The sequence below is a fragment of the Lemur catta genome, chromosome 1 (assembly GCF_020740605.2).
Source record: "Lemur catta isolate mLemCat1 chromosome 1, mLemCat1.pri, whole genome shotgun sequence".
In the NCBI taxonomy this organism is placed as follows: domain Eukaryota; kingdom Metazoa; phylum Chordata; class Mammalia; order Primates; family Lemuridae; genus Lemur; species Lemur catta.
This window is the reverse complement of record NC_059128.1, coordinates 173,107,679-173,350,697: the sequence shown is the minus strand read 5'-3', so window position 1 is coordinate 173,350,697 and position 243,019 is coordinate 173,107,679. Positions and strand designations below refer to the sequence as shown.

At 44.2% G+C, this 243,019-nt stretch overlaps 2 protein-coding genes across 18 annotated transcripts; both read right to left on the bottom strand.

Annotated features, from left to right (window-relative positions):
* Positions 1 to 14,277: 14,277 nt before the first annotated feature.
* On the bottom strand, positions 14,278 to 154,799 carry ZBTB38 (zinc finger and BTB domain containing 38). 13 transcript variants are annotated; one of them, XR_006732559.1, is made up of 7 exons: positions 149,059 to 149,373; positions 100,147 to 100,333; positions 98,993 to 99,062; positions 82,116 to 82,181; positions 64,540 to 64,644; positions 39,937 to 40,028; positions 14,278 to 14,316 (listed from the first exon to the last, which is right to left on the bottom strand). XR_006732559.1 is itself a non-coding variant. In XM_045539330.1 (7 exons), exon 7 carries the CDS (start codon positions 31,310 to 31,312, stop codon positions 27,728 to 27,730), a length of 3,585 nt encoding a protein of 1,194 aa, XP_045395286.1. In that variant the 5' UTR covers positions 64,540 to 64,644; positions 82,116 to 82,181; positions 98,993 to 99,062; positions 100,147 to 100,333; positions 149,059 to 149,303; positions 154,784 to 154,799; the 3' UTR covers positions 24,823 to 27,727. The 13 variants fall into 13 exon arrangements, 9 of the variants coding, with proteins under 9 accessions (XP_045395286.1, XP_045395300.1, XP_045395283.1 ...); XM_045539330.1 differs by lacking the exons at positions 14,278 to 14,316; positions 39,937 to 40,028 and adding exons at positions 24,823 to 31,312; positions 154,784 to 154,799 and having other exon boundaries at positions 149,059 to 149,303; XM_045539344.1 differs by lacking the exon at positions 14,278 to 14,316 and adding an exon at positions 24,823 to 31,312 and having other exon boundaries at positions 149,059 to 149,354.
* Positions 154,800 to 163,483: 8,684 nt separating this feature from the next.
* Positions 163,484 to 221,486, bottom strand: PXYLP1 (2-phosphoxylose phosphatase 1). Of its 5 annotated transcripts, none has more exons than XM_045539311.1 (7): positions 220,851 to 221,080; positions 220,048 to 220,254; positions 195,497 to 195,627; positions 178,115 to 178,276; positions 177,101 to 177,227; positions 169,952 to 170,091; positions 163,484 to 165,802 (listed from the first exon to the last, which is right to left on the bottom strand). In XM_045539311.1, exons 3-7 carry the CDS (start codon positions 195,573 to 195,575, stop codon positions 164,865 to 164,867), a joined length of 1,446 nt encoding a protein of 481 aa, XP_045395267.1. In that variant the 5' UTR covers positions 195,576 to 195,627; positions 220,048 to 220,254; positions 220,851 to 221,080; the 3' UTR covers positions 163,484 to 164,864. The 5 variants fall into 5 exon arrangements, with proteins under 5 accessions (XP_045395267.1, XP_045395268.1, XP_045395264.1 ...); XM_045539312.1 differs by having other exon boundaries at positions 220,160 to 220,254; XM_045539308.1 differs by lacking the exons at positions 220,048 to 220,254; positions 220,851 to 221,080 and adding an exon at positions 221,397 to 221,486.
* Between the last annotated feature and the right edge of the window lie 21,533 nt (positions 221,487 to 243,019).

The window sequence follows — 243,019 nt, the reverse complement described above, 5'->3', positions numbered from 1 at the left end:
CACTGGTCCTGAGGCAGCTCAGGAAATTATATTCCGCCCCATCCCTGCATAACCTGCTATGCTGTTGCATTAAACTTTGATGTAGCCACTCCCAGGGTGGTGCCAGGCAACCTGCAAGGGGAACCCCTCCCAGAGTCCCAAAGGTAAAGTCTTCAGAAGCCTTCAGCCTTTCCCCCCACCTACTTCACAAACCTCCTCCCTTTGGGCAGAATCAGAAGAGATACAAGACTTCGCCTCCCTTGCCTCTCTCTTCTTTTTTTCCTAGATAGTCCATAGGACCAATAGGGTGGGCTTTCCTCTTTCTCTTCCTGTCTGCCCCAGGACTTCCCAGTATAAAACTCCAAGATCGACTTGGCTCAATAAAGAAATCTAGAACATTTTCCCTCTCTCTTGCAAAGTCTAGCTTTTAAGCTATTATCTGGCTGAAAAGTCCCAAAATTCTATTTAGAAGGTGATCATTAACTTTCTCTCTCTCCCTCTCCCTACCCCCCTGCCCCCTGCCTCATCCCTTCTGTGACAATCCTAAACCTCCCTGAGGCAACTAGAAACCTCTAGAAGTATGGGGAGAAGGTCAGTATAAGGAAATATAAAAGAAGGCAGCATATTCAGGTATTTCAAAACTATATCATCACCATTATATACATCAGTAATTTTTCCTACCACATATCATGTTCTAGTGTGGTTGTTCCATAGAGGCCTGCAAGGCTGAGACCACAGCCCTGTGGGTAGACCGCATCTGTCCAGTCAATGGCCGGAAGAAGATGTAGGTTCTCAGACAGGAAACCAGAACTCTGAGGGCAATCTTAGCAGATAGGAGAAAGGGCTCTCGGCCTGGCCTCACAGGAGCCTCAGGACTAGGACAGTCCTCCCAAGTGTGGACTCACTTTCTCTCCCAGAGTCAGGCTGAGGTCTTTGAGGGGAGACCCCTTTATATGGCTGTGCTGCTCTGATTCTGCAATTTGAAGGATCAGCATAATAAAATATTTTTAAAGGGAGAACTAACATGGGGTAAACTTTTTATTTTGCCAAGCAAGTTTGTTTAAAAGCAAGCATGATTGGTTCGTCAGTTTCTTTTTTAAAAAGGACTTTTAACACCTAGAAAGTTGGTGATCTGTTTTAAGGAAGGCATCTTTACTGAGAAATGAGAAAGCCACTTCAGATGCCTGGAATGGCGTGGAGCAAAGGCATGGACAGAGTTGGGGAAGGGAGATAAACAATGTCTATGCTAGGGGTTGGAGGTATACTTCTTTGCCTACAGTATTTGTGCAGGGCCTAGGGGAGGTGGGCCTGAAAGGAAGTTGGAGAATGCCCTGGAGTAACAGGGTGAGGAACTAGACTGCTAGCTCTGTGTGAGTCAGAGCTTCTGCTTGTCTCATGAGGAGGGAATTGACTTGAAGAAAACCATGTTTAGGAAATGTAAGTTGTAGGTTATGTGCAGCTTCTCATGGAATTACTGCATTTTGCGGGAGAGAGGTTAGAGGAAAAAAGCCATTTAGAAGAGAATGTGTGAAGCCCAGGCCAGACTTTAGCTGAAGTGTAACAACTGGTGCGAGATGAATTGGGGCACTTTTCTTATGTCTGTTGGTTATTGTGTCCATTGATTGTCATGGGGACGAGTGATTTTAAGAGTGGCACAGATACTCTTAATAAACTAATAGATATGCACAAGGTAGATATTAATATTTTGGACAATGTCTCAGAACGTAGTCCATATTTATACAGTACTTCTGCCTTGGTCCACCTTGTCTCCATACGTGTACTGTTATATTGCTTGCACTTTTCCTTTGGATCACTTATTGCAATTTGTGATGATTTCATTAACATGAGCATTTCTGTAATATCTGTTTCCTCTACTAAACCCTAAGGCCCATAAGAGCAGGGTCCATTATTTTCCTCCCTGTCATATCACCAGCATGGGACCAGTGTATAATAGGTACTCAATAAATATTTGTTCACTGAATAAATCAGTGAATGAATGAATGAATGTACCTCTAGGAAGAGTGATTGGCATCACCCTCATCAAGTATACTTTACTCAGTGTCTTTCATTGTGATGTTTGTATGTATGTGTGTTTTAACAGAGTGAGCTGTGCTTCTTAAAGGCCACAATCAAACACAGACAAATAATGTATCTCACGGTCGCTGCCACAGGAAGTGGTCTTGGTGGCCCCAAGCAGCCTTCTTTCTGAGCTAGTGTTCCCAAGGCATGGTGCTAGCGTAGTGCCACCTGTTGGATGAAACAGAAAATCCAGCTTTTTGCACAATCACCTTTTCTCTTTACAAAGAAACACGTAGTCCCATTTAAATTTTATGGATCTAGGATCTTCTCTGGCATTAACAAACTTTTTACATTTGGTTTCTTTTCCTCTGCTAAATTTACTATTTTCTCACTCATTCTCTATTAAGTAGTAGCTTTCACCCCATTTTCCACATTTCAGATAAAGACATCTTAAACAGTAAATTGTAAAATTTCTGATACATAAAAGCAGTCAGGGAATGGAAGTACTGTATTAAGAGAATTACCTTGTTTGCTATGCGTAGATCACTTGAAGACACAGACCATTGTAATTGAAATACATTCTATAGAGTTGGTATGGCAACACTTTCCTTGACAAGATTATTGAGAAGAAATTTGAAGAACATGCAATTCCTTGGTCATTATTGTAAACATTTGCTGTTACACTGGGACAAAATGAGAATAGCGATTAATAGAATCCTGGCTAAAGATGTTACTGATTATACTTTACAGGGGCACATATATTTTTAAACATTGTATATCAAACACATATGCACCCCTTGGCCTATTTGTTCATTTTAGGAGCAATGCTTACTGAATATATTGACTCAAATGATGTTGAGTTCCTATTGTCTGTTATTGGGGGTTTTATCATGTCAATGTTAAAGTGGAATTGCTGTCTTGTCTCCACTTCTGAACAGATTTTCAAACTATGTTTTTAAATAGTTGTGTTTTGGTATTTGATACTTCCTTTTTTCTTGCCTTTCTTAGTTACTGGTTCCATATCAGCAGTGGAACCTCCTTACAATTCTTTTATTTGGGGAATTAGGGAAGAAAGTTTTCTTCTTATATATTTCCAGGAATTATTTACATATAAAAGATATGAACCATTTATGTGTATATGTGATGTGCTGATATTTTCTTCTAGCCTTTTTTTTTGTGTGTATAGCCTTATTTGCTATATTTTCATTATACAAAAGAAATTGTCAATTCTTAGGCATCCATACTCAATCTTTCCTTTGTGATAATTTCCATCATCATTTTTGCGTTCAGAATATCTTTCCTATTCAGAAATCATATATATGTATTTAACTTTTATTTTGTTTTTCTGATTTTATTTTTTCCATTGTACTCCTTAATTCATTTGAAATTGACTTTAATGTATTATTTGAACCAAGCTTCAAATATTTTCCTCAAATAGGCAGTAATCTCAACGCCATTGTTTAATAGACCATTTGCTTTTCATTGTCTTGTATTCCTTCTTTTCTTATAAACTAAATAATCTTATACATGAATATTAAATATTTTAACAAGATGTTAAGTCAAAAACTGTAAAAAGAGACAAAGAAGGTTATTATATAATGATAAAGGGATCAATTCAGCAAGAGGCCATATCAGTTGTAAATATGTACATACCCAACATTGGAGCACCCAGATATATAAAACAAACATTAGATCTAAAGAGAGAGATAGACTCCTCCAATACAATAATAGCTGGGGACTTCAAGGATGCCCACTCTTATCTCTCTTATTCAACATAGTACTGGAGTCCCTTGCCAGAGCAATTAGGCAAGAGAAAGAAAATGAATTCAAATTGGAAAAGAAGATGTCACATTGTCCATGTTTGCAGATGACATGATTTTATATATAGAAAATCCTAAAAGCTCCACCAAAAACCTCTTACAATTGATAAACAAATTCAGTAAAGTTTCAGGATACAAAATTGGCATAGAAAAATCAGTAGTGTTTTTATACACCAATAACAAACTAGCAGAAAAAGAAATCATGAAAGCAATCTAATTTACATTAGCTACAAAAAGTACATAAGAATAAATTTAACCAAGGAGGTAAAAGATCTCTACAAGGAAAATGATAAAACACTGACAAAAGAATTCACAAAGAAAATGGAAAGACATCACATATTCATGGATTGGAAGAATTAATATTGGGAAAATGACCATACTACCAACTCTAATGTTCAGAGATTCAATGCAATCCCTATCAAAATACCAATGACAATCTTCACAGAAATAGAAAAAACAATGCTAAAATTCATAAGAAACTCAGAGAAGACCCTAAGAATCAAAACAATCCTGAGCAAAAAGAACAAAGGTGGAGGCATCACACTACTTGACTTCAGAATATACTACAAAGCTATCATAAACAAAATAACATGGTACTGGCATAAAAACAGACACATAGACCAATGGAACAGAATAGAGAACCCAGCAATAAATCTATGTATTTACAACCAATTGCTTTTTGACAAAGGTGCCAAAAACATTCAGTGGGGAAAGAGAGTCTCTTCAATAAATGGTTCTGGGAACACTGGATATCCATATGGAAAAATATAAAACCAGATCCCTATCTCTCTCCATCTACAAAAATCAAATCAAAACAAATTAAAGATTTAAATGTAAGACTTGAAATTATGAAACTACTAGAAGAAAGCATTGGGGAAATGCTTCAGAACATTGTTCTGGGGAAAGATTTTTAGGTAAGACCTCAAAAGCACAGACAACTAAAGCATAAATAGACAAATGGAATTATAGAAAGCTAAAAGACTTCTGCACAGCAAAGGAACAATCAGCAAACTGAATAGACAACCCACTGAATGGAGAAAATATTTGCAAACTATCCATTCAACAAGGGATTAATAACCATAATATATAAGGACTCAAACAATTCACTGGCAAAACCCCCAAATAAACCAATTTAAAAATGGGTGAATCATCTGAATAGGCATTTCTCAAAAGGAGACATACAAATGGCCAACAGGGATAAGAAAAAATGCTCAACATTACTAATCATCAGAGAAATGCAAGTCAAAACCACAATGAGATACCATATCACCCCAGTTAAAATGGCTATTATAAAAAAGACAAAAAATAACAGATGTTTGTGAAGATGTGGAGAAAAAGGAACACTTGTACAGTGCTGGTGGGAAAGTAAATTAGTACAAGCCACTATGGAAAACAGTAGAGGTTCCTCAAAACACTAAAAATAAATCTACCATATGATCCAGTAATCCTGCTGCTGGATATATATCCAAAAGAAAGGAAATCAGTATAAGCATTACCATGATTACTGTAGCACTATTCACAATAGCCAAGACATAGAATCAGCCTAGGTGTCCATTAGTAGGTGAATGAATAAAGAAAATGTGGCATGTATACACAATGGAATATTATTCAGCCATCAAAACAATGAGCTTTTGTAATTTGAGCAACAGAGGTGGAACTGGAGGTCATTATGTTAAGTGAAGTAAGCAAGGCATAGGAAAAACAAATACTGCATGTTCTCACTAATATGTAGAAGCTAAAAAAGTTGGTCTCGTGGAGGTAGAGAGTAAAATGATGGTTACCAGAGGCTGGGAAGTGTTGTGAGGGTGGGGAGATGAACAGAGTTTGGTTAATGGGTACAAAAATACAGTTAGATAGAAGGAATAAGTTCTAGTGTTTGATAGCACAGTAGAGTGACAATAGTTAACAATAACATTGCATATTTCAAAATAGCTAGAAGAAAAGATTTGAAATGTTCCCAACACAAAGAAATAATAAATGTTTGAGGTGATGGATATCCTAATTACCATTATTTGATCATTACACATTGTATGCATGTATCAAAATATCACATGTTCCCCATAAATATGTACATAATTATGCATTCATAAAAATGTTATTAATTATAATTTACTTTTTAATAACAGTTTTATTGAGATATAATTCACATACTACATAATTCACCCATTAAAGTATATAATTCAATTGTTTTTAGTAAATTCACTGAGTTGTACAACCATGATCACAATCAATTTTATGATATCTTCCTCACCCCCAAAAGAAACCACATACTCATTAGGAGTCACTTTCCACTTCCCTCCAACTCATTCCTTGTTTCCCAACACTCCTTCCCATCCTTAAGCAACCAATAACCTACTTTATGTCTCTACAAATTTGCCTATTCTTATGGCCAAATGATACTCCATTGTGTGGATATGCCAAATTTTATTTATCCTTTCATCAGCTGGTGGACATTTGGGTTTTGTTATATTTTGGTTATTATGAATGATGCTGCTAGGAACACTTGTCTTCAAGTTTGTGTGTAGACATATGCTTTCATTTGTCTTCAGTGAATTTCACTTCAGCTAGGAGCAAAATTGCTGGGTCATGTGGTAACTCTCTGTTTAATCTTTTGAGGAACTGCCAAACTCTTTCCAAAGCAGATGCACTATTTTACATTCCCACCAGCAATGCACATGGGTTCTGATTTCTCTACATCTCCTTAACACTTCTTTTTATCTTTCTTTATTGCAGCCACTCTAGTGGGTGTGAGGTAGTATCTCACTGTGGTTTTGATTTGCATTTCCGTAATGGCTAACGGTGTTGAACATCTTGTGCTTATTATTTTGAGCATCATGTGCTTATTAGCCATTTGTGTATCTTCTTTGGAAAAAATGTCTATTTAGATTCTTTGCCGATTTTTGGATTGGGTTATTTGTTTTTTTATTATTGAGTTTAATAGTACTTTATGTACTCTAGATGTCTTTTATCAGACATATGATTTTCAAATGTTTTCTATCATTCTGTGGGTTGTCTTCATTTTTTTGATAGTGCCCTTTGAAGCACAAAAATTTTAAATTTTGACGATGTCCAATTTATCTATTTTTTTCTTTTGTTGTTTATGCTTTTGGCATTGTATTTAAGATACAATGCACCTTTAAAAGTTATTATGGGCTGGGTGCAGTGGATCACGCCTGTAATCCTAGCATTTTGGGAGGCCGAGGCAGGAGGATTGTTAAGGCCAGGAATTCAAGACTGGCCTGAGCAAGAGTGAGATATCTATCTCTACAAAAAATAGAAAAATTAGGCAGGCATGGTGGTGTGTACCTGTAGTCCCAGTTACTTCGGAGACTGAAGCAGGAGGATTGCTTGAACCCAGGAGTTTGAAGTTGCAATGAGCTATGATGACACCACTTCACTCTAGCCTGGGTAACAGAATGAGACCCTGTACCCCCGACAAAAAGTTATTCTGATATGAAAATATCGTTCATTATGTGATAGAAATGAATATGCGTTATTTTATACATATACAATAATTTAAATACCTTGAGTGGAAGTACATTCTTAGTGACTAGAAATCCAGAAAACAATGTGTGACTCTAGACACAACCCCATTAAAGAAGAGAGGCAAATTGCTTTAAAGTTGGAGGAGAGTGAGGGGGTCCTGAGGGGGTGGATTTTATCCATGGGAATCACAACACAGTTATAATAACAAGAACACCATATGTGGGAAACATTTCATTAGTTTCTGTGATATGGAAAAATTTTTCACCTGAGAAAGGGTTAAGCCCAGGAAGAGCCATGAAGAGGTTTCCCAGGATTTCGGGTAGGGGGAAGAATTCAGCATTACTCAGAGGCATCATAAAAGAGATTTGATGAATTCTTTAAATTCAGAATCAGTGGAAATTTGTTTTTCTTAGGACTGGACACTAGATGTCTCAGTTGCATTGAGTCTGCAATGAGAAATGCAGGAATTTAAAAAAAAAAAAGATTGGTACGGAGATGTGAACTGTGTAATCTTATATATGATGTAGCTTTTTATTTGGTGTATTAGAATTTAATTTCAGTTAAACTTTCTTTGAAAGCAGTTTATAGATATTCATTACCTTTAAAGTACTTAACTGAACACTCATTGAAATGTCAATAAGGTCCTGTAATTTCCTGGATGAGGAAATTGAAAGAAAGATATTTAGAGATTTGTTAGAAGCCACAGATGAAAGTGGCATTAGAAATTGGGTTAGAATCTAGAAATTACCAGTTCCCTATATTGTCCTCTAGAAAGCAGCCATTGCCATTGAGTAATTTGCAAGAAAAATTTTGTTAATGTAAAAATAGAAAGTGTGCCAGATGAGACAGACATATTTAACAGAAGTGTGATATAGAAAGAAAAGCATTGGATTGGGAGCCCAAAAACGTGATTTTTAATCCTGAAATCACTGCTTTTACGCTTCATGATGCCAGGCAAATCCCCTCCTTCTGGGTCTTGTTTTCCTCCTGCCTCCTGGGAGAGTTCAACATTCTACTCCTGGAGGAAGAGCTCAAGAACCAGTGGAATTCTCATGGATACCATACAATTTGCGATTTTTTTTCATAATGAAAAGTAAAATAACTGCCTATCTATTAAACTATAAAGTGTCTATGTGCCCCTGAAATTCTCTAGGTGCCTCTAGGTGGGGCACACACCGTGGTCTTAGGGGAAATGGCTCCTCACTGCTGCAGCCAAATGCAGAGACAAGGAGAAAGGATGGGAGTAGAAGCAGAACAAGGAAGAAGGTAGAAAAGAGGCCCGGAGAGCACTTGACAATGATAATGACCCAATATATACCTGTTTTTCTACCCAGTTGGTCCCATGGGCTCCCAACCATGGGAGAGAGGGAAAGAGTAGGACCCTGTGGGCCCAGGGTAATCTCTGGGAGTGGGTTAATCACAATAAGGGCAACTCATTCTCTGGCCCTTCCCACTTCCGCCAACCCTCAACTCATATACATACATAGAGCCTGATATCTCTCTCTTTCTCTCCTTCCTTCATAAATCCTCCATAGTCCTGTCTCTATAACTGCAGAGAAAAGATGCAAATAAAAGGCCAATTGTTAGTACATGAGCCTCTTAGGTGACATTTTTGGTACTTCCTGGGAAATCACCCTTTGCTCTCACCTCTGCCCCTTCCTGGGTCATTGCCTACCCCCACACTCCTCCTCACAGTGCAGTTTACCCAGGCTCACGTGGGTGTGCTCTCGAGGCGGAGCTAGCAAGACAAGTTGAAGGGTAGTCAAGTCTGTTCCCAGACTGGTGAGTTCCATTGAGAAGGAACAAATGATGACTGTTCTGCAAGGCCACACAATGAGCTGCTTTCTCTTAGAGCCTTGACCTTTACCCAGGAAGAGGCCAAGCACACTTACCAAGCCTCTGCATTTGCTGGAGAGAATCTGTGGTAAACGGAGCAAGAAGGCCCTCATTGTCACCACGGGCCTCCAGAAGCCACCAGAGCTTTTTACACAGAGCCCTTGGTTGCTTGGTCAATGACTATAATCCAATTTTACCACGGAAATGGATTATTGAAAGTTGAAAAGTAATTTCTTTAGTTGGATTTGGATTGGCCTAGATGATCTCCAAGGACGGCCACTGAAGCCATGCTGTGGTGAACATGTTGGTTACTTACCCATGATTCATGACTTCTCTGTCCATGCTCACAGAGCCCCCATTTTGTATCGCTATTTGGTAACCATGAGACCAATCCCAGGGAGTAACTCTCAGAGGGGCCATCCCTTTCCTGTATGCCAGGAAGTGGTCTACTGTGGAGTGCTGAGGGCCTTTGAGGGAGAGAATCCTGCCATGCTGCCCTTTCTTCATGCTTTTGGACTTGTGTGAGGGCCTGATGTTTGGGCTGGCTTTGCCCATCTTCTGACCACGAGGGCAGTTATTCTGGACAGAATGGACAGGTAGGAATAAAGGTGTGAGTCCTTGTTGACACAAGTGAGCTACAGAATTACCTACTTTGAGATACCTTGTTAAGTTGTTTTTTCTGTGGATTGCAGACCAAAACATCCTAACTGGTACAGATATTCTTTCTCAGTTGATCTAACATTATCAGGCATAAAAAAATCATTCAGCAAACAATTTATAAATGCTCTGGTTTTGTTATGGCTTGAAGCGAGATGCTGGGCTCCAGAGGATTTGCAAAGAGTCCTTTGATTGTGTAATAACACAACAGAGGAACTGGAAGTTGATTTGAACTATCAGCATCAAGCTGGATGGCCAGGGAGTCCGCTTTCCTGTCAAGACATCAGCCTGCTTACCTCAGAACCAGCTTCATTTTTGTTTAGTTCTTTTTCTCTCCAGGAAAGACTTGGAGCTGAGATCCATCCATCCATCCATCCATCCATCCATCCATCCACTCAGTATACATCTATTAAATCCCCTCCATGTGAGCACCTACCAGTGAGGTGGTGATCGGTCCCGTGGCTGCCCTCAGCTGGGTATTGCATGCACTGTGATGACTGTGACAATGCTGTAGACCGTGGACTCTGGGCTTTTTGGTTCACAACCTCCATCTCCCAAAGCTGGGCTCTTCTGGAGGCAGTCAGAGGCAGCCCTGGGAAACGCAGCCTCACAAAAATTTTTCCAGTGCCCACAATGTCAGGGCCACTGTGTTAGGTTTGGGGTAGAAGACACGGCAATCATGACAGAGGAGCTATTGCAACAAAACATGCAGAATGGGTGTCACTACCTTGGAAGAAAGTCTCTGAGAGGAGACTTAAGAAATGCTGCTTTACTAACATTCACTTGATAAATGAGGACACAGACTCAGAGAGGTTAGGTCACTTGTTTTACACATGTTAAAATGCATCAAGCTGTATGCAAGACTTATATACTTGCCTGAAGGTAGGTTTTACTTCAATAAAAAAGCAAAAAGGAACAAAAGAAGAATGACCCTAAATATTTTTTACTATCACTAAAAGAAAGGAATGAAGGAACTTTGAGTAAAGGGAATATTAATGATACATTACACATTTTAAATTAGTAATAATGGGAATGGTTCCTTTAATTTGTTGTTATCATCCCTTTCCTGCTGGAAGCTCTTCTAAATGTTAAGTTGAAATTTCAACAAGATGCTTCTAAGTATGTGTTGTTTTCTGCAAATGATATGTGACAGGAGTGTTTTTATCTCTATGCTAATTTTAGAGTTCAGATTCATGCGTTGAAGTTGTTGGTTCCCATGCTGGGTCAGGAATGGTCACAAAGATTCAGAATGACCTAGACGTTTGCAAGGGAACAAGCACATCACACATCCTTTGCCCAGGGGCTGTGAGGCACAATTACCAGGCTGCCTGTGTAGGGGACAGGCCATCCATCCTAATGGCTCCCATAGTTGGTATTCTCACCTGGCCTCTGAGGCTAGCAGCATCTTAGCCCTGGCCAGTATATGAGGTGGGTGCTGTCATGTGGCAATTCAGTGGTCTGTAGGTGCCCAACTGCTTCCTCCCCTATCCTATAAATACAGTTTCTTCCCCTTCACCTTTAATGGATGGATTATCCCTGGTGGCATCTCTTTGCTCTGATAGTGGCCACTTAAGAGGGCTAGCAAGTCGGTCCATTATGCACAGCTACTGTTCATGGATAGCTCTTGGCCCACAGGTGGCTCATGGATGGTTTCTCTTCTGTGCAGCTGGTCCATAGGCACCTTCTCTTTTCACCCCTCTCACTGGGCTGGACACTCTATGCCATACCCTAGCACCCATCCCTACTCTATAGAGGTCTCTGCATGTTACCTCAGGCTAGCGTGCGTGCGTGTGTGTGTGTGTGTGTGTGTGTGTGTGTGCGCTCGTGCACGCACATGTGTGGTAGGGGTCTCTTCCCAGTAATCCAGGCAAAAAGCGGGTGGAACTAGTTTATGAAATGAACTAACCTTGGTAAGGTACAATCCAAAGCTGAAGCAGAACCCAGTGTTCTGTGCCTCAAGTAATTGTCTATCTTATTCTGAATATTAACTTAATGTTAAACTAAACACCCTTAAGCTTGGGATGTTAGAGATTGTTACTGAGAGAAATTGCTGATGGTACGCACACACTCGGTTAGGGCAACACTGCCATTTATTTCCTTCAATAAGCTAAGCAGGGAGCAAGTTAGTGGAGAGGACCGGGAGAGAGGCAGGCGCAGCCGCATTGGGATGGGCTGTCCTGCCTTGGCTGCCTCGGACGCCCAGCTGGTGCAGCAGCGACCTCTGCTGCCAGGATTGTCCTCTCCGATCTGCACAAAGAGTAGGCGTCCCCTCCAAGTCTGTGGTTCAGTGTTCTTTGCAAAGATGCCCCAAGACTGATGCTCTTTCATGCTTAAACGTTTGCTAGGGTGCTGGGGGTTACAGCAGCCGGGAGTTTAGGCTCAGATCCTTACCCTGCCTCCACAGGCTTTCTCTCAGGCACAGATGGCTTGTTTACACTACTCACTTTTAAAAAATTTCCCAGAAAGAACATGCTCAAAAATAAGTGTCACTCAAACAAGTCCATGAAATTTCTTAAGAATAGCACGTTTACAGTTGGCCGTGGTAAGGTGAAAACACAGTGTCAAAATAAGTTCATTGTGTGGCGGGGGTGGGGGGGCGGTGGCAGGGGCTGGAGAATCCTTTACAGATGCACAAATCACACACCTCATATCGTCATGCCACATCTCACCCCCGAATGAATGTGAAATGCTATTGTTGGACAAGGCCTTGGCCTCTAAGTCAGGAAGACCCCGCCTGGTAGTACCTGTCCAGGCACATCTGTAATGGGGGACTCTGGGGTAGAAAGCTGGACAGCCAGGTTAAAGCCGTCACGACAGGCTTTGAGGTCCTTTGATGCAGAGTTACTGATAAGCAGCTCTTGTCCACAAAGCTCTTGTCCCTGTGAGACCACGTGGGGGCACCTGAGAGCCTCTCCCACCCCACTCTGCCTTCTCTGATCAGGGCCTGCCCTCCGCGGCCATCTTGAACTATAGGGCTCTGTCCCTTTAGCCAGAGCTCATCCGATCAGGAGCGAACTCCTGGCCAAGAGGGAACCAGAGGAAGGGAGGGAAGCAGATTCCTTTGCCTGTGAGGCCATGCGGGGCCAATGTCTTCCACCCACAGCAGGGGAGAGGCAGAGCAGGCTGATCAGCACAGAGAATTTAAGAAAGGTGACACAGGGGGATGCAGGGATGAGATGTGGAGAGAGGGAAGGTTTCTGCTTCCTGGTTCCAACTTTGGCCTGTCCTCCCTCAGGTTCTATCTTACGCTCTTCTTTCATTCTGACATTCCATTTTATTTAAGCAACCTAAGATCCCTAAGACATGAATTTCTGTTTAGTTTGCATTGAATACAGGGCAGAGGAATTCTAAACAGGTTTGCTTGAGAGCTCAGAATTTGAATTATGTTCATCCCAACCACCAGAAACCCTCAGAATAGAGTGGGGTCTCTGTTAAGCAGATTTTCTGGATAAATGAGTTAGGCAGAAAACTCTTCTGTTTCTTTCCATCTTTATTATAAAAATATGTCTAAAGTGCATACGCAGAAGCAAAAGATTGGCAACAACTCATATTCCAATCATTTGGAGACTGGTTGAATATTCACACAATGGTCTACTATGCAGCCACTAAAGAATAAGACACATCCATATATCCCAGTATGGAAGGTTCTCCAAGATCTATTGTTAAATAAACTAAAAAAGGTATTGAGTGGTATGTGTAGTGTGCTCTCATTTCTACAAAAAAATAAAAAGAAAGAAAAGAGTATATAAATGTATATGCATACACACACACACACACACACACACACACACACACACACACACACGAGTTTAGATATGCATGGGATATCTACAGAAGGACACCCAAGGTCTGGTAACCCAAGTTTCTGCCTCTAGGGAGAAACCTGGGGCTGAGTGGGAGGAAGACTATTTTCCTTTGTGTGTCCTTTTGCACTATTTAAAAAAATTTTTTATGTGTACATATATTAGCTCTTTAAAGACATACATAATACATAAGTACACACAAATGCATTAGGCTGCTTTCCACTTTTATGAAGTACAGTGTCATCGTTTCTCTTAACCATAAGAATTCCTGGAACTTGGGGGAGATAGACCTTGCTGTATCTCCACACTGCTTGGGTCACCTGCTCTAATGAGTTTGCCCTCGTGTGTGGAAGCCGTTGAGTGATCAGGTAAGGGCAGTGAGAAGGGAAGGCTGGTGTTCCCTGAGCCGCACAAAGTGAGGGCAGAAGTGAAGCATAGAGGGTGAGGTCTGAGCACCAGTACATTGATGTCTGAGGTGCGGAAACTGCCAATAAGTAAACTGGGGTTTTCATTTCCTGTGTGGATTGTCATCATTCAGAGTGGTGGGGTCCTTGGTTTGGGCCTTTGGTTTCTGCATCCACTAAACGGTGAAAACAATACCTTCTTTCCAGATTCTTCTGAATAAAGATGAAAGCATCTGGCACAGGGCCTGGCTCTGTCTTAGCTGAATGCAGAGTGTTTTGTGGTCATTTTGATAGACTTTTCCTGAACGTGTCCTAAAAGAAGGTGCACAACCTATGTTAGTAGAGATTACAAGTGTCAACTATGCTGTTGGGCGTCCTGGGTTTGAATTCCGATTCTGCTATTAAGAGGAGGTTATTATTAGAAGTATCTCTGCTTTCTTTTAAGACTTTTTTTTTTTTTTTTGTGGAGCATGTCTTCCCTCTGGTTTGGAGAACTTGATTCCACTCAGCATGGACATCTTTGCCATCAACTGGGGAGAACCAGTCTGAGACTGAAGACAATGTAGAGGAAAGTAAGCACAGAGAAAAGGGAGACAGAGTGAGAGACTGAGAGAGAGAATGTATCATTTTGCTAGAGCCCTTGGATCCAACTCTGCTTACAGCCAGCTCTATCCTTCCTGTATCACGAACAATAGGGTTTCTGTCTCTGGCAATTGAGAAGGTCCTGAGTTAGTTTCCTCATTCTTGTGCTGAGATGTAAAAACACATGTACCAGGTCATGTGCCTCCCACCCACCCAGCCCCTCTCACTGGATCCTGGTTTCAGATGTGGTCTGAAAGTGGGGCTGATGAGTAAGAGGGCGAGGGTGGTTTCTAAAGGAAATTCAGGTGCTTTCACCATAAAAATAGAAAAGGACTCAGCAGGAAAACCCATAGATATCCACCACACTGAGTAGGATGTGGGGGGAGCCTTAGACATCACCTTTTCTTAGAGTGGACTCCTAAGAACTCTGGGGCGCAAATGCCTTATATGGGCAGCTGGAAGCTGTGTGATGGGCTGGGTTTCCCAGGAGGCTCTTCAGAGAAATGAGAGTACGGGGAGTCTTTGTGAAATAACTGAAGGATTTTAGTAGAGCTTTGGAAATGGGGCCCCAAGGATGTCCCCTCCATTCTTTTGGCCCAGACTAGCATAGCCTGGTCAGATTTCCGTGTAGCCTAGATGTTTCCTCCACTGCTCAGGAGGGTAGACAGTCCCATTAGTTGTTTAAAACTTACATTGGCCAATTAGTTCTACTTCTACCATAGTTGCTGATGTCCCCTCCCTTTCTGAAGAGTCTCTTCCCCATGGGGGTGATGAGTCTTCCTGGTGTGCCTGGGCCTATCTCTGTTTTAGCACTGAAAGCCCTCCATCTTGGGAAACCTCCATCCTGGGCACACCAAGATGGTGGTCACCCTAGGTGGTGAATCGGCACGCTCAGTTGATGACTCACGTTTGACAGCATCGTGCAGACGCTGGGAACACAGCGCTCAAGATGGAAGCCTTGGGCTCAGCATGCGGGATAGCAGAGGCAGAATAAAAAATGGATTATTCTAGAGAGTCGTAGTGAGGATTGAGGCGACAGCAAGCAGAGGTCTGAGGGGCTATCTCATACAGCACTGCAAGGAAGAGGCTTTTGAAGGGGCTTTTGAATTAGGCATTGAGAAATGATCATGTCTGTGGATGGTGGGGGTGGGGTGGGGGTAGGAATGGACATTTCCATAGAGCCAGGAGCTTGTACGCAGTGTGATGAAAAGCCAGTCACTCTGGGGAGTGGTGTCAGCCACCTCCGCCCCGCCCCCCAACATTTGCAGGGCTGGGAGCAAATGTCCAGATGGAGGCCTGTATATCATGTGTCTAAATATTTGAAAGTTATAAGTCAGGCTAACCACTTCTTAATCAAATATGTTCTATACTTCTCCCTTGGCAAATATACCTTCATAACAATCTGGAAGATGAGGTTTGAATTTAGAATTCCCAGTCTCATTGGGGTTTCCTGCCGGAATGAGACAGTGTGAGAAGGGATGGGCCAGATCTCCCATTCCTTCCTCCCTCCAGCTTTGCTCCATCCCATGCAGCTAGTGGGCTCGCACACACACATGTGGACACTTAAACTGCATCACAAACTCTGTCCACACACCCTGCAAACAGCTGCCACTCGGCTGTCCCAGGAGTGTGACACACATGGGAAAAGGCCCAAGCAGGCCCGGAAAGTAGGCAGGGAATTTTCAGACCCTGAGCACTCAGAGTGTAGTCTCGGGGGATGTCACAGACTCTGTGAGAGCACACCCTTGTTTGTCCTGAATACTCTCTGCTCCCTGGGGGGGGGGGCACCCCTGGAAGAAGGCCAGAACAGGGCCCTCTTGCCTGGGTCTAAGAATGATACTGAGTGGTGAGCACTTCCCAGCGGCTGCAAGGTTGTTTTTTTTTTTTTTTGAGACAGAGTCTCGCTTTGTTGCCCAGGCTAGAGTGAGTGCCGTGGCATCAGCCTAGCTCACAGCAACCTCAAACTCCTGGGCTTAAGCGATCCTACTGCCTCAGCCTCCCAAGTAGCTGGAACTACAGGCATGCGCCACCATGCCCGGCTAATTTTTTGTATATATATTTTAGTTGGCCAGATAATTTCTTTCTATTTTTAGTAGAGACAGGGGTCTTGCTCTTGCTGAGGCTGGTCTCGAACTCCTGACCTCGAGCAATCCACCCGCCTCAGCCTCCCAGAGTGCTAGGATTATAGGCATGAGCCACCGCGCCCGGCCAAGGTTGTTGAATTGAGCATGAGCAATACAGTGGAGGCCGATTCCCGTCAGGATGAGAGATGACAAAAATAGTGGCCCTGAATCCTTACATTTGGTCTTTAGGAAGAAACATCAGAAACCTTGGGGTCTGATTTGGAAAGGCCTGGGAAATGGCCTGATGCTCTTCCCACTCACCCACACAGGTGTCCAGCATGTCCGTGGAACGTGGCCTTTTGGCCCAGAAATAATGAGAAGCTTGCAATGAACAGGGCCTAAGCTACCATCTGAGGTTGTTAGAGTTCCAAAGAGAAACCAGCCACTCCAGAGGTGAGTCATTTTTTTTTCTGGCAATGCCCCCACAGCCACGTGAAGTGACTAACCTGTTTGAAGTAGACGTCATTTCTGTGTCCTTCCATTAGAGGGGCCAAGATGTGTATAAGATAATCAATGACCCAGACTTTTCAGAGCTATGATATTATAAAACAGGGTATGAAGGAGCTTGAAGATCTAAAAGCTCCAGATTTTAATTATTTATAAGGAAAAACAAGACGCACACACGTATGTTTTCATTCTTTCCTGATTAGAGACAAACTGCGATATGAAGTCTTCCATTGCCTTGGGACACATGAAACCATATTTTCACCCTCACCATAAAAAGAGCCTTGAAATCTCTTTCCATTCATAGTATTTTTAGAAGTTCTTCCTCTCTACCAAATCCCTGATAGGTAACTGCAGGACTCTCTGGTTCTACCATGAATAACACTGTGCTCCTAACCACCGTAACTTTGCTGTGAGAGGCTATGCTGTGCTAGTGGGCTCCGGTCCCTTTTGCTTCTTCTAGCAGCTCTGGAAATTAGTTGCCTGGGATTAACTCTGTTTCTCCACACACTAGCTGTGTGGCCTTGGGCAAGTTATTTAACTTCTCTGTGCCTTGGTTTTATCATTGGGGATTATCCCTTGTAGTAGCTTATCTCTGAAGACTCTGGCCATCAATTCCTTCACTCCCTGTCCATGCCTGCCACTCCTTATTGAGAAGCACAGTCTACTCCTCCAACCCCTTGAACCTGGGCTGGGCTGTGGCTGCTTTGATGCCAGCCTGATCAAGCCCTTAGATGACTCCGGCATCACCACCATCTAACTGCAGCTGCACGGGAGGTCCTGCTTAGCTGATCCCAGTCAAACCACAGAACCTCATGAGATAATAATAAATGGTTATTTTAAGCCACTAAGTTTTCTGACACTGTGTAGCAAAAGACAATCACACTGATGGCAATGATAATAATAATGTCTCCCTCAGAAGGTTGATATGAGGATTAAATGAGTTAATATTCATTAGATAATTAGAGCAGTGCCTGGCAATACTAACTGCTATATAGAATATATTGAATAAAAAAAGAGAATGACCTAGGATTCTGAGAGTATTAGAGTCTCAAGCTAATAAACACTCATTTTGAGGAAAGGACAGTATTTGTCCCTGTCCCAGTTCTGGGTCTTCCACAATGTGGAGTCAGGAGGAGGAGATGAAAACAGTGACCTGGAGACCAAAGGCTGAGTGCTGGTCCTGTCTGTGCGAGCCTGGGCAAGCCCCTTAACTTCCCTATGCCTTGGTGTCCACAGCTTCCACATGAAGTCAGAGATCACTGCCCCCACAGCAGGACTGCTGTGGAAGACAGATTGGAAAGTAGTTGTGCAGAGCTTTGAAGATCATGCATTTGTTAGCCTTACTGGGATGCCTCATTTCTGACCCCTCCATTTGTGTCAGTCTGTCAGACACTGAGGTCTGTACTCCTTTAAATTAAACTCAGGCTCCGTAGTCCTTGGCTACAGCCAGTCTCTCATCAATAGCCTCAACTCCCTTGCTTCTTCATCCTTTGTTCCACTCTGTATGGTAAAACCCTGGTCCTCAAACCTTAGGTTCCTCTGTCTTTCTTCTCCCCTTCATAACTCAGCTACTTGAAGCAAAATCCTCACTCACTGTCTCTATCTCACTCCTCCATTTGCTTCCACTTGCACCAACACACTGAAACTACCCTTGCTAAGATCACCAGTTGAGTCACCAGAGCAGACTTATACCAGCTCTCATGAGCTGATTGGATGCATTTCTTCCCAACCTCAAGTTCAGTGACATCATGTTGGTAGCTTAAAATCGTCCATGGTGGGAAGTATTTACACCACAGAAATTGGCAAACGCTATAAATCAGGGCTTTACTCCTCTCCTAAGAGCTGGTTGTCGAACATTTACCAGCATGCCACTGCCAATGACTTTCTAGTTGCCCAATGCAAAAGGCACTTTCCAAACTTATTTGGCTTCATCTTCACTTGACACAATTGATCATTCTCTCCTTTCTGAGAGGTTCTCCTTCTCTGGCTTCCTACCTGCCACTCTCCCAATTTTTCTCCTACTTCTCTGACCTCTTCTCTGCCTCAGTGTTTTCCACAGGTTTCTGATTCATCTTTCAAATACAGATGCTCCTCAAGGTACAATGGGATTATGTTCTGATAAATCTATTGTAAGTTGTAAATATCATAACTCAAAAATGCATTTAATACACCTAACCTACTGAACATCATAGCTTAATCTCGCCTACCTTGTAAGTGCTCAGAACACTTACATTAGCCTACAGTTGGGCAAAATCACCTAACATAAAGCCCATTTTATAATAAAGAGTTGATAATCTCACATAATTTATTGAATATTGTACTGAAAGTGAAAACCAGAATGATCGTATGGGTACTCAAAGCATGGTTTCTACTGAATGTGTATCACTTTTGCACCATCATAAAGTCGAAAAATTGTAAGTTGAGCTATCATAAATCAGGGACTGTTTGTATTGGTGTTTTCCAGGATTCTGTCTTCTTTCTCTATACGAGCTTCATGGGGGACATCTTGCATTCCCAGTTGCAGCAATTCTAAAACCGAAAGATTATTCTTGGTCCCTGATAGCCCTCACTTTCCATATCCAATCCAACATCAAGTACTGCTGATTTTATCTCCCAAGTATCAAATCCTCCCCTTTCTACTTTCACTGCAACTACATAATCTGTTAAACTAAACTAAATTTGACCTAAGGATACCTTCATACTCCAGTCCATAATGAACTGTTGCCTCACTTTGTACATAAACTAACTAAAAGCGCAATTTGGGCGTAGACTCTTGTAACAAACAGCTGAGTCTCAGTGACAGCAGCTGAGTTTAGTCAATCTCAGGTGGCCAACTGATTCAAATAAGGCAAAACACTTAGTTGGAGCCAATTAAGCTGTCTTTGTACCTCATTTTCCTTTTCTTTTTATAAATACTGCCTGACTATGTTGCAGGCCAGAGTTCTTGGAACCTGTTCTGGTTCTTAGGGCTGCCCAATTCACAAATCACTCTTTGCTCAATTAAACACTGTTAAATTTAAATTGTCTAAGGTTTTTCCATTTAACAAAGTCAAGCCACTATCATTTCCAGCCTGGACTATTGCAATAGCTTCCTAACTGCTCTACTTTTGGCTACTACTGTTCTCCAAGACATTGTTTACATTTCAGCCACGGTGATTTTTTTTTATAATATAAAACTAATTAAAATACCTCTTCTTGTCTCAACCTGTTTTAAACAATTCAATGGTTTTGTGTTGCTCTTAGTATAAGATCCAAATCCTGAACGTGACTTGGAAGGCCTTGTGTGGTGTGGCTCCTGTCCTCCAGCCTGACCTTACATCCACTTCTCTTGCACTGTGGCCACCACTGGCCTCCAGTGCGCTATGTTCCCTCCAGAGGCAGACCTTGGCATATGCTATTCTCTCTCCCTGGAAACCCTCTCCTCTTTCGACTCTTATTCATCTTTCAGATCTCAGCTTAACAGTTACTTCCTCAAGGATGGCTTCCCTTGAACTTCCAGACTAAGCTATATTCCCCCATTAGATGGCCTCATAGCACCATGTAGCTCTTCTTCACAGCACTTATGGTGGCTGTAATTGTTTAGTTTTTGTGTTCCCCACTAGACCATAAGCTCCAGGGACTATTTGTTTTGCCCATTCTTGTATTCCCAGTACCTAGCTCAAATATGTTTTGAGTGAATGAAACATATTCACTTTCAAATCCATACCTCGAATCTGTCCCCTCTTCTGAACTTCCAACCCATGTTGCCTATTTGTCTGCTGGCAAATCCATCCTTCCAATTGCTCAAGCCCAAACCGTGGAGTCACCCTTGACTCCTCTCTTTCTCACCCTCAGTACCTAAGCCATCAGCAAATCCTATCCGATCTGTCTTCAAAATACATCCACAATCTCAGCCAGACACTATGTGCCTCCTAATGGAAGACCATACCCCAACCTAGGAAGTTGTCTTGCTACTTCCTAGACTGTGAACAACCTAATTTCTTTAAAACTAAATTCCATCCCTGCACATCATAATGGGGCATAAGAAAAACCTAAATTGCAAAGGGGAAAAATAGAGATAGAGGAAAACCTATGGATTAAAAGACAGATCTATCAACTAATTGTAGTGTGGGAACTTAGTTGGATTCTGATTCAAATTGTAAAAAAAAAAAAATGACAATTCTGAGACAATCAGAAATTTTAACTAATGGAATTTGATGATATTAAGGAACTGTTAATTTGTAAGAAGTGATAATAGTATGGTTTTTAAAAGCACTTAATTTTGGCCGGGCGTGGTGGCTCATGCCTATAATCCTAGCACTCTGGAAGGCTGAGGCGGGCGGATTGTTTGAGCTCAGGAATTCGAGACCAGCCTGAGCAAGAGCGAGACCCTTGAATAGAAAGAAATCATATGGACAGCTAAAAATATATATAGAAAAATGAGCCGGGCATGGTGGCGCATGCCTGTAGTCCCAGCTACTCGGGAGGCTGAGGCAGGAGGATTGCTTGAGCCCAGGAGTTTGAGGTTGCTGTGAGCTAGGCTGACACCACGGCACTCTAGCCCGGGCAACAGAGTGAGACTCTGTCTCAAGAAAAAAAAAGGTAAAAGTGCTTAATTTTTAGAGATGCGTACTGACTTATTATATATAGATGAAATGGTATAATGTCTAGCTTTTGCTTCAAAATAACACAGTAGAGAGGGGAAGCAGGTGAAGGTATAGATAAAATGAGATTGGCCATGAAATGATTATTGAAGTCAAATGATGGGTACACTAGGGTTCACTTGACCATTCTATTTTTGCATGTTTGAAAACTTTCCACGTTAAAAGATTAAAAAAGTACATATCTAGAGTGTGACCCATTCTTAATATTTCCACTACTCCCACCCTCCTCCAAGCCACTGTCATTTCCCACCGGTATTGCCACAGCCTCCCATTTGATCTCCCTGCCTCCACCCCTGCCCTGCCCTGTGATCTATTCACTACACTGCAATAAGAGTGATCCTTTAGGCCTGGTGCGGTGGCTCACACCTGTAATTCCAGCAGTGTAGGAGGCTCCCCTGAGCCCAGGAGTTGGAGACCAGCCAGGGCAATAGCAAGACTCTGTCTGTACAAGAGAAAAAAAAAAGAGTGATCCTTTGAAATAGATCAGATCCTTTCACTCTCTGCGTAAGCCCTCCAAAGGCTTCCCATCTTGCCTGGGCCTGGTGGTACCTCTCTCTGGCCTCATCTCCAACCACTCAGCTCCTCGTTTGCTCCCCCACTGCCCTTGTACTATAAGGATAGAAGTTCAAACTTCTCTGGCAAGGCCCACAGGCCCCGATGTTGTGTCCTCTGCGTGTCTCTCCAGGTCCACCATATCAAACCCCAGGCTTTTGGGACAACTCACATTCACCTGTGGCTCCTTTGCTTTAGTCACTCCCACCTGGGCGTGACCCCACTTCTCCCTGCCCTGGTTCTAGGCCCCTAGGAGCACAGGGCTTTGTTTTATAACCATCTATGGCCTCATCAATCTCCTTTACCAGACTGGAGTTCCTTAAAGGCAGAGCCTACCTCTTATACCTCTGTAGTCCTAGCCTTGATAAAATGTCCAATAGTCAAAATTAAGCATATTTTGAATAAATGAATTAAAATTTTACATATTAGCATTATTACACCTTTTAAATGTCTGTATACCAATATGTCTTGCAACTGGAATAAGATACTTATCACTATAATTACATAGAAGTCATATGGTTTTAAATTATTAAGAAGAAAGTGATTTCCCACAAAAATGTTTTAAATGGAATATCTTAGATGTCACTAATGAGATCATAATAAAAATGTAACCACATTTCTGTTATAACCAGTTCTTCCATTAGTTGTCTGAACTTGGAGAGCACAGTTACCAATTGCACACTAAGCCAACTTGCTCTGTCAGCCCGGGCTTCGCCAGAGAGGTCAGGCCCAGGTGGGAGTGACTAAAGTAAAGGAGCCACAGGTGAACGTGGGTTGTCCCAAAAGCCTGGGGTTTGATATGGTGGACCTGGAGAGGCACGCAGAGGACACGACATCGGGGCCTGTGGGCCTCGTCAGAGAGTTTGGACTTCTATCCTGTTAGCACAAGGGCAGTAGGGGAGCAAATGAGGGGCCGAGTAGGAGAAGATAAGGTCAGCTTGCTCACTGACCATTTGCTTGAAGAACTGGGGTCAGGAGGTGCAACCGGGAGAGGGACCAAAGGGGCTTCTTTCTCCAGAGGGAAATTTAATAGATGGCCAGGATTTGGGGTAGGTGAGGGTAACGAGTTCTCAGATATGGAAGAAACTAAAGTAGAAGAATTGTTGCTTCTGCAAAGAGAAGCTGGTGGAGACCGAGGGAGTGAAACCAAATCCATCAGTAGGTGATGAGAAAAGTAGAGCAATAGGCATGAAAAGACCCGAAGTAATTTTAAAAATATATGTACAAACAGGATTGCCTTGCAGGATTTGTTATTATGCTTTTAATACAGTTACTTTCTCAATTGTTACAAATTTTTCAATATTAAATGTTGTTTTGCCAGATACTGAAATTAATTTTAGCAGATACGTTATCAAATTTTTTGGATTGCCCTTCAAACACAAAATTGACGCTCCTGGCCAGCCATTGGTAAGCCTGGCAATTAATTCTACTTATTTCCCCTGTCTTGGTGATGGATTGTGCTGCCTAAGCCACTGGCATGCCCTCTCGAATTACCTACTGGGACTAACAAATTGCATGCATTTGCAAAATGCTTAGCTAAGGTTAGGAGTATAGTTGGCGATGATGGCACAGATTTTATGTAAAGAAATTACTAGCTTATAATAGCATCACAATTTTACTCTGTATTCTTAAAAAATGTGCATAAACTCTTAAAAAGTGATTTTATAGGGCAATATCCTGAGATGTAAGGAAATCTCAAGTCGGGGAAGCTGAGCCTAACGCAGCCTCTGTCAAACTCGTTCCATGGCAGTCACGATGACCACTACCATCCTAAAGCTGCATCATTACTTTGTCATGCCTTTTTTTTTTTTTTTTTTTTTTTTTGAGACAGGGTCTCACTCAGTTTCCTGGGCTAGAGTGCAGTGGTGTCATCACAGCTCACTGCAACCTCAAACTCCTGGGCTCAAGCGATCCTCCTGCCTTAGCCTCCCAAGTAGCATGGGACTACAGGCGCACACCACGATACCCAGCTAATTTTTTTTTTTTTTGTAGAGATAGGGTCAGAGTCTCGCTCTTGCTCAGAATAGTCTTGAACTCTTGGCCTCAAGCAATACTCTCGCTTTGGCCTCCCAAAGTGCTGAGATTACAGATGTGAGCCACTGGGCCTGGCTTGTCTTTTTTCCTTATACTCCATTCAGTTTATATCAAGCATTTTTCTCTAAGATGTTGAGAAGGAACAAAAACATAGGTTTTGGAGTCAGGCAGACCTGGGTTGGAATCCTGCTTCTGTCTGGCTGTGGGATCTTCTCAAAGTCACTATAAAATGTGGATAATGAGGTACTTCTGGTGTGGGTGGGAGTGTTAATAAACTAGTCTATGTGAAGATGTTGCCAAATGCCTGGTACTAAATAAATGTAATTTGTTTCTTGTGGATAAGTAGAGCAGAATACTTTGAGGAGAGCATTTCTTTCTCTGATTTATCATTGTAAGATAAAGCCTATCCAAAACACTCAATTATCAGAAGACTTTAATCTCTATTATTCTGTTTTTTTAATGTCAAAATCCATTTGAGTCTTAAGCATGTAAGTAGGTACCACAGAATAGAAACAAGGAAACAAATATATTGAATGACTAATATGTGAAAATAAAGCTGTGACCCACACAGATGAAATAGCTGCACAAAAGAAATAACATTAAAACATTTAAAAAGAGACTTAATGTAGGAATAAGCTATTTTAATCAAGCAAAACCAAATTTATATTCATTATTTCTAAAAATAAAATTAGACTTTTCCGATTCTTAACATCTGCATTTAATATCTTCTAACCAAAATACAGATGTTAAAACAGCAAATTACAATATATCTTGTACAGCATACAGTATGTTCACTGTTTACACTTACTTTAATTCTAGTTGGTCATTATGTACTCAATGCATAAACATCACTCATAATAAAATTTTCACAATTAACAAAAAAATGTGACAAGGCTGTCTTAAAACGGCTCTGCTATAAATTGTATAGAATATACAGAATTACAAAGTCAAGTATTTTTTATCAAAATATACACCCCTCCCTGAAACTAACACAAGCTATCAACATTTGAAATGAATACAATTATAGAAAATATTTGCAAAATTATTTTTTCATGTATAAATATTCTGCCATATTTACTTTGGTCTAGAATTATCAGCATACAAGTCCACTTAAAAAATATCCACATATAAGGGCTGGGAGACGTCACTACACATAATAATTTTATATTTGGAGTTAAGTCAAATCAAAATGACTAGAATACACAGTAATTCTTCCTGATTCATAATCCTAACAGATAAAACAAATTATATCACAGGATTGCTTATTCAATATTCTAATTATCAATTCAAAAATGATTTTCATAAGCCCTTTGTGACTATCTCTTTAACAAAACCCAAATGAATAGTGTAGGTGTACATATATACAATGTATAAAATAAAGTTGAATTTGCTTGCATTTTTCCATTTTCCTCTACTATATAATACTGTATGTAAGTGAAAGTAGATGAACAAAAGATAAATGCAGATACAATATTGGGGTTACTTTAATAGCAAAGTACTACAGTATAAAAAGGTCAACTTTAATCATGTCCTTTCCTGGGCATTTAAATGCTTTCTTGCAAACCCAAATCCATACTAAGTCTTCTTCCTGGGGATGTCACGACACTTGTAGAGAGCAGGTGGAGTCCTCTGAGCTACTTCTTCATAATGATAACCTTCCAACCCTGGATAACCTTGGGTTTCCATCTACCGAATCCAGTGAATACGAACGGTTGCGGGTCACTCAAACTGAGTTCTGGATTCTGCTCATCCTGGTTGGTGATCAAAGGGTACGAATGTTTTCTCTCTCCTTCCTATTCTGGCAGTTTCAAAAGAAAGAATCATGAGTTCCAGCTTTTCAGGAACTTAGTCCACATGACGGAATATCCTGTAGGGCAATTAGATTTGAGGGCAGTGTTGATGGTGTGGGTCAGTGTAAAAAGAACTTTAAAAAACTTAAGTGGGTTCTAATCAAGGGGTCTAGATGGCTGCAAATATGAAGACAAAGCTTCTGGATTTGTGGATATATTTCTGAGTCACATAAGGGATAGAACTTTGTCACTCCACATCCTACCTCTCCACCCCCCAAAAAGAAAGCTACTGTTTTAAGCAAGGAAGGTCATCACTTCTTCTTGCCCACTCAAGTCATTAATGGGTGGGGTTGGGGGTGGGGTTCTGTTGTCCTTTTGTTTTATGCTACTATGCACTTGTGGGCTGCATAATCTCCAAGGCGACTAGTAATTGTAGGGATTAGGCTTCCTGTCACTTTCAAGTGCCTGGGAATTCACTACCACATGTATGCCTTGAGCTAAATCTCCTGGACACTCCTTCAGTGGAATGGGAGATGTCAAGTTTACTTGAACCTTAAGTCTTTCTGGAATAGACCCCCACATCCACGGCCTTGTGATGGCTGGAAGACTGCAGAGAGTTTCAGAAGAATTTGACCCTCTTTCATTCTCTGAGGTGAGGCCATTGCAAAATAATATGCAGCACAGGTAATCACAGGTAAATTCTGGGAGGGCTTTCCCCCATAGATAAGGCATGACCTATGTTTTCTGTGACTTGTGAGACCAGTTCTAATAACAGCTCAGCCATAACTTCAGGAGAATAGCATTCCATATAAAAGCATTCACATGCTCCTAAATCACATTCAAAATGCTTTCTACGGATTTTGACATCAGTCCTCATTATTTGCAGATCTATTGCTCACCATAATTCTCTAAAGGGGATATGGACAGTTAAACGTTATAGTGATTTATATATGTATTTTACAAGGTTGTGTTGCAGAAAAGTAGTTCTAGATTATGTATGAATGTTCTACTTTAGGTTACTCATTACACACATATTTGCAGTTATATTGTTAAGTATTTCATATGTATCCATTAATTTAAACAAATTTTAATAGCGCAGAAGCCGGATGGGAATAAAGACTGTCACAGCTCATTTACCACTGAACATATTTATGAAGATGCCATCTTCAGGATATCTGACTCCTATTTTCTCCAGTGACTAAAGACAGTTCAGCAGCCAGTTCCTATTAGCATTTACTAGGAAGTTTTAAATTAGGCTAAAATTAAACTCTTTTCACTGGTAGAAATACCACAGCTAAGAACTTCATTAACTTTCAGAAGGTACTTGGGATATTGGAGGATTCAGCTATTTTGTTTTTATGCACTTTGCATGAAGTTAATGCTAAAACCCAAAGTAGATACTAGGATCCTTTTTCTTGAATTTTCACAAATGAATTTTTTTTTTTTTTAACATTTCACTCCTTCATGACTGTCGTGTGAACAAAACTTAAAAAAAAAACTAACTAAAAAAACACCAACTTATATTTTTGAAGATTTTTCTAATTATTGCCACTCAAAGGACATTTTCAACAATGGTTTGAACATAATCCTTTTGGTCATTGTCTTCTGAATCAATGAAATGTTGATTCTCCAAAGGATTTGAGTTTTCCTGGCATGTGTTACCTATTTTCTCCTGCTGACTTGGGCTTTTGAATAAGTGTTTCTTTTGGTGCATTCCAAGGGCAGCAGCTGTTTTGCAAATTTTGGGGCACTGGAAGCAGGCATAGCCCTTCCCATTGTGCTCCCGAATATGCCTCTGCTCATGATTCCTTTTTGTGGAGAGATACAAAAAACTCTGAAAGCAGAACTGACAGTGGTACCGCTTTTCTCCAGTATGGATTCTTTCGTGGATTTTGAGGGTCTCATTCAAGGTGAATGCCTTGTTGCAATACTGACAGATGAACTCCTTCAAGCCCAGGTGGATGCGTTCGTGTTTCTGTAAGTTTCCTTGTACTGAAAAACACCGTCCACAGGTCTTGCACTGGTATGGCTTCTCTCCGGTATGACATCTCATGTGCATTTTCAGCGTGGAAGGGCTCTGGAACTGCTTGGCGCAGAGCTCGCAGGCATAAGGCCTAGAAGTGAGATGGCGGTGGGGCCTGCCTTGGTTTCCAGCCCCAGACGCCTTGTCTCCATCGCAGAGTTCACACTGCAGCTTGGGCATCTCTTTGTTTTCCTCTTCCTCAAAGGCCTTATCCGGAGGGGACTTGCCCACAGCACAGTCCAGCTCTGCTGGGTATTTACACTTGCTGCTTGGGCTTCTGTTTCCATGCTCTTTCCTCCAGTTGACTTTCCTCATTTTTCTCAACTGTCTGGATTTCTTTTTGGGTTTGTAGTTGTAGTAAGGGCGCCACGGTTTATCAGTGGAGTCCTGGTCACTTGCGTCATCAAACACTTCGCTCATCTCCACGCACTCGGACTGGCAAAGGTCGAGTGGGCTGTCTCCGTTGGGTTCCGGGTCGCTCTTCTGTGGCAACGTCTCCTCCTGCATTTGATACTTGGGTCTTCTCCCTCTTTTATAAAACAATTTAGATCCTAGAATATGTCTTTTCACAATGGCTTCATTCCCAATTTTCACTGTTATTTGGCAAAGGGGTGCAACGTTGCTATTTGTGGAGGTTCCAGGCAGAGCAGGTTTCGCAATGTAGGTTTCAATTTTACTGGTTTCTTCAACGATATTTGTGGCTTTGCTCAATGACCCTCCAGGATCAGCAACGTATTTTGACTCCTCTGGTATTTCTCCCTTGTTATAGGGTACAGTTTTCTTTTTCTCCTTAATGCTTTTGGGTCTGCTTGCAAATCTACCTACTTTATCTGGCTCGGGTTTACTGTCGTCTTTCAGGGACTGACCGACAGCTGGGTCTGGAAGGGCTCTGTGGTTGTTGCTGGTCATGGCAGCAACAGCATTGCTGTGCATTATCACCGATGAGAACTGGCTGCTGTGCACAATGACCGAGGGTGCTGAGCCACTGTAGCTGATCACAGAGGCTGGGTTCTCACTGCCATTATTCAAGGACAAAACAGGTGCATCCCCTGTCTGCAGGCCAGAACTGACAGCATTTTCAGTGGAAGAAACTGATACCTCAGTAGAATAAAAGTTACCATCAAGATCAGTTTTCAATGTCTCCTCTCCCCATTTGGTGCCTTCTGCATTTTGTACATTGGCAGAAGTGGGTATGTCCTGACAAGCAGATGTTTCCAATGGGACGGCTGGGCTGTTGGTTAAGGTGTTTACATTATCTTGGAAATTCAGTGTAGGTAATTCAGAGCTGTGTGGATTCTGAACAATATAGGTACCAGGTGCAGACTCATTCATTCGACTGCTTTCTCGAGCATTTTCATAGGAAGAATTTCGGTAGCTCTTATAAGGAGCTCTCTTGCATTTCATAGGCAGTAGCCTATAAAGTTTATATGGATAGACACTAGGCTTCAAGCCTCCATTTGCTGTTTTTTTACTGATGGAAAGTCTATGATCTATGGCATGGAAAGACTTTTGATGGTTTTTGAGTATATAGTAGGTCATGAAAGTTTCAAGACAGAAAATGCACTGATATCTCCTTTCTCCCGTATGCCAAATTTCATGTCTTGTCCTGTACTCAGCCAATGCAAATACTTTGTTGCAGTAATGGCAAGGATATGTTCTTCTCCATGAGTGAACATTTGCATGTCTTCGGAGGCTGGATAAAGTCACATAACTACGTTTGCACACAACACAACTGTAGAGCATTTGCCCATTAACAAATTTAACCATGTGGTCTGTGTCTGGCAAGGTACTTCCAGTACTGGAAAATTCACCAATCCTATTTTCAGATAATAAAGCTTCTGGACCTGTGAATGAACCACCATTTTGTCCAATGGTAGGATAGTTTTCTAAAAAGCGTTGGTTTCCTCCAGGAATGGGCATGTGGCTTGACCTCATACAGATCTGTTCATGCCGATCCAAACGGTTCAGGGTGGTGAACTGTTTGTTGCAGTACTTGCACACTAAAGGCTCCTGGGTCGGCTTGTGAAGCTGCATGTGGGCACTGAGCAGAGTGCTACTGTCAAAGGATTTGGAACAACAGCTGCAATTGTAAACGAGAGGTGGAACCTCTGCTGCTGGCGGCCCGGGAACGTCAGAAGGTTGATTTTCATCTTCCTTGGAAGCGTGGACGTCTCCTTCATTGTTGGGAGAGTTTGAATGAGAAAGAATTGCAGCTGGCTGTGGACTTTTTTCTTGATTAACCTCTACGTTGGTTACTGGAGGGAGTGGTGTATTTTCTGTAGTTGAATCAGAATCCTGGGGGATGGAGGATGTCTTTGGCTTTCGGCATGTTTTCGGTTTTGCTGCAAGAGCTTCACAATTTTCTTTACCTGTCTGACCAGGTGAACTGCTATCGTGCTCATGTGCAGGTTGACTTTTGTAAGCCTCGGCTGTGGAAGAAACGGCATACGAGTGCTCAGCGAGTGTGCGGACAGGCTCGGCCTCGTGGCAGACCTCTGTCCTCTCTAGGCAAAGGCTAGCTGTTCTCATGGAGTCAGAGACCTTTTTGAAACTAGCCCTTAAGTCCAGTGGAGAAAACATGTTATTACTATTTTCTGTTTCAATGATGGAAAATGCATTTGTGATCCTTGGCCCATTAGTGATGGCTGGTTCTTCATGCCTTTTTTCATTTTTTTCTTCTTTAACGACTCCCTTTTCAGTAATGCAGAATACATAGGGACCTGGGGAATTTGAGAAGTTGCGATCGCTAAGATCTTCCAAGAATGATATCCCCAGCTTTTTTCCTGCAGCTGCAAGATCAGTGACTGTTTCCTGTCTCTTGACGACGACTGTGGAGCTGTAGATATAATTAAGTATTTCTGTAAACACTTCAGCTTTGAGATCGTCCAGCTCCAGGACGTGGCTGGAAATACAGATTGTATGGCTCCAAAAGATATTTTTGAAATAAAGGCTCGAAGCTGCCAGGACATTGCTGTGGGCTTTAAATTTGGTATCTTCTACAATGATAGTGACATCACATAAAATGCCCCGAATACGCTGCTCATTTAAGATGGAGAGCACTGTGTCACTGTGAAAGTCGTCCTTGAGGTCCCTGGAAAGGGACATGACTGTCATCTGAAACGAGAGGAGAGAAATGGTCACAGACCCTTCTACAAGTGGTTTCTTTGTTTCTAGACTATTTTCAACTTCTGTGAACAACTTTTTCTAAGAAAATTCAGGTTTTTAACTATTCTATTGATGCTCCCAAGACTTGGAGTCAACATTAGAAGCTAAATCTTTTTCTTGCCCCAGCCTGTTGCTCATACCATTGCTAATAGCTGTTATAGTTGGAAATCCTCCCAGAACACCTTCCCCTTTTCTCCAAAGTTGCAGCTATATATACATGTCCAAATTTGGGAGGGGAGGAGTTTTTGGTTTTGTTATTCTAAATGTTAGGGGTGTCATCACCACTCAAGGCTGCTGCTGTCAACTCCTAGAGCTGGGCAATGTCATGGTCCTGCACAAGCTTCCTATCTATTTCCAGAGATAACCCTGATGATCTGATCCATACATAATCCACGCAGCAGGAAAATTAGTTTTTAAAAAAGGGTTTTCTCTAAGGAAGTGGCACCTATATGCAAAGATATTGCCTTTCCGGAGAAGCAGCAGGAATGGAAGGTGCCATTCCTAACTTGTGGCTAGGAAGAGTCTCTCAGTGGACAGTTGCCGTCTGTGTGACCGACTCTGACCACCAGGGACACCCGACCTCCCTGCGCCACTGGCCCTTGTCGGGACCCATCCCCTTCCTTTTCCAATTTTCCTGTTATTATAGACAAAGTAGACCAGGGTTTTCAAAAAGAACCCTGTCAGGTATGAAAGCAAACAAGGAGACACAACACAAAACCAGGAAAGGTTTGTAAGTCTACAATAATGAATCTAGGCACAGGTTCCTAAATTCACACAATTTAAAGGCACAGTGGCTCTTGTTCTGGTCTGAGGATACCATCTCTGCTCTTCCCTATATGTGTTATTCTCTCTATGTGCCCTATATGTATATGGTTCTTGTTATTCTCTATGTAAGTCCTATGCCATGAGCCTGGGACGGCCAGAGCCTACCAACTAATAGTCTAGTGGAGGACAGTCAAAAGCAGCAGCTTTCAAATTCACCCACGGTAAGAAATACACGGCACATAGTGACTTAAGATGTAAATGAAATTAACTCTTATCCTTACTGGTGTGATGCATTCTGTTCTAGTTATCTTTCATTTTTAAAAATGCTAACAGCAACTCACTAATTTCGCTACCCACTGACAGATCATCCCTGCAATTAAATACAAAACAAAAAATCCTCTGGTCTACAGGCCATACTAACCAGCTATCCCAACAGTCTGTGCTATTGCGTATCAAGTGACGTCTCCAGAAAGCCATACTGCTTGATATTTCTTTAACTCTCTGTGGCAATGTTTTCCTAGCGCTGGAGTGTAACATTTAGCTCATGGCATTTATTCAGTTGGAAAGCCCAGATGGCCACACAAAGGACGTCTCTTTACCTTTTTGTAAAACTGCTATTATAAGCTGTGCCCATTGTGTTATTTAGTATCCTTTACACAAGGATCCATTTGATAAATTCTTTTCTCACATTCAGCCATAGGAAAAAAACTACCTTTCTACTAACAAATTCTTCAGTTCAGATAATGAGAACACTACATTCACCATGTTTCTGTTTTAACTCCCAAGACAAAGAAGCTCAGAACTAACTTTTATTATCAATTGTTGTAGCCATTCTTAGCCCGAGTTTCTGGGGCGACTATCGTCTCACTTTATTTAACATTAGTTCTTCTACTCTTATTTACTCTGCTTTAATTGTCATCTGCTACGAATCCTTTCTAGAAGGGTGTGGGATTATTTCTATACATAAAAATAGAATTAAATGAAATGGAATCTTTATGGCTTCCTCTGTGCCCCTGAAAAGAGAACGGGTCCCCCCTGAGTGAAGGAGTCTGTCCTTCACCGGGTTACAGATCGGTAACATGCTTTGCTGACGTTTCTTTTGTCTTCCTTGAGGTCTCTCTGCTCTGAGCCTCTGAAAGATCTAGTTCCTCTCCTGACTCATATTCTTATCCTGTTCCGTTTCTCTGAAGCCCATATATTATTTCAGCTCTTTATCCAGCCTGACTAGATAGTCTCAGATCTGATAAAACACATGCTGTATGATTCAAAAAGGTGGCTTCTATCTTGGCTTAGGTCTATGCTGACATCATCTGTCTTGTCCTTCTACTTCAAAACCACTGCTTCCAAACACTCCACAGCATGCTGAACCTCCCACTAGGCTCTACTTCCACTTGGGAAATACGGTATTTCACATCAGACTAATGAACACTCCAGGGTGTCCTGTTTCAGATTTATAATATATAAAGCCCCACTCACTTCTGTGGAATTCTCTGACTCTTCTCTCAGATTGCTCAATTAGGCTGGCTAGCAAAAGGCCACCTGTTAACACTGAATAATATTTTATGTATACTTAGAATAACATATATGATAGAAAGTATTACATAAACCATTGAAACATCCTCATAACTCTGAAAGATCTAAGTATGACATCTTTCAGAGGAATATCGACCTTTATGTGGCAGAAATTCTTTCAAAAATCATCATTACTATGTAGCACCTTGATTTGCCTTCTTGACACATACACAAAAACTTCATTCTTACGTGGATTTTATCCACCAAATAAGTTAATACCTAACATGGTCAGACATGGTGCTTGGGTGCTGGAGATATGGAGGGGAGCAAGGCAAGTCTCTGTTCTCAAGAACCCAGCGTCTAGGGGAAGACAGAGAACCGTCAAGTAATCACTGGCATCCAGAATGGCAGGACTTACGCCAGAGGTGAGTACAAAATGGTAGAAGATTAAGTGACAACTGATTGTTTACAGAGGCCTGGGATTGCTTGGCATCAATATATAAAACAGGCGTATGGGAAGGATGTTCTAAGCAGAAGAAATATTATGGGCAAAATAAAAAAATAAAAAAAAAAAACAACAATCAAAGGGTGTACTGTCCTCAGAAACTGATGGGGCCAGAGCAGCGTGTGCTGCCCAGTCTCCAGCATCATGGCAGTGCCAGGCACATGGCAGCCTCAGCATGGATCTGTTGAATGAGATGGCCTAGGAAAGGAAGGGTCAGACCAGATCATAAAGGGCTCTAAAGGGCTCCTCACAGCAAACTTTATACTGCAGGTAATAGGGAACCATTGAGAGTCATGATCAGATTTAAATTTTAAAAAATCACGTAGGCTTCGAAGTGTTGAAAGGCTCAGAGGGAGGCAGACTGGACGCAGGATACCACATACGAGGCCATCCTAGTGGTCCAGGTGAGAAGTAGTCCATCCACCCAGGGAGGGTGAGGGCCTGGGGAAAAGCAGATGTCCCCACTCCCAGCTAAGAAAGTGGGATGGGGGTGATCGGGGTGGTGGTGGTGGTGGTGGTGGTGGTGGTGTCTGAACTCAAAATTTAGATGAATTCCCTCAACAAATATTCACTGAACAACCACTGGGCAGAAGGCATCAGCTAAATGCTAGAGGAGCAAAGAGTTCATTCCCCCTTTGAACAAATGTTTATTGAGTACCTCCTATATGCTTTGAGACAGTGATTCCTAAACCTGGCTATGCATCAAAGTCTCCTGGGGAGTTTTTAAATACTACAGATTTATAGCTTCTCCCTCCCCTGCTCCTGCAGAGATTCGGGTTTAGAACACCTGGAGTGAGACCCTGGAATCCATATGTATTTCTATGCCTTTATTTTGTGAATAATACATTCATACAATGCCACACTGAAAAGGCCCAAAGAATAACACACTGAAAAGTCTTCTTCCCATCTTGTCTCTGAGGTGTGCTGCGTTTCAGGTGGTTTTTCATCAACCACCCAGAAACAAGCCTAAGGGCTGAGATTAAAACCCAGCGCCATAAGAGAAATAAAAATTTTGCCCTCAAAGGCTTTCGGGGGAAATCAGATGCATTCATGAAACACGGCAAAACAAAGATACCCAGAGAACATACAGGATTAGGTGCGCAGGGAGAAAGAAGGTTAAGGGAGTTCAGAGGAGAGTGGCTTGGGAAGGGTGTGAGGGAGGCAGAGGGGAGAGCTCAGAAATTCCCTGTAAGAGGAAGTGACATTTATTGGATCTTGATGGGCAGAATTTGGCTCTGTAGAGACGGACAAACGGGGAAAAGGGAATTTCAGACAGAACGAGCCAGAGTCAGAGTTTCCTGCCCTTACGAAATTTATGATCAAGTAGTCAATGCAACATCTTCAAACAAAGAATCCAAATCTGCTGATGCAATTTGGAAAACAGTGAAACTTGTTAAAGAGGCAATTTCAAGTCTTTAAGACTCTAGTACCCACCCATCCAATCTTAACAGTGCCCTAAACCAAGTTTTGTCACAAATGCCTTCAGAGTATAGTTATCTAGCCTGCTGGATGATCTCAGAATGTGCTATGGCTAAAAACCATTCCACATGTCCAAAGTGCAACAAAGAAATCTGTTCCAATCTGTAAACCAGAGGGGACCCACTCACTATAGGCCATGTGGCAAATCTGGTCCCACAGGTTTCATTTGACCCACATGGTTTTTGAAATCGAGTTTTTGAAAAACTTAGCTAACCATGTTGAAAACTCTAAGATTTAACATAAAAATCAATATGCCTTTTCCTGAAAAAAGAGGAAGCCCAGGGAACACTGGGGTTGTCGCCTACCTGGCAGGGACCGGCGCCCAGTAGCAATGTCTCCAACGTGCACACACTGCCTGGCCCGACATTCATCACCAGGCGGCTTCTCACAGTAACACAGCCTGCCTGGCCCCCCCCAGCAGGCTCAGTCTGTGCTACTGATAAGAATAGTAAGTAAAATAACATGGGACCCACAGGTCTTATCAGACAGACTTAAAGGATATCTCCAAGATGAAAATTAAGACTTGTAAAAGAGCTCATGGGGGAGGAGTGTGGCCATTCTCACCAAAAAACAGTATTCTTTGACTTCAAAAAGTCAAGTTACCTTAAAGCAACCTCCTCCACTACATTTCTTCATAAAGATTAACTGAAAACGGAAATCTTAGGAGCTCCTGCCAATAGAAAGCCTACAAAAGATTTCAGAAAAAGAAATATAAGTTAGAAAGAAGATGAGGGTTAATTTGCATGTAACTTGCTAAAATATTTTCTAAAAAGCAAGTTTTGTGCAATGAATTCACTATTCCTAGTAGTAGTATCGAGATGGACTAGATAAGCATGAAAAAGCTAACAAAAATGTTCTAGGTGTAAAAATTTTTGTGAGCCAATATTAAAAAAAAAACTAATTTATAATTAGATAACTGTGGTCATCTGACTTATGTTACTATTTTCCTGAGTTTGTATTTTAGCTGGAATAGCTTTTAAAATGTATTTTTAAATACATGACGCACATGTATATGGCCACATGTATATATAAATACATGTATGAATATATAAATATATGATCATATGCTATACTTATATGTTTTAAAAGCACAGATAAATAAATAGGATGAACATATAATTCAGCATCCAAAACAGGACACGTGAGACAGAAGGGAGGTACGACTAACAATCATGCCAGGGAAATAGGTATACGTTGAGACTATACCCCAGGAGGTCAGGATGAATGATAGTCCTGTGTTTTTATATATAAAGATATAAACAAAATATAAACCTCTTTATTAAATCAAAATTCTATATTATAAGTACATATGTATGTATTTACACAAGTATACTTTATAGGTGTGTAAAATGCTTTTAAGAATTATATAAATATATGATAAACATTTCACAATTATACTTTATATAAATGTCGCTGGGAAAGTCTAGTTAATTAACATATTTGGAATTTTCTGCTGCTTTTGTCTCCTGCTATGCTGCAGACTAATATCATAAACATATATACATATAATGTAAACAGAGGCACTTAAGATACTTTTGATTATTAAAATGACCTTTCTTCACTTGCTTTTTAGAACTAATTAGCTTTTAAAAAAAGAAAATAGGCCAGGTACAGTAGCTCATGCTTGTAATCCCAGCACTTTGGGAGGCCAAGGTGGGAGGATTGCTTGAAGCCAGGAGTTCGAGACTAGCCTGGGCAACATAGCAAGACCTCATCTCTAAAAAAATAAAAACAAGCTGGACGTGCACATATAGTCCCAGCTACTCACGAGGCTGAGAGAGGAGGATCACTTGAGCCCAATAGTTTGAGGCTGCAGTGAGCTATGATCATGCCACTGTACTCCAGCCTGGGCAATAGGTGACAGAGCAAGACTTTGTTTCAAAAATAAAGGAAGGAAAGGAAGGAAGGAAGAAAGAAAGAAAGGAAGAAAGAAAATAAATCTATGCTCATAGTCAAAGATTCAAACAGCACAGATGTGCATTAAGGTGAAAAGCAGAAGTCCCCTTCTCCATCCTAGCCTCCCCATTCCCCACATCCATATGCCCACAACACACACAGCGCACAGCCTCCCTTGTCATGGATCCCTTTCCTCAGGACTTCAGAAGACTTCTACATGCCATCTGTATAAAGCTTGAGGAGAAAAACTGTATTTCATCTTAAGGTTACCCTCCTCTCCCAGCCCCTAGCTCCCCTGCCTGGCAATCCTCATCGTACTCATCTCAATGACAACTCATCCAGGTGGCTGTCGTCATTTGGAATTTCTAGTTTTGAGTTCAGAGCATCATTATAGCATATAGTGTCATGCATTTGTTCACATTTATATCTTTCCGTGTGAGCTCTTTGAGTGCAGGGACAATGTGATTCATCTTTGCACTCTCTGTGCCTGTAAGGCACGATGCATTGTTGATAATGTTGACAGAAAGAACTGGCCCTGAGGAGTGGCCTTGGGTAAGTGACTTCTAGATCTCAGTAAGAATGCAGACTGAAAACGGTTACTTCACTCTCTTCTCTGTAATGTCTTAAAGATTTACTAATGAAAATATACTTTTAAGAAGCTACCACTTGTCAAGTTTTGGTGTAGTATCAAAGAATATCTATAGTTAACTGAAAAGCTATTAAAAAACTCTTTACCTTTTCAACTTCCTTTTTCTCTGAGGCTGGATTTTCTTTACATACCTCAACTAAAGCGACATACTGCAAGTGACTGCAGGAGCAGATATGAAAATCCAGCTGTCTTTCTATTAAGCCAGACTTAAAGATATTTGCAAAAATGTAAAACAATATCACTCTTCTCAGTATTGTTTTTGAAAATACTTTTTATAAAATATGTTATTTTATCCTGCAATTGGATGTATCATGGTCATTTTCCAGGAGTTAATAGTTTTTAAAATTCCCATTTTAAACTTTGAATATGGTAAATATTGATAGATGGAACTCAGATAAACAAAAGATCTTTGGGTACTCAATGATTTGTCAGAGTATAAGAGGTCCTGGGCCCAAAAAGTTTGAGAACTGCTATGCTGTCCAATAAGAAAACATTCAAAATAACTTTAATTGATTGAACATTTTAATTAAACTATTAAATTTTATAATGTAAAATAAATTTTAAAATTATTTTACTCAATAAAATAAATCATATATAAGCCTACAAGGACTAAAGAGAAAGTGAATAAAAGCGTGGTAAGACACAAAGCAGAAATCGTTAGGAGGCAAGTGGAGAGACCAAGGTATACAGAAATAGATATGCGCTCCCTGAACTTGTCCTTAATTTTCTAAGCTTGAGTTTGAGCATGGCTGAAAACCAGGTGGACCAATAGTCCAGCCCATACTATACACAGGTTGAAACTGTTCTTTGATTTGCAAGGCTGCTGTCTACAATGTTTGTGCAATCTAGCAATGCTGGCAACCTTGCCTTCCAAGTCTCAATGGTTAGCCTGGTCACAGTAATCTATGTGCCCATGTGATTCTGTTCATCTATTAAAAATTATCCCCTTCTGGCCAGGTGCGGTGGCTCATGCCTATAATCCTAGAACTTTGGGAGGCTGTGGCAGGAGGATCGCTTGAGGCTAGGAGTTCAAGACCAGGCTGAGCAACATAGCCAACATAACCAGACCCTGTCTCTCCCAAAAAATAAAACAAAAACAAAACAACAGCCCTTTCCCCATTATATCCTAGATACTGCTTTCAGGCATTGATTTACTCATGCTGGGATTGAATCTGAAAAAAAGGAGAACAATTCTTGGCAGCAATCTGACCAACTACTTCCCAGTATTTCCAGCTTAATTAAATCTTCTCTCTCTCCAGTTAGCTAAGGCAACTTTACTGAAATACACAGAAGTAAAGAAAATTTAAAATGGTAGTTTCCATATAGACTCTAACTCTCACAATGCAAAAAACCCAAATCTTGAAAAAATCTCTTTAAATTGTTAGGCAACCTATCTATTTATGGAGACCTTTATAGGGCTTGTTAATAAAATGTGGCGTATGTTTACTAGTAAATCTTGAAGCATTACAGAGAGGAGAGGGGAGGAAGCCTTTTCAGTCTACAGTCTTAGTGAGAACGAGAAGTCGCTCACTCAAGGCCACTCTCCAGGGCCAGACTGAACCCCATTCTTCTAAATCTTCTGGTCAGAGGAAAAGGCCGGGAGCCCTCTTGCCAGCACCTTGGCCGCTCAACTCCTAACGCACATAACAACAAAACTGAATGGACAGAGCAACTTCCTCCTCTCTCTACTGCAAGTCGTCGTCTATAAAAAGAAACTTAGAAATAAAACCTAACTAAAAAAAGCACACACTGTATTAGGATACTGACCTGGAATCCTGCAAAAGTCAGACTCACAGTCCATACCGGGCCGGGGCTGGGCCCATATTGAAGCGGAGTCTACTGCGCGGGTCTGCTGTCCCCTGCGGAAAGTTTTCCGACTAAGGTCATTTTGCTCCAGTGAGCTGGCTGCACCATCCCACACACATCTCCGCAGTAAGTTTTCTCATAGTCATGTTGGGTGACTACGTCAGACCTCCTCACGTGACGGGGTGTTAGAAACACACGCATCAGATCTCGAAAACAGATTACAAAACAGAAGCCCTTTATAGAGCTGAGCTGTGTCTAGGAAAAGGAAAATCCTCTTGATTTTGCCTTCTAAATGCGGCCCCAAAGGGGTGCAGAATAGCCACATTTATCAGACTTCAATGCATTTAAGTTATCAGATTCAAGAAGGCATAGTATGACAAGGAAAGGTTTTTTTTTTTTTTTAGCTGAAATGCAGGCTGTTTTAAAGGCCAACATCAGGAAGCTGCTAGAGTGCATTCAACAGAGGAGGAGGCTGGCTTGGGCAACCTCACCTATTATCTTGAAAAGGTAAACATTAGGTCTCTAGACTTGTAGTTGCGTGCACACAGATTGTGAGAACGAGTATTGTCAGATTTGCGAATGATGCAACGGGCCCAGTTAAATATTTTAGGTTGCTTGTTTGGAAAGATGAAAGGGGGAAAAGGTCCTTGGTTCCTTTTTTCTTTTTGAAATGTAGCAGCGCTCAGGGTAGCACGCGTACCCTGGGTTCATCTCAGGATCAAGCTTGCCCAGACACCTGCTTGCTTAAGAAACCCGGCAAACAGGCTTAAAGAATCTGTCTCTGAAGCCCTTACGTGCTGTGTCTCCATTTCCTGTTTCAACCAAATTCCAGTGATTCTCAAGAGTCCCCAAGATAGAAGGCATTTTTAATCTGAATGCTGTGGGGACTAAGGACAGGGGTCCTACCTCCTGAAACTTCTCATTTTAGGGGTGAGCTTATCATCAGGGCTGGTTTCAAAGGCCAACCACCATTTTCTTGTGAGCGCAAAGGGCCTGCTGGTGTAATGGAGGCTGGCCCTCCTCCTCTCCGTCGCCTGCCAGCTCTGGGGGAGGGTGGAGGGACGAATTGTTGTACATTCTGGCTTCTGAATAAGCAAGAACCTCCAGCCAGTCTCAAGGACGGGTTATCCTAAAATGGACCTGCTGCTCTCTTGTTAAGCAATATCCACTCTCCAGCCCCTCTGCACCCTGGCTTTCTGGGGGCTCCTGCAAGACAGTGAATCACAGTTTATATTGGTACTTCCCAGATGAACCAGAAACTGGGCAGAGAGAAGTGAATGAGATGGGGCACCAGACATCGAGTGTAGCATTTGGCACACAGCAGGGAGCTCAGCAAATGTCAGGTGGAACTAGCTTGAGAACTGACTGTCCTCCCAATAGCTGGCTACGGAGAGAGCTGCTCACACAGCCCACCTTTCCTGCAGCATGCAGTGTGATCTTTTAAAAACACAGATGAGATCAAGCCCAGCCCTGTTAAAAGCCCTTCAGTGGCCTTCCCCCGATCTTAGGAAAAAACCCAGACTCTTCAGTTGCAGGCCAGGTGTCCTCTACTTGCTCCACACTTACTTGCTCCCTCCGGCACTGCTCCTTGCCCTCCCTTTGTTTACTCACAGGGCTCCCTTGGCTCACTCCCTGCCAAGCCTCTCCTGGCCCTGCGGCCTTGACGCACACTGGTTCCAGCACTGCCCCCGGCTGGCTCACACTCCTGCTTCAGGCCCAGCTCAAATGTTGCCTCGGAGGGGCCGCCCCATCTCTCCCCCTGCTGCCCCTCTGACTTGCCCTCACATCACCTTGTTTATTTCCTTCCCGCTGCTTACCCCAACCTGCAATCACCTCTACCTGCCTGCTTGTTGATGGTCCACTCTGCCCATGGAAAGTACCCTCCAGCAGGGAAAGGACGTATCCATCCTGTTCACTGGTACATCTCCAGGAAGCAGCACATAGTAGGCACTCAGTAAATGTTTGCTGAATAAGTGACTATGCATATAAAACATAAACGAGGCTTTCCCTGACTAGATAAAACAACCTGCCCCTCTCCCCTGAACTCATGACCGCCCCCGCCCGCTTCCTGGCTTTTCCACAGCACTCATAACACTCTGTATACCACACTATGCAATTCACTTCATTATTTACTGTCCATCTGCTTGCTAGAATTTCAGCCACATAAGAGTAGTGATCTGATTTTCTTCACTGATGTATTAATATCTTAAGCACCCAGAACAGTGCCTGACACACAGTAGACCCTCAATATTCATTTTAAAAACCATTTATATACTATAGATATTTGTAAATCAACATTATATAAGGACAGTTGCCACAAATATTGCCAATTACAATTTACATCTGTTTGAATTCAATTACTTTTCTCTAGTACATGTCAGGTTGTGAAGTACTTTGCATATTAATTCGTTTAATCCCCTCCACAATCCTGTGAGGCAGGCAGATAAAACAGAAATACTACTATGTACTCACAGGTTCAGTGAATTAACAGAGCCAATGTTCAGCACATAGAAGCTGATGTTACTATCATGCCCATACTATAGATGTGGAAACTGAGCCTAGAGAAGAGCCTAGGATTTCTGACGGAGGAACAGCGTTCAGTCCACTGCACTCTGCTGCCTCACGGGTACGTGTACACACACAGCAGTAATTAAGTCAGAGCAGGTGACCTGCTCTATCCAGCACAAATGCACCCAGCACTGAGTTCAAACTGCAGGCTTGTTATACAAGATCACCCCTGAATAAGCTGGCGGCAGGAACACACCCAGACCAGGATTCAAGAGGTAGGGCCACTGGGGGAAGCCAGCCCGAGTCACATGCCAAGAAATCACTGAGAGATGCTAAGGAATGTACCAGAGAGATCTCCAAGAAGGGCAGCTGAGGATTGGATTTAAGGCAAGCAGTCCCCTGACCGCGGGCGGCAGTTGCCAGGATGGTCTGAGCATCACTAGACAGTGGGCCGTGGACCCTTCATGGCCGGCCAGGTGTACAGCCTCGCTGTGGAACAGGTGTTTTCAAGGAGCCGCCTGACATGTAATCAGCCACTGTGTCTGTCCCACAGCCTAGAAAACGTGTGCACAGCCAGGATTTGCTAATCTGAAGCGAAAGCCTCAGGACGATGAGTCTTTACTTGCTTCCCTCCCCACCACGACTATCCAGCTCGACCTTCTCAACCAGCACAGGCTGGTGACGAGGTCTCAGGGGTTATGAGCTCATGCTGGGGACCTGCCAGTCAGAGCACAGCATGAGGCCAGTGGGTGTGAAGCCTCCAAGAGCACTGGGGAAAGGGCAGAGCCAGCTTCTGGTGTGACACCGCTCCATGCCAGCCCCCACAGAGCCGAGACATGGTCAGCAGGCCTTGTCAAAACCCTAAATCCAAATCCCAGTATCCTCACCAAGGCTTATAAGGTTCCCTGTGACTTGACCTCCTTTCCTGCCACTCTAACCTACACTAGCCTCCTTTCTGTTCCTTGAATGTGCCTGGGTTCCCCCCTCCACCTCTCCCATCACCCCCCTAATGGCAGGGCCTTTGCACACGCTGCTTCTGCAGCCCGGAATGCCTTTCCAGACTGGCGGCCACCTCCCCTCATCTCCGTCCAACACCCCTTCCTTCCCCCCAATCAGGTTCATCTGCTAGGCACTTTCAGCATACTTTTCTTTCATAGTACTTATTATGATTGCAACTAAAAACTATTTGACAAATCTGTGCCTTTACCACAGAATAAAAATTCTTGTGAGGGCTGAGACTATTTACCACAGTTTTCCTAGCACTCAGCGCTGCAACTGCCACATAATCGGTGTTAATAAACCTTTACTAAATGAATACAAACACAAAAAGCACCCAACACTAAGCTTTACAGAGCCCACCATGCCTGCAACGATTACCAAGCTTTCTGGACCCAGTGTTAGGTCAACGTGAACTATCCTGCTATTTTCCTTCTATGTTATGGGGGAAAAGACACTGAGCCTTAAAAAGTCAAAAAGGTTGTTCTGACATGGGGAAGGGAACCCCCCCCCCACACACACACAAAACAAATCGACATTGCTGGCCTAAAGCTGAGCTCCGTGAGACAAGCCAGGGCTGTCCGCTGCCCACAAAGATGTTATGGCCCAGGCGAGTTCAAACTGAAACGCAGCTTTGCAACGCTGAAAAACTGCTTACTATCACTGTTCTGGCTCAAAGGAAGAAAAAGAGCAATCCTGCAAGCTCTACTGATACGCTTTGTTCAAAGTCCAGGAATCTGGCCTTTGTCTTAAGTGCTTGGACTGAATTGGCAACAAACTCTTTAAAATTAACTTTTTAATTTTTGTTTAGATACTAACAAAGTTATAAAGCTGGCAACATGTGGTTGTCCTGTGAGGCGTTGGTGTTGGGTGTCTGTAAAGGACTTAGCCTCGGCATGACATCCTCCCTTCCTGCACCCCTATAACTTTCCACCCTCCGTAACCACAGGTCGCTTCCTTCTCACGTCCTCTCCATGAAAATCTAATCCAGATACGGTGCTGGGCCTGCGGCCTGCTTCTGGGTCACGGAACTGTGGGTGCTTGTGTGTCTCGGCACACCGGTGTATGGCCCACTCCAAAGGCACACATAAGCCACTGTCCCCCATCCGGCACCCCACAGTCAGCTGGAAAGGGCACAGTAAGATGTGCTTACAATGGTGGTTCTCGGCAGAAGTGTGCACATCAGACTCAACTGTGGAACCTCAAAAAGAATTTGAAATGGGTGACATCACCAACACTGAATTGGAGTTTTGGGAGATAGGGTCTAGGCAGGTATGCTTTTTGCATCCTGCTGAAAACTACTGAGCTATGTAGCACATGAGCTGGCTACTACGCTCCAACGAAACAGGTTTCTGTGTCTCCTGCTTATGCTGGAGCCTCCCTGGGCAGCCTTTCTGAGAGTTACCTTAAAGTGGCATCCCCCTACCCCTACAAATGCATTAATGTCCCTGCTGTGAATTAATTCATTTGGCAGGAGGAAGTTCACCTAAATATGCCAGCCAAGCTGTGTCCCAGTACCCATTCTACACACTGCATATACATCATTTAAGCCTCACAGCAATCTGATTTTGCAAATGAGAAAAGCGAGACACAGAGAGGCTGTGGAGCTTGGCCAAGATCATTTAGCTGGCGAGCGGCAGAGCTGGGATTCAAACCCAGGCAGTATGACTCAGAAACCACACTGTCCATTTCAGGTTCTGGAGCACCAAGACATAAAGAACTTAGCTTTTCGGCGTCTTCCTTGGTTGCATTTAGTGATACACAGGTACTAGAGACCAAACTACCCAAGGCTCGTAGGACATCACCCCAGCCTATTCCCCAGTGTGTGTCTGGCAAACCGTAGCCTGGCCTGGAGCAGGGCTGCCACGTGCAGGGTCCCGGCTGCGCCCTGTGGTCGGCTGAGAGGCAGCCCAGGCTCCGCTTGGCCTGGCATGTTCCTCAGTGCAGGGCTGCATCCTCTGCCAGAAGGGGGCCGTTTCTCAGTATGTGCAAAGACACCATATGGACCACCAGGTGGCCCAGGGGTGAACATTTAAGGGAAATTCAGTATTTTCCATAAAATTTTACTTTTAATACATTTTCTTTAAAAAATTTAAACTTTAAAGTAATATATGGCACTCATGAATATTACTTACTTTGATTTTTATTTTTACCCACTTCCATTTCAAGATAATATTTATTGAGCATAACAAACGGGTTGCCACAAGAAGGGGGCACAGAAAGGGAACGGTGGGAAATTAAAGCTGCTGAGCTAGGAGGACTGAGAGGCTCCCTAAGCACTGCCACAGTCCGTTCATAACACAGGGCTCTCCCTGAGGATGACTGAGGACAAGGCACACCACGTGCAGTCGGGTACCGTGGCTGAGGGTCTGAACCTTGGTGTCAGAGGGACCTGGCTCTGTCATGTTCTAGCTGTGACCTTGTGTAAATTTCTTGAAGTCTTTGCACCTCAGTTTCTTCATCGGCAAAATGGAGCCAATAATAGAATCTATTAGGGTTAACATGAGGACTAAATGATGATAATATTATAAAAGTGCTTGGCCTAGTATCTGGCACAAAATCAAGCTTCATAAACATTAGCTATCTTAGTATTATCATTACCAACCAATTCGTTGTTATTAGTTGCAAATGTCAGTAGGAGCAAGTATTAGCTAAGCCTTGGCCCCAGGCCCAAAACTAGGGAATGTGAAATTCCTCAATGTCAGGGACAAATATCTTATTTCACTGTATTCCAAGAGCTCCCCAGACCCCCTCACAGCACCTGATACCCCGTAAGGGCTCATTAACTAATCACTCTTTCTTAATGCACAGAGCAGTTACACCTTAGCCGTAGCGTGCCCCCCACGCCACCCCCAGGGGCATTTAGCTACAACTATCATCTAAATTATTTCTTATTTTAGATCATTATTAGCATTTATTCTAAGCATGTGGGAAAAGGCATGAACAAAATTTTTTTTCCCCCCAGAGGGTCTTGCTCTGTTGCCCGAGCTAGAGTACGTGGTGTCATCATAGCTCACAGCAATCTCAAACCTCCTGGGCTCAAGCAACCCTTTTGCCTCAGCCTCCCAAGTAGCTCAGACTACAGGTACGTACCACCATACATGAATAATTTTTTTCTTTCTTTTTTTTTTTTTGTAGAGACAGGGTCTCAGGCTGGTCCTAAACCCCTGGCCTGATCCTCCCACCTCAGCCTCCCAAAGTGCTAGGATTACAGGCGTGAGCCACTGCACCTGGCAGGCATTAACAGTTTAAATAAAATTTTTTCAAGTAGCCTATTTATTAGCTGTTCTGGTAAAAAGCTTGGTAGAAAAGAGACTGTTTAAAATAAATATTTAGATCATCAATAAATTTCCATTATGCATACTTATCCTCTTAGGTCAGAGGGTCACTCAAATTTGGCTACAAATTTATGAATAGAAACAAAGCTAGGGTATTATCTGTTTATTGTATATGCCTGTTTTGGATAGTGACATTCTTTTACCTCCATAAAAAACCTCTTCTGCATTCTGCCTCGTTGCCTCTCTTATCTGTTTACAGATTCCTGGCAAACAACATTTGCTCCTTTCTTTTCACATAAAGGGTTTTTTGAAAAAAATAACATAGCAGTTTGGTTAAGATTTTAGGGAATATTTTGGTGTTTTGGTTTTTTGAGTTTAGAATTTTTTAACTTAAGTCTCAGTTTAGTGGACTCATTAGATTGTATTTTTTGCAGTAGAAAAAATATTAAAAATTTGGGTTCAGTTTGGGGTTTAGCATGTTTACGTGGCTTAGTCTAGAGTTGGGTTCAAGCTTCCACTGAAGTCCCTGATTAAAATTACCGCAACTGTCAGATGCAGTCAATAGTCCCAGCTTTCCTTGTCCTGCTCCACGGGGCCATCTTTCCACTTCCTGTACGGTCAGTCATCTTTACCCTCGGAGGGGAAAGCGGGGCCTCTGCTAACATACTCCTGGGCTCAAATTCCAGTTCCACCAATTTACTAGCTGCATGAACTTGGACAAGTTAATTAACATATGTTTTTTTTTTTAAATCTATAAAGTAGACATAGCAGTGTAACCTCATTCTTATGAGGATCAAATGAGATAAAATGTGGTATCTCATTCTATTGCTCTTTTTTACCCTGATAATGTTCCACAAAAATCCCAGAAAACAAAAAACAATACTCACATTCTTTTCTCTAGCCCATCTCATTATGATACTAGCAACCGATGTACCGCGTGACGGTGGAAAGGCTACTGGGAGCAGGGGGCAGTTTGTAAGGGGAGAGTTGAGTGCCTGGAGCGTCTCAGGCGTTGAGGCTTCCAGTAAGGCCAGGCAAGATCAGCTCTGGTGGGCTGTATGGTCAGGAGTTGTGGGGCTCAGGCCAGGCTGACCTCAAAAGAAGGGAAGCTAGGTAAAAAAAAATACTTGTGGAAGGTAAACGCAAAAACATATGTAGCAAGATAAGGGACTATAGGTAATACAGTAAGAGTTCATATATTAAGGCCTTGGGAGAATATTAACATATTTTGGTACCACGTTTTGGTACAAAAACACTTAGATACATGTACCATGATGTAATATCACGGTAAATACAGTCAGTAACTGTATTAACAGACACAGAATTAGGGACTTTATTGTTTTGGGGAACCCTGCATGCCCACTGACAGGATCGCCCCCAGAAGCCCTACTGTGAAGAATAACCAGAGGAGAAGAGTTTGGGGAACTTCTACCTCTTTGAGTGGCTTCTTATAGGCCCACATTGCCCTTCCCTGTGCAGGTAGCAAGAAGGAGGGGAGCAGGACACAGGGGTTTCCTGGACTGGGGAGGTGGGACAGGATGTAGGGGGAGGGGGAGGGAGCCTCTGTTCCGTCTCCCTAGTAGAGGGTAATCCACATGCTGCACCACACTCCCTGGAAGGTCTGGCTCTTTCTGCGTGTGGTCCCTACGCCTCCCCATTCTGCTCTTCCAGGTGTCATAGGCTTAATAATAGGGTTAGAGTCATAAAAATGAATTCCTCAAGGCAGTTCCTAGCTCTGAGGGCTGGCAGTCCCTTCTAAAAACGTGATCCCTTGAGCAGGGCCCTTCCCACACAGCTTTTTCAGGGCTGTGTTTGGGGTTCCGGCGCACTTGATGACCACAGCCCCTTCCCAGTTCACAGTTCTGGTGCCCACAAGATGGTGCTGAGTCCACACAAAGAAACTCTCTTGGGATCCAAGTAGCTGGTGATCCAGCCCCCCAGACCTTTCTCAAAATGGACAGATGAGTAAGCATCGCCTCAATATAAACAGTGCCTGGGATGTTTGCGAAAACAAAAAGCAAAGAGCGCATGATTCTTAGGGGAGCGTGCACTCTGATTCTTAACTTGCCACAAATGGATTTTAGAGATCCTTCAGAGGGTGGGTGGGGCAGCTCCACTCAGAGTGGGAATCTCCTTGTCGGAGAAGTCCCCACCAGGGAGGGGACAACCCAACTGTAGCCTCTGCCACAGGACAGCCCTTTGAAGGTTTACCCTGCATATCCCTTTCCTGAGCTATACATCTCCAATTCCTTCAGCTATTCCCCTGTAAAAAAGGAATTTTAAAGAGAAGCCAAAGATCTCACTGCGTGACCAAAACATGCTTCCAGACTTCTGGTCCCACATGGCTTACTATGCCATTCTCCTCAAAAGGCAGATAGGTACTAAGTATCACCTTGGAAAGTGCTTGACCTCACTAAGCCTCAGTTTCCTCATCTACAAAATGGAGTGAATAATTTACACGTCATGGAGTTTGGGGAGGATCAAATGATAGTATATCAGCATTCAGCAAGTGCACAGCAAATAGTGCTTGACAACGGATTTTATTTATAATATACAGACGTCTTTTTTTGGCATGGACTTCTCCTTTCTTCCCTTTTCTTCTTCCCCATTGGCTTCCAAACTTCCAGGTTTGAATTTTTTAACTGCAACTCAAAAATTCACTTATTTATTCTGGTTAAACTTAATTGTGTTCATCCATCCTTTCCCTGCCTGTTGAGGTATTTTAGAATGTCCATTTTGTCTTAAGATACATCTACTGATCCCTTAAACATGTTACACTGATTCCTGCTCCAAAACTTTCGGTAAGTTTAGGATGGTGATGTCTATGACAAAAAGGCATGATTGTATTCTAAGCTCACCTCCAGGGAGTAGCAGAATGTAATCATTTTTCTCATTCAAATCATATTTTAAGATCAGTACTATAATACTGATAGCTACTTAGAAACTATTTCCCAATCCATTAGAATAAAAAAAGATAAAGCCTTGGTTTCGTCTTTAAAGAAGGAGGAGACTGAATGCACATTATCAGGATGTGACCCTGTGAGGAGCAGCTCTGGCCAGGTTAATCCATCAATCAAGGCACTGAGACCACAAGGCAAGGAAGCTCTTGGATTCAGATCCAGAAAGCTTCAGAACTGCTGGGGATGGAATTGTTGAGAATAACCTAAGAGTGAAAGATCAAGATGTTAAGCTCCCTGGAGCTGATCTGTGGTCTTTGGTTACAGGTGAACCAATGCAAAACCCTAACCAGTTACACTCTCCTGGCTTAGTTGCTTCAACAAACATAGCAAGATTTGAATTTTCTAACCATTCTTCTCCATTCCATCATTATCCCTAAAGTAGCTCATTCCATTTGTTTTTCTCGGGCTCCTGTCCCAGCATCCTTTACCCCACCCTGCCAGGGAATTCAGACAGCCTGTGATTGTTCCAGTGCCCATATCTGCTTACCCAGCAGAACACCACCTTCCCCGGCCTGACTCCTCCCAAAGGCCAACTTTCTGCACCCAAACGCAGAACAGTGACAAGCATACCCAGCCCTATGCCTGTTTAGCCTGGTACAAATCACTTTCACACACACCACCTCATTTTCCTTCTCATGACACCCCTGCAGGCTATAATATTTCCATTTCAAAAATGAGACCCTGAGGCTCGGAAAAATTAAGCCAAAGTCCCAGCACCACATAACTTGTAATTGGCAAGGCTGGACTTTCAACCCTGATCTTGTGACTCTGCGTTTCAAACTAACTTCTAATATACCTAAAAGGAAGACTGGCCAGGCGCGGTGGCTCACGCCTGTAATCCTAGCACTCTGGGAGGCCGAGGCGGGAGGATCGCTTGAGGTCAGGAGTTCAAGACCAGCCTGAGCAAGAGCCAGACCCCGTCTTTACTAAAAATAGAAAGAAATTATATGGACAACTAAAAATATGTACAGAAAAAATTAGCTGGGCATGGTGGTACATGCCTGTAGTCCCAGCTACTCGGGAGGCTGAGGCAAAAGGATTGCTTAAGCCCAGGAGTTTGAAGTTGCTGTGAGCTAGGCTGACGCCATGGCACTCTAGCCCTCTAGCTCAGGCAACAGAGCCAGACTCTGTCTCAAAAAAAAAAAAAAAAAAAAAAAGGAAGACCATAGTTGTATGATTATAAGTGTTAGTAAATATAAACCATCTCATCTTTTTATAGGTATACTTAATGATTGTGCTTGCTTTATGCCAAATTCAGTGTCAAACATGTACTTGCCACTTAAACTACATATAATTAGCTCTTTTTACCAATAAATCTAGTTTTTCCTGATTAGTCTATAATATGCCATTAACATGCTGCCAACCAGGTGACCACCTATGTATTCTACTTCATATTTTCTACCATCTTGCATTCCCTGATCACATGGCATTTTGCTTAATTTGTTCTGTAAAATGAGAATAATACCTGAGAGGATTACTGTGATACCTAAAGGAGGCAATGAATAGAGAGACCTTGGCTAGTGAGTGTTCAATAAATGGTATTTGACATTACTACTAACAAATTTCCAATACATTCATTAAAATCAAGTAGAGTTCTCAATAAGTGTCTGAGGAGGTATAAAGTAGCATGAGTATGATAATTCAGAGAAACAGAACTATTTCCTCCCCTTGGCCTTTTTGAGTCCTCCATTTCTTCCCTCATTCAGCACATTCCCGGAGCCCACAGTCCAGTGGAGGAGACAGACATGCGGGCAGCTCCTACATGATGGGCAAAGTGCTGCACTGAGGGCACCCGGGGCTCTGGAGGAGGCAGCCTACACTGGGGAAGAAGACCCCGGGAAAGGGAGGTGGGGCTGAGTCTTGAAGGATAGAGAGCATTTCCTTGGCATACAAGAGGGAAAAAGGCCTTCTAGGCAGAGGTCTAAGCAAAGGTAAGGAGGCAAGAACCACACACTCGGGAAAGGGCAAAGAGGTGGGACTGCTGCTGCATAGGTGTGTGCTGGGAGATGGGCAGGAAGCCCGGCAGGGCCCTGGTCAGGAAGAGTTTCCAATGTCAGGACGAGTTTGGACTTTATCCTCTAGCCCCACAGTTCTCAACCTCTAACTACATACTGCAATCACCTGTGGGAACTTGAGAAAACACCAGTGCTCAGGCCCCAATGCGAGATTCTATTTGGTGTTGGGTGGGGCCTGGGTATTGGGAGTTTTTATAAAGCTGTCCAGGTGACTCTGATGTACACCCTGGACAATGGCAGGTCATGGAAAAGATTTCAAACAGGAATGATATGACGGATTTGCAGACAGGTCATTCTGGGAGCAGTTTGGTGAGAAGGATGTCTGGATGGGGTCTGAAAAGAAGGCAAGGAGATAGGTGGAGATGAAAGAGGGGAAAGGTTTGAAGCTATTTGGATGGGAGAATCGACTGACTAATCAGAAATTAGCAGAGAGATGGGGGAAGAATGGCTGGTGTGCCAGGTCTATTGCCTAGATGTGCCATTAACCGGTAGGGAGCCCAGACCAAAGAGCTGGTCTGGGCGGAGGATGATGAAGTCTGCGCTCCCTCTGAGGAGGCTGTCTCAATCAACAGACACCCAGAATGGACTCTAGTGCTGAAAGGAGGCCGGACTGAAGATCCAGATGTGCAGTGCACTGACATATAGGAGGTGGCTGAAAACGTGAGCATGAATTTTGCCCAAGGAAAGTGAACTGGGTGAAAAGAAAATAGGGCCAAAGAAGGACAGTAGTGGATGTATCAGAATCACCTGGAGACCCTTATTAAAAATTTTGTTTCTCGACACCACCCCAGACTGACTGAATCGGCTGGGGGTAAGGCCCCAGAATCTAATTTCTAAAAGCCCCCAGGTACTTCTGGTACAAGGCTAGGTTTTGATGCTGTACTTATTTCCTATGGCTGCTGTAACAAATTACCGCAAACTTGGCGACTTCAAACAACAGAAATTCATTCTCTCCTAATTCTGGAGGACAGAAGCCCAAAAATCAAGGTGTTGGCAGGGCCACGCTCTCTCTGAAGGCTGTAGAGGGAGAATCCTTCCTTGCCTCTTTTGGCTTCTGGTGGCTCCAGTCTCTTTGTGGCTTGTGGCTACATAACTCCTACCTCTATCTTTGCCCTCACATGGTCTTCTCCTCTTCATCTGTCTCTCCTCTGTGTGTCTTTTATAAGGACACTTGCCATTGGATTTAGGGCCCACCTCTCATCTCAAGATCTTTAATTACATCTGCAAAGACTCTTTTCCCAAACTGCGTCACATTCACAGGGACGTGGACATGTCTTTTGGGGGCCTCCATTCAACCCATCACAGACACCATGGCAGTAACTCAAATGGACGAATGGGAGAGGGGCTGGGATCCCGAATTCCAAGCTGACTTTCCTGAGAGTGGTGGGAAGAGGAGGGAGAAGAGAGGAAGAGAGTGGGAGCCATTTCAGGGACTACTAAGATACACAGCTGTACTCCCAAGTCTTGCTCTGCCCAAGGCACCCTAGGCCACTACATGTCCAGGGCACAAGACCACCTGAAAGTACTACCTGGGATAGAAAAAAAAGCACCACAACTATAAATTAACAAAAAGCTAGACCATGCGACCCCCAAAATGTAGTCCAGAACTTTGAAGGGTTGAAAGGCTTTTAGTTATTTTTTAAACCAGATTAATTTGAAATGAAGCTAGAATTTCCTAAGGTACTGTAGCTCTTTCCTCCTCATCATTCTTGTAGCTTCCCATCCAGGCAAGTCACCATGGCAGCATGGCATTGACTGATTATTCCTTAGGAACAGGCAATACCCTTGGCCACTAACATTCGAGAATTTCAGCTACCACCTCCGTTCTCACTATCTACCAGGGTCACTGAGAGTGGGTCATCCCGCTTTTTTACAATGATACATGTTCCACCATTAAAATACTACATTATAATCATTTGTGCCAGTTCCCTGACACACAAAAGTATCTCTAACAGGCTCGCAGGGGATGCCCATGCTGCCAGTCCGAGCACCACACTCTGAGCAGCAGAGGTCAGGACTCCACTGTAGCAACAGCTGACGGCTTTTCTTTGATCAAGTCATCCTGGAACAAACTCCTAAATGATTCTACCCTGGTGCCCCTCCAACCCACTCAGCACAGCATAAATTCTACAACCTCACTTGGAATGGCAGAAACTTGTCTTTATTTATTGCCAGAGTTCCAAGAACAGCTCAACTCCTGCAATAAAATTGGGTGAAGTAAACAGGACAGATTCCAGAAAAGGGTCTTGTATGTGTGGATCCATCTAATTAGGGCGGAGGTGCATGGGGTAGATCTAAAGATGTGGTTTAGATGGAGTTTAAGGAAACCAAATTCTCTTACTTCTGGCAGAATGACAACAGTTACAATGGAGATGATGATGATGCCAGCAGCAACAAAAGCTAACATTTACTGAGTACTTTCTGCACACCAGGCCCTATGCCAAGTGCTTTAAAGACATTATAACTCAGCACCAAGAGGGAAAACGGAGGGTTAAAAGATGTTTAAAAGGGAAAAGGGAAGGCACTGTAAATTCCAGGGTATGCAGAAGGTCAACAAGATGTCAACGGAAGGAGAAGAACAATTCTCACACTGTCCCAGTCTAGGACTAGTTAGGAAGTTGCTGTCTATTAGAAACTTCAGAAGACATGCTTGGATGGAGCAGGTCAACACCACAGACCAGGTACATCAGGATGTGCCTGCTGTCCTTTGCTGTCATCCATGGCCTGACAACACCCAGGTTAGCCCCTGAAGGCTTGGTTCCATCTGGCTGCCTTGCGAGGGACATGGCTGGACAAGGAGGGGCTTCCTGAGTTCTTCCTGTTTCATCCTGGGATTGAGACACTGAGAACCAGGCAACTTAGTCAAGACTGCTATGTCTGATGCATTTCCAATGTCCTTGGACATACATGTGGTGTTTTCTGCTGTCCCCCCTACACAATTATTTTGCCTGTATTAGATGGATTATATCCGAAGTGGCTGATTTATTTGCTGTGACATGGAGAAGGTTCAATTGCCATTACTTTTTCTTGAGCTGGGCCTTGGAGAGCTTCAAGCCCAAGCTCTGCATGACAAGACTCAGCAGGCTGCCACTGAGGAAGTGCAGACTAGGGGACTGAGCCGGCTGGTGTGGCTCTATGACAGGCAGGCAGAGCAGCAGTCCATGGGCTGAGCCAGCCTGCAGGTCAGATTCATCAGGCTCCCACCGTATTTGAAGAAGTTTCAACACCCTCCAGCTCTCCACGACCTAATCACTCCTCTTTATCTTATACCAAGCCCACATTTATGGCTCATATTACCTTCCTGCCCTGTATGTATTTACCATTTGGTTTTAGACTCTAACCTATAAGAATGTAAGTATAAATCACTTATAAGTTTTGTTCTGCCTGTGAGATTTGAATCTCTGCACAGTGGTCCACTGTTCTCCTAAAATTTAAATGTCATCAGTATTCAAGTGCTCAAAACTATCAAAATGCTCCACCTTAATGAAGGATATGGGTAAGAAGCTTAATGTGGAATACATTTGGGTGACATTATTTCTTCAGGGTCCCTCCAGTTTGTTCATTCCCATGGGGAAAATTTCTCAATACATGAATCCTAGGAGACAGAATGGAAGATATTAAACTCCTCACTTTGCTCCAAATAGTCACTTTAATGATAGGGTCTGCTCGAGCTTCAAGAAGAAGGAGATACTCAACTCCTAATCAGCACTTCATAAAATCAGATTCACTTCCAGAGGCACCCAGCTCTCCTTTTTAAAGGGGTGCCATATTCATCATTAGCAGGCACATAATAGGGAAGCAATAACTGCTGAGCAATATATCGGCCTGTACTGGTAGCTCCTTTCATGGCTACAGTATTCTGGGCTGACATCATGCTCCATAACTGTGTCACACAAACATAACAATTCCAAAAAATGGATCATTGAAATGGAGCCTGGATCACTTGGCTGTCAGGGCTTCAAAACAATGGGGTCAACACAAGAAAGCATATCCACAAAGATCCCAAGTACCCTCAAGGAATCCTCAGAACTGCTCAATGAACAATGGTGGTCAACCACAGGAAGAAAATTTCTGCTCTAGAAACATCAGAGAGATGCAAAGCTGATCCCCTCAGTCTGGAGAGCATTCTGAATGTCTCTTGGGCATGGAGACCTCCTGGAGGAAGACCACTGATGCACTCAGCCTGCTCCGCCCCACCTCCTCCCCACCGTACAGCCAGCCTCTCCTGGCTCCAGACACAAAATGCCAACAACGTACAGAGGTCACGTGTATGGGCCTGCGCCCTTAGATATTTATTTAAGTACACATATACACTTTCCCTGCACAAACATTTCCTTCTCCCCCATTTTCCACAATTCCTCCTCCCATGTTTCCAGTTTGAAGCCACTGCTGACAACACTGCGATCTCTGGAGGGAGGCCAGGCATGGCGGCACAGAGCTCTGAGGCAGAGCGGGGACTGTGAAACAGTCGCCTCTTCCCAGGGCTCAGGAGAGGCAGGCAACTGGTAGAACTGTCAAGCAAGCCCCTCGGTAGGTCTGAGACACATAGAGACACGAAGGCTTTTCTACTACGGAAATGCTAAAAAAACTCTGGCTGGTCTTACAAATGGGTGCACAAAAATGGTTCAGACAAAAGAAATCAACTGGAAAAAAATTGCTGGGGAAGCGGGGCGGGGAGAATATCAAAGGAACTAAATTCCAGTTAGCTTTTGTCAATTTCACTCCCCTAAGAAATCTAATTAAAACAGAATGAAGGTTTCTGGCAGGTATCTGAATAGCTCACCTGCTCACCTGTTTTTGAGTAGAATTATCTGGGCAGGGGGAGCAACAAATAAGTTATCTACATTTAAAAAAGTAAAACTCCCAAAACAAACACCGAACCCACTGCAGATAAAAATCTACAATATGCTGTTTAGAAAAATTATGCTTTAAATATACTGATCTAAAAAAACCTAAAGAACAGGCTGTTCTGTAGAATAGCTCGAGTTTCTGCTTGTGCTTTCATTTTAGAAAACAAATGCACATAGACTCCAGGGTGGGAGGAGTTTCACACAGGGATTCCAGCTCACAGAAAATGGCCACCGGGTTTTAGAGACCTTAACACAACAAACAGGGCACCCAGGAGACCTTTTGGGAATACAGAGCACTTACCTTTCACAAGCGTAATCGTCTAGAGACACATAAAACCTTTTTTTAAACCAGTAACATAAATCATGGCCTCCAGAATATTTGTTTGCTGAATACCACAATGACTAATCACCAGAACTTTCCTTATTCTCCCTGAGCAAGGGAACTTCATGGGAGGAAAAAAAAAAAAAAGGTCATTTTGCTACTTTTAATGTACGGTAGTTGCTAGGATTGGAGGTAAGACTCCTATTTAAACTTTATAAAAGAAAAAAAAAAAAGGACCTTGAAAAGTATTTCCTAAAATAGAGGTGAAAATCGTCTTATCGGAAACTCATTATAAATAGAAAAGAATATCTTAAAATAGATCATTCAAATGTGACAAAAGGCTCTTGATTGCTTTCCTGAAAATGTCAAAAACAAAAACAAATATCGAGAATACTAAATACAACAAACATAGTAAGAAATTCACTTAGAAGTGTATTTCTGTTTAGGGAAAAATGTGCCTCCCAGGTAATTGACAGTGCTTCTGCACGAAAACTCAATTTACGGCGTGTAGTAGCCAAAGACACTCCAGAATCGCGAGAACAGGAAAAAATTTAAAGGTCAGGGTTCTCTGCCCGCCCCACCCCACACGCCCTGCCAGCCCTCCCAGTTAGCACAGTACTAAGGGGGCGGGGGGGGGGGTGGGCAGCCAGTTGTCTAATGTCTGAGTAAAACCCCCCACACAGCTTCATTTCAGTGCCATGTCATGGCTTTTGCAGTCTATCCTAGTGCCTCTGCTCCCTGGAAGTGGTCCTTCTGTCTCCTCCCATTAAGGCAAAGATAGACCTGCATTAATCCAAGGGAAGGGCTGAACACACCATAGAAAGTATAGTTCGGCAACAGCTATGACTTCTGCTATCCTAATGCTTTAAAGCCCTTCCAAAGGGCATAAAAGACACAGCACTGAGACCTCCAGAAGCCTTGCTCTTCGAGCTCAAGTCAGGTGACTACAAGACCAGAACCATTAGGTTTAAGTAGGGACAGATCAGAATGCTGAGTAGGTTTTTCAAAAAGGAAATCCTCACTTAGGTCTAGGTGCCAATCACCGTCCTATTAGAACTAATCAGAAACCTCCATGCTTACACAAAAATGCAAAGAAGTATGAGGAGACTGATCTGAATGCAGGTCTCTTGCCTGGCAAGATAATAAATTCAGCTTTATTTTTACTGAATTGGTGGCCTTATTATCTAATTGTAATCAACTCTACAAATAGTCAGAAGTTGTTCTAACACATGAACAGGAAAAATAACACAAATAAAACAGGGCCTATAAACAATATCCAACTCACAAAGCAGGAAGTGACACCTCCTCTGTGTCTCACCTTGCACAAAGCCTGCCTTCGTGGGTTGCTGAAATAATCCCAGGATGCCCTTCTAAGACTTAAAACAGCCACTGGATTTCTCATGAAAACACACCTTGGGATGAACATACATGGTAGCGGCCGGCAAAATGGGGGTGTGCAAGCTGGGTCTTCCTCTTCACACTCCCTGAGAAAATGTTTAATTCCTCTCAATATTATAGTACAGCTTAGTAATTTTAATTACATGAGAGAGGCAGAAATATCTTTAAAAAATGGGAAACAGCCTTCTGCCTCCCCCAATTTAAAAAGAAATTTTCTTAACTACCTTACTGGCAAAAACCCAAGGGCTTCAGCTAGCCTGAAAGTTTTGCATCATGGCGTCCTACTGTGTGTCTGCTGGCAGACCAGCGGATGTTATGGTCTGCTCTCTCCCATGGGGCAGTTCCAGCTCCTCTTTAAGCTGTGCTGCTGACTGCCATCTCCTGCAGCGCCAATAACCTGCCTGTTTCTGGCAGACTGGGCACAGGACACTAGGTTCTGCCCCCACCTTGCCACTAACCGTGTGACCTTGAACAAGCCTGTGACTTCTCTGGACTCTGTTTCCCTATATGGAATGTAAAGAGGCTGGGCTAGTTTATTTTCAGGTTCTTTTTAGCCATAAAAATTGAAAACCACAATTCCCAGCCATTCCCAATCCTGTAAGAATCTTCATTTCCTCCAAAGTATACTGGGTAAAGGAAGAACCCAAAGTCTGGCTGGTATTAGTATATGTCTATGAGGACGGCAGGAGAGAGCTATGAAACCGGGACCCCTAGAAGATCTCAGACTTAGCCCCTGTCCTGCTTTTCAGCTGCTTGTCCTAGCACCTCTGCCTTTCTGCTCAACAGGAAATACAATTACTGCATCTTAGAGCTGGAAGGAAACTTAGCCATCATTGGGCAAAACCTTCTCTGGTTACAAGTGAGGAAACCAAACCAGCATAGTCACGCAACCATGGTTGGTTGCTAAGAACAAGTCCCAGGCCTCCCCTCTGGTCTCTCACATGGGGTCTTCTCACCTTCCACCAACCGAACTCTCAGGGGCTCTGGCTCTTTCCCTGGTCCCCTGCAGAGTTCCTCAGGGCCTCAGGGGGTAATCAACAAACATTGACAGAGCACCTCTGGCCAATCCCCCAAGGAGCAGTTTTAAACTTCACCTGGCATAGCTACTCTGAGAATATTTAGCCCCTCACAGTGACAGTGACAGCTACAGTAAGACACAAATTGATTGATCTTATCAGTGAAGAAATCCACTGGTGTTTTTACTCTTAAAAAAAAAAAAAAAAAAAAAGGTTGCAGCAGTACAGATGGCAGATAAGGGTAGGTTGGAGAGATAGGTGGCCCCATGAGGGTGGGGCCCTTATCCGATACCTGGCCTAGAGTTGGTACTCAGTAAATATTTGTTGAACAAATTCAAGTTAGCACATTATCTCTGTTCCATTTGCTTCTTGTCAAAAGTTCGGAGGTTACAATAATATTAGGGATGAGGGTCTCTAACTCTCTGAGCTAAAATCAGGAACAAGTATCTGTTTCATACCCTCACTATATGGCTAGGGAGGCAGCCTGGGGTATACAGAGAAGAGGCTGAGTCAGACAGACCCCAGGGCGTGAAACTCTCATCTCTACAACCCTAGCTGTAGTTACTGAGCCTCTTTTTGCCTCAACTGCCACCACACCGGGTTGAGGTTCCAATAAAATGGCTGACATAATACACATAAGGTGTGGAACTAACTCCGTGAATGTCAGGACCAGCCTCCTCCCTTGGGGACTGCAGATAAAGAGAGAGAAATCCTCCTTCGGGGAAAGGCTCCAGGCCCTCAGCATTCTCCTCCAAAAGAGGCAAACCAGCAAGAGGATGCCGACAACATTTTAAAATGACTCAATATAGTTTTAATAAATATATTCCCATTAAGTCATCCTATTTTTACCTTAAGTGTAGAAAACAAAGCACAATTCAATATGCACAAATGTTTTATATCCTCCATACCTGCCTTAAACACCAAACATGTCTGTATGTCTCAATCGTTTGTTGTGAATAAGCAAAGAAGAGAGCTAGGAGTAAGAATATGTTTTCATCCAGAAAATGAGGTTGGAATAGATGAACAACATAAACTTTAGCCTAAAAATTATATGATTTTAAGATGTAGAGAATGAGGGAAATGATACAATGACAGTGATGTCTATCCACCAGAAGACACAGAGTCAGATAGATAAATGTATCAAAATATCTTAATGGCGTGACTATGCGGTGTTGTCACCACATAATATTGCTAACAACTAAAGTTACATTGGTTTTACAAACTCTGGGCATAGGGACAGAGTGTCATCACTTCCTCCACAGAAAATGAAACTGGTTTGGGGCTGCATGTCACCCAGTACTGCTATGGTTATACAGCAGACGGCAATGGGGGATGGGGGTGCAATAATACCACCATTTATTGACTATCTGGAATCCATTTGTTTTTATCTAATTATAGATATAATCCATAAACATTAATGATACAATTATAAAACTTTCAAGCACAGACATGTCCTTAATAGAAACAGGATTCAAAATGAGCCTACGAAGTCTCAGGTTTATCCCCTTCTCTACTTCTCAGAAATTGGCAAATTGTTAATCTTTATCACCAGCCAGGCAGCACTTATTTAAAACGCAGATTCCACAGCCCCTCCACCCTCCAAACCAAATCTCCCGAATCAGAATCTCTAGGCCTGAGGCCTGAGAATGGACATTTTGACAAGTTCCCCAAGCGGATTCCTAAGCATACTAAATTGATGGTTACTCAACTAACACAGGATAGATCAGCTATAAAGGGAGGTGTGCACTTTCAGTGATAAAATTAACACATTAAAATGAGTCAAAGATAAAGCTCTGTGTGTAGAGCACATTATGTATAAATTTAATATCTATACAAGGTTGTGTGGGGAAGGGAACCAACACTTATTAATTGCCTACTATGGTATAGATCCTGACCACATTATATATTACTCAATCTTCAAAATAATCCTATATGAGTTATAAATGGAAAAAGTTAGTCATAGAGAGAGAGTAACTTTTCTAAAGTCACAAGCCTGGAAATGGCCCAGTTAGGTTGTGAAACTAAATTTATCTGACCCCAGTCTCCTCATTCCGTTGTACTAAGCTCATACACACGTGAAAACATGCAGACACATGTACGTCATACAATAGCCATATGGTAAAAGACAATGAAATTAAATTACTTTTAGAAACTTTCTGTATCAACAAACACAGTTTTTAAAGGACTATTAAGAGATGTTCTTTGGTCTGCTGACAACGGGATGCAGAGTATGACTACCATCACAACCATATTTAACAGCCTGAATTTTAGTAATCAAAGTATATTTGGGGGCTTGCTAGGGTTAAATTTAACAGTGAATCTTGATTTCTGCAAGCTACAAATTTATGCAAATGGAACCACTTAATATTCATTCTGTAAGTCACATTACCTTATGAAGGAAAACAAATGTGTAATCTAGCACTTGTCAATCCAGCGGTCTTCTAAAACTCATCCCTCCCCTTCCAGGGTCTGACATGCCAGACTCCCTCCATTGGGAAACCCCTTCTGCTGACTTCTGGAGTCATGTCCTCTCTGGTTCTTCCTTGCTATCTTGTCAGACTTCTCTCTGCCTTCCTAGGTCCTCCCTTCTTTTCTCAAAAGGCTCCATCCTCAACCTTTTACTCCCTAGACTCTCTCTCTGGAAAATCTCTTCCCCCACGTCTTGACTTTTTGTTATATATCAGTGACTCCCAAACTAGCCCTGGCCTTCCTGCAGCACTCAAAGCCCCATCTGTCTGGGAGACAGTGTGCTTCAACACTTCAAACTCAGCAGCTCTCAAATGCAGCTCCTCACCTTTTTCCACATTTCCTCCATGCGTACCACTGCTCTGGAAAGTTCAGTACCAGCTTTAGCTGTTCCTTCTCCAACGAGACATCAGCTTCTGTCAGTTCCTCTCTTTGCATCTGTTCCTTTCCCATTTCACTGTTACCATCCATTTCGGGCCTTCCCCCACCCCACCTTTTCCTTGGTGGGCTGTAGTAGCCTTCTATCTGGTCTCCCTGCCTCTAGTTCTGCACAGCCTCCCTCCCAGCCTCACCTGGTCTCCTCACAGAGCATGTGCCCAAAGTACAGCCACAACTCTCCCCTGTTCAAATATCTTTAATGACATCTATTGGCTCATACATTCAAATTTCCTAGTTGTCATTCCAGACCATTATCATTCAGCACTGAATGTTCTCCAGCTTGATTTCCTACTTGGTGCCTGTATGTATCAGTTCTAGCTCCTTTGGGCTCAGCACTTTTCCCCGGGTATGCTCCATGCATTCTCCATCTCCCACCGTTCCTCCTATCTCAAATGCCTCCTCCAATATGTTTTACTGAAACTCCATATCGTTAAATGACTGGCATAAAAGATTTTTCTCAAGAAAGTTTCTTGACCCCTAGGGGTAAAACAGATCTCTTCCTCTTCAAATTACCCAAATATCTTCTTTTTGCATTTACCAATGGTTATTTCTGTGTATTTTATTTCTTCAACTACATAACAGGATCTGAGAGGGAAGAGACCAGATTTTGTTGCTGCTGAATTCTCCACTATCTCTAGCACAGTGTCATACTCGTAGCAGGTACTCAAATATTTGCTGTGTATTTGCAGAACTCAAAGTGTATACAAAACATGTGCTTTATGTGGGGATTAAGTTATTATAAGTAGCATTCAAGTATTGCAATCTGATTTCTGTTGCTTAACGCAATTCTTGGAGCTATCTCTAACTTTCTACCTTATACACTAAACAAAACCATTTCTTAAATTGCTTTACTTTTGACCCCTCCATGGTCCTCTGTGGCTTACAAAGCTAAAAGAGAACATTTCAAATCAAAGAAAGCCCCCTTGCCAAACTGCTTTTTCTCTGATATGCGTTAAGTGACCCAAAAAAAGGCCTCTATGAGCAGGTAACAGTAATGGCAAAATCAATATTTAAAATAGAAGTGAGAAATTCCTTTCTAAAGAGTTTCAGGATTTTAAAATGGCCTTCCTATATATACCCTTCCCTCATAGGGGTCAATCTCCAACACATCCTTGGAGCTGAAATCCCAGCATATTAAAAATAGAAAATTGCTAACAGTTAAACAACTAATTCTTTGCCAAGAGACTGGACATGGCTAATATCATGATTGTAAAAACAACCTGTTTGGTCTTCAGCTCCCAAGTGCCTTGTAGAAGGAGCTCAATAAACATTTATTGATGAAAAAAATGAATTCAGAGAAAGCCTTACTACTGTTTATAAATTGAGAGCATAGGTTTTAATAGATGGGTAGAAGTATATGTTAAAGTGGAAAAAAATGAAATAGTGAATTGAGAGACAAGAACTTGGTATGTCTATCACTCTGGTCTGTTCCTGCAGCAGAGCACACCCTGTAACCGCCAGAGCAGATTAAGGGGCGTGGTGCACAGCAGGCATCGTCTATCTGACCAGGCCTCTTGGGATTAGGTCCCAAGCTCCTCCAGGGTGGGCACTCTGCCGCCCTAGGGTGGTGCTCTGCATACAGAATGTACTCCATAAGGTAGTATGAGATGCAAAGCCTTCCAGATCTGTCTCTATTTCCACATTTTAATACTTCACACCTATTCTTCCTCACCTCATAGGGATATTGTGAAGAGTAAATAAAAACACTGTCTTAACACGTTGCTTAGCACACACGCACACAAATACCTGATAAATGGTAGTTGCTCTTGTCCCCATTTGGGGCTTTGTACATGCCTCTAAGGTAGAGCTTAGTGTGCTGCGCTGGGCTGTCAGCACTTGTTTACAAGAACCTCGAATGTCCCAGGTGTGGGCTCTTCACTCCGTGCCCAGCAAGGTCCTCACCCAACAGCAGGCTCTGAAGCCACCTACATGACTGAGCAACAAAGATCCAAGTTCCAGTCCTGCCTCCACCCCAACCCCGTGGGTAACCCTCAGAGGTTATTTAAACTCTCTGGGCCTCAGTGATGCCGGTGGGTCCTTCCGGCCTAGAGAAGCTAGAAATCTATGAAGAGACATTGAGAAGCTCCAGGACAGTTGCTGGCAGAACTGGAAGAAATCAGTTGTCCTAAAGCCCTGTTCACCTAGTTCCCCTTCATCACAGGGGTTTCGCACATCGTGTCTCCTTATAACAGATCACTTGAGTGTCATCGTCACTTTGTAATCCCAAAACCTGTCATGAATCATATCCCTTTGGGAGTCCCTCAGAAAAACCACTTCCTCTTTCATGTAGACTAAGGAGAGATGTAAATTTAGTTACCTCAGTTAGAACAGACCAGCCTTAACAGAGTTATTTTCCCGTGCTTTGGAAGAAATCACTTGGAAATCCTTGGTTCTGCATCCTCCATCTCCTCCACATCAAGATCTAAAAAGAGAAAAAAGAAAAGTGCAGTGTCCCATGACTGGCTGCTAGGATTTGATGTTTCAGCAATTGCAATTAGCATATATTGAACACCTACAATAAGTCAAGCACTGAACAAAGTGATTGGCGTATGTGGCCTCATGTAATCTTCCTAACACCCCTCAGCTGTAGGGAACATTCCCCCATTTTACAGCTACAGAAACAAAGACTCCGAGAGGTCACAGAACCTGCTCAAGGTTACACAGATGGGTTATGTGAGAGCTGGGACTCAAACCCAGATTCAACCGATTCCAAAGCCTGGGCTATTAACCAGCGTCAGTGTTTCAAAAACTTTTTTGACAGTGACCCACTGTTTAAAAAAAATTTTTTTGGCCACATTCTACAGCAGAAATAAAAAATTACGTTATATAAACTGAAAACCAAAAGTCTCATAAAACAATGCTTACCCTTACTGTTCGCAATGCACACTTCTTATTCTTCTCTGTACTGTACTATATATTCTACATCTTTAAAAAAAAATTTCCAGTAGCAACCCATTAAACTGATTCCACAATCTTCTAATAGGTCCCTACTCTTGGAAAAACACCGCGCTTAGATACAGTACATAGCTAGCAGTTTCTCTGAAACCACAACAAAAACCTTCTGTACTTTTTAATAATGAGAATCTGACCGAGTAGTTGAGCTTCATAGTTATGAGAAAAGTCTTTAACCTTTAAAATATGTATAAGGCACCATAACACATATCTTCTATAATGGATCCTTACAAGGGATATTCCATTAGGGCCAACGACCAGAACGGAATTAGGCACTTACCTATAGCAGAGCAGGAGTTAGAAAGTAGAACCGTGGACAGACTAAAATCTCAAGTAATTTATTATGTACTCTGCAAAGAGGTGGCTACCAGCGGGTGGTTGTGTTTTACCAACAGTGCAGACCTATCTACGGGAGAAGTAGGAGGCTGAGATTGCAAACCCCTTGGGGCAGGGCCCTGTCTTTGCACGTCCCGTTCAATTCAAGGGGCTTGGTGTTGCACCAAGGAAATTATCACGTACACGTAGGGTCAGGACTGAAGTTGGATTCCCAATCCCAGGACTGGGAAGTGCGACTGTCAACGCAGTTCCTGAGCCTGCTGGACCTGAGCCCACCACGTCCCCAGCCCAGGGTGCGCATTTCTTCCCCGGCCCCCGCCCTGCAGCACAGCCGCGCAGTGGGGCCACTAGATGCGGCGCAACCTGCCCAGACTCTCCAGTCGAACCCCACCCCCTCCCCATTCAGGGCGCGGGACCCGGAGTGCGGGAACCTGCGGGCACCTGCGGGCACTTGCTCCCTGCAGCAGCTCTGCTTCCCAGCGCTTGCGGAGCTCGCAGCCCTGCTGGAGTGTTTGCCCAGCCCAGTTTCCAGGCTCCCTCCTGGGGAGACGAGCGGTCCGGCCCCGCGCCTGCAGGCCGCGCCTCGCCCACCCGGCCCGGAGCAAGACCCTGCGAGGAGCACTTACGGGGCTCGGCTCCGCCAGCGCGTTTCCCCGGGGGTCCATGGCGCTTCCGGACCCGCGAGTCCGACCGCAGCGCAGCACCGCCCAGAAAATGGACGCCGGCGGCTCGGCTCTGCCGGCCCGGCCCGCCCCCGGCGCGGGCAGAAGACGCAGCCCGTCCGGGAAGAGGTCGGCCCGACCCTCAGCCCCGCGGGCCGGGGACGCGGGGAACCGCTGCGCCGAGGACAAGGCCCCGGGAGGCCTAGCGAGGCCCCAGGCCCACAGCGGGCAGCGGCCTCATCCTGCTCCCGGGAGGACAACGTAGTTAGGGCTGCAGAGCCACAGAGCCTAGTGACTGTCAGAACAAGGCCCTGGTCCGCAGAAGGGTCCCTGAGCTCCTGATCCAGACCACGCACACTTGAGAGAGGCAGGATTCGGACAAAGTCCTGTGCAGTTTCAGTTGCACCAAATTCTCAGGAATAGGGTGTCACCTGTATTTTCCCATGGCTGTCAAGAGAGGCCCATATTTTTCCGACGTGATGTAGAAGCTATTTCACGCAAAAGACCCAGTCCTCTTCCTTAAGTAAAGGGCCCTGAGGGATCCTGCTGGGATCCAGGGCCTGCTTGTTGAAAAGATATTTACTGAGGGCCTGCCACAAACTTGCCTAGCTGAGCTAACAGCCTAGTGCACTCTGTACAGCTGTTTGTTTTTAAAAAATTATCCATGTTCCGTGTGATAGTATTGAGTCTTATTTTAAAATTTTCTTTAGAAAATTTTCTCTCCGAACTACAACTTAAAAGAATTAAAAAGTCCGTTCTTTGCATGACTTACAACCTGCTTTCAGCCTGGATTGGAATACAGTGCTTGCAATTCGGCATCCCAGTTCCTGACCACGTTTTAAGAATATGATCATTTTGATGAATAAAGTAGATTCCAATATTAAATACAACGCTAGTAAAACATTTTAAATAATCAAGGAAAAATATATTGACTGCACGTCAAATTAAAGAATCATGTAACTTAGAGGCAGAGTTTTGAAAGCTGACAGTTTGGGCAACATGCATACACATGTACACTAGCAACTCTCAACCTCCTCAATGCCAAGTACCCTTTATTTTCTCTCCATAGGCCATGTGTTCAGAAAGATCTTCTCCACTAAATTGCATTTATTAAGTAATGATTCATCTTCCCACTTAAAAAACAAAAACCTGCAATGTTTTTAGATATGCAACTGCCAACCAGAGCTTCCTCAAAACCTGAGCTAACCTGTTGTTAATAGTGGATTCCAATCTAAAGAAACTTGTGGTTTAATTGCCTGTTTGTCTGTTTCCATTGAGGCTTTTGGAAACTGAAAATTATTCAAAGACCTCCAAGAAAACTGAGGAGCATGGATTAGGAGCCAGAGTTGGGAAGTGCCAGGATTCAGTGTTGCTTTCTGTGCTTCCCACTGGAAGGTGCCAGGCAGCAGGGCAAGGCAATTTGGCCTTTGGATTCAGCCTGCCTGGGTTTAAAGCCCAGTTGTGTTGCTTGAAAGGCCACTTTAGGCAAGTTACTTAACCTCCCTGGGCATTGGCTTCGTTTTCTATAAAATGGGACTAATTTATTATTAGTGCCTACCAGCTTTTTGAAAATTAAATGAGATAATACACATGAAGCATTTACAATAGCACCTGGCACACAGTAAGTGCTCTATAATTGTAAGCTTTTGTAGCTGTTGTTAGTACTGGAAGTATTCAAAGTTCCTACCATTCAAGTAGTAAGAATCATATAGCTACTGTGTGTAAAACAACCTTTACACCCTAGAAATTTTCCATGGGTTATCTGCTAGAGTCACCTGGTGAATGACATAAAAGGATTTAAACACAGGTCTGACTCTACAGTCCACTTTTTTGTACTGCTAACATGTTCCAGGTGGTACCTTGATCAGACCCTGTCAACAGCTTGTTAAGAGTTGTTAACCGGCTCTGGCTTCCCTAAGAGGCTTAGCAAGTGAATGGCTCCTTACATCCACTTGGGAATTCACAAACAGTGGCATTTCTCTCATGAGAGCCAAATGTTTCTCCAGAAGTGAGTAGATTTCCCCAAATTGTTATTAATAATTAAAATATCACGACAACAGTTTTAAACACCACAGTCTAAAACTTACACAGTCAGCCTGTCCTTCAAAATTTTCCATCTTTCCTCGTAACAAGTAGCAGATTCTCTCTCTTAATCATTCTTCTGAGTATGGGGAACGATCTGGAAATTTCCAGGACTGTCCCAACTTGTCATAATTATATTCCTTTCTGTAAAGATTTATTATTTTCAAAACAACTAAACATGTATTTTCTCTATAATATTCATCATTTCAATACATTTGCAAATCAAAAAATAAATCCCAAGACTTTCAAGATTCTCTTTCTTAAATTTCCACCAGTTCTTCAACATTTCAACAGCATGGTTCCTATGGTTCCTGATCCTTTTCCCGGGGCCTTTTCTAGAAGGCTTTCCTACCTCATTCATTTAATCCCCACACAGATTTCTGTTGTGCTACAGCTGCCTGCTTGCACTTTCTGATTAGGACTATTGACCAATTTAACATTTACTGTACCCTTTTCTTTCTTTTTAAGATTTCAATATTACGATAATATTATATAAAAATGCCGAAGTGTTGTGTGTGTCTCTCTCTCTCTTTTTTTTTTTTTTTTTTTTCAGAGACAGTGTCTCACTCTGTTGCCCAGGCTGGAGTGCAGCAGTACCATCATAACTCACTTCCTGGGCTCAAGCGATCCTCCTGGCTCAGCTAGGACTACAAGTGCCCATCACCATGCCTGGGTAATTTTTAAATTTTGTTGTGGAGACAAAGTCTGGCTATATTGCCCAGGCTGGTCTCAAACTGCCTCAAGGCAATCCTCCCACTTTAGCCTCCCAAAGTAGTGGGATTAGAGGCGTGAGCCACCACGCCCAGCCCTATGCTGCCTCTTTTAAACCCATTTGCTTCCTTGTTTTCCACCCCAGGTTAGGAATCTGTAACTCATCCCTCCTCACTTGCAGCACTCTGTTAATTTCACTTATGGTTTTACTTTTTTCCTCTTTCTTTCATCCTTGGTTCTCACCAAATGCTATCGCTTGGCCTCTCCTAATTACAACTGTTTATCTGTTTGCTGTCAAGCATTTGAGGGAAGTCCTTTTCCAAATCATTTTCTCTCATCTCCATCACATTCCTGAAAGGCCACTTGTGTGTGATGTGTTGACATCTACCAAAGTCCTGAAGAGACAATGTTTAGAACAGGGGTGTCAACTTCTGATGCCTAGGGGAGCCAGGCAGATAAATATATGTGTGAAACTGCTTGCTGGAAGTGGTGTGAACTAGGGCCTCCAGGATAATTCATATCCCACCTAAATGGGCAGGGAGGTGGGGGATGGGGTGGTGACTACCCAGCCCTAGACCAACTGTTGCCAGGTAGAAATGCAGGATCTGCAGAATTGCCTAATGAAGTCCAAATCAGGGTTTTTATATAAAATTTATGAAATGTTGACTCCTTAAAAAAGAAAATGGAACCTAAATCCGATAGAGCCTCTAGGTGTAACTACCAATTTATAGGAAATCTCTCAGACAGAGAAACATGTAAAACAGCACCAAGGAATGTAATCACCAAATTTTAGACTGGAGGAAACTCTATGGTCAGTTTTTTCAACAAAATTTTTATAGCAATAGCAAGGATAAAAGAAAGAGGAACCTATAGATTAAAAGAAATTTAAGAGACTATCAACTGCACTGTATGGACCTTATTTGGAATTGAGCAAATTGGTTTTTTTTTTTTTTTTTTTGAGACAGAGTCTTGCTCTGTTGTCCAGGCTAGAGTGAGTGCCGTGGCGTCAGCCTAGCTCACAGCAACCTCAAACTCCTGGGCTTAAGCGATCCTACTGCCTCAGCCTCCCGAGTAGCTGGGACTACAGGCATGTGCCACCATGCCCGGCTAATTTTTTCTATATATATTTTAGTTGGCCAGATAATTTCTTTCTATTTTTAGTAGAGACAGGGTCTCGCTCTTGCTCAGGCTGGTCTCGAACTCCTGAGTTTGAGCGATCCACCCGCCTCGGCCTCCTAGAGTGCTAGGATTACAGGCGTGAGCCACCGCGCCCGGCCCAAATTGGTTTTTTTTTAATGACTTAATTAGACAAATTTGAATGCTGACTATGATATTTGATGTTATTAAAAAATTATTGTCCTTTGTTGATGTGGTCTGGTACTGTGGTTCTTTTTCTTTTTTAGTAATCCTTATTTTTAAAAACATATTTTTAAAGTAATCCATCTTTTTAAAACTTTTTATTTAGAAACATTTCAAACTTACAGAAGACTTACAAAAATAGCACAAAAAATTCCTACGTACCCTCTACCCAGACCTACCTATCATTTTTCCCAAACCGCTTAAAAGTTGTAGACACCATTTTCTTTTACTCCTGAATACTTTCCATTTATTTTCTAAGAAAAAGGCTTTCTTTTAGAATCCTTATATTTTAGAGAATTATACTGAAATATTTAGAGATAGAATGATATGATGTCTGGGATTTGCTTCAAGTTAATACAGGAGAGAATTTACATGAAATAAAACTGGCCCGGAGTTGACAATTAATTGTTGAATAACAGGGGGGTGGGAGGGTTCATTGAAATAATTTCTCTATTTCTACATATGTTAAAGATTTTCATAGTAAAGTTTTAAAATGTTAAGTTAACGAAAGACTTTAAACTGATATAAAATGCTTATACTGTGATAATAAGTGGATAAGAAGATACACAATTTGTTTACAAATATTATCTCAACTATTAAAAAATTGACCATGCATACATAAAAGGCTGAAAGGATACATGCCAAAATGTTAACATTCCACAGTAGGTGTACTTACTGTTTCACAGTAGGTATATATTACTTTTATAATTTGGGGGGGGGGAAAGTAATACAATTTAAAAATTAGAAAACAAAAAACGTTGGCAACTAATTCAATTAAAATATTGTTAGAAGTCAAACAGAACACAAGTGTGGGCTGGATCTGGCCAATGGGTCCTCAGTTTGCAGATTTTAATTTAGGAAATGGATCTGCAAAACGCACTGGATCCCTCAGGCCAAATCCTGCCCGCCAGCTGTTTTTGTATGGCCCACAAGCTAAGAATAGTTTTCACTTTTTCTCCCCCTGACAGAGTCTCGCTCTGTTGCCCAGGTAGAGTACAGTGGCATCATCATAGTTCACTGCAACCTCAAACCCCTAGGCTCAAGCGATCCTCCTGCCTCAGCCTCCCAGAGTGCTAGGATTACATGCATGAGCCACTGTAGCCAGCCTACATTTTTAAATGATTGGGAAAAAAAATCAAAAGAAGAATATAGGCATACCTTGTTTTATTGTACTCTGCTTTATTGTGCTTTGCAGGTAGTGCCTTTTTTACAAATCCCAGGTTTGTGGCAACCCTGCATTGAGCAAGTCTATTGGCGCCATTTTTCCAACAGCATGTACTCACTTTGTGTCTCTGTTTCACACTTTGGTAATTCTCACAATATTTCAGTCTTTTTCATTATTATTATATCTGTTATGGTGATCTATGATCAGTGATCTTTGATGTTACTATTGAAATCACAAATCGTGCCCATGTAAGACAGTGAACTTAACCTATAAATGCTGTGTGTGTTCTGACTACTCCACCAACAGGCCATTTCCCATCTCTCTCCCTGTCTTCAGGCCTCCTTATTCTCTAAGATACAATAATATTGAAATTAGGCCAATTAATAACCCTATTGTGGCCTCTAAGTGTTCAAGTGAAAGGAAGAGTTACATATCTCTCACCCTAAATCAAAAGCTAGAAATGGACCGGGTGCGGTGGCTCACGCCTGTAATCCTAGCACTCTGGGAGGCCGAGGCAGGTGGATCGCTCGAGGTCAGGAGTTCGAGACCAGCCTCAGCAAGAGCGAGACCCTGTCTCTACTAAAAAAATAGAAATTATCTGACCAACTAAAATATATACAGAAAAAATTAGCCGGGCATGGTGGCTCATGCCTGTAGTCCCAGCTACTCGGGAGGCTGAGGCAGTAGGATCGCTTAAGCCCAGGAGTTTGAGGTTGCTGTGTGCTAGGCTGACGCCACGGCACTCACTTTAGGCAGGGCAACAAAGTGACACTCTGTCTCAAAAAAAAAAAACAAAAAAAACAAAAGCTAGAAATGATTAAGCTCAGTGGGGAAGGCATGTCAAAAGCTGATAAAGGTCAAAAGCTAGGCCTCTTGTACCAGTTAGCCAAGTTGTGAATGCAAAGGAAAAGTTCTTGAAGGAAATTAAAAGTGCTACTCCAGTGAACATATCAATGGTAAGAAAGCAAAACAGCCTTCTTGCTGAGATGGAGAAAGTTTGAATATTCTGGATAGATCAAACCAGTGACAACATTCCCTTAAGCCAAAGCCCAATCCAGAGCAAGGCCCTAACTCTCTTTAATTCTATGAAGGTTGAGAGAGGTAAGGAAGCTGCAGAAGAAAAGATGGAAGCTAGCAGTGGTTGGTTCATGTGGTTTAAGGAAAGAAGCCATCCCCAGAACATCCAAGTGCAAGGTGAAGCAGCAAGTGCTGATGCACAAGCTACAGCAAGTTATCCAAAAGATCTAGCTAAGATCATTGAGGTGGCTACGCTAAACAACAGATTCTCAATATAGACAAAACAGCCTTATATTGGAAGAAGATGCCATATAGGACTTTCATAGCTAGAGAGAAGACAATGTGTGGCTTCAAAGCTTCAAAGGACAGGCTGATTCTTGTTAGGGGATAATGCAGCAGGTGACAGTAAGTTGAAGCCCATGTTCATTTACCATTCTGAAAATCCTATGGCCCTTGAGAATTATGCTAAATCTACTCTGCGTGTGTTCCATTAATGGAACAACAAAGCCTGGATGACAGCACATCTCTTTACTGCATAGTTTAGTGAATATTTTGAGCCCACTATTGAGATCTGCTCAGAAAAAAGATTTTTTTCAAAATATTACTGCTCGTTGAAAATGTGCCTGGTCACCCAAGAGCCCTGATGGAGATATAAAAGATTACCATTGTTTCCATGCCTGCTAACACAATATCCATTCTGCAGCCCATGAATCAAGGAGCAATTTTGACTTTCAAGTCTTATTATTTAAAAAATACATTTCATAAGGCTATTGTTGCCATAGACAGTGATTCTGCTGATGGATCTGGACAAAGCAAACTGAAAACCTCTGGAAAGGAGTCACCATTCTAGATGCCATTTAGAATATTCATGATTCATGGAGGATGTCAAAATATCAGCATTAACAGGAGTTTGAAAGAAGTTGATTTCAACCCTCATGGATGACTTTGAGGAGTTCAAGAATTTAGTGGTGGTAACAGCAAATGACCTAGTGGAAAGGTTTGAGAAGATTGACTCCAATTTTGAAAGGAGTTCTATTGTGGCTAAAATGCCATCAAATAGTATTACATACTCCAGAGAAATCTTTCATGAAAGGAAGAGTCATTTGATGTGACAAATTTTACTGTTGTCTTATTTTAAGAAATTCCCATCTCAGTGTTCAGCAGCCACCACCCTGATCAGTCACCAGCCATCAACACTGAGGCAAGACCCTCTACTAGCAAAAAGATGACAATTTGCTGAAGGCTCAAATGATTGCTAGGATTTTTTAGCCATGAAGTATTTTTAAATTAAGGTAGGTAAACAGTTTTTTAAGATATAATGGTATTGCACACTCAATAGACTATAGTATAGTATAAACATAACTTTTGTATGCACTAGGAAACAAAAAAAATTGTGTGACTTGCTTTATCGCAATGTTTGCTTTATTGCAGTGGTCTGGAAGTAAGCCTGTGATACTTTCAAAGTATTGTCTGTGTTTCGTGATATGAAGATTTATATGAAATCCAATTCAGGAGTCCATAAGTGAGGTTTCCTTAAGACACAGCCACAGTCATTCATTTCTGTATCTATGTTAGTATAGCTATTATTATCATACTTAATATTACATATTATATTTTGAATTTCTTCAATGCAAAATTTGTGGAAATTTGCTTTGTCCCTTGTTATATAAATACCTACATAACATCTTCAGTTTTGCCTCAACTTACTGTTAAGTAAAATTTATGGGAGGCCATTGATTTGGACGAAGCTCTTGCACTAGGCGCCAACAGACCAAACCAAATAGAGTCACACAAAAGTTCCACGTCGCCAAACTGAAATTAAGTTGTTTATTTGACCTTCTGAGAAATCAGGAGAGAAATAATAGGCCAATTTTAGCTGGCATGATAAAGGAGCCCCCTCTGCTTTAACCCTTATAAGTAACCTGATGTTAACCAATCTGCCTTTGTATTATGCTGTTTCCTTGTTCCTACTCAAGCTATCTTATAAAAACCAATTGTCCTGCCATGCCCAAAGAGGCATCTTTCTATTTTTTGTAGATGAGGTGCTGACTGACTTCATGCATTGCTAATAAAAGGCCATGAGATCTTTAAATTTGATTTGTTGAAATTTTGTCTTTTGATGCCACAAAGCCTAAAATATTTACTATCTGACTCTTTACAGAAAAAGTTTGTCAGTCCCTGGTTTAGAACTAGCCCCTGTGACCTAAAAACAGCTTGGTTTAGTAGAAAGAGCTCTGGTCTAGGAGTCAAGTATGTTTCTGTTCTGCCACTTAACTCTTTGAGAAGTCACAACTTCTCTGGGCCACAGTTCCTTCAATGATAGAGTAAAAAGGGTCTAAGGTCCACACAGAAACTGAAGTCTGTGGTTCTTGAATTCCTATATGAGCTCAGCAAGAAGTACAGGGATGATGGCCGGCCGCACGAAGTCCTGGTGTGCTGGCCAGGCATGGTTTTCCCAAAGATCAAGAGATTCAAACAATCAGAATACCCTTTGGGCATGGCGCAATAGGCAGTCAGACCAGGGGCTGGACAGGGTGGTGAAGAGGAAGGAAGGAAGAGGAAGAAGCCTTTGTGTGGGGCTACCAAAGCAGAGCAGCATGCCTGCCATGGTCAACATGACTGGGAAAAAGAAGTTCTAAAGTCTGCAGCTTACAGCAGGTATTTTGGGTGGGTCTCTAGTCTGTGCTTTGTAGAAGACCAAAAGCACTTGGTTATGGCATGTGTAAGAAGTCTGCTTATTTCATTTAAAGTTTAATCCAGATCTAGTAGAGCGATAGCGGGGTGAGGGACTCTCTGGTATCCTCAGCATGTAGAATAGGACCCTTGGGATGGGAACGGAAATTTCGTAAGACTTTGGGATAAATTGTCTTTAAGGATGTCAATCGGTAGGCTCTTCACAATAGGCAACACGAGACAATTAAGCAACAAGGCCAACATTAAGACCGAAGCCAGACAGAACATCATAGCACCTGGCTCTGCAGCAGGCCTGCAGTCTGAATTTAGGGGCAGTCTTGAGCCTTCTCTTTCTAGTTGCAACCCCTTCCCATTTTCTCCCATGTACCCTGTGCCCCCAGCTCCAGGGCGCAGCAAAGCAGCCTCTCCTTTTGTTCGCAGGCTATCTCCTGACTACTCCCTTTGTTCCCTCTTTCTCATCTTCTGCACCCCCACCGGCCCCCTCACTGCCCTCTCGGTCTACAGCCAGCCCCCCATTTTGCTTCCCAGATGATCACCCTATTCTCTTCCACATCGTTTTCCCCAACACCCTGCATAATTTAGACAATCTTTCAGTGGCATAATTCCTCCCTTTTCCCTTCCTCAGGGTTCCCTCTTCCCTTCCTCAGCACAAGAAACAAGAGGAAAGGGAAAAAAAATTATAAGGGCACTGCCCTTCTGGGATTTAACCACACTCTCAGCTGGTGGCTTTTGTTTTCTTGTCTCACTGGCTTGTAAAGCCCTGGGGGCAGGGACTCCACGTCAGCGCTGGGGAAGATGGGCAGGACTGTTAGACCTTAATTAGAGCAAGGCCTCAGAGAGGGTGGGAGATTTTAGCTGGCAAAAGGAAAAGAAATTTCAAAATATTCATTTGGCATCAATGACCACAGAGTAAGGAAGAGGGTTATTTTATTATATAAAGCAAGTAATGAAATCCCTCACTACTTTTCATGAATACGGACAGAATATTTATACGGGCATTTTTCAAATCAAACAGTACCAGAAAACAAACTCCTTCCCCGGGACAAACATAAGGAGTGTAGACACAAGTGCTAGTCTTGAACCCTGAGAAGGAATAGCTGCAGAAGCAAGGAAAAGCCATTAAGGGGGAAAGATGCAAAATGCGTTATAACATCAAAAGAGCAATTTTCTGGTCAATGAGACATTTAGGCTATGGCAGTGGCATGCTGGGATCACCTACCAAAGACAATTGATTTGGCAAGTGGTCTCTGATTTACCTGCTGCCCAGAAAGTCTTCTGCAGAACAGCCAGCAGGGAGGTCCCCTGCTGTCAGCCAGGGAAGGTAAAAAATCAAAAAGCATCTTGCCGGCATCACAAATTCAAAATTTTACATTCAAGGGCTTCTCAACTTAACATCTGCTCATGAATGCAACTGTGGCAGCCGCTATCGAGGTCACCTGGCAATGCAGGCAGACCAGCTTGGAGAAGGGCAGGCAGACATGTGGTGGCTTACTAGGAGCCAAGACATCTCAGGAAGGTGGTGAGGCCAAGACACAAAATCTGAGCGAAGAACTGTCCTTGCTGTTGGCTGAGATGTCCCCAAACTGAAGGCTGGCCTCCAGGGAACAGTACAAAAGGCCAGTAAGAGAACAATACACCGTTCATTTCTTTCTGGAGCAGGGAGGACACACAATCCTCCCTCTTCATACAATACTCTAGCCTTGTGTGGGAACCTGGGCTGGTTAATCCGTCGTATTCCATTCTGCCTCGCTTATAGCAGTGTCTGTCACGTAGTAGATGCTCAACAAATGCTCAAAGAAGTGAACTGAATTGTTGAAGTCTCCTTCCCCACTGATGGGCAATACCAAGGACCACAACAAACCTATTTTCTTGCAGTGGAATGTTTCAGGGCTTCTCAAAACCAAATGAAGTATAAGGAGCCAGCCAGGCCACCTCTATCATGATAAGCAAAGTTTGATAAATTATGAATCGACTTTAGAAGGTGCTTCTGAAATGTTCAGAAGGCTTTCAAGAGCCTTATAGTTTCTAACTTGCATAGCAAACTTACCCCTTTGTTCTCTGACCTTTGTCAGCAGACTAACCTAGAAGGCATAAAAGAGTTCTGATTCTTAAGAAGTATTTTCTTAGAGCTATTTGCTTTAACAGAGAACAATTACTCTAAGTAGTAAGGTCTTTAGAAAGCCACCAACAGGCAAAGATGTCTGCAGAGCCAAAGTGTTTTAGTGAAACCTGAAAAGACTTCACTCCAGTGGGAGGGTTTTGGGACTAAGAGAATCTATTGGCAGGATGAGGCAGAGCCCTCTGCCATGTTGCCTTTGAAAAAAATCAAATGATTATCTGAATGTTTTGCTGTGAGTTTAAATTCTGGAGTTCTTATGAAAAATAAAGCAAGAGGCTTCCCAGAAATTTCCCTGCTCTGAGAGGCCTTTCTTCTGTGGATTCCTCAAGTTGGCACTGAATCTGTGCCAGAATTTCATCACCATTTAGATCTGCGATGCCTCTTCTTAGGCAGGTTGGTGACTGGGTCAAAGGCAATGACCCCATAGGTACCAAATGCTGGGAGTATGGCTGGCTAAAACCAGCCATGGGAACTTGGGCCATTCTCTTACTGTGGAGGAAGCTTACCCATGAAGTTGTCAGACCTGGCCCTGAGACAGTGACAGTCATACAAGGAAATGAAAGTTTGCGTTTGAGCATGAGCACTCCTCTGCCTGGTAATGCCCACCCCCGCAGCAGATATTCAGCTGGCTGGATCCTTCTCTGCACACAGATCTCCATTTAAAGGCCGCCTCCTTAGGAAGAATTTCCCTGACCAACTATTCTAAAGCAGCTCTCCTCCCTACAACCAAATCACCCTTGCTTTTTAAATTTTTATTTTATTTTTCATCTTTGTACTTGTCTTTTTTAGTTATTTGTTTACATGTCTATTTTTACCTATTTCCCCTGCCCCTCTCCCACTAAAGGCAGGTCCATAAGAAGCAGGGCTATGGGCTGTCTTTTTCATCACTGTATTTCCAGCCTCTGGAATATTCCTGGCACATAGTAGGTGCTCACCAAATGCACGGAGTGTTTAATTGCCAAGAGAGCCATTAAGAATAGCATTTCCCTTGGAAGGGAGCTGTTAGAAGGAACCATATGGTACCAGGGACTCAAAGGCTTAGCATAATTTAGTACTAAAAAGAAAGGTGCTATATCTTTTTCTAGATTTTTCTCAAATATCAACCAGTGAAGAAGCTCTAAGTCATGGTCTGACCACCAGTCTATGTACTGGGGAATCTATGGAAATGGTTGAGGTAGATCAACATTAGTCTAGTAGCAAGAGGTGCCATCTTGGTATTATTCCCAGTGAGTTAAAGCTTGGAAAAACATTTCCTATTCTCCAAAGAAGAAAAAGAGTTGAGAATTTTATACTATAAATCATTCAGGCAGAAAATCATAATTTGCCCATTTCATTTTGGTGAGTACAAAGCAGTTGTTTGCACATTCTTCCTGTTGCACCTGCTCTGGCCTGCCCAGAATAAACACCTGAGCCAAAAAGTGTAAATGGGTTAAGGATAGTCTTTCAAACAATGAGAAGGGGTAAGTGCCATCCTCTACAATCGGCAGGAAACGTTTTCAGCTAATCCAGGAAATTCAATAATAATTGTAAATGGGTAAGTTTAGAAAAGCTCTGTGCCTTGTAAACATTGCTATGAAATATGAAGGCAAAGCATTAAGGCAAAACACAACAAAGCAATATATAATAATTACTCTTCCATTCACTTCTCTATTTATTAGAATGACGATGGTACAATACACTTCCCAACAATCTTATTTGGCTTTATAGCTCCTTGAATTGTGTTTAAAATTCTTTCAGGCAAGACCAAGAACAACATAAATGAATGCCACAAAAAAGAAAAAAAAACATTAAGTATGAAAATCAAGATGACGCAATCATGCTTGAGTTACAAACAGAAGGATCAACATTTTTAAAAGAAGAAATACACTGTTCAATCTATTAGGCATTCATTTTTATGGTAAAACAATTGCATTGCATCCATCTGATCTTGTAATTAAGATTCAAATGGGTTCAAAATGATTAATTTGTACTGGCCTATCAAAATAGAAGATTTATAGTTGTAATCTTTCTGAATAGCAATAGTGTTTTAGTTACAAATGCCTGGCTCATTATTTGTTCAGGAGTGAATGACAATTAGCTTGATCCTACTGCAACTGTTAATGCTATTGGTACTAAATAGGCACTACTGAATCAGGTTTCTGACATTTTTCTTCAGTTTACGATTATCTGATTGATAATACATTTAAAATGCACTTAGTCATTTTAAGTCACAGGCAAGAAGGAAAATGGCTCCCAACAACCAAGAACAACAACAAAAAAAAGGTGTTGCAGGAAGGATATTTCACGGCAAGCCCGGAAAACAAAATCACTATGAGATGAATCACGTTCTAATATAATTGAGCCAGAGAAAGACTTCAAGCAAAATATTATAGTTGGCCTCAAAACAAAACAACAACAACAACAACAACAACAACCCTGTAGCCCATAAGAGGTTTGATTTTACAGATAGTGCTATGGAATAGAATATTAGGAAAATTGCTAGTATAAAGCAACTATTTACACAGATGGTTTTGAATCTCAATGTTCTTATCGGAGCAAACCTCGGGGAGTTTCAGGTGTGGCAGCATTTTCCTCCTAACACACCTATAAAGATGTTTCTACAAAGGCTCAATATGCATTTATCATTGGGGCAATAGGCTTGGGTTTGGGTCCTTCTCTATGGAGCTCTGAGGTTACCAATGGAGGGATCAGGGAAAACAAGAGCATAAGCATATTCTGATTCTCAGAATTTCTGAAATACCTTTTGTTTCAGTGGCGCTGGTGAACTCGTGATAATGAAACTACACCTCGGTACACAAAACTTGACCTGCATTCTGGAGCATATTACAAAGAAAACCTTAATTTTGAAAGAATGAGCACAAAGGAGGAAGAAAAAAGCTGTCACTGTACAAGCTTTCTCTATATGTTTAGAAATATGGCTTAATTTTTAAGGCTTGAAGACCGTATTTAAAAACGTCTAAAACCAGTTCAGATTCTAAATGAGAGGGAAAACAACTGTAAAATTTTCATTAAACATTTGTTTCCTTTTTTAAGACATTCTTTTGCATATCTGTTATTGCATTTTAAAATACGATTTGGTTACCAAGGAAACAGGTTCTGGCCCAGTGTTAATTCGAAACTAAAATATATTTGAGAAGTTAAGCTCAAAGGGAAGAGCTCATGAAATAATTCTGAGAAGTGCCAGAATCTGGTACTTACAGAACCACAGCTGTGTGGTCTGCAATGAACCATTCTAGGGGCTCAGTTTCATTTAGTGAAGCTCTATTTCTTCTAACAGGGCCATCTATATTTAATATTTCCCCCTTTAAAAACTATAAGTCCTCCTCTCCTTAAATTATATACATACAAATAGTGTATTCTTGTATATTACCTAAAATTGATTTTAGAAGCATGTAAGTTTTTATTTTCATCTTTCATATAACACGTTTAAAGACCGCTTCTTAAAATTTAAATATTTTTAATGTTTCTTATTAAGCTTGTTTACGCTCTTTGAAATTATCTCCAGAAACCCATTTATTTTTAGTTTCAAGCTAAAATGAAGCTGAATCATCAGACTTTTCAAAAAATTCTTTTGTTGTCTAATGGCGCCACACCTATCATATATATGAATTTTTTTAAAAAAGAATCATCTCACTTTTATAGAAGAATCATTTTATAAGTTTATAAAAGCTATATATTTATATAGTATCTGAACAGCAGAGGCTATCCAATTTAATACCCTCCCCCCCAAAGATTACAACTGTCTTATATCATTTTTATTTTAAAAGTCATATTTAATGCATCTAATGTTCTTGCTTCATGGCTCCAAAAAAATCTATAAAACATGCAAATTTCAACCTACCTGTATGCATCACTTAATGCAGTGCTAGCATGACAAGATACTCAGCCATTTTTATGTAAAGCGATGGAGACCAACTGATTTCTCCGTCTTCTTGCTCACAAGTTTTAGATGCAATTGTCACATACACACAAAAATCATACGCAGAACAGCTTGAATGTACTGTGATCACGAGAACTGAATTTATCAACAGGAAAACAGGATTGAAAAAAGAAGTTTCTCATCCAAGGTTTCTCTGAGGCTGCAGCCAAGGAGGTGGTATGTTGAATTTTTTTCTCCTTCCTCCTCTGAGAGTTCAAAGCTCGGAGCTGACCACTGCAAAGGCCACTGTCACATTTGCTGAAAATCAAACCACTGATACCAGCACTGAAAATACAAATTTGAGAACCCAAGTTGCTTGCACACAATGCAGTGCAAAAGAGTTAAAAATAGACTCCACCTTGCTTCCTACCTGCATAATAAACATGTAAGTTTCAAGTGTTTAATTTGATATTCACATTAATTAACAATACAACATACATTATTTAAAAGACAGCAAATGCAAGAAGAAAGGGGAGACACCATCTGGTAGCAGAGTTTTGCTGTTGTTGTTTTTGTTTTTAGGGTTTTGTGGGGGGTTTTGGCTTTGTTAAAAAAAAAAAAAAGGTAAAATCGTATTTTGAATGTGATGAAAAGCAACCATCCAGAAGCAAATGAATCGGAAATGAAAGGTGATGTTGAAATATTTAAGGCTGTAATGAGGCAAAAACAAGTCTTCGCTACCAGATGATATGGCATACAGAGCATTTACATACTCACATCTGAAATACTAGGCAACGTGTAATGAATTCTATACACAGCATGCACACACAGCACAAGCACGGCTAATCCTGCCTGCCATCTTAGGCTCGCAGAAGCAAGATACGCACTGCATGCAGCACACAAGCACTAGGGAAGGAGGAGGCAAGGGACAGCTCACCTTAAATGCAGTATCTGATTAATGTTGTAAGTGACATTGCATATCAGCCTCAGAGTCTTGGTTCAACTGGGTAGGAGGGAACAAAGAAAAATGTCATCAACTGGTGATGCAAGATGAGCCCAATCACTAAACACTGTTTAGCAAACTCCAAATTCTGCAACCAGACAGAAGGCATTTCATACACTTAGGCAGAGCTGCTCCACAATGAATGTATCCTTCTGCTTCTGAGAATCAAACAATCCTTTTGCTAAGGAAGAAAATAAGCTGGAATGAATACTGTCATATCCTCTTCTTGAAGAAAGCTTTCAATACAGTATGTATCTGGTCCGGAATGCATTTTATAGATTGTTAATTTCATAGAATTGCTAACAAAAAACCAAAATTGTTAAGCTATTGCAAAGTAAAGAATAATTCTGATAAAGGGTATAGCATTTCTAGATTATTTTTCAAAATTCTAAGTGGTGCCGGCAAGCTTGTAGAAGAATGCATGATCAGCTGTCTGTATCTGTGCTATAACCTTTAACCACAAGCAGTGTAAATGTATCCTGCTAAATGTATCTGCAGTACAGAAAGGCAGATACCGCCTCAGAGAGAATTTTATTAAATTGTGAATGGATTTTCTTAAACTTAGAAGCAGAATAAAATCAGTACAGAAAAATAAATTGATGCTGAGTTCCTTTGGATGTATAGCTGATCATCATGAATGATAAAAGCTATCCTTAGGATACTGACCTAAATAATGCTAAGACTTACAGCAGCATACTGTACGCACTCAGAACATAGAAAATGCTAAATGATTTTTCTTCTCCCTCCCCCTCCAAAAGCTAAATTTTAAAGTAACAAGCCATGAATAGGAATACCAAAAGGCTATAGATAGTACATACTGTAAGAGAAGAAATCGTGTTGTGCTGAGATGCAATGTTTCTTTGTTTTACTTTGAGGCTTATTTTAGCTACGCTTGCACGATGACATTGACATCAGGAGGTCAGGGCTGACACTGGGTTGCTATCCGTTTTATGAGCGAAATGTTTTCCGAAAATTAAATCTCATCTACTCAAACACCAAATTTCAGGTCTTCTTCAATACTATCTCCCTACCTCCACTGCTCAAGATTGATGGGATCTAGTTTGGCCGTATGTAATAAATTGGAATCACTTTCTGTAGAGACTCCAATACATAATGGTGAGGAATTAATTTTTTAAATAAAAAACCTTCCAGAATTCTTATGCACCCCCTTTCATTCCTTCCTATCAACACACACACACACACACACACACACACACACACACACACACACACACACACACACAATTGAAGCTCAAATTGCAATGAAATGTTTAACATGTGGAACAAAAACTGTTGAAAGAGCTGCTTATTCAGGATTTTGAAGAAATGCCTAATAAGCACATACTGTTTTGCTACAAAACCAGTGTCACCATGTCCCCAAAGAGGAAAACAGCATAGCTTGCTAGAAAAATTTCCTCCAGATCCTGCCGGCAGGTAAAAAACAGAAAAGCATTTCATTTGCCATGATATATAATACAAGAAGTCCTTTATTTTTAAGAAAATAGAACAGATTGTTTTCCACTCTATTTCTTTAGCTACAAAGAAACCATACCCACCCCCACCTTTAGATCCTGGACATAAGCCAACATTTTTATAACATACTATGAGACTGATTTTGAACATATATTTACATTTTTCTTCTTCTCATTTCTCCAAAAGTCTTTAATTGCCTATTGCATCACTGAATATGCTAATGTTAATTAATTTTAACACGTGCAAAAATGAATTAATATATTCTGGGGTTGCTAGTTTTCTAGCGCTTCTATCTTCTATAAGGACTGGCTGAAAATAATCAGGTTAGCAAAACATATAAGTTCCCCAGAAATATTTTAAAGGAGAAAATATATTCAAACACCTTAACTTAGGTACTAGGTTTCACAACTGGATTTTTGTTTCTAGCTCTCATTCTATCTTCTGCCCAAGAACATTCTATTTCCACACATTAAACATTTTTAGCTTAATGTGTAGAAAGTACCCTGCCCACCTCTTATACACTTTAAAGTCTCTGAGTCGAGTTGTCCAGATTGTGGGTCATACCTGCACCACAGAGAGTCCTCTTCTCTTTGGAGCACATCTCCCTCCCACAACTACTCCAGAAATAAATGTGGCTCTAACGAAAACAGTAGCTCCTAGTCTAATACCAATGATGGAACCATCTTCCCCACCCCCACATCATTGCTCCATGAGCTCTTGTTAGCATTGACAGCGTCAGAAAATTAGAATGGAGTGTCCTTAGGCCAATTCCTCCTTTACCATGGGGGTCGAGAATTAGAGAGATGATCACGCTGAGTTACAAGGCACCAATTTAATATATGGTCATCTATAAAGCAGGGTCCTTAGAGTGGAGTCAGAGGAGGTTGACGTAAACACCTAGGCATTTGATGCTCTGAGTATCTGTTGAGATAGTCCCCATTAATGACATCTGAAAGCTAGAGATTCATTTTAAAATACTCACAAATTATTATGTAGGCTAAATATACACGTTATAGAATCAACTCTGACCATGTAGAACTAAGTCGCTGCCTCCTCTGTCTGGGATAATAAATGACAGTGACAACGACAGTAATCCATATCAGGCTCCCAGGAGATGAGTAAACAGTGTTATATCCCCTTTACAGGAAAGGGTGGTGAATGTGGTCAGGTCCCCTACTGGTACTTGTAAGCCAGATGCCAGGGCGAGCAGTTTCCAAACCTCCCTGCGGTGTTCTCTGTCCACCCTCTGTCATTACGAGCCTAAAACCCATGTACTGGTTTATTTTGTGACGTTCCAAACACTCAGTGAGCAAGTGTGGTGCGTTTACCAGACCTACTTGGGTTAAACAAATGTGAACACAGTTGAAAATACTCAGAGTGATGAGCTTGTTTAGGCAGACGTTCTCAACTAGTAAATCCTGTTTTGCACTTTTAAAAAGCCATGCTCATGCCTGAATTACTTAAGCTTTGTCATGATTGCAAGTGGCAAGGCTATGCATTCACTTATGATTTTTAAAAATTGCGTGCTTCTCATCCATCTCCTCAGGGCATATGCACAAACATTAATTTAAAAGGCAAATCCTTTTCCACAATGAAAATTTTATCCTGTTTTTTGCCACTTTGACGAGTGAAGCACGAGGAACCCAAAATGATCTGACAGGAGCAGGCTGGAGAAGGACAGAGCTAGCAGTGAGGGTCGAGCCCATCACTTTGATTAACGTTCTTACTTGTTCACACTCCAATTCTGCAGGCTGAGCTAATTTTACTTTCAGTCCTGTGGGTTAAAGTTAAATTGCATGGCTAATGCAAAGTACATAATTCAAGTATGAACAAAGCTTTACTATCTATGTTTAAAAAAAAAAACAACCTAAAGTCAGGGCACTGAGTCCCAGAGGAATACTCGGTTTATAAACATTTGGATCAGTCTGCATGTTTCTTTATGCCATTCACTGCATTAAAAATTACAGCTGGTTTCCTTTTATACCTAATATAGATTGTCAACATTTGTGGATAAATTTGTTATCTGGTTAGGCTATTCTAATAGAAATTTTTAAAAATAAAGTGTTTACCAAGCATAAAATTTTGTTTAAATTCTCAGAATTTAAAAAGTTTAAAATTTTTTATATCCTCTATAATGTATTCAGTCCAGAAAATGACATGGTGACTTAATTTTTCAATGACTAAAAATGCCTTTGGATGATATTTTAGCCAGAATTTTTGAGAAAGTCCAATGCTGCTTTGAACATCTACATCTTGCATAAGAACTGCTTTCTACATTGAGCAGAGTTAAAAGTCTATAACAGCTTCCATTTGTGGAAAAGCTGCTACAGCTTCAATATTTTAGCTACATTGTTTAATTCTAACTCAATAATCCTGCAAGGTGGGTATTAATTATCATCAACTTTAGGTGAGGAACTAATAGAGATTACTAGTCACATGGTAAATAGTAAAGTTAGGATTCAAACCTAAGTGTGACTGATTGCAAAGTGTGTGTCTTTCACCAATTCTAAGAGGATAAAACTTCCCGGTACATCCACACTCCACCCCTGAGTTCGGTAATCTTCTCATTGTGCAGACACCTGGTAGAGGGGACCCTGTCTCCCTAGTGCCATGACTACCCCTGTTCAGATGAACCAGCCTCTACTCTCCAGGCCCTGGGAATTGTGGGTACCCAGGAAGCCACCAACTGCAGACAGGCTGTTCCCAGCAGGTGGAAAAGACAGAATAAAAGAGGAGGATTCAACTAGACCATGTTGAGAAGTTAAGGGTAGGAAGCAGAGCAACAATTTTGGTAGGAGATTTGTCATAATTTGGAAATGTTTTTATGAAGCAAAGTAGAAAAGGCAAAGACTTCACCTACTGAAATCCAGTTTTCCCGTATTACAGAAGAGGAAACAGGCTGAAAGAGATCTGGCAATTTGCCCAAGATCACTCACTTAATAAGCAAGTTTACCCCTTCTCTGTATGAGAAATTGCAGCTGGTTTCCTGTTACACCAAATATAGTCAACATTTGTGAATAAATTTGTTATCAGGTCATTAGATTGTTCTAATCTAAATTTTCAATTAAAGAAAAACCAGTGTAGCAATAAGACTGACCTACTTTCTTTTGTTTGTTTTGTTTTTGTTTTTTTTGAGACATATTCACTACATTGTCCAGGCTGGACCCGGATTCCTGCTAGCTGGGATGACAGGCATGTGCTCTGGCTAAGACTGACCTGCTTTCAAATTACAAATAGTACTTTTCTTCTGAACAGATAAACTAAGTAGATATTATGAGTTCCTTCCCTAACATATTTTTAAAATGGATTTTTTAAAAGCCTAACTTTTGAGTAAGAGATTTTCCTCTACCAAATTTAGTGTCTCACATGCATCATTTTAACGAATGACTCTATATGTTAACATCCGCTCCTTTTGCCCCAAAGTCCCTTTCAACTGTGAAAGTTTGTGATTCTAAAAATCCATCCCAGCTTGCTTTCTAGGCCAGGCAGGCCAAGACTGGACTGCAGGTCTCCCGCCCGCTGATGTGTGTGGCCAGCGGACCATCCTGCTTCCTGTGCAGTAATTTCACATGCCAACCAGATGGCTCTCAAGGGGGGGCTGTCTAATCTACCAGCCCCACCCCACCTGACAATAGGAGAGGAGGATTGTCTTCTTCAGAGCTCAGTAGGCATGGACGAATCCCTGGGTGAGGGGACATGCCTGAGGAGTTTCAACTCCAGAAGCCTCCAGTTCTGAGACACAAACTTGCTCACTTCCATCCATCAGCATCTGTGTAAGATATGAGGAAGCCGTATACACCTGCCCGCAAGGATCAGGCAGTAAGCCCCGGGAACCAAACCTACGTTACCCTCCAAGAAAAAACAGCTGGAAGGGGAAGGGAAATGTAAACCGTGCTTTTTTTTTTTTTTTTTTAAACAGAGAGAATGTAGTAAATGATGTAGGCTGCCAGGGAGACTATGGTGGATAACATCTCAGCCCACCCTAACCCAGCTCAGACCCTCCTGCGGGAGCATCCTCAGCAGGTGTCACCACCATCTCGGACATCACTACCTCAGCGGTGGCAACAGAACAGTTTCTGCTTCCATTTCTCCGCACGTTTGAAACATGGCGCTAATAATGACCTTGAGAGCCTGTGACAATGAAGAGCATTCCTTCATCCCTAATCACACATGTTCATTTGCTGCCATGACCGCTTGCCATGCACCAAATGCAGAGCAAGTAAAACAACAGGGTCTTCTAGATTCTGATTTGGCAAAATACATATTCAGCAAGGAAGCTGAGTTTCTTTCGAGAGAGACTGGGAGGGTGGGCATGTCAATGAAGGTGAAGAAGTAAGAATTTTTACAGATCTGAAAAATCCACCGCACGTGAGACCACAATCCTTTCCTTATACCTTTCTTAACCCTGGACAACAAATATTCTAAGACTTCACCTGGGAACAAATGTCTTTGCCTTCTCTTCTCTCAGATAAGTGACTTTGCAGCTCAGAAGGGCCACAACAGTGCACCTCTTCTCAGCTAGAGCTGCTTAACAAGCCTCAGTGAGTCTTTACTTCCTTTGGACTAAAAATAAAAGCACGGTAAATTTTTGTTGTATTGAATTATCTATCTTTACTCATGTCTCTGGCTTGTCTCCTGCCAGATCTTTGTATCTCCCAGGGCACCCAGAGCATTGCCCAACACAATTGAGGGGTTTGATAAAGATATGCTTTTGACTCACCAACACTAGTCTTGGGGGTCCTTCCTCTACCATCAGTGGAATCCTCAGCTTTGTATTGCAAAGCCACATCCTAAAATTGGAGAACTTGCTCTGTGAGTTAAGGAATGAGCCTGGAGGCTGAAAACCCCTATGGAAGTTTTTCAAGTACTTAATCACTTGTTTACCAAGGGGAGCCTAAGTTGTCTGGCAAGCAAACCACAGGACTTTGTGTCAACCTGTCCCTCCTAGAACAGGGAAAGGGGAGACAGAAATAAGAGTGGCCTGACAACACCACCACAGCCTCCAAAAAATGCTCAACATTTCCTTGGGCAGAGTGTGTTTCATAGAATTATAGGATGGGGAAGATGCTTTAGAAAATGCCATCTAGCACTTTGGGAGGCTGAGGCTGGAGGATCACTTGAGGTCAGGAGTTTGAGACCAGCCTGAGCAACATAGTGAGACCCTGTGTCTACAAAAATTAGAAAAATCAGCCAAGCGTGGTGGCACGAACCTGTAGTCCCAGCTACTCAGGAGGCTGAAGCAGGAGCGTTGCTTGAGCCCAGGAGTTCAAGGTTGCAGTGAGCTATGATGACTGACATCACTGCACGCTAGCCTGGGCAACAGAATGAGACTCTGTCTCAAGAAAAAAAAAAAAAAAAAAAGGCCATCTAAATGCTTTCTTTAAGGGAAAAGAAAATCAGGTTCAAAGACAGTGTCATATCTGAAGACCCCAGCAACCAGGATAGAAGCCATATTCCTTAATTTCTAGTATTCTGCTTTGTAATTCAATACACTGGCTCAATTTTCTTAAAAAAATGTCCAAGATGTCACTTAAATAGATAATAAATAGTTATAGATTAAGTGAATTAATGAATAGATGCTAGTATAGGAGGTTTATAACGTTTCCCAATTCCTCTCAGAAGAAAATATTATAATATACTTTAACATTTTTAAAGAAAAAGCTCAACTAAATATAATTTTAAGCAAAACAGTAAATGTTGGCCAAAACATCACCTGGAACTGAGTGTCACTTGAGAAGTATGAGCCTTGATTGCTATATTAAGTCAATCAGACTAAGTTTAGCCTGCTGAAGTAGCTTTTATCCTATTTGGTTTGCAAAGAAAAATCTCATGAGTTAGCAAGAACAGCTAAAAATAAGTTGCAGGTTTCATTTTCCATTGTTCAGTATGGTTTTGAAACCAAAAGGTGCAAAACTATGAGATTCAACAACTATGAAAAGTCAACGATTCAAATTGTCACCTTTCTGGCACACGGTCCTGATCACCAATGCACAGACAGGCCTGAGAAATGGACACCTCCATCCCTCTCACCATGGTCTCTTGAGATGAGTCCCCCAAATAAATAAGGCAAGGCAGGAAATTGGGGGCCGAGACCAGCCCTGGTAGGTGGGGGGATAGTGGCTTATATGTGAGTGTATTGTCACATCCGGACAGGATGCCACATTGGCTACAGCCCAAATGCTCAACCTCAATCTTAGGTGATGCTGGGGACCCCTCTGCAGAGCAGGGGAGGAAATAAAGCTGGGATTCCACTCTGCAGGTAGTGAGCACAGCACCTCCCCCCTGACCTAAATGCCCATGGCCTTGTGCAATTCCATACTGCAAACCCAGGCAGCTCACGATGAATTTAATTTGAAAACTGTCTTCCCAGGGCCAAGTCTGGCAGAAAAGGTGTTTGACAGAGGCGTAAAAGCTTTAAAGAGAAGGCAGCCATCCCACTCTGCAGCATTCCGCTGTGGCACAAGGCCCAGAGACAGCAACGCTGTTAAAAGAAAGCCCTCAGCTGAATGAGACTGAAAGGGGGCACAGAAGGGTTAATCTCCTTCCATTAAAGGAGGGGCCATTTGGTGAAGGTGAAGAGAATAATCTGTATGAAGAGCAGAGCAGACAAAGAGCCATTCCAGAAAAGAAATTGCTGTGCAGGGGCGAGAAGGATGATTTGTCCTCGATATTCACCGTGAGATCATTTCTTAGATCTTGGAGTCTTCACCTAGCTTTGAAGTTACAGTCTCAGGGAGGGGCACAGGGGGCATTTCACACTCAGTGCTGGAATACTTGAGCTTTGATTCAATTGGAAGATGGGCTGTGTCTGAAAAGCAGAGGGTGAAGCCAAAGCCATCAGGACGCTGCACAGGCTGAACCACAAATTAGAAGGTGGCAAAATAAACAAAAGGAGTTGCTCATAGAACAGACCAGAGGATGAATACCGCTGCCTGGAGGTGGGAAACTTCCTCTTCTAAAATTTATTTTTAAAAACTTTCAAAAAGTTGTAATGACTTTTTTTTTGGAAACAGCATACGATTTACAAGAAGTTATAAAAATAGTAAAGTATACACTTTATTCAGCTTCTCCTAGTGATATCTTACATAACTATAGTACATTGTCTAAACCAAAAAATGGACACTGGTACACTGAGGTACAGATCTTATGTAATTTCACCAGTTTTTACATGTGTGTGTCAATATTCTGTGAAATGCTATCACATGTGTAGATTGGGGTAATCACCATCAGTCAGGATGAAAACTACTCCACCACCACCATCCCCTGTGCTGCCTCCAGAGTCACACCCACCCCCAACCCTAGCCCCTGGCAACCACTGGTCTCTATCACTGTAATTCTGTCACTTTGAGAATATTCTAGAAATGGAGTCCTACACTATGTAACCCTCTGAGATTGGGTTTCTTTCACCCAGCACGATGCCCTTGTGATCCATTCATATTGCACATAAACAGTGTGTGCCTTTTCATCACTGAATAATATTCCAAAGTGTGGGTGTGCCACACTTACCCATGCACTCACTTGGGAACACTGGCTAGTTTCCAGTTTTTAGCTATCACAAATAAAGCTGCTATGAATATTCATGTAAAGATGATTGTGCGAACCTAAAAGTTTTCATTTCTCTTGTGCAAATACCCAGGAATGGTATTGGTAGATCCTATGGTAAGGATATGTTTAACTTTATAAGAAACTGACAAACTGTTTCTGGGAGTGGCTGTACAACTGTAATGCATTCCCACTGGCAACGTACGAGAGGTCCACTTTTCCTACATCCTCGCCACCATGTGGTAACATCAGTAGTTTTTATTTTAGCCATTCTAATAGATGTGGGTTCCTCTTGATGGTCTACAGTCAAGACAGCAGTAAGTTTGGGGCCTTCAGAGCTTGGCTGGAGTGGCCTCAGATGTCACTCACTGTTCCAGCTTTCCTGGCAGCTGTCTACACAGCAGTTCGGACTGTCTGGCATTTAGATGACGAAAAATGGGGTGGTTTCTCTGCATATTGGATGGGCCTTCAGATTTGCACAGTTGCTTCTGATTGCAGGGGTGAGACATCACCACCCGGGGACGCTGAGCGTCTCTGAGGCAGTGCCTCTTGGTCCAGCAGGCAGACGTGATGCCAGCAGCATGTGCGCTTATGGGGTAGAGGAGGTGATATGACAGCCATGTGATACGACAGGGACAGAGTGTGCTTGTGCCAGGGTCCTCCTGAAGCTTTGGCCAGAGACTGTGTGAGTGCTTTCTATTCCTGAAGGGAGTTCATTATTAGTGTAGTGTGAGAGGAGGTGGGAGATGGAGCTAACATAGATAGGTAAGGGTGGGACTACCAGTAGCACTTATCAAATCGTGGGACTCACTGAACGCTTTCTACCCTTGCATTTCCTACTCTGTGACCACTCAAGACTCTCCAGCACATGTGGACACTTTGTCTGGATGTCATAGAACTCCTATGTCTATCTCCTGGGGGTTTGGTCTGGAGGCACTGCTGTCACTACCACATAGACCTTCCTGGCTCAGGGATCCAGGTCCTGTGAGCAACTGGAACTTCATTCAAGTATCAGAAGGTAGCTCAGGCAAGGAGGTCATGACAGGGCTATGGGCCTTGTAATGGGCAAATATTATAGTGAGAACTTGAACTCCCCAGCCTTTCTTGGAAAGTCACCCTCTATCTGTTGTACTTCTGATTAAAGGGAGGTTGTAGACATTGCCAGGATCCATACTCATCACAACCCTGGATCCACGAGTCTGGACCAGGAGGCTAAGAATCAGGACAGTGGCGATCCCCCGTGGGGACAGCCATGGGATAATGGAATCATGCGCCAAAGCAGTGAAGCTTGGCAGTCACAGGCAAATTCCCTGGTGTCTAAGCATGTAGGACGGGTACAGCTGAGGTGCCTCATTGGGTTCTGGCTCTTGTGCTTTACCAGGTGCCATTGTAGGGGATCAACATGGACCTAAGCAAGGCGGAACCTAAATGGTAGTTTATAGAGGCTGAACATGAACTGGGGACGGTAGGGAGCAGAGCGGTCTGTGGAGGCAGAACTCCAAAGTCCAGGGACGAGCTGGTGGCTCTCCAGAGGGGAAGGTGGTAGAATGAGAGGAAGCACGTGCAGCCAGATACTGTCAGGTGGCCAGCAGGAGTAGTCTGATGGGCTTAGCAAGGTTATGCAGGCAAGATGGATAGTCACACTTCCTTGTAGAAAATGGTGAGAATTTTAAAAAATTGTCTGTTTGATCACTATGTTCTCTGCTATGATTGTTTTTTCCATCTTTTAAAAAATGCCCATGTTCAAGTCCCTTCTTCCTGGCCTGTTGCTCCTACTTACTTGCCATTGGAAGGCAGTCCTGCACACAGCACCTTTCGGACTTTAAAAGGTAGGCACAGCCTGGGGCAAGAACCTCCCCTGATGTACAGTGGGGCTCACCCTTGAGGTTGAATCTGCTGCAGCTCTCCTCTAGCTCTTGCTTTGCCTTATTTTCAAATCGTGCCAGCTTTGACCTAAAATTTGCCCACATACTTCAGTCTGGCACTTGCCCTGGCCCTGCGTTGCTGTCCGGGTTCTGACTCTAGACCCCACCTCCTACTCTGCTGTCATGGCAGGGACCTTGTGGACGTACTCCTTATGGCTGCCCTGAGCCCTCCTGGGCCAGACTTCAGTGCCACCACCTCAGGGCTCAGGGCACACAGTGGCCTGGCCTCATCAGCTGACCAATATGGGCACCTGCACCCCTCGCTGGGTCTGGGCTGCCGTCACGTGTCCTGAGATATGGTCCTGCCCCTCAGAAGGCAGATAAAAGCTTCCTGACTGAGGCAGAGGGTGACTTCAGGAGTCAATCTTCTTGTTGGTGCCTTTCGTCTATTACCCAGAGATTGGGTGGTTCTGGGCCCTCTGTCTAGTTCAGCCTTTGTCATTAAATCTCTGGGTGACCACTAGGAAGTAAATGAATCATTCTGGGCCTCAGTGATCTCAAATTTACAATAAGCATTCCTGATTCCCTAGCTAATATATTTTTTTACTATACCATACCATAGCTAAGGGAAATCTAAAATTCAGAAACCAAAAAGAAGCTTTAAGTTAAATTCTGCTTTAAGTAGACTAGCTCAGAGTTCCATAACTTTTTTCTGTCTACTAAGTGTTTGCCAAGTTCAGCATTTATTGAACTGAATGCAGCATGTCAACGGTTCTCCTGTTTTAATGTGCATAAGCATTGGGAGGGTCGATTAAAATGCATATTCCTGGTCCTCCTCCTCAGAGGTTCTGATGCCATTGAGGCCTAGAAGCATGGATTTTAATATGAGAAACTGAAGGGGACCAAGGGTTTTAAATATACACTGGTAAATTTCTAGAGGTTAATTCACCAATATGCATTAGGAACTTTAAAAATAGGTCATTTGACCTAGTGATTCAATTTCTAGGAATTTTCCCTAAGATGTCCACAAAGATTTAACTACAAGAATATTTACATATTTAACAGTAGAACACTAAGGGCAATCAAAATGTGCATTTAAAAAAAATGGATAGGCCAGGCACAGTGGTTCAGGTTTCTAATCCCAGCACTTTGGGAGGCCAAGGCAGGTGGATCACTTGAGACCAGGAATTAGAGACCAGCCTAGGCAACATAGTGAGACCTTATCTCTATGAAAAAAAGAAAAAAAAATTTAGGTAGGTGTGTTTGTGTGCACCTGTAGTCCCAGCTACTCAGGAGGCTCAGGTGGAAGGATTGCTTGAGCCAAGGAATTCAAGGCTGCAGTGAGCTATGATCCAGCACCACTGCACCCCAGCCTGGGCTACCGCGCAAGATCCTGTCTTTTTTTTTTTTTTAAATCATGTTTTCAAAGACCATTTAGTGACTTGGTAAAATGTTTACACCATAATGATAAATGGGGCCAAAAAAACATATAAAATACCATCTCAACAATTTTTAAAAGACGAAAAGAATATATAGGCAAAATTGAAAAGAAATACATCAAAATGTTAATACTCAATTGTGGCTCAGTTGTTGGCTTACTGGTGAATTTTACTTTCTTCTTGATTTTTTTTTGTATTTTCCAGATTTTGTACAGTGACTAGGTATGGCTCTTATTTGAAAAAAATTATGATAAATTTTTAAAAATAAAAGAAAGGAATTTGCTTCATATAGAATGAAACAGAGGGAAGAGAAGTCTCTTAAAAGTCCAGGCCAGCCACAGCCTGGCTGCTGCCAGAGAAGTCAGACCATAGACAGAGTCCTGTGTCTGAGGTTAATTTTAAGCTACGTTGTGAGATACCTTGGTATAATTGATGCCAAGGCATTTGGGTCAATGAGAAAGTCCTTTTCACTAGATACTATTTTCCTATTACAGTTGAGGATGACAGCCTGTAGGGTCTGGGATATGAAAGACAGTTTTCAGTTAGTTTAAATGACATCATTTTTATTGTTCTTGGATGGAGCTCGTGATTGTTGCCTCAGTATAACCTCTTACCCCCAGCCCACCCCATAACACTAAGCAGACTGCTCTCATGACTAGAGGCTTTTGGACAAGGTGAGGGCTCTACTCTGGCTTGGGAAGCAACACCCAGGGTCAATGCTCCTGTGGATGGTTTCCAAGTTTCCTTGTCCCAATGCACCAGAAGTCCCATCGAATGCCAGGATCATCTTCTTTTGGCAGAGAGTTGACCTATCCATCCTCCCTCAAAGATTTCAGCAAATCCGAGGTCAAAATCTCTCTGAATGATATTAGAAGTCTCTCAGTTAGACCTCAGGCCTAGAATCAAACCTTTCCAAATGGCTTCAAAATCTTTACACCACATGCTTTGGCTAGTTAGAAGTGGTGCAAAGGATCCCATATGAAAGTCAATTTAGAAAGACAAAAAATTTTAAAATAACGATACTTAATAGCAATATCAAAAGTCAAAATACCAATACTGACCATAATTATGATAATTATTTTTATCAACACTTTGACGTGACATGCACTTTCCTAAGTTGCCCAAATCATTTTGCACTTATAACCTTACTTATTCTGACAGAGTCTCAGCATTACATTTTTTAAAACACCATTTTGGAGGTGGGAGGAAGCTTTAAAGTTCTGATGAAAACCAGAGGCTGCTTGAGTTAAAAACAAAACCCTGACGTCTTCAGTGTGGTGTTTTCCAAGCTAGTTCTTGACAAGAAATTAGGGGATTTCAGCATGAGAAATTATGAAGCCCTATTACTATGAATTCTTAGCTTAGTAATTGTGATGTGGTCTTTTTTGCAAAACCTTCTAAAAGGAGTAACAGAACGTTTACAATGCTGACCCACGGGGAGAAAGAAGCTTGCACTTCTGTATTATAACAATTGTGTACTATGACAATTACGTACTTCTATACTATGACAATTATAAAACCTCTGGGGTTAAAATAACCACCAGGTCTAGTTGCTGCCTATGTGAGGCTGCCGTGCTCAATCCACGTCTGCTCCTCATGGATCAACAAGACCAGGCTAAGATCTTTAAATGACAGCTATGAAAAGATTATGGTGCCTCAAATTTGAATCATACCTCTTATGTGTAATTAAAATTGAAAAAAACAATAAAATACAAAATTAAGGTTAAGGAAGCTCAAGAAAGTCTAACTTTTCCCGTGATGTCTACTTGATGCTTTTCTGGGAAATGTCAAATATCAAAATAGTTATGAAATGTGTATTTGCACATAAACCTGCTTTGCTGGTTGTCTGAGAGGTCACCCAGCATGCTGTACTAACACTGTCAAATGGCCAAGGGGATCTGTGGCTTTCTTTCACACACCAAGTGTCGACAGTAGTGAAATTCTGGTTACCTGGTTTCGTGGTCACACACCTGTCTCTGCCATACTGTGCACTGGAGATTAGAAATCAGGAGGTGGGCCCCCCTCCCCCAACCCTAACACCACTCATATGTCAACTCCTGCATACTTAGTGCTTTGAGGAGTCATAATCAGATAGATGGTAGTTGAAATTAACAAGCTGTGATTAGCCAGTTTCCCAAATGAATGGACCCTGATATTTTTCCTCCTTGACTGTGACCTTTGGCTCTGCCCTTCCTGGCAGACTCTGTTAGGCTGGGGCTTCCAGCAACAGATCGTCCTCATTTGGTTCCAGCTTTTGAAACCTGGTACTTGTTCTCAACTTACTCCTTTGGCTGCACCCTTCTAGCAGGCACTGTATTCCCCCATTCCACCTGGTCTCATCTTTAGCTTACTGCGCTAGCCCAGATAGCTCCCAGCTCGGCAGACGCTTTTAGTTCCCTACAACCCAGGAAAATAGACTTTCAAAGGTTGGAGTATTTTTTGCAACGAATCAACTTGTTAGCCTGTCCCTCTCTTTGTCAGCCTATTCCTGATGTGAGGAGACTGGGCAGAGGCCAGGCAGCACTGGCAGAGAGTAGGCCGGGCATCAGGCTCTGTCAGAGATCAGAGAGTCTGCGTCAAATGGGCTGATAACGGGCCTTGGGGAACAATGGACAATGCGTACTCATCAGGGTGTGAATGTGGGTGTCAGAAATGTCAAGTCCAAGGGAAAATTCAATCAGGAACCAGAGTGGTTAGCCAGATGTTGACCACAAAACTAGAGAACTAGGTAGCAGGCAGCTCAGGCAAAGACTCTAGCCCATTTTCATTGGAAGCCTTTAAACTAGGGGCATCATAAGGCATCCGTCATATGGTTTCTGGTATTTACCAGCAAGGAGAATACTGTACCAAGACCAACAATGGTAAAAGGCTACATAAAATATGAAACTAGTTAAGGGTTCTCCAAACAGGGCTTATAACTTTACCATTCATTATTTCAGTAAGTGTTTTGAAAAGGAAAAGCTAGACTTACATATCAAATCCTTGGGGGTAGCATTAATATCCCCAGCCTGAGCCTTTTAAGTCTACTTTTAAATGTTTCTCTAATAACTTGGTTTGAAGGGCTCACCTTAGTCAGGGAATTTTCCCCCTGATTAAGTAAGTGTCCTGAGACCTGGAGCAGATTGGGTAGGGTAGCTTTCCAAAGCCCCAGGAGCAGACGCAACTATGAGCTAAGGAAGCCACGAGCTTTCCTGCGGACCACTGGGGCTCACGGTTGGGGAGCAGAATTCTGCTGGACAATTCCAACTGGTATGACTAGATGCAGGAACAGGAGACAGAGCCAGAACCGTCCTAGACTGAGAGGACATTGAAAGGAAAAACAAGAAGAATGTCCTCCCTGGTTCACTGACCACTGGCAGCATGGCAGTGCTCACATAAAGGCTCAGGGTCATATTAGATAGAGGTGTCTTGAGAAACCTTAGCCACTGCTTCTTGCCCACATGGCCATATGTTACCTAAGAGCGTCAGGGAATTCTAAATATTGGATAATTTTTGCTTCTCCCACTATTTCTCTGCAACAAGGATAAGTCCTTGAGCATCTCCAAGTTCCTTTCTATATTGCACCAGAGAGAACGACCTCTTTTCCAGAAACTCTCCAAAGTTGTCACTGGGAAGTGGATATCCCACCAGGGACTGCATTTCCCAGACTCCCTTGTGGTTAGTTGTGGTTATGTGACTGAGTTTTAGCCAGTGGAATGTGAGTAGAAGTAATGCTCACCACTTGTAGGCATGTCCTATCAAAACCTACTATGTGCACTTTTTTGCACCCTTTTCTTCTTCTACTGAGTAGTGGCGATCCCCCACCAGGTGACCTTGAAAACCACATGCTGCAAAAGGCAGAGCCTCTCTCAACCTGTGTCTCTGAATGAATGCATGACAGAGAGTTGCTCCACTGACCCGTGCTGTTTGTTACGTCAACAAGAAATAAACTTCTGGCTGGGCGCGGTGGCTCACGCCTGTAATCCTAGCACTCTGGGAGGCTGAGGCGGGTGGATCGCTCGAGCTCAGGAGTTCGAGACCAGCCTGAGCAAGAGCGAGACCTCGTCTCTACTAAAAATAGAAAGAAATTATCTGGCCAACTAAAAATATATATAGAAAAAAAAAATTAGCCGGGCATGGTGGCGCATGCCTGTAGTCCCAGCTACTGGGGAGGCTGAGGCAGTAGGATCGCTTAAGCCCAGGAGTTTGAGGTTGCTGTGAGCTAGGCTGATGCCACGGCACTCACTCTAGCCGGGCAACAGAGCGAGACTCTGTCTCAAAAAAAAAAAAAAAAAGAAAGAAATAAACTCCTATTGTGTCTGAGCCATTATACATTCTGGGGTCTATTGTAGCAATTAGCCTATTCTAATACATATTTTCGTTGACACCGCTGTTATCATTGTGTGCAGACATCTCTATGCCCTTTTGCCCTTTCTTTAAATCTTACCACAAACCAAAAACGTAAATCGGAAAACTTAAATTTAAATAGCTGTTAGGGACAAATAACACTCACCGAAGTAGCGGTCACAGCATTCAGATCTTGGAGTCAGCAGTACAGCAGACGCTCACTTCAAGACAACCTGCTATATTAAAACAAAAAGTAAAACGTAAGACTACAAAACAGATCTTTTAGAGTGTGATAGTTGATTTCCAAAGAGTGTATTCAGTTGACAACTGTATTTGCCATTGTTTCCAGTAAAATACAAACTTCCCTACCGCCTTTAAAGTAAGATATTTTTAAAACACACCCCTCAATCATTTTAACATAGAATTTATGAAGAACAAGTCTCCACTGCTAAGTAAGCTATACAAAGACTAGATGCTGACTCAGGAAATGACTTTAGAAGCCAGGAAAATTAGGGTATGATTTCTATGCCTATGTGCTGTGCAGTTCTTACGTACATGCTAAAACTTTTCTCTTGGGAACTTAACTTTCTTGGGTAGGAACTTCCAGAACTTGTGAAATTATAGGCTTTGCAAAGACCTATGAGTCTTTAGACAAAGTTAAAACAGACACATTCTAATGTGTCTTTGTGTTTAACATTGTCCCAAATGCAATGGCACAAGTAGGAATGAAAATAAGCCCTCTGTAAACAGGGTAATGAGACAATGGAGGTGCGTTCGGCAGAACGGCCGGAAGCGTGTCTGTAAAGGCAGCTTGGCTGTGAACGCTTTCTTACCAGGGCTGCCATCTTTCACCAGCTTAAGTGTGAAAATGCCATTTGATAGCACAGGGTACGTATTTGCCTGCAACAGCAAATATTTTTATGTCTGATCACTCAGTATAAGATCCAGGAAGCAAACAGTCCAGAACTCTGAACAAACATTCTGGCAGTCTGAAATAGAGCACTTGGGCAGAAGGAGAAAGAGGAGACAAAACAAGAGGGTTGACAGGGAAAGGCACCAGTTGGGCCATTTCCCGCAGGGTTTCAGCCTTAGTTTTTGTATTGTTTTGTTTTGTTTTGTTTTGGGTTTTTTCGGCATTCTTGTCTGGTCCTATGGAGACGAGAGAGATCAAATCTCCTTTGGGCTGTATTTACAGGGTCTCTTAAATGCAGTCCCACCCCCCCTCTGTGCTGGGCCTGCCAGGCCTCAGGTGTCAGGGAACAAGATGGCACCCCAAGCGAAGGGCACTGAGTGAGGGGGCCAAGGTGGGCCTTCACTTACTCGGAGGCGCCGGCCGCTCTCAAGCCCAGACGCTGCCAGCTCCCTGGGCTCAGGAGTTGCAACCGCTTTCTTGCTCTGGGTTCTTCACTTCTTGTCGAGATCAGCTCCACATATTTTTCTGATGATGTCACCCATTCTGACTTCCTACATTTTGAAAGTTGATCTACAAGTAAAACCTTCCACGAGGCTTTAAACAAAAAAAAAAAAAAAGAAGAAGAAGAAAAGAAAGGTGTGCTGTGAGGAGATGGAGAGGAGGAAAAATGCAGTTGCCTCTTTATTTTGAGATTTGCTGCAGCTGCGAGTGCCACTCCCCAGCCAGTTTCCTGGCTGCAGAGGGAGGCCAGTGGCCAGGCGTGTGTGACGTCAGGGCCAGGCCTGAGTCACTGCCAGCGGCCGGGCTGCCCTGCCACTCGGAAGGGGACAAAAGGAACCTTTGATGTCCAGAGGCCCTCCTCTCAGCACACTGGCCGGCACTGAGCAGCAGGCCAGGAGAACATTCCTGCCGCCTCCCCACCCCCGGCCGCCCTTCCTACTTCCGGAACAGTCCCAGACAGATTCAACAAGGCCTCCCCAAGGGACATCACCCTCCTGCATAGCAGAGGCATGGCCACACTCTGTCAAAGACAGAAGCAGGGAAGAAGAAGCGGTGTTTCCCTGGGGACCTCTCACTTCCCCTCTGCCATATCCCCTCTTCCTTGTGATGCCCACCTTACCCAGGGAGTCGCAGTGGCATTGAAAGAGATGTGGAAAGGCGGCAGGCACTCTGGTCACCGTCCCAGGGTGGCACCGGTGGCCAGTGTCTGTTCTCCTTTGCCTTTGTACTACGGGCCTTAGCTGCCTGCGCTGGGTGCCAAGATGAGCTAGCTCTTCCTGGATTTAAGAGGGCGCCACTCTTTAAAGGGGATGTGGCATGAGGCTCAGTAAGTATATGATGAATGAAAGAATGACCATTTTAAAATAAAACACTATATGACACATATTAAAAACTTAGAGTGAAGCTTCTGTGCTAAGTGCTTTACGAAGATTATTTCATTTATTGGTATTATCACGATAAAGCTATGAGGCAGGTACTATTGTTATTTTTAATTCTATAGGTGAGAAAGTGGATGCTCAGAGAGGTTAAGACACTTCCTTAAAGTCTCACAGCTAGTTAGTGACAGAGCCTGCATTGTCTGATCTCAAATCTTGTTTTCTTAACCACTATGCTGAGTGGCAGGAGTGACTGAAGGAATATTGGCCAGGGGCATCCTGTCCAGGAGACGGAGGACAAGAATAAAGACGGGACTTGAAACCAAATCCTACAAGCAAACAGTGGGCCATCGGGGTGTTCTGTCTGGGTTACACAGGCCTCATGCTTTCCTGATGTGTCAGTCCCAGGTCTGAGAGCTGGCGAGTGGGTGGGTTTCCCGGAGTGGCCAGGAGTGCGAGTCTGTCATCAGGTCCAAGTGGGGATGAGAAGCTAGAACCAGAAGACAAGCCAGGGAGGTCCGGTGGCTGCAGGCCTGTGGGTGTGGTGGACGCAGAGTCCGAGAGCCACAGTGGACAGGACACCTGACAGGGAGCCAAGGTCCGGGCTTGTCTTTGCTGCCTCCTGGCCTGATGGATGAGGGCCTGTGAAATTAAAGGGGCAAGTCTGGGGCAGGCAAGGAAACTAAAGAGAAGAAAGACACGATAGCACTCCTATCAAAGGCTCCAGGCCAGAACAGGAGTTGGAACTACGGTGTGGTTTCAGAGTGGGGCGGGGGTTGGGGGGCTGGGGGGGATGCTGGTGCTGGAAGTGACAGGCAGCAGATCTAGACCTGACAGTGGTCGTCACTTTCTGCTCTTAGCACCATCCTACCAGCAATCAGCTGCTGTTCTGAGCCTGAGTGCGAGTCCTGGCAGTGGCTGTGTGCAAGCAACGGTGAGGAGGGGTGGCCAGAAGAGAACATCCGCGTATGAGGCGTCTGGGCCCAGGATAAGGATGACTGCGGAGGTACCTTCCCTCTGTGGTTTATGATTCTGTGGTTTGTACTTTTCCACAATTCTCCTAGAGTAAATGTCTCATTCTAAGAGGAAGACAAAAGCCAGGAATTTCCAGCTCCTCGTGGAGGGCTCTGGGAGTTGTTGGTGGCCTGCTCGATAATGTGCCTTACATTAATAGCTTTCCTTTCCTTTCCACTGTGGGGTGGGGTGCCTGGTCACAGGGACCCCTCTGCCTGTCCCAGGCAATCTGTGCCTCAGATGGCTGGGGACGTTGTGTAGTTGTTACCCGCTCCTGGGAGCTCTGCCAGTTGCCACTCTGAGGAATTACACTTGTTCCATGGGGCTTGAATCCCTAGGCAGGTGGAATTCACAGAGGTGAATTTCACAAGACAGAAAGCCACATGCTTTTAATCAAGGGAGCAGCGACAACTGATCAGGTTCACTGTCAATGTTCACACAGAGCCTGACCTTGGGCTGAGGAAAGCACTTTAAGTTCCAGGCATTTTTGGCAGAAGCCTTGTTTATTCTTTCCTTCCCTCTCTACAGAAAATGCCTCTGGGCACCTCCCTGCTCTGTTTCCCCAAAGGCTTAGTGGCCTTGCTTGCTTCACATACACAGGTATTTATTTCTCTAATAAGATGAACAGAGGCTGATTATTTCTTCACTCTAACTTGTGGGACCAGGATAATGTGAACAGAAAAAGAAAAGAAAGAAGCAGCAATGATCAGTGAGCCTACGTGAGACAGATCCTTGCATTGCATGCTCTGGGGTTGATACTAACAGAGAGAATAAAATCAGGGAAATGGGCAAACCATTCACTTGGAAGTGCGGAGAAGTGCGTGCAGTGATGCTTCTCTAGCCTCTACCCAGTCTGCAGCAACCTCCTCCTTTGCTGTAACAAATGCAGTTATACGCTGGTATTTAAAAAAAATCTTTATGGACTCAAGGAATTCCTTGGAAGATTCTGCTGTACTTGCTGCACCCATTTTCTCTCATTTCATTCACTCTTTTTTAAAAAAACAGTTTATTAAGATATAATTTACAGGCCGGGCACGGTGGCTCACGCCTGTAATCCTAGCACTCTGGGAGGCCAAGGCGGGAGGATTGCTTGAGGTCAGGAGTTGGATACCAGCCTGAGCAAGAGCCAAACCCCGTCTCTACTAAAAATAGAAAGAAATTATATGGACAACTAAAAATATGTACAGAAAAAATTAGCTGGCATGGTGGTGCATGCCTGTAGTCCCAGCGACTCGGGAGGCTGAGGCAGAAGGATTGCTTAAGCCCAGGAGTTTGAGGTTGCTGTGAGCTAGGTTGATGCCACGGCACTCTAGCCCGGGCAATAGAGCAGGACTCTGTCTCAAAAAAAAAAAAAAAAAAAGATATAATTTACACACCATAAAATTCACTCACTTAAAGGGTACAGTTCTACAGATATTTACAGAATTGTGTAATTTGTAATCTAATTTTTCAACCTTTTTTGCCACCCCCAAAAGAAACATTGTACCTATTAGCGGTCATTCTTCATTTGTCCCCTCCCCCTAACCCTACTCATCACTGATCTACTTTCTGTCTCTATAGATCTGCCTCTTCTGGACATTTCATCAAATGGAATCATACAACATATGGCGTTTTGGGATTGGCTTCTTTCACTTAGCACAGTGCTTTCAAGCTTCATCCATATTGTAAAATGCTACAGTTTGAATATTTGTTCCCTTCAAAACTCATGCTGAAATTTAATCACCAGTGTTGCAGCATGGAGAGGTGAGGCCTTTAAGAGGTGATTAATCCACTCGTGGGTTAATGGATTAATGGATTAATGGGTCATCACAGGAGTGGGACTGGTGGCTTTATAAGGAGAGACCTGAGCTAGCATGAGCATGCTCAGCCCCTCGCCGTGTGATGCCCTGTGCCACCTGGAGATTCTACAGAGAGTCCCCACCAAGAAGGCCCTCATCAGATGTAGCCCCTCGACCTTGGACTTCTCAGCCTCCATAATTGTAAGAAATAAATTCCTTTTCTTTATAAATTACCCAATTTCAAGTATTCTGTCATACGCAACAGAAAATGAACTAAGACAGAATAGTTCAGTACTTTCTTCCTTTTTATAATATTCCATTGTGTGAACATATGACATTTTGTTTATCCCTATATCAGTTGATTAACATTTGAGTTGCTTTCACTTTTTGGCCATTATGAATAATGTTGCTAAGAACATTCATGTACAAGTTTTTTGTGGACTTACACTTTCACGTCTCTTGGGCAGATACCAAGGAGTGGGACTGCTGGGTGATACGGTAACTGTGTTTAACATTTTGAGGAACTGTCAAACTGTTTTCCAAAGTGCTGCAGCATTTTACACTCTCAGCAGCAATTTATGACGGTTCTGATTTCTCTACATCCTTGCCAACACTGTTATTTGTCTGTCTTTTTGATTATAGCCATCCCAGTGGATGTGATACGGTATCTCACTGCGATTTCGAATTGCATTTCCCAAATGATTAATGATGTTGCATGTCTTTTCATGAGCTTATTGGCCATTTGTATATCTTCTTTGGAGAACTATCTCATCAAATCCTTTGTCCATTTTTAAATTGGGTTAATTGTCTTTTTATTTTTGAGTTGTAGGGATTCTTCATATATTCTGGATACAAGTCCCTTATCAGATATATATTTTACAAATATTATCTACTTGTCTGTGGTTGTCTTTTTACTTTCTTCATGGTCTTATTTGAAGCACAGAAGTTTTTAATTGAGATGAAGTCCAATTTAGTGATATTCTCTTTTATCACTTGTGCTTTTGGCATCATATTTGAGAAACCGTTATCTAATCCAGGGTCATAAAGATTTATACCTGGGTTTTCTTCTAAGAGTTTTATAGTTTTAGTTCTTATATATAAATCGATATATACTTTAAATTAATTTTGTTTATGGTATGAGTTAGGGATCCAAATTTAGTCTTTTCATGTGACTATCCAGTTATCCCAGAACCATTTCTTTAATTCTATATATCTAAAACTGTTCTAAAATACAAAGTTTATTTTAAAAATAGTTTATTCTTTCTCTCACTGAATTGTCTTGGCCCCTTTGTCAAAAGTCAACTGACCATAAATATTAGTATTTATTTCTGGACTCTTAATTCTATTCCATTGATCTAGATGTCTATTCTTATGCCAGTATCATGCTGTTTTGATTATGGTAGCTTCGTAATAAGTTTAGAAATTGGGAACTGTGAGTCTGCCAACCTTTTTGTTTTTCAAGATTGTTTTGGCTATTCTAGATCCCTTGTATTTTCACATGATTTTTAGGATCAGCCTCTCAAGTTCTGAAAAAAATCCAGCTGGGATTTTGATAGATGTTGTATTGTACCTGTAGATCAATGTGGGGAGTATTCCCATCTTAACAATATTAAATCCTCTGATTCATGAACCTGGGAAGCCTCGTTTTTTAGATCTTTGATTTCTTTCAACAATGTTTTATCATTGTCAGTGTGCAAGACTTGTACTTATTTTGTTAAACTGACTTCTAAGTATTTTATTCTTAACTGATATTGTTTACATTGGAAATCATCTTTGCTCATGGACTTGTTAAGAGCTTGTGCTTTGGTGATTGAAAGACTTAAGTCCCAGTGCTGGTTTCACTGTTTATTAGCTGTATGACCTTAAGGATACTTAGACTGTATCAACTGCCTTTTCTTCATCTGAAAAAAAAAAAAAAGGAAATAATAATACCACCTCATGGGTTTGTCATGTAGATTAAATATGATATTGCATATGTAACCCTATTGACACCATGACTCACATGGTCCAGTCTCGGGTGGGGTTACAGTCCAAAAAACACAGTTCAGTCACCAAAAGTAACTTCAAATTAACTCCTGTTCAACACTTGAACTTCTGAAACATTATAGAGTCCCTGAAATATCTTTTAACATCCTTTTCTCTTTCTATCCAAGCTCTTTACATCCCACAGCTTCTGCCTCCCTTTCTTTCTCTCAGACTCTCTGCAAAGCTTTTTCTCCAGTCCTAACCAGTGTTTCTCTGGTCCTTCTGCCTCTGTCCAGTTTCGCCTTCTGAGGGGCAGAAGAAGAAGGTGGATGGGTGCAGCCAGAACTCTTGTTAGTGGGCAGGAAGAGAAGAAAATCAGAGAACACTCAGACTTAATTTATGTCCCATCACTCAGGGTAAAGTGCTTAGTATAATGTCTGATATCCACTAAGGGCTCAATAAATGTTGGATTTAAATTTTTTTGCAGTAGTTACTTTATACCATCATATATTATGTTAATGGTTTGGGGTTTATATCATGACCTCTAAGAACCCAGCGTAGAGGCTGCTACCTTATGGCCCATCCCCACTCATTTAAGCGAATTTTGGAAATTTCAATTTCTTCCTCCTAAATCATGCCTCAGAGAATCAGCACCCCGGAAAATTGTAAAAAGTTCATCTTTGGGGCTCCCTGGGTAATGTTTGGAGCCGTATCTCCTGCCTCCTGTCCCGATCTCGTGTTCCAGACTCCATGTTCCCTCCTCTCCTTCACAAAACCTTCCCACACAGTGCTTTTAAAACTGCACGTCAGGACTCATTATTTAGTGGGCTGGCATTGGTTTCAAGTGACAGAATAGAAAATATCCAAGTACATTATAAGTAAGACTTTTGTTTCAGTTTTATAATACGTATGTGAGCTGGGTTTCTCTCTGAAACATATGTTCTATGGTGGCTCAGGGTTTTAAAAAATGTTGAAAAATAGTGTTGGAGTAGATCCTTCACTTTCATTAAGGTGTTTAAACCACTCATGTGAGCATAAAGTAACATCCTCCAAGTGTCACCCTCCTGTCCATTGTGATAGGGATCAAAACCGTAAGTTCCAGGGGTAAAGTTTCATCAGTAGTGAAGGATTCAGGGGCATTGAGGCCCTTTCCTGTAATTTATAACACTTGGAGAAGGAATATCTTCCACTAGCAGTGTGGACCTACCCCATATACCACCTCTCAGCCATCTCCTTCTCTCGCTCCCATAGTATCTGCAAATCCATACCGTGAACTTGTATGGGGTTTTCTATTTTTCATGACTCTTTCATGTATTCCATCTCATTTGGTCCTCGTAACTATCCCTCAAAGTTGATGGGTCAGATCCAAGCCCTTGCTTGACCTCTTAACACACTATATGACCTTCAGCAAGTTGCTTAACTTCTCAGCCTCAGCTTTATTATATATGTAACAGAGAGGTTAAGAGACTTGGCTAACATCACACAGCCTGGAAGTGGCAGGACCAGGAAGACAACTGGATTTTTCACTTTCCAGCCTGGTTGTCCCACAGGCTCCCCTCGTGGAAATGTGTGTCTTTTTTTAGAGGCATGATTCATCTGACTGCCTTATGAAGAATGTTTAAAAAGCAGAGAACATTTTGCTCTCCCTCCTCCCCCCGCCCATATCTGAAAACACTGACTTTTATGGCACAAAGCACAAGACAAATAGCTCTTCGTGCCTCATGGTTAAGGGTTATCACTCTCAACATCAAAGACTATTTATTTAAGCCTGGGACTGTCAGAAACAGAAACACGGCAAAGAAAGAGGAAAACAAAGTTCCGAGTGCTCTGTTTTTGGCCTTTGTGTAGTAGAGTGTCCCCTCTAGTGGCCCTGCAAGAAAACAGCTTCTGGAAAACACATTTGTAGATTCAATATTGATGCAGTCAGAGAATTTGGTACTTCAAGGGAGCCTGAAAGCATTTGGTTGTATGTCTCCCTTTAGTGATGAGAAATTGAGGACAAGAGCACTGGTTCTTAACCAGGGCTGATTTTGCCCCGGCCAGGGACAATTTGGCAACATCTGGAGACATTTTTGGTTGTCATTTTGGGAAAGTGCTACTGGCATCAGTGGGTAGAAGCCAGGGATGCCAATAAACATCCTCCAGTACACAGGACGGCCTCCACAGCAAAGAAATACCTGGCCTAATACGCCAATAGCGCTGAGGGGAGGAAACCCCAGATGGCAAAAATAGTGTGACTTACTCAGGGACTGGCTGCTTATTCACAGCTTTTAACAGCTCAGGCTAAGTGCTGTCTTTGGATTCCTTTTTAAAAAATTGCATTAGAATTGTTAGAGATCCAAAAGTAACACATACTCATAAATGAGAACAATATAATAAAAGACTTAGAGATTTTTTATCCCCTCACCCTTCCTATAATCAATGTTCACATCCTCGGTGATTTATTAGGTTGAACTATATCAAAATGCCAATTTTAGGCCTTTTTTGATTTAGAAAAACGGCAATTTCCGATGGCTAAACTTAAGATGTTCATCCCATGTGTGCACTAAAACAGCGTGAATGCACTTACAGGGGATTCTTTTCACTTTGCTTGTCATACTAAAGTTGGATTCAACAACATACATTACGGTTTTTTATCAGTAAACTGGATGCCTCTTCAGATCAAAGATAACGATCTTTTGCGTGTTTCCAGAAGTCTGGGCTGCTCAGTACTGTGGGCTCCCGGGAGCTAAGATGGCCTGTGACAGGCATTAGAGGACTCTGGATCAAGTGGTGTGTGTCTCTAATCCCTCTCTGACACGAGATTTCACCCTTTTGTAGAGAGCTTGGCTCAGGATCAGAATCTTCTGTAGGCTCTGCTGTTTAACTAGAAATTAGTAACATTCTTTTGTTGTCTTTGTATTTATTATTAAGGATCATTTCTATTTATAGGAAGTAATATTGATTTTCTATTGACTGCAGGGGGGGTTAAAAATTAATTTTATGACAAATTTACGTAAAAAACTGAGACAACTCAAATAAAAATGTTTTAATGGTATAAGACTGATTAAAGTTTGGAAAAGAGTGATCTAATTCATTCTTAGTATGGCTGATCATATGCTGATCATAAGCTTCATCATTCCCTACTGATGAAGAAACAGGTTTTCTCCCCAGAAGTTTAAAAAAAATTGTTTTGCTATTAAAGCATTGCTGCAATAAATATCCTTATACTTTCATACTTTTATTTTTGTAGAATAGGCTGTCCAAAGTGAGATTGCTGGCTCAAATTTTTTTATATATTTTTAATTTTAATAGATATTTTCAGATAGTTTTCAAAAAAGGTGAAGCAAATCATACTTGTTTCAATCTCATACCAGCAATGTATGAGATTGAAGATTCCTCCATGCTTTTGACATCACTGGATGTTATCACTCTTTAAATTTTACCAATCTGATGGGTAAAAATTGGCATCTCACTTTTGCTTTTAATTTGTATTTTCCTGATTCTTAGTGGTTAAGAGTGTAGACTCTGAAGTCAAAATGCTTGCATTTGAGTCCAAGTCTGCCACTTAGTGGTTGTATTTCCTTGGTTAAGAGTCTTAAGATATTTCTCACATCTGACAAAAAGAGATAATAAAAATACCTACTTCTGGACTGCAAACTAGTACAACCTCTGTGGAAAGCAATATGGAGATACCTCAAAGAATGACAAGTAGAACTACCATTTGATCCAGCAATCCCATTACTGGACATCTACCCAAAGGGAAAAAAAGACATTCTATAAAGAAGACATCTGCACTCAAATCTTTACAGCAGCACAATTCACCATTGCAAAGATGTGGAAACAACCCAAGTGCCCATCAATACATGAGTGGATTAATAAAATGTGGTATATGTACACCATGGAGTTCTACTCAGCCACAAAAAAACAATGGTGATCTAGCGCCTCTTATATTATCCTAGATAGAGCTGGAACCCAGTCTACTAAGTGAAGTATCACAAGAATGGAAAAATAAGCACCACATGTACTCACCATCAAATTGGTTTTAACTGATCAACACTTAAATGCACATATTGTAATAACATTCATTGGGTGTTGGCCAGGTGGGAAGGAGGAGGAGGGGATGGGTATATACACACCTAATGGGTGCAATGTGCACTGTCTGGGGGATGGACACACTTGAAGCTCTGACTCGAGTGGGGCAAAGGCAATATATGTAACCTAAACATTTGTGCTCCCATAATATGTTGAAATTTAAAAAATTAAAAAAAAACTAAAACAGGTAAGAGAACAGCAGTAACATAAGCTCCAAATATCCTGTGTTGTGTGGTTAAGGTGAGAATCCGTAATGAACAGGGAATGCTTTGAAATCTAAGGCATAGTCCAAGTGTAATAACTTAAAAGGTTGTGGATTTCTTTTAAAACAGAAATCACATGTGGCTTAGGGAAGTCATCAACTGAAGCATAAGCTATGCTTGTGGATTCTCACCAGATTATCATGAAGACTGAGTATATAAGGATTTGGCAAATAAATGTTCAAATGTCAAACTTCAAAAAAAATAAAAAATTAAAATACCTACCTCATAGGGTTGCTGTGAGGATTAAATGAGTTATTAATAATATATGTAAAACTCTAAGAAAAATCCCTGGATTATAATGAGCACTATATAAGTGTTAGTATTATGGATAAGTTTGAATAAGTTTTTGTAAGTTTATTGACCATTTGTATTTTTTTGCAAATTGTCTTTCTATGTCCCTATTTTTCTGTTGATTTGTCTTTTTCTTGTCAATTCATAGGTGCTCTTTGTATTATATTAGGCATATTTAGGCACATATGAGACATAGGTTGCAAATATATACTTTTCTCGACTTTATCATTAGCCTTTTAACTTTGTGTGTAGTATATATTTAAATATGGAACACATTTAAATTTGTATGTAGCCAAACACTTTCCTTTATAGCTTCTAGGTTTCCTGTCTTGCCTAAGAGGATCTCTTTTACCTTTTAATGTTAAACAAATAATACTCCTATATTTGAAATATATTTTTAGTATTTTATTTCTTTTAACTCCACTATTTAAATCTCCATAATTATGACCTATGATAGTGAGAGCAAAAACTGTTAAATTAGTGTCTCAGTAAACTATCTTGCTACCTACAAGAGTCTTTCCATCTTGAAAAACACCTTTCATTTGATTCTGTTGCCCAATTTCTCTCCTGCTTCCTGTTCTAAAAGTTCCTATACCTTTTCACCAATCATCCCTTTTCTTCTCAGAGCTCTGTAATCTGCCATTGTTCTTCCTCCTCATTACTGGAATGTAGCAATTGCAGGTTACCAGTAACCTTCTAATGACCAATTCCATCGCCATTTTCTCGATCACCATCCTTCTTTTTTTTTTTTTTTGAGACAGAGTCTCACTCTGTTGTCCAGGCTGGAGTGCCGTGGCATCAGTCTAGCTCACAGCAACCTCAGACTCCTGGGCTCGAGTAATGATACTGCCTCAGCCTCTTGAGTCGTTGGGACCACCATGCCCGGCTAATTTTTTCTGTATATTTTTAGTTGTCCAGCCAATGTCTATTTTTTTTTTTTTTTTTTTAGTAGAAGTGGGGTCTTGCTCTTGCTCAGGCTGGTCTTGAACTCCTGAGCTCAAATGATCCTCCAGCCTCAGCCACCCCAAGTGCTAGGATTATAGGCATGAGCCACCGCACCCGGCCCATCACCATCATCCTTATCCTCAATGTGCCATTTGACCCTGCTGACCACTCTCATCTTTAGGAAAGACTGTCCTTTGTTGGACTAAGGATATTATACTATCCTGGGTCTTCTTTGGCTCTTGTAGGAAATACTTGTTTTCCCACCCAATAGCCACCCCCCTCCCTTCCTGCTTGTTGACAGAGCTCACCACCCACCACAGGGACTGACCAGGGCTGATATGTACCTTCTCAGCCTACTTTGCAGCTAAGGCATGGCTGTGTGATGTGATCCTTGGCCAATGGCGCATGATGGGAAGTCTGTTGGGTAGGGCACTAGAAAAAATTTGCTCCCTCAAAAAACAGAGATGCACGTTTTTATAAGCAGTTGTATGAAGAGGTGATTCTTGGAAGAGCAGCAGCGTCTTGCCACAAAGAGGGGAAAAGTCAGAGTGTAAAAATCAGTACACTAAGATGGTAGAGAGAAAGATGGAAGAGCTGGGTCCTTGGCAACATTGGTAAGCCAGGAACCAACTCAAGAACTACCCACCTCCAGATTCCCTGTTGGATAATATGTCACTGTTATTTAAGGCATTTATAGTTCAGTATTTTCTTACTTGCAGCCAAAAACTTGCTTACTAAGCACTGATATGACCCTATCACAGCTACTTACTGGCCTCATAAAGGCTCTCCCTGTTCTCCCAGGCCTCTTCTACCATCCTGAATTTAGAACGTTCTCTCTAAAGAGCCAGTTTGATTAGAGAATTCTGTAGCTCAAGGCTTTATAGGTAATATCATGCCAACGAAAGAAGCCAGTCACAAAAGCCACATATTATATGATTCTATTCATATAAAATATCTAAGACATGGAAATCTATAGGGGCAGAAAATAGATTAGTGATTGCTTAGGGCTGGGATGGACATGGGGGCTTAGGGAGGTGACAGGTAAAGGGTATAAGGTTTCTTTTTGAGGTAATAAAAATGTTACAATATTGATCATGATGATGGTTGCCCCTATCTGTGAATAAACTAAAAACTATGGAATTATACACTTTGTATGGGTGAATTGTATGGCATGTGAATTATACCTTAATAAAGCTGTTTTAAAAAAGGTTTCAGTGGTGATCCGTTACATAAAAAATAAAGCACAAATTCGTTACCCTGGCGTTCAAAGCTTTCTACTCTCCAGCCTCAAACTCCTAGCTAACTTCACCTGCACTACTTGCCTATATGGCAACGGGCGTGGTTCAAGAAACACAACCTGTGTTTCTCTGCCTTTGCTCCTGTGTTCCCTCTCAGCCTGGAAGGACCTTCCCTTCCAACTTGGTCTATCAAAATTTATTAACTAATTTGGCTTCAAGGTCCAGTTCAAACGTTCTCTTCCCAGGCAGAAGTGCCCCTTGCTCCTCTGAATTCATACAATTCAATGTATTTCATGTGGTGCCTGGTTTGTCCTCTTTTATGGGCTTATGGACAACCTTATTAGCTGTATTAGCTCCATTGTGACCACAATTTCTGAAAGCTGGGTGGTAACTATGTGTCAGTAAGAAAGAATATAGCAAATCAGGACCATTTTAGAAAATTTGGATCACATGGTTGCCAAAATAGCCTTCCCACTAGAGTGCATGATCTTTGTTGGATAACATCCTTTGCTCTCTCATAGAGTTCTCACCACTATCTCTTACATGGATGAAAGAGCATAGCTTCCTTCTTTCTCTAGGATGCATAGAAAATGCAGTTAGGTGGTTTTAACTAATGATTTTACCCCTGCATTATACAACGAATAAATAAAAGCTAGATTGAGTATACAAACTTTTTAAAAAGACTATAAAAGCACCAGAGGGAAAAATAAAAGAATACTTTTATAATCTTATGATGGAGGAGATCTTCCTAAATAAATCACAAAATCCCAAATATCATAAAGAAAATCACTGGTAGATTCCTCTACATAAAAACTTTCTGTATGCAAAGACACTATAAACATAAAGAACAAATAACATACATTGAGAAAATATTTTCAAGAGAGTAATGAAGGCTTAACATCAGTACTAACTGAACAAACAACACATTAGGAAAAGGACAAAGTATACAAACAAGTAACTCACTGAAAAATGTACCAGTGACAAAAAGCATAGAAAAGATGCTTAACGTCACTAGCATCACAGAAATGGAGAAAAATACGAGGAGGGTCATTGGCCTAACAGATTGGCAAACACAGAAACAACTAAGAGTGGTGAAACGTATGGAGAAAAGATCAAACATAAATAGCAGTAATGGAAAACAAATTATATGCAATTTATAACATATATATAATTTTAAAAAGAACAATTTGATATTGATCTAATTCTTTTCTGCAATGAATAGATATCACATTCATAGTTCCCAAGCGAACCAAGTGAACTTTTAAAAAGTCATTCTTGATGATTAACAAAAGAAATCTCAAATCTTTTCCTTCCCAATTTCTCCATTCTAAGAGGCTTATATAGAATGCACTTTTTTTTTTTAGAGACAGGTTACCCAGGCTGGAGTGTGGTATTGAGATCATAGCAGCCTCAAACCCCTGGCCTCAAGTGATCCTCCTATCTCAGCTTCCCGAGTGGCTGGGATTCAGGTGCACACCACAACACCCAGATAATTTTTAAGGTATTTCTGTACAGACAGAGTCTCGATACGTTGACTAGGCTGGTCTCAGACTCCTGGCCTCCCAAAGCACTGAGATTACAGGTGGGAGCCACCACACCCAGCCAGAATACACTTTTTAAGAAAATTTTCAGGTTGCTTACAATACTAAATAAGGAAAAGTGGCCGTAACAGTCGTCTTTAAAAGCTCTACTCTAATTCTTGAAGTGAGAATTTATTTTTAAAATTCTCCATATTTGCCTGAACTAATATTAGCTTTATCTAGCTATTTCTTAATGTTGTGCTTGACCACCTGGCCAACTCTTATGAGGAGGACAGGGGACGGGGACAGGGGCACTACTCTGTCCTGATTTCCCCTTTTTCTGGCTTCCCATGATCAGTGTTCAGTTGCATAAAAGCTTTTTGTTTCCCTGATGCCTGATTGAGCTTTAATGTAAGATTGGATACTGGTATAGAAATTTATCGATCTTTATGACCATCCAAATACCCAGACTCTTTCTGACGCTGGTGTATTTTCCTATCCCACAGTCCTTCCTAGACAGAGTCCTATCAGACATGTAACACTTTTGTATGAGCTAGAAAAATGTGTCCCCTCAAATGCAGCCCCGCACCAGGACGCGCTGCTGAGCCAGTGAAGTACAGGTCATCTCAGGCCTCTCCCACCCTGGGCCTTTACACTGGCAGTCCTGGTCCTTACTCCAGCCCTAGTGCAGCTGCCACACAGGGAATCCTTGCCGATTGCTGTCTCCTCATTTCCGATGGTCACAGGGCACAGTGGCACCTGCTACAGTTAATGCTGCAGACACGCAGCTCAGGTTTCCCCACAGGGCCTGTCTTCCTGAGCTGCCCTTCGAGATTTCATCGGGTCCCAATCTCCTTTGGTAGTGCTTTGGGCCACCCAGCCCCCACCTCCACCACACACATACAAATACACGCCCCACAGGCTGAGTGCTCACCCATGAAACAGAGAGTGGCAGAGAATTAATTGGTGTCTTATCCTGTTCACCGCTGTGGCCTTATCAGCAAAAAAGTATGGTAAGGTAATTTTCTTCTTAGCCTTGAGTTTTTTTTTCCTGGGCTGTCTCCCCTTCCTGAGAAGGGAAAAAATAGCCCTTTGCGCTTCAGAGCCTAAAACAGAGAAGTTTCTGGGTCCCTGGGATAAAGCCCCTCCACTCAGATTTTTGTTTGAAAGATTTATTATTATTCAGGATGGTGGAGCTAGGTGGTGTGATTAATGGAGGGAAGAGTGGCCCGGCCCTATTGGTGGCTTCCCAAAGACAGGAAGTCTGTGTGTATGTGGGGGAGAGAGGTTTCCAGGGTGGCAGGGGTCTGTGTTCCACCATCCCCGGGTGAACGCAGATGGGAGGCTCGCAGAAAGCCTATGGAGGCTGCACATCATACCCTGCAGTTTTGAGAGCCTGAGTAGGGGTCTCCACAGATAACCTGTGCCAGTGGAGACAGGAGCACAGCACCAGGAAGTCTCTCCATGGTCCTCCCAGAGGGTCGGACTGGCAGAAAGGGCTAGAACATGGAGTCGCAGAAGGAGCAGTCGGTACCATGGCAACCACCATGGCCTATGATCAGGACACCCTCATTTTCCTAGACCCATGAAAGCCTGGGGCTCCCGCCCACTTCCACGGAGTGGAGAGGGAGATCCAGTAACCATGATGTTGGACTATTCCCCAACCTTGGAGAGTTAGGAGCTTGAAGCCAAGTCTCATGTGATTTTAGAGAAATATAGAAATGTGACATTTCTTGCACCTGGGTATTATTATTGTGCAGCAATTCTTATCTGTTACCCACTTTATCTATAATCTATGACATTCCCCCTTAGAAAGAGAGTGGTTCCTGCATTTTGAGTGGTGCTTCCTCAACTCTCGTTCCTCTCATTGTAATTTCCACCTCTTAGAAATTTTCTCTTGTCAGCTGAGTGTGGTGGCTCACGCCTGTAATCCTAGCACTCGGGGAGGCTGAGGCAGAAGGATCGCTTGAGTTCAGGAGTTCAAGACCAGCCTGAGCAAGAACAAGACCCCATCTCTACTAAAAATAGAAAAATTAGCTGGGTGTGGTGGTACATGCCTGTAGTCCCAGCTACTTGGGAGGCTAAGGCAGTTGGATTGCTTGAGCCCAGGAGTTTGAGGTTGCTGTGAGCTAGGCTGACGCCACGGCACTCGCCTGGGCAACAGAGTGAGACTCTGTCTTAAAAAAAACAAACAGGCTGGGCGCAGTGGCTCACGCCTGTAATTCTAGCACTCTGGGAGGCCAAGGCGGGTGGATCGCTTGAGGTCAGGAGTTCGAGACCAGCCTGAACGAGACCCCGTCTCTACTAAAAAAATAGAAATAAATTATCTGGACAAATAAAAATATATATAGAAAAAATTAGCCGGGCGTGGTGGCACATGCCTGTAGTCCCAGCTACTGGGGAGGCTGAGGCAGTAGGATCGCTTAAGCCCAGGAGTTTGAGGTTGCTGTGAGCTAGGCTGACGCCATGGCACTCACTCTAGCCCAGGCAACAAAGTGAGACTCTGTCTCAAAAAAAAAAAACAAAACAAAACAAAAAAACAAACAAAGAAATTTTCTCTTGTTTAAGCAGCACATAGAGTTTAGTTTACATGCATATATCAATTTAGTGGAAACATGAGTTCTTTGGATCGTGCCATGTGCTCCAGTTATCATTCTAAAAAAAGATAGAAATGAAGTCTTCAAGAAGAAGCACGAGAATGAGGCCTGGAATTGGGCGTGGACCTCGATGTTGATTATACTGATAATTCTCCCAGTGCCCAGCAGGAATCATCTGAGGGACAATGGGGTAAACTGCGAGTCCTCAGACAAATGGATTTAGTTCCTTTGAGTCAATCAGAGTTTTGGACTAACACCAACTATGCAAAAAGCAATGTGTTAAATACTCTGAGAAATAGGAGTAAAAGGCATGGGTCCTTCCAGGAGGAAGGTACTGCCTTGCTGGAGAGATAAGCCAATGGACTGTGAAGTGCACCATGGGGCTGGGCTGACCACGAGCAAGTGACGACATGGGTGTCCAGAGAGCCACAAGGATTGGACGTGTCAGGAAGGCTCCCTTTAGGAAGGGGTACTGAGAGGAAACCTTTGCCCATCCAATTTCCTGATTTCAGTGGGCTGGAAGAGTGAGGAAGGGAATGAGAAGTTCTGGGGAAGGAGAAGCTACTTGGACAAAGGGACAGAGATGAGAATGGTCCTCATGCGGTTAGAGCTGGAGGGTGGGACCAGCTTGTGGGTAGCTTTCCCTGCTGGGCACAGGAGTTCAGGCAGTTGGGTTTTGAGCTTGGGAATTACGTGCTGAGAGCAGGATTTAAGGGGGATTAGCAGGCAGCTCACATGAGCTATTCTGAGTGTTCAGGGTTCTGTGGGTTAGTAATGATTTCTTTGTAATAATGCTTATGGTATATTTTAAAAGTTGACTTTGAGATGCAAGCATTGTGTGTATTGTTCACGGAACTTCTAAAGAGGTTTATACCTTGATACGACTTAATCCTCAATATTAGTAAGATGGTGAAGGGATTATTGACTTATGAAATCAACAAGTCCAATCAAGAGGGTCTGGGTTGAAGAAATTTGGGATAAGACCAGATACCCAAGTGTTGATTTCATAAGCTGGTTATGAATTGCTGCAGAAGTTGGCTGATGACCATGTTGTTCCACAAGACCACACTTGCAGGAGGAACAACTGCGGTGTCCCTGAAGATAATTGCTGGTTTCCAGGATGGCGTCCAAGAAACTGCCCCAGTCAGTGGTAACAGTGAGCCAAGACCATCACAAGACACCTGGGAGCAATCTCACTGTACACAACACCTAATTTACCATGTTCATTTGTTCGTTCCCTCATTCACTTATATTCAGTCATTCATTCACATATTTGTATCTGCTGAGGCACTGTGGCAGGTGTAGGTTTCAGCAATGCCAAGGAGAAACAGACATGCACACAATGATGGCAGTCCTGAGCCACTGTTCTCGCTCTCCTTCCTCCCCCACTCTCCCCCACCACCCCCTCGCTCTGGAAAACAGAAACATCTATTGTATCGGTAAGCAATTTTTTCTCAATTTTCTTCCATGAGTTCTCATGTCAACTTTTGCTTTTTGGTTAGTAACAAGAGGGAAGACATTCAGAGAGAAATTTCTAGAAGGCCTTACTTTACCTTCTAAGGAACATGGGCTGGGGGACGTCATGAAGTAAGTGATACCAAATGGAACAGACTAAAAAGGGGGGATCACTCTCAGGAGAAAGGGCTCAGAACTTCCTGAAAGAGGACAGGAGGAGGGCTTGGCTTGGAGAAAAATAGAGAGGAAGAGAAAAGGTAAAGATGACCGAAGCAGAGAGATTGATGGGGAGAGGAAAAGAGAGAGCATCTGGGCCTGAGAACCCCTGGTGAGCAGAGGGATTTGGGGCAAAAGGGCTCTTGTCTAACTGGAGGAAGAGGTGCCATGTGTTAAGCCATGAGACCTCCTCGCCATGGCCGGTGCTCTGCTAGTTTTCAAGGCTTTGGAGTCGAGGGGGGCGGGGTTAGTGTTTCTTTTCTCCTTTCCTTTCCTTTTTCCTTCCCTCCACTCCTCTTCTCTTTTCTTTTCTTTTCAAGTGCAAACCAGTATTGCTAAAACTGAAGGCAACCTGGTCTTATCTGGGGCGGGTGCTCATGTTACCCTCAGTTTTACAGTCAAGTTTGCTCAGACTTCCTGTCTGTGCATGGATGTTCCATGTCCGAGCTCATTGGCCTGAGAGCTTGTCATGATCGGGGACATGACTTTTCTGGCTGTGGCATGGAGTGGCCCAGCTCAGTGTGGCTGCTCCTCCATCTGGGAAGATACAGCCTTTACTCTCTACTCTGCTTGGAGAGCTGCTTTGTGGTAAAGGTTGTACCTCTGGCCCACCCCATTGTGCATGTATTATGCCTAGAATTCATTTTGGCTTTGAGTTCTTCCCTACCTCCCCTCATCCACATGTGCCATTGACCCTCTCATTTTCTCCCATTCTTGCCTTCTTACACATCTTTCTTTAGATGTGAAGCTGTCCTTGTCTGTACATCTTCACTCTAAACGCGCTCTGAATCCTACCCGTTCTACAAAATTCTGATTCTGAGAGTTCGAATTATCACTGTTTTTTTCATAGTCTATACACACCTCGAGGACAGAGACATGTTTCTTTGTGTATACTGAGAAAGAGGCAGGTGCTGGGATTGTACTTCCCCAGATAACCAAACCTCCCCTACGTCACTCAGTTCAGCCTCCCTCCCCATTTCCTAGCTCCTTTTCCTGCTTTATTTTTCTTTACCACCCGATTCAAACACATTAATTTATTGAATTGCTGAATCTCTGTCTCCCATCTTCCCCTGGGATGTAAGCTTTATGAGGGCAAGGACTCTGTATCTCTAGACCAAAACCGTGCCTGGCATAAATGCCTACTGGGTAAATGGATTGATTCCTGGTAGGACTCAGGTGCTCAGTCAATATGGATGAATTAAACAACCAGAAGTACATTTCCAGAAACATAACCTTACCAAAACAAGCCTTTCTCTGAAATCTCCAGCAATCTGAGGTTCAAATAGTATCTTTTCTTTCCCTCCCATGGATTAAACAAGCCTTCAAAAATATAAGCTTAACTCAGATATAATAAATATTTAGATACAGATTATAATTAATGCTTGATATTTTCAACTTGTAATATTGAATCTGAGAGAAGCAAAAAGGGAAAATCAATGATAAACATTTTCATACAACTAAAGAGAATTATTGATAATTTTCTCTTTGCAAGACAATTTTTATTTTGCTTCACTGGACTTGAACCACAAATTTAAGATGGCATTTGGAATGAATGTATGTCATACGCTTTTCTTTAAAATTGTGAATTATATATCAGAAGACTTCATAAAACACGTATGCACCATTTAAAGGATAAGGATAAAGCAAGCAACTGGTTAATTGTCTCCTATGTCAGAAAACAGAAAAGCCAGCTCTCTCAGAGCCCCTAGTGTCCCCTCCCTGAGTCCTGAGCACAACCACCTGGTCCCTGCCCCAGAGATAACACAACCCTGATTTGTGTGATAATCTTACACTGAATTTTCTTTATAGTTTTACAACACATGTTTTATCATTTTTATCAAATTACATTTTTTCAAAATAACAATGTACATTATTACAAAAAAATAAATAAAAGCAATAGTTTCCTGTCTTTCCCAGTACCACTGTACAGAGGTAACCATTCCTCACCTTTTTAGACATTTCTTCTGATATATATCACCGTGCCATTAAACAATATGCTTATATTGCTTGTGCATGCTGTATCCATTTTAAGAGAGTGGGGGGGGAGAAATGTTCTTACCAATAGAATGAAAATTTGAATTTTCCTTAGCAACACTGGATGCTAGAAGGCATTGGAAAAATTTTTCAATGTTCCAAGAAAAAAAATTATTTTCAAACTAAAAATTTACTTTCGGCCAAGGTATCAATGAAATGTGGTAATTGAATAAAAGGTAAAATAAAATTTATCACCTACACATTCTTTCTAAAGCAGTTACCTGATACTACCCAAAGCAATTCACAGATTCAATGTAATCCCTACCAAAATACCAATGACATTCTTCACAGAAATAGATTTAAAAATTCTAAAATTTATACAGAACCACAAAGACACTGAATAGCCAAAGCAACCAAAGAACAAAGGTGGAGGCATCACACTACCTGACTTAAAGATTTATTACAAAGTTATAGTAACCAAAACAGCATGGTACTGGCATAAAAACAGACACGTGGACCACTGGAACAGAATAGAGAACCCAGGTATAAGGCCGCATATTTACAACCAACTCATCATTGACCAAGGTGCCAGGAACTTACAATGGGGAAAGGACAATCTTTTCAATAAATGGTACTGGGAAACCTGGAAAACTATATGCAAAAGAATGAAGCTATACCCCTATCTCTCACCATATATAAAAATCAAATAAAACTGGAGTAAAGACTTGAATCTTAGATCTGAAACCATGAAACTACTAGAAGAAAACATTGGAAAAATGTTCCAGTCTGGGTAAAGATTTCTTGTGTAAGATCTCAAAAGCACAGTAACCAAAGTAAAAATGGCTACATCAAAGCTTCAGCACAGCAAAGAAAACAATCAGCAAATAGACAACCCATAATGGGAAGAAATATTTGCAAACTATCCATCTGACAAGGGATTAACAACTAGAATATATAAGGAGCTCAAACAACTGAATAGCAAATAAATAAATAAATAAATAAATAATGCAAGTAAAAGTGGGCAAAAGGTCTGAACAGACATTTCTCAAAAGAAGACATACATATGGCCAACAGATATATGACAAAATGCTCAACATCACTAATCATCAGAGAAATGCAAATCAAAACCACAATGCAATATCATCTCACCCTAGTTAAAATAGCTTGTATCAAAAAGACAGGCAATGCTGTGTTCTAGACCTGGAAATTAGTAAATAAAAAAAAAAAGACAGGCAATAAAGATAGGAGAACCCTTGTACACTGTTGGTGGGAATGTATATAAATTAGTACAGCTACTACGGAGAACAGCAAGGAGGTTCCTCAAAACACTAAAAATAGAACTTCCATATGATCCAGCAATTCCACTACTGGGTATATATCCAAAAGAAAGAAAATCAGTATATGGGAAAGATATCTGCACTCCCATGTTTATTGCAGCACTATTCACAAGAGCCAAAGTATGGAACCAACCTAAGTGCCCATAAACAGATGGATACATAAAGAAAATGTGGCACATATACACAATGGAATGTTATTCAGCCATAACAAAGAATGAAATCCCATCATTTGCAGCAACGTGGAGGGAACTGGAGGCCATTCTGTTATGTAAAATAAGACAATCGCAGAAAGACAAATATCACATGTTCTCATTCATATGTGGGAGCGAAAAAAAGTTGACCTCTTGAAAACAGAGACTAGATTAGTGGTAACCAGAGGCTAGGGAAGGGGAGGAGGGAAGGAGGAAAAAAAGAATATAAATATACTTATTACCACTGATCTGTACACTTAAAAATGGTAAAGATGGTAAATTATACTAATGTATATTTTACCTCAATAAAAAAATAAAATAAATTTTAAAAAGTTACCTGAGGATCTGCTTCAGCAAATTGAGGGAGTAAGACCAGAAAGAGCAAGGAGTGGGCTCCGGCAAGCAGTGTGATCTAGCAAGGACCCTGGTGGTTTCTGTGCAGGAGCCCAGAGAGCACGATGTCCACCTTGGAGCAGAGGAGATCTCAGGGACAAAGAAGAGGATTTGATGGAGTACCTGATTACATAAGGAGATTAGATAAACTTGAGGGATAAAATCATGGCAAAGATTCTCAAAAAGGCAAGTACAAACTTCAAGCGTAAAAAAAAAAACCCAGAAAATTATACAAGAAAAGAAATGTAATCAGAGTAATTACTAACTTTACAGTAAACAATATTTTTTTTCACGGTCATAATAACGTAAACCCTGTTACTTATTTTCAACTCCTAGACTAAACCTATAGAGAGAGCAAAAAAAGACTTAGTTTTGATCACAGAACAGATTACAAATGTCACAGAGCACATTTTCTTTATCCCCAGCATGTAAATGTAATGGTTCTACATCTAGTGGACTCTTGTCCTGCAGCTCTGGGAAGTGTCTTCTCTTTCTCATTATCCATTTCCTCTTTCTGTCCCTACTACCAGTCAGCTGTGAACATCCTGGATTAGCCCTCTGTGACACCTTTCTTTTCTCTAACGATTGCCATCTCTTTGTCCTTCTGTTGAAAATACATATAGATACAGATATATATTTACAAATGTGTTTTACTGTCCAAGGGCTCTTTACATTTCTCCCATTATTTTTTTCATTGCATCTTGTTCTTTTATGATGCAATATCTTCTCAGATTTCTCTGAGGATGCTCCTTGGGGGCTTCTTTTTTCTCTTTGGTTTCCTGTCTTTACTGTTTCCTTGGGTCATTCTTTGTTTATTTTTATGTATCTTTCATGTTGTGGCCTTTCTTCCAAGGCCTCCCCTGGCCTTCCTCAGATATCTTTACTTCAGAATGAGGCAATAAGATGTTAATTTGTTTTGTTGTTTTTTGTTGTTGTTGCTGTTTGTTTGTTTTGTACCTGGACGGGGCTTATCAGTGGCGATTTGGCCCTGTGGTGATTTGGCTCTGCCAGTTACTTGCTGTGTGACCTCAGCACTCTGTGTGCTTCAGTTTCTTCCTAGAGTTGTTGTGAGCATTCAATGATATGTAATGTACTCATTACAGTGCTATATAACTATTTGCTGCTTCTATTACCTTTACTGTAATTACCTGGTAGGGACACAGCTACTCAGCTAGAGAACTCCTAAATGCCAGGATATCAGGGGTCTTATCTTTGGGGCCACTTCATTCATAAGGAGGAGAAAAAGGTTGTCAGGTTTCTCGAGGATAGGGGAGTAGAGGTAGGGGAGGGCCTATCTGGCTGCCCAGTGGGCTGAGAGGATAACTGCTCCCTTGTGGGATTTTATTAATCACCATAGTTTCAGCCTCATTACTGTCTCAGCCGATGTTCGTGAGTTGCCTACTCTTCCAAGTCTTGGATTGCAGAGATTTCCCTCTCTCTTCTACCCTCCTCCACCCCCACTCATATAATACAGGTTTGGCTTCCTTTATCCTCCTTCTTCTACTACCACTTCTCCATTCATTGTCTACCTTCTAGGAATTCTCTGAAATTGCTTATCTGCTGAGAGTCGCTTTACCATTACTGGATGTTAGCCACTTTTTAAATGTCGTTACTATCATTTTAGTGGGGTCTTGGTGAAGAAAAATCAAGCATGCTCATCTGCCATCTGCAATCAGACACTCATAGACTCTCTCGACAGACACAGTGCCAGGTTCTATGTGTGAAATCCCAGCTCTTTTTTGTGCTTTTCTTATACTTGTAGGGTCTGTTAAACTTGGGTTAGATGAAGAAGGAATGGAAGAAAGAAAATGGTAGCCAAAGTGACTTGCTTTAGTTGAGGGCCCTTTGTAGATACTCTACTAACGCATCCCCCTCCTGGAATGATCTGAATTTGCAGTCAGCAGGAGAGATTTTAGGCAAAAGTTCAGGAAAGACATTGCAAGTAATGATAAAAATAAATCATGTAAAGAGGAAAATATAATTACTTCCAAGTTCCAAAGTTATTATGAGCATTTCTTTTACTGTAACTACTACCAGATCCTTCCTCCATGGTGCTATTGCTGGAAGTCATTATATATATTAGCACAAGAATGAAAGGATTTCTGCAAAATACAGTAGTGGTTCCATTGTGAATAACAATCATTTGCTGGCTTATGATTCACTATTTCCATTATATTTATCATATGAACATATTAAGTAAAATTAGGCCACTTCTTTGAAGCTCAAGATGGTGGAATTTGTAAGCATTTATGACATTTAAACATTTTAAAATTTTACTGGCAAGTAAAAATAACTTCAATAGAATAAGAACTACCCTTCAAACAAATAATTACAAATAATAATAGATTGGTAATCACACCCTGATTAAGGAATTTGCTAATAGCTAGTCTATGTTAAAGGAAGATGTGTTTTAACCATGACATATGTATCAGTCAGAGTCTGACCAGAACAACAGAAACTACTACATATTTATAACAGAGGGAATTTAATACATAGAATTGGTTACACAGGTGACAGAGAATCTAAGAAGTTTAGATTAGTGATGGCAGGAAGTCACTCCCAATCCTGGGCTGAAGGAACAATCTAGAGAGATGGTGTTACCATTGCCTGGGTTCTAGGGTCACTGATGGCAGCTGGAACCATGGTGGCCTTTCTGGCAGGTGGCTAGAGCCATGCCACTGTTACTGTCAGAGGCACCATCCAAGACTGAGAGGCTTAGGGAGACACCCTGGCCTTTTCCTTCCTCCTACCCTCCCACCCTTAGCCCATAAGTGCTTCTCATTGGCTGAGCCCAGCTGGCACGTAGATGACCTGGGAGCCTACTTTTGTGCTTGCGGGGGTCAGCCCCCACGAGATACAGGAAAGAGCAGGTAAAGGGTGAGGAATGGGTCTGAACACAAATAGGCCCACGACCTGTACGATATGTGTGCTATATTTTGCACAGCATGCTCATCCCTTCGGTTAAGTATATGCTGAGGAACTATGTATAACAGAGATCTATGTGTGCATGCCTCTGCAGCTCTGTGTGTGCTCAGATCAAATGAGAGCCACAGTCTTATCCAGTCGTGCCAGGACTGTCTTAATGAATTAAGATCGGGTTCAAATGAGCCATAAACTATTGCTAACATAGCTACCAATTAAATGATATTTTCAATTTTTTTAAGCCAGAAAGCGCATCAGCCAGCCCCCTTTGGACACGGAAACCATTTTCCTCCTCATTTTATCTCTAATCCTAACGCTAGGTGCATATGGTCTAAGATGCAAACTACAATTTCCATGACTGCATAAATGCCATGCACCCATACAGAATTCATCAACTGTATGACTTTTTAAACTGACACGTAAATTTAATATTCTTTGGTAGTTTTCATGAAAATGTAAACAAACAGCATTCTGAAACCCAGGCTTCACAAATAACAAAGAAGAACCGTTCTTCGATTCTTCCTTTATAAAAGCTACTGGTGCGAGGGTTGAACTGGCTGTTTTCCCTCACTAATTTCTGCCTGGCAGACGGCAGAATAAATCATTCGCAGCTGACAGTGCCTTCTTTCAGAGAGTCTGAAATCTACAGGGCATGTGGAGAAGGCTTGAGGTTTGGCTCCCTTCAGATGTAGCACTAAGCCACAAAGGAAACCCGGAGAGTGTGCGAGGCAGCCGGAGCGTTCTAGATGGCTGCCTTCATGGAGTGCGCCAGGCTGAGCCCAGCGGACACTGACTCATTTCCTATTTACCCTCATCGAGTGTCTCACCATAACTCTCCCTTTGTTCAGTAAGACCTTAAGCCAAAAGGAAATAAAAACACTGAGCTGTAGATTGTGCTGGCTTTTCCATCCTTACCTTTTGTTGCAATGGAATAATGGCTTGGATGAATGAAAGGGAACTATAATTTTAAATAATTATACCAGAAATGGGTAGAGAAGGGGGAAAAGGAGAAAGAGTGGAATCAATTACAGGGGGAGGGACTCGTGAAGAAATTTCCCCGGCCAATGGGAAGCGTTTATTTCAGTGCCCCTAAGCTCACCCCCACCCCAGCTTCAAGGTTATTCAGAGAGAAGATCTCCTGATAACAGCTTATCAGCTCTGGCTAATCACCAGGAGTGTTAAAATAGCTAGATGACCAGGCCAGTTAAATCAGACTCTCGGGGATGAGACCTGGGTAGCAGGATTTTTTAAAGGTGCCCTGTGATTTCAGTGTGCAGCCAGGGTGGAGAGTCTCTGAGGGGAGCCCCACCTTGGGCGTATCACGGCCAAATGTTGAAAGGCTGAACGGGGGAGTTTCAGAGCAAGTTTCAGAGAGATGCGATTGCTTTAACGGGAAGAAATCAGTCACTGTTTAGAGCAGTGGCGCCCAGCGGGGGGCTGCTCCAGGAAGTTTCTTCAGCCTTTGTAAGCCAGAAACTTCCCCTGCAGCCCTGCTGGGCACAGGCTTTGCCTTCCACTCACACCCCTGTGAGCAGAGGTTCCCAGTGGGGATGACCCTGTCCCTGGGGAGGCCTTTGGGAAATCCATGGGGGGTGTTTTCAGTTGCCATGGTGATTTGGTGGGTGAGGGCCTGGAAGGAAACTAAGCTGTCAGGGCCGAGGGAGGGGTGAGGGAGGAAACTAGCCTTGGAAACCTGCTGTATGTTCGGCACTATGGTGAGGACTTGAGAGAGGCTAAGGATGCCCAGCCTCCCCCCTCCACCACTGCAACACACACCCACACACATGCACTCGCGCAGCACAGCCACAGGCAGCTTTTTCTGAGCTTAGGGAGACGTGATGCGCCAGTGCAGGGAAGCTAAGGGGTGGAACCGTGGGGAGAGATGGGAGAATACTCTCCTTGCATAGCAAGGCCAAGAGAATTAGTTTACATGAAATAGGGTCAACGTTGAATTAACAGAAGCACTGTGAGTGTCATATGCAAACAGATGGGGCTGAGAAAAGAAAGGTCTGTCCTTGCAGCATGAGGTCTGCTTGGCGGTAGGGTGGGAGAGAATGAGCTGCGGTCTGAGTAGAACCCCCATTTCCCAACGCATGCATCCGTGCACCCCATGGGCCAGACCGTACCTCCTCCCAGCACAAGCAATTCATTGTCAGCTGTTCAGGGTTCTGCAACTAACCCCAAGTGCAGCCCTGTGGTCACTCCACACCTGCGTCCCAGGACCGGCCATTGCCAACCCTCCCAAAGCCATTTAAAAAAAAATTCTGCCATCCAGGAACACCGTATCTCCTTTTCCTACAGAAACCACCAGAGCTTTTTCCCAAACCAGACATCTATCCATCTTTTCATCCCACTCCTGCACAAAGTGTTATCCAGCTTCTTTCTTTTGCGAAAGTTTTCGGTAGCGCTTCTGGGAGAGCTTGATGACTGTTGGCAGTATACAATAAAGCCTAGATCCCTTGAGGAGAAGTGTCTGGAAATACCACCGGCCTGTTTACTCTCTCAGGAAGATGGGGATTACCTTTATCTTTCCCTAGGATTGACAGGAGGGCTGCTTGCAATATAGTAGCTGTAATAGAATAATGGCCCCAGAAGATGTCCACGTCCTAATCCCAAGAACCTGTGAATATGTTACTTTACGTGGCAAAAAGGGCTTTGCAGATGTGAATAAGATTATGGACCCTGAGATGGGGAGATTATTCTGGATTATCTGAATGAGCACAATATAATCACGAGGACTTAAAAGCAGAGAATCTTTCCCAACGGTAGTTGGTGAGAAAGAGACGTGACTGGGGGAGAAAGGTCGGGGGAAGAAACGATGCTGGCGTCTCACATGGAGGACAGGAGCCATGAGCCAAGGCATGGGGACGGTCTCTAGAAGTGGAAAGGGCAGGAAGGGGATTCTCCCCTAAAGCCTCCAGAATGAAACACACACCTGCAGGCACCTTGATTTGAGCCCAGTGGGATCCATGTAGACTTCTGACCTACAGAAGTGTAAGGCAGATGTGTGTTTCAAGCCACCGAGTTTGCGGTGATTTATTACAGCAGCAACAGAAAACTAGTACAGCAGCTGACTGACACAGTTGACACAATGCTGACTACAGTTGGAGATCTCCTGTCCTGCTATTGCTAGAATACAAAGTACACATGGGTTCTTAAGGTAACCAGGAGACATGGAATAGATTTTGTGCCTTGGACATACTAATTAGATCCAAGACCCTCAAAGTTCTCAGGATCTAAGTTTTCTCTCCTTTGTCATTAGAAGTCCTTGGGTGAAAAGGTTTAAGAATCACTGACAAGCGAATGGTGTCCTCATTCATGTAATTTACGCAGTGGAACACGTCACTGGGGCACAGAGACAAAAGAGACAACTAACGTGAATCTGAGCTGCGTAACCATCTCAAGGTTATATGATGTTTGGAGCATATCTGTGGCTATTTCTTTACCCAGAAGGACAGTTGTACTTTGATCCTTGCCTGGTCCTGGCTCCATTGAGGTTGCTCAAGATATTTGTCCATATCTTTGTGGCACTACCAGCCTGCCTGGAATCTTCAACCAACAGGCCGACCAGAAAACGAAGCTCCTGTGTGGACAGGAAGCCTATGCATGTTGTGACAGCATTAGGTGCCATCTTTTGGAATCTGAGGCCACCAAGGGAGAAACCTGTTTGATCCCCATTGTTCAGAGCCCTCCTCCTTCCCTATCTCCTGCCTCCCCACCTCCTGGGAGGAGTCCAGCTCTGGCTAACGGCGACTCCTGTTTTGGCCTCATGTCATGATCTAACCACCTAGGGTCTTTGTGTCTGCTTGTTGATGCTCCCCCCACCACACTGAATTTCATGACCTGACACCATGCCCACAAGTCCCCAAATGATGCTGCTGTCCTGCTCCCTTGGATGGACACCCCTTGGAATTTTGACATAGGTCGTAAGACGATTAAACTGGAGTTTGGCCCAACTCCTGGGGTCCTGGTTGCTGTGAACCACACATCTTCTCCCTGGGTGGGGAAGGATGGTCCCCGTTGCTGCCTGCTCTCTTCCTTGCTTTAAACTTCCTCCAACCCAGCAAGCTCCATGGTTGGTGTTCTCTCAAACAAATCCCAATAATACAATACGTCATTTCTAAAATGTAGGAAACTGATGGGAGATATTTTGCAGCTTTGTTTTTGCTGTTATATTCAATATCACAAACATACATACTTGCACACATTTGTCCTCAGTGGAGATGGAACACAGGTTTGTTCACGTTTATTCAATTTTTTTCACATCAAATAATTCCCTCTCACCCCCAGCTTAAAACAACTGTCCTCTCCTCCTCCTGACCTGAATGACTTGCCTGAGAGCTCTTGTTCACATTTTTCTTCTCTCCCTCCCTGAATTATTGCTTCTTTCAGCAACACCTTCAGTCTTTAGCTTCTTACTGGCTTCTCCCTGCTGCCTGTACACAAACCCAGATCTGTCCACTAAAAAGAAAGTTTCATTTGCCTCATTGCCCTCTCTAGCTTTCTTTCTTTCAAGACTAAACTTCTTGCATGAGGGTTTGTGCCCACTCTTCAGCCTCACCTCAATCCCCTCCATTCTGGGCGTTATACTCACTGCTCAACCTAATGCAGTGGCCTTTTTTCAGGTTTTGTTTGTTTGATTACTTTAGATTTTTCAAAGTTTTCAAATGGACAAAGAAGTAGAGAGAATAGTATAATAAACACATACATTCATTACTTAGATTTAATCACTGTTAATATGTTCTACAAGTGTTTCATTCATTTTTTTGCTAAATTAATATTCAATAAATTACAGACATTCTAACATTTCCCCCTGAAGTTATTCAGTATGCATTTATAAAAAAGCAAACATCTTCCTACATATCCAGAGTATCATATCACACCTAACAAAATTAACAGTAATTCTGTAATATCTTACACACATTTCACATTCCTATTATTTCCTCAATTATTCTGGAAATGTCTTTACAGCAGGTGGGTTCAGACCAGACTGCAGTCACGGATGTCCATTGTGTTTGGCGGTTGCGTCTTGGTCTTCAGCAACGACCTCACAGCGTTTGCCTCTGTTAAGCAGTTTCTTCCTGAAATCTTCCCTTGGTTTCCATAATATCAACTCTCTCTCTCTGTCTCTCTCTTAGTTTTCTACTCCCGACCATCTGTTTTCTTCAGACTTTTCCTTTGCTACTTCTCTTTTCAGTATTGGTGCTTCACAGGGTTCTGTCCTGGGATCCCCATTCTCACCTTAAACTTGCTTCTTAGGTAATTCTACTGAATAATATTCCATTGTATATATGGATATCACCTATTGTATGGCTATACCACATTTTCTTTTCCCATTTATCAGTTGATGGACATTTGGATTGTTTCTACTTTTTGGCTATTGTATGTTCATAATATGCTGCTATGAACAGCACTTGCATATAGTCATTTGTATTTGTATACAAGTTTCGTGTGGACATAAGTTTTCATTTCTCTTGGGTATATACCTAGGAGAGGAATTGCTAGGTCATACGCTAAGTCTATGTTTAACATCCTAGAGAACTGTCAAACTGTTTTCCCAAGTGGCTGTGCTGTTTTACAATCCCATCAGCAATGTATGAGTGTTGCAATTTCTCCACATCCTTGCCTACACTTGGTATTGTCTGTCTTTTTGATTATAGCTGTCTTAGAGGATGTGAAATGGTATCTCATTATGGTTTTGATTTTGATTTCCCTGATGGTTAATGATTTGAACATCTTCTCATGTGCTTATTAACCACTTATACATTTCCTTTGGAGAAATGTCTATTTAGACCCTTTGCCAGTTTTTCACTTGGGTTATTGTCTTTTTATGATTGAGTTGTACAAGTTTTATATATTCTAGATACAAGTCTCTTTTCAGAAATATGATTTGCAAATATTTTCTCCCCTTCTATGGGCTGCCTTAGGATGTTTTGTAATTATCTTTATACACATAGTTTTTGGCACAGTAGGCTAGCAACTACTAATTATTTATTTAATTCAATTGAATTCCTCATAGGTCTTTCACACAGTCTTTAATCATCTTTTTTACTCTCACTCAACTTCAATTTTCTTAGAGTATAAGAAAAATGAAGAATATGAGCAATTTCTACTGGACATAAGTATTATTTAAAATGCTAAATATAAGTGGCTTTTAAACAATAGATTTTAACAAATCACTTAACCTCTCCAGGCCTCAGTTTCCTCAGCTATAAATTGGAAAGAGGTTTTGGAGTTTGCACTTGATTATCTCTAAGCTTGCTTCTACTCTAACATTTAATAAGTTCAATAATAACAAAAGTCAAGACCATTCCTGGTGGCATACAGGGCTCAGAGCAAGTTCCTTAGAAAAATCACCATGTCTGCCTTGCTCACTGCTGTATTCCAAGCACAAAGCACTGTGACCTACACATAGTAAGTAACGAACTAAATAGTCCTGCTTAATCCCCATTAAGCTCATTAAGTCCTGCACTGGTAAAGATCATCAAGCTGTTGCTGACGCCCACATTTGCATCTCTAGCCAGGACTCTTTCCCCATTGAGTCGGTGAGTCCGTTTGCTGATCCAGCACTTCCACCTGCGGGTCTAATACACATCACAATTGTAATGTGTCCCCAAATAGAACTCTTCATTCCCCAGTCTGCTCTGAACTTGCTCCCCTATTCTGCACCCCATGCTAGGCTTTCCAATTTCAGTAAAATGGCACCACCGCCAATGAGATGCTCAGGCAAAAACCTAGGAATCATTTGTAACTGCTTAAAGGTTATCCAATTCATCAAAAAGCCTTATCAGTTCTACCTTCAGATCATACCCAAATCCAAGCACTTTGGACTCTCTGCACAGCTTATCACCTGGGCCCAAGCCACAGCCTTCTCTTCCCTGGCAGCCTCCCACCTGCTGCCCCCAAGTCTACTCTGCCCGACTTTCAACCTTTTCTCCACACAGCCCCCAGGATAATTCCCCCAAAACTTAAACCAGATCACACCACTCCTTTGTTAACTCTCCAAAGACTTCTTGTCACACTCAGAATCAATCTGATGTCCTAACCATGATAGGCCTAGAACAGCTCACACACTGGGTCTGGCTTCCTCTCTGATCTCACGTCCTCTCTCTCTCTCTGCCTTGCTGACTCCAATTTGGCCTGGCCTGCCTCCTTATAGTCCTTGAACATACCCAGAATATTCTACCTTGGGGCCTTGGCACCTACTGCTCTCTGCCTGCAATGCTGGTTCACCGAAGATTTCAGCGTGGCTCACTCTCTTGCTTCAGTCAGGGCTCCCCCTGAATGCCACAACCTCAGGGAGCCCTTATCCAACACTCTAAAAAAGCCCCTCCTGCAACTCACTGTCCCTTTCTTCTGCTTTATGTTCATTCATGGTACTTAATGTTCTCTAAAATATAGTGTGTGTGTGTGTGTGTGTGTGTGTGTGTGTGTGTATTTGCTTACTTCTTGTCTCCCCAACTAGAATGTCAGCTCTAGACAGGCAGAGATAGATCTCATCTCCATTTACTGCCATATTCCTATTGCCGGATACTGGGAACTTCCAGCACATTATAAACATTCAGTGAATCCTGTTGAATAAATAAATAAATTGATGATATCATAATTAATCATCTGAGAACAAGCCCTGGGTTTGTGTCACTTACTGATTTGCCTTAGGCAAATTGTCTACTTTTCCCAGGTCGCAGTTTTCTCCCCTATAAAAATGAGCTATTAACTCCTACTGAGAAGGACGGTTGTGAGGATTAGAGATCAGGGGTGAAGGTGCCCAATATTAGGTGCTCAATTCATAGACCTGTAATTACCTATAAAAGTAAACATTCTCCTTTATTCATTGCTTGGTTGAAGGACAAAGGGGACCATCATGCCTGCTTTCTTAGAACCACAACTTACTGACTGAAAATGCCACGCAGGCTAAGGAAGGAAATGAATCAACTTCAGTGCGGTAGGTGCAGAGAGCTGGGTGTACACAACAGCCAGGACACCCAGAGACACCTCTTTCAAATTCAAGTCAGGGCATGACTTTGTTCTGTGGACTGAGCAGGATCCGAGGGGGTGATTCAAAATGACTTCAGCTTTTGTCTCATCTGGTCCTGCAACCAGACCACAAGCAACACCTCATCCAGGGTAGCAATTTCCTTTGCAGCTCTCTGCCAAGAGGCCCCTCGACATAGTAAAATACCGTGCAGTTATTACAAAGGATGAGGCATTTCTGTGTGTTCTGACATGGAAAGATCTTCAACACAGACCCTGGAGTGAAAAACTGAAGTTGTAGATGCATGTACAGTACACACACACCAACAACACTCCACTCCACTCGCCCACAGATTTCTATATCTACATGTAAACATGTAGGAAAGGGTCTGGAAGGACAGAGACCACATCAGTCACACTCACACATCAGTTTCCTCAGAGAAGAGGGGGTAACTAAAACTGGAAGTGGGTGTCAAAGGAGACTTCAGCTATACAATATTTGTTTACAAAGAGAATGTGTTACTTATATAATTAGAAATGGATTTTTAAAACTGCCCAAGCAAGATAATGCTAAAATACCACTTTGGGAGTAAGACGAAGCAATTTATTTCTCCCCAACTAGTGGTTCTCAAATGAGCAGTCTCACCCCTCAGAAAATGTGAGATTGGGGAATCTCACACCTGGGGTGAGATGCCTAGGGACATTTTTGATTGTCACAAAAACTCCTGGGGGCTATTGGCATTTAGTTCCCCAGGGACAGGGGACGCTAAATGTCCTATCACTGGGAAGGTCCCACATTACAATAGTATCCTTGCCCAGATGCCAACAGTACCCAAGTGAGAAACTGCACAAAAATTTGGGTTGGTTATACTTGTAAACTCATCTATGACTTACAGTGAAGAATTGTTTTTCTGTCTTGGTTTGAACTACTGATATGACCAACTCATGTTCTTTCTGGATATATAAAATAGTAAATTTTATAACTGATAGTCAAGAGAAGAAAACTGAATGCCATGCCAATTGCTCTTGCTATTGGTTTGGGTTTGATGTCTTCCATTTACAGTATGTGAGTATTCCGAGATTAAGGGTTGTCCAGGCACCAACCAGTGCCTTTGTACTTAGCTGAGGCTTTAAGACAAATGTCCCGTCTTGCAGACAGGCAAGAGTGAGAGCCTTCAAAGGAAAGTCGGGCGGGTCCTTTCTCCTGTGGTTAGCAGTTCCCGCATGGGACAGTCTGCTTTCAGACCACCGGCTCTCAGGAAGCAGCTCCCAGCTCATGGTAGCAAGAGATAGAAAGGTGATAATAGGCAAAGCAGAAAGAATGTGTGATACTTTCCCTTTCAATTCCATACTCTTTGACACTATTATGGATCATGCATTCAACAAATATTTACTGAGCATCTACTATGTATCAGCATTGTGCCGGGTGCTGGGGTATAGCAGAAAATGAGACAGATACGCTTGCATGCTAGTGGGGAAGGCATAATAAAAAACAGATATACAAAAATCCTATCTTTTAAAATAGTGATAACTGTTATAATGAAATAGCATGCGGTAATGGGATTGGTGGAGACTAGCGGGGTCGACACATGAGAGAGAGTTCAGCAGAGACCCCTCTGGGGAGGCGACCCGAGGAGGGGGGCTGGGTCCTGTTGAGGGGAATCAGTTGTGCTGCTGGTGGCCGGGGTGGCAGTTGTGGGAGGCCCACGTCTGTCCCTATCTCTTCCAGCCTGGCCCAGGGCATCATGCTGTCTGCAATAGCAGATGCAGTCCGCATCTTGTGGGTTATTTGTGCTCCTGGGCAGGGGAAAATGATCACGAGGAACGTTCAAGCTTCTTATTTTGTTTTGCAGCCGTCTGGGCCGGGGCTTTCAGCTGCAGTCAGGCCGGGATTTCACCCGCATCTAAGGCAGCTGACTTCATTTGTTTCACAGGTGTAGGACTAGAGACTGCTGGTTAACAGGCATGAGATTTTCAAAATTATTGTTACTTAAAAACACTCATATGGCAATTACTTTGTATCAGACACAGTTCTAAAGACTACAACTATTAGGTCATTTAAAGCTTACAACAAATCTACACAACTCAACCTGAGGCCTACTCTCCTCAGTTCACACAGGAGGACCCTGAGGCTCCTTTTACAGTGACATTTCATCCCACATACAGCTAACAAGTCACTGTAATGATATACCCTTGCAAGGAAGGAAGGCAAGAAGGAAGGGAGGGAGAGAGGAGGCGCAGGGAGGGAGGAGAAAGAGGAGGGAGGGGAAAGAGGAGGGAGGGAAGAAGGAAGGGGATTTAATGTCAGGGCATTCCCCTCACTGAGCAGACACCTCAGAGGGAGGCTGCATTTTCCTGGGCTGCCCAGCTACCCTGGGCCTCTGTAACACGTGGCTCTCTCTAGCTGAGAAGGGACCCAATGTTTAAAGATTTCTCATAAAACACAGCCCTGAATGCAAACCAACCACATTGTCTGGTCGTCAGCCAAAAAACATGGTCTGTTCTGGTGCTAGAAGAAAATGGCTGTGCTAGGCTTCTTGAGAGATATATGTGTCTCATTCTTTATGGGTGACTTAGAGGATTTTCAGGAGACATGTTGACTGCACGTATTTCACGGCGTGCGCTGACTTTACACACTACCCGTCATGTAAGATGCAAGTGCACTGTGTGTGAGCGCCTCACTTCCCCTGTTGCCAAAGCTGAGAAACTGGTCAACCAGACTCCATCCCACACTGCGAGGTCCACGCTGTGGGGGAGAAATCTGACTGCAGCCCAAGGAGGAGGCAAGAGCCTTATAAGCACCAGTGAAACCAGACTGTGAAAATATCCACTGCACTATTACTATGCTATGGGTGTGCTCAAAACCCCTGCAAATTGCAGAGCCAGGTGCTGGGCACTCCTTCCCCTCCCACACCGCCCTCGCCTTGGCAGCCTGGGCTCCACCCCTTCACCCCTGCAGCCAGCCTGCCCTGTGGGTACTCCTTGACCCTGTGGCAACCCCCCCACCCCCCCACTGATGAGGCAGTCGTCCAGAGAGTGGACGACTCGGCACAGGCTGTACCCGGCCAACCCCAGGATCTATCTCTCACAAATGTGATCTGAGTCGCAGGCCATCTGTACTAGGACATCCAGATGGCAGCAGGCTCTGAAGCCAGGAGGTCCTGTGGACTCTCGGCTGGTAGAGGCCAAGCGGAGACAGGCAGAGCAGGGATGAGGTGGGCCTGGAGACAGCAGCCAGCCATGTGAACCACTTTTCTGTTCAGGTTTCCTGGGCCGGGCTGCACCCGACTGTCTAGCCTAGGTCTCCTTACTTACATCCTTATGCCAACTCCAGTCCCCTTTTAACTGAGCTAATTGGCATTGGATTCTGTCTGGGCATCCGAAGAAGGCTTTTTACTGAAGCAAACAGCGAGGCTGGGCCTCACGCTATCTCCTGGGGCCCTCAGAGGCCTGTGAAGCCTTGTGCAAAGGAGACAGCTCTCTAGCCCTGCGCAGAACGCACCAGGGAGCCTCAATGACTGTGACCTTTTGTGATCCAAAATGCGAAGTCCTAGAATTTAGCTGGTCTTGGCAAATTTATTGTCTAAGAAATCCTTTTCTACAGGACAGGTATATTTTCTTGGTGCTATGAAAAATGCCCACACGTGGTCTGTAGACTTCCTCTTCTGATGGCTTCTCTTTGTGACAGGCACGCTTGTCAATGCTGGGCATGAACTTCCCCCACCGTTTATCACATGTGGCATGTGATAATAGCAGCAATGCCAATGGTTTTAAAATTTTCAGCACAGAATCTTTTTTTAAAAATTAATGTTACTTGAAACCTCAGTACAGAAGGGATGTAAGCCAAGCTTTCCTCTGGGTTTCTTCTCTTGGCATCTCTGCCCGCACTCCACCTGCAGACTCTTCTAGAAGCCAGTGGCTATAGGAACAAGCATTCAAAGCACCGCTCAGGGCAGCAGAGCCTTTCATCCTTATCTAGAGCAAACACCATGGAGCATCTGTTACATATTATAGCCCATTCCAAGTGCTGGAAAGACAGCGAAGTGTGAGACACGTCCCCGGCATAAAGGAGAGGTGGGGCAGATAAGATGCAAACCACCGTCAATCAGAGCCGTGCCCAGCATGAAGGGGCTGTGGGCTCAGAGGCAGGGGAAGTGGCCAGGGGCCTAGAGTAGTCGGGGGAGGCACCACCGAGGAGGTGGGCCTTGCTCAGCCTTTCAACAGGTTTACGTAAAAAGAGAAAGTAAAATCTGAGGGGTGGGGGATGCACCCAGACAAGAGGAGAAACATGAGCAAGGGTGGAAATGTCTGTGGCGTACCCAGGTCGGGCGGCTGATGAATTTGGCTGGAGTGACAGTGCATTCCGAATGGGGACATGGGAGGGGCCAGGATCTGAATGACAGGCGAGGAAAATTCAACTCATTTCGGAGACCATCAGGAGATCTGAATGATTCAACTTAGAAAAAAAAAACATTAGGAGGAAAAAGAAAAACAAAATATGAGCAAAAATGAGACACTGAGCTGCTCAGACGTGACGGCTGGCTGGGATCTGCAGGAAAGGAAACAGGGGTGGCACGTTTCCTGGCTGCTGATCCTCCTCCCAAAAGGGCCACCGGCCTTCCAGACTGGCGAAGGCAAGCTGCACTATCTCCCACTTACTCGGCAGGCATCAGGAAGCCCAGTGACTCATTTGACGTCCCCAGCCGAGACTCCCGGGGGCCCTGACTCACAGCCCTTTCTGGGAGGATCCTCTCCAAGCAAGGACATTGATCACCAGACTCTTGTTCACTGGTTGGTGAGAGCAGCCTCCCAGCCAGATCAGTGCTTCTCGGACCTGTCTCCTTCTGCCCAGATCGATGAACGGGAAACACCTGAACTTCTTCCCAGCCTCAGCCTCAGCTTCAGCTTACTAGGACACACTTCAGCCAAAGGAATCCAGCAAGAATGGCCTTATGTTGAAGCCTCTCCTAAGACCATCGAAATGAACACACACACACACACACACACACACACACACACACACACACCCCGTCATTCTTGAGGCAGGCATGACCACTGGTGCTGTAAAGGTGGGGGCTGCAACCCACCCTGACGGAAGGGCACCGATGCTACAAACTTCCTTGGGGAAGACAGTATAAGACAGTCCTTCATTAGACACAATTTGATGGTGACACATTTGGACTAGCCAGCTCTCTATCTCTGTCTCTCTTTCTCTCTCTGTCTCTCTCTCTCTTACATAATCAATAGCCTGAGTTTGTCCAGCGGTTGCCTGGAGTGAAATGGATTCTCCATGTGGGAAGCTAACCCAGACCTTTGCCCAGTCACCCAGGACTCCCAGCCATCTCATTCCACAAGGCACACACTCATCTTTGTCACCCATTGCATGGATGCATACACCAACATAAAGTAAATCAGACACTGAAATCTGATGTCGTGACTCATGCGATGTAGTTGGAGTTGGAGACTTTATAAGCAAAAGTTCAAAGAGAGGCTGCTACTAATCAATAACACTTTAGCTGACAGAGTACTATCCTTCTTTGAGCCTCATAAGAATCTGGAGACATGGGGAGGGTATGGGCCTGTTTTCTGTTGCTTATAACAGAATACTTGAAAAGGAACTTACTTGTTATAGTTATGGAGACTGAAAAGTCCAAGGTCAAGAGGCCACATCTGGTGGGGGCCTTTTTGCTGGTGGGGACTCTGCAGAGTCCCGAGGCACAGCAGGGTATCACGTGGCAAGGGGATGAGCATGCTCATCTAGCTCAGGTCTCTCTTCCTCTCCTTAAAAGCCACCAGTTCCCTCCATGACAACCCATTAATCTATTAATGATTACTCCATTCATGAGGGCAGAGCCCTTATGACCCAGTCACCTCTTAAAGGCCCCATCTCTCAATACTGCCACTTTGGGGATTAAGTTTCAACATGAATTTTGGAGGAGACATTCAAATCGTAGCCTACCGTTAGTCAGGGGAGGGGTGGTTTCAGGGACAGAGACATAAAGAGTTTGAGTGCCTGGCACAAGGTCCCTGAACAAGGCAGTGTGTGGCCACCCTGTCACCCTGGTCCTCTGGTTCCAGAGGCTGTGTTCTTTCCAACAACTCCCCAGAGTGGATGAGAATGACATCATCAGAAAAGAGGACAAAGAGGGACAAGGACAGCCACCCTACATCCCACATCAGAGGAGGAAGGCTTTCTGACAGGGGGGTTGCAGTGGACTTCCTGGCACCTCGCTCAGAATTTCCAGGAGTCTATTCCTGAGGCCCTGGGGACCGGGGGCAGAGGGCATCCGTGGTGCCCTTAGGAGAGCACATTAGCTGCAGTTGCAGCCAGTGACTCAGCACTGATGGGAAGGCTGTCAGCTGAGAGCCAGGCCAGACACCCTCCCTGAGGTCACTGGCTGCAGTCAACACAAGACACATCCACCTCGCGGTGCCTGTCACGACTCCAGAGGAAGGAGCTCTTAACACCACCTCCTGGGGACTGAGCCGCCTCGCTTCCACAGTAAACACGCCACCGCCCCTGCATTGTCTTTCTAGTCCAGCTCATTCTCTAAAATCTTCCGATTAAAAAATCCAAACTCTACGAAAGGCCGTACAATAAAAAGCAAAGCAATAGAGGTTTGAGCACTGTGCTCTAGTTCTCGACTCATCAGTGTGACGCAGCATCTCATGACTTCCATTTTTGTAAGAGGAGGAAATTAACCCACTTTGTGGGGCCTTCCACTTCTGCTCTCCTCTCCGCCCCTAACCTCTGGCCCCCTTAGTGTCACTGTTACATGGCACCAAGGTTTATAACTTTTATATCCTGTCCTAGAAATATAATGGTTTGTGCTGCTTCTGTAGCTCGATTCTTAAAATTAAAACTGTACCACCAGCGTGTATAATACTCTGATTGTGGAAGTACTATTCCCTCCAGAGGCAAGTGGAGACTTTCAGAGAAGGAGTCATTTGTCACTAAATGTGTGCTGCTCAAAGGGGAATAAAAATCAACTAAATTGGGAGGTGGCCGGGGCGGGGATGGAATGATGTATTAAAGTTATTTTTCCTCTGCATGTTGAAGGCATTTCTCTACCTCCTGTCATTGAGTGGCATGAAGGACAGGAGGAACAAAATCAGGGCCCTCCCTTCACTTACCCAGCTATATTTCTCGAGCGTCAACTACGTGCTGGGCACTATGCTAAGTGCTTAAGATGCATATAAGAACAGTTCTTACCTTCAAAGGGAAAAGACAGAAAAACCAAACACGGTGTGCAAAGAGCTCCAAGAAGGTGGGATTTTTTTTTGGCTGTTGTATTTTTAGTATTTAGCCTAGCCAATTATGAATGTATGAATGAGTGCATACCAGAGTCATGCGCAGTGGAGGAGGGGCAGAGGTTCAGGCGGGGAGGGGCACCCAGGAGGAGGCCTGGAGGCACCTGCTGCCTCAGGCTGGGAGGCTCGGAGAAGGCTCCCAAAGAGAGCTAGAGTTGAATTGTGAAGACCAAGTAGGAGTGGAGCATGGGAAGACATTGGGAAAGGGAAGTAGTTTGGTAGAGTCAGAAGGTGAGTTTGGGAACGTGGCAGGAGATGAGGAGGCAATGACAAGAGAAGGAAACTCGTGAAAGGACTTGTGTGCCAGGATGAGAAGCCTGGATTCCTTCCAGGGGTGACAGAGCATCTGGGAGGGCCGTCAGCATGAGTAGCGTGGCCTGGCCTGTGTCTTAGACACACCCTGGGTGGGCAGTGTGAGGGGTACAGGGACTGGAGGCAGGAGTCCGGTTAGGGGGTGACACTGTCTCTGAGATAAGACATGAAAAGAAGCTGCCTACGGTACTGAGGTTGGGGTGAAGGACCCAGATCCAGGAAACATTCAGGAGGTAGAACCTCACAATTTGGTAGCTGAGGGGATTTCTAGGATGGACAAGTCCAGGGTGAGTTCCTGATCCGAGTAGATGAGGGGGTGGTGACATCATCCACAAAAAGAGGGATTAAGAAAAGTAGTGAGTTCAGCAAGTTTTGAGGATGTCTCATGGCAGATCTGTTGTCTTGTGGGACAGACACCCAAGTGGGGAGCATCTTTCAGCAGGTAGATCTATTCATAGACTTGAGACTTATTGGCAAGTAAATGGGAGATGAAGCTGAGGACAGAAAAATGTAGGGTATTGTGTACATGAGGTATATGAGAAACACCACCTTTCAGGATGACTAGACTGGAGAAGTCCATGAAGGAGGCTGGGAAGAGCTGAACTGGGAGAGAGGATGTCACTGTTTCAGTACAGAGGTATACAAGTGAATGAACGATGAGTGTATGTGTATATTAAATGATTAATTACCTTACCTTTCCTTCTGGCTATCCCCTCTTGAACGTCAAGCACTGGATTGTACAACTAGAATCTATCCACATTAATCTTGGGGTGACAGTCACCAGAGGCATGACCTAGTTCTGCATGTGGTTATAAAGTTTCTCCAGCGTTTTCAGAAAATACTGGAAATCACAGAGAATCTCAGTACTTTTCCAACCAGTGGTTTCCCTGGCAGTTAGCTTTTTTTGTAAGATGGGGTCTTGCTATATTGCCCAGGCTGATCTCAAACTCCTAGCCTCAAGCAATCTTCCCTCCCCAGCCTCCAAATAGCTGGGACTACAGGAGTGTGCCACTGTGCCCAGCTTTTTTTTTTTCTTAATTAACTTTCTATTTTGAATTAGTTTTAGATTTTGAGGAAAGTTGAGAAGATAGTGTAGAGAATGTCCATATACCCAACACCCAGTTTCCCCTATTGTTAACATCTTACATTAGTGTAATACATTTGTTAATTAATGAACCAATACTGATACACTTTTTTTTTTTTTTGAGACAGAATCTTGCTCTGTTGCCCAGGCTAGAGTGCAGTGGCATCATCATAGCTCACAGTAACCTTGAACTGCTGGGCTTAAGCAATCTTTCTGCCTCAGCCTCCAGAGTAGCTGGGACTACAGGCATGCACCACCACACCTGGCTAATTTTTTCTATTTTTAGTAGAGCTGGGGGTCTTGCACTTGCTCAGGCTGGTCTCGAACTCCTGACCTCAAGTGATCCTTCCACTTCAACCTCCCAGAGTGCTAGGATTACAGGCGTGAGCCACCATGCCCAGCCTGATACATTATTATTAACTAAAGTCTAAACCAGAGGTGGGCAACATTTTCATGTTGGAAGGCAGCGTTAATTTAGCTGTAATCAAATAAGGCCTCATTCAAGAGGCTTCAATTAGCTATACTTAAAAATGTACATTATTTTGTAAAACCTAACTACTATGTACTTAATAATCTCAAAAAATGAAAAGTGTTTGTTAATTTTAACTAACGAACCTTTTAATGACTTTGTTGTGTCTTCTTTTTGTTGGAAAGCATGTGAATATGTGGTTGCAGCATCGAGGTCTACAGTTTCAGTTGATCCTCTAGACACGTATCAGTCATTTGTGAACTTAAGGGCGTCTTGATTTGGGTTAGGTAGGAGAATGTAGATTCACAGCAATAAGTGGTTGAAAGCAAGAAAGTGTTTTTCAGGCATGTTCCCAAAGGTGTGAGTATTTTACTGCATTTTTCCATATTTCAATTGGATCTTTCTTAGCATCAAACAATGACTTTAAAATGTCATCTACTGAGAGTTCAATCAATTCCATCTGTAGTTCTTTAGGTGCCTTGGTGATATCAACTAGGCAAGGCTGAAATGCTAATTTGAGTGTGAGGTTATGATTCTCAAAGTCAGTGAAACTTTCATTGTATTCTCCAATTAATAGGTCTACAACAGCTGCATATTCTTCAAATGATTCACATATATCATTCTGCTCATCAATGAATGATCTTTGCTCACTGGGGAAAATGTTCATCCAAAATTTCCTTTTGAAGAAGTGTTTTGAAAAAAGATAGCTTTTTTCAAAATGCTTGGATTTTTTGCCACATATCAGATATAGACTTAGATTTACCTTGCAAAGAAATACTCAGGTCATTTTGATTTGACACAATATCACACAAAAATGCTGCATTCTTATAGAAACCTTCTTTTAATAATGCACATTGCTGATTCTGTTCTTCATAAAATTTAACTATCTGGTCTCACAGATATAAAATTTGGCTAACACCTGCCCCTGTGTTAGCCAACACATTTCAGAATGATGCAGCAAATCCACATTGAATACCTCTTCGTTCAACTTTAGTATGTTATGATACTAATGATGCTGTGTTGCATTTGCATGAATATAGTTAACAATACTTATAACTTGTTACAAAGTGTCACTTAAAATAGTAGCTTTAGCACAGAGAATTTGCTAAATACAATGCAAAATACAATGAAAAGACATGAGAGCATCTGGATCTGTTAATACTTGTTTTATTTGTGTGGTAAACCCTTCACATTTTCCTGTCATGGAAGGTGCACTGTCCGTACACATACTCATTAAATTTACCAAATTCAGTCCCACTTCACAACATTTATCTTGAAAGTTCTTGAAGATACCTATTTCCTGTGTTCTGTTTGCAAGAGTACCCAAAGTGAGTAATTCTTCATAGCAAAGAAAATCTTCCATTATGACCCGAATGAAGTATAAAACCTGGACTGAGTCAGTAGTATCAGCTGATTCATCCAAAGAAATGGAATAATATATATTTTCCTTTTGAAGTATTTTATGTATTTGTTGTGTTAAGCTGAAGGCTAATTCATGCTGCTAATCAGTTATGGCTCTCCTTAAAAGAAGCAGTTGTCTGTATTCTGAAATGTTATGAGGTCTAAGCCTCCTAAAACTTTGACAATTCTTTCTTTCACAATTTCTGCACCACTGAAGGGCTTCCCTTTTTTCTCAAGTACATAGGCTACTTTATAAGTTGTTTCAGTGGCATTATTTCCAGGTCTTATTGCTGCTTGCAAGAATTGTCTTTGCTTTTGCTTTTCACATTTTAATTTCTGCAATACAACCTTTTGTGCCTCTCCCTCTAATTTAAAATATTTGTGGTCCTTATGAATGTTATAATGCTGATGAACATTGAATGTCTTTAATGCTGTTATTGCAGTGTCACAAAGCAAGCAAATCATCTTATCTTTAGCAGAAATAAGATAATATCGCAATTCCCAATCCTCATTAAAAATCTGTTTTCTTCCTTCAGCTTTCTCTTGGTTTTCTTTAACGTGATGGGCTGTTAAGCAGACAAAATCAAAAAATACTATCGAGCTGTGCAACTATTCACAAATTCCACTTCAAACAGAAACACAGTGCACCGCTGTCAAAAGTTGATAACAGACTGCATACTTGATCCCCAGAAACTCTTGCCAACCAGGCTTGTGCGGTAGTGGCACCAGGCTCAAAATGCACCTCAAAATACTCATCACAAGATTTTATTTTTATTTTATTTATTTTGCTTTTTTCTTTTTGAGACAGAGTCTTGCTCTGTTGCCTGGGCTAGAGTACCATGGCATCAGCCTAAATTATGAGCATAGCAGCTGTCAATTTAGCCCTTACGGCCTACTAATGTTCTAATTGTGCTGGTCAATCTGGGAGGATTATTTCATTGAATCTTATTTTATTCTTTGGTATTTTAAATATTTTCATTTTAAAAATAAAATAAAAACTGGGAGGCCAAGGCTGGAAGATTGCTTGAGGTCAGGAGTTCGAGACCAGCCTGAGCAAGATCAAGACCCCATCTCTACTAAAAATAGAAAAATTAGCCGGGTGTGGTGGCACATGCCTGTAGTCCCAGCTACTTGGGAGGCTGAGGCAGGAGGATCACTTGAGCCCAGGAGTTTGAAGTTGTAGTGAGCTATGATGACAACCCTGCACTCTAGCCAGGGTGATAGAGTGAGGTCCAATCTCAAGAAAGAAATGAAAATGAAAAAAATAAATAAAAATATAAAAGATGAACAAAAATGTATTAATACAAATAAAGGGATTTGTTCTATAAACTTTGGACTCAGTCAAAAGGCCACACTTAAGGACCTAGAAGGCCACATGTGGCCTTAAGGCTGCAGATTCCCCACCCCTGGTCTAAGCTTTATTCAGTTCTCTTAGTTTTTAACTAATGTCCTTTCTTGTTCTAGGAAGGCATCCAGATTGTTACATTACATTTACTTGTCATGTCTCCTTAGGCTTCTCTGAGCTTTGATAGTTTCTCAAACTTCCCTTGTTTTTGATGACCCAGACAGTTTTGAGAAGTACTGGTCAAATATTTATAGAATTTTCTTCAATTTGAGTTTGATGTTTTTCTCAAGCTTAGACTGGGATCATGGATTTAGGGGAGAAAGACCACAGAGGTAAACTGCTATTCTCATCTTACATCAAGGTACAGACCATCAACATGAGTCATGACTGTTGATGTTGACCTTGATCACCTGCTAAGGTAGTGTTTGTCAGGTTTCTCCACTGTAAAGTTACTCTTTCCCCCCCTTTCCACATTGTACTCTTTGAAGGAAGTCACTATGTGCAGCCCACACCTAAGGAGTGGAGAGTTATGCTGCACCCCTTGGGGAAAGAGGCAGTTAGCTTTTTAAATCTCACCCTGCCTTTTCATTTAAAGGAACATCTTTCCAGCATCCTTTCCTGTCTTTCAGATACTTGTTTAAGAACACACAGGCCTGTCAACTATGGAGCCTGACTTTAAGGGGACCTTTTATGGGATTAAACATTTCTAAATGTATCTAAATACATGCATCTCAAAATATTACATTACAAGATTTTTATTTTTATTTTATTTGTTCTACTTTTTTTTTTGAGACAGAGTCTTGCTCTGTTGCCTAGCTCACAGCAACCTCAAACTCCTGGGCTCAAGCGATCCTCTTGCCTCAGCCTCCCGAGTAGCTGGGACTACAGGCATGCGCCACCACACCTGCTAATTTTTTCTATTTTTAATAGAGATGGGGTCTTGCACTTGCTCAGGCTGGTCTCAAACTCTTGACCTCAAGTGATCCTTCTGCCTCTGCCTCCCAGAGTGTTAGGATTACAGGCGTGAGCCACCATGCCCAGCCCACGAAATTTTTAAATGCAGGTAAAGTGACTTCCTTTCAGGCATGGAGGTCCTCTTCAAGCAAGCCTGGAAAGATACTTTGTCCAGGGGCCTATCTGGCAAAGCCTCACCCCTGGTCCACCCTGCTGATGCCACAACTGAGGCTGGCCCAACTACAAAGTCAGGAATAAGTGACACCCCTTCCCTCAGGAATTGGAAAGGAAGTACTTGAAAAGAATAATGATGCAGAGGATCTTTTCATTGTATCACACAGATAAATGAAGCCCTTCTTTGTCCCCCAAACAGCACTTGTTCCTATAAACCAAGAGTATCACTGTAGAGACACACAACCTGATTGGAGATTGCATCACTACTGAGAAAAGTAAAGCAAGAGTTTCACACCAAGATTGTAGAAAAGAGGATTATTATTTAAAGACATACTGAAAGTTCAACAAGAGTAACTGCCATGTGAGTTGGGAAACACAGCACTTGTAATAAACTTTTATAATTTAATAAAAAATTATTGCACCCTGATAAGATAAGACCCTACTCTCCTGCTCTGGTTGCCTCCAGTGGCTGTGTCCTGCTCCCCCAAACCCCTGCAACCCCCCTGCCTCTCTGCACGGCAGGGAAGAACAAGGAGGCAACACACATAAACTGTTTTTTCCTCTCACTCTCTTTTCCTCCTTATTGCCTGGACTTTGAAGTTCAATGTCATGTAAACATTAACTGCTTCTTAAATAAAGCCACAAAGAGCAAACTGTAACCTGAGCATATGATTTACCCCAACATTTTCCCATGAGGTCTAAGGATTCCTTTTTTTTTTTTTTTTGAGACAGAGTCTCGCTTTGTTGCCCGGGCTAGAGTGAGTGCCGTGGCATCAGCCTAGCTCACAGCAACCTCAAACTCCTGGGCTTAAAGGATCCTACTGCCTCAGCCTCCCGAGTAGCTGGGACTACAGGCATGCGCCACCATGCCCGGCTAATTTTTTCTATATAGATTTTTAGCTGTCCAAATCATTTCTTTCTATTTTTGGTAGAGACAGGGTCTCTCTCTTGCTCAGGCTGGTCTCGAACTCCTGACCTCGAGCGATCCACCCGCCTCGGCCTCCCAGAGTGCTAGGATTACAGGCATGAGCCACCATGCCCGGCCTATTCTTTACCAGTGTGTCTATATCTTACAGAATTTAGTTTTGAAATAATCTAAATTTATCATTATTATTGTTTGTTATTGAAGTGTTTTCCAAAGAATGCGTGTTAAGAGATGATTTTAGGTAGTAATATCCATTAAATTTTCTTTTAAATATATGTAAGTTAAAAAAAGTTTGATTTAAGGAAAAAAATATGTTAAATAGCAGTAAAAATGGTAAAAGGGCAAAAATTATCCCTGGCTGAAGTCTGGGACCCACTGAACCTTCCATTAGACAATTTCACAGGTGAAATCAATTGCACAGGTAAAGCCTTAATCATCTTATTGTAACTTTAGGAACAACCCACAGCAGCTAAGATAGTACATTTATTTGTTTTGCTAGTCATCAGCCATCATCTATCTATATTACCAATAGTTTGTTTGTTCTTGATACAGTTGTGCTGATCATGATAATCTAAATTAGCCTGGTAAACCCTTCAACTCACCAAACTACATGCTTCATTAATGCAATATTTGCAAAGCTGGCATTTGGAGATATTTTTAGATTTTCTCCTAGGTTACCTTTTATTTTCCCCAAATTAAGGAAATATAAAATTATAGTGACTTTTACTAACGTTGAGAACTTTAATATATGTTGCCATCTGGGTTGCAGAAGAAACAATACCTTAGTTTTAAGAGCTTGACTTTCTAAAAATTATGTCTTAATCACTCCTCTTTCTCCACTGTGGTGGTGTGTTCTTTCATAATGTACAGTATATGTCATTCAAAGTTGGCTCACTGGACCTGAATTGTGTGGCCATATGCTCTCAAATAAATGAAAGACTGATACTAAAAACATGCTAATTCCCTAACCTTTTTTTCCTGCACTAAGATGTTTTTCCTTGGCACATAATTAAATGTTTTTGAGCATTTTCTAGATTTCTCTCAATGGCAGGAAGCTTAGATATTTATAAATTTCCTCGGTGCACCATTTCTGATTAGTTGACCTTTTCTAAATACCAAACAGACCAGTTGCAGTCAATTCTATCACCACCACCATCAGCTTGCCCTTTTCCATAAAACAACTGTTTGTAGACCAAAATAAAGTTCTTGGTTGTTTTAATTTGCTTTTGAGAATTGGCACAGACACAGAACAAATGGCTGTTAACATTGCAGAGTTTTGAATTTATCTTAAAATATGACCACTGCTGTTCATACCTAAGTTTTAAAGAGTACTTTTTTTTTGTTATTCTGCTTTTATTTTATCTTTATAAATACTGCTTTTATTTTATCTTTATAAATATACTCTTCATTTTTCAAAGTGACTTAAATTGCTTTATTGATTCCAGGTATCAGGGATAATGCATCTAATCAAGTTTGAAAACAAGACTGTTATTATCACATTATTTCTGAACAATACATTAACATTTGTTCCATTCATGCCCATTCTCCAATCCTTTCTTCTTTCTCTCCCTCCCTCCTTTCTTTCTTTTCTTCTCTCATCAAACTTTTACTGAGCATCAACATGTCAGATACTATACTAGATGCTGGAGAATCAATGATAGATAAACTCTTGGTCTCCATAAAGCTTATTCTATTGATTTAAAATCTTTCCTTCCTGTTTGTTCCAAAGGTCATTTGGAGAAAATACACTAATGGAATTCATGGGTAAGAAAGCAAACATGGGCAGCTTTCACAGAGTTGGAGAAAAATTATGTCACCAACCTTTAGCTGTTGCAGAATAATCTTCTTTTGGGGCGCTGGCTATATCAACAGTTCTTCTTTTCCCCAAGAACTGGCTTTGGGGAGGGCATTCTTTCTTCTGCAGCATAAATAATTCCCTGGGTGGGAATGTTTAGATGGACACCAGTTGGATGAGAACCAGGACAGCAGGAGAGGAGAGGCCTCCTAGAAAACTCAAGTGCCCACACTCATCTCGTGGGGCTGCCTGGGGCCTCCCTAGAGAACTCCTGTAGAAAACCACAAATGCACAGGAAATTGGCGAAAATCAGATAAAGGTAAACTATTAAGTGACACATGTACAGAAGGGAAACAGTTAAGAATTAACCCAAATTAATTTAAGGCTACAAGAGTGAGTGGTGCAACGGTTTAGTTAATAAGAAGCTAGTCTCCAAAGTTAGGGCATTTGAGCCAAATGACTAAGGGCTTTCAGAGGTATCAAGGGGCAGGTGACTGGACAAAGGGACCTATCACAGGGAGGATCATAAATCACTGTGGGAACCAGAAGCATGCACTGTACAGTGGATCAATATAGAGTCACTCACACATCCATCTACCCATACATATATCTGTTGATGACCCATCCAGCAAATACTTCCTGTGTACCACTGTTCTAGGTGATGGTGTTGGGGATACAGCAGTGAACACGCCCTCACGGAACTTAAAACTCAGCAACTTCCAGGCGGCATGTTGAAAAATCAACTGGAATGTAGGTAGGGATTACAAAAAGAAAAGGGCAATGTTGAAACTTGAGTCTGCTGAGTTTGCCTAGTTTCTTTGGAATACCAGGGCCCAAAGAAACTTCCAGTGGAACAAACTGTCACCTACTTCTTCATCCTTCACCTAGTCTGGGGTTATGTTCCCCTTTTTTCTTTCTCTTAGCTCAGTAAGACCATGGAAGCATCCACATCTTTATGCTCAGGCCCTTCTATACTTAGGCCTCTAGTCCTGCCTTAACAGGGAGCATGGGACCTTTGGCTGTCTGTGCTTGCCTAGGAATGTGCTTCTTGAATTTCTGATTTCTTCACTGTTTTTGACCTCTAAAAATTGAGTTCAAGTCCCTGGATTTTCCAGGGTCAATATTTACCCAGTGTACTCTGCTTAACTGATACCCATCAGTCTAAATGACCATGCTCAAATCCTTAACCCAGCCCTGAAGAATTGGAGTGTGGGTTGTAGTAGCCTGTTCAGAGCACCTAGGAAGTGCAGTCCATGGACAGAGGTGAGAAAACCCAAAAGTGAGATGGGTTAGCCGGCTGTAGTGGCGCGTGCCTGTAGTCTAGCTACTTAGAAGGCTGAGCTGGGAGGATCGCTCAAGCCAAGGAGTTTGAGGCTGCAGTGAGGTATGATCAGAACACTGTACTCCTGTCTGGGTGACAAAGTGAGATCCTGTCTCAAAAAAAAAAAAAAAAAGTGAGATGAGTTAAACATCTGGAGATCAGATCAGGAGGTGTAGCCTATAGGCATCATAGTCTATAGGGGACATGTTGCTTCTAGAGGATTCTCCCTGAAATAATTCATGTTGTATTGTGGTTTGGAGATAGTTTAGTGGTGAAAGTAAGGGGCCTCTTTGTAAATAAAATGAAAGAAAAGACCATTTGTTAATTCAGACAAAACAGAGGGGTATAGAATGGACAACTACTCAGAGAAGGGTGATTGTTCTTAAAGTGTCTGGAAAAGCCATGGAGGAAGGATTTATCACAGTGTCACCAGCACTGTGCAGGCCAGATGACTGACTGCTTTTCTGGTCCATGTTGGCACTCAAAAAGTCTGAAATTTTGGATTTCAGGTTTTTGGATTAGGGATGTTCAACCTATACTTGATTTATGAATTTCTGAGAGTTACATTAAGAGAAGCGGAAGGAGAAACCCAGCAACCTTGCTTTCATAGCTATAGGCCCTTCAGTGACAGGAAGGGACCCTGGAACCACACTGGGTGACCACACTGGAAGTGGGTCCATTCAGCCACAGTGTAGTGAGGCTGCCTTTGTACCTGTTGTGGGGTTCCATTTAGAATGCACTCATTTGAGTTCCTAAAAGAAGTCTAAAGTGGATTCCGAGTGTGTCAGTTTTCAGAACTGGTGGGCTGGCAACCCCAGTAGACAGCTACTCTTGTGAGGCCTTTAGGTGAGAGAATCTGGCAGATGATGTGATGTATGACAGATGTTGATATCTGGCCTGACCCTAGGGGAGAGAGGGACTACGCCAGAAGCAAAGGCCTTTTTATGAAGGACTTCATATGATTTGAACTGGCAGCATTGTGAATTGAATGTGGTGAGACTGCATATGTAGCTAGAGGTCTGGGGGCTCTCAGGTTACAAGTCAAATATCACAGACTCACAGAGCTATGAAATATGCACAAAATTCTTTAGAGCCAAAAAATGCACAGTCAGGCCCAATATGTCACATTTTTTAAAAAAATCTCTTTAACTGTCTGGCTTAAGAAAAGACAGCTTGATTCTCAGCTTCTACATTCCAGTCTATTCTGATGTTATTTTGGTTAAAGTATATGAAATTGGCCTCACAGAGATATATATTTGGAAATGGCAGGGGGAGTATTTAAATAGCTTTTCAGGTAATTGTAGATATTCTTCTTTGATGCCACACTAAAACTCAACAAATGATCGCTTCCTAAAGTGTAGAAGCAAAGTAGGATCAGTGAATTTTTTGTACTGTTACATCAAAAATCCACTGGACTATCTTGTAATTGGAATAGATTTTTTTACCCATACATGATGGTTTTTGTACTATCATGAATTGGTCATTTGGAAAATATTGGTTCACTAAGTAAAGCGTTATTAAAATACGTCCATGTATTCTTTGATGCTCCTCCCTTTAAGAGATGGAGCTTAATTCCTGTCTCCTTGATTGAGGGCTGTACATAGTGACTTGCTTCTAATGAATATAATGTGGTAGAAATTAGAGTGTGACTTCTGAAGGTAGATCTTAAAAGACATTGAGGGTTCCACCTTGCTCTCACTCTCTTGGATCACTTGCTCTGGGGGAAGCTAGTCATCATGTTGTGAAGATATTCAAAAGCCCTGTGGAGAGGTCCATATGGTGAGGAACTGAGGCCTCCCATCAATAGCCAACAAGAAATGAGGCCTCCTACCATCTGCCATGTAAGTAAGCCATCTAGGAAGCAGACCCTCCGGCTCCAGCCAAGCCCTCAGAGGACTACAGTCCAGCAGACATGTTGACTGCAACCTCAGGAGAAACCCTAAGTCAGAACCACCCAGATAAGTTGCTCCCAAATTCTTGACCTACAGAAATGGTGAGATAATAAATGTTTATTGCTTTAAGTCATTATGTTTTAGGGTAATTCGTTATGCAACATCAGATACCTAATAAACTCAGTTATGCAGATCTTCCAAATGTTGGTACGTCATTATTTGATATTAAAAAAAATCACATTCACTAATATTACCACAAAGCTCATCAAAAAAACTTTTATGGGCTGGCATGATGGCTCATGCCTCTGTCCTAGCACTTTGGGAAGCCAAGGTGGGAGGACTGCTTAAGCCCAAGAGTTCGAGACCACCCTGACCAACACAATGAGACCCAGTCTTGAAAAAAAAAATTTAAATTAGCTGGGTGTGGTGGTGTGAGCCTGCAGTCCCAGGTACTCTGGAGGCTGAGGCAGGAGGACCGCTGGAGCCTGGGACTTTGTGGCTGCAGTGAGCTATGATGATAACACTGCAATCTAGCCTGGGCAACAGGGCAAGACTCAAAAAAATCCCAAAACTTTTACGTATCGGGAAGCTGTCAAGCTCAGCGTGGCAGAAATGTTTCTTAAAAGCTCAAATTTTCTCATTGGCATCAAATAATGTCAGTTGTTTCCTTTGAAGTAATGAGTTCACTTTGTTCATTTTCTAGAAAATGTCTACTAAATTACTCAGGTCCAAGTAATCATACTGCCTGTCAGTTTCAAGTAAAAGAGGTGTTTTTTAGAAAAGCATCCAGTTCAGCTTGCAACTCAAACAACCACAGAATTGTTTTTTCTCAAGACATAATACCTCAGTATGCAGTAGACTTGCCTTATACATACTTCCCAATTTGTCACACAAAATATTAGAAGGACAAGTACTCAAAGTTCAAAACTGAGTAAAATGAACACTCTTCATTAAGGACATTAAGTGCAACTGGCTTTCCCATTCCACACCCCTGTAAGTATACTGGTGAAAAATACAATAACTACAAATATATTAATAGTTTGGTGCCACTCCCTTGATTCATGCCAATGTACAGTTTTACCCACCATTTTATTTATTTATTTTTTTAGGAGCTGGGGTCTCGCTATGCTACCTAAGCTGGAGTGCAGTGGCTATTCACAGTGCACACACTACAACCTTGAAGTCCTGGGCTCAAGCAATCCACCTGCCCCAGCCTCCTGAGTAGCTGGGACTACAGGCACTCACCACCAAGCCCAGCTTACCCACTGTTTTGAATGTAAAAATCAGTACAGTGAAAAATGAAAATAAATTTTAGTATTATTGTGAAAATAGTTTTGATCTTGCACAGTTCCTAAAAGGGTCTCAGGGAGGGACCACTACAGGTCTACCCAGGGAGGAAATGTGGCAATATGGAGCAACATGGGGAGAGTGCCAGGCACCTCTGGGAAGTCTGTACTTCATGTATCCGTTATATAGAGCAGGGGTCCCCAATCTGTGGTGAGTTGTATAATTATTTCATTATATGTTACAATGTAATAATAATAGAAATAAAGTGTACAATAAATGTAATGTGCTTGAATCATCCCCAAACCATCCTCCTCCAACCCCCACCCCTGTCCTGTGGAAAAATTGTCTTCCATGAAAACAGTCCCTGGTGCCAAAAAGGTTGGGCACCACTGACATAAGGCAAAGTTACCAGTGGTTGTTGCTCCCTAATAGCAATTGGGGAAGTGTTCAGTTCACTTAAAATGGTTAGAACAAAACTAAGTTACTATGGGTTGTGTCTCTCATAAAGAAATGTAGCTCTGAAAAATGTGTTCTTGACCTGCCTGCTTAGCAATACACACATTTCTTCCTTTTGAGATATAGTGACCAGTGATGAGAGATCCCACTCCCTCTCACTCTCTCACCCCTGGACCCCAACCCTCCCATTTTGCCCCAGTAACTGTCAACCCCTCACGTCCTGAAGCTCCCTTTTAGTCCACTCCTTCCCTTCCATTTTTCTCTTTGTCTCCAAATGCCCCAAACTCCCTGTCTTGATCCCAACCCCACCAGTTGCGCCCATTTCTTGCCAGGTGCTCTAAGTGGCTCCAGACAGGAAAGGTGAAAATAGACCATGGGTCCCTGATGGGCGTTGCTGGGGTCCACGGGATGAGGCTGAGAGTGGAGGATCTGAGGAAGGAGGATGACGACTTCCAGAATGCAGGCATTTGAGGATATGAGCTGAACGGGTCGGGCCACAGGAAAATGATCTCCTTGGGCACAGAGACAGCAGGTGAGGAATCACAGATACTCCTCCTCCCAGCTACTGCCCATACCTGTTTCCCCTGCCCCCATCCTTGTCTCTTACAGCTAAAGCTAGAAATAGAAGAGCTATGGAATCCACATATGGTTTAGGCTCTTAAGAGTAGAGGTTGTCACTTCCTTCAGGTGGAAGACAAGGAAGGCAGGGTTGGGAAAAAGGGGGATGCGGGACCACACGGCCACCCGCCTTTACTCGCTAGAGACGCCGGAGGTGGGCAGAGAGCATGCACTGACCGTGGACAGACAAAGCCAGAGCCGACAGAGTGCAAGGCTGAGGCAGGCCTCGTCGCCGGCCGACGCAGGGAATCAGAGAACTGCACAGCAAAGCGCAGAAGCGCTACGGCCAGGCCCCTTCCTTCCAAAGTCCTGGTTTCTGACTCACGAACGACCCCTGGAGGTAGACACTCCACGAAACGTCTCTCGGTCCCACCCTATTAAAAACCGTCTCTCCTACCAGGTTCGTCCCGCCTTCCGCTTTCGCAAAGAGGCAGTTCCGGGGTGGGGCCCGCGGAGCTTTCTGGGAAATGGAGTCCTGGTAAGAGGATTCTGGGAATCGAAGTGCCTACTCTTCCCTTTGCGCAGGCGCGTTTCTGTGTTCGCGTCGCGACTTCTACCGCTCCGCGCCGCGATACAGAGATTTGCGCGTCTGTGCCGGGCCCTGCTCAGACCTGTGGCCTCTCGGGCTCCTAGTCGGGTGGGGAGGGGTTACCGGGTGGAACGTGGCTTGGGTCCTCTGGAGGTCTGGCAGTTACGGTAACATGTGGTAGTCTTTGAGATGGGGACGTAGGGGGAGCGCGGCAGGGCCCGCCAAGGCATCGTGGAAGTGTGGGATAGGGCCGGATTGAGGGGCGGCGCGCCCAAAGCCGGGGACTTAGCCCAGAGGCTGCAATGAGCAGAGATGCGACGCTGAGAGAGCCCTCGAGTCAGACTGCGGAGATGGGCGCCACCCCTGGGCAGTGGAAACCATTGTCGGTTTCAGGAGAGGCGCGCTGTGACCCAGACTTCATTTTGCCACCGTCACTGTGGCTGCGGCGCAGAGGGGTCCGGAGGGGAGACCGCTGCAGACCAGGGAGAGGTGGCGGGAGCTGACGGTGGAGTGGCAGTGCGAATTGGATGGATGATGAGGGATCAGGGAGAGGGAGGAGTTGGGGATTCCCAGACTTCTAGTGTGGGCTGTACGCATGTCTGCGGATATTCTCAGCCACTGAAATTCTTATTCATAATGTCTCAACTCAGCTAAAGACTTGAGGGGCCCATAGGTAAGCACGCATGTGCAAATCCACTCACAAACCATTCAGATGCACACACTAACCCAAAGGCCATTCATGCACGTGCACACATACCTCTCAGTTATACCTACCCTTGTGAACACACTGGTGTGTAAAAATACAGTCACATAGCTATTCATGATCACGTACTCACACATACCCCCTGCCCCTCAAAAGGCCCTGATAAATATATCCATCTCCACTTAAAGAGCCTCTGCCATCTTGGGTTAAGTGTGGACACCAGGCAAGAAAGTCCCAGGTGAACTTCCTTGGGCCTCTCCCTGGAAACTTCACACATAGCTCAGCCTTTATTCTTCCTCCCTGTTACAACTACCTCCCCTATGGCTCTCTGACTCTTCTAGTCATCTTCCTGCCACTCTGGCCTGACAGGAGAGAGGGAGAAATACGGCTTGAATTCAGGCAAGGGCTTTGCTTATCTGAGCTGTGTTTACTGAGGGTCTTCCCAGAGCAGTAGTTCTGAACATACTTTGTGTGTGCTGGTCTCTTGAGAATCCAGTGAAAGCCGTGAACCTTCTTCCTGGATAAACACAACTTTACATCCACACTACTTTGAAAGCAAAATTGAAACCCATCTGTGGGGCACAGGTTAAGAACCTCACTAGAAGTATATCAGAACATCAGTTTCCTGGTTGCCCTCTGTCTTAGTTCATTTGAGCTGCTATAACAAAGTACTTTAAACTGGGTAGTTTATACACAACAGAAATTTATTGCTCACAGTTCTGGAGGCTGAGAAGTCCAAGATCAAGGTGCCAAAAGATTCAGTGTCTGTTGAGGGCTTGCTCTTTGCTTCAAAGATGGCTCCTTGTAGCTGCATCCATAAGGTGAAAGGGGCATTTTAGTCCCTTCAACCTCTTTTATAAGAGCACTAATCCTACTCATGAGGGCTCAGCCTTCATGAATTTATTGCTTCCCAAAAGGCCCCACCTCTTAATACTATCACATTAGGTACTAGGTTCCAATGTATTAATTTGGTGGTGGGGGGACACCAACACTCAGACCATAGCAGCTTTCAAGTGACTCAAGACAGGAGAAGAATAGGGTCCCAATCTCCAGAGGAGTTAGAGTGTGAGGAAGGGGCAATCTCTTCTCCCATCTATTGTCCTTAATTAGGGAGCCAGGTGTTAGCCATTCAGCTGGTTAGTTAAGAGGCAGTTTAAGGTTGTCGGATGTATAGTTACTTAGGGTTAGTAAGTCAGAAAGCCAGTAGGTCAATCAAATGATTTGTGGGTTTAGAAACTTAACCAGCCAACTATTCAGTTACTCATGATTAATTTTTCAGATAGTTGTCCATCAGGATCCATCAGCCTTAAAGTCAATTTAATGGTCAGTCTGTCAATCAGGGAACCAGTTGTTGAGAATATTAAACAGCTGATTCATCAATGAGGCAAAAGGGCAGTTAGGCTGAGACCATCTGGACACAAAGTGACTCTCTACTTGCTACGGCTGGAAAAAAAAGTACACAGGTGGAGGCCACCAGAGGGAGCTTCAGTTTCTGGGAAAGTGGCCTCACCTGGTGAGAACAGGGAAAGAGGAAAAAACGGCAAAGCAAGGCCCAAGTGCAGTTGCCACTAGAGGGTGGTGTGGCATCCCTTCACATCCACACCTTGCACACTCCATGGGCTCAGCCTCAGGCTTGAAGGAGCCCCAGTCTGTCTCTGGCCGGCTTCTGAGGAAAGGCTCCTGGAGGTACTTCCCATCCTGGGGAATGCCTGAGACATGCTTGGGTCTGAGTTGGGAGGAAGCCAGCCAGCTGCCCACCAGGAGAAGGACTTGCCCTTCCTGGGGACCGTTGCCAGGAGCACACCAGACAAAGCACTGGGCAATAGGGGAGGGGAGGGAGAGTAGGAAGGGATAGACACTTCACTTGTCTGCCCCAGCAGCAAGGAGGGGAGCAATGCCCTGAAGGTGAGGTGCTGAGGGCAGGATCTCTCTTCTGTAGAGGTGCAAGGCGTGTCCTGGGATGCTGCTCCTTCAACTTCTCTAGGGGCGTCCAGACTCCCATGCCTTTGCTGAACTCTGGGGTCATTTGCTTCTCAAATGAATAGCAACTCTAAAGCAGGAAGGAAGGGGGTTAGACACAGATAATGAAAGAAACATGGGGAAAGGACAAGCCCTCTTGGGGAATAATTGAGATGTTTATATGCAGTGTCAAACATAGTGTTGGGCACAAAGGCAGGACTCGGTAAATTTGAATTCTTTTCACCCCAAAGCGAATTGCATGTGCCCAAGGAGTTGTATTCTCTAGTTATACCTAGAGCATGGTGCTATGCCTCCAGGTGGGCTTCCTGGCTTTAGCAAGTGGGCAGGGACATATTCTGGTTCCAGGTGGTTTTCATGACTCAAAGCAATGAAACGAAAAGAGTTACGTGTGAGCAATAATGACTCCTGCTATGTCGAGATGCCCCATGTGCCTGGAGCTTCATGTACACTCTCTCATGGGAGTCATACCTGGTTTGCAGATGAGGAATCTGAGGCTTAGGGAGCCTAGACACCTTGCCTCAGGTCTCACACCTGGCAAGTGGTATAGAACTGGATTTGAACTCGGTCTGTATGGTTCCAAAGCTCTTTCCCTTTCTGAGATCTCACACTCCAGACCACAGATGGCGGAGTGAAGAACTAATAAGTTGCCAGGTTCTGAGATTTGCTAGGTGTTCTGGAAGTGACTGTCCTCTCAGAGATCCTTTAAATCCGACATCCGACGTGGTGATGCTAAGACCCTTTCTCTCTCTTCCAGGCATGCAGAGAATGTGTCAACAACTGTAGTCCCCATAAAACTCCTTCATCCTTGCACTTATTGCAAGCAATAAAGCTGGAGGGGTAAATGGGAATCTGACCATGAAGGGCCTCGTGGGTTACCTTAAGGAGCTTAGATTTTATCTGGAAGGCGGTGGAGGGCCAAGGAAGGGTTTTTGACAAGGAGTGGCCTGGTTTTGTTGACACTGCTGTGAATGTACAATGTACATATGTCAGAGGGAGATATTCACACATGCCTTATGGAGGACCCTGTGAGAAATATTTACTATAGTGGCACAGTGATCATGAGCAGGGGCTCAGGAGTTAGGCTGGTGTGACTCCCAGTTTTGCTGCTTCCCAGCTGTGAGGCCTTAGCAAATGACCTCTCCTCTCAGTTTCTTCCCCCATCTTAAAAATGAGGATGATAGTAATTTCTAAGTCACCGCATTACTGTGAGGATGAAACAAGGTTATGTATACAAAGCCCAGCACAATGCCTGGCACGTTAAAGTGCTCAACAAAGGCTGGTTCATCATGCACAGCAGACATATATCGTACTCCCCTTCCAAGCCTCTTGGTCCTTTTCCAGCCACTGTTGTGTCGACCAGGTCCATGCAGGCTTTGATCTGACAGCATCTCACTTCTCTTGCTTCTTGCCCTGGGGTTTCTGTGAGGCCAGGGTGTGTAGGGAAACCTGCCGGGCACTCATGCACATTCAGTCCAGAAGTGCAGGGGAGATAGCTGTGGATGGGAGCCAAGGGATAACTGTTTTCCCTTTTCTTCCCCCAAGCGAACAGTTCTGAGACATATTTTATAAGGCTTCTCAGGAGGTCCTGTGGGATAGAGCAACCAGTCACCATAGGGTGGTCAACTCAGTATACACTCTTACACTGGCTACACATCCCTGTCGCATCCCTTCTGTCCTTCACTCCTGCTCCCTCGGATCACATCCCCTAACAAATTACCTACACTTAGCTTCTTTTTCTCAGACTCTGTTTTCAGGGGAGCCCTGGCTAATACAATCTACTATAAGATGATTCTACTTCCTTAGAAAAGCTGCATTAGAAAAAAAAAATGGAAACAGAAACAAAAGGAGCTAGAAATATGAATGTCCATAACAGAGATGCAAGAAGGGGATCACTCCCTCGAGTAGGGTAGACTGTGGGCTATATAGCCCGAGTGTCAGGTGTACCTGTCCACTTGTGTGGGGTCATGCTGTAACGGGGAGACGAAGTGCCGTGCTAGAGGGACCTGGGAGAGCTTTGTAGTCTAGGATGTGCCATGTTCTAGTCTTGAGACTGCCACTTGCTGACTGTGTGATCCTGGGTACATGCCTACCTCTGAGCCTCAGTTTCCTTACTTGTAAAATGGGGATAATAAATGCCTACTTCAAACGGTTAGTCATACTGTGAGTTATACACACTGTCAGTTGAATAATTAGTCCAGTGTCCACATGAATGCTTAGTCATATGGTATGTGCTCAATAAGTGGGAAGTCTGGTATAACAGCATCTGTAATTAGCTTTTGATCGTCTGAAATCAAATTTCTCCTACTGCTTCATATGTGCATAGTTAGCTTCCACAATAAAATGATAAGCCTTTCAAAGGCAGTGATAGAAGGAGAAATGGGTCATCAGTATTTATTCCTTTCCTAGAAATGACTCCAGCTTTCCTGACCATACTAGCAGGACCTTAGCCCCTAGGACTCGCTTGCCTTCCATTGCAGGTCGGTTAACGGGAAGCCGACTCTGAGCCAGGTATGCATGCAGGGATTTACTGGGGAGTACTCTCAAGTCATGAGGAGTGCAGGTTGAGGTAGAAGTGGGCTGTGATGCAGTCACAAGGCCTTGGTTGACCCCAGGGAGCTCTGAAGCTGGGATGGCCCTTCAGGGTTGTCCTCAGACCTTCAAATCCCTGTTCTGACCAGTCATTAGCTGTGGCTGCCCTGGGAAGGAGGCGTGTCCCTCAGCAGATGGCTGTCTTCACTACAGCAGTTCCCTGAAAGGGCCAACGGCTGAGCACGGCCAGCAACTGGGATGAGAAGTCCTGAAGTGAGGGACCTTCAGCTTAATGGTGGCTTTCGAGTGTGGCAGTCATTCCTAGTTCTCTACCCAATATTCACTTCCCCTTTCTTCCTTAGTAAAAGAAGCCTGATTTTGTTTGGGACAGTAACGTGCCTAATAAAAATACTCACTTTCCTAGATTCCTTTGCAGTGGAGGTGGGCCAAGGGGCCTCATTCTGGTCAGTGAGCTACAAATAGGAGTCTGGGTTCCTGATGACATTGTGGAAGTCACTGGAAACAATGAAAGGCTTTATTTGCTTAAGCCTCTGTAATCAGGTTTCCATAGCATGTAACCAAAGGTAGTCCTAAATGGTTCAGAGAGGCATTATCATATACTGTGTTTAAGAACGTGGTCCTTCAAGTGAAATGGACACAGCGTGAGTCCCAGCTGTGCTGGCTATGTGAAACCTCCCTCCACCATAGTTCCCTTTTCTGTAAAGTGGGAATGACAGTAGTAGCTAATGCTTGTCTCAACATATAACACCAGGGTAACCAACTTGTGCCAGTTTGCTTGGGATTTCCCAGTTTTTAGCACTGAAAGTTCCATATCTTGGGAAACTACCTGGTGCTGAGCAAGCCAGGACAGCAGTTCAAGCTATTAAAACACACCCCAAACTACCCTACTTCGTTTACAAATGGAAGACTGGGCCCTGAAGACTAAAACTTGTATTTGATGCTGCCCCCTAGTCGTTGAGCATAATATAACATCACTGCGAAGATAAGTTTTACATTACATAAGTAGTTTTCTTAGCAAAAATAGCAAGCATGCCACAGATGGTTGGAGGCAGAGTTGGAATATTCCCCTAAACATTTAGATTTAAATGTAGAACTGCTGCAACACCGCTATGTTTTACTATTCATTGACATTTGCCAGCAAATATGGTATTTGGTAGGACTACTGCGAACATTAATGAAAGAGTATAGGTAAAGCCTTTTCCCACAGTATCTTATTCAGTAAATGCTCTTTAAAGTTCACTAGTATCAGGTAAACTTGGGTTAACTCTGGGTTCTGACTCTTCCTTTGGAAAAGTGACTTTACTCCCCTGACCCTGTTTCCTTATTTGCATTAGGGGAACAGGACTTGCCTCAGAATGTTGTCAAGATTGATAAAGAAACACGTGTGGAACTCATGTAGTTGGCAGTACACGGCACCTTTACTACTGACAGTTATCCAGAAGCCAGGACTCGGGCCACCCCTCTGCCGAGGGGCTCTGCAGCTCTGAGGGCTCTCCCGGCCCCTCAGGGAAACCTTCTCCTCATCAAGGCCAGTCTCAGCCGGCAGTCAGGCTCGGAGGTCTGGAAGCCCTGAGCAGCCACTCTGAGGAATTCAGCTGGTCCCTCTTAAGCAGAAGCAATTATCACTCATCTGAGGTGGCTCCTGGGTTGGCACTAAGCAGGGGTACAATCCAGACCATAGTTCCCTCAGTGGCCTTGGGCAATGGAAGTTCACTGGTGTCCAGGCCAGAGCTCTGTGCTGGCCACTATTAAAGCCAGAACTGCAATGTAAACCTCAGCTATTTTCTGCTTTCTATTTGTGGTTGTGTTTACACACGCCAGAGTACACCCACCCTAGTCAGGGCTGCTAAATCTGTTCAGAAGGCTTCCTGAAGATTCAGAGACACAGAAGCATGCATCCCTGCCTCTTCTGCATCAGCCTTTAAGAGTTCTAGAAAAAGGAATCACCTAAATCTTCCAGAACGTCTAATTCTGCTATAGCTACAAAGATCCTCAAATAGGCTTAACGGCAATATTAGATTAAGTTCTTCGATTCTGTTCCATGTGAAGTTGGAAAAAGAATACTCCTATTAATAAATATCTGTGGCTACACTGAGAAAGGGTTAACCACTCAGTTGGGCTAGAAAATCAACACAAGCGATTGTTAGCTTCTGTTTTATTCTATGTAGTCTTATAGTCCTGTTTCAGGACTTGGCTTTAAGTTTCCATTTCATGCATTTTTGATGAGATTTTAAAAAGTTGTCTAATCTATACCATGAAATATTATTCAGTGGCTACAAAAAGAGCCATCTATAACTATATATACCTATCTATCTATCATCTTAATATGGAAATATCTTTAAGACATACTGTTAAGGGATGTAGGTCAATAAGAAGTATTTTTCAGGGAAGCAAGTTACAGAACAATATATATACAATGATCTTGTTCCTATTAAAAACTACATGTATTTCTGCATCTGCATGGAAAATTTTCCAGAAGAATATCTGTTAAACAGCTCACAGTGTTACCTTACTACCTCTGGCGGTGGGATCAGGGGAGAACTTCATTTTTGAAGTTGCTTTTCAGTATGTTTGATTATTTCCAGTGTGCACGTATTAATAAAAACAAGAAAGCCAAATAAATACATGTAAACAGCCAGACCTCTCACGACTTAAGCCATTAGACCACTGCCCAGAAACCAAGGACTGTGTTCATTAATCTCAGCTCAGTGCTCAGTGTTTATTATGGGATGAAGTATCTCAGAACTTGATATTGAAGATGATATTTTAATGCTGTGCATACCCAATGTCTTAGGAGGCAAAACTTGTATTTACACTTTTGGTGGTGGCTCTTAGCCAAAATATTTACTTTTACCAAAAGATGTTATAAATTGATTTAAAAAAAAATCTTCTGAGTCACTTTTATTTTTAAATCTTCAAGCTCTGTGTTTAGCAGTTCTAATTCAGATATATTTAGAGTGGGAGGAAAAAAAACTGATTAGGCTTTAAATACTTGAGAGATAACACAAACTTCAGCAATAAATGAAGCAGTTAAAATAAATCTTTAAGATACTGGTTCTCACTTGAAAAGAACTAGAGTGACTTATAGGTACAAACCATTAGTTGCAGAGTAGATGTATTCTTCAAAAATTTATTTATAGAAACAGACATATTCAAATGTAACACTGGACAAAAACAAAGAGTAAAAGTTGGAATTCCAATGACACCAGGTAATCTCACTTGCACTTTACATTTCTTTGAATAGAATTAGCACCATTAGTTCAGAAATCACAGATTTAATTATAATTGCTTCTAATCTATAAAACACCCTATAAAGATTTTTTAACTATCTAGTAACAAAGTTCTTCCAAAAATGTATTTAAAAATCAATCAGAATTTACCATTTGAAACTGATGAAAATGGTCTAAAAATTGATCCAATTTTACGGCTTGTCAAAGGGAATGAGCCATAATTAGTTTTATTGGAAGAAAGTGCCTGAATTCATCTTCTGGCCTCCTTCTAATTACCAAGCAGCTACAGTAAATTGAATATTACTATAGGAATAAGAGCACATCTGAAACTGGTCTTAGAAAATATTTTCCTAGACTATAAAAATACTAAATGGAATACAAAAATTTCAGCATATACAGCAAATAGACTACAGCAGACAAATTTTAAAACATACTTAAAACTATCTTTTACCACAATCATCATGAACATCAAGTATGAGTATTCTTCTAATAATTTTTCTATGATTCATTGTGATTCAATGTTTATTTCCCCTCAAGTTTTGTAATAGTGTCAGATACAGACCAAATTCTGTGTTTCTAGCAGAAGTTACTAGAGAAACCATTAAATAATTCTTAGTATTCAACTGGTTCTCAAAGTGCTGGAAGTGCAATTGTAGTGGAGCCTATTTTTTAGATCAGGGGACAGCAAACTACAGCCTGTGAACATAGCCACACTTGTTCATTTATGCATAGTCTGTGAGCAGAGTTGAGTAGCTGTGACAGACTAAATGTGGCCTTTTGGTCCACACAGTTCAGATAATTACTATCTGGCCTTTTACAGAAAAAGTTTGCCAACCCCTGTTTTACATAAATCACTTTAAGAAATTTTTAACTGAACAAGGACAAGGTAAAATTGTCCAAGATTAAGAAAATTTTGGCTGAGGTTTGCTGGTTCCATCATACAGGACCATGGCAGGCCAAAAGAATACATACTTGGATTGGCAATGTTGGGTACTGAAGTATTATTCTGGCATTGTATGCAAAGTCTGGCTATGATAAAGTACCTTCTTTCCTCTGTGAACTGGCCATTTTGTAACAAGCAACTCACGTACCAGATTATAGCAACATGCCTACTGTTCAACCCAAACCATCCACGTGGCTCCCAACACAATCTTTAGCCTCTAAAAATAAAAAATCTTACACCCTTAGCAACGGATAAAACTAGAAGTGGACCTTTCCTAGCCCTCTGTATTGGCATAGATTCTACAGTGCTGTGCCACATACCTTTTAGAATCCTTCCCTGTGACATGCATCATAATAATTTGTACTACTGCTACCCAGGGCCACAAACATGTCCCTTTTGACAAAGCGGACTAAGTTTTCAAGGGGGCACATGGGCTTGGGAGAACGCTTGTGGTGGTCCCGGCAGAAAGAGGTGTGGAATGTGACATCAACACCATTGTAAAGAATCCGGACAGAATGTTCACTGGGCTTTTCTCTGTCTTGCCAAAGCTCAAAGATCAGCCTGGCCGCAAACCTTGGGAACCTGGCTTCTGAAAGGCCCAAGGCACTGAGAACTGGCGACAGAGTAACATCGTGAGCAGAGTAGAGGGCAAAGATCTCTTCTTTCCTGCCCTCAGCAGCACTCTGCAACCGGTTGACGGTTTGATTCAGGATGGGGTGGGCACCTAGGAGTGAATACCCGAGGTACAGTTTCTTTTCCCGCCTCTCTCTTTCGTCCTCAATCTGATGCGTCTTGATCACCTTGAAGTGCTCCATGCCGATACAGCCGTTTCTGGTGCAGGGGAAGCTGACGTTGTGGCAGAAATGGCAGAGCATGGAGTCTACGGGGTTGGCAGCTCGGAGCTGCCTGGTGGGGACGTCCACGATCTTGGCCATCTCCCCGTAGGTCCTCTCCAGCTGGCTGTTTTTCAAACGTAAGAGGTACTGACGACGCTGCTCCTTTTCCAGATACTGATTTCTCACTGGGCAGTAGCAGTTTCCAGAGCAGAACAGAGCACTTGGCTGGTGCCTGAAATAAATCTTCTTCCAGTCAAAATCTGGGAGAAAGCCATAAAGCAAGGCCAGCCCACTTTGCAGGGTTCGGCTTTTCCCAGTGGTTTCTAAATAAAGCTGTTCTGTGGACCAATCATTGGGCAGGAGTTTGTGCTTCTTTAGATAGATGTCCCTCAGCAGCTGGCCATTCTGCAAATGCTGCACGACTCCTGAAACACAGGGGATACAAAGCTTTCCTCACTACCAGCTTAGCAAAGGGGACAGCAAGGGGAAGTTGAGTTAGTGTCCAACTCTGGCACGTGTTAGAGCAGTGTAACACAATACAATCAAACCCATTTCCCCACCAAATAGAAGTTGCAAGAATGGGTTCACATCAACTTGCAAAGGGAGCCTCTTGGGGGTATCCATGCAGGGATGAGCAGAGTAGGGCCCTGTCCTCTGGAGGCACAAGGACCATCTGCCTTGCCCCCTCTCTCAACTGGCCTCTTCCCTGGGGAGAGCACGGTGACTGGTAGGCCTCGGGGGCTGGTAATCACCCCACCGGGGGAGGTGTAGCCTGTAAGTGGCACAGGCCTAAGGAGAGCTTTCTCCCTCCTGCCCAGGGACACAGCATTCCCCAGGGTGCAGGGATTGCTCAGTGAAATCAGTGAGGGAAGGACAGACTGAGCTTGCCTGCTTGCTGCTTAGCCTCCTCACTGCTGGAAAGTTCCCTCCTTGACCCCGTCTTCCCCAGTTTGCCCAGCCCAACGCTCTCTGCCCATCTCCTGGGTTCATTCTGCCTAGTCCTGCTGGGGCTTTCCGGGCTCAGCAGCAGGGATGTGCTCTCCTTGTGATTTGGAACAGTCTCCCAGATAGCCAGACAGAATATTTGAAAAAAGCAAAGGGTAGAATAGTATGTTTATTATGCTCCTTTTAAATAAAAAAGAGGGAAAAATAAAAACATGTATTTGCAGTTGCCTGTATTTTACATAAAGAAACCTTGGAACGATGCACAAGATACTGATATCAACGGTTACTTGGGGATGACAGAGGCACTGAACTGAGGTGGACGGAACATGGGTAGAAGAATTTTAAGTTTACTTTTTAGTATTGTTTTAGTTTTGAACTACCACAGTACAATAATAAATTAACTTTTTAAACAATGGAAAAGCCTCATCTTTAAGCAGGAAAAGGCAATCCAAGACAAAAGCAAGCTCACCCTCCAGCCTGCAGGATGTAAGGAAATGCAGTCTCAGTAAATGGGTATGAATTCTTTGCGGGTACAACTACACACAGGCCCTGTGACCAGTAATGCCATTTATTCAGATGTGCAAGTGGTTTAAAAGTTCCACTGCAAAGATGAGACAACTTAGGCTGAAAAGTATGAGACAGAGGGAAATGTGTTGGCCCAGAAGGGGAACAGCTCAGCAAAATACCCAAAGAATGTCTGAGTCCTACTGTGAATGAAGAGTTTTGTTGTGGGTTTTTTTGTTGTTGGTTTTTGGTTTTGGAGATGGGCTCTCAGCCATGTTGCCCAGGCTGGTCTCCAACGCCTGGCCTCAAATGATCCTCCCACCTCAGCCTCCCAAGTAAGTAGCTGGGATTAGAGAGGCATGTGCCACCATGCTTAGCTCAAGAGATTCAAGAGCAGAATTCCCCCGGGAACCTGGACTGGAACAGGCTTTAGCATTTCTAAAGCTATTTGCAAAAAAAAAAAAAGGCAAACCCTGAGTGATGAACGTTAAGATTCTGTGTCTGGCCAGTGTTCCCCTGTGGGGCTATTTTATTTTCTTAGGCTACACACATTAAAGTTGGAGTGCTTCCTGTGCGGCGCCAGCCTTTCTCATTTAATCCTCACAAAAATCCAGTGAGAAAGGTATGTTACTATCATCATCCCCATTTTCCTTATTTGACAGATGAGGAAACCAAGCCCCTGAGCCATTCACAGTCAAGAAGTGGCAGAGCCAAAACTCAAGGCCCCGCCTGGCTTCAATTTTGTGCTCTCAGTCCCTGCTCACAGCACTGTCCCTTACATTTTCACGTAGAAATACTAAGTTCTAGCCATTTAGGGCTTCTTATACTTGCTAAACACAGCCTGCATTTTCATGACTCTGTTCCTGCTGTTCCCCTTTCTCTGCCTAGAGAAATCCTCACCTGGTGCCTGTCTCTAACTCTGCTTTGTAGAGCTTTCCTTCTTCCTCTCCCAGGTCAAATTAATAATTCTTCCTGTTCCCTGTGTCGCTGGACCTCTATGACAACGTGAGCTGCATTCATTGAGAGCCCATCATAGGCTGGCACTGTGCTAAGTACTCTATCCATGCTACCTAGTCTAAGTCACCACCAGCCATGTCAGGAAGATATTATTCGCCCTGTTTCCCAAGTCTGCCTGACTCCAGAGCCTGTGTTTATCTCTAAGACCCTGCGGCTTCCAGCATTATAGTTACTTGGCTCCATGCACATCGTCCGCTGCAGCTGCAGGCTCTTTTAGGCCAGGCTAGAGGGTCTTATTCATCTGGCCACCCTCCCACACTCAGCAGCTGCCAAAGCATCTTGAACAGAGCAGGCACTAATGAGCAATCTTATCTTTCATAGTTACTGTGGGGCGCCTTAAGTGTGCCAATTACAAATGATTATTATAATAGCTATGCATTTTTCATGACATTTAAAATAGAAGACAAAAGTGACCATTAAAAGAAAATGAGGGAACAGGAACAAACAGTACTGCAAAAATGATTTCTAGAGCAATACTAATTTAGAAAACAATGATGATAATAGATCAATTGAGAAGAAAGGTCTGAATGAAGGATTATCTCTGGGTGTGTGAGGGCCACCTGCCACCAAGCCTCGTCAGGGTATATATAGCCCTGGATCCAGAGACTGTTTCCCCACCCCTGCTCTCTGCACAGTCATCCTGAGCCCTTAGCCAGAGCTGACAGACACTGACCCCTGGGGACCTTGAAAGATTCTCTCTCTCAAGAATCTGGACTTGCAGACTGGGCAAGGTGGCTCATGCCTGTAATCCTAGCACTCTGGGAGGCCGAGGCGGGAGGATCACTTGAGGTCAGGAGTTCGAGACCAGCCTGAGCAAGAGTGATATTCTGTCTCTACTAAGAATAGAAAAATTAGCCGGGCATGGTGGCTCGTGCCTGTAATCCCAGCTACTTGGGAAGCTGAGGCAGGAGAATGACTTAAGCCCAGGAGTTTGAGGTTGCTGTGAGCTAGACTGATGCCACGGCACTCTAGCTCAGGTGACAGAGCAAGACTCTGTCTCAAAAAAAAAAAAAAGGATCTGGACTTGCAAGTTCATCTCTGGGTGTGGCTAAGACTGGCACTACTGTGTTGACAGACACAGCAAAAAACCACAGAGAAAGGTGGGGATACAAGATAGCTTTTTTATTTCCAGTTCCAGTCTCTGGAGGCCTGGTCACACTCTTGACCTTGGGAGTGTGTGAGTCACCCCTGAATCTTTATAGTAAATTTCACTTTTTTGCTTGAGTTGGTTTCTGTTATTCACAACCAGAGAGTCTAAGCTGCGGTTCTCACCAAGAGTTGTACTGTCTCAGGGAGGGTCTGCAGGTGGAGTTATCACAATAATATGGGAAAGGAGGTACCTAATGGGTGGGGGCCAGGGGGATAGACAGTCTCCACAAGGGACAACTGTTCTCTGCCCCACAAGACATTCCCACATGTGAAAAACCTGCTTGACTACTTTAGCCTATTGAACCTAACTCTGGTTTGTTGTGTATATAAAACACAAAACCGTTTTTGGATAACATTAACATCCACCAAATTTTCCAGAAATCCAATATAAATTAAGAGATGTCTGTATGTTGCTTTGATCAGAACTTGTTGGAAAACCATGTTCCGACGTGTTAGAGTCACCAATATAACATCCCTCAGTCATCTGCATTTGTAGCTGTCGGAGTCACCAATGCACATTGGTACAAGCATTTGGTTACTTGATTCAGTTTCCTAGTGTAGCTGTTCTCAAGCATTTATATTAAGATATGTAGAATTGTATAATAAATTCGTTTCCTTTTCCTTGTTACAGTTCAGGCCCCTGATATAACTTTTTAAAAATTAAGTATAGAGAAAGGTTATATTTAAATATCACTTCAGGATAGTTGGGGGAGATTGCAAAATACGTGTTAATTGTCTTTCCCATTTTTTCTTCATGAACATGTACTGGTTTTGTAATAAGAAAAAAGGTTATATTTAGCTTTTAGAAATCAGCTGTCTCATCAGATGCCTGGGTGACTCTGAGTTCCTTACCCCCCTGAGCCCCACAGCACCACCTAGGGGTGTTTGCCGCAAATGCGTGTACACAGAAGAGCACGCATTCTGTGGGAGAATACTAAGCAAGTGGCTGTCACACGTACCTGTCTGTGTGAGCTCCCCCATCTCGCACAGTGGGTGATTGGGGTAAAGAGGCAGGGAGTTTAAGGGGCTTTCAAAAGAGGTTCCGGATCCTTTTGACATGTGACTAACGAAAGCTTCCAATTTAGGATGATATGGCTTCCTAAAGAGACAATGCAGAGAATTAGTGGTCCAAAGAGTTTTCAACTTCAGCGAGCAACATCCCAAATGTGTCAAGGCCTTTCCTACCCACAGTAGGGACTGGCTCAATCACTTCTAAATTCAAATTTCATTATTACTTGACCACTGACACCTACACACAAAATCCCCGCACTGTAAGGTCAGCCTGAGTCCCTACCTCAGCTGAACTGATACTGAGGGATTCAGCTTTGTCCTCTACCATCCTTTTCCCCAACCTGGACTGCCTCCTGGGCTCCCTCTCTGGGAGGCCACCAACACCCACACAGCAGTCATGACCTAGGCTAGGAGGTGTCCCAATTTTTCCCTTCCCTGCCCCTGCGCATGTCACCTACGCCCAGTCTTGCAGATTCTTCCTCCTGGTGTGTGTTCGTCCCTTTATCCTGCATCCTCACGGCCACTACCTGCATTCTGGTCTCAGGCAACTTTGGCTGGACGGCAATGTGCTTCTCCTTGGCCTTTCCACCCTTTAATCATGCCCCACTAATCTCGCCTTCTCCATAGCCACAGGATCAACTTAAAAGGCAACTCTGACTCTATCCTTCCCCATCACTGCCCTTTCCATGGGCACCTTCTGGAAGGGGCGCAGCCTGTCATCTGACCCTGCCCCCCTTGGCACTCACCCGGCCCCCTCCCCCCTAACACTGTGCTCTGGCCACCTGGACACACACAGACACGCACTTCCACCACTTTCTACATGCTACTCCTTCCTCCTAGAAAATCTCCCGCATCCTTCACCTAGGTAACCTTTAATCCTCCCTTCATTTTTCTGACCTCTAGAAAAATCTCCTTTTAGGAATATTGTTAACTGAGTAAAATAACCAAAATCTCTGATAGCTCTTTACAGTTCACTGTGCAGTTTGCACATACAAGAGCTCATTAAATAGGGAGTGGTGATAAATACAAAAAAAACCCAATCTATATTCCTGCCACAAAGTATACGTGGTAAGTCTTTCTAGTCACTAATATACAATTTTCCTGAATAATGAAATGACCTACGAATCACACATCTCCTTAGAATGGATATGCATTTTCCAGCTGAACAGGGGTGGCCAGACAGTGCAGTTCACAACTGAACTGCGTAAGAATCAGCTTGAAGAGAAGCGAAGATAAACTGTTCCAATGGCAAACCCCCGCTGTCTGAAAGCCCAATTAACTTTGGCAGTGCTTTAAAAATGGCTGCCAAAATGGGTTTATTATCTTTCAAAAACATAAAGCTAAAGAATGAAAATCCATCTTTTAAAAAATGTGTTTTAAAATTAGAGAATGCTAACCCTTACATGTAGTATAGTCCAATAAATCACGCTGGATGGCTACAGGGAATTATGTCTTTCCATAAAAGCAGAGGGTATGTTGTGCTGCCTGAGGCTAAAGCACATAAACGTTTGCAAACTGGGAAATAAAATGTCCAGACTGATAATGAGGCTGCTGATAGGAACCCACATAAACAAAGGCCATCCAGCCACAGGAGCCAAATGTTCTGCTCTGGGCCATTATTTCAGGTTGGTGATTTTTTGAGGATCTGAGAAAGCTTTGCTGCCGATTTTAGAAATGAAATTTCACTACTGAAAGTGTTTGCTGAGATGTCCCAGGTTTTCAGGACATCTGACTGCTTAATGATGCTTTAATATCTAACTGCATTCATTACCTTTTTTTTTTTTGGTATAGAAAGTTCAACAGAATAGATAACAAATGGCTGTATCTTTTTAACATGAAGAGGACCAGGTGACCTGAGTCCCTGGACCTGTCCTCGATGTGACTACCCAGGCCCTGCCTGCCTGGCCCACTGCTCCATCCCTGGGGCCCAGCAGGTACAGAGCACCCAGTAGATGCTCCAAAAATAAGCGTGAATAAATTCAACTCTGAAGTGTCCCATCCTTGTATGTTTCATGAAAACACCAAGCCTTTCATAATCTGTAGCAATGAATAGGGCAAGTTCCCACAGTGTTTATTAAAATATTCAGATTTTGATGAAAATACAATTGGCCCTCCATATCTTTGGGTTCTGCATCCAAAGATTCAATGAACAATGGATCAAAAAAATATTCGGAAAAAGACCCAATAAAAATAACAATGCAACAATATTAATAAAAAACAATACAAATAGACAATATAGTGTAACAACCATTTACATAGCATTTACATAGTATCAGGTGTTATAATATAGAGATGACTTAAGGTATAAGGAGGATGTACGTAGGTAATACGCAAACACTACATCATTTTACAGAAGGGACTTGAGCACCTGCAGATTTTGGCATCCAAGGGGGATCCTGGAACCAATTTCCTGTGATATTGAAGAATGATTGTATTGAAAATAAAGGCTGTTGTGGGTGAGACTACTAGTTGTACACTACCACCTGTTCTCTTGAGAACTTGGTTAGATCCCATTGCTGAAGTTCTAGAGGTTAGGTAGAGCCACATGACTAAGTATCCACTAATGGAACAGAGGGGTGTATGCCACTTCTGGGGTTAGGCATACAGGTCACGGGTGTGCCCCCGTCATATTCTCTTGCTTCCCTCTGGCCCCTGTTTAGGCATGGCAGTAGCCCTGGTTCCGCCATGTAGACATCCCTAGAGGGTGGTGGGAGCAACAACCCGCAAGGAACCTGGGCCCTGAACGACCAGGCAGACCCCACTCAAACGACCTAGAACACTCAGCTCAGACCTTCATGCAGGAAAAGCTGAACTTCTCTGTTATTTAATGTATTCTTGAGTCTCCTTGTTACAAAAGCCTAGCCTTACCCCGACTAATATGGAAATAATTATATCTGTGAGGATGAATTTTATTTTATTATTGTGGCCTCACTGGAAATCTGCTATCATACTGAAGACTGAGAGAATCAAAACTGTTACTATCTTAAGCCTTCAAATCATTCACTTCAGATTCCTATTTACACTTTTATATGCATTATTCACACCTCTTTATGCCGCAAAGCTTGAGACAGAACCCCGAGGCTAATCCACACACCCAAGAGAAAATTTACTGTGCTTTGGTTATAATCGGAACGACCGCTGAGCTTTGCGTGGACGTTAAGGCAGGCAGAAGGCAGGCAGAGACCAGGAGGCTGTTAGCAGAAAACACAATTCAAACACGTGTACATGGCTGGAAACTGGAATGAATTCACACTAGATTTTCAAAATTTATGCCAGTTAAGGAAGTTATCATTTTATATTGCTAATAAAATGAAATTATAAAAAGATAAGCCCAATGTACTTTTCTCAGTGTTTAGCTTTCTGGATCCCTTTGCTCTACTAGGTGTGATTAATAGCCCAGCTTTCCTTAGCTCTTAAAACACCACTCTCCTGACTTCTTCCCTGTTTGCAACTTCAATGTGCCTCCTGGGGTCCTCTTCTCTGCGCCTATTACATGTTGGTGTTTCCCAAGACTCTGGCCCATTCCTCGGTCCTCAGGTCCTGTCTGTGATACCACTCATGCCTGCAGCTTCGAATGCCATCAACATGCTGAAGACTCTCAAATAAACCTCTATCCCCCAGCCAGACAATGCTCTGGAGCCTCAAAACTGCACACCTACTGCCAACTAGAAAGTGTCACCTGAACGTTTCATGATAGCTCAAACATAGCACTGAAGCTTGTACTCATGACTTCCCTCTCATACGCCCTACTTCTGTGCTCTGTATCCCAGGGAGGGGCACCATCACCAGCCAGACACCCAATCCGGAACCTGGGCACCATCCCCCTGTCCAACCTGTCACCAAGTCCTATTGATCCCACCTTGTAACCTTCTCTTAAAATCTATCCCCTCTCTCCATCTCTGCTTCCACTCCCTAAGTTCCAGCCTCCAGAATTTATTCAATCAACAAACATTTATCATGTTTCCCCCTATATGCCAGGCACTGGCTGAGGTGCTTAGGATGCAGCAGCAGTAAACAGAAACAAATAAAAACCCCTGCTGTCAGGAAGCTTGCATTCTAGCCTGGGGAAGCAGACAATACCCACTGAACACCATAAATGTGTGTGTATGTGTGTGTGTGTGTTAGCCGGTAACAGCCTGTGGCAAAAGGCAGAGTGGGATAAGGGGATGTGGGAGACCAGGGTGGAGGAAAGAGTGCCTTCTCATTTTAAGTGGACTGTTCTGAGTAGGTCTTATTGAGATGGTGACATTTGAGCAAAGACTTGAAGGTGAGAGAACTGGCCATAAAACTATGTGTGGGAAGAGCCTATCAAAGAGAAAACAGTCAGTGCAAAGGCCCTGAGGCAGCGTGCCCGAATGTGGAAAGAAGAGACAGCAGTGTGGAAGCAGAGTGAGTGAGGGTGAGGAGAGCGGCAGGGGAGGTCAGGCAGGTGAGGGGGGAAGGAAGAGTACATAGGCCATGACTCCAAGTGAAGTCTCTCCTCTGGATCACTATCCCCCTAATGACACAAACACTGCCACCAGCTTCCACGCCATCCTCCACACTATGGCTGTCAGATCTTCCTCCTTTCCTCCCTTCACTCCCCAGCTCCCCGGCTGCCTGTAGCCTGTAGCCTGCAGCCCATACTCCCTCACTGGGTGTTCCCAGCCTCAGATGACCTAGTTCCTGCCCCCCTCTCCTCTCCACACTCAAGCCTGTGAAACTAACTTTGAGGGCCCCAACATAAGCCGGCCACCAGCCCACACTGCACAGGTTGTTCTCACGGCCTGAGCCACAGCACCAGCTGCTGCCTGACTTGCTCCTGCACAGCCTGTGGCCCCCTTCCCCGGGGCAGCCTCCTCTGATCTGCCAGCCTCCCTCCCTGCCCCAGGCTGAGTCAGGCCGCCCTCTTCCACCTCATGCCCCAAATGTGGTACCCAAACTACTTCCACTGCTACTTCTTGCTCTTCTTCCATTTCTCTTCTCTCTCTAAAGCTGCTGCTGCCGCCACCAGTGCTGGCCACCCTGCACTGACGGCTGGCCATGGCCCGGGCACCAGCTGTGTCTCCAGAGGTGAGCAGGCCCCCTGAGGGCAGGCATGGCCTCCCTTCTGTGACTCCTTACAAGCCCACCGCCCGCCCCTCACTCCTCCACCCCAGCCACATGCTGCTGTTACGGCTGCTTACACATGCCCAGCTCTTCCAGCCCCAGGCCCCTGCACTCGCCACTCCCTCCTTCTGGAACACTCTTTCCCGGATCTCCTCGGGGCTGCCTGCTTCACTTCGTTCAGGAGCCTTCTCATGTGCCACCTCTTGGTTCATGAGCCAAGAACATGTGATAGTACCGGGCACATGATAGGAGCATAAGACTAATATTTGTTGAATAAATGCTGATTGAAGTGAATATTTTTTCTTGCTTGTAGAAAAGTGTATTTAATTCATATTTATGAAGGCAGAAAAACCATTTACTAAACATGGTGTGTGCACGGCTAATCACCGTAATGCTGGCTAAATGGAGCACTGTGAGGGTTCAAATGGCACCCTTCTCACAAAGCACATGGAATCCACAAAGAAGCAGCATCTACTACACAAGCTTTGAGAGCCCGGGATGTGGCACTGTGGATGGAAACTCCAGGGCAACTGACTTGTTAAGGACAAGCAGAGCTGCTGCTTGGTTCAGGTCACTGTGCCCTGCCCGCTGGCCCAAATACTTCCTTTCACTGGGTCACAAAATTACTCATTTCTGAAGCTGAAATAGCAGCTGGGAAGACAGCAAGCAGTGCTGGTGACCCTGATCCCGCAGCTCTGCAGGAGTCCGCAGCCCAGAGTGGGTCCACTTCACCGGGGTTCCTACACTCTCCCTCTAAGTACGTGTTTATGATGACAAGTCATTGTTTTCAAAGATGGAATTAATTAATCAACATTAATTAAACATGCACAGTCCACCCACTTTCCACAAAAGATTTAAGGTAGCTTCTGAAAATACAGAGCGTCCAATAAACTAAAACCCGGCAAAGGAAATGAGGGCAGAGGCAGCCAGGGCAGCTGGTCCCAGGAGCCGAGCCTCTCAGACAGGAGCTCCAGACACGGCCCCAGCAGAGGGTCCTGCCGTCGGTGTGACGGAACGAGGGCCCTGCAAGACCAGCTGCAAAGTGCCCCTTTTACAGAATGGCCCTGGTCGCAGTGAGACACTCCACAGTGCTGCCAGGCTGGCCCTGCCCGCAGGCTGGCACCCCAGGAGCATTCCATCAGAATCGCGTCTTCCCCACGGAATGCTTCCCTCCGCTCCTGACCTCATTCAGTAAACCCTGCTAGGGATGTTATGTGCCCTGAGACACATCTGCCGAGGCCTGGCCCATCATTTTATTGTTAACTGTGCTTCTAATTTTAGGCCCATGCCATTCCCATAGACACAATTTGCACTCTCTGTTTAATTATTTTTCATCCTAAGGGCTTTCAGCTAAGAACAGGCTGTCTCCACTTCCGTGAAAAATTAAAAGGTTGAAATAATATCTGACGTGGCTTTGCAATTGCTAACATGCATTGCTCTGTGTCATCTCACTTATCCCTCACCCCAACCCTGCTCGGTGGGTGTTGCCATCCCCACTTTAGAGATGGGAGGCTGAGGCTCAGGGACACCAAGGGACTTGCCTGCAGCCTCAAATGGAACAGCTGAGCTGGGGGAAGGACTCCTAGCTCAGTGCTTACTGCAGACTGAGACTGGCAGGGTGGGCCTCCAGCTGACCTGGGCTCCAGCCTCAGTGTATCTGCTGGCTTGCTTGAAACAGGTGGCCCTGCCTCTGCAGGCCTTAGTCTCTTCAACTCTGCAATCGTATCCACATGCAGGACTGCTCTGAAGGTCAAGCTCCTGCAAACGGTACGGGCTCATCCAGCATAGGTCACTCCCCCGTCCTGTAACTCTCCACTGTACGTGATTTAACAGATTCTTGAAAATGACTTTCAGAAAAAGTACAATTTGCCGGGTACAGTGACCCACACCTGTAATCCCAGCACTTTGGGAGGCTGAGGTGGAGGATCGCTTGAGCCTGTGAGTTCGAGTCCAACCTGGGCGATATAGCAAGACTTCCTCTCTGCTAATAAAATAAAAGTGCAATTTACCTGTTAGCCACCAGAGTGCAGTCAATTTCTGGTCGCTTTGTTTTGGGAATGACATACAGTGGGTACCTGTCCCCGTGGCGAATGAACACATTCACTGAGACCAGCTTAAAATGATGCGGGGCGTGACCTGTGGGAGAGAAGCACGTCGTCAAGTCATCACTCAATAGGTGTCAATTACTCTACAAGGGCGTGGGGGGCAGTGACCTGGCTACGCCTGTGCTGAGAATCAGGAGGCAGTGGGGGCCACGGAGAGGCTGCACAGCCCCCGTGAAGGCGGGTGGGGGCCAGCGAATAGCCTTACAAGGCAGGACAGAGGACCGTGAGAGCTGGTCAACGTCCCAGACCTCCCGGAATGACAGGATGCTCTGGGGTGTGACAGGGGACAGCAAGGCAGTGAAAGGTGGGCACGACTGCTAATGTGGCCTCACCTACACACAGACTAGGAGGAGGGTCACCGAAATACTGGGAACCACGACCTCTGCTTTAAGTCTTTCATGAAATAAGGCAGGGCACAAATAAACAAATACTCAACACCATCCTTTGAAACGCTTTCAGAAAAGCAAAACTTTTGACATAGAAATTGTATTTTCCCACACCTTTATGGCAAGACCTAAATTCTGAGAATCTACCCGAGAAAACGGAGTAGCTGAGGGTGCTGTCCTAGAGCCTGCCAAGGCTACCTTTTCATCTTGCCAATGTCACTAAAGATCGTGATAATGGCAAACATTTCGGGCAGGCTGGTCACGAGCTGTGAGCTGTTCAGAGCTGTTACTTAATCCTCTCGTCAGTCCCAGTGTGGGTCCTGCTGGTCACTCCTGTGTTACAAATGAAGGTGCCAGGGCCCCAGAGCTCATTCACCAGCACAGCCCAGGGGCAACTGCAGGATTTGAGCCCCGCCGTCTTGCCCTTACCACTGTGCTACGCTGCTTGAAGAACTAGTCCCAGAGGGGTGTCTGGCCAGGCACCGAGTCCCGGGCCTGCAAGGGCCAAGTCAGGAGGCGCAGCCAGGCCTACCTTCCATGCTGTGCTCGGCCACGCTCGGGATGTTGCAGTACAAAAGAGCTTCGTAAACGGGGTCTGTCACGGGGGGCTCTGTCACCGGGTCAGGCATGATTCTCTTTCGACTCTTGCTGCTCACTCCATTCTTATTAGCTGTCGACACGGGGATGAGGTGGACTGCGAGGGAAGCAAAGCAGGTCACGGTGCACAGTCACGGGGTGCCAGCCCAGCTGTAGGGCCCAGTGTGGGGCTGGGCTTCATTCACCCTGAGTAACTGTTCTCTCCCTCAGAACCAGGGTGCACTTCAGTGGAGCAAGACGCCCATTTCTCATTCAAGAAGTGTTTCCTGAGCCCCTACTGTGCCCTGCCTCTTTCTCAATGCCATTACCGTCCCCTCACCAGTGTTATCTAGGCAACACCAGTGGGACTTCCCAGAGGAAAAAAGGGGCGGCACTCAGGGTGGTTCAAGGAAGAACTTACATATTAACAACTTCTGATGACCTGATTACTGCATCCTAACACCCTTCTAATTCCAGTAACACCAACAAGGAAAACCATTATCACTTATTGAGGACCTGCTAAGTGCCTCATTTAATTCCATCTGCTTTTTACTTTGGGGTGCCCAGAGCCCAGGCACAGGTACCCGCTCATCAATCCTCACAAGACCACTTTATAGAAGAGAGCCGAGGACCAAGGCACACAAGGTGGAGGGAGCCCGTCTCCCGCTGCTCCTCTGACCCCAGGCTGGCTTCCCCAGCGCAGTCTTCAGGGTACCCTGTGTGGGTCCATCTAGCACCCTCTTTCCCTTAGTGAACCAGCCCTTGCTCTCCATGTGTGGTCTGGTTGGACTGTCAATCACAGTGTCCCCATCCCCGGCAGGGGCGGACCTGTGACCAGAGTCAACGAGGACAGTGGTGGGGCAACCAGACTCCTCTTCCTTGAGAGGGGTGGTATACAGACACGAGACGAGGCTCTCTCTTCTGGATGCTGATCTGTAGGAATGAGACCCTGGGGCTGCCCCAGCCGTCTGTCCCTCCATGGACAGTCTCTGTCTCAGCGGCCCCCAATCTTTCCATGCTTAGGGAATGTCTATGTAGCATCACAGATTTTCTAGAACTCCCTACACAATAATAGTCGTGTTTTCAGCATCCACTCATTGAGGAAAATAACACAAAAGCAAGTTTGCCCATGGATCTGTTTAACTTTAAAAGGTTCATTAATCCTCATAATATATATATATATATGTGTGTGTGTGTGTATACACACACACATACACGCACACACATATATGAACAATAGCTAAAATAGGGACCAACCACCAATCTAAATCAATTTAAATTCCCTACTGGGAACACTCATTCTATTTTATAGAATGAGATGTTTTTATAAAATAAAAAAAATAAATTTCCTACTTTCTTCTATAAATTCTTCTACATAAATATTTAAAACTTCCCTTTGGCAAACAGATGCCATAAACGAATATAAAAGACAACAATACACTGAAAGAGAAATATTTGTAACACACATAACAGACAAATGATTAACGTCCATAGTACATAAGAGCCCCTACAACTGAAAAATCATTAAAGGATATAAACAGGCTAATTACAGAAAAATAAATACCAATGTCAATAAATACATAAAAAGGTGCTCAAGTTTATTCATAATTAAAGAAATGTAAAACAAAAAACAACGGCACATCATTTTTTCCCCATCAGACTGGAAAATGTTTTAATGATAATATCCAACATTGGCAAAGGTGTGAGGAACCTGATGCTTCCAAACACTGCAGGCGAGACGGAAGCTGGAACAACCTTTCAGAGGCAGTGTTGGCAGTAGCCACGCGAGTGTTCTCTGTGCGTTCCCACTGACCCCATTATTCTACACCTCGGAATCTGCTCCACAGAGATAACAATGCCCATGCACAGATACGCGGCCACAGAGATTCGCCGCAGGGCTGTTTGCAGTAACAAAAAGGGCAACAGCCTACACATCCATCACTAGCAGAAAGAATGTTACATCCATACCGTGGAATATTCGACCCCAGTTAAAAAGAAGGGAAAAGAATCAAAGATAAATTATGTGAAATGCATAAACCAAGTCACTGGATATTGATGTATTAATAATCCTCTTTGTGTAAAGAAAGAACAAACTATAAATGTATGAATACACAGGCATTTGTTTATTATGTAAATGCACTCGAAAAACGTCCAGAAGGTTGTCCGTCACAATGCAGCAGTGGTTTCCTCTCGGGAATGGATGGAATGGGGTGTGAAGAAGGATTCCTACTTTTTTTACAAGTGTCTATATTGTTTTATGTATCCACACACATACATATGTACAGTCACGTGTCACTTTACAACAGGAACACATTCTGAGAAATGCGTCCTTAGGTAGTTTCGCCATTGTTCAAAGATCACAGAGTGCACTGGCACAGAACTAGACGGTATAGCCTACTACACCCCTAGGCTAAGCGGCACAGCCAGTTGCTCCCAGGCTGCAAACCTGCACGGCATGGTGTTGGACTGAATTCTGTGGTCAACTGTAACACAGTACTAAGCATTTGTATATTTAAACATATCTAAACACAGAAAAGACATGGTAGAAATACTGTATTAGAATATGGGCCCACCGTCATTGATGGAAACATCGTTATGTGGCACATGACTGTATATATACAGTGAACACACATTAATATATCCTATATATATAAATATACATATATATCTATAATGTCTAGATGTACTTTTTAAAATAATAAACATATCTGCATTCATTACTTGTGTTACCAAAACAACGATCACAGAGCTACAGAATTGGAATTTGAGAATTTTGAGGGTTTTTTTTTTTTTTTGAGACAGAGTCTCGCTGTGTTGCCTGGGCTAGAGTGAGTGCCATGGCGTCAGCCTAGCTCACAGCAACCTCAAACTCCTGGGCTTAAGTGATCCTACTGCCTCAGCCTCCCGAGTAGCTGGGACTATAGGCATTCGCCACCATGCCCAGCTAATTTTTTTAATATATATATTTTAGTTGGCCAGATAATTTCTTTCTATTTTTAGTAGAGACGTGGTCTTGCTCTTGCTCAGGGTAGTCTCGAACTCCTGACCTCGAGCGATCCACCCGCCTTGGCCTCCCAGAATGCTAGGATTACAGGTGTGAGCCACCACGCCCGGCCTAGAGAATTTTGAGTTTTACCAACTCAAAATTAGCCCTTTGGTTGCTCCCAGAGTCACTTTCTTCCCCAGCAGGTGGAAAGGGCTAGGACAGTTAACATACAGCCCAGGTATCAGAGGTAATTTATTATCGGGGGATTAGTGCCAGAGCAAGGGAATATGGAAAATCAGATGTGCTAAGGCAGTGTCTTAATGACCTGGCCCTTTCGGCTGGTGGCAGAAGGACCCTCAGTCCTTGATGCTGCTTTTTTACGAAATCTACCAAATCCTGGCCCCCTGGCCATGCCTGTGGGCACGCTCCCTTGGAGCCTGGGCAGGGAGAAGAGCAGCTAAGAAACCAGGATAATATGAGTGACACAGGGGCAGAGGGGCACAGGTAGGGACCCTGGGTGTCCCAGAGTCCCCACAGTTTGCTGGTTTATCTGTAAGCACATGGGGTGAGGCCTGTTGGGGCTGCCACTTGGGAACCATGGTGGCTGGGTATACGTGACCCACCTATGACCCAAGGAAGCAGTGGTTTGAAAACCACAGATAAAGATCGGATAATGATCGGAACGAGAACTTCTGTCCAGAAAGATTTTATCTGGACTTCCTCTGGCATCTGGGCAGTCAGCCTTGTCTACTAGTTCAGACTGTGAGATCATCCTGTGCTATTTCTGCCTCCCTAAGTCACCAGGATGCATTGTCCATCCAGGAGGGGCCCTTCCAGGTGTTCTCCAGACACCAGACATTTACAGGAGCTTCTGATGCCTACAGCCATGGGGAGAGAAGCCTCCCAGCTCCATCTTGATGCCCACTCAACTTGGTTCTCATTGTTCTGAACTGCTCAGAGCCGCCTCACCTCACAGGATGTTTCTCACACATGCTCTTCCATTTACTTGCAACTCTACCTTCAGTCCCGCTCTGCTACCCAAATTTGGCCAACACCATAAGTGATCCTGGGGGTCACCTCCTGCAGGAAGCCCACCCTGAATCCCCAGGCAGTTTCTATGTCCTCTGCTAGGAGTCCACCCAGTTCCTGGGCTGTCACAGCTGAAACCACAGTACACGTAAGCAGGGGTATCCTGGTTTGTCACCCCACCACCCCAAACGTGCAGAGGACTGGGACTCAGCCTCTTCCAGGTTTACACTCCCCACTAACTGGCAGAGGACAGGCCGTCCAGAAATGCTTGCTGAACTGAGCCAGGCATTGTGCTCCATGCTTCTGATGAAACAGCTCACTGAATCCTCACGTGGAGCCCTGAGGGTTACCTAACCCAAGACAGGCCTTCCAGGGAAGACCCCAAGCAGAGCCCAGCCAGGCTGAGCCTGGAAGGATGAAATGAAGCTGGCCACATGGAGGGGAAGAGGAGAGGCGGGGGCCAAACACGGCACAGTCAGCAGACTGGCTCCCGACGTACCTTGGGTCCCCTGTGGGCTGAAGAAGAACCTGGGGGAGCAGGCGCTGGGCTGGAAGCTGCCTCTGCCAGGCGCTGTGCAACTTGCCACATCAGCCCTCTGGGCTCGCCTTGCTCATCTGACAAAGGGGCTGAGGGGTAGCTGGGGGCCGGGGGCAGCCTGGACTGCAGGATCCTGCACCTCCCAACAGGCTCTGCCCAGGTCCCCAGCTCCTCCAGCTGCTGACCCCAAGCAGAGGACAGCAGCTCAGACATCACAGGACAAGAGAAAGGGACTGTGGCAGCTGATAGGGACAGTGGGCAGATAAAGAGATGGGAGGATAAGGAGTTTCACTACATAGGTGGGAAAAACCACAAGTCTAAACAAGTGCCCTGGGGCCACTATGCCACCACGACCGACATGAATCACAGAGTAAGATACATCTATTATTGATGATTAACTCTGTACCGACAGGTATGCAATTTCTCTGCAGTGTGGTTACCAAGTAGGCGGGAAAATTTCCGTCAGCCACCTATGACAAGTCTCTCATTGACGGCTGCTTGCCCCACTCAGCTCATCTATGATCACTCTAATCTTGTCTGCACATCTACGCTCCTCAGTATAAAGATCACGACATGGTCTCAGTTCCAAAGAAATGGCAGAGAACATGACCTCTGAAGCATTTCCTTGGGCCCCCTCACTCTCAAGAGCAGCCAACCACAGACTTCTTCGAATCTCAAGTAAAACAACCAGGTGCTGCTTCACCGCCCCTGTCCACCGCCCCCACCAAGCGCCCACACGGTGGCTCCACGGGCACTACTAGTACATTTCACAGCCCTGACTGGGACACAAGCCAGACTGACCCCCTCTGCCTTTTCTAGCTTTGGACCTCACCCCAGGAAGAGTAGCCCGCAGCAGAAGGCAGACCATGGGCAGAGGCAGGTCACGGGACTTGCCCCAAGTCCCCCAGGCCTGGTGTTTATGCATCTGTGCATCTAGCCACCCGACATTACTGAGCACCTGCTGGAGGTTCTTCACAGTAAGATGGGCAAGGTCCCTGCCCTCATGGAGCTCACAACCCACTTGGGGAGGACAGGCAGATATTATTCTATAAATAGGAAAAGGAAATGAGAAAGTATATGGACCTTAAAGAGAAAACGGCCTCCTCAGTCACGGTGTCTCCTGCTCTCCCTGGATGTGGGTCTGGGGGTGCAGCTGCAGGAATGTTGCAGTGAAGACTTGAATATAAAGGGAATACTGGGAAGTTACTATGAACGGTCAATAACAGCCTCGGGCAAAACACGACCTAATCAACAAGGCTCAGAGGCCAACACTATAAGCTTCTCTGGAGGGAGATGTCTCATCTTATGAAGATTTGCTTATTTTAATTTCAGTTTGTTCTGTGGATGATCCCCATGGACTAGAAGGAAGGAAGGGAAAGGGCCGAGGGTCAGGGTCAGGGTCAGATCAAAACACAGGTTCCCAGGCTACAGCCCCTGTCTGGCCCTTGAGGCTGGGGCCACCTTAGTTATTCCCATGACTCAGTGATCCTCAGGGACAGCAGGTACATTACAGCCAGGTGCCTGCTGTCAGCTCATCATCTGGGAGTCAGTTTGATTGGCACGAGATAGTCCAGTGTCTTTCCTCCAGGATGCCAAGCCAACACCCGCGGTCCCAGCTCACCTCTCCACACTAAGGCCCTAGCACAGGGCAGAGGACAAAAGTCTACCTGCATACCTGGCCTTCTTCCACCAGCTCTCACCTTAGGAACCTGTCATATGTAAGCTCCTCACAGGTGCCCCCATGCCTGGTTGAGCTCACGGCCCCCCACTTCCTGCTGTGGAGACAGCCCCATCCTCCCTCAGGAGTGGCTCCTCCCCCCACACCAACCCCATGGCCTGGTGGGGGCTTGCCATGCTGCTCCTCCACGACCCTGTCCTTGCCGTGAAAACTGGTCCAGGGATGAGGACCTGACTCTAGGCAGCTGTGCCAATAAGGGCCCTTTCCGGGAAAGACAGGCTGTCCCATGTGGAAGACACTGTTTTGCAGTGGGATTGTCAGATAACCACCAAACTCCTGCATCCCAATATCCCGAGCTTGTGTGGTTTGCTGCCAGCTCTTCCTGTGACCACATAGACACCAGACAGACACAATTAGGTGTCAGGGACCCACAGTGTCCCAGTGAACATGAGCACGATGGGGCCAGAGTGTTGGCTGCACCAGCAAGAACCTCTTGGGGTCAGGGTCCAGCCACACCATCTGCTTTTTACCTTCCTCGCTGCAGGGCCTGCCTTGCCCTTGTTGGGACCTCAAATCTGGGCTGTCACCTCTTAGGGGACTACAGTCACCTCCTCCTTGGGACTCCACTGAAGTCTGTGTCCTCAGTTGCCCCTGCTGCTGTGATTGTCCACGGTTCTGAATGCAGGGAGGTGGCCTGGGGATGGGGGCTACACATGAGCTATATCATCACAAAGATGTGGGTTCAAGTCCTGGCTCTGTGCTTCCTCGCTGTGTGACCCTCTCTATGCCCCATTTCCTTCATCTGTCAAATGAAAATGGTGATGCCTGTACATCGGGGTGGTGGTGAGGATGACTCGAGATGTCACCTGTGGGTGAAATCTGGTAAGGGATCAAGAAATACTATTTTCCACATCCATCCCCTTGACGTGATTATTGCTATTTCTTATAGGCTCTTATAGGCTCAACCTGGGATCAGGAAGGGATGCTGAACCCCTGTATCCACACCCTTCACAGACGCTAAGACACTTCCAGCTCTGCCACCTAATTCCTCCAATTCCCTCCTCCCAATAATCCAAAAGGCTCTTAAATTCTCCCTCCTTCACGGGTCTGCCAAGCAATAATGATGTGCTCAATTTGGTCAGTTCCCACAATTCCCTTAGTGCTCTTCAACCCACTAAATTATCTTAAATGCCCACCCTGCCTATACCCTGTACTGAATATAAACATGTCTGCTGTAATTGTCAAGTGCAAACCAGAACCACAACAAAGATCCCACAGTTCTATTATCTGCCTTCAGTCAGTGCTTTGAAAGGCTGGGCCGCATGTTAGACATTTGCAACGTGAAAGGCCAAGTCCACGTTCGCAGCCTGTGAGATACTTGGTTTTACATAGACAAGACTGACCGAACAGTCGAACCCACTTTTCCCTTTTTGACCTACCCACGTTGGGCCATAATATAACACCAACCTTCCTTGTTTCTCTCATTCTTCATGTTGCCTCATGGTGAACCACGTTAGGTAAGAATTTGGGAAGCACTTTTGCTAAGCCTGGTAGCGCCCGGGGGAGCCAGGGAACCATGGCTGGGGCTCGTGGGGCTGGAGGCCCAGCACGTCCTGTCAGGCTGGAGCTCCCCGACCAGGCCACTCTCAGGCTCTGGGCTCCACCCCCGACCCCTCCCTCCCACATCTGCTGCTGGGAACTACGTCCACCCACTGCCAGAACTCGTCCACCCACTGCCAGAGCTCGGGGCTCCCACTGTGCCCTGGCATGACCCCTGCTGTAGCCTCCTGGGGGGTCAGGAAACCCCCCTCTCCTCCGGAAGCCACTGGTAACTGGCCTCACCCCAACATGTCCATTGGATTAGAGGATGCCAAGCCCAAAGACTCCATGTCATGACAGAAACTAGAAATGACAGAGATGTCCAGGACAGGCCCCGGAAAAGAACCATGAGAAGACTGTGTCTCTCTAAGCTTCCTGTGTCCTGGATCCCCCACCCTCCCCTTTGAGCATCGGATAAAAGCCACTGATCCTCACCCCTGAAAGAGGACTGCCACATATTCTTTTGAATTTGGTTTCTGGAGGCTTACAGGACCCCCGAAACCACATGGGACAACGCAGGAGTCGTGGGTTCAGGCTAAGAACCCAAGATATATGGAAACAGGTTTCCAGTTTCAAAACTCTCAAGAAAAGATTAATTTTCTTTTTTCAAAATAAAAAGGGATCTTTACACTTCATATAAACATGAGTCCATCCTAAAATAGTCATTCAATATCAAAGTATAAAAATCACCCATAATCCTATCACCCAGAGAAATCCACATGTACCTTTCAGTGTATGTGAGCAGCCGTGTGTCTTGCAGAGGTGACACCTGTGCTTCCACCCCTGCTCTGGTGGGGATGGTGACCGAGTCACTGAGGCCCAAGGACATTGCTCTCCCTCTCCCAAGGGGAGCAAATATGCCTCCTGTGTCTCAGAGGTCTGCGCCCCATCGAGCCCCCCAACCCCACTAAGTGTGAAGGTGGCCTGGTCACCTGCCGTCTGTGTACAGGGAGAAAGGGCAGCCAGGTGAGGGGGGAGCCTGGGGAGGCCACCTGCAGGAAAGAGACAATGTGGCCAAGGGTAGGGCCTGTGCCCTAGGTACCTGGACGTCCCCCACAGCCACCCACCCTCTGGTAGGCACCTGGGGCTGGGGAGAGGCAGACCCCCGGCCAGCAGACCCCCGGCCAGCCCCTCAGGTGACACAGAGAAAGAAAAGGGCAGGGAGAGGCAAGAGGCGGCGCCAGAGCTGGAACCAGATTAATCACAGCGTGGGGCCCTGTCCCCCGGCCGACCCCTCATTCTCTCCCAGCCCTGGGCAGCCGGTTCTCCTGGGCCCCAGCGAGGCCCGAGCACCACCTGCGGTGTGCGCTGCAGCCACACTGGCCTCCCATAGGACGGGAGTCGGCCCCAGGGCTCTCTCCCCGGTGCCCACCTGACTTCTCCCTCTCACACAGGATCTGGATTCTGCCTTTGCTTCCTCTTCTCCGTCCCCTCCCCTAGGGTGGGGCTACTGTTAAGATCACCACTCACTGCATTTCAAGGTGGACTTCCACCTTTTAACGTCATGGATGTGGGGCAGCAGCCCTGTTGCCAAGACAACAGGGCGGGCCCTGCGCTGGTCAGCTCCGCTGGCACACACTCCGCTGGTCAAACTCCAGCCGCGTCCTTGGCTCATCTCCCTTGGTGGTTACGACAACGTAAACATCTGTGGTTTTCGCTCCTATTTTGTCTGTCTCTTCACTGGGTCTTGGCGATCTGCAGGTATCCTCCTGAACGCACTGACTACTTTCACTAACACTTTCTATTTTTACTAACTAGCCCTGATGGCAGCTTCCTCTCCTCTAAAGCGAGGAGAGGAATCAGTACTGCTGACTCAACACACACACACTCCTACATGAGAGTACCACATGGACTCGCATTTAATATATTATGGACAACCTTCCAAGTCAGTATGCAATCATGCTGTGATGGAGTAGTTACTCCTGTACGCTTTGCTTGCCTTCCCCTCTGTTTCCTATTATATAAAAATCTTGAAACATACATCTCGATCCCGTCACATAATTATTCTTGATGAGAACTTCTCTACGATGAGAAACCAAAAATAAGGAAGGAAGGTAGGTGGGGAAGGAGGGGAAAGAGAGAAAGAAGGGGGTGAAATGACAATATCCCCACCCTGGAAGAAAACTAGAGATGAGCCACAGATATAAATGTGTAGCCTGCGGAAGAACCTGCTACGTGATACTCTCACCTCCCTCCAATGCAACTACAACATGAGCTTAAGAAACTGTAATGAAAGTTTAATTGCCAGATTTAATTTTGTCACTTAAAGACTTTTTTTCACCCACAGATATTTAATTCTATGTGGTAGCTGGACACTAAAACATTCCGAGGAAAATCAAAATTAAAACTCTCGGAAATCAAGGAGAGAAAAACCTTCAAGAAAAGGATCAAAATTAATAAAAAAAATACTAAATGTAAAACTTTGGGCATAATGATGACATGGAGATATGATAGAATTCTTAGGTTAAAAATGTAAACCCTCATTCTCAATTCATCACACTTTTTATCTCCAGCTCACCAAAATAAAAGCCCAGGGGGAAACCGATTTGGCTTTTGGAATAGAGCATATGGTACGTTAGATCCTTGGCATTCTAAGGGCTTGCATTCCCAAACCATGCAAATATACTAAGACCTTCCTGAATCCCCAGATTCACACATATCACTGTGGCACATGCTTTTCTCCAAAAAATGTACACAGGACAAAGAACAGAGGACAACAAAGTCTCCTGGCTGGGTGGCAGGACCTGGCTTGCTCAGCAGCTGAGTAGCTCATTTTCCGCTATTTTTATCCAATATGTGCCTCAGCAAAATCCCTACCACCATACACCACATGCCTTCAGGGGTCCCCACAAGCAGTTGGAACTACAAATGCTCATAGCCATGTACAAAGAGTGGGCCCAGGCTGAGGAACAAGGGTCTGCACAACCAAGGCAGGTGTCAAAACGCCCTGGCCCAGGCCAGGCATGGTGGCTCCTGCCTGTAATCCCAGCACTTTGGGAGGCCGAGGTGGGAAGACCACTTGAGACCAGGAGTTCAAGGCCAGTCTAGGCAACACAGAGAGATCCCTCTCTACGAAAAATAAAAAAATTAGCCAGCCATGGTGGCGTGCACCTATAGTCCCAGCTACTCGGGAGGCTGAGGCAGGAGGATCGCTTGAGCCCAGGAGTTCGAGGCTGCAGTGAATTATGATCATGCCACTGCACTCCAGCCTGGGTGACACAGTGAGACCCTGTCTTTTAAAAACAAAACAAAATGTAACAAAACAAAAATAAAACACCGTGGCTCCTTCCAGGGCTCCAAGCTTGCCTGCTCAGAGGCAGTGTCACTTTAATGTACACACTGGTCTACCAAGCCTCGTTATTCTCTTTCCTAATGAACATCAAACCCACCGCAGCACATAAAAAGGGAGGGGGGGTATGGGAGCTGCTCCAGGAAAAATGATGGCTCTGCAGGTCAGAGAGGCACCCGGGAAGCTACAGAAAACACATGTTCTCTCTCACACACACACACATATGCGCGCACACAAACACACACACACACACACACACATACACACACTGAGCTGGTTAAGCTGGGGCTCCTCGGCTGCCCACCCGAGAACTCCTAGGCAGGCTCCCTGCTCCCCGCACAGACCACCCCTGTCGATGGGGCCCCCTGGCTGCTCCTGCTCTGCCTCCCTGGTGGCTTCTCTTCTGCCATCTGCCCAGAATTGCATCTTTGGCTCTCTCCTCTTTCCCTCTGCCTCCCGGGGCACCGGCTCAGGAACTGACAGGGACCAGGCAGGTGGCAACTGCGGTGACAGGGCAAGCACACCCCCCCCCAAGGGGGGCAGCCCCTACTCAGCTACTCAGCATCTGCCAACTGTCCCACAAGGGACTGTGGGACTCTGGTTGTGGAAAGTCTGATTTTTAAGCAGGGGCTGGAAGTTATATGCAATTGCCTAGTTTAAAAACACTGGTAAATAAATTAAAAAATCTAAAAACATTGATTGGGCCAAACAAAACAAGTTCACAGGCTGTTTGGTCTGGAGCGGATTCCATATGCTCCAAGGAGACCTGGTCTTCCCAAAGCCAGGGCTTCACCAACAGTGAGCACAAAGTCCTCAAAGAGTGCCTCCTGGCAGGGTCTCTCTCAGGCCTCAGACCCTGAGGTCTGCTCTCAGGCAGGACACCGCATCTACTGGCCCTCGGGGACCTCTAGTGACCCCCATGCCCCTCACCGACATCCCCATCCCACTCCCCCCCCCGCTCCGCCCCCAGCTCATCCTGCAGCCTGGCCCTGTCCCCTGCTCTTCTTGCTCTGAGCCCTCTCACTTCAGACCCAGGGAGCCACCAGCCCTGCCTGGCTGACCCTCCAGTCTGTTCTGGGCATTTCCTTCAGCCTTCAGCAGACTTACCCCATGTGGAGAGGAGACGTTTATGTGAATGAATGCAGGCATGAATGGGGCACCTATTGAACCACCTGAGCCATACTCCTGGGTGCCACAGAAGAGTCCTCCCATCATCCTGGCCCCACAACACCAATCAGCTATAAAGTCCCACAGCATCTCCATGACGTCTCTTGGCTTTGCTTTTTCCTTTCAGGGCCAATTTCTTCACCTTGGCCACCCTCAGCTTTTTACTGGATGAGCAAAACGGCCTCCGAGTTGCCTCCCAGCCTCACCCTTTCACCAGCCTCGGGACTGGTAGTTCTCAGATCTTGTGTACATTAGACTCCCCCAGGGAGCTTGCTACGGGTTCCACTCCTACCAAGATTCTCACTCTGTAGGGAGCGGCACAAAATCTGCTCTTTTTTTTGTTTTTGGCACGTGCATTTTTAACAAGCTCCCCAGGTGATTCTGATCGAGGTGCCCAGGAAACCACTGGAAAACACTGTAATGGACTGTGGTCTTTCCAAGACACAAGTCTGATGGCACCTTCCCTGCTTCAGTGGCTACCTGAAGCCTTCAGGATGTAACGCGGTGATGGGAAGTGGCCCCTGGTCTTTGGTCCACCTTCACACTACATACAGGTGACCAACCTGGGCCGTGCTCTCACTCCCTCTGCCTTGGCACACCCACCTCCACTTGCCAGGAATGCCCTTCCCAGCTTCCTACTTGATCTACCCCTACTCTTCCTCAGAAATGAACTCAGATGTCACCTCCTCCGGGAAGTCTTCCCTGACTCCCAGCCTGAACTGGGTTCTTATCCTCTATCCTGCCATAAGTAATCTCTCATTCATTTGATTTAACAAACACACATGTAGTGATTACTATGTTCCAGGCCCTGTTCCTGGTGCACTGAATCCTTCACTAACCCTATGAAATAAGAACCATCATTACCCTCATTTTACAGATGAGAAAACTGAGGCACGGAGAAGGTAAATGTCTTGCCTGAGGTCACACAGCTGGTAAATGGCAGGCCAGGGACTTGACTCTGGCAGCCTGGCTCCAGAGTCCACGTCCTTTCCCACCCCATGGAAAGGCTGCCTCTTACCTGCCCAAGCGCACCACACACAGCACTCCCAGTGCCTGCCTGTGATTCTCCTCCTTGGGACAGAAAGCTCCCTGCGGCCCCTGGGGGACTAAATGCCCAGCCCAGGCTCTAACGCATGGTGGAAATGCAAGGAACATTTGCTCAAGAACAAAGTTGCACATACTCATGGCCCTGGATTGACAAGGAAAGATAAAATTCATACAACCTCAGAATTTTAAGAAACTTTAAATGGGATCAGGCCCAATGATCTGCACAATAACTCTATTCTTCAGAGAGCGACCCTCCAGAGCCTGCAGACTCCAGGTGGTGGAGAACACACCACCCGTTCCAAGCCTGTGTTACACTGACTGCTAGGAACTTCCACCCTGCACCTAGCTGAAATGCGTCACCATGTTCGCCCAGACCCCGCAGGACAGGTCCCGCTCCTCTAGCAGGGAAGGCCCTTGAGATACTGAAGACAACCCCGGCTTTCACTTCTGTAGGTGAACCCTCCTCTCTTCCGAAAGGGAATCTGAGTCTCCGGTTCACCGTCAACATGTCCCTCTGAGCCCACTGTGGTCAGTCAGAGCCCTGCCCAGGAGGGCGGGTCCAGATATGGGCACCATGTGCTCAGTATAAATTAACCCTCATCATGGCCAATATACTCCGATTAAAAGCAAATACGCATATGGTGTATTTCAAAAGCTTCCCTCTGCCAAATAGCTGAAGTAACATCCGCTCTGGCAACCTTTTGGTTAAGCCCTGGTTTCTGATGATGGTGCATTATTTGGAACTCTGTACTGGTTTGCTTAAAAAGATTTATGTTGGCTTTGCTTCCACAAGCCAAGAGTTTTCCCACAAAGTTCTGTTCTGACACCAACCTTGCAAGGTAGCAATAATGAACTCTATTTTATGGAAGAAGACACAGGGCACACAGCTGCTTGGCGGGGAAGCTGACATTCCAACCCAAGGCTATGGTTCCAGAGCCTGCCTGCTCCCGTCATGCCGCCATTTTGGGAATGACGGTTGGAACGTGGCGAAATGAGCACAAAATGAGCATTAAGGAAATGCTGGGTTAAAGCAGGAAAGTGGATGATTACAAATGAGCAGAAAAAGCAGAAACATAACTCGTGATTCATAAGTCTTTGCATCCCGACGGTCTTTCCTCGTGCTAAAGGAATCCTTCAATTTGAGAAGTTATTTTTCCACTTGTGTATATTTTAACTATAATAACTGAAAACACGCCTTACTTGTAACCTCCTACAATTCAAATAACAGGAATTTCAGAATGTTCCCACGTCCAAACTCAAAACATCAAGGACTTAGAAACACAAAATGAATGATTTTTACTATTAGCATGTAGCAAGTCATTAGTACCATTTAAGATGAACATATTTTTAGAAACTATGAGCAGTATCTTTGGGCTAGTCAAGTGAAGCAGTGGGAGTGGAGAAGGAACAAAGGAATCTGTAACTGGTTGTGATCAATTAGTTGTAAACACCACTGCACTCGGGTTAGCCAGTCTCTTAATCTTTTCTGTATCTCTTTCCTGCCTACCTCTACCCACACAGTGTAGAAAAATGTCAAACACACATAAGCACTTAATAAATATATGTGGGTTTGTTACGTACTTTCTGTACCCATGGAAGAAATGCTTATTTAGAAAATCTGATTTTTGAATCATAAGCTGGGTAAATATCTTTTTCATATTCACAACATCAGAAGAAGAAAACTATTAAAAAGACAAAACCTACAATCATTTCAGAAAACAAAACTACACTGTTTACTGAAAGCATGAGAAAACCAACTTATATTTGGTTGCCTCAAATATATTACTTAAAATTAGTTTATGTGCTAATTTGGCATTCAAAAATTAGTCAAAAGAAATGGCAAAGAAAAAGTCCATATATTTTAGGGTAAGAATGAGAACATGAGTGCTACTTAAGCATAAACCTCTGCATTATGAATTAGCGTACTTTCTTACACCATAATAATAAGCAACCAATAAAGCAATTAAATAAATGAAGCAATTAAACCCCATTTCTACAGAAATGGGGAAACCCCAAAGTTCCAGTTTACCTAGAAGTAGAAGAGCAGTAAGAACGTCCATATCTTAATGTCTTTCCGGACTCCAGCGTATCCAAGAATAAAGAGCTCAGACCCAGCCAGGCTAATTCACTCTGCAAAATTTTCCTTAAAAAAGTATGGCTGCAAATTGGCTCTCCTAAAACAGAAGGTACTTTCAGAAGAGTTATATAAGCAAAACACACAGGCCAATTCAGTGACGTGGAAACCAGCTCATGCAAGAGAAACGCCGCAAACACAAATAACCCACACTCATGTCTCAGAACCTGTCAGCTTCTCAGAATAAAAATCAGGGTTGATTGTAACATCTACCTCTCCAACCAAAGGATGGAAAATTTTTAATGAAAAGTTACAGACAATTAAACTACTGAAAGTCCTACCACACTTTTTGGAAAGGATTCCTATCAGTTCATTAGCCATCTGGAATATTTTTAAACTTCTGATGCCCACCTTCTCCTGATCCTTTTACCAATTCTGGAAGGATAAAATGAGTATTTTTAATTCCCTTTACTATTAGAAATAACCTGTCATATGCACCAGATGTGTGCATAGGAGTATGTTGCAACTGGAGGTGAACCAGGGAAACTTGCCCAAAGCCTCCTCTCTTCAAACCACCTATTCCTAACACCAAGTCTTTCCCACACTCCTCTGTACACTCACAACATCCCACTCACTGAGCCACCTGCCCTTCTTTCCTTCATTCACACTGTGACAGAAGCACCGCCTCCTCACAGGGCTGCCCTGGGCAGCGATGGGGACCAACTGCTTGTCTCCCACCCATTAGGGTGAGACAGGTAACAGCAGAAACACAATTCCCAGCATCATATAGAAGTTTTCTCAGCTTCAAGTACACAGCGACAGAAGGAAAAGGAATTAGGGTCTACCTGCTTTTCAGAGCAGGCATAGATTCATGCATTCAACAAACATTTATGAAATACCACTATGTGCTGGGCATTGCTGGTTCCTGGGACATACAGGGAAATAGGACATGGTCCCTGCTCTCGAAGAATGTAAGAATGGAAAAATACAATACTGCATGGTTAGTGAAAGGAGGCGAACAGGTTCAGGGCATTCTGATATACATCAAAGAAGCACCAAACCCTTGGGGCCTCCTGGAAGGTTCCTGGGGGAGAAGAGGCAGGGCTGAAAGGGAAAGGGTGGGAGGGGTGAGGAGGAGGGCAGGCACTCCAGGCAGAGGGCACCAGGATTGTGGCATGGAGAACAGGCTGGCACTCCTAGAGCACGCCAAGCAGAGAGGGGCCACACAGGAGGGCAAGGAGCCTTCCAGAAGACCTGGGCCACCACTGAGAAGTGGCAACCAACAAGGTCCCAGTGCCAGATCTGTGTTTGAGGACAGCCACTCTTGGGGGAGTTGTGGTGTGCACAGATTTGGGGCACAGCCTGAGCACCGGGATCCCAGTGTAGGATGCTGGAAGGTGAGGGTGGCAGACTGGCTTCATCAGAGCACTCTTGCCTTGCCACTGGGATTTCCAAGGCGAAGCCCCTGCTGCCCAGGGAGCAAGCTTGATACTGGGGACCTGATCCCCACACCCTGCCCCAAACAACTGCAACCCCACAGCTGACTAGACATAAAATGGACACGCAACCCTCAATGACCCCACCAGCCGGACAAACACCTCTGCTTGGTGTGGCTCAGCACAAAAGTCAAGCTGGCCCACTTGCTGTCTCTACCTGGGAAATCTGAACTAAGAATGTTCAAGTAACCAGGCAGTTTAGGATCCATGCACAAGTCAAAAGAGCACACCCTAAACGCTGCTCGGTGGTTTAGGGTCCCTGCTTGCAAACACACACCATGATCGCCAATGACAAAAAGACTTGGTTGTTTTCAACCTCATTGTTCTCTAAAAAACAAGGCTTTGGGGCCTCCTTGTTTCCCACAAACTCAGGCCCTCTGTTTCAGAAGGAAACTACCTAACCTCCCACGCCCTGGTGACGCCCGCTCTACTCACAGAACTGCAAGCTGAGGCTCAGGAAGGCCAGCAGTGCAGCCAGGGCCAGCAGCAGCAAGAAGCGGTTGCGGAAAAGCATTATTATTGCTCTATTTTCTCTTCATGGTTTCACCTCAAATCGGGAACACGTCCTGTGAATGAAGCAGAGGCAATAAACAAGTGTTCAGAGATGGAAAACCAAGTTTATCAACTGAAAATAATCCGATTAGCCCAGTCCCCTGGCAGGGAGGTGTGAATCTCAAGCTGGAGAACAATCGCACTCTCTATGATTAGTCTTTGTCCCCACATGAGCCCAACAGAGAATGCTCCCTTCAAGTTAACAACAGGAAACCAGTTCATGAATGCCTCGTTTATCTGACATCAACAGCGAGTGAGATATTTTACAGACATGACCTTTCCAAAGAAAAATGTAAAGGATATTTATTGAGCATTTACAATGTGCCGGACAATGAAGTCGTCACATGGACCAGCATGCCCCAGTATGACCTCCAACCTTTAAATCTGTAAATTTTTTGATGAACATTCTGCTAAGATGACCTTGGTCTTCTAATTTTAATCACTAATCTGAACATCAGTCATTGCAGTAATGCTTTTAGGGACGTCTTGGGTGTGCGACAGGATCTGCTCCTACACTGACCAGCCCCCTCCACGAATTATAGACCTCCCTAGATCCTGGACCACTGAGCCTAGTTCAGCTGCATCCGGGGGTCTTCCTGAAGCCCCACTCCACTCATTCTAAATTCCTCTAGCCACATTAGAACTGTGCAGGAGGACTTTAAAAACAAAACAAAACAAAACAAAAAAAGCTGAATGAGGCCCCAAATATTCCTTCTGTGAAAAAAGGGAATGGCTACTTTTGGTTTTACCTTATCAGTTTTAGAAATCAAGTTTGTTTCCTGGTTCTCATTGGGATTTTAAAAAGAACTTGAAAACACAGTCTCTCTAGAAAAGGTTCTTAACCTACAGTAAAACTGTAACAATAATTTCAAACCTGAATTTTTTCCTCCTTCCAATAGAATCTCCTTCAGAGATCTGATAGACAAAATCAGATAAAAGCTCATCTGCTAATGTGGTGAGGGTTGCACGAAAATAGTAAAAGCCATTAAATTGTACACTTGGTGGACTGTATAGTGTTGAATTATATCTGAATAACCTATTTTTTTAAAAAGCACATCTGCTAGGAATGAAGCAGGAGCCAGAGTCCTGGAGCCCCTTCCTTCCCACCCACTCCCCAAGGGCCCTGCAGGGGAGTTTGAAAACCACCCCTTTAAGGGACCTGTCAGACATTCTACCAAAAGAGAACATTTGCTAAAAGATTGACAAAAATCCACTTGCACCTCACAATTGAACTTGTATTTCCAGCAACTGGTATCTCTGTTAACAAACAGACCCCAATTTTACACCTTCCAATGTAAAGTGCTTCTGTCCATCCCTAACCAAGGGTGGGGTCCAGTACCCCAAGCTGAGTACTGCATAATCATGTGTTCTTATTCATATCCCTCCCTCTGCAGCTCTGGCTCACAGCCTGTCTTCAGGCCTCATTCTGGGCCTGGGAAGCTACCACACCATCCCCAGGAATCAACCACCCCTGATTTCTGAGGCCAAGTGGTGTCTCTTACTTCATCACCTTGGAGGCCAGACTAGCCTGTTGGTTGCTCTGCATTTGCATGTAGGAGGCCAGGTCCTTTCTTCCACTGCTGGGCTAGGTCTGGCCCTTCAACTACTCCCTGCTTCCAGCCTCCTGGGGACTTCCCACCTCCCTGACAGGCAGGACAGGCCACTAGAACAACTAAGGATGTTTCCTATGGTTTTACCTGACACTGCCCTTTCACATTGGGACTAACCACAGTATGGTCCAGAGTTGTCTTCAGGTGGGCATTTGGTAGAAGCAATCACTGCTTGCTAAGTTACATCTTTGGCTTACAGCAGGGTAGATTTGTTGCAGTTAGGGCTCCCAATTTGTTCATGCCTTTCCATATTCATGGCCTTATATAGTCTTTTCCTACAATGACTCTGAGCTTGGCCAAGGATTTGTTTTGGCCAATGGGATGACAGCAGATGTGCTGCAGGCAGAGGTTGGAAAAGTACTGATGCACTGGGCCTTGTCCTCCTCTGCTACTTCTGCAACACTGAGACCACCTTGTGAAGACCCCAGGCTAGTCTGCTGGAGGATGAGAGACCAGGTAGAGCCAAGGGAAGCAGTCCCTGCTGAGACTCTCTTCAAACAACCAGCCTGACAATCGCCACACACGTGAGGCCATCCTAGACCACCCAGCTCCAGCCAGACCACCAAGAGATCATATGAGCAGAGTCTGCCCAGACCAAAAGAACTGCATGGTCCATCCACAGGATCAGGAGCAAGTATAATGGTTGCAGTTTTAAGCCAATGAGTTTTGGGATCTTGACAGCAAGCACAAGCTAACTAATACCATGGGGAGGAAACGCCTTGGATCTTCACCAGAAGTTCTAAGCCAGGATCCAGATCTCCATATCCTCATCTGCAGGCACCACATGCAAATCTCCATCTTGTCTATGTGCTTTAATATGCTGAGTTTTTTTGGGGAAAGGGGTTATATTTAGTTTAGATTTAAATATGTTGGGTTAACCAGATGGCTGGGATCATGTAACTGCCTTACTGCTTCTAGTCTTTGGACCACTGGTATCTCTGCCTTTCTGTGGCTTTTCATTCGACAAGCAGTGGGAACACCCGCCGTTCCCCCATGGTATTCTCTGGGTTCTGGCCCTTCCTCGACAGCCTGCAGCATGGCCAAAGTCCCAGGACTTCTCCCTGTGCTAGGGACCAGGCTGGTGGGACCACCAGCCCCTTAAACACATGTCTTCTCTGGAGCCCATTTCACTGGAAAACTCAGAGGTAAAGGTCATGCTTTCTTCTTACTTTTTAAAAAATGCTAAATAATGACAACAGAATCCAAAATTCACATGAATCTGAAGATGTTTCTTTGCAGGCCCTCAAGGGGCAGGGGTGTGTGCATGTGTGCACGTGTGTCCGACGTGAGAACCAGAGTGTGTGGTTCTGCTGTGGGTGTTTCTTCACGGGGACACTTCTTCAGTGGGAGAGAACGAAAGGCGCTGGGAAGTGGTGGGAAGCACGAGGCTCCAGAGACCGGCAGATCTGTGTTCAGTTCCCAGCTCTGCCGCTTATTTCCTGTGTATCCTCCTGACAACTGACTGACTTCACTTCTCTGAGTCGCAGGATCCTGATTTTTAAATCAGACTGGGGATAAAAGCCTGAAAGAGCAGGTGGCAGTGGGAGCAAGAACCACAGCAGGCGGAGCACCCGGCACAGAGTCGGTACGCGCCGTGGCTGACTCCCATGCTCTGGAGGAGCCATGCAGACCCCTACGCCATTATCCGAACACACGGATCCGCCCTTCCCCCTGAGCTGCTGCTTCTGTTCCATGCTGTGGTTCCTCTTCCAAACCCTGGCCACTCGCCACTTCCCTCCTCACGGCCCGTCCCACCCGTCAGGGCAGGCGGCCACGTTTGCAGCCACATTCACGGCTCCTCTACCACACGAGCCTTCCCTGGGGCTGACTCAGCCGTTGAGTTCAGCCTTGCCCTGGGCTTTCGAGCCTGGAACATCTGCCTCAGCTTCTGCTGGGCCCCACCCCAAGAGGACCAGGGTTACCAGCCCACTGGCTCTTTCTGGCTCCGTGGTCCAATCTCCAGCCTCAGTTCCCCTTATCCAGCCCCAGGTGGGAGGCTCCTGCAGCCACTCGAGAAGTCATGCAATCAATCCCTAGTCTCCCCTCCCGCCATCTCCCCCCACTTCTCCTTCCACAGGAGCTCTGCGCCTACCAAGACACCCCATCAGACTCATACAAGTCATGCCAAGGACAGCCAGGACTCTGGGTCCAGAGCAGAAACCCCACGGCCTGCTGACTCACAGCCCCCAAAATAAAATCCACTCACTGCTGTATTGGCAGGGGCAGGTGCTGTGGGATTACAGCCCCCACATGTCCTGATCCCCCAAAATCTCTCAAGTCCCATCACCTTCAATGGAAAAGATGATCTTGGCTCAATATGGCATCATGACCAAATCCGACTCCCATAAATACTTCTGTGGAAACAACCTTTATATGTGAAATCTGAACACGTAACAGTTACCACTCATCAGCTGTCTGCTGGGCACAGCTTCCTCCCCTGTGCTAAATTCTTCCTCTGAATTCCTGATGAAACAGAAAAACCAAAACAAAACAAACAAAACAGAAAACCCAGCTAACTCAATTCAACCTTACAATAAATCTGAGCAGTGAAAGAAAAGATTATAGAACACAATTTTGAAAACAGTGCTAGTTAACAAGCTGTTCCCATTACATTATGATAAATACCATTTCTGAATTAAGAGAAAAAAATAAACATATCAAAGGCATTTTTACAAGCTGCTGTTCTACCACGAGAGATTTCCAGAGCCCAAGCCCTGGCCTATTTTTTTTACCACGTAAGAGCTGGAAATGCCACATCTAGGGTCTCCTTCAAAGTATACAGAATTTAGGGTAAACACGACCAACACAGCTTGAAAGAAAATGTGCATTCAATTATCTTTCATTTGTGCAGTTAAAATACCATTACTAGGAATAGAAAGATGGCATTAAAGAAAATGCTTTAGATGTATTCTACACTTTGATTTTTTTGGTCAGAATTATCTTGGTCTAAGTAAATACATAATAATAATAATAATAATAAATCCTTCAAGTCCACAATTGTGAACTAAATATGAATGAAGCAAAGGTAAAAGCTGTATCTTAATAATTGTCCCTCTCTAAGGTCACCTCAAAGTGGAGTTTAATTGCAAAATCAAAGATGCTTGGCTAAGAATAAACCAACCTTGAAGTCTGATGAAGATAGACAGATTCTAGAGCCTCCAGAAACCCCAGGCAGCAAGACAGGCACCTGGGATGGAGGGGCTGTGAGTTCACAGCAGTTGTTCACATTCCAGAGTTCTCCAGTTAATTTGCAGGCTCAGTTCTAAAAGTTGATGCTAGTTCCTTCAGAGAGTAAGTCACCTGATTCAAAATAACATATTTCCTGAGAGCCAGTAAGTGTCAGGTACCATTCTAAGTGGTAAGGACACTGGACGTAGGGTATAGTTGTTGCCATCTTGAAGCTCACAGCTGAAATGTACTAAAGTATTTATGGGAGAAATGAGATTTAGGATTTGCTTTAAAATCTTCCAGGGGGCAGGGTATAACAAAGTTGAGGGGAATGGAGGAAACAAGCCTGGCAAAATGCTGACAATAGTTAAAGCTGGGTGACAGATTGTGAGGGTTCATTATATCCACTCTGCTTTGTTGTATGTCTGAAGTTAAAGGATTTTTTATTAAACAGGTTTTTTTTAAGGAAGCTTACAGTCTGGTCATGGAAGTAATGAGTAAATAGACATAGGCCACATGTAACCATTGCTGTCAGGAGAGAGGAGACCACATCCAGGCTGGGATATGGCAGGTAGGTTTCCTGGACGTGGCGACACTGGCATTCAGTCTCGCAGAGCAGACTGGAGGTGGTGCATTTGTGACTGTATTTTAGGAAAACAGAATGAACCAAAGGGATGGCGTTTAGTCAGACTGCACTGACTGTTAATGATGGCAGTGGGGTGTTGGGTTGTCGTGAGTGAGAAGAGCCAGAGAAGGGGGTGGGTCATTCCAGGCACCACCCCACAGCGACACATGCAGTGAATCGCTGCACCTGGGACAGCCGGCTGCCCAGAGGTCCCACAGGGGCTGGGCTGCAAGGGTCTCACTCCCTCTCACCAGGCCAGCTGAACCGCTGGCCCCGGGAATCCTCCCTCAGTGGGACCAGACAGCACACCACTGATTAGCACTCCTGCCCAGAGTGCCCTCTGGGCACAAAGCCAACTGATCTGCAGGTGGGAGCAGAAGGAGGGGTCTGATCGCAGGAGCCATGCCACCAAGAGTGCCAGCTTAGGGACAGGCCCACTTTGAGGACTGACCTCATTTTCTAGGGCCAGGGTCTATCTCTTCCCAGGACCCAGCCTCCTTCAGGAATACTGGAGAGGAGCAGGTGCAGAGGCCTCCTTGTCCCTCTCAGCAGGGGCAACATCTTGAAGGATGCCTAATAACCATGAGGTGTGCCTTGCCTTGAACATTCTGCACTTTGCCTCACAAGTGCCCCTCCCAGGCACCTTTCTCATTCGGTACCCTCCTCCTGAAGAGCAACCTGTCTTCTACCCTAGGGTAGTGAGGGGGGGTGTACCCATGACACTGTCATGCCCAGATGTGACATGGAGTGGCAACAGTGACCTCCTGGCTTCAGGGGACCCAGGGAGGTATGTGGGGTGGTGCATTAATCAATGCTGCAAGTTGATCCTAAAGCAGGCCCTGGATAAAGGGTAGTGTTGAGCCCAATGTTCTCTGCCCTGCTTTCAGGGCCTGCTGTGATCTGGCCACACCCCACAAATCCCATCTCATTTCCCAGTCCTTCCCATAACAGGCAGTTAAGTATATGGGGCCCAGGGGCCAGTGGGCTAGGTCTGGAGCCCTGCCCTACCCTCCAGTGAGCCACAGCTTCTCCACCTACGACATGGGAACAATCACTGGGCCCGTCTCACAGGTTGTGTGAGGCTAATGGGGCTGATACATGCAAGGCACACAGCACAGTACTCAGTTCCCAACAAGCTCTCAATGAATGTTTCCAGTGATTTCTCCGATAGTTTCAATACCCATGTGCTTACCCTGCTTCTCCCTTGTCTTTGCTCCCTCTCCCTCACTCTGGAAATAGAAAGCCCACTGGACCATGCCAGAGAAAGTCAGAGTTTGAAGACGTTTTAAATATTACCTGGTTTAAGTCCCTCTGGTGATCTGAAGAGAGGCCAGGATACGTCAGAATTGGCACAGGGACCGGGGCTGCTCATGGAGCCCGGCCCGCATGGCTCAAAGCCCTGCTTCACATTCACAGAGTGGGCCCAGCACTCGGCCCTTGTTGCGTTCTTCCTCTTCACTGTAGCAGACATACTATGTGGCAGACACTTCGAACTGTCTCAAAGTGTCTAGTCTCTCCCTTAGGAGCAGAATCCCCTGGGTTTTAGCTGGATACATGGCCACCCAGCTAAAGAGAATATGCTCCAGACTCCCTTGCAACTAGCTGTGGTCAGGTAATCAAGTTCTGGCCAATGAGCCCTGACTGGAAATAATCTGACAAATTCAGATCAAAAGGAGGCTGTCCCGGCCCACCCTGACCCTTCTTCCTGCCCCCGCCCATGCTCCAAAACACTGACATGATGGTGAGCCAGCTTTTGATCATGCAGATGGAAACAAAATCCTAGTGGATGACAGAGAAGCATCCTGAATGACCCCAAGGGGCAAAGTCACCATCTCCTTGATTGCCTACCAACTCAAATTGTTTGGGGAGAGAAAAATCAATCCACAAACTTTTTTAAGCCATTGTTACTTCACTTCTGTTAAAGCAGCCAAACCAATACCCTACCTAGAACTTGTCACTGACGAGGCTGAATGTCACTCTTAGATATGATATAAATGAGACACAGGGATGGTAACCTTTGTTCTTTTTGAACTTTATTTTTTGTTCTATATTAAATAATTCATATGTCTATGCATGGATATGCACACATGAATATGTATGACTTGGCTGCAGGTAACAGAAAATTCTACCTAAGGCAAAGAGACTCATGAACATTGTTATGTAACAAGTCACAGTATTAGGATAGCAGCTCCAGGGCTGGTTAATTCAACAACTCAAAGGCATCAACAGCAGCCGAAGTCTTTTTATCTCCGTGCTTTCTGCCATTCTCTGTGTTTGTCTTCTCCCTGGGCTGGCTTCTCTCATGGCCACAAGATGGCGGCCACACTCCCAGGCACCACAGCCATGCTTGGCAATGGGCAGAAGCAGAAGGGATAATCCTGTGCATCTCTAGTGGCAGCAAGGAAGCTTTCCCCAGAAACTCCTCCCATCTTACTGGCAGCAGTGTGTCACATGCCATGCCCAACCAATCAGTGGCACTGGGAACGGACCTCAAGGACTGGGTGAGCCAATCAAGTGTCACCTCCTGGCAGAGGCCCATGCAAGGAGGGAAAGGGTGGAGGCCTGAGCAGAATTAGGGTTCTGTTAGGAACAAGGGAGCGAGAGTATTTCTCCAGCAACCCACAATTGGAGGTTTGACAACACACACAGTTATTCTAAAAAATTATTCTCAAACTCAGTCATCTGATGACAGTACCAGATCTAGCAATCAAAGCACATACAGTTGTAATTACATGTTTAAAAAAACATCAGTGCCGGTTTGCTCAGTTTTAATTCAGCAGTGACAAATGGCAGAGCAGCAGCCTGCAGCCTACCCACTGTACATGTTCTTCTAATAGACCTTTTATTCCACATTTTATATGTCTTTAAAATATGCACCATGAATTATTTATCTACCGTTTCTTTCCAAAAAGGATTTGAGACTGATAATCTGAAGATTTAGTATTTTTAAATCCCTGAAATAGTAAAGATTTTTTTGTTTTCATTTGTGAACTACAAAAGAGAGAATCACTCTCCTCTGAGGTTTTTTCCAGCTCTATGAAGGATAAACTTGTCAAGGCAGCTGATCGTTTCTCAGGGCCAGAACAGACTGAAATAACTAATTCATCAGGCCAAGATTTTCACTTTTATGTTCTCTTCAGTTATTTTTTCTGACATTTTGGAAGAAGCCTATGTTCTGTCCAACTTCTCTGCTTTGCTCTTTCTTAAGTTTTAGAAGTAGCTACAATCTGAAACTGGCATTCTTATTTTAGAATGTCAAGAGCAGTTATAAGTACCTCAACAAAGAAAAGAGAACATGCAGTTGGCATGATTTATTCACCACAAAGTCACTTTAAAACTATAGCTGTTTTTAATTTTATTTTTTATTTTGCCAGCAAACTGTATCAATTAAAAGTTTCTTAAAATGTCAAGGAAAGCACACAGGATTAAATAGACAGGCTATAAAACTGGAATTGCAAGTGGCATATGATGAAAGTTTGAGTGATAAAAGTCAAATTTTTAAAGGCAAAAAAAAGCTTACAAAGTCCTGAGAATCACAGTTGCACAATGTGAATCAGGCAGCCCTGAAGGCACAGGCTGCCAAGGCCACATATGCTTTCCGATCCTTGCATTTCTGTGTTAAAAATACTGCGCAGAAACAGGATACGTGCACGGAGCACCCATGCATGCCACTGCAAGGTGTTTCACCCTATGAAGCCTTTTTCAGGCTAGGAGCACATTTACCTACAGAACTTCGCAAAACCCTACACTTGCTGCAGGACCATACTATTATTCGACCGTGACGAGGAGTGGGATACCAGGAACCCTGCAGATCGGTATCACTGCCAGGGCCAGTGGGCAGGTACTCCGTGCCCTTAAAATAAATTTTAGAAAACTGCTGCCTTGCTCCGTGGGAGGCCAGCAGTGCCAGTACAGAATGAGCCCTCCTGCCCATGGAGGTGGCCAAGCGTGGGTGCCCACCTGCTGGGGATGCTGTGGAGGGACTGATAAGGGTGACCTCTAGGAATCCTCCACGCACCAAGATCCAAGGATTCCCTGATTCAGATCCCAAAACAAGCTTTCAAAATTATTTTTTGGCTCCTCTGTACTTACAAAGTGACAGGTAGAGCAAAAAGAGAGCTAAGAGCACTGTCACATACAATGGCAGACATTTACCTTAGGAAGGAAACTGAACTGCATCTAGTCCCAGCTCCCTGCCAATAGGGTAGGAAATAATACTCTTAAAAGTGTCAAGGCTTTGATTCCACTTAGGTTAGAGTTGTAATGAAACACAAGGCTCCAGGTCAAATGTACTTAAATGAGAAACTTGAGAGTAGCAATAGGGTAGCCATGAGTCTTATTTACTCACTAGTTTCCACAAATTCAAGCTAAATGAGCAAGTACTCAATCCGTATTATCATCATAAAATTCAGTCTCTAAATTGAGTTTCTAGGTATGTCTACTAAACAGGATAGCCAAATACTATCCTGTAATATTTATCCTGCTTTAGTATTCACCTTCCAAGGTCTGTTGAGCTACTGGTTCGGTGCTACTGTGTGTACTTTAGGAATGTTATAGACTATTAAGTAACTTACTGTTGCTTATAAGAAGTTGACTCTGCTCACCAACCTTGTGAAAATTAACCACAGACTGCTACACCACTGATCGAGGTAAAACTGATTCAATCAGGATGGAGATCCATGCTTCCTGTCTTTAAGCTAGGAACATACCTGAAAGCCTTGTTTTGTAAAACAAATCATTCTAACAGATTAATTTTAAAACATAATACAAAATCTTTTTCTTCCAAGAAGGACTGTCTTCTGTAATCTTCCTGTTGGGTAGTCACAGATCTGTGGCCCTTTCACGGTTTCCCACAATGTCAGCCAAACACTGCCCATGGCCTCCAAAGTCCCGCCTGCCAGTGCAGCCTCAGTTCAAGCCCTTGCACTGTGCCTGCCCCCGCCAGATACCTCTCATATCCACAGAAGAGCCTTGCTCCCTGGGGACTTGGGTCAGTTAGGCAGGTGCCTAAAATGCTAGTTACAAGGGCATCACCTCCCCACAAAAAAGAACCTGAGATTCAGAAACCTATGGCTCTTGGAGCAGCTTGGGGGAGGGGAGGGGCATGCTGGAGCCACTACACAGGGCCATTAGACTACCTTCTCGGGAGGACCTGGTGAGCTGAGACAGGCAGCCCATTTGAAGCCAATGCTGAAATGCTCAGGAATGCAGAGAATGAGAATGTGGCGGTTTCAAAGCAGGTCTACAAATACTTTGTCATGTCTCCCATCAAGAGGGGTTTCTAAGTTTCCTGAGCAGACCTTTGGAGCTGCCTCAATGAATATAATGTGATAGAAATGATGCTGTATGACCTCCAAGGCCAGGTCAGAAAAATCCATGCAGATTCTACCTGGTTCACTCTCTCCTGGACCACTTGCTTTGGAACCCTGAAGCCGGCATGCTAGAGAAACCATGTGAAAGGCCACTCAGACAGCCATGCCCAAGAAGCCCATCTGTTCTGACTCCCGCTGTTTGAGTCTTCCCAGCCCAGGCAGCAGACATGTGAGGGACAATTCCAGACCAGTTCCTGCTTGAATAACTGTGGGAGATGCCCAAGTGAGACAGCCAGCCAGGCCCAGTCTACCTCCAGACCATGAGGGTAACAGTAAAGCAATGGTTACTTTAAGTAAGGCACGAAGTTTGGGGATGATTTGTGACACAGCAATAGTGAGCTCCACGGGGATAGAAACTTTGTCAGTCTTGCCCCCTACACTTGTGTCCCCAGTGCCAAGAACAGTGCCTGGTCTAGAGCAGGTGGTTATCAATATCTGTTAAATGAGTGAATGAATGTATAAATGAAGAGATGAATGAACAGAGAGGCTCAGCACAGCACCAGCAATTCGCCCTCTCTGCCTTTCTCCAGCCAACCATGCTGCCTCTTCTCTGCCCTCCCATTTCCTACCTGGCTGACTTCTCATCACCCCTGGATCCCAGCTCAAAGATCACTTCTCAGGGAAGCTGCCCTTGAACTCCCCTGGTGAGTTCAGCATCCTGTCTCACGCCCTGTATTTCTCCTTTGAGACACTTCTCAGGACTATCATTACATAATCAAATGACCATGCTAAAATTCCTGGCTGGCTGGCTGTCTCCTGGGATTGACCTAAGCCACAGGACAGGAGGGATGGTGTCTGTCTATTCACAAATGTGTCTCCAGCGCTGGACAAAGCCTGGCACAGAGCTGGCTGACCGCATGTCAGAACATTTCTGAAAACTGGCAACATACAGCCAATCTCATTATTAGAAAGTGCTAATTCTTAGAGTTCTCTTTAATACTGAGCTGGAATTGGCTAACTGTTAGCCTATCCTCTGCCAAGCTTTCCAAACCCATTCACACCCTGGTCATCCTGACCACATGACCCCAGGGGACCCCAGAGGTTAAGTGTCTTCTCCAGGTTTACACAGTCAGCCTCAGCCGGGGAGAGCGAGAATCTGAAGCCGGCCCCTCTGACTTGCCAGTTGGGTGCTGTTTCCATTACACCATGCTGACTCCAGAGTGTTTCCGCTGCTGTTAAATGCTCTGAAACCATCGTAATCCCTCTGTCCAAACAACAACAAACAAAGCTGTGTACTTTTCACAGTGGAACATATCAAATAGTTCAAGCTTCTTAACATTTAACATAGAGTATACAACCTTCATATATAAAAAGAGCTCGTGATGCTATTTTAGGGACCTCCTTGCCAAACACCTAAGGGATGAACCCCTGATCAAACATCTAATTCAAATTTGAATTTGGTTCCTATTTACTGGAGAGTCCCTGTGCCAGTTCTCTGCAGGGGTGTTCCCTCTGCTTTCCTTTCTTTTCTACGACATGTCATTCCCAGGACCTTTGGAAATCAAAGGCATAAATAAACTAAGATCAGAAACACTCCAGGTGATCTGCAATCGTTCAGCAGGGCAGCCACCCTGAACAACTGAGTTTTTGAAAACAATGCAATGACCAGAGAAAACCCCCCTGACCTGATGTGAAAGCAAAAAGGATGCAGAACCAGGTACTGCACGACTCTAAAGTTTTTTTCAATATGTATATGTATACATATGTTTGGAAAATTAGGATGCAAAGAAATACACATTTAAAGATGAGATGGCATTTCTCACTCTGCAGATAGTCAAAAAAAGGCAAAAAATATTATTCATCTCTCCTGAATGTTAGTCTCAAGGGTGATGAATTCTTTCATACACTATTGGTGAGAAGGTTAGATGGAATGGTATTTGTAAAGGGGATGGTGATCTCCATCAAAACAATAAACACATACACCTTTCGCCCCCTAAATTCGTATTCTAGGTATCCATCCTACAAAAATGTTCACTCATGCATACAAAGCAGCACTTGGAGTTGTTATAAAAATTTGAAAACAACCGAAATGTTCATCCACAGGGAAATGGCTGGAAAATTAGTTTGTTCACACAATGGAACACGATTCAACCTTAAAAAAGAAAGAAGTGGGCTTAGGTGTGGAAGGACAAATCTCCAAGGAATATTGCCAAGCTAAAAACAAAAGAGAAAAAGCAAAAGTAGCAACATAAGAGACACAGTATAATCTCACTTAGATAAAACACATTTGCATATTTTAATATGTATATGTGAATTTACAGAAAAAGGTCTGGCAGGAAACAGCCCCCAAATTAAGAGTGGTCATTTCCATCAGGAAGTGAGAAGAATTCTCAATATCTACTCATGTATTTAATGCTTTGTTTTTATAACATGTGGTACACAACAAAAGAAGATTACTAATTGCAGAGGAAAATGCAATATAGGTAAGCCAAAAAGGCAAGCTACAATACTACAGCATGTATAGTTTGATCTCAATTATGTTATAAAGAATGTATGTTACGAAGACTGAGCTGAGTGGTTTGAGGTGGGGTGAGAGTGAGACTTTTTATTGTATACACTTTAGAATTTTGATGTTGTGCTATTTTAAAAAATAAATTTAAATAATTGTTATTTTTAAAAGTAATGAAAAAGAAAAAAAAAAAAACACTGGAAAGAGAAAATATGCCCTAAATGTTAAACATGGTAATGACTACAATTACAAGTAATTTTAATTTTCTTTAAAACAAACAACTTGCAGGATGGAAGACTGGTTTAGCACTCTTTTTTTTTTGAGACAGAGTCTCACTGTTGCCTCGGCTAGAGTGCCGTGGCGTCAGCCTAGCTCACAGCAACCTCAAACTCCTGGGCTCAAGCAATTCTCCTGCCTCAGCCTCCCGAGTAGCTGGAACGACAGGCATGTGCCACCATGCCTGGCTAATTTTTTCTATATAATATATTTTAGCTGTCCATATAATTTCTTTCTATTTTTAGTAGAGACAGGGTCTCGCTCTTGCTTGGGCTGGTCTTGAACTCCTGAGCTCAAGCAATCCTCCTGCCTCGGCCTCCCAGAGTGCTAGACAGGCATGAGCCACAGCGCTCGGCCCCTTGGCTTAGCACTCTTTAAGCAGGTGATGGAATACTGGAAGGCTTATTATCTGACTTATATGTTTCTGCGTTTTCCAAATTTTCTTAAACAAATATGTATCACTTTTAAAATCAGAAAAAAAAGAATGCTGTAAAATGTATTTAAATTATTTTTAAACAATGCAGTCAAGCAAGATCTCACAAGGTACGTGGTAAATTATATGATAAATTATAAAGAGACGAATGGTTTTGAAATAGTATCCTCTTTCAAAAGTCGACACAACATAGAACCTGATGTGGGATTCCGATACGAGGGGAGCTGCTCAGGTGTCCTGGGAGGGGCCTTGTGCCCTACTTAGCAGTAGCCCCATCCACCTGCAGAACCCAGGGTTCCAGGAACACCATGAGAAAATGCACTGCACAGACACAGGAAGGCTACGGGGGTCTGGCAGGTGGGAGGTGAGGTGGGGGAGGTTTCTTTGTGCTGGGATGATCAGAGAGGGCTTCAGGAAGGAGGCAGAAACTGCATTGAACTAAAAGGGCCGGGAGAATGTCAGCAAGCATGCCCGACGTGAGTGGGCATCCCCAGGAGGACAGACTTGTACAGTGGTTACAGGGCTGCAAAGCCCACCCTCCTGCACTGTTGATGACAGGCCTTATGCAGTGACTCATCAGGGAACAGGGTGGAGGACGGCAGGGGCTAGACTAGGTTGCCGTAGGAGTAGGGAGCTGATGTAAGTTTCTGAGCACACACCTGACAGGATGAAGGTGATATTATAGAAACGTCACTCGCAAGCTGCTGATGGATACATTCCTGCATATTCATCCCGCCCCGAGTTACAGCAAGGCCACAGCAAGGCTACAGCAAGGCCACAGCAAGGTGCTGGCAGCAAGGAGACACCCTCCAACCTCCTGGGCCCTGACATCTGGGGGCTTACAGCTCCTCCTTATACAACCGGTAGGTCTTGCCAAGATTGTGCCGTGCTCAGACCATGAAGCCAGGCAGGATCCATCCCTCCCACAGTGCTATCCTAGAAGTAACCCACATTCCAGGGGCAGTGGGGCCAGGGTCCCCAAGTCACAGCTCATGGTACCTCCCTGGAACTGAGACCCAGGTCCTTTACTCTACCCCTTAGAGGCTCCAGCAAGTTACTCCATCTCTCTGAGCTACAGCTTCATCCCCTGCAAATGGTGATTCATTCATTCATTTAACAAATACTTACTGAGCACCTGCTCCATGTCGAGTACAGTTATAGAAGCTGGGGATTAGTAGTGACTACATCAGTCCAAAATTCCTGCCCTCATGGAGTTTATATTCTAGTGGAATGTAATGTGATTTCCTCCCTCATAGGGGAGGCGATCGGATGAGATCTATCCTGGGAAGCAATTAAGATAGTAATGATCCTTCTCCTTCTCAATATTATTTGCTTTCCCTACAGTACCTGGACCAAGAAGGCACCCAATGAACAGCATCGGAGGCCTCTGTCTATAGACTCAGGTTAACCTACCTTGAAGCAAAGTGTTTTTCATTCAGCCCTTGGCTCACACTAGCATGAAGGTTCATCTCTCTGTACCCCACCTCCCAGCACTGTCCAGTCCCCCTTAGTAAACAGGGCTGGGAGGGAGAATGAAGGCAGCTGACACCTTTGCTAAACCCTGGCTCAGCCCTCATTTCCTTAGGGAAAGAAAGTACAAAGCTATGTGAGCTGGTGAGAGCCATGACTTTCTCAGGCAGTGCTAAAGTTACCTTTTTGGGTGAGGGTCTGCCACCACGTGTTAGATGTGAACACGTGATGGAATGCCACCATCCTCCAGTGGGCCCCATGGAGATGACCTGCCCCCTCAATCAGGCCAGTCTGTGCCAAGGTGAGCCCTCACTTGGTGGATGTCAGGGTTGTGTTCCTTTCAATGTGCCTCTGGGCAGGAGTGGGTAACAGGAACAACCAGGACACATTCTGAGTGAGTGGCCAGAAGTATTGGTATGAGTTCAAGGGAGAAAAAAAATCGTAAGCCAACTTTAAAACCTTGTCCTCAGGGTTCTAAGAAAGTGCTCCATCAAAAGTCTCCCTGGCAAGTATCTTGATATGTAATGACAGTCTCAGCTTTCCTCTCCAACTACATGCTGGTGTTCTGGTGCCAGCCGCTATTTTTATAGCCTGAGTAATGCCTGGGCAAAGGACTAGACAAGAATGAGAGACAGCGGGACAGGGCATGAGAGGTGAAGGCACAAGCGATGGAGCCCATGTCCTGCTCAACCTCCAACAGCAGAGACCCTCAGAGCAGAGTCCGGGCAGCAGCCAAGCCCTCCTCAGATTCTGGCCCAACTCCTCTGCAGACCCACCCCCCTCACAGCCCAGGCCATGGGTTCCACTGGGGCTTGGTCCTTCCCTGCCTTGTTCACCACTGTAACCCCAGGCCCTGGAGCACAGCAGTACTGGATGAGTGAATGGCCACACCATCACACCCAACTCTGGCTCAATGGACTACTTGCTCTTCCCTCAGAACCCTGTGTGCCCCTTTTCATAACTCAGTGTCTGTACCCATTTTACTCTCTTGAGCCAGATGCATTCTTGACTCAGTTAGCTCCTGCTCATCCTTAAACTCAGCTGAAATGCCACCTCCCCCTGGAAGCCTTCCCAGCTACCAAAGTTGGGTGATGCCCTCCAATATTGGGCAACCACGGCCCCCAGGGCGTAGCCCTCCCACAATACTCATCAACACTACAGTCTTAAGTCAGCTTCCCTGCCCGCTTCCCCCAGGGCTGGGTGGACACAGAGTGGAGTAAGCAGCAGGTGCTCAACAGGTGTGTGTGGGAAGGCAGGCATGCAGGCAGGAAGGGCAGCAAGAAAAACACTGTTGATGGAGAAGCCCCTGTCGCAGAAAGTTACAGCAAGCTGAACAAGAATAAAACACTAAAACCCAATAGATCAATGGATCGCATATCAATGTTTACCAAGAAAAATTACCAGGAAGTGGTGGGAAATCATTTCTCAATGAATTAGAGTGGGAATCAGAGGTCACTCTTTACTGTGCCCTCTCTTCCCCTCCAGATGTGGGCTGGGATGGGGCCTGGAGGGGAGGAGAAACCTTGGGAGGCTGGGTAGGTGGGGACACTTGGAAAGCTCGTGGCCAAGGAGCTCTCACAGGTTCCTCTGGCCTTGGGGGGCTGAAGGCTATTTCCTCTGGGGTCACCTCCAATTGCTGAGCTGAGTCAACTAGGACCCATTCCCACAAAACCATTAAGAACATGCCCTGGGTAGAGAAAGAGGGATAATGAGAACCTCCCATTATTTTACTGAGCCATCTGGCCCAGTTTCCAAAGGTGGGAGCAGAAGCAGGGATGTAGAACAGATGATCTTTTGGGAATGAAGCCGACTTTTGCCTGGAGCCTTCTTACTACAGCATTTCCTTCTAAAGAAGACACCCCCAGTTTCCCCTTGATATTCATTCCTTCTTCCTTGCTAAGAGAATCCTGATTTTGGCAGGGACAGTGTAGCAGAGAGTGCCAGCTAATTATGAAACCATCCCTGCTCCCTCCTAGGCACAGGGCTGGACCACATTTCCTAACCTTCCTTGCAGAAGGTGTGGCCAGGTGACTGAGCCCCGGCCAACGGAATGTCAGGGGCAGTAACTCACCACCTCTGAGCCTGGGCCGCAAAACCCTCCCACACACCCTCCTCCTTTTGCCTTCCTCCTTAGCTGACTGATGCAAATGAGCATGGCAGCCTTAACAACCTGGGTCCCTAACTCACCTGTTGGAGGAGAGCCCCCCATGGAGCAGGAACAGCCATTTTGGACTTTGTGTGAGCAAAAAGTAAATGCCTACCATATTTGAGCCATGAAACATACTTGATTTGTTTGTTCCAACAGTGTGCCTTTCACAATGTGCCCTGCTACATACTCTCACGTCCCTTTTAACTGGGGGGTGGCCATGTGATACAGTTCTGGCTATGAAATGTCAGGGGAAGTCTGTCTGCTGGGTGTTTTGGGGAAAATATCTGCATTCCTGATGAAAGGTCCCAAAGTGGCTGGCACTTTCTCCTTCCTGCAGCAAACATTTTGCCACCATGAAGGCAAGACCAAGAGAGTAACAAAAGTGTCAGTCTAGACAGACTTCAGCTGCTGAAACCTACACCAGCAATCACCAACCTTCTGACATCTTGTTTCATGAGAAAAATAAGCTCCTATTTGCTTAAGCCACTGAAGAAGGGCTTTCTGTTACTTGCAGCCAAACACTACCATAACTGATGAGCTTTACAACTACTCATCATTCATTCCCCGAACTTTTACTGAGGCCTTTTTCTCACCAGTCCTTGTGCTGGAGCTTCAGAGAGGAGCTGGGTATTGCCCCTGCCCTCCAGGGGCTCGCATCACACCAGGGAGAAAGGCCCATGAGCAGACAATCAGAATGCAGTCAGAACTGACGCTGTGATGACGCATGATGTCCTAGGGGAGTGTGAGCATTGAGCAGTGGGCTAGCAGTGAGGTGAGGGAGTTCCTGATTCCCCTTCCAGCATTCAGCATGCAGAGTAAACACTTCCCAAGCTAAAGAGCAAGGAAAAAGAATGCCCTATCCTTAGCCAAGCCAACTGCAATTACTTACTGTAAGTACAGTCGTTAAACACCATCAATTAATGCAGCTGCTTCAAGATAATCAGCAGTCATTAGAGCAAGAAGCACAAGAGGAGGAAATAAAAATCATATGCTGCTAACTCAGAAATGCTAGAAATTATGTGAACTGAGGATGAGACAGGCTTGCTGAGATCCTCCTGCCTGCTGACGTTAGCCATCTCCAAAAATATACTTTCTTTCTCAAAGAAGACACGGCAATTTTTTACCCAGAAAATCAACCATCCATGCCTTGCCCTTTGACCATAAATGCCCAAGCTTTGATTTTGCAGGTCTGGGTTTCCATTAGGAACTGTAATGGAGACACATTAGTGACAAAAGAGGACTTGGTCTGGGAAATCAAGACCAGAGAAGTTAGAGCACCTGAGAAGCCATCTGTAGAACAGAGAAAAGGTTTTCCCCCTTTTAACTCAATTCTTCCTATGTACAAATGATTGGCATTATTTGCCATGTCTTTATTTTACAAGTGCGGGGCAAGTATTTAAAAAAAGAAAAGACAAAACCTCATTCACTTCAAATTCTAGTACAGTTGACCCTTGAACAACATGGGTTTGGACTGCTTGGGTCCACTTATACACAGGTTTTCTTCTGCCTCTGCCACCCCTGAGACAGCAAGACCAATCCCTCCTCTTCCTCCTCCTCCACCGCCTGCTCAGCATGACAACGATGAGAAGGAAGACCTGTATGATGTTCCACTTCCACTTAATGAATAGTAAATACATTTTCTCTTACTTATAATTTTCCTAATACTATTTTGTTTTCTGTAGCTTACTTTATTGTAAGAATATAACATATAATACATGTAACACAAAATAGGTATTAATCAACTGTTTATGATGGGTAAGGCCACCAAGGTCAACAGTAGGATATTAATAATTACGTTTTTAGGGATTCAAAAACTATATGTGGATTTTAGACTGTGCAGGGGGGTTGGTGCCCCTAACTCCTGAATTGTTCAAGGGTCAACTGTAGTTTAAAAATGAATACAAATAAGCCAGCTGCCCATTAAGATAATGGATTATCGGTTTTCAGCCTGACTGCTGACGAATGGGTATGAAGTATTCCAGAGTGCTAATCACGCTCAGACCAGCCAGAGAAGAGCCCAAGTCCCTGCAGCAGCAATCTCTGAAGGGTTCTCTCATCCACAGCCAGTTGCAGGAGGCTCTGGGCCAGCTTGGTGATGGCAGGTGCTAGCAGGGCAGGCTGCCATGCGGGAACCTCTCTGTGGGATGCCCAGAGCAAAGGAGAGCAAGGTCTGAGGAGCAGGCGCTTCCCTTTCCAGCTCCAGTAAGTAAACCCATGCCTCTCAACGTAGTATCTTCAGGTCAAAAAGGTTCCAGCTCTGACAGACCCAGGAAACGTGGTGTGCTGGCTTCCTGCCTCTGACTAGTCCCCACCTGCCCTCAGGAGCAACTGTGCTATTTCTCGCTCAGAGCACTGGGTCTCTGATGGTATCGAAGGCTTCTGGGGCTGCTGAGGAGCCTGTCCAAAACAGCAGCCAGGGCAGCACTCTGCCAACCAAGACCAAGAAAGCGCCGGTGAACCCTGAGTATGTACTGAGTCTATGGTCCCTTGTCACGCTGCCCACTAACAACCTATGGCCAAGAGTGATAGCTAAACCATCAATAGCCATCATGGGTCAGACACAGACCAATCAAAGTGAGTGGCCGTCTTAAACAGCTGGCAAGATCATGTGACACCAGTGCATACCAGCTGAAGATCAACACCCCACCCCCCAAGCATGGTCAACCCCTCGCAGGCCACACCCCAGCCTCTCATGGCCATAAGAAGTGGGCAAGAGCCTGGGAATACGTCCGCACTGACCTTCCTGTCCTTCACTGTGAACTTCAGTATAATGTGCTCTGTTCCATGAGGACAGAGACTGTATGTGTTTTATCCATTATTCTATATCCATCATTTCAGTGCAATCAGTTTGCATCTAAAATGAATTTTTAAGGAATAAATTAAGAGGAATAGCAGCTAACATTTTTTTAAGCATGTACCATGTACTAGGCACTGCTCTAAGTCCCTGTCACAAATAATCTCATTTCAGCTCTGCAACAATACCATGAAGTAGGTATGATCATCACCCTAATTTTACAAATAAAGATACTGAGGCCCAAAAAATTAAGTAACTTACCCGAGGGTACAAGGCTAGTAATGGTAGATCCAGAATTCAAAGCCAGTCTGGGTTCAGAGTCTATACTCTTAACCACTGCACTGTGCTGAGTACACAAGCAAACTCAGGTAGTCTAATATCAGGAGGGAACAGCAGAGAACTTCTGATATCCACAAACTTTGAGAAATCCTTCTAAGAGGTTTCTGGTAGTACTTCACACACACTGTTCTTGTTTGTTCGTTTGACTTGCAGAACATTTTAGAGAAAACCAATACCTACTTTTACCTCTAAGCAGGAGACTACCTGTAATTTTCAAATAACTATGTAACCGCATTTAGTTATCAAGCAACTACAGCTGGAATATCCAGGTTTATATAGTATTTCTCTGCTCAAGAGATCTGAATTCTAGAGGAAGTCTTTTAATCACCCTGAGGTCCCCTCTCCCCATTTCTAAGAAAATTCCAGACTTGCTGGAAGGATTGAATGAGATCATGGACATAGTTGCCTACTTATATGGTAAGGTACTGTACAAACACAATATATGATCCTAATAATATAATGCATGAAACAACTTGGATCAAAATTTCTATACTTAATCTATACTTGTCAAAATTTTTATACTTGTCTATACTTTCAAGAAAGTTCATATTTATATCTATGTTTTAGTAACTATATTTAAAGCTTAATAGTGTATTTCTGTAAGTCTGTGTTCCACCATTATTAGTTGTGAGCTTCTAAACATTTCTACCATAACTTTAATAACTTTTCTCTACTAATCCAACTGCCTCTTTCATTTTAGAAGCATAAAGAATTAACAAGACAGTAAATGTTTCATTCTAGCTTTAGATTCTCCTATATTTGCAGATGACAAAATTAGCAAGCAAGAGCTTCATTTCATTTTAAAGCTAAAAAGCTCAAAATGATATTGCTGTATCTCTGAAGGCCTGAAAGTTGGTGTTGGATCCAAGAATGAGGTAGGCCTAGGAAAATGAGCTCTGGTTTGGTTGGTTGGAAAGACACATGTCTCTAAATGACTGAGAGGCAGGACAAATAATAGCATTTGAACTATTTGTAAATTTGGTGTAAATGATGGCTCTAACCACAAACAAAAGAGGAAAGGAGAGAGTGTGAGTGTTAAAACCAGGTGCAATAATATTCATCCTTATGTTTTTTAAAGCTCTGGTTTCTATGCTATTGATTATAGCTTTCCTAAGGAAGCTGGTCACACACAGAGGCACAGAGGGTAGCAAGTGGGTGACAGAAGGAAGCCTTGTAAACAGAAACATGAATGTGTAAGTTGGGGAAGTGACTCTGCAAATATGAATAGAATTTTTAAGTTCCTACAGTCTCCACTACTAGATGTTTGGGTTCCCCAAACTCTACTCCACCCCAGAGTACCCAGCAAAGAGGGGGCTTGGCCAGTGTGCAGAAGGATGGGGGTGATGGGGGTGAGGGGTGGAGGGATGAACCCACGCATGCATAGATGACCCAGCCAAGGGCATGCGGCAAAGGCTGCCTCCTGGCTGCAGGAACTACTCTGTAAGGCTCCTCCAGGTTCTTTTTCCATGTCTTTTTAATCATTAACTTCCTCCATGTTCCCAAGATTGTTCCTCTCTTTATGAGATTGATCTTTTTCCAAAAGCCAATGACTTCCTCAATCAAAGTCTAAGAAGGGTCAGAGCTGCCTGCAGGTTCTGGGGGCAGAAGGTAGGTAGGCTGGAGTTTGGGGCTCAGTTAAGTGACCGGGGCCTTCAGCCTTTTGGACCCAGAGCAGACCCTGCCATTCGTTCCAGGTTCATAGGCTCCTTATGGCTGCCCTGCACTATCTCCAAGGAGGTGCTCCAATGGGCAGAGTCTACCTGCAAGGGTGCGCAGCAGGTTCAGCAAGAGTCCCTGGGAGGCTGTTTGTATTCAAAGGCCCTCCATCCTCCTAGAAGGCCGTTCCCTCTACAAGTACAGGTGCACCTTCTGAGCCACTTTTGTCACTTCCCTGACTCTCCCCTCAGCATCTCAGGTATGATGTGGCTCCTCCAGGCCAAACCCCAGACCAATCTTGGCTCAAGCTGCCATTTCCAAAGATGGCACTTTGCTCATTCAGAATCTTAAAACAGCTTGGTGCCCTCCCACCTTGCGAAGCCCAGCTCTCAGCTGGCTTTCAAGGCCTTCTAGAACCCAGAATGGTGGGCCCAGCAAACCTTATTTCAGGTTACTGGGGGCTCTTTTTCCTATCTCAGTGACTTTTCTTCTAACTGGGAACCCCTACTCCAGAATGTGGGTGTACTTCCTTACCTATAAGCCAAGAACCTTGCCCCAGGATAGGTGCTGGGGCCAAAATCTCCCCCTGAATTTTCAGGACCTTGAATATTCTGCCATCCTTTCTCCTACCCACCTCCAGATAGTAGCATCTCTCTTTCTCCCTCTCCTCCCTTTCTCAGTCACATATTTCAGGCATTAATTAAACCTTTTCTAGAAAACTGATCTTTACCAGCTGCAGGAATTCTGAGGAAGAGCCAGACCTGAAGACAGAGACAGCCTGGGGAAGAAAGATAAGCTCATGGCAGCCAGAGGCAGTGCAGGTTCCCACATCCAAGTGGCATTCTCAATTCTAGCCCTAACGCATCCAAGATTCCTGAAAAAAGGGGGGCATAGGGTGCTCCTACCCCCTTAGCCTCTGGCTATGCTCTCTAAGGCTGGCCTTTGACAGAGGCAGAAGAGCTAGACTTTGCTCCATCTGCCAGTGGGTCACAGCCAAAGCAACTCCCAAAACACCAGCCCCCTCCTCCCAGTAGAGCTGTGAACCATAATGCAAGAAATGTGCGAGAAGGGACAATCCCAGCCCTCCACCAGAAGCAGCTTCTGGGTGGGCGGCATCCCCTGGAGTGAGGATGGTGCAATGTGAAGTGGCCAGTGGAGCTGTGCAAGTGACACCCTGTCTCCCCTGGAGATGCCACCGAGGGCTGCGGCCACTGCTCAGGGCCCTTAACTGATAACAGCTTATCAGTTAAGCTGTGGTGAACTCACCCAGCAGCAGACAGCCTTGGTAACTCCCCAGGGTGCCCAGCACCCCCCACCCCAATTTTGGGACGAGGACAACGAATTTTCTTCATGGAAATTCTGGAGTTCCCACTGAGATTACAGACCAGTCATCAGAGCCTGACCTGTAGATTGAGCTCCCTGTTCAAACACACACAAAAATGAGTGTGTCTCTAGTGAGATTATATGTTTTCTTAAAAATGTGTTAAATTTAAGGGTAACATTTTGAAAATAGTGTAGCAAAATGGAAAACCATGGATTGTGGATTCAGACTGATTCAAGAGGGGGTTCCATTTCCTTACTCCACAAACATGGAGTACCTACCACATAAGGGTGCCAGGCAGAGGGCTGCGGCCAGAGATGGTCCCACCCACCGCTGCAGATGCTCCTGGACAGTGGGGCATCTGACAGTTAGCTACTCATCACAGAGCAGGGGGGTGAGGGCAGAGGAGAAGCCCACGGAATCTGTGGACACTCAGAAAGACCTTACTGAGCCCCAGTGTGTCCTTGGGCTAATTACTTACCTATTCAATAGTGAAAGAACATTCAGCTAATTACTACTCAAGCCGATCAACAGAAAAAGAGCTGCAGATACTGCAATTCCACAAATGCTCAGCATGCTGTGCTCCAAAGGCCAGGTGGTCCACCCTGAAAAGGACGCTCAAAGCAGCCTCCCAAGGCATCAGTGAGGGTGGGCTGGCCAGGAGCCAATCCCTCAAAGAGAAGGTCTCCCTACATGTCCTTTCTCTGAAATAGGCAATTAATTTAATCCAAGATTTAATGAAAACCAGAAGGGATGGGGCAGATTCACGCACTGGCTTTCAGGCTGTAGCTGTGCATCTCCACCTCTCTCCAGGGACCACGAGGCTTTTCAAGCCATCTGCTGTAAGCCCTCTTCCCACAGATGTCTGGACTAGGCGCCAATACCTCTGAGGAGGAGAAGTTGCTGCCAAGCCCGTCCACAGTCACATCGCGTTTGAAAAGGTGGGCTCAGCACTGCCCGCTCCACATCCGCGGGCTTTCTGCAAATGTAAACAAACGTCCCCAAGTGTGGAGCCCTCCCCATCCTCCCTTGGCCATCCATCCCCTGAGACACACACACTTCCCCATTCACAGCCCGATCTGATTCCACATCTCTCCTGATCTTACTTGTTGAATGCTTACAAAGCATCGTTGCCTTCCCACGAAGACACTGGCCACCCATGCGGTGATACCCTCACTACCCACGGAGCCCCTTCGCAACCGCTGAACGCACGGCTGACGCGGGAAAATATGGCTCCACGTCCTTCTGCACCGCTAATCCTTTGCTATCCACAGGTACAACTTGAAAGGCGGCTGCAGCCGCAAAGAAAGCAACCTCTAAGCAAATCCATTTTTTGCGTGTATGACAAAGCCAGCTTAAACAAGCTGGGGACACAGGCAAGTTCCCCGCAAAAGCAACGCCGAGGGTCTAAAGCACACAGTCCTAACCTGAGCATCCAGGAATGCTAACCTGCGCGCGGGGCCGCCCCTCCGCCGGGCCCGGGACTCCGCGAGGCGCCAGGCGGCAGGTAGCTGCCCAGAGGAGCCAGCCCCACCCCCGGGAAAGGCCACGGAGAAGTTACGGCCGCCTTCCTACCTGGAGACTGGCCAGTTCGGGACTGCCCGGGAAAGGGGATTCCGGGAGCTGGAATCTGGGCTGGATCAGGCGGCAGGGGTGCGGGGGCCGAGCGGGAGAAGACTGGAGGGGCGGGGACGAGGCGGACGAGGCCCCGCAGCAGAGGCGCGGGGCTAGGGGTGGAGAAGCAGGAGGCACGGGGGGCGCGAGAGTCGCGGGGCGAGGGCTTGGGGAGAGAGCAGGGGATTTGCAGGGAAGGTTAGACCGCGCCGGGGCTTCGGAGAGGGGTTGGGGGCGGGGGCTGGGACACAGGGCGCGCGGGGGAGTGGCTTGGAGGGGGCGCAAGTCTGGGGCTAGGGTCTGGGGCCAGGCCGGGATGGAGGAGGGGGCTTAATCGCTGGGTTCGGACCTGATGCTTGCCCCAGTCTCCTCACCCCTGTCCCACTGGCGTGCTGGGGGAGCCCCTCAGTTCCCCAACCCCGGAGCCTGGACGCCCGCCCGCCTCCAGCTTCCGCGCCGCTCAAACCCAACGGCAACCGCACTGGCTCCGGCCCGCGCCGCACTCACCGCCCGCGGTCCCTTCCCAGCCCCAGCTCCGCCGCTGCGCGCGGGGCTCGGCGCTCGGCGCTCGGCGCTCGCTCCTCCCGGCGCGAGGGGTGGCGAGGGCGGTGCGCACCGGCCGCCGCCAGCGCGGGGCCCCGCAGCGCCCCCTGCCGGCCCCGCCGCGCTCCGGTCCCGGCCCGCCCCGCCCCTGGCGCCCTGGAGCTCCGCCCCGGAGGCGGTGTTGCGGTGCTGTCCAGCCCGGGCCCTGGACGCGGGGTTGGCGGTTTGCGCAGAGGACGCTGCCTCTGGGAGGCCGAACTCGCGTGCTAGTTTGCGGAGATCACGGCGTGCGGCAGCCACGGGCACACGCAGCCCGAGCGCGCGGGGACTGCGGCCACTGACGCGCAGGGCCGCCGAGCGCCTCGCACTGCCGGACCTGGGATCGGGGCAGCGCGGACGCGGGCCAAGGCCCGGATCCACAGGCCCGGCCCGGCCCGGGGCCCCGGTGTGAGTGCTTAGGGCCCACGTGCCTGCCCGGCGCCGCCGATCCCGATACCGAGAAGGGCGCGTGTGTTTGGGTTCGGCCGGCTGCCACGTGGACCCAAACTGTCACAATTCTCCAATTCTCGCCACCGTACCGCCCCACCCCCTTCAGCCCATCCCACGCTTCTCTTCCGGCTCAGACCACATCCGGCCTTGTGTCAACCGCAGTCCCTGCTGCTGCTCAGTCTCCAGCGGCCTGCAGGCACCCGGGGAGGTCGCGGCCCCGCAGCCTCCCTCTCCACGGCTTCCGGCCGCGCGGAGCAGCCCCTGAAGCTCGCGGAGCCCGGGACTGACATCCCTGACACCCCGTTAGACATCGCCTAGGCGCGCGGTTGTCCTTGGTTCCATCCCATGTTGTGGGTCATTTCTTGAAAATGTCGGGTTCTGGCTGGTGGGGATTCCTGCGAAATTTCTCCGTGGGAGATGATCCGACCTGCAGCGGTAGTGAGGCCTGTGCTGTCAGCCCGAGTCCACAGTGACCCCATGTGCCAGAGCACACCTTGCCTTGGGCCCGATGGAACCGGCTATTTGCTACTATTTCCCTTTGAGGTGCACTTTCTGGAGACGAGCTCATCACTTACTTCATTCTTTTATTGATGGTTCTCAAATCCACACACTTGACCCAGATTTTACCCAAATTTCCCCCTCCTCTCCGGTTTTCTGTTTAGAACTTTCCACCTCACATTACCACAGCCAGCACCAAACTCTGCCTCCTCCCAGCTCCCAACTCCATTTGCCCCTGTGTCTCCCCGTCTCAGCCACCCGGACGCCTTCATTACCGGCAGACTCCATGGGCAGTCAGTCTCTGCACCGGGTGTCCGCTAACCTGCCCTTCTCTCCGCGCTGCCCGAATGCAGCACTGTCCTCAGTCTTCCTACTGCACAGCCGCTCCTGATCCGTGAGCACAAACTCTTTTCACTGCCCCCTTGAGCATCACCCCAAACTCTCCGACCTGGCTCCTGAGGGCCTCCACAGCCCACCCCACACCACCCAGCCTTTCTCCTGTCCCTGTGCAGTCTCCTCCTGACTGTCCTCTCACTGGTTCCAGGCTCTGCCCCTAAGTTCATGCCCTCTCCCTTTTCCCTACACGGGTCAGTCGGGGGCTTTCCACTGTAATCTCCCTCTTCCCTACACGGGTCAGTCGGGGGCTTTCCACTGTAATCTCCCTCTTCCCTACACGGGTCAGTCGGGAGCTTTCCACTGTAATCTCCCTCTTCCCTACACGGGTCAGTCGGGAGCTTTCCACTGTAAAAGACAGAGAACCCAATTCAGGCTAGTTTAAACAAAAAAAAAAAAGAAGAATTGATTGGCTTATGTAAATGAAAAGCCTAGGGCACATCTGCTTCAGGCCTGGATTTAGTGCCAGGGCCTCAGGGACTCACCATCTCAGCTTTGCTCTCTTCCACGTTAGCAGCTCTTTCAGGCCCCTGTGAGACCCCAGCAGACCCAGGCTTGCAGCCTTCCGGCTCTGATTCCAGCAGAAAAACAGCCTCTCTTTGGCAGCCATTCCACCACGCCTTGGGCCTGGCTCTGTTTGGCGGGATTGGGCCACCTGTCCATGCTGGTCTCCCAGCCACTGTGACTCCATGGTGGGCCAGCCCTCTTTCTCTCCACCGCTTTCTCACCCTCCACGAGGAATGCGTGAGCACTCCTGGATCCTTCCTCTGTCACAGGGGGACTGAAGGTGACTCAGGGGCACCATCTCTAACTATTTCTCTGCAAAATTTGCCACACCAACGGCTTACTTCACTGCAGCCCTCCTGTGATGGCACAGGGCATCCCGTGGGGCACAGCCCCTCTCTGCTGTCAGCTTCCCCCTCTACCTATCTGGGATTTCTGTCTTCGTACCGTCCCCCTCCCTAGGTCAAGATCAGGTATCATACTCTTCCTAGACTCATCCCCTCCAGTTTCTTTCCCTATTCCCCAAGGACTTCTATGCCATCTTCCATTCTGGAGGAGGCGTCCCCCCCTTTCTCCCTGTGGACTTTGGGTTTGAGTAGGACCTGCTGAGCCTTAAAGGAGGAAGGGGCTACAGGAAAGGAAAAAGAAAAGCTTCCTACAGGGAAAACGTATTTGGGAAGTATATGCCTCCCCATATATACTCAAGACTCTATATACTCAAGAGACCGTTACTCCCGTTAAATCTCTTTTCACTGTGATGAAGAGGTACAAAGTCACCCTGAAGCAGCTGGTGACCATCTGGCCAGCACTTGGAGAGACTGTGTCAGAGACTGTGGCTGACAGAGGAAAGCAAAGTCGAGAGAAAGGCAGGTTTCTAAAACCAATATACCACTGGATTTTTCAAGGACACTTTCCAATAAAGCCCCCACTTTTCCCCAAGCAAATCACAATTGAATTTTCCTGTCACTTGCAACCAAGAGCGTCCTGACTAGTGCAAGCCCCTTGCACAGTGCCTGGCACGTCAGTTCTTGCAAAATAGCAACTATCATCATCATTATTCATCTGACAGAGGAACAAGCCGTGCCCATCAATGACTGTAAACAGAGCAGAAATGAAAAAGTGCAGTGCCGTGTGCTCAGAACTTTCCTCTCCCCTCCTATCCCCAGCCTGTTCCTTTGTCCTTTCAACACTCACATCTTGGCTCCCAAAGAAACCCTCAAAATTCATTGAAAGCTGAGCCCACCCATCTTATAGAAGTAGTCTGCAGCTCAACCAAGTCATAAATATTCTGCTAGGCAGCTTTGCTGCCATTTTACACAAATAATCCCAGCCTAGACCGTGAGCAGCTAGGAGCAGGTGCCCATCTTCAATTCAGTTTCGATTCATTAGGCAAAAATTGTACAAATATTTGCACAGCCTCCTTTGTCCTGCGCTGTAGACTTAGGGAAACAATGGGCTACTGCCCCTGCACATAAAGGGACTTTGCCATGGGGAAAGACAAGCAGTGTAGGACAGAGACTGAGGTAACAGATGACAATACCAGGGAGTCTTCTGGGGGGGAGGGGAGGAGTGGTTTATTTGTACCATGCTCTAAGTTCCAAAGGCCTGTACTGCCTGTAGTCCTGACTTACAATGGAATTTATACATCCACACAAAATATTTCCGTTGTGCCCACCACAATATCCAGATTATAAATATTATTTTTAAATTCCACTATTTTAAAATTCCATTTTGTTTCTCTGATTATAAAAGGAGTAGCCATTCATTGTAGAAATTGGAAAAATACAAAGTGTACAAAAAAAAGATTTATAAAAAAATTATCCATAATAGATTTCTGTTGATTAATATAGTAGGGAACATCAAACTAACATATAAAGAGAGAAGATTGTCCCATCTACATTTCTATCTCACTCCTGGCAACCCCAGGGCCTCAGGAGATAAATATCTTGCAAAAGGGTAAAGGTCATTTCTTAGGTTCTTGCAGAAATGCTGCACTCTTCCTAACACATGCATATTTTTTAAATATGCAATCCAGGCCTCCCAGCTCCAGGGTGGTCTGTTCCTATTATTTATGTATGCATGATTCATTTTACTTACTACCAGCTGCAATCCCTTCTCCCCACCCCCAGCATACTTATTATACAAGTCCTTTCCCCGTCCTCAGAGCAACGAGGGAGCGAAAACTCATTTTCCCATATATCTGGGTGAAATTTAATTAGAAAGGCAAATCTGGGAGAACAGAACACAAAATAACCACATTAAATAAAAATAAGAGATGGCTCTGAACCTGACCTTGAGCCAAAAATCACAAAGAACTACAGTAACTTGTTGAATCATAGGTCTAGGATTCATTTTTGTCCTCTAAGCTCTGAGCCCAATTGAGAGATATTTCTACAGTAAAAACAAACAAACAAACAAACAAACAAACAAAAACCCAAGCACTAGATGAACTCATACAAATCACATTTAGAAATCATAAAAGGAAAACAAGGACTCAATCATAAAAGGAAAACAAGGACTCTGGCTGTCTATTTCATCTAAAACTGTGCCTGACACATAGTAGGTACTTTATAAAAATTGGATGAATGGATGGATGCACCAAGAGTCCACCGTTCTTATTTTGTGATGAGAAGTCAATGAGAAAGGAGATGAGAAGAGATTGGGAACTGATGTGCTTTCTGCAGTCTCACGGCTGCTTGGGAGACAAACTGGAGGTCAGGGTCTGTGAGAGAGATGGGGCCCAGGCAACACCCCAGACTTCCCGGTAGGACTCAAAGCAGAACAGAACAGCCTTAAAGTGTGGAAGTCACTGCCAATGTAGAATTCTATGCCCAGGGAGAACAAGGGACAGAGAGTAATCAACTTGTCCAAAATCAATCACAAAGTGAGATCCTGGCAGAGCCCTTTTCACTGAAGGACCACACACACACACACACACACACACACACACACACACACATTCACTGAATGAAAAGAAAATAAAACATTTCATTATTCTCCAAAGATGAACAGAATAAATGTATCTTGGTCAGTTTGAATTTTTTAGAAATTGCATACCAAAGCCACTTGGGTCACCATTTCTGTGTGTCCAGGTCACTTATATTCATGAACGCTGGCCTAGTTGACATGGGTTCTGAGTCCTCCAGCTCAGGCCTGTTGAGCAACAGACCAGAACATCCAATTGCTCACCCAGTGATTCCACTTGAACCTCTCAAAGCACCACAACTCATGTCGAAAACTGAACTGGTGCTCCCCAGCGTAGGGAATAGAATCTCCACCAACTTTCCTGGTCTGCAAACTAGAAATATGGGAGACATCCAAGACACCCTTCTCTCCCTATCCCCCACGTCTCGTCCTTTCCCACGTCCTGTTAATCATTCCCTCTTTAAATATTCCTCTAATTGGCCCACTCTGGTCCTTTCCATCACCACTATAGTCCAAACCACTGATCTGTTTTCTGTCACTATAGAGTAGCTTGCATTTTCTCAAATTACATAAAGATAAAATCATATAGTCAGTATGCTTTTTTGCTGGATTTTTTCACTTAGCATAATTATTTTGAGATTCATCCATGTTAATGCCTGTATCAATAATTTGTTCATTTTCATCACCAACTATTGTTCCATTGTAAATATGTCCCACAATTTGTTTTTCTTTGATTCACTGTTGATGGGCATTTGGGTTATTTTCAGACTAGGCTGTCACAAATAAAGCTGCTGTGAACTTTTGTGTACAAATACTGGTATTTGTACCAATGGACACATACTTTCACTGCTTTTTTGTAGCTGGGAATGGCATGGCTGGGTCACATGGTAGGCATATGTTTAACTTTTTAAGAAACTGCCAAACTGCTTCCAGACTGTTTATACCATTTTCCACTGTCATCAATGAGATATGAGAATTCCTGTTGCTTCACATTCTCACCAACACTTGGTATAGTCAATATTTTTAATTTTAGCTATTGTGGTGGGGGGGTAGCAATATCTCACTGTTGCTTTAATTTGCATTTCACCATGCTTAATGATGTTGAATATCTTTTCATGTGCTTATTTGCCATCTGTATATCTTCCATGGTAAAGTATCTGTTCAAATCTTTTGACTATTTAATTGGATTGTTTGCCTTATTGTTGAGTTGTGAGTGCTCTTTATATATCCTAAACACAAGTCTTTGTCAGATACACATTTTGCAATATTTTTCTCCAGCCTTTTTCATTTTCATAACAATGTGTTTTGAAGAATAAAAGTTTTAAATTTTGCTAAAGTTTAATTTATTGATTTTTTTTCTTTTATGGTTCTATCTACATATATATATATGTGTATATATATATATATTTTTTTTTAAGATAGAGTTTCACTCTGTTGCCCAAGCCAGAGTGCAGTGGTGTCATCATAGCCCACTGCAACCTCAAACTCCTGGGCTCAAGCAATCCTCCTGCCTCAGCCTCCCAAGTAACTGGGACAACAGGCATGCACCACCATGCCAGGCTAATTTTTCTATTTTGTTTTTTTTTATTAGAGATGAGGTCTTGCTATGTTGCTCAGGCTTGTCTCAAACTCCTGGCCTCAAGCTGCCCTACTGCCTGGGCCTACCGAAGTGCTAGGATTACAGGTATGAGCCACCACAACTGGCCTCTTTTCACTAAGATTTTCTTCTAATGTCTTCAAGAATTTTTGTAGTTTTAATGCTTAGATTTAGGTCTAAGATTCATTTCAAGTTAATTTTTGTACAGAGGGTGAGATAAGGGTGGAGGTTCAAGTTTTTGTGTACGATTTCCAATTGTTCTACCACCACGTGTAAATATTATCCTTTCCCCATCGATTTGCCTGGACACCTTTGTAGAAAATTAATTGGTTTATATTTGTGAGTCTATTTCTGAACTCTCTATTCTGTTCTATTGATTTATATGCCTATCTATGGCAATATCACACTGTCTTGATTACAGTAGCTCTATAATAAGTCTTGATATTAAGTGTATTAAGTAGCACAAGTTCTCCAATTTTATCTCTTTCAGCATTCTTTTAATTGTTTTAGGTCTTTTTAATTTCCACATAAATTTTAGAATCAGTTTGTGAATTTCTACTTAAAAAAACTAACTTGCTAAGAATTTGACTGCAATTGCATGGAATCTGTAGATCACTTTGGGAAGGTTAGACATTTTAACGACACTGAGTCTTCTGACATATATACACTATATTTTCTACTTGTTCATGTCTTCTTTAATTTTTCTTAGCAATGTTTTATAGTTTTCATTGTACAGGTCTTACACATGTTTTTTGTTAAATTTACCCCTAAGGAGTCCATATTTTTGATGCTGTTATAAATGGTGGTGTTTTAAAATTTCCATTTCCAATTGTCCATTGGCAGTAGATAGAAATACAACTGATTGTTGTATATGGACCTTGTATCCTGCAACCTTGCTAAACTCATTTATTATTAATAGTTCTAGTAGTTCTTTGTAGATCCCTTAAGCTTTCCTACAGACATGATTATGTCATGTGTGAATAAAGGGAGTTTTACTTCCTCCATGCCAATCTGGGTGACTTTTTTTCTTTTTCTTGTTCTTACTGCACTGGCTAAATGCTAATAAAGCGCTAAACGGGGGTGGTGAGAGAAGATATCCTTGCCTTATTCCTGATCTTAGAGGGTCTTTGAGTCTTTCACCATTAAATATGATGTTAGCTGTAGGCTTTTCATAGATCCCTTTTATCAGGTTGGGGAAGTTCCCTTCTATTCCGAATTTGCTGAGAGTTTTTATCAGTAATGGATGTTGGATGCTGTTAAGTGTTCTTTATCCATACGAGGAGCTGAACATACAGTTTTTAGTTGAGATGATGTGAAATGATCGTGTAGTTTTTTCCTTATTTATTTGTTAATATGGTGAATTACACTGATTATTTTTTAATGTTAAACCAGATTTGGATTCCTGAGATAAACTCCACTTGAACATGATACATTACCTTTTAAATATATTGCTGGATTTGATTTGCTAAAATATTGTTAAGAATGTCTGCATATATGTTCATGAGTGATATTGATCTATAGTTTTCTTTCTTTTTTTTTTTTGGAAAGTAATTTTTTGGTCCAGGTATTAAGGTAATGCTGTCTTCATAGAATGACTTAGGAAGTGTTCATTCCTATTTTGGTTTCTAGAAAACTTTATGTAGCTTAAGTGTTATTTATTCCTTAAATGTTTGATAGAAATCACCATTAAAGCCATCTAGACCTGCAGTTTTCTTCTCTCTCTCTCTCTCTCTCTCTCTCTGTGTGTATGTGTGTATGTGTTTGGTAGAGATGGGATCTTGCTACGTTGGTCAGGCTGGTCTCAAACTCCTGGCCTCAAGCTGTCGTCCTGCCTGGGCCTCCTGAAGTGCTAGGATTACAGGTGTGAGTCCCCACACCCAGCCTCTTTTCACTAAGATTTATGGCAACATTTTTTTTTAAATGAATTCGATTTTTTAAATAGATATAAGACTATCCAAAATATCTATTTCTTCTTTAGTAAGTTTTGGTAGTTTGTGTCTTTGAAGTAATTCATCAATTTTAGCTGAGTTGACCTATGTATTAGCATAAATTTGTTCATAATATTCCGTTCTTATCTTTTTAATGTCTAGAATCTATAATGATTTCTCCTCTCTCATTCCTGATATTGGCAATAACGTGTGTCTTCTGTCTTTTTTTCCTCTTCTGATTTCTAAGGATTTATCAATTTTATTGAGTATTTCAGAAACAAGCTTTTGGTTTCATGGCTTTCTCTGTTGTTTTTCTGTTTTATATTTCATTAATTTCTGCTCTAACTTTTATCACTTACTTTCTTTTGCTTACTTACTTTACTCTTTTTTTCCCCCTGAGTCTTTAAGGTGGAGGTTTAGGTCATCAATTTCAGACCTTTCTTATTTTCTAATATAGTCAATTAGTGCTATAAATTTCCTCTTAATCACTGTCTTAACTACATCCCACAAATTCTTTTTTTAATTTTATTTTTTAATTGACACATAATATTGTACACATTCATGGGGTACATAGTGATGTTTTGACACACATGATGTATAGTGATCAGACCAGGGTAATTAGCATATTCATAATCTCAAATACTTATCATTTCTTTGTGTTGGGAACATTCAATATCCTCCTTCTAGCTATTTGAAACTATATACTATATAACTGTTAACTATAGTTATTCTACAGTGCTATAAAACACTAGAACTTATTCCTCCTATCTAGCTATAATTTTGTATTCTTTAAAAAAATCTCTCCCTATTCACCCTTCTCCCCACCCTTCTCAGCCTCTAGTATCCTCTGTCCTACTTTTTACTTCTATGAGGTCAACTTTTTTTAGCTTCCACATATGAGAACACACGATGTTTAACTTTTTGTTCCTGGCTTATTTCACCTAACATAATGTCTTCCATTTCCATGCATGTTGCTCCAAATGACAGGGTTTCATTTTTTATGGCTGAATAGTATTCCATTGTGTGCATATACCACATTTTTCTTTTATCCATTATCTGTTGTTGTATACCTAGACTGATTCTGTGTCTTGGCTATTGTGAATAGTGCTGCAATAAATATGAGAGTACAGATGTCTCTTTGATATAATAATTTCCTTTCCTTTGGGTAAATTCCCAGTAGTGGGATTTCTGGATCATATGGTAATTTTATCTGTAGGTTTTTGAGAAACTTCCTCACTGTTCTCCATTTTGGCTATAATAGCTTACATTCCCACCAATAGTGTATAAATGTTCCCTTTTCTCCACATCCTTGCCAGCATTTGTTATTTTTTGTCTTTTTGATAAAAGCCTTTCTAACTCGGGTGAAATGATACCTCATTGTGGTTTGGATTTGAATTTCTCTGATGATTAGTGATGTTGAGGACTTTTTCATATATTTGTTGGCCATTTGTATGTCTTCTTTTGTGAAATGTCTGTTCCGATCATTTGCCATTTTTGAAATCTGACTTTTTTTTTTGCTGTTAAGATGTTTGAGTTCCTTACATATATCCCCTGTCAGATGAGTAGTTTGCAAATATTTTCTCCCATTCTGTAGGTTGTCTTTCCACTATATTGTTTTCTTTGCTGCACAGAAGCTTTTGAATTTGATATAATCCCATTTGTTTATTTTTGCTTTTGTTACCGGTATGTTGAAGGCTTATTCATAAAATTCTCCCAGACCAATGTCCTGAAGCATTTCCCCTGTTTTCTTCTAGTAGTTTTATCATTTTGTGTCTTACATTTAGGTCTTTGATCCATTTTGAGTTGACTTTTGCTTAGTGCATCCCACAAATTCTGATAGGTTGCTTTAATTTACATTCAGTAAACTGAATCAAAAAACAATTGGTGCACACCATCTGGGGGATGGACACACTTGAAGCTCCGATTCGAGTGGGGCAAAGGCAATATATGTGACCTAAACATTTGTACCCCCGTAATATGCTGAAATAAAAAATAAATTTAAAAAATTAAAAACAACCCAATGTCAAAACACTTAATTTCTCTTTTGCTGTCTTTTTTGTGCTATGGGTTATTTAATAGTATGTTCATTTAGGGGATTTCTCAGCTAATTTTCTGCTATGGATTTCTAATTTAATTCCATTGTGGTCAGAGAACATACTTTGTATGCTATGATTCCTTCCAAATTTATTGAGATTTATTTTATGGCCTTTAATATAGTCAAGCTTGATAAATGTTCTGTGTACCCTTGAAAAGACTGTATATTCTACTATTGTTGGGTGGAGTGTATAGGGCACTTACCAATGAATTGAGCTTGGAGGACTAGAAGTTGCTCTGGGTGAGCTGGTGAATGAATGGCGAATGAATGTGAAGACCTAGGACATTACTGTATGCTACCGTGGACTTTGTAAATGTGTACACTTAGCTACATTAATTTATTAAAAACCAAGAAATTGTGCTAGACATCATGGCAACTTCAAAGTCATTAGGCAATAGAATTTTTTTGCTCTGTGTTTTGTTTTAGATAGTTTCTATTTCTATGTCTTCAAGTTCACCAATCTTTTTTTCTGCAGTGTCTATCTGCTGTCAATCCCATCCAGTGTATTTATCTCAGACATTTTATTTTATTTTTTATCTCTAGACACTGCATAGCGGCTTTTTAAAGAAGTATTTTTCATGTCTCTACTTAACTTGCTCACGTTACCTATACCTTATTGAACACATATAGTAGTTATGACTCTCTTTAAATATATTTGTCTTCTTATTCTAAGTATAATCTCTGGGTTGATTTTGATTGATTGTTTTAACCTCATCTTGGGACATAGTTCCATGCTTCTTTACATTCCTGGTAATATTTTATTGAATGCCAAATGTTATAAATTATACCTATATGGGTACTGGATATTCTTCTATTTTTGTCCTTGAACTTTGTTCTAGGACACATAAGTTACTTAGCAATAGTTCTGTGTAATCCTGGATATCACAGACTTTTTTGCCTATCTTTAGTGGGGGTCAAAAGATCACTTCCACCCAAGACACTAAAGCAATATTAGACCTAGCCAGCTAATGTTAGATCTAGCTGCTCCCTCAATGCCCAGAGCACCAACATATGCTCATAACCTTGCAGGAAGCAAGGAGCTAAGAAACCGTAACCTTTTCATCCTCTGTCTCCTTCTCCTTCCCATCATGGGGAGAGGGCTCCAACACCCCATCCCTCTCCCTTGGATCCTCCCTGGCTTGCAAAATGGCCCAAAGCATAGAGTTGAGTTGAGTCATAGGCTGGGGCAGGGTGGGAAGTAGTCCTGGGACAACTGAGCTGCTCCCTGTCGTCTTGGAGAACCAAAGGTGGGACGAACTCAGGTCTCTTTGGAAGAGTGAGACACCAGCATAGTGGCAGTGTGGAGGTGTGGACAGAGAATGGAGAGTGTTTTCAGGGGTCTTTGGTCCCCATTCATTTATTTATTGCATGCCTAGGATATGCTCAACACTGTGCCGGGTACCTTGATGACAACAATGAATAAAACAAATATTGTCACTGTCCGAGCAGCCCCCAAGGCCTCTCTGAGGAGACATATGGTCACACAAGCAGCAGACTGCAGTGTTGGGGCAGTGAGGGGGGCTGAGCAGGGGGCCCCTGACCTGACCTGGAGAGGAGGGAAGGCTTCTCAGAGCGAAGGTCCGTCAGGTGAGCGGAAGTCAGCCTGGCTCTTCTCCCTTCCACAGGCCCGGCAGGGTTTGCACAGCCTGGACTCTCAGGCTGGAGAGGGTTTGCAGACGGGACTTGGCCTTTGATATTCTGAAGGCCATGACTCAACTGAAACTTGAGAACAAACTGTGTCTGCACGTGCTCCTCTGCCTTGGGAGATGGACTTCCTTCCTCCAGAATTCTAAATGACCTGTACAAACAGCTCCCCTTCCTTGAGCACCTACTGGTACCGGGCCCTGTGCTAAGCAGCTTCTCATACACCATCCTGTTCAAGCCCCAGTGGTTGTTGGGAATATCAGCTTCACGTTACAGATGAAGAGAATGGCTCAGAGGGTTGGCCAGCCTGCCTGGCGTCACACAGCTCTCTGGGCGGAGCCAGGTTTGACCTCTGTCTGCTTGACTTTTGCTCCCCTTCTCTAACCCCTCCCCTTCCCATCTGCCGCACATGGGGCTCTTCCATGAACCCCCACTGTTCATCCTGGCAGAAGCCCCTGTTGGGCCTGAGAGAACTGGGGAGGACAAGGGACCTTCACATAGGGCAGGGCTGGCTTCAAGAGTTATGTCTGTACCTTGGGGAACGTCTAGGCCCTTCTTAGTCTCCTAGTTCCTCATAAATAGTCATCCTGTCCCCAGTCAAAGCCCACTTTTGACTTTGAAGGATCCAAGTTACCGGTCCTTTTGAGTGGCAGCAGGCATTGAGTTCCCCTCCCAGGAATGTGGGTGTTGTTAAAGAGAAACTTATTCGATGACACTTAATAAAGCCATTATGAAAGGCTTTATTTAGGACCATCATGATAGGTATAGGGACCATGCAATAGGGTTTTACAGCGGGGGAGAGAGATTGGGTTCAACTCTGATGGGCAAGTAGGAATTTACAGGCAAGGAGCAGGGTGAGGCCCAGTGGATGGAAAATTCCTAAGAGGAAACCTCAGGGGTAAGGGGGATTCTGGCCAAACCAGCCTGACAGATTCTTGCTGAAGACAGGCCAGGGGAACCAGACATCACCTGGGGGGTGGTGATCAGATACGGAGGGTGGGGTGTTCTTGCTAAACTGACTTAGCAGGGTTTTTTGCTAAAACTGGATTTTACAAACAAGTGCACAGATGGACTTAGGAGAGGTTCAGAAGCCTGACTAAAGCTCTCCTGACAGCCGAGCAGGGCTGGGAACCACTGCCAGAAGCAGGGTCCTTCCAGGGGGCCCCTGCTCAGCTGAGACTTCCTGGCCAAAATCCTTTTCTCTCTGCTGACCACGTTCCTCCAGGCCGGGAAGGCGTTCCCGCCTCCTCCCCTCTGCCCACCCCAGCAGTCCTGAGGTCCTTCTGGGGGGCCCTCCTTCCTGTACACTGGTGATGGAGCACAGTCCTTACCCAGCCCACTCCTTTGTTTTCTTCTGTTTGATGTTCCCTATGATCCCAGCGTTTCAGCAGGGAAAACCTTAATCCCATTTCATGTAAGGGATAAAAGTAAAGGCCAAAGAGGTTACGTGACAAGCCCAAGGTGACTCAGCAATCTGTCGACTGGGTTTGCATAAAGTTAAGGCCCAGGGTAGATTTCCTCCACCTGTCTCGCGCCTCTCATCAGTCCAGCCTCCCCCGCAGATCAGAGCTGTGGAGCCTGCACCTCATGATGTCAGGATTCCTCACCAGGGCCCTTTGTGCAGGTCTCAGGGCCCCTGTGCAGGTTGGCCCTACGTGGCTCCTGTTGCCATGAGTGGCTGTGACTTGTTACCCAAGTGGGCCTGTCAACTTCTCAGATGTCCATGAATGCCATGAACGCCCCAGAGTGCCTTGCACATGCTTGGTGATCAATAACTGTCTGCTGATCGAGTTTCTGTTAATGAATGGCGACGGCTGCGTCAGTGAATATTGATAGATTGGGACTCCTGCTTACTCTGGACAAGAAGCCCAGGCTTTTGCCAAATGAGGCAAAGGAGAATTCCTAATAGGCTGAGTGCACTCTAATCCCCTACATAGACAAATCTGTAATTGACTTAGGTCAGGGGGTAGGGTGTCTCTCTGTTGTCATGGTGACACATCAAAAAAAAAAAAAAGAATTCTTTAACAGCATCCCAGACATCAAGACTCTGAAGTAATAGCCCTTTTTAAATTGAATCATATTAATAAGATCCACCTGACTGCACAGTGTTCTTTTCTTCAGATGCATTATTAACTTGGCTGCAGCCAGTCCTCATAAATGCAAAGTACCCATTGCATAAGAACACCAGTCCCAGAGTGGAATAAGCAAGGATACAACTTACCAGCTCTGGAGATCCTGGTGCAGAAGGAATAAGCTCAGACCTTTGGATTATAGATTCTTAAAGGGCCAGAATTGTGTGGGGCCACCTCTCTGGGTTGAATCCTTAAAACCTGCAGCAGCCTGCACAGGCAAGCAGACTAGGCTGGCTGCAAAGCATTAGCAGGAAGTTGGGGAAAGAATAAAGCAAATTTCAGAGAAGTTCTACATTGTGCAAGAGATGAATTGCAAGAACCTTGATGCTCACAGTTCTCCTATCTTAGCATCAGCTTTTGACATTAGATTTAATATTTGGTAAGTATTTACTGAGCAGCCTGGTGGAGAGACTCTAAAACAGCCTCTAATAATCCCCACCTCTTGGTGTTCACATGTGTAATCCCTTCCCCTTGAGTGTGGGCAGGCAAAGTGACCTGCTCCTAACAGTAGCATGTGGCAAAGATGAGGAAATGACACTTCTGCGATTATGTCATGTAAGATGTGGCTTCTGTCTTGTTGGCAGACTTTCACTTTTGCTGGCTTTGATGGTGCAAGATGCCATACTGTGAACTACTCCAAAGAGAGAGCCCTGGCAATCAACTGAGAGTGGGCTCTGGCCAACAGCTGGCAAGAACCAAGACTCTCAGTTCAACCATTCACAAGTAACTGAATCCTGCCAAGAAGCACATGAACTTAGAAGTGGATTCTTCCCCAATCAGACCCTCAGATGAGACTCTGGTTCTGACCAACATCTTGGCTGCAGCCTCATGAGAAATTCTGAAGCAGAGGACTCAGCTAAGCCATGCCCAGACTCTTGACCCATAGAAACTGTGAGATAGTAAATGTGTGTTGTTTTAAGTTCCTACCTTAGTGATTGTTGGTTACACAGCAATAGATAACTAATACAAGTACCTACTGATGTTGTAAGTGCCACAGATATACCAGTAAGTAAGACAGACAATGTCCCGGCCTTCATGGATGTGTCCTTCTATTAATAGTTGAGGAGTCAGACAATAAATAAATTATTGCCATGAAGAAAAAGAAATTAGGGTGAGAGTACAGAGCAGGAGGTAGGTGGTATTTTAGGTGGGGTTGGTGAGGAAGTTTCTCTGTGAGGAAGAAGTGTCTGAGCAGAGAGCTGAGAAAGTGGGCATATCTGAGGGAAAAACATTCCAGGGAGAGGGAAAAGCAAGTCCAAAGGTTGTGGGGTGGGATAGGGGGAGGGTCAAGCTTGGCGAGTCAAATCCCAGTTAGTAGAGGGACTGTTGTAAGAGATGAGCTCGGAGGGGCCAGATCATAAATGGCCCTGCAGGCTGCGGAGGGGGCTTTGCCTATGTCTGCCCTGTGAGAGGAGGCTCCAGAGCCTTCTGAGCAGGTGAGTGATGTGATCTGGCCTGTGGGTAAGAGTCTCTCTGAAAGGATGATCCTCTTCTAACAGCCACACATGAGTTGCTACACAGGGCCTGGGAAGTGACAAAGAGCCTCCAATCCATGTTTCTCCAGGGATTCTTCCAGAAACACTGTAGGGTGCATGGGGCAGGTATGGGCATTCCTTTCCAACTTTGTATCCCCCTAGTTTAAAATGCTGGTCTATGTGGCTGGAACTCTGGGTCCTTTTTCCACACTAGGAGCCATTAGAATGAGGCAGGACAAATGGTGAGTCACTCCAGTAGTGACGCAGGGACCCTGAGTCATTACACCAGAGAGGCTTTGGGTATCTGTGTGGGGGGTGAAGCAGGTAAAAAACTGTGCTGCTCAAATGCAAGTGGATATACAGAATCTCTTTTTTTCTTATTACAGCCATTTCTTGGAAATTTCGGAGATGGAAGATCCTGCAAATATTTCTCATGAATTAATTATATAGGGTCCATTATTACTAACCTAAAATGTTTCAAATGCCATTAAGATGGTGTTTTTTTCCCTTAGAGTAGTTCTTTTAGAGGCTGTATAAATACATATTAGAAGTTTTACATATTTACATACATTATTAATCCTGCAACGTTATTTTTTTCATAAAGCTTGAGTTCCGCATCTACAATTTTATTCTCACATAAACATAAACCTCAGTGTTGAAAGAGAAATTTGTATAATATTATTATCCCTGAAATTTAAGAGATTAAGTAAAGGGCCTCTATGATTTCTTAGTGGGTTGGGCTGGCTTGGGACACAGCAGAGAGAGAGGGCAGCAACCTTAACAATAGAACAAGTTACTGAAACCTCATCCTGCCCTCCATCCATCCCCTAATCCATCCATTCATCTACCTATCCATCCACTCACTATCCATCCACTGCCCGTTTATCCACCCATCCATCCATTCATTCATCCTCCACCCATGTATCCGTCCTCTGTCCATGTATCCATTCCACCCACGTATCCATCCATACACCCATCCATTCACGTATTTATTCACCCACCCATCCATTCAACTCAAACATGAACCAGATATTGCTACAGAAAACTGGAGACAAGGCAGAGAAGGTCTCTGTTCTCATATAGTCTAATCCTTGTTCTCCACGCAAAGTTTGGTTCCTTCCTAAAGCACCATCTGCACCACTATTCTGGAGCTCTCATTTACACCATCACACATCTGAGTCTTGTGGAGGGACATCTTTGCTTCCCATTCTTGAGCAGAATCCAGAAGATGAGATAGAAGTGGTCAGGGCCGACAATCAGAGATCTCAGAATGTGGTGCAAAGTCCTTCAGCACCTGATTCACGGGGAAGTTCTTCAAGGTGCCAATGCTAATAGCTCAAAGCCATTTGAAACAAATATTCAAACGTGTTGAATGTTACATGCTGGCAGGATTGATGGGTGTGCTCGTTTTCAAAAAGTACATGGTTCTTTCTAGGTCCTGCTCTTCTACCTTCTGCCCTAAAATTTTGACGTATTCTCCTTGTTGACTTTTCAGCCAGCCGCTTTATGTTTCCTGAGTGATCTCATCCATGTCTTTTACCTAGTCTGAGTCCTGGTCCAACCAGACCTCTTAAGCTCTTGATTGGGCATCATTTTTCTGCTAGATGCAGATGTCCCAAAGGGAATTGCTATGGACTGAATATTTGTGTCCTCTCCAAATTCAAATGTGAAAACTTAATCCCCAATATGATGGTATTAGGGGGTGGGGCCTTTGGGAGGTGATTAGCTCGTGAGGGCAGAGCCCCCCATGAATGGGATTCATGTCCTTATAAGAAATGAAAGAAACCAGAGCTCTCTCCTTGCACCATGTGAGAACACAGTGAAAAGACACTGTCTGTGAACCAGGAAGCAGGCCCCCACCAGACACAGAATCTGCTAGCACCTTGATGTTGGACTTCCCAGCCTCCAGAACTGTGAAAAATAAATTTCTATTGTTTATAAGCCACCCAGTCTGTAGTATTGAATAATTTGTTATAGCAACCTGAATAGACTAAGACAGCATGGAAACTCAATCTGTCCTAAATCAAACTATTACAGTAACTACAATAGCAAGGCCTCCAGAAACCTCATCCTGCCCTTCTGCCCTAAGGTCTGATGAATGAAATCCACAAATGATGTCTCCTAGGTTGGCTGGAGTGGCACAGGGAGACTGCAGCTGATTCAGGGACATACACCCATCTCAAGCAGTGCGCAGTAGAGAGAGGGTGAGCAGAGAAAACCTTCGGGGAGACAACATTATTGTCTGAGGAGGAGCGACCCTGGATAGAGGGTACAGGGCAATTCTACCACTAGAAAGGGACTCAGCCATGGGGTGGGAGAGTCTTTTAGGACTCTCTGGTTCAGGGTCCATGCTTCCTAAGCAGCTGAATGGTTAAAGCTTTACCTTCCCAGCATATTGCCACCAGGAAGGTGGTTATTTGAGAAGGATCAGGAGCCTTTCTGGCTTCCGAACAGGATACTACTGCTGTGAATACACCCCTTCTGGGGGAGGGTGTAGCCAGTCTCCTGTGAGTATAGTTAGTATGAGTGAAACACTGACAGACAACATTATGAGTGATTTGGAGGCTGTGGTGACCTAAGAAGGCACTGTCCATTTTATACAGCATTAATGGCACCCAGTCGATTCACGTGCATACCAGGTTGGCGTGACTGCCTTCTTGCAGGGTGCACCAGGGAAGAGTGTGACAACCCATTAGTTCTGTCTAGCGTGAGGGAGCAGCCCAGCGCTGGCGTCAAGGGTGCTGTCTATTTGCCCACCCTGCTGAGCAGTCAGTCCCTAACTCTGTGTCCAGTAGCCAGACCCTCCCGCTGAGCCCTCTGGGACCCTTGTTTCACAGAAAGAAAACAAACTCCCTTTGTTCTTAACCCTCTTCAGCACCTGCCTCCACTGTCCAGCCCTCAGGACACTGCTGCCTCCTCCTTCATGCCTTGTACCTCAGGTCTGCCTGCTCCCATGCTGCTTTTCCAAACCACCTGGCATGAAATCCCCTTCTCCTTTGGGGCTTCTGCCCTACAGCCATGTCACCCTCTGCCCCTGCTCAGCGCTGACACATCCTGCCCTCCTGGCCCCTCCCCCTCACTGCCTTCCTCCTCACCGCAGGCACTGTCCTCCCCCGGGGTCTCTCGTGCCCACAGGGATGACTTGTCCAATACCATCCTGGCCTCTCAGGCCCTAGATGGCCTCGTTTCCCGGGGCCTTCATCTTTCCCCTGCCTCAGCCACTTGGTCCCACAGCTGCTGACCTCCTATCGCACGGCGCCACTCCAGCATCAGCATCTCAGAGCCACAGTTCCCGTCCTTCCAACTGTCCCTCCCTCCTTCTCGCCACACCTGCCCCTCACCTGCTGAAGACTATTGAGAAGATGCAGATACATGAAAAGATCTCTGCCCTCCGCTATCTGCCTAAAAGCAGGACATAAATCAGCAAAGGTGTCCCCCTCCCCTCTCAACCAGGAAGGACAGAAGTTAATCACCAGAGACAACTGTACACCGTCATCAGCCTGGAGGTGGCACCAGGGGTATCCATGTAACAACAGACCTTGCTAGAGCTAGTCCTCACCTACCGTTAGTATCTCAATGTGTTTGTCTTCCCACAAACTGCCACCCCAAAGCTCAAAGTTCTTTCTTTGTCTTGTCACTTTTCTACAAAATTATCATTCTTTGCTAAGGTACTATGTAAGCTCAAGTTCCAAACACCCGCTGGAGTTGCTCTTCACTGAGGGCTCCCACGTGCATGTGGGAAACACGCATGGGTAAGCTTCTGCTTGTTTTTCTCTTGTTAATCTGTTTTATGTTAATCTAATTTGCAGGGCTCCAGCCCATGAATCTAAGATGGGTGGAGGAAAAAACTCCCCCCTGTCCCTGCTCACACTCTTTACATTTCTTCCTTCATGCCACAGCCGGCAGTACCTTTTTCCTCTCGTCTACGGCCAAGATCTGGAAAAGCTCTTTCTGCCCTTAGTCTGAGCATTCTCAATGCCAGCCCTTCCACCCGGGGTCCTCTGTCTCCACTCGACAGAAAACTGCCCCATTCACATCTTCATCATGGTGAAATCGAGCAGATACCCTCAGCCCCTGCTTCCCTGTCCCAACCCACAGACCTCTGGGTTCTGGTGCTCAGAGGCTGCTGAATGCCAACAGCTCTCCGGGGCGTGAGGCCTGGCTGACCTGAGACAAAAGGGGAGAAGGGAGGCGAGGGTGCCTGTGGGCTGGACAGAGGGAGGAAGAGCCCCTAAAGGGATCCGAGGCCCCAGGGACGAGCCTGTCTGCTCCACTATTTCTTCCAGGGCCAGCCAGCTGGGATGGGCAAGAGAAGATCTGAGTCAAATCTCAACTTCTATGTTTTGGATCTGCTGCCACAGGCCCTTTCTGGGGACTTTCCTCTTTCTCCCCAAAGTCACTTCCAGACACTGCCTCTTGGGGAGACTTAATGAGCTACTCACAGGCTGTGTGCATGTAACTTAGGGAAGGGCAGTCAGGGCCCTCAGCCATCTCTGGGTTTAATCTTGCATCTACTGAGCACCTACTATGTGCCAGGCACTGTGCTGGGAACCTCTGACATGCCCTTGGGGAGAGTTTATAATGCCGATTTTATAGGTGGGAACATTGGGACTCAGAGGTGAAATGACCTGCCCAGGGCTACACAGCTCAGAAGGAATGGGCCTGAGACCAGCGGGGTCTGTCTCTCTCCAAATCCCTGCTCTTTCCTTCCTCACCAATTACACTAAACCCGGATAAACATCTTCACCACCTGCAGAGCTATTAGCAATTCTGATTCTAGGGCCAAACCCTAGAGATTCTGCTTCAGTTGTTTTCAGCTGGAGCTGGGAGAGTCTTTTTGTTTTTTTAAACAAGTGCCCCAGGTGTCCCAGATAATCCTGATACTCAGCTGGTCTAGGATGAGCCCTGCACGGTGTCTGGCTGCCTCTCAGTGGCAGGAAAAGCTGCCACAGCCCCTGTACAGCAGGGAGGAGGAGCCGGGCAGCTGTAGCTCTTGTGCAGGGTGGGGCTGAATGGGAAAGAATTGTGCCCGGCAGGAGGCCCAGCAGAACCTGTGGGGACAGTGTCAGGGCCAGGGGACAGACCGACTGTCCCTTTGCTATTCCTACTCTACACTGGTTTCAGGAATTATTGCCTTAAATTCATGGTACATTTGACCAAATCTAGTTGTTCTTCATCCCATCCAACCTACACCGAGAGGCCACGTTAAGCTGCTGTACACGGTCTCTGCACCATGGCAGTTCCTGCTTGAATGTTCCCACAGGCTCCTCTCCGTCCTGGCCCCAGGGTGGTCTGGCCTGGCGTCCTGCTCCTACCTTCTCTCTGGCTGTTCTCCCCTAGTCCTTCATTCTCCAGTTCTTACCTCAGCTTAAATATTCCCTCCTCCAGGGAGCCCTCCTTAACTGGCCCACCCCACAGTCCTTTCTTGTCCTTCTAGAACATCTGCCATTGTTTACCCACCCACCCATCCATCTGTCCATCCATCCATCGTCCCATCCGCCTACATGTCTATACATCCGTCTCCTGCTTCACTGTGTCTTGTAAGCTCCACACATCTGTGTCCTAACAACATAAGCAAAGGAAACTCCTCCAGGTCGTGGACTAGATCATGAATGCCGTCTGGACTCCTCACCTGCGCTCCTCAGCTGTGCCCCAAGCCCTGGGTTGTCCTGACAATGCCCTTTGCCCATCTCCTGTGCTCTCAGAACTGCCCTGCCCTGCGGCCCATTCTTTCAAAACCCTTTATTCTGCTATGAAGCCAATAAGCCAGTTTGTAATACTTTAATCACGGGCTGTTTAATTTTTCATTTTATGAGGAGGGGAGAGGAGAGGAGCTAAATTTTATGGAGCATCTAGCCTGAGCTGGGTGTTCTGCCTCAGTTATCTATTCATCACGAGAACTCTCTG

Coding starts and splice junctions, on each gene's coding strand:
- ZBTB38 (XM_045539330.1), bottom strand. CDS start 31,312: ATGACAGTCATGTCCCTTTCCAGGGACCTCAAGGACGACTTTCACAGT.
- PXYLP1 (XM_045539308.1), bottom strand. CDS start 195,575: ATGCTTTTCCGCAACCGCTTCTTGCTGCTGCTGGCCCTGGCTGCACTG. Junction 170,092..177,100: donor TGCACTCTGGTGGCTAACAG/GTAAATTGCACT, acceptor TTGTCTCTTTAG/GAAGCCATATCATCCTAAAT. Junction 165,803..169,951: donor GGGGGAGCTCACACAGACAG/GTACGTGTGACA, acceptor CCTGTGTTTCAG/GAGTCGTGCAGCATTTGCAG.